At 35.8% G+C, this 248,788-nt stretch overlaps 3 protein-coding genes across 12 annotated transcripts; 1 reads left to right on the top strand and 2 right to left on the bottom strand.

The window, feature by feature from the left end:
* Positions 1–28,401: 28,401 nt before the first annotated feature.
* Positions 28,402–81,161, bottom strand: CPNE3 (copine 3). 3 transcript variants are annotated; one of them, XM_081266308.1, is made up of 16 exons: positions 81,041–81,161; positions 70,554–70,693; positions 70,094–70,273; positions 68,672–68,746; positions 66,294–66,365; positions 60,493–60,576; positions 58,536–58,625; positions 48,201–48,299; positions 45,263–45,349; positions 44,491–44,550; positions 43,836–43,969; positions 38,897–38,951; positions 38,763–38,814; positions 35,060–35,193; positions 33,593–33,829; positions 28,402–31,480 (listed from the first exon to the last, which is right to left on the bottom strand). In XM_081266308.1, the coding sequence occupies exons 2-16, from the start codon at positions 70,683–70,685 to the stop codon at positions 31,370–31,372; spliced, it is 1,602 nt and encodes a 533-aa protein (XP_081122434.1). In that variant the 5' UTR covers positions 70,686–70,693; positions 81,041–81,161; the 3' UTR covers positions 28,402–31,369. The 3 variants fall into 3 exon arrangements, with proteins under 3 accessions (XP_081122434.1, XP_081122436.1, XP_081122435.1); XM_081266310.1 differs by lacking the exon at positions 81,041–81,161 and adding an exon at positions 80,064–80,079; XM_081266309.1 differs by lacking the exon at positions 81,041–81,161 and adding an exon at positions 73,878–73,976.
* Positions 81,162–87,181: 6,020 nt separating this feature from the next.
* RMDN1 (regulator of microtubule dynamics 1) lies at positions 87,182–120,196 on the top strand. Of its 4 annotated transcripts, XM_081265977.1 has the most exons (11): positions 87,432–87,456; positions 88,774–88,886; positions 93,449–93,566; positions 102,733–102,820; positions 104,300–104,459; positions 109,398–109,487; positions 113,359–113,414; positions 114,810–114,897; positions 116,680–116,710; positions 119,481–119,614; positions 120,067–120,196. In XM_081265977.1, exons 2-11 carry the CDS (start codon positions 88,884–88,886, stop codon positions 120,103–120,105), a joined length of 807 nt encoding a protein of 268 aa, XP_081122103.1. In that variant the 5' UTR covers positions 87,432–87,456; positions 88,774–88,883; the 3' UTR covers positions 120,106–120,196. The 4 variants fall into 4 exon arrangements, 3 of the variants coding, with proteins under 3 accessions (XP_081122102.1, XP_081122101.1, XP_081122103.1); XM_081265975.1 differs by lacking the exon at positions 88,774–88,886 and having other exon boundaries at positions 87,183–87,456; XM_081265976.1 differs by lacking the exons at positions 88,774–88,886; positions 109,398–109,487 and having other exon boundaries at positions 87,182–87,456.
* Positions 120,197–123,705: 3,509 nt separating this feature from the next.
* On the bottom strand, positions 123,706–229,292 carry WWP1 (WW domain containing E3 ubiquitin protein ligase 1). Of its 5 annotated transcripts, XR_014018763.1 has the most exons (26): positions 229,161–229,204; positions 207,201–207,296; positions 192,309–192,399; positions 188,236–188,374; positions 187,604–187,728; positions 181,792–181,929; positions 181,635–181,701; positions 178,847–179,031; positions 168,372–168,711; positions 158,705–158,800; positions 156,836–157,010; positions 155,192–155,246; positions 155,012–155,096; positions 154,774–154,902; positions 152,652–152,727; positions 152,478–152,549; positions 150,710–150,798; positions 146,923–147,082; positions 143,928–144,061; positions 143,695–143,835; positions 138,808–138,928; positions 135,606–135,710; positions 133,302–133,398; positions 132,579–132,651; positions 130,396–130,520; positions 123,706–125,807 (listed from the first exon to the last, which is right to left on the bottom strand). XR_014018763.1 is itself a non-coding variant. In XM_081265971.1 (25 exons), exons 3-25 carry the CDS (start codon positions 192,376–192,378, stop codon positions 125,708–125,710), a joined length of 2,772 nt encoding a protein of 923 aa, XP_081122097.1. In that variant the 5' UTR covers positions 192,379–192,399; positions 207,201–207,296; positions 229,161–229,204; the 3' UTR covers positions 123,706–125,707. The 5 variants fall into 5 exon arrangements, 4 of the variants coding, with proteins under 4 accessions (XP_081122097.1, XP_081122100.1, XP_081122098.1 ...); XM_081265971.1 differs by lacking the exon at positions 130,396–130,520; XM_081265974.1 differs by lacking the exon at positions 130,396–130,520 and having other exon boundaries at positions 181,635–181,698.
* Positions 229,293–248,788: the final 19,496 nt, after the last annotated feature.

The following is a 248,788-nucleotide window of genomic DNA, read 5'->3' as shown; positions in this document are numbered from 1 at the left end:
AAGGGAAACGAACTGTCGCCATTTGCAAGAGATACCACCATGGCAGAGAACTGATGTCATCAGACTGCGGCGGAGGAGATAACTTCATTGAAACCTGCGGCTACAGGTGTGTAATCCCCTAGCCTTCCCTCTCCACACATCAGGGAAACCTTAAGGGCCCCTCCCAGCTCTCCCGTAAGGGCCCCTCCGAGCTCTCCCGTGAGCACGATAGCCAGACCGAGGGAATCAGAGGTGGCGCGGGACCCACGGCGTGGAACTACCGCTCCCACCAGGGCTGACAGCTGAGGTCTCTTGCACCAGCTACCGGGGGCGTGGCTACCGGAGGGCAAGTAAAATTCGCTGAGGATTCTCAGCCCCAAGCTCTACAAACTTAGGGTCTGAGGGAATGGCAAACTGGAAGAGAGTGCCCAGTCGTTCATGAAAACAGGGCTCCCGGGAGCAGCAGACCTGGCGTGTAGCCAGTATTGTGGTGAGCGGCACCCGTGAGAGGGGCCTGGCTAGAGGAAAAGTGGGAAGTGACTAGACACAAGAAGAGGCCCTAGGCACTCAGGATTGGAGACTCGCCCAGTCTGGGAGGAGCTGCGGCACAGTGATTGGTTCCCGCGTATTGACAGGAGAAACTTGGCCTGGTGGGCACAGCGCCACCTACTGGAAGAGAAGTTAATCAAACTCTAAGACTGCATTGATTAGTTTTTTTTTTTTCTTTTTTTCTTTTCTCTTTCTTTTTTGATTTGGGTTTTTCTTTCATTTTCATTTTTCTTTCTTGTTGTTTTTCTTAAATGTTTTTTTACAATTTGTTTAAAATTTTTTTTCTTCTAATATTAATTTTAATTTTTTATTTTATTATTTTTTAAAATTTTTTTTTCTTTTTTTATTTCCTACTTTTTTTCTTCTTCTGTCTTTTCATTTCTTTTCAATTATCTTATCCCCCCTTCCTTGAATTCTACCTGCTTACTCTCATTCTCTTTAGTGAATTCTTCCCTTCCCTTCTAATACCTTTCCTCCCAAGCATCTAATAAATTTATAGGAGTAAACAGTAACTCATCAGTCAAACAGAACAAGAAGGAACAGGAGCAGCTTCAAAAAGCAAGGAAGAAAAGGAGTACAAACAATGCAGGACAGCCTAAATATTCAGGAGGACCTAGAGTCATCAGAAAAATGGTCATATAAAGAACTCAAGGAACACCTTAGACAGATGGAATGGAACCTTAAAGAAGATACAAGACAGCAAATTCAAGCAGCGAAAGAACACATTGAGAATGAATTACATAAACAGATAAAAGAAGAAGTTAAGCATCTTTATCAGGAGATAGAGATTATAAAAAATAATCAAACAATAATTCTAGAAATGAAGGAAATGATAAACCAAATTAAAAACTCAATTGAGAGTATCACTAACAGAGTGGAGCAAGTAGAAGCCAGAACGTCAGATAATGAAGACAAAATATATCATCTTCAAAACAGTCTAGCCAACTCAGAAAGGCTGGTAAAAAATCACGAGAAAAACATCCAAGAGTTATGGGATAACATAAAAAAAACAAACTTACGAGTCATCAGGATAGAAGAAGGTACAGAGATTCAAACCAAGGGAATGAGTAACCTGCTGAATGAAATAATTACAGAAAACTTTCCAGAAATAAAAAAGGAAACAGATATACAAATTGAAGATGCATACAGGACACCGAGCACACAAAATCACAGTAGACCAACGCCAAGACACATTGTTATGAAGATATCCAATATACAGAACAAAGAGAAAATATTAAGAGCTACAAGAGAAAGGAGACAGATTACATTCAGGGGTAAACCAATAAGGTAAACAACGGATTTTTCATCACAGACACTGAAAGCAAGAAGGTCATGGAACAATGTATTTCAAACACTGAAAGACAGTGGATGCCAACCAAGAATTCTGTATCCAGCAAAATTAAGCTTCAGGTATGACAACGAAATAAAAATCTTTCATGATAAACAAAAGTTAAAAGAATTTGCAGCCAGAAAACCAGCATTGCAAAGCGTCTTGAGAAAAACACTACACAAGGAAGAAATAAAAAACAATAACCAAAACCATCAGTAGGAAGTGCCTCGGTAAAGACAGAGGGCGAGGGGAAAGATAATCATGGATAAACAAACTAATTTTTTTTAAAAAAAGGATAAATAATCAAACATGGATGGAAGTACAAACCATATATCAATAGTAACTCTGAATGTTAATGGCTTAAACTCTCCAATAAAGCGACATAGGCTGGTATCATGGATTAAAAACACAAATCCAACAATATGCTGCCTCCAGGAGACACATCTGATTGGAAAAGATATACACAGGCTGAAGGTGAAAGGATGGGAAAAAATATACCATGCACACGGTCCTTGTAACCAAGCAGGGGTGGCCATCCTCATATCGAATAAAATCGACTTCAAGACTAGGTTAATCAAAAGGGATAAAGAAGGACATTATATACTGTTAAAAGGAACCATTCACCAACAAGACATAACAATTATCAATATTTATGCACCAAATAATGGTGCTGCGACATTCATAAAACAAATCTCCTCAAGTTCAAGAATCAAATAGACCACAACACAATAATTATGGGTGACTTCAACACACCTCTCTCACCATTGGACAGATCCTCCAAACAAAAGTTGAATAAAGAAACTATAGAACTCAATATCACAATCAATAACCTAGACTTAACTGACATATATAGAATATATCAACCATCATCAAATGGATATACTTTTTTCTCAGCAGCACATGGATCCTTCTCAAAAATAGACCATATATTATGCCATATGGCAACCCTCAGTAAATATAAAGGGGTGGAGATAATACCATGCATTTTATCTGATCATAATGGAATGAAACTGGAAATCAATGATAAAAGAAGGAAGGAAAAATCCTACATCACATGGAAAATGAACAATATGTTACTGAATGATCAATGGGTTACAGAAGACATAAAGGAGGAAATCAAAAAATTCTTAGAGATAAATGAAAATGCAGACACAACATATCGGAATCTATGGGACACAATGAAAGCAGTTTTAAGAGGAAAATTTATCGCCTGGTGGTCATTCCTCAAAAAAAGAAAAAACCAACAAATAAATGAGCTCACACTTCATCTCAAAGCCCTAGAAAAGGAAGAGCAAAACAACAGCAACAAAACTAAAAGTTGGTTCTTCGAAAAAATAAATAAGATCGACAGACCTTTAGCCATGCTAACGAAGAGAAGAAGAGAAAGAACTCAAATTACTAACATACGGGATGAAAAAGGCAATATCACAACAGATGCTACAGAAATACAGAAGACAATTAGAAATTATTTTGAAAACCTATATTCCAATAAAATAGAAGATAGTGAAGACATCGATAAATTTCTTAAGTCGTATGATTTGCCCAGACTGAGTCAAGAGGATACACACAATCTGAACAGACCAATATCAATGGATGAAATAGAAGAAGCAATCAAAAGACTACCAACCAAGAAAAGCCCAGGACCGGATGGGTACACAGCGGAGTTTTACAAAACCTTTAAAGAAGAATTAATACCAATACTTTTCAAGTTATTTCAGGAAATAGAAAAAGAGGGAGCTCTTCCAAATTCATTCTATGAGGCCAACATCACCCTGATTCCGAAACCAGACAAAGACACCTCAAAGAAAGAAAACTACAGACCAATATCTCTAATGAACCTAGATGAAAAAATCCTCAATAAAATTCTGGCAAATCGAATACAAACACATCAAAAAAATTGTGCACCATGATCAAGTAGGATTCATCCCTGGGATGCAAGGATGTTTCAATATACGGAAATCAATAAATGTTATTCACCACATCAATAGACTTAAAGATAAGAACCATATGATCATCTCGATAGACGCAGAGAAAGCATTCGACAAAGTACAGCATCCCTTTATGTTCAAAACATTAGAAAAACTAGGGATAACAGGAACTTACCTTGACATTTTAAAAGCTATCTATGCTAAGCCTCAGGCTAGCATCATTCTGAATGGACAAAAGTTAAAGGCATTCCCTCTAAAATCTGGAACAAGACAGGGATGCCCTCTATCACCACTTCTATTCAATATAGTTCTCGAAACACTGGCCAGAGCAATTAGACAGACGAAAGAAATTAAAGGCATAAAAATAGGAAAAGAAGAACTTAAATTATCACTATTTGCAGATGACATGATTCTATACCTAAAAGACCCAAAAGGGTCTACAAAGAAACTACTAGAACTAATAAATGAATTCAGCAAAGTGGCAGGATATAAAATCAACACGCATAAATCAAAGGCATTTCTGTATATCAGCAACAAAACTTCTGAAACGGAAATGAGGAAAAACACTCCATTCACAATATCCTCAAAAATAATAAAATACTTGGGAATCAACCTAACAAAAGAGGTGAAAGATTTATACAATGAAAACTACAGAACCCTAAAGAGAGAAGTAGAAGAAGATCTTAGAAGATGGAAAAATATACCCTGTTCATGGATAGGCAGAACTGACATTATCAAAATGTCGATATTACCAAAAGTTCTCTATAGGTTTAATGCAATGCCAATCAAAATCCCAATGGCATTTCTTGTAGAAATAGATAAAGCAATCATGAAATTCATATGGAAAAATAAAAGACCCAGAATAGCAAAAGCAATTCTAAGCAGGAAGTGTGAATCAGGCGGTATAGCGATACCAGATTTCAAACTATATTACAGAGCAATAGTGACAAAAACAGCATGGTACTGGTACCAAAACAGGCGGGTGGACCAATGGTATAGAATAGAGGACACAGAGACTAATCCACAAAGTTACAACTATCTTATATTTGATAAAGGGGCTAAAAGCATGCAATGGAGGAAGGATAGCATCTTCAACAAATGGTGTTGGGAAAACTGGAAATCCATATGCAACAAAATGAAACTGAATCCCTTTCTCTCGCCATGCACAAAAGTTAACTCAAAATGGATCAAGGAGCTTGATATCAAATCAGAGACTCTGCGTCTGATAGAAGAAAAAGTTGGCTCCGATCTACATATTGTGGGGTCGGGCTCCAAATTCCTTAATAGGACACCCATAGCACAAGAGTTAATAACAAGAATCAACAAATGGGACTAACTTAAACTAAAAAGTTTTTTCTCAGCAAGAGAAACAATAAGAGATGTAAATAGGGAGCCTACATCCTGGGAACAAATTTTTACTCCTCACACTTCAGATAGAGCCCTAATATCCAGAGTATACAAAGAACTCAAAAAATTAGATAATAAGATAACAAATAACCCAATCAACAAATGGGCCAAGGACCTGAACAGACACTTCTCAGAGGAGGATATACAATCAATCAACAAGTACATGAAAAAATGCTCACCATCTCTAGAAGTCATAGAAATGCAAATCAAAACCACCCTAAGATACCATCTCACTCCAGTAAGATTGGCAGCCACTATGAAGTCAAACAACAACAAGTGCTGGCGAGGATGTGGAGAAAAGGGTACACTTGTACATTTCTGGTGGGACTGCAAATTGGTGCGGCCAATTTGGAAAGCAGTTTGGAGATTCCTGGGAAAGATGGGAATGGAACCACCATTTGACCCTGCTATTGCCCTTTTCAGACTATTCTCTGAAGACCTTAAAAGAGCATGGTACAGGGATACTGCCACATTGATGTTCATAGCAGCACAATTCACAATAGCTAGACTGTGGAACCAACCCAGATGCCCTTCAATAGATGAATGGATAAAAAAAATGTGGCATTTATACACCATGGAATATTACGCAGCACTAAAAAATGACAAAATCATGGAATTTGCAGGGAAATGGATGGCACTAGAGCAGATTATGCTTAGTGAAGCTAGCCAATCCCTAAAAAACAAATACCAAATATTTTCTTTGATATAATGAGAGCAACTATGATCAGAGTAGGGAGGAAGAGCAGGAAGAAAAGATTAACTTTAAACAGAGACATGAGATGGGAGGGAAAGGGGGAGAAAAGGGAAATTGCATGGAAATGAAGGGAGACCCTCATTGCTATACAAAATCACATATAAGAGGTTGTGAGGGGAATGGGAAAATAAACAAGGAGAGAAATGAATTACAGTAGATGGGGTAGAGAGAGAGGATGGGAGGGGAGGGGTGGGGGGATAGTAGGGGATAGGAAAGGTAGCAGAACACAACAATTACTAATAGGGCATTATGTAAAATTGTGGATGTGTAACCGACGTGATTCTGCAATCTGCATTTGGGGTAAAATTGGGGGTTCATAACCCACTTCAATCTAATGTATGAAATATGATATGTCAAGAGCTTTGTAATGTTGTGAACAACCAATAAAAAAAATAAAATTAAAAAAAAAAAGAAACCAGACTGTCCCCATCTTCATATAGGCTAAAGTGACATTTCCCAGAATCTCCCTTAAGCACTGGCTTCATCCAAAAGGCAATAGATTAGAGTTTCTCATCGTTTTAAGCTTTAGTAAAAAAAAGTGATGAGGTTGGGGAGGCAGACTGCACACATGTCAAATTGACATATTCCCATAATTTGCGGAACCTACATGTACAGCTGTTTACAAAATCTCCAAGTTAATTAAGTGCACTTTAGGAAGTTGTCCTCATGAATCAGCTAGCATTAGCATAATTACCAAAGTTGCATGCTGTGAGGAGACTAAGAAAGCCAGGCTGATGTCGGAAGTAATAATACATATAGAATTCCATTCCAATAAATGCCATTATTGTATAATATCAAGGTCTGTATAATAAGGCTATTTCCAAGTCCCAGAAGATGGTAATTATTGAAGCACTGTATTGAGAGGATTTTAGCAAATTATATTATCCCAAAAGCCTGCAACATAGATGCATTGAGCAAACACGGTATAAATCAATTATTGTAGCAAAATATATCATTTGGTAGACTTGCCATGGTTTAACCTAGTATTTGAGTATCTCAAAACATAACAAGTTTTACAAAATGTCACTTGGTCTTTCTCAGGATTTAAGCAAATATGGACAAATTTTTAAGTAGCACTTACCCAATAAGTGGAAATTTGTGTATAGTACAGTGACTAGAAAGCCCAGAAAGAAAAGAGCCTAATAACAGGAATGAATAAATAAATAAATAAATAAATAAATAAATTTGAACTTGTGAGCACCGTATACTCTGTAAGTTTTTCAAGTGAAAATTAAAATATGACACCAATGCATTTATGCATTCCCTGTTGATTATTTCTCCCCCAAACTATCCTAGTTCAGACATTATCATCTTAATTTCAATCCATTAGTCTAACTACCATCTAAGAATGTCAACAGCTCTTTTTACTTATGCAGGGCAATAAAATCTTCCTAGTTGTATTTTTAATCTAATTATCTTCTTTTGCATCCAGCATGTTTTCTGTTCAATCCAAAGAGACATTCACTTTTCACCTAAAGTGTGTGCTAATCTCTAGTCTAGCTTCTCAGTTCTTTTGCCATAGAAAAATCAGAACTTTCTAAAAACATTTTTTGACCACTTTACCTCTCTACTCAGAGACCGTATTAGCTTCTTCAGGCCTTTGGATTCCATTGGTTCTTCTGGTTCTTAAGCCTTTGGATTCAGACTAGAACTACATAACTGGGTTTCATGGGACTCCATCTTGTAGCTGGAATATTGTGGAGTCAATTTCTTATAATGAAAAGACTCATTATACATTTTCATAATATTGTATAAAGAGATATTTATTATTATTATATATATATATATATATATAATATATAAAAAGAGTTGTGATTAAGATATATGTATTATATATAAAAAGAGTTATAATTGCCTCACATAATTATGAATGATGAGGAGTCCCATGATCTTCTGTTTATAAGTCAAAGACACAGAAGAGCTAGTCATATAGCTCCAGTCTACAACCCGAGGCCTGAGGACCAGGAGACAAGGTGGTGTAAGTTCCAGTCAAAGCCAAGGGAAGACTAATGTTCCAGCTCAAGCAGTCAGGCAGAGAGAGAGAATTCTCCCTTCCTCCACCTTTTTATTCTACTCAGATCTTCAACAGATTAGAAGATGTCCACCCATTGGGGAGATCTGCTTTATTCAGTCCATCAATTTACATGCTGACCTCACCCAGAAATACCCTTGCAGCCACACCCAGAAATAATGTCTTAACCTACCAACTTGGAATCCTCTTGTACCTTTCAAATTGACACATAAATTAACTACCTCAGGGACCTACTAGCCCTCCTACCAATTAAATCTTATTTATGTGAATATAATTAACACTACCCCAATGATGCCTTCCACTCAAACTGGTCTTGCTTTTATGGGGGTGGGTGTGTACTGGGAATTGAACTCAGGCACTCAACCAATGAGCTACATCCCCAGCCCTTTTTTTGTATTTTATTTAGAGACAGGGTCTCACTGAGTTGCTTAGTGCCTCGCTGTTGCTAAACTGGCTTTGAACCCCTGATCCTCCTACCTCAGCCTCCCAAGCCACTGGGATTACAGGCATGTGCCACTGGGATTACAGGCATGCGCCACTGCTCCCAGCAGGTCTTGCTTTTTCTTGAACTACCATCTGCCCTTCTTCCTCTGGCCTTTGTCCATTCTGTTTGCCAGTCTGGGAAGCAGTTTCCCCTCTATCACTTACCTTTCCTGTGATTCCAAATCAAAACACATTCTCTCTTTCCCAACTGACTCCAAAAGCAATCTATGATAGTTCTATTTCAAGAGATCTCTTTCACACTTTCAAGAAATATCACAGATGAAACTTAACTGTTGTATAATTTCTGTTTAATTGTAAATTATTTCTGCTCGATGATAAATGATAGCAGGATAAAACTAAAGCTTAGGTTTAGTTGTATAAAGGCTAAAAACCTGATTTTTTAAAGGCAGAGAGAATCTGAATAGGCAATTCATGGAAGCAAAAGAAACAGGTAATTGACAGAGAAAAGATGCTTGACTTTTGCTCAAAGAAACACAAATCAGAACAAAATTAGAATATCACTTTATACCTGTCAACTTGGAGAATACAAGAAGGTAGAAAATGATATCAAGTTTTTGAATGTAAATTGGACCTACAACTCTAGCAATACTTAGCAAAATCCTGACAGTGTACTTTACAATACAGCAATATCATTACAGAGTATGTATCCCAGAAAATTCTCCAGCAGGTCCATAAGAGGAAACGTATGAGAATAGACAGCATTGTTTGTGATACAAAGGAACTGGAGTCAATTCTGGTTATCTACCTCTCAGAGAATAAAATACAGTGCGTGGGAGTGTGGGTGTATTTACAAGATGGAGTTCGATTCAAAAGTTAGAAGCAATGAATTTGATATACATAAAGCAACACATTTAGATCTTTTCCAAATACCAGTGTGGATGTTTAATAAGAAACTGAATAAGACCTTCCATAATACTGTGCGTGTGTACTTAAAGATCAAATATAAACCATCAGGATCAAAACTGCAGTCTAATAAAGCCAAGTTCATTAACTAGCTGCAACAAGGAAGAACATTCACTAGGAGGAAAACACAGCTGTGCCACCAAACACAGGGAAGGGCAAGGTGGCTATAGGCTATTGGGGAAAGGTGGAGGTTAGACAGTTTAAACAGAGTAATGTTTGACAGGCTTGAATCAAGCAAGCCTGTGTATAAAAGGGTTAACATCAGGCCCAGGCCAAGAGGCAGATTAAGGGTCCTGTTTCCTTGGAAACTACTACATTAAGATAAACAGAATGCTGTGTCCCAAAACCTCTTATCTGAAGTTGTGCACCTGGCTGCTTTTCTGTGTCAAAATGACTCAGACCCTTCAGGCAAACGTGGGATGTTTCAGTCTTGCTGATAAGATTTCAAACAGGAAAGTTTCTGACAATCTATGATTTTAGGAAACAAAGTTCCTCAGCACTATGTCCTTTTGTTGACTAAAAAGCAGTTTTTACAGGTTCCAAATTTAAAACATACACAAAACACTGTATGTCTTTCCCAAGTATATACTTGCCAAGCAGTAATAGAATGATTGACCAGTGTGCGGGAGGCCCTAGATTCTATACTCAACACTCAAAAAAAAAAAAAAAAAAAAAAAAAAAAGCACATGTCTAAGGAATTATGTTATAAGCATCAGAAATAGTGACTAGTGACTATGGGGGAAGAGGGAAATGGAAGTTGTAATAGATGACATAAGAAAAAAACAAAATATATCACAAACTAAGAAGTATGATCAACTCAATTCTGTGCCCTTAAGTTGTATCTAATAACAAGCTAGTAGAGAAGTGAGGATTCTATCAACACCAGAATCCTTCCTTTAGCTTTGATGACCCCTCAGCTACACTGTAAGCCCCTGTAAACACAGTGCTACTCCATCTACCAACTGGGGCCTGACCTGCCAATGAAATTTTCCTTTTACATATGGATTAGTTACATGAACATTGCAAAGATTCCTGACAACACTAAGTGTTATGTACTGAATTGTATTATTTCAGAATTCATATATTGAAATCTTACCTCCCAACATAACTGTATTTGGAGAAAGAGCATTCGAGGAGGTAACCTAGTTTAAATGAGGTCAAAAGAGTGGGGTCCTAATCCCATAATACCGGTGTCCTTATAAAGAGCAAGAAAGACACAAGGAATAAGTCTGCACAAGAGGAAAAGCCATGTGAAGACACAGTAAAAAGACTGTTGTCTATAAGCCAAGAAGACGCCACAGGAAAAACTAACACTTGCAGCACTTTGACCTTGGACTTCCAGCCTCCAAAACTGTAAGGCATATTTCTGTTGTTTAAGCCACTCAGTCTTTAGCATTTTGTTAAGACAGCCCTAGCAGGTGGGTATACTTGGTCTTGTTAACTATGGTGGGGAAAAAGCTGTAGGATAAGTAAGAAAGAAGGGTGGTAGAAAGGAGGCGAGGAGCACATCGTAGGGGTTCAAAAGTCAATGATAAGAGAGGTTTGGAGGTGTAGAATAGCAGGTATCTGAGGAGAAATTTTAAGTGAAAATTTGAAGTCCATCCTCCAAATTAGCTCATTTGCTAAGTCTTTTACCAACAGGGAGTTCTCAGCAACTAAACTACAGGGAAGCACAGTTGTTGAAATCTGGATGTGTAACCTCCTTAGATGTTGGACACATTTCTCTGAACCAATCTTAACAAACTCATTATGTCTCATAAAAACTCAGGATATTAGTCCATACAGTGTTTAAAGATGTGAAATAGTTTGAAGGTGGAGGTAGAATGTGGTAAAATGCGTATGGGGATACACTTTTCCCTGTGGATTTCAAAAACATTTTCTGATTAAAAAAAAGATTCTAGGTTGATGTGTTAGTCAGCTTTTTATAACCTGACAAAAACAACTTAGTGGAAAAAAGATTTATTTGAGCTCAAAGTTTCAGAGATTTCAGTCCATGATTAGTTGGCTATAGTGCTTTGGGCCTGAGATAACAAGACATCATGGCAGAAGAGCATGGTGGAGGAAAGCTGCTCAGTTCATGGCAGCCACAAAGCAACAAAGCAGAGAGAGAGAGAGAGAGAGAGAGAGAGAGAGAGAGAGAGAGAGAGAGAGAGGAGGGAGCCAGGAATAAAAAATACCTTCCCAGGGAACACCTCCAGTGACCAACCTCCTGAACAATGTCTTACCACCTATAGTTTCCACCACCTCCTTGTAGTCCATTCAACTACCAATGGATTAATTCACTTATGAAGTCACAGCCCTCATGATCTCCTAAAATCCCACCTCTGAACATTGCCGCACTGGGGACCAAGCCTTCAGAACATAAGCCAGTGGGGGACATTCCAGATCCAAATAATAACAGTTGATTTCATAGATGTTGAGAGTAGGATGATTGGTCACCAGAGATAGGAAGGGGTGGAGAAGAGAGGTGGAAAGTGGGTTCCAAAATACAGTTGGCTGGATGGAATAATGTCCAGTATTCCACAGCACAGTAAGGTGACTATAGTAAAAACAAGTTATTACATATTTTATAAAGAACTAGAAAAAAGGAGCTCAAAGCTTCCCAACATGAAGAAATTATAAATATTTAACAAGAGGAAAATAGTAATTATTCTGATTTAATCATTATATTTTTAATACCTGTATCAAATTATAAAACACACCCCATAAATACGTATAATTAATGTGTCAACTGAAATACTTCTTTTATGAACTTCAATGCTGGGGCTGGGGTTGGTTGTGACTCAGCAGTAGAGTGCTTGCCTAGTACGGTGAGGTGGTGGGTTCCATCCTCAGCACCACATAAAAATAAGATAGAGGTATTGTGTCTAACTACAACTAAAAAAAAATATTTTTAAAAAAGTAAATCTCAAACACACACACACGATATATGTTTAAAAGTGGGCTCTTTGTCCTGTTTGTTCTTCCAAGATAGAACAACAGTATATGCTCTGAAGTATTGGTGGAATAACTTTCCCATAGTGGGATACATGTCACGTGTAGGGGTTGTCCTTTCTTAGAGAAATTGTAGGTTTTTGTTGAAATATTTCCTGCTGCTAATGGGACCGCTGCTAGAAGTGGACGACTAAGTGAAGCACAGAGAGAGCACTGAGAAGTAGGCACAGAAAGAGGGGTGGAGTTTAATAATCGAAGAGTTTGGTGTAGCAAATTGAGCCATGTGGGAGGGAGGCCTGAGGGGGCTGAAGGCTCTGAATCCTCTTTGGATGGGCTATGGATAAGATCTCGAAGTTTTGATTCTGACTCCTTGATGTGTTCGACTACCTGGATGGTTGCCTTAGGTGGCGTAATTAGGGTGCGGCCGACAGTCATCCACCCTGTGGGTCTGGCTGAGGTTGTCCGAGCATAGACAGCAAACTCAACATATTCCCAACGTTTGGCCTTGGGGTCAGGTATATCTAAAGTATACCATCCATGGTTATCAGATGAAGAGCCTTTATGCCATTTTAGGTAACTAGAAGTCCATCCTACAGGGTAACCAAGTGAGTGGTAAGAATAGCTACCACGTTCATCATGGAACCTGCATGACCAATAGGGGCACCCATTATATATATCAGGCCACCAATGGCAATAGCCTTTGGTTTAATCAAAAAGGAAGCAAATGAAAGGCCAGTTCCAGCTACCAGGGACGAAGGTCCTGGAAGGTGACAATTTTAGGGAAATATAGGTGCAGTTGTGGATGAAGCAAGTAGTTGCATCCACTTCGCGGACCTTCAGCATGCCATGTTCTGAGTATCGTTCCCGAAGAGTGAATAGATACATGGTAGGAGAGGAGGGTAAAGACCGGTCCCGACAGAGCACAGAAAAGAAGCAGAGCACAAAAAACAAGCAGAGAGAGAAGACTGGGGTGTTGGGGAAGCTCATTGTGCCTTCTTTAAGAGGAATTGGGCTGCGGGGAACACCGTGTGAGCCGCAACTTAAAGGGGTGAGATGGGTGTGGAGAGCAGGAGTGAAGGGGAGGTTCAGGAGGTGATTCTTGGAGTTCCTCTGGGGTGGTCCTGTCGTCAGCAGGTGGGGCCTCCTGATGATATGGCTTCAACCTAGAAATGTGAATCCAGGGAGTGAGACAGTTGTCTGGTAAGGAGAGTTTGGCGTCGGTGGGGGTACAGAGAATGACAGGATAGGGGCCTTCCCATTTTGGGGTAAGAGGCCCTTTCTCCTCTGGGGTATTATAGTAGACTAAACTTCCAGGTGTTAAGGGAGGAGTGTTTGGAGAGGAGACTGGGTCCGGAAGAAGCCAGTCCTGATATTTCCAGAGTTCCACGCGGAGATGAAACAAGAGAGGCAAAGACAAATCTCGGGTGAGAGGTCCTTGTGAAATGACCAACCCAGGGGGTATGAGAGGTCTTCCATACATTATCTCAAAGGGAGACAGTAAAGATGGTTTTTTTAGGGAGAGCTCTGATTCGAAGCAAAGCCAAGGGAAGGAGTTTGACCCAGTCTAAGTTTAATTCCATTGTCAATTTGGTAAGGACTTCCTTTAGAGTCCGATTTACCCTTTCCACTTTCCCTGAAGCCTGGGGGCGATATGGACAGTGGAAATGCCACTTGAAGGAGAGGGCTTGAGAGACCCTTTGTGTGATCCTAGAGATAAACTCAGGGCCATTGTCGGATTGTAGGGAAGTGGGCATACCAAACCTAGGGATGATGTCTGTCAGTAAGATTGAAGCTACAGTGGAAGCCTTTTTATTGGAAGTGGGAAATGCCTCAACCCAACCAGAGAAGGTGTCCACAAAGACAAGGAGGTACTTAGTGTGCCGTACTGTGGGCCTGTTGGTGAAGTCTACCTGCCAGTCAGCAGCAGGAGTGTGTCCCCGAGCTTGGTGGGAGGGGAAAGGTTTAGGCCTTAAAGGAGTATGAGGGTTGGTCCGCTGACAGACCTGACAATTAGAGGCTATATTTTGTAGCATGGTTTTATCAGAGGGGGTGAGGGAAAAGAAGCTCTGTAAAAAGAGGGTCAAAGACTGAGAGTTGGAATGGAATAGAGTATGAAGGAACTCGAAAAGATCCTGTTCTTACTGGAAGAAGTAGGGGCTTCAGATGAGCTGTCTAAGGTGGCCATTATATGTCCCCCAGGGGGGCCATAATTGGAAGTAGTAGCAGCCATTCGTGCCGCCTGGTCAGCCCTGGCGTTGCCCTCAGTGATAAGAGAGCCGTCCTTCTGATGGGACCAACAATGGACAACTCCCAACTGGGTGGGTAAGTGGGAGGCCTCTATCAGATTGGTTATAAGAGCCGAATTAGTGATCGCATTACCTTTGGTGGTAAGTAGGCCTCGCTCCTTCCATATTGCAGCATGGGATAATAGAATATGGAAGACATATTTTGAGTCAGTATAAAGGGTGAGGGATTTGCCTTGAGCTAGAAGGCAGGCACGAGTGGCTGCTATGAGTTCAGCCTGCTGGTTGGTAGTTCCTGAAGGCAGAGCTTTGGCCTCTATAATCTCAGTGGCTGAAACTACAGTGTATCCAGAGTAATGAGTGCCATTCTGTCTAAAGGAACTGCCGTCAGTGAACCAGATAAGGTCAGGCTTGGTGAGTGGTCCCTCAGAAATGGAAGGATAACAGGGGAGGAAATCATCTAAGGTTTCCAAGCAATTATGAGTTGGCGTGTCAGACGTGGGAGTCGTTGGGAGTAGTGAGGCAGGGTTCAGTGCAGAGCAGGGGAGGAACGTAATATTAGGGTTTTCCAGAAAAGAAGTGAGGAGTGACAGAACTCTGGATGGAGGAAGGGTTTGAAGGCCCTTATAAGCTAAAAGATCCTTTAAGTGATGTGGGGAGTGGATAGTTAAAGGGGCCCCAAAAGTCAGCTTAGAGGCTTCTTTGTGTAAAATTTGTCCAGCAGCCAGAGCTCTTAAGCAAGGGGCCCACCCACGGATGGTAGGGTCTAGTTGCTTGGACAAATATGCCACAGGTGCAAATGTAGGCCCATAGTTTTGACCTAAGACCCCAAGTGCTTGCCCCCTTTTTTCATGGACATATAGATGAAATGGTCTTGAAAGATCAGGAAGGTGAAGGGCAGGTGCCTTTAAGAGGAGTTGCTGAAGCCTGCGGAAGTGGTAGTTGGGGGAGGAGGCAAGAGATTCACTAGGGGGTCCCTTTGCTAGGTCATACAGGGGTTTGGCTAGAAGAGAATAATTTGAGATCCAGGCCCTAAAATAACCTGCTAGTCCTAGGAATGATAGTATTTCGGCTTTCGTATGGGGCACTGGAAGATTAGAGAGGAGTTGCCTCCTATCCAGTGTTATTTCCTTTTTCCCGGGTGTAAGGCGAAAGCCAAGATAGGTGACAGAAGACTGGGAAATCTGGGCCTTGTGGGGAGACACCCTATATCCCTTGTCTGCTAGGAAATTAAGAAGCTGGGCGGTGTGGGATTGAGAGTGTTCCCAAGAGGGACTACATAGAAGAAGGTCATCGACATGTTGAAGGAGAGTAGAGTCAGGACAGGTGGGGTGAAAGGATGTGAGGTCCTGGGCAAGAACTTGGCCAAAGAGATGGGGGCTATCCCTGAATCCCTGTGGGAGGACAGTCCAGGTAAGCTGATGAGAATGGCGGGTGTGAGGGTCAGTCCACGTAAAAGCAAAGATATCCTGAGATTCTGAGGATAAGGGGATAGAAAAGAATGCATCTTTCAAATCTAGGACCGAGAAGTGGGTAGTAGTGGCAGGGATCTGAAAGAGGAGGGTGTAAGGGTTGGGCACTAGCGGGTGGATAGGGACCACAGAGGAGTTGACAAGGCGAAGGTCTTGAACCAGCCTGTAGGACCCATTAGGTTTCTTAACTGCCAGAATGGGGGTGTTGAAAGGAGAGTGTGTAGGCCTAAGATATCCCTTTCGTAATAAATCTTGGATGATGGGTTCTAATCCGAGGAGGGCTGTGGTTGTGAGTGGATATTGTGGTTGACTAATATATCTTGAAGGGTCCCGTAAGACAATATGAATAGGACTGCATTTAGCTATAGAGGGTGTAGTTGTGTCCCAAACCTCAGGGTTAACTGGTTTAGATAGTTGTGGAAGAGTGTGTGAAGGAGGTGTATCTGCCCCTAGGAACATCATGAGGAAATGAGAGGTGGGAGAAGTGTGGGGTGATATGTGAATGGTGACTTTCAATAGTGAGAGTATGTCCCTTCCCAGAAGGGGGGTGGGGCAATGGCTCATAACGAGAAAGGAGTGTGTGAAGGACAACAGGGATCCCTGCATATAACATGATAAGGGAGGGGTTTTTCGAGGGAAAATCTGTTTACTTCCTACCCCGACAATAGGAGTTTTTGAGGGTGTGGTAGGACCCCAATACTCCCTCAAGACCGAAAAAGCGGCACCAGTATCTAAGAGGAAGGTAATGAAGCGTCCATCCACCAGGAAGGTGACCCTAGGCTCTTGCTTCTTGATGGTAATAGTCGGGAGGGAAGGCCCAGGGTTCTGTCAATCCTCCTCTGCCAAGCCCAGGAGAGGCTGGGGTTGCTGGGCGGCTGACCAACCTCCCTTCCGGGTTGTTGGGCAGTCCACCCCCCAGTGTCCCCTTTGGTGGCACTTTGGGCAGGGGGTGGAGGGTGTCCTTGGCAAAGGACAATCCTTGGCCCAATGTCCCTCCTTACCACATTTGAAGCAAGCTCCAGGGGGTGTCTTATTAGGACGGCGTGGTGATGACCTTCTCTGAATGACCTGGGCCAACATTTGGAACTTGGCATTTTCAGCCCTCTGCCTACGGCGTTCGCTTTCATCCTCTCTACCATGAAAAACCTTGAAAGCGACAGCAAGGATTTCGGTCTGAGGAGTAGCAGGGCCCTGTTCAAGCTTTTAAAGCTTGGCTTTAATGTCAGGGTAGCTTTGGGCCAGAAAATATGTCATTAAGACATGACGGCCATCAGGGGTTTCTGGGTCGAGGTTTGTGTACTGTTGAAGGGCCTTGGTTAGTCTATCCAAGAATTCTGAAGGTGTTTCTTCCTTTCTTTGAATGACCTCCTGCACCTTTTGAAAGTTAACAGCCTTGCGAGTGGCCTTTTTCAGGCCCGCCAAGAGGTAGGATGTAAAAAGGTCACGAGACTGCAAGCCTTCAGGGGTATTATAATCCCATAGGGGATCCTGCTCTGGGACAGCATGAGGGCCCGTGGGGTGGTTGGGATTGGTCCTATGATTTTCATCAGCATGGGCTTGGACTAGCTCCCAGACCCGTCGCCTTTCCTCGGGGAGAAGTGTATTGGCCAAGAGCATGTAGATGTCATGATGAGTGAGGCTATATGCCTGCAGGACCCATTGAAACTCCCGAATGTAAGTGGTGGGGTCAGTGGTGAATGAGCCTAGCTTTCTCTCTAGCTGAGTAATGTCCGACATGGAGAAGGGCACGTGGACTCTGACAACACCCTCGGGACCAGCTACCTCACGAAGGGGTGCGATTGTCTTGGGGGTGGGAAGGAGTCCCTTAGACCTGGTAACAGGAGGACTGAAAGAGGCAGGCGGCGGACAGGAAGGAGAGGGAGGGGAAGGGGGTGTCTCTGCGGAGGAGGAGGTAGAGCAGGCAGAAGAGGGCGAAGGGGAGGGGGATGAAACGGAAGGTTGAGGATCCGTGGAACCAGGTGGAGGAAGAGGAGGATATAGCAGGAGAGAAGGAGCAGATGGGGCTGGAGGAAAAGGTGGGGGTTCATCTGCTGGGTCAAATGAGGAAGAATCTGTGAAGTCAGGAGTAGAAGTAGGGGAAGGGAGGGGTTTGCAAGCAAGGAGGACTTGAGAGGGAGAGCAGGAGGAGCAGAGAGCAGGGTGCTGTGCAAGAAGGCTAAAACCTTCAACGCAGGGAATCTCCCTCCACTTTTTCAGACGCTGGCAGTAGTTAAAAAGGTCTGGAAGTAGGTTTGAATCTAAGGAGCCTTCTGGAGGCCAGTGATTGCCATTATCCAGTGGATATGTAGGCCAATCTTGGGTACAGAATTTGATTAAAAGTTTGGGCTTGATGTCTGGTGTGAGGGAGAGTGTGGCCAGATTTTTTATTAAACATTTGAGAGGTGAGGCTTCAGGTATAGACGAAGAGGTGCCCATAGTCACAGGGAGAGATGGAAGAGAGAAAGAGAGAGAGAGAGAATAAGGGTAAGCGAGAGAGACAAAGGGAAAACCCGGGCTGGAACGGCTTCCAGGAAGCCCAGGGCGAACGGGGGTCAGGTGGGCGTCCCCAAAATGACCAGCCGTCGCCAGGAACTGCAGAGGGCACTACCTGGTCGTCACCAGTGAAGTGCGATCTGTGAGACCCAATGGGGTCGGAGCCACGGGCAACCTGACATCAGGAAAGTTTTCGACCGCAGCGGAAAAAGTCAGTAATGAAAACAGAACTCTGGTTCCGGCGGAACGCAGTTCCAGGCCGGGAGTTCAGTTTTCCCCGAGTAGAAAGGCCAGACACAGTAGCCCGGCGGCGGGAAACAGCAGCGGCAGCGGAGGAGGAAAAAACCACAGAACCTCTCGGGTAAACTCAGAAGCCTCACGCCCCAAAGGGAAACGGATCACCAGAGGGTCCACTGTGACCAGTAAAGGTCTTAGTGGTGTGAATTCCCTCCCCCCAACGGGCGTCTGGAGTGTGCCGCACGGTCACGGTCACAGTACCAGCTGTAGCCCAAAGGGAGTTGGCGAGCCAGGGTCAAGGGAACCTTACCTACGGTCGAATCAGTGGTGAGTGCAGAAAAGCCGCGTCTGAAAACAGCAGACTTGGGCGGAGAGTCTTCGGCGGGGCAGGGGACGGGGCTCTTGTTGGAAAGAGCTCACCTGGATCCTCACACGGGGCACCAGAATGAAAGAATTCCCCACGCAAAGACACTTCGCCGGGAGAATTCCAATTTTATTGCAAAAAGCTGTGTGCTTATATAGAACTAAGGGGAGATGGTAGGGCTTAGATAAATGGCAGGCCACCCGTTTATTGGCAAGTTCTTCCAGATATCAGCTCCCGCGCCCAGGAATTAGTTCTCATTGGAGCTAAGGTTCCCCGCCAGCGAGGTTTGAAATTGGCGCCGGCGGGAGAGTTCACAAGGGCGGGAACTTTTCGCGCCACTGCAGAGAAGAAGAAGGTAGGAAGAAGAAGTCCTTAGGCGCCATGTTGGGTTTTTTTCTCTGGGGTACGGCTGCCATTTATACTTTTCCCAACATGCTCAAGAAAAAGTAGTTACATAAATTAGAATCTTCTAGTTCAATGTGGATTCCCTCTGTCCAGTGCCTCAACCTCTTCAAGTCTACCTTTATCACTCTGCCAGGCCTCAGTCTGACTGCTGGACTGCAGCAGTCTGGCTGGGCACAAATCACGAGCCACTCAAGCAGGAACAAACTTTATTTCTGAACTCACAGGAACGCCACCCACGCGGCTCCTCTCCGGCACCCCACACCAACCGGAACTCGCCCCCCCAACTCTCCCGGAACACCACCGGGCTGCCAGCGCACTCACTCTCGGACCCCCCCCCCCACAGTAAAGGTCTAATATACAATTGAATACACAGCCTGTTTCAATCCAGCATCATCCAGTCACAGCAATTATAGACAGCTTAACTTAATATCATCATCTTAATGGCTCGCCTCTCAATTACTTCTGGCAAAATGCCAGGGGCCATTCCAACTCTGCTGTGGCTGTCAGCACTGGACTTTTGCTAAAATAATCTGGCATTGTAAAGCATAAAGCCTCTTCACTCTCCTCTGCTGAGGGTTTATAAATTCCCAGGGGTTCTCAATTCTTCCTCATCAAGATACCTCAAGATGGCAAGACTTCTTTCTTTTTTCTCCTTTTAATTTTCTTTTTAAAATTACAGTTATTAAAGCATATTAATGGTACAAAATATAGGTTTCTTTGTGACATTTTTATACATGCATATGCATGTGATATACTTTATCTTTCAATATTCTATACTCCATTTCAAGTCTCACAGCTATTGACGATACCTTCCAAATGCTGGTGCAGAAGAGCTCCCAGACTCATTCCCAGTCTTTCCAAGGGCATGCTGTCTACTACCAGCTTTCTAGATTCTTGATGTTTCCCTGTTTTCAGGTCTGACATCAATTTGAATTGATATCTTTCCATGTAGGACCACTTCTCCCCACCCATTTTTTTTTTTTTTGCCTAAACAGTGTGTTTTTCAGAAAATACAAACCAAATTTAACATTAGCTTAAGCCAAACATCTGTAAGACAACAAAACAGTTATTCTACTACTTACATGTTACTAATAATCTCTGAACACCTAATAATTAGTATGAGTCAGCCCCATTAAAAATTTAAATGTTTAATTGCAGACAAACAATAAATCATTTTTCAATTGTACCTGCCCCACCACAGGGTAACCCATTAACACAAACTTAAGATTCAACTATTTTTAAATATCTTTATTAATAAGCAAAAGGACAGGAAGCGATTATTATCATACAAATACATTTAAAAATTGAGGTTAATGTAAATTTCCCACGCTAAGTTTTCAGATAGGTTCACAATAATAATAGCTAGTGTTGCTATAGTAGGATCCTAAGTGTCCCCAAGGGCAAATGTGTTAAAGGCATGGTCTCCTGAGTGGGGCTATAAGGATATAGTGGAGACTTTAAGAAGAAAAGCCCAGTAGGAGGTCTTTAAGTCTTTGGTTTTGTGCCTTCAAGGAGGACTGCCAAATCCTGGCCTTTTCTTTGCTCTCTCCCTCACTTCTCAGACATGGAGTGAGCAGTTTTGCTCCACATGAGCTCCCACCATGATGTGCTGCCTTGCTACAGCCCCAACAGGGTCAATTGATCATGGACTAAAATATCCAAAATAGTGAGCCAAAATAAACCTTTTGTCTTTATAAGTTGATTATCTTGGGTATTTGTTATAGTGGTGGAAAGCTAACACAAGCAAGTACTATGTGCCAAAACTGTTTAAAGTACTGTACCTCTATTAACTCATTTAACCTTCATAATAGCCCCATGTGAAATCGTTTGTTTTTTCATATTCACCATTTTCCAGAAGAGGAAAATGAGACCAGTAACCCTTAGTCACTATGAGTGCAAAGTTTTCCAGGTGAGCATATTTGAAAGGACTGCTCACCCTCCATAAAGCATGCTTATACTCATACAGGGCTTTTATTTTAAAAGCCATGGATACCATGTAGCAAGAGAAAGAAAGCCTGAGCAAGCACTGGAGGTATCTCATAAACCATGTCCCCACATTGTAACTCATACAAATATTTACCATGTTCTGTATTGGTACTGAACTACCCAATTTGTGCAAGAAATTTAGATTTCAGATTCCCAGTGTGAAGATCTTATATTTCTTTAGCCACATAATGACACAGGCTGATTTACCAATTAGGCCACTAGAAAATCTTCAGTGCAGAAACTGATTCTGGAGTCACCAGAGTTTAGCACTTCAAATATCAATCAGAAGTCCTACCACCCTATCTTGGTTAGGAGTCATTCAGACATCCAGGAGTCCCTAGATATGAAGGTCTAGCTTTTCCCTACCCCTTTTTCTTTCTTCCTCTCCTACTGCTAATCCACGTATCTCTTTTTTTTTTTTTTTTTTTTGGACTCCCTAGTGTCCATGTTCATTAATCATTTGAACAGCCAATGAGTAAGTAGTCTCTTAACTAACTGGCTAGTTGATGATGCATAGATAAAGGAAATTTCTTTCTCACTACTACCCAGATACGATCTCAGTAACCAATCACCAGAAAGAGTGCAGAATGGGCTGGTAAGAAGGATTATATTCCTTAAGTGGTAGAGCCAAAATAATGGGCTTCCTGAAGCCCTGGGTTTGGTCCCCAACACTGGGTGAAAAAAGTTATGCAATTTTTTTTAAAAGGATGTATCCTTGCTAGGCACTGTGTCGTACACCTATAATCCCTGCCGTTCAAGAGGCCAAAACAGGAGGATTTCAAGTTCAAAGCCAGCCCCAGCAAAAGCAAGATACTAAGCAACTCAGTGAGACCCTGTCTCTAAATAAAATACAAAATACAGCTGGGGATGAGGCTCAGTGGCCAAGTGCCCCTGAGTTCAATCCCTGGTACAAAAAAAAAAAGGGGTGGGGGGGTGGGGGGGAATGTATCCTGATAAGATCTGCAGAGAAAGAAGAAAGCAAAGAGTCACTCAACAGAGGATCTATACTTTAAACATAACATAAAGAAGCAAAAATGGTCTCTTTATAGAAATCAATTTTTCTGCTGTGGACACAAATGTTTAGTTCAAAAAAGCAATTTCTTCTGACTCACTGATGTCATATCCAAGTGTTAGTTGCTCAAAATTCATTATCTCATATTACTTTCATCTGTGGCCCTCAAAGCACAACATAAAAGCTGTTTTCTAGACTTAAAACATGCTTCACTCAGGACTGAAAATATAGTACAGTGGGTAAAGCACTTGCCTAGTGTGAGGCTCTGGGTTCAATCCCCTACACTGTAAAGAAGAAGCCCACTCCGCTTTGTTAGATTTCATTGTTTTTTTGTTTTTGTTTTTTGGGTTTTTTTGGACCAAAACCTAATGACTTAAAATAGCAACCACTTATTAACTCATGATTCTCAGTGCTGCCAAATTGGGCTGAAATCAACTGGTGATTCTTCCAGTCCTTTCTCAGCTAATTTATGCTCATCAGTCAGCTGCTGGTTGACAAGCTCAGAGGAGATAGCCTGTTTCTAATCTACATGGGCTCTCATTCTCCAAAAGGTTCTTCTGAGCTTGAAGTTTGCACATGATTCCAAGAGACAAGCAAAACAGAAGTAAGACTTTGGAGGTCTAAGCTCAGAATTGGTCTATCATTACTTTTACCACATTCTTTTTTTCAGTACTGTGGATTAAACCCAGGAGTCCTCTACCACTGAGGCACACCTCCAGTCCTTTCTATTTTATTTTAAGACAGGGTCTTGCTAATTTTCTCATACTAGCTTGAACTTGATATCTTCCTTCCTCAGCCTCCCAAATGGAGTTGCTGGGATTATAGGTTTGCACGATCACACTTGGCTACTTTTACCACATTCTGTTAGTCAAAGTAAGTCACAAGACAAGCCTGGATTCAAGGAACAGATAAGTAAAACATCATTCATAATGGGAGGACTGTAAAATCACACCACAAAAAGGAGCAGATCTGGACACAGCAGAAAGACTGTGGCCATTTCTGTAACATTTGGAATAATATATAACAGTTAGTTTCCTTCTAGTTAAGTATTAGATGAAAAATTGCTACACCAAATGCCAATGTACAGAGAAAAGTCTGTGTATTCTATAATTTGAGCCTGTTCTATACTTGCAATAATTCTTTTACCTTCCTATGGGGAACTTTTTAAATCTTTAGAAGATATTAATCACTATGCTTTTCTGGAATTTTTTATGTCTTATCAGATCCAAAATATTTGAAATTCATTTTTTAAGTACCTTATCCATAACACTGTAGTAAAATTTGATGTTTTCCTCTTTGAGTTTTTATGACTGGCTGTATTTTTTCTACTATAACTTTTGTGACTAGAGCTGATAGTACAAAGGTCAAATAAATGTGCATGATTAAGCAATACAACCTGACATTTTTAGAGAATAACTCCCTTGGATAAGGAAAGGGAGACATACCTGAAAAGTGACAATCCATCTTACTGTTCCTTTGTACCTCTAGATGTTTGTCCACTACACACATGATCCTGCTACAAATTTATGAGAACATTCTCTGCTGGGAATTCTAAGTGATACAGCATTCAGCAGATAGTGCATGTGGAGGGTTATTAACCAGGCTCATGATGCTGTTTCTTGCATCTATTTTCAAATAAATCAAGCTCTCTTTACACCAGGATTGTAGACTTGAAAGGGAATTCAGAAATTCCCATTCCAAGTCCTCATTTGATAAAACAAGATCCTTTGTCTAGTGTTACACAAGAGTATAGTAGAATCCAAGGTCTAAAGATACCACATGGCTTTTCAAACATGAGAATCAAGAACTAACAATAAAAGTAGCACCTACCAGAAGAAGGACTTTTTCAAACAAGTACACTTCTTAAGATTTCATTAGGTCAAATGATGATCAAGTTTGCCAGGTAAGGATTGTGAAAGAATCAGATTTAGTTTGACCTTCAGAAAGGGACTAACCACAGATTTCACTAAAATAGGAATATGTGAAATACTAATATAGTTTGAATTTACATATCATATTTGTAAAAGTGAGGAAAGATTCAGTTATGAAAGAAAAGGACTACTGTAAATGACAATGCTGATTTTTGTCTGAAAACCTCTGGTGCTTTCTCTATATTATGACATCCTCCCAAACCTTCAAATCCCAGAGGAAATGCCAAAACATTCATGAAGCTCTCCCAAACCCTCTCACTGCCTTGAATGTTCCTTGCATTGAATAGAAAATCTCCTCACTCTGAGTTTCAACATTTTCTTGTGTAAGTCAACTTCTATATTTATGCACCAACACACACTTCATTCATTCATAGTTTAGTTATCTATTTAAGGAGTACCTACTAAATGCCAAGGTCTCTTCTCAGTTCTGGGGATAAAACATTGAACTAAGAGACAAAATTCCTGATTTCTTGGAATTACATTCAAGTAGGTGAAGGAGGGAAATAAGTAAAATCTAAACCCCCCCCAAAAAAAGGGGGGTGGGGGATTGAAAGCACTGGGAAAGAGGCACAATTTGAATAAGGTGATCAGCAAAGGCCTCATTAGGTGGTGATTGAATGAAGAACTGCAAGAAGAGAGAGAACAAGGTTTCCAAGTGAGTAACAGGGGGCATTTTTAGAAAGGGATAACAGCAAGTGCAAGGGCCTAGAGCTAAGTGAGCCAGGCATATTCAAATGAAGAGCAAGAAAGCCCATGTGGTTGGAGTAGAATGGCCCAGGCAATGGCTATAAGAAAGAAGTTTAGAAAAGAATCAGGGCCATTTGAACAGAAAAGTTGGTAGGGTTAATGAATCAAAGGCACTAATGGTTAACTCTAGTTAAGAGTTGTGGTACCAAAGGGAAAGAGAAAGCACGTTGTTATTGGTAAGTGGAATACTCTACTTGAGAATGAGATTCTAGTTAGTTAATAAGGCCTAGGGTGTAACTTTTGAAGTGTGAGCTGAGGTAAAGAGAAAGATAAGGATGGATACAGAAGAATTGAATCCAATGATTAAAGTTTAAAATTGGAGCTCTAAAAGAGGAGGAGAGAGTTATCTCAAAGCAGGAAACAACCTCCACTTGACAGGGTGCAAAGGAAGTAATGTTCTTCAAGAGAACCAGGCTTTAGTTAGAATAAGGAGAAGGGATTGTTCATGAAAAGCATTGATATAAAGACATTTACTAAGGAATGACTTAATTCCTGAAGGCAGAGTGGAAGGACTTGGGGCATTACAGAGAAATGAGATAGTGGAGTCAGACTATGGATTGTGCAAAGAAACCATCTGCAGGTTACAGTGAGGAAGCTAATGATGCAGGGTTCTTATGAGGACTGGCAGGGAGAGTCCTGGTGAATAGGACAGCAGTGGAGACCAAAAAATGCTGGAGGGAGGCAGGGGAGGAAAGAGTGTCCTTCCATAAGCAGCATGGATACCTGAAAGCATGAGAAGAGAGTCTTATTTCAACCCTGAGGGCTCCCTCAATTTGCTCATTCCTGCTTTATTTTATCTATCATATACTTTCTCCTTTTCCGCATTAGATCATAAGCTTTGATGCTAGGAAAAATTCCTTACTTTTTTTGAATTTCCCTATTCGTTGCCAGTAGTAAGCATCTCAGTAAATACCTGTGCAAGAAACAAATGAACACATCTTACAGAATGGAAGAATTGGTTGAAAAAGACAAATTATTTCTTCCTTGTCTTCTCCCCAAGAATTCCTTAGAGCTCCCTAACTCTGGAAATTCTTGAGTCTAGTTCTGGAAGCCCAGGTGGTGCTATAAAACCTGGTGCTTTGTTAGTCTGCTGATAATAAGAACAAAAAAAAAAAAAAAAAGGAAAAAAAAAAAAAAAGCTCTCCTTTCCCAAGCTGTAAGAAGTGAAAATTCTGCTTATTAATGATGCTTTTTCACTGATCATTTCTTTTTGGACTCAATAGCCAAGCCAAAGTGTGAAATCTCCTTTGATTTTTCTGGGGAATTTGACCATATGTAGTGATAGTTGGTGACAAATGATAAGGGTGATGAACTTACCATAAGCAAAGGTTGATAATCCTAGAGATCTATATCACCAAGTGCCTCTGAATCATTAAGGAATTGATGAGACATGGGCCTAACAGATGATTTGATATGGAGGCAGGTTTGTGGCAGGAAAATAAAAAGCAAAGAATTTGGAAACACACCAAGAATCAGATCCTTATCCAGGATGTGACCAAACAGTTCTGTCTGCCCCAGAAGGTGACAATCTCTAACTTCCCTATCTGGGCTTCACCAGGGCAAAGCCATGGTGGCCAGACCCAGGTTTGGCAACACTCTGTGGGCTTGTAAGTCTCCTTGTCTGCCCTAAAATGTAAGGTCTTTCATTTTTTTTAATAATACAAATATGATCACATCATTCCTTTGCTGAAATCTATTCAGTAGTATCCTAACACTCTTAGTGTAAGTCGGAACACCCTTACCTGACCCAGAGAGTCCCCAGGATGTAAACCACTCCACCCTTTCTCTCCATTCTTCTTTCACCACTTTCCCCCTCACATTTTATTTATTTTGGGGGGTGTACCAGGGATTGAACTCAGGGGCACTTGACCACTGAGCTACATCCCCAGCCCTATTTTTGTATTTTACCTAGAGACAGGGTCTCACTGAGTTACTTAGCACCTCCCTTTTGCTGAGCCTGGTTTTGAACATGTGATCTTCCTGCCCCAGCCTCCCAAACCGCTGGAATTACAAGCATGTGCCACCTCACTTGGGCCCCCCTCACACTTTACATTCCAGCAAACTCAAATTTCTTTCCATTTCTAGAAAATTCATGCTGTAGACCTGATCCCTTCATAAGTGCTTTTAACTCTTTCACCAACTAACTTTCAGGCCTTAGCTTTGTGGCAAAGGGAAATGCTCCTTGCCTCCCAGATGGGTTTGAGTCCTCCCTACTACATGCTTCTCACACACTGGCCTCATGTCTAACTACTTTAATAATTACTCAGACTATCATTTCTATGAAGGCAGTAACTGTGATTACTTCATGGAATCCCACTGTATTTGCAAAGCCTTGTCTAATTTAAGTAAAGTAATTTTAAATTGTGCAAAATAAGGAATAATTTTTATTTTTTATAGCTTTATTTATTTATTTTTATATGGTGCTGAGGATCGAACCCAGGGCCTCACACATGCTAGGTGAGCGCTCTACCGCTGAGCCACAACCCCAGCCCCAATGAGTAATTTTAAATTTTGCAAAATAAGAGAAATAATTTTTAAAATTTTAAAAAGTTATGTGGACATGCCATCCTGCTTAACATAAATAATAAAATGTATTATATATGTCAGGTTATCCTAGCAATGAGCTATGAAACTTTCCTTTATTGTACCTAGAAAAGTATATTGAACCCATTTGATACTTTTAAACAAATAAATGTCATAAATAATGACATCCCCCAAAATGTTTAATTTAGTAAACTATGATTTACAGGCCACCAAAAAAAAAAAATACCATATCCATTTTATTCAATGGTTTGAATGTTCCCTCCAAAAATCTTTTGAAATTTAATTGCCAGTGTAACACGACTGACAGAGAGAAACTTAGGTCATGAGGACTCTTCCCTCATGGATGGATTAATGCTGCAATTGCAGAAGTGAATTAGTTAATGTGGATGTGATTTCCTGATTTAAAACAACAACAACGTCAACAACAAAAAACCTCTGTCTCACATTGCCCTTCCACCATGTTCCACAGAGATCCTTGCCAGATGTAGGTGTTAGGCTCTTGAGTTTCCCACCTCTATTATTTATTAATGACCCAGCCTGTGGTATTTTGTTATAGCAGCAGAAGATGGATTAAGATACTTTATTTCTAGCTTTTCTATTTTTTTGATAATATGTAGAGAAAGAATAAAAATAAAAACAAAACACTATTGTGTCACATCAAGAAGTAACTTTATCCAAAGGGAATTCATATAGAAGATATATTTAACATCAATTCATATATTAGTAAGTTATATACACAGTATCACATAGGACATCCATATAAATGCAAAATAGTCTCTCCCAATTTCCACCAAACTTCTGGCTACCTTCTATGACATTTCCATGATAAAGTACAAACTAGATGAGACTGATTGAAGATGGCTTTCTAGGAAATTTACAAAATGAAACAGACAAAAGATTGAAAAAAAATACAGCATAAGCAGCAATGGGGCCCTGAATTAACTTTGGAAAGGTTGCCTAAGCACTACCCAGAGTGAACAGTTGTAAATCCCTGATCAGACTTTAAATTTTTAATGTTCTTACAATTTCCATTCTAATCACAAGGTGAGGTGACTAGGTTAGTGGGTATACTACTTTCTTGCTAAGTGCATGAGAAATAGTATGTATTCCCAGGAACTGTCACTTTAATATACATTTGTAATATACCTGATTACATGAGATGTGGAAGTTCATTTGGTTATTTTTTTTCTTTAAATACATTTAAAGAATGGAGGGTATCTGAATGAATGGTGGCACAAAAGGAAAAAGGACTATTTTAATATAAAACAATATCCAAACAGCATGTGAATGTTCAAATGGTAAGGATTTTATACCATGATAATTCAGAAACTGTAAATACTTTTATTTCAAACTGAAGAAAGGTACCAATTACCTTTATTTGCTGAAATAATAGCCCTTATGAATAACACATCTATAATTAAACATATCAAGAAATCAATAAAGAAAAATATTTTCTAAAGGGAACAATTCTGGTGGAACCAGAATAAAAAAATTATGAAGACCAAATCAACCTGACAGTGGTGACTTCCACTTGTCCCATGAAAATAATGGCTACTTGTGACCAGAGGTTTCTAAGTGGCCTGTACAGGTAACTCCAGGGCTGCTGAGATGTGGTTAAGGAAGGAACATGAGGAGCAGGCCCAGGGCACTCAGAGAGGCTCCTCTCCTACCTGTTCACCCACACATTGAGAAACTGTATAAGTCAATATTTAAAAGACTTCCTATATATAAAAAGAAAAATCTAAAAACCATAGCAACATATTTATGCTGTTTCCAAGCACACAAGCATATCTATGCTGTTTCCTAACTGAAATTAGGACCTCTGAGACAACAAAGGCTCCAAAACAAGAAAGAATGATCAGTTCTTTCTCCTCTATTGACAATGCTGAAATCACTTATTGACTATTGAACTGTCCCATGGAGTGGAAGCCTACTAGATAGGTACCTTCGAGTTATCAGCATATACCTGGGGCCCAGATAGCCAACGGAAGAGCGGTGACTGCTCACCTGGCTAAGCAACCATGACAACAAGTAGCTCCCTTCTGAGCCAGACCTTGGCAGTGAGCTGTTTCTGAGAAGCCAAAGCTGTTCACAGCTGACAGCTCACGTCCTTTAGATGTTGAAGAGAATAAGGGCCGTGAGCTGTGGTGCGGGTTTTCAATGACACCGAGAGAAAGGTCTACATGTTGCTGTGTACATCCACTTAATGGTAAACACACAATTATAAATGATAAATTATTAATTGGCCAACATAGAGCTATGCACAATGCTTGGCACATAAGTCCTCCATCAAATGTTACTGAATTTGTTTCTGAAAATGTAATGCTTACCTAGTAATATGTTCTGAAGGGCAATCACCAGGAAACTAAATTATTCTTTAAAACAAACAAACCAAAAAAAGCGCATTAAATCCACTCTATCCTAATGTAGTAGTGGAAAGGGATTTTTTTTCTTTTATTTTTTTTAAAGTTATATCTGCTATTATACTTAATGGAATATATTTTGGATTTAGGAAATAATACATTATTAAAATGTGATTTCAATAATAGATAACTGCTATCATGACTTTTAAAATCAAATAAAAATGCTACTTAACAAAAGGAGAAAATGCCTGAATAAATCTATATAAATCAATGTATGTGACCTTAGCAAGGAAAGTAAAAAATTTCATTTTCTTTTTTTCTTTAATAAGTAAAATCTTTCATCAGAAACAAATGGAATTCTGAATTTTTACCTTATATGTTTGGTCCTCATACCTTTTCTGGACAAAGCAATACTAACTTATTTAGCAAATCTCAGATTAAAATAATCTAACAATGTAGATATGGGACAACCTGTAACTATGCATCTATGGAGTTCTGAGCATCATATTCAATCAATGAAAAGAAAGGCCAAATCTAAGCACATTTATAGTATTCCACAATGAAAAAAATCTAGAAAGGCAAATAAAAATAGCTTACTCATAAGAGGTTCTTCTTGTTGATTGTATATTTTAAAAATTGAGTATGTACTTTTCCTTTTCATGAAGTACTATGAGAGTTCATGCTGTTTTGTAAATTGTGCAGTGTCTAAACTGTAGCACAAATCTGGTGCACTATAAAGGTAGTTTTTGCCCAGTGGAAAAAGACTGAATAGAGATCCACAGAAACAAATTCAATATTGTCTAATTTAAGAAGCTTTCTCAATCAATAGTTATAGACATTGACCTGTAAAACATTTACTGTGAACAAAGTACAGCCACCTGAAAAATCACATCATCCCAACAATTTTTCACTCTTTCTACTGACAAACATTTATAAATGGCAATTTTATTATATAAAAGTAAACAACAAAAAATCAGCTTTCCCCACACTAGGTTCTAACCCAAATAGGTCTAACTGCAATTATTACAAATCACTAGCAATCACTGAATTGATTGGGCAAACATGGACTTGGCACTGTCTCCCTCAAAAAATATAAAAACTACTCTTTAAACAGATATAATTCAAATAGAACTAGGTTTACATCATGAATGCTGGGGTAAAAGTACATAAAGTAGTAGATACATGATTGTGTGTAAGAAATGGCATTGTTCCTTTTAGCATAAGAATTCTGCTTAAGTGATCGCAGCTCCTTTTATTTCACGGCTGGATTTTTGGGAGGAAGGAGCTTGTATGTGTTGAAGTAGCCCACCACCTGCTGGGGAACCTCCGCCAAAACACACTGGGCAAGTGCTTCTTTTGGAGCCTTGAGAAAAATAAAACCAAAATAACTATTAGTAACCAAAGATTTACTGGGTTTTTTTTTTTTTTTTTTGGTAGGGGGCAGTACTGAATATTGAACCCAGAAACACTTTACCACTGAGCTACACATCCCAACCCCTTTCCCTTTTATTTTTTAATTTTGAGACAGAGTCTTGCTAAATTGCTGAGGCTCTTTCCTCAACCTCCTAAATTGCTGGGATTACAGGTGTGTGCACCACCATGCCCAGCTTTACTAGTTTTTGATAAAAGACAAGAGACATTTTATCAGCCAGTAAAAAGCTGTAATTCCCAGTTCCTAGGCTTATATTTTTTCTTAGGAACAGTCCACAAAATACGGCATAAGCTAACTAACCAATGTTACTTATAATTGCTGTTATTATCCCTGCTAATACATGTTCAGGCCTTTTTTGGTGCCAGCCTTTTAAAATTTGATGATTTTTGTTGTTGTTGTTGTTTGCTTTTCTTTAATTTTTAACTTGGTATTAAATTATTTTACTTTCTATGTATCTATTATTATTTTAAAATAATAATAGATACATAGGAAGCTACAAAAATAAAGAGTGGTCCCATGTATGCTTTACCCAGTTTTGTCCAAAGATAACATTTGTCTGACTATAGGTCTAAACCAGGAAACTGATATTGGTACAATTCACAGAACTTATTCAGATTTCACTCGTTTTAGATGCTCTCCTGTACATCATAAAAATTCTTAACATGACCACTTTTCTCCTCTCCCATTATTAGTAGAAATATAAAATGGTATAGCCACTCTGGAAAAGTTTAACAATTGCTTTAAAATTCAATATTCAACTACCATAGGACCCAGCAACTGTATACCCAGGTTTTATCCCAGAGGAATAAAAACTTATGATCAAAACAAATGCATGAATATTTATAGTAGCTTTATATGTAATAGACAAAAACTGGAAACAACCCAGATACCCTTCAATGGGTGAATGGTTAAACAAACTGTGGTACATCTGCATCCTAGAATTCTACTCAGCAATAAAAAGAATACATGTAAATAGACTTTCAAAATAGCTTTCAGTGTGATTACTGAGTCTGATAGCCTTCTATGAAGGTTATTTGAAAAGAGTAATATTCACAATCTATTTATATTCATACTTTATGTGATTTCTATAATTTCACATATCAGATTTAATTTCACACATCATTATAAATCAGATTTTTATATACTCTTTTCAAAATGACAACCAATACCCAGGACTATCTTTTAAAAATCACTTTATAATATTACTAGGGCTTACAGATCATTTGTAAAATATGGCAGTATATTTAGTTGTTATGAGAACAACTAATAAGGCTTTATTACAATTGATACAATGGGGGAAATGGAAAGTGTTTAAGCACAGGTGGATAAGATCCTTTAACACAAACATTGTTCTTTTTTTAAAAAAATAGATAATATAACTACATTGAGGGTGGGGGGTGGGATACATGCAATAATTCAACAACCTGAGTGACTGACAGAAAAATTATTTTACATGGAAAAAGACAAGTCCCAAAATGTTACATTCTGTACAATTCCATTTATGTAACATTCTTCAAATGACAAAATTACATAAATGAAGAACAGATGAGAAATTTCAATAGGTTAATGAGGGGTCAAAGGTAGAAGGGAAGTGGATGTGGCTATAAAAGGACAACATGTGGGATCTTTGCAGTGATGCATCTTGACTGTATCAACATTAGCATCCTGGCTGTGATTCTGTATTATAGTGCCATATGATGTTACCACTGGAGCAAACTGGGTAAATCAGTCCTCTAAAAGATTTTCATCAAACCAACTTCCAATCTGGTAAGTTCAGCATATACTTGGATAGAATTTTTTTCTGTTGTTACAAAGGTAAAGACAAAATAAACCTTACACTATTCATAATAATACCATTTTAATAATCTATCATATAAACTACAAGGAGAACATAAAATACAACCATGCCATATCCAATAAGAGCTCTCATATGAAAAGTCATTTATACATCCTTGAATACTGCACCAGTAGTCAAGCACTTGATTGGAGACAGTATCTGTGTTCAAATACCTTAGGGTTTTAACAGAGAGGAAAGGTACTCACGTTCTGGAACTGTCTGAAAGGCACAAACTGGACAATATCTCTGATGGCCATCTCACCAGATGGGGAGCGAAGAGGTCCCCCATCACCATCCAGAAACTCCATGGCACTGAAGTCAGCTCCTCCGACTCCAACGATGATGATGGACATAGGCAGCTTGGCAGCATTAACTATAGCTTGCCTGGTTTCATCAAGGTCTGTGATGACACCATCAGTAATAATCAAGAGCACAAAATATTGCTGCCCAAAAAAAAGGGAAGTATATCCACTGATAAGGTCAAGGTCCCAAACAATAAAAGCAAGGATTAATGACATTTCTAGCTTGAAGAGTCATTTGGTCTCTCTCTTGCTCATTTTCCTCTCCCGTCTCTACCCAGAATACCATCTGCACAAATTTTTTTTTCTAGGATTCTTTGATGACAAGGAAATTGACTTTTATAAAAACTGTAGGTTCATGAAAAGTGCAACACACTACAAAATTGGGTTGGCAAAATAAACAGATGCTAGGCATCTAAATGTCCAAAGATTAACCTTCCACTATGCATAGGAATAAACATCTTTATTTAACTGAAACATTAACTACGTCCAAGTATGGATCAAGGAAGCAAGTAGAGACTCCATTCTCAAAAGATGAAATACATATGGAAGTAATAGAATTATTTACCCAACTAAAATACACCTTTTAAAAATGGACATAGTTTAAAGCAGTAAATCTTTCTTTCAATTTTGTCATTTCTGATTAAAACTTTTCAGAGATTAGCAAAATGGTCCTTAAAGGTATGACTCCATCTTTTGGACCATTTTAGTCTAGAATGGAATAAGATTTCTAGTAGTAGTTAACAGGTACTGTTTCCTGTGACCCAGCACTACACACATTATATGAATTTTCTTATTCAGCCTTTTGAGCAACTATTTGAGGCAACTTCCCACACCTCACTTCTGAGAATACTGAAGCTAAGAGAGATTGGGATCTCAGGTACAATTAGCAATGGTTAGCTAATTTAAACCTCTGTAGTACTGTAAGAAATTTGTGGGGCTAAAAATAGTTCAGTTGGTAGAGTGCTTGCCTTGCATGCACAAGGCAAGGCCCTGGGTTCAATCTTAGCACCACAAAAAAGAAAAAAAAGAAATTTGCAACAGCAATTGATGTCAATCTCCCCAAGCCTTAATTTGTGAAGTCCACCTCAAAGAGGTAGACAATAGCTTTTTTTTTTTTTTTTTGGCTAGAAACTCAAAAATGCACTCAAAAGACGGAAAAACAAACAAACAAACTTGGGAATGCATCATTTTGTTGTTGCCTTTTAATTATTGCTAATTTAACAACAGATATTTCTCACAAACCAACAATGACTATATCATTACCTCTTCCTCTTGACTTTGTATTATGACAGGCCAAATAAGCAGAAATACCGTAACAGGAACAACCACCGATCCACTATTTTCCCATTTCCTGAACACAAAAACACTTACAGAAGCTGTCTTCTGTTGTGTGGCTGCAGCTGCAAACCTAGCCACATGATTTATGATTGGAGAAAAATTAGTTGGTCCATAGAGTTTTATCTGAGGAAGACAGGTCCGATAAGCCTCTATGATGCCTTGGATTCCTAGACCCCAAAAAATGAGTATTAAAAATCTTTAAGCAGAAAGTGTTGATTTTAACACTAATATAATCATATATCAACATATGTTACATCAAGAAGCCAAATATTCCATTCAGGTGCTCCTCGAAGCACCCCCTCGACACACACACACACACCCACGCACACACACACACACACGCACACACACACATGGAATTGGGGATTAAAATTAATAACACTTTACCACTGAGCTACATCCCCAATCCTGTTTGTTTGTTTATTTTGTGACAAAGCTAAGTTGCTGAGGCTGGCCTCAAATTCGCAATCCTCCCACTTCAACCTCCCAAGTCACCGGAATTACAGACATGAACCAGCATGCCTGGCTTCCTCTAAACTATATGACAAAACTCCATGGCTATGCTCTATTGCAAAAACCTACAAACTCAGCTCTCCCTCAGTAGAAGTCATGTATTCTCATTTCAGCCAAATTATTCATTAGTGTACAGGACTATTACATTTGTGCTTAATTTTGAGGTGACCACGAATGGGACTCTGATGGAAAGAGAACCATGAAAAAAGTGTTACATCATACAACTGTTGATAAGCATAAGAAAAAATACTGATAAGATAAAAAAATATTTGTATATAAGGCCAAAGGTTCTATAAAAATATCTTATGGTTATAAGCTAATATTAATTCTAGTTAATTAAATGATACAAAGGCTTATTCAACAACTTAAAGATTAGGCACAGTAATAATAGACTATATTAGTTACAAATATTTACGTCCAGGTTATCTGTTAGATTTTGCAGTAGAAACAGTAATGAATTTGCTTATAAGACACTGCCCTGGACCTGGAGTGTTATTATAATAGAAAGATGGACAACATTTGACTAGCTTTGACCAACGCATGTCAATGGACATGACAACCACATCTAAGCATGCCTTAAAAACTACTGGATGATTTCTCTAGCTCTGTTGCTCTTTCCCTTTTCCACAGGAGCAGTATAACCCAGCAAAGAGCTATTCCTTCAGCTGAGTCCCAGAATAAGCCACTGGAGGAGGGATACAATCTGTAGTGGACAAGAAATAAACTCTTCATCATAAGCCACTGAGTTTTAAAGGTATCTTATAACAACAGCACAACCTGATGAAAGCTGAATGGCATTCCTGGCAAAAATCACTTCTGGTGAAACCTTTTTCTTATGTATGCACTGTGGAAGATGTCCTCAACGACACATGGCAAAAGGGTACTAGAAATTATAAAGAATTTCCCACAATCCTTGCTAAAATCCTTGGAAATTTCACACACACACACACACACACACACACACACACACAATTTTAATGTAAACCAAAGTAGGCCTCTTTTTAAAAAAAAAAAATATTTATTGATGGATCTTTATTTAATTAATTTATTTATATGCGGTGCTGAGAATCGAACCCAGTACCTCACACATACTAGGCAAGTGCTCTACCACTGAGCTACAACCCCAGCCCCAAAGTAGATCTCTTGCTTTAAAAAGAGCCAACAGATCATAGACCAACAAGGGAGAGAACTGTATACTTGGTCTAAAAGCTTCATATGACCAAGTCTCTCCTCTTAAAATTTAAGAGTTATAAACTTAACTCTTGGCCATGTTGAATTTTGAAACAAGTAGTCTTATGAACAACCTTTGAGAATATAACTAATTCACATATGGAGTTGATTTCACGTGTATAAGATAATGTTGTAACTAGGTGTCAATCCAGTAGCAATAAAAATAATAACATTAGCTAGTATCAGAATCTTTCACTGTAATGACATACACAGTGGAAATTTGAGCCTATAACTATAGTGATAACAATTTTTTTTCATGTCTATCATCTTTGTTTGCTTTTCAAACTGAAGGTATAAACAATTCATTTTTTTTCCACAAATATCAATAACCTTCAATTCCTTAACTAAAATTGAGTTATGCCAAAATCCTTCCTTGCATTAAAGGAACAAGTAAGATGTTATTTCTAGGCAACTGTATTCAATGATTAATTGAAGAAAGGCAATTAAACTTCCTTGCTTTAAAATAAAGTTGTATGGGGATAGGAAGGATACTAGAATGAATCGGACATTATTACCCTATGTGCATATATTACTACATGACCAGTATAATTCAACATTATATACAACCAGAAGAATGAGAAGTTATACTTCATTTATGTATGATATGTCAAAATGTGTTCTACTATCGTGTATAATTGACCAGAACAAATAAAAAACTTTACCAATCTGCATATTAAATAAATTATTAATATTTTCCAAGGAAAAAAATAAGGTTGTATCTTTTTTTGCCCATATAGCATTTCTTTCATCTGAGACTAAACTAATTCTTTTTCTAGACTATAAACCAAAAGTAAAAAATCTGGGCTTGGTAACATGAGATGGGTTCGTATCATTTGTAGAGCAAATGTACTTCTAAAAGGAATTGTCACATATATGGTCCATAAAAATGATTCCAATTTCATCATAAGCATGAATCACATTCCGTAAAAATAATATTTCCAGTTTCAAAGAAGTCACAACAAGCCACTGACACTGCATTAAAAGAACACTGCACCCATATGAGAAAAAAAAAGGGAGAAAATCTTCACGCAAACTGTCCCCAACCAACTGCCCCACACTCTTCTTCCTTATGAATATTGTTTAGGAAGAGAAGAAAAGAAGACCTTCTTCTATTGGAAAACTATATGTTTTGTAATTGTTAAAAGGATCCTTTTCAGGGATAGGGTTGTAGCATAGTGGTAGAGTGCTTGCCTAGCATGTGTGAGCCACTGAGTTCGATCCTCAGCACCACATAGAAATAAATAATATAAAAGTCCATCAACAGCTAAAAAAAAATTTAAAAATATATCCTTTTCAGAACTTAGCTGATTGTCTAGAATTATGAATGATGCTTGTGATCCGACACCTACCAGCCTTCCTCCAAGTTGTTCAGTCTTACATAGTGGGACATTTGGCATTTTAATTTGACTGTTTAATATGGCAAAAAGAAGGAAGCACTTGGATATTTGAAGCATTGGGGAAAAAGTGAATTGAAAGACACATGTCTGCCTCCTGCTTTCTACACAGAAAATCTGCTATAGGTAACAATTCTCGGTTCCTTCCACCTATCCCATCTACTTATAGAATGTTGTTTGAGTTACACATAATTAGATACTTTTCCTTTGTAGAGTAACTATTACTCTCAAAAAGGCTTCAGATGAATTATAATTCTGAATTACTCATTTCATTGAAAGTTTATTATATAATCAATTTATGTGTGAAAATACTTTTAATATAAGATTTTTGTTGATCTACTATCAAGATTATGAATTTATTTTTTTGTTCCATTAAACCTCAGACAGAACCTTTATCACCATAATACTGATTTTGCACCATAATTATTATTACTACCCTAACCACAAACTGGTATAGTTTTTCTACCTTCTCTAACAGAATATGTCACAAAATGAAACCTAGACATGTGATTGAGTAGTTTTAAGTCACAAGAAAAAACAAGTAAGAAAGATAGTGAGGTCTTTCAGCTTCAAGTCTTCATGTTTACTTTTAAACTTACCATTACAGTAGGGATTGGATGGATTAAAGTTTATTGGAAATTCATGTGATACCTGTCAAAAGATGAAAGATGAACTGATGAATCCTGTTTTGCTTTTATAGCAAGCAAAGCTTTAAAATGAGATTTCCTCTTACCTGCCACTGAGGTGGTATCTGAGCTCCAAAACCAAAAGCTGGAAACATCTTATCACTAAAATGAAAATTTGAGAAAAGTGAAATCTTGTTTTTTTTTTCCAAAAGAGAGTGTTGTGTCTTCACTCATAAAAAAAAATCAATGTGAACTCATTTTTAAAGAATTATTAAAATCTCAGAAAAGTATAAAACAACAAAGATTACCTATAGCTGCCAGAGAGAACCATCAGTTGAAATAGTTTTCTTTGCATGAGGGAGAAGCAATGTTTCTATAAATTTTATAAAAATGGAATTTATATTTGTGATTTATAACCCATTCTTTTCTATTTAGATATTGCACATCATTTCGCTGAACAAATGTGTAAATAAAAACCCATAAAGCCCTAGAAATCACAAATGTTTACAGTTGTTTGCAACAAATTCATTAGGCAGTAAGACCTAAACTTGCTGATTAGGTTATCTGAAGCATTTATTTATGCCACTTAATATAAATATTCTTAAATTTGGCCACAAAAACACAGTGCAAATGCCAAATATCATAAAACTCTCAGGTTTTTGCAGCAAAAATGTATGAATATTTGGCCCGAAGATTTAGGGATAGGGACTGTGTGCACCTGAATATTGACATCATATGAATGACTAATGAGTATTCCATTGTATGGATACTTTCTCATATCCATAGTGATAGATGGCCAATATAATGTTATCATAAAACACTGTAATGAACATACGAATTTTTCTACTCGGGATGTTCTTTGTAAATTAATTCTTAACAGTTCTTTTTGCATTGAATATGGAACCTATGTCATGTCAAATATTTTTTCCGATATGTAATCTGTAACTTTGTTTAGAATATTGTTCCTTTAGTTTTTAATATTAATGGATGTAAACACATAAAAAAAAGTTTCATGATTTCTACTTTTGCTTGTCCTATTTAAAGTCGTTTTCCACTGCAAGATAACAAACAATTCATACATATTTTCTCCTAGAACTTTCAAGGTTTGCTTTTGATATTAAACTTCTAATTCATCTGGAAAGTAGGATATGGAGCAAAAAGTGCTCCCCTCCAACATCATTTCCTCCTTCCTTACTAATAGAACACTTGAGCTGGAGACTCCACCTCCCAGCTTCTCTGGGATGGATGTGGTCTGGAATTAGGTTTCAGCTCAAGAGATGTGAGTAGAGGGATTTGTCAGCTGCTTTTGAATCACATCCCGACAAGGGAATGCACTTGCAGTCCCAGGTCCCTTTCTCCCCTTCCCACTGGCTAGAGATGAGAACCAAGGAAGCTGCCCTGAACCCAGGAACAGAATCTGTAAATGGAGAGGAGCAAAACTGCCCTATCAGTCCTGAGATATTTACCTCTCTTTTGGTGAAGCTGCTCTGTTTTGGGGTATCCATTTTATCAGTTTGGTCTATAATTTATTCGGAATAATATCCTAATATTTACAGGTGTGACAGGGATTCAAATCAATTCTTATCCAGCTCCTTAGCTGTGACAATCCCTTCTACTTTCTAAAATGCTAACTCCATCATATATTAAATTCACTTATATGTACACGTGGGTCTCCTTTTGGCCTGCCTGCTTGGTTCCATTGGTCATGTACAAATTCTACACTTTAGCTTTAAAATAAGTCTTAATAGCTACAGCAAATTCTTCTTCACACACCTCTCTCTCTCTCTCTCTCTCTCTCTCTCTCTCTCTCTCTCTCTCATCTAAAGTTTTTCTTGTTTTTTTCTGATTCCTTTTTCCTTCTAGAAAATTTTAAGAATCACTCTGTCAGGGTTACATTCCAATATTAATTTAAATTGATAAATCCAGATGAAATTTCACATTTTATTTCATTATTATACCTATCTAAAAATTATGAGGTATCTTTCCATTTAAACAAATTTCTTTCTTTGTTCTTCAGTACAATTTTGTAGTTTTCCTCGTTTTCATTTTTTACTGCAATATGAAATGTAACTTTTCTCCACTAAATTCTTTTTAAATTGGTTATTGATAGTTGGTAAGAACCTGATTTTCTATTTTGTGTTGTCTCTGACCACCTTTCTGAATTCTTGACAATTTGTAACACTTTTATTTTTCAGTTGATTCTTTGGGGTTTGAATTCATTCCTTGCAGATTTGTTAGAATTTACACATGAAATTGCCCTGGCCTGGTGCCCTTGTATGGACTGGCTCTTTGAGAATGTGTTCTTTTCCTTCCATGGTTCCTGGACTATTCAAGTTTTCTGCCTTTGGGTCAGCTTTGATAATTAAGAGCTTTCTTAAAAATCATCCATTCATGTGGATTTTCAAATGTAATGGCATAATATTTCACAAAGTATTAATATATTTGGAGTTTTTTTCCTCTAAATTTATGCTTATAATCTTTTTCTCATTACTAGTGTTCTATGTACACTTTCTCTCTTTCATGGGGGTTAGGGTTGCCAAAGTTTTGTCTAAGTTTTGTTGAACTTCCAAAAATAATAATCATTTATTGATTTAATTTATCAAAATGGTGATTTTTTTTCCTTTTACCCTTCCAAATCATAATCACAAGAGCATGTCTCTAGAGCCCAATGGCCCAGGCTCCATCCTGTCTCTGCCAGTTATCAGCTGATTCTGAACAAGTTACTTAACTCCCTGGATCTCAGTTTTCTCAACTGTATGGTGCAGATCATACAAGTACCATCTCACAGAGAAATGTGAGGATTAGATGTGTATTAAATAGAAAGTACTTTAGGGCTGAGAGTGTGGCTCACTACAATGTTTGCCTAGTGTATACAAGGCTCAGAGTTCCATCTCTAGCACAGTTATAAAAAAAGAAAAGAAAGTACTTTAAATGGTCCCTGACATATAATAGTTGACACATACATACAGGAAATCTATCATTATGACTAAGATTGCCTTCCACTTTCTAAAATGCTAACTCCATCATATATTAAATTCACTTATACATACATGTGGGTCTACTTTTGGCCTGCCTGCTTGGTTCCATTGGTCATGTACAAATTGCACACTTTAGCTTATTTTAAAGTCTTAATAACTGCTAGAGCAAATTCTTCTTCACTGGTCTCTCTCTCTCTCTCTCTCTCTCTCTCTCTCTCTCTCTCTTATCTGAAAATTTTCTTGTTTTTTCTGATCCCTGTTTCCTTCTAGAAAATTTTAAGAATCATTCTGTCACGGTTGCATTCCAATATTGATTTAAATTGATTAATTTGTATTTACTATTCTTTTATTTTGTTGAAAAGTTAGTTCATTTGTATTCAACTTTTCGTATTTTTTTAAATATTTATTTATTTTTTTTTAGGTATAAATGGACACAACACAATGCCTTTATTTTTATGTGGTGCTGAGAATCAAACCCGGGTCCTGCTCATGCTAGGTGAGCGTTCTACCGCTGAGCCACAACCCCAGCTCCTGACTCTTCGTATTTAAGAATAAAAACAGAGGGGCTGGGGTCATAGCTCAGTGGTAGAGCACTTAATGAGCATGTATGAGGCACTGAGTTCAATTCTCAGCACCACATAAAAATAAACAAAAAAAGGTATTTTGTTCATCCAAAATTAAATATTAAAAAAAAAGAAGAGATGGAAATTGCTTGAGTCCAAAGGTTCAAGATCAGTCTGGAAAACATAGCAAGACCTCCATCTCCTTAGATAGCCAGCCAGCCAACTAGACAGACAGACAGATAGAAGCATGTAAAGTTTAAAAATTTCTTTATAGAAACAGGGCCAGTTACTGTCTTCTTGGTGTCCTTTATTCCTACATAGTCTATTATTACAATTTGAATTCCTCTTTGATCTAAGAACTATGCCTTTCCTTTTTTGTTGTTGTTTTTTTCCACTGCAGTAAATTTAGAACCCGTTTGTTATTAACTTCCAGGAGGCAAAGAAAGTAATCCTATAAATTTCTACTTTTTAAAAATCCCATTATAATTGTGTTACTTTGAAAATTTTATTATACTTCTATACAAGCTATTTTTAATTTGAAATATTTCAGTACTGTTTATTTTCATCTTGGATTATATAACAAAGTATTCTATAAAGTAACTTTTTGTTTTATGTAAAGATTTTTGCCTTCAAGTTTACTTAGCCTGGTAAGGAATTGCCAGTTTGCTTTAGATTTGTTCACATTTGCCTAAAAAAATTGCTTCTGAATTTTGCCAGGACAGATTAATAAAAAGTTACATCAGTATGTAAGAACTTCTATCATATATAATAATAGGCAAACACAAGTGAAAATTTATCCTGAGCGGTAATAGATTTGCTAAAAAAAATTACTAATGCATATTTTTATATTGTTTAGTAAACCTTCACCATTATTCAAATCTATTTCAAATCTTTTTACATTTTTGTTTTCTTTTGTACTTTTTTGGTGCAGCGAATTGAGCCCAGGGTCTCATGCATGCTAAACATATACCATGCTAAACATATACCTATGCCAGGCCCCAAATCTATTCAAAACCTATCCACTGCACATCCATTCAGAATATTTTGTAGCAGTTAGATTTAGTTACCTTTTAGCACTTGTTAAAAATCATTTAAAAAGTATTTGATGAATGCCAAGGAAACATATTTAGAAATAGTTTTTACTATTGTTTACAAAATGTGTCCCTTGGACTTCAATCACACATACAACTTATCTAATGAATAAACCCCAAGGCAACCAGATCAGAAAAATAAGACTCTTGTTGACTCAGTCAGCTATTAAATAAGACATCTCTGTATAACAATTTGTAACTAAGCACAATAAGAGGTGAGAGATCATAGGTAAATACTAAAATTGTCAACAAAGAAAAGAATAGAAATAATAAACTAGAGAAATTTTAGGGAGAAAGCTGTTCCCTTCAGTACCCTCATTCTACCACCCGGATCAGAGTACCAGTCAATGAAACAAAAACTGGCCTTTCTGGGGAATTATGAAAATGTTTCAACATTTCCAAAGTCATACTCACGCATCATAATCTTGAATGACCAGTCCCACAGACCAGATAGCAGTCAAATACTCATTGACACCATTGGGGCTGATGAAATGGAGGGAGTCCGGAGACCTTGGGTCACCATTGGAGCCAGTGAAATCCACTCCCACCTGCCAAAGAACAACAGCAGCCCTTACTAAGGAGAAGCAGGGGCACCTGTAGATGATGACCAAGAAACCTCAGGGGATAAGACACAAATGTTCATTCCAGAGCCTGCTACAATCATTTTCCTAACAAATGCCTATTTCCATGGACAGTTAAAGCCTCAACATGAGATAACCTGCTATTGTTTTCCTAGTTTTAAATCATGAATCATTACACCCATGACTCAGACTTAGGAGTTGTTTTGTGCAAATCTATTGCATTAATGCTTTCTATTACTTAAATTATTGCAGGATAACTGCTCATTTGTACATATCTGCTTTCTCTCAGGAGAAAGAGTTCTTTCATCAACAAAACTAAAATTTCCATGAGGAACCTAGACAACCTGTCTGAGGTCTCTGAGGGAATCTAAACAGACTACGCAAATTTCATCACAGAGTCGGTTTGGCAATAAACAAAAGAATGCTGCAAAATGGAGCGGGGGAAGCAATGTTTTATAGCCTGTTAGAAAAGTGAGTGTGTTACTCACAGTAAAATTCAGCTGACATCCTCCCATGATGTAGTCAAGGAACGTACATTCTACTGTAATCTAAAAACAAATAGCAAACTGTTAAAATTTAAACTCTCCTACTATACAAAAGAAACAAAAAAGCTTTCTGGCATAAATTTTTAAGACATTATAAGCTGAACATCACATGGTATAAACACATGGAAATCACACCTGCATTCAAGTACAATGTACTCCTGCCCCGAAATGTCATGAATCTATAAAATTTATTTCAGGATAATTATGGCAATGCTAAGTAAATGAGAATATTAATGGCCAAAAATGAAAGACATTCACTTTAAATTTTAAGAGATAGCAAATGAGCCTCATATGTCAACAGCTTTCATGAGCATAATAATAAAGAAATCATACTAAAAATATAAATTAAAAAACTTCACTTCTTCACTGTAAGAAATTTTGACTTTTTCCCTCCATTCATAAGATCTCATCTTGAAATTATAACCAAGAGAGATGCACTGGGTCAGGCCTTTTCCACTAAAGGGATAGAAAAATACTTTGAATCTCACATTTCTGAAGATAACAGACAACTTTAATACTCTTTGTCTTTTGTTACAGGTAGTCAAATCTTGGAAGTAAAGTTTCCAGAAAGATTCCTTTACTGTTTCCCACTCTATTCTTTCCCCTAAAGATGCTCAACAGATTTTCAACTGCCTAAACTACTCGTTTGATATAAACCATAATGACAGGAGATCCCAAAATGTGATCTCATTATAAGCCATCAAGGGAAACTGACCTCACAGTGTTTCACGCTGATAACACCTGAATTCTTATAGCTTTTTTTCTTTTGCCTCTTTTTTTCATTTATGCATTCGTATTCAACCTGTAGGAAGAAAACACAAAAATGTTAATTTTTACCAGCAACCATTAGAAATGTCACTGTGAATTTAAATGTACAACCTTTCCCCTTGGAATGAAACCATTTACTGATATAGGTCTGTTGCAAAATACAACTCTGAAACAATTATGTAAAACCTCAAGCATGTGAAATACTTATCAGTTAAGTTTCCAACAATTAAGGCACACCTAAAATGGCACGTCTTTAAAAATAGTTCCCAAGTTTAAATTTTGCCAAATTTTCACTGTCATGTATAATAAGAACATAAGAATACTCAACTAATACTTGATAAGTTGCGCCTAACTAGCTAACAGTAAGTCATTGATATACTTCCAACAGTCACTACTAATGTTCTAAGAATCAATATCTTAAAAATATATTTGATACACTGATATAAACTAAAATATGTAAAACATATTCCTCGATGGCTCAAGATTTTGGCAGTCTTAGTCATAATCATAAATATTAATAAATGAGCATTACAGGTGCAGAAATGCCCTCAACAGAATATTCATTTATGCTAGATTACTTCACTTCATTAATTTATCCTTTTACAAAGTATCTACCAAGTGACAGGCACTGTGCCAGGAAGACACTGAGAATGCAGAGACAATAAGACATGGCCCTGTTCCTTGGTCAAGTCTTTTGTCACTGCAACAACAATAAAAGCCTCCTCTTTCACAGAGAAAAGGAAGGATCAATTCATCCACATTCAGGAAAGCTTTACATGACCCATAAAGTATCATACAGTGTTAGGTCACTGTCTTATAAAAGCAGGTTATTTCCTGATTCTGGAATAAAACAATGAACTGAAACTAGTGAAACAACAACTAGACCAGTCCGTATTTAGTTAATCTGGGTAGCTTGCATAACTTTAAGCATTCAGACTTTTATTATTTCTCATTTAATTCTGCCTTAAAAATTTAATAGAATATTTACAGCTGAAGCTCTTTGTTGTTTTAATTAAAAGATTGTCCATCTTTGTATTTCAACTGCTTAGGTGATTTAAGGTCTTTCCTCCTCCACACTAGCATTTCTGTACTTGCTACGTACGTACAGCACCTGGGCTGTATGACTAGGGATTAGGGGCAGGACTGCAAGTCTCTGTGTTACTTACTGGAAATGCTAGTCCCAATATGTTTGCTCTAATCTCATTTTTCTCAATTATTTAAACCAACTGGCTTACATGTTTTATTTATTCACCTAGTTTTTTTTAAGATTTGATCTAAAACTCTCTGTACCTTCTTTTAACTCACCTCTCTTACATGACTAGGTAATAAGACCTTCTCACCTAGCTGTAATCTTTTTTCTCTCAAACACCATGTTTGTATTTTCAAAAGTAGATGTTACATACATGAGCATTACTCAGGTCTCTAAGAAGCTAATAAACAATTCATATTATTCTGTTCAAGTAAGCTACAAAGAGAATTAACTACTTACTCAAACTAGAAGGGTAAATAAAACACTCTGGAGTAGTGTCCTTACGGCCACATTAGTGTAGAGACAGAAAGTTTCAGTTTTTTTACTCTAATGCATAAGTTAAGATGCTAAACTGAATATAGTTAAAGTAGTCAAATGATAGTTGCCCCCTACTTGGTACCAGGAATTGAACCCAGGGGCTCTTAACTACTAAGCTATATCCCTAGCCCTTTTTAAATATTTTTTTTTATTTAGAGACAGGGTCTCCCTAAGTTGCTTACGGCCTTGCTAAGTTGAGGAAGCTGGCTTTAAACTTGCAATCCTCCTATGAGAGCCTCTCGGCTGCTGGGATTACGGGTATATGCCACCATACCCAGGCATCAAATGATCTTAATAAAAGTCATCTGAAGCAACATGAACTAAGCTTTTGTCCTCCCTGTATGTAAGGACAAATCAGAGGCAAGCCAACTATAAGAGACCATGCAAAAGTAGCATAAGTGTATACAATTCAAGTCCAGGCACTTGTCTGGCATAACAGATATTAACCATTGTGACTAGTGAAATGCAAAAAGCCTTAAGCAAAGGACTTTTGATCAAATTATGTATGCTGTCTTAAACAAAAGGAAATGAAACCTCTAAACATAAATGTAACTTGGTGAGAAAGGCAGTCTCATGCACAATAGCTTTTGATACAACCTTGGCCATTTCAGAATGAACCCTGGGCCTAGAATAATTCTTTACTTTAACATAAGAGTCCTTAAAGCTGGTACTGGGCTTATCGCCTGCGTGGAAATACTCTTCCCAGTTTCATACTCAACGAGGGCTCCTTCGTGCTACTTAAGCCTCGGGGTCAATGGCCCTCAGGCCCATCCCTGACTCTCAGTATTTTAGACTCCACAGGGGAGAGGCAGAGACCATCCACAAAAGCACACACAGAAAATGGCCTTGATTTGGCAGCCAGAAAGGACCTGCTGGCTCTGGGGGACTGACACCTACTATAAAAGCTGACCTTGCTCTACCTTTTCTCAGTATACAGTGTTAGGTCATTGTCTTATAAAAGTAGGTTATTTCCTGATTCTGGAATCATTGAACCTTTCCAAAGTACAATAGGCAAAGTGTTTTGACTTCCACTACAAATGACTGACATCATGATGATCCTTGCTTTCTTCCATAGCTAGAGTCCTCAACTGGCATTAGTAAATCATTCCATGGTGTTATGCTCAACAAAATTCAAATATAAATTTTGGACTACCTGATTATTAAACTAGCAAACAAAAAAATCCCATTGATTTTAGAGCATTATGCAATACAGGGAAAAAACATGGTTAAACTGTTTGCTATGCCAAGAAAAATAAAATAAAATAATAAATATACAGCTAAACTATATAGTATATACAACTTCAAAGACATAACTTACAGGTGAGCTTCTGGAGGCTTCTTTCAGTTTTGTCATGGTCGTTTGAAATGTTCCAATGAGATCATGTGATCCATCATTGTCATAATCATAACATTCTACCTGGAATTAAGTATAATAAATGAATCAATATAATTTCATTAAAAAGTACTGATGGCAATAAATGTGACCTATCAAAAATGTCCCATTGACCCCAGCTATCCTTGAAATGGGACACTAAGATAGATCGCAAGCAGATGGACAAAACACAAAGACTGTTCAAATTCCACATTAAGAAGTTTTCAGCCCCTCTTTCATGCCCTGATAAAAAGTAAAATGGAATTACATCTTCTTGCTCATCCACTTTTTTACCTTGTTATCACTATACAATGGCTAGAAGCCATTATCTAGAGAAAGAAAGGAAGTCAATATCCTAGGCAGCTAAAAATTATACAATTAAGTCCTAGATAATTTAGAATTATGGAAAAATATATTTCATTAAGTACAATCTGGAGAGGTTAGTCAGCTGTGCATCATTCTGAGAGTCACAACTCTCAAAATAAAGAGAAAAAGTCCTGAGCCCACTGAGGGAAGTTATCTGTCCCAGGTCATATTTACTCCATTCCTGCATCAAAACAGAGTGAGCTCTAATCTTAATCTGGCTCTTATTAAATGTGTACATACTGTCCTCCCCCCAGCCCCAAAGCAGAGAGAAGAGAGGGGAAAGTATTTGATTTATGCGTAGTTTTATATTAAGTTGATGGATGTAACTACAATGTAAACAATTAACAGAACACTAATACTCTTTCCAATGAGAAAAATAAGAGGGTGTGATCTATTAGCAAGCAGAAGTGTTCAAGAGAAGCTGAAAACTGACCATAATGGTTGTGAACATTCAACACTAATGCTTTATAGTACTTCATATTCAAAATAGGTTATTTCATTTCTGTGAACATTTATTGTGTGAATGGTGCACATTCTCTAAATAGCCTTGTGAGGTAGTTGGATTAAGAATCCTCTCACTATTATTACCATTTTACAGAACTGAAACTTGGAGGAATTAAATAAAAAGTCTTAGAACATGGTATGCCTGTGTGGTTACCAACACAGGTAAACCAAGACTGTGCTGAGGACATTTCTAAAAACTTTTTGGAGTCTGTGCCTCAGAATCAAAGCTTATAAATGAGAAGGAACTTGCATTTGCCTTCAGCCAGTTGAGAGCTCCAACTTGCTACTATCCACAAAGTTATACTAGTCACAAAGTTAAAATGTCCAGGATTTTTATATGTTCGCTTGGCAAAATGATTATTTTTCTTCTCAGTTCTATACACGAGTGTTCATCATGAGTGGACGTCTTTTATTCCTTACTTGTATTTTCATTATTCTTGTTAACTCTAAACATCAATCAATCAAAACAAGCAAGGTCTAGAACTGTTAACTGTGAGCAGTAGTAAGGCATTTGTTTAAGAAATGCTTGACAGAGACCACCTTGGGAACTGAGGCCCAGCACACCTACCTGCACAGGGCCCAGGCCCAGGGTAGGTCTGAGTTTGCCACCACCACACTCCCCACCTGAAAGCCCAAGCCTAACCCACTTCCATCTTAGGAAACTGCAGACATCGCCATAGCCTTCCCCATACCGGAGCCCCTCCCTTTCGACAACAGTCAGGGCCTAAAAGCAGATGCATATCAGAGCAAGCATCCCAAAGAAAGTGTAAGGCCCACCATTTCAGCCCAATCTCTGTAAGACATTGCATCCATCTTGGGGCACCTCCACTGCCATCTCGAGTTACCTCCCCTATTGCCGCCACCACCTTTAGTTGCAGTAACATACATTGAGGGTCACCAGCAGGGTCTGGAGGCCCAACATCAAGGTGAGGTACAGATAATCTGCACAACCACAAAGTTAAAATGCCCAGGGTACTATAAGAACAATAGGGTAGAAACTGCAAGAAAGGAAGATATACAGACAACATGGAAAAAAAAAAGGGAGGAAAGTGCCCCAAACAAACAAGGATACTACAATAACAGAACCCATGGACAGTGAAGTTGATGAAATGTCAGAGAAGGAGTTTAGAAGGTTCATAATTAAAATGATCTGTAAATTAAAGAATGACCTAAATGAGCAAATACAAGCAAAAATTGATCACTCCAACAAAGAGCAAATACAGGTCGCAAAATATTACTTCAAGAAAGAGATAGAGATTCCCCCCTCAAAAAAAAAGTCAGAAATCCTTGAAATGAAGAAAGCAATAAACCAAATAAAAAACTCAATAGAAAGCATAAGCAACAGACTAGACCACTTGGAAGAATGAATGTCAGATAATGAAGACAAAATATACAATCAGGAAAATAAAGTTGACCACACAGTGAAGATAGTAAGAAACCATGAACAGAACATCCAAAAATTATGGGACAGCATCAAAAGTCCAAATCTCTAAGAGTTATTGGGATAGAGGAAGGCACAGAGTTTCAAACCAAAGGAATGCACAATCTCTTCAATGAGATAATATCAGAAAATTTCCCAAGCACGAAGAATGAATTGGAAAACCAAATACAAGAGACTTACAGGACATCAAGTGTACAAAATTACAACAGATCTACACCAAGGCACATTATAATGAAAATGCCTAACATACAGAATAAGGAGAGAATACTAAAAGCCACAAGAGAAAGGAATCAGATTACATATAGGGGAAAACCAATTAGAATATGTACAAATTTTTCAACCCAGATCCTGAAAGCTAGAAGATCCTGGAACAACACATATCAAGCTCTGAAAGAAAATGGATGCAAACCAAGAATCTTATTTCCAGCAAAATTAAGCTTGAGATTTGATGATGAAATAAAAACCTTCCATGATAAACAAAAGTTAAAAGAATTTACAGCTAGAAAGCCTGCACTTCAGAACATGCTGAGCAAAATATTCCAAGAAGAGGAAATAAAAAACAGTGATGAAAGTAAGAAGAAAGAGGGATTGCACTAAAGGAAAAACTAATCAGAAGAGAAACCATGTCAAGTTAAATACCAAAAATGGCTGGGAATACAAACCATGTCTCAATAATAACCCTGAAAATTAATGGCCTAAACTCGCCAATCAAAAGATATAGACTAGCAGATTGGATCAAAAAAAAAGACCCAACAATATGCTGCCTCCAAAAGACTCATCTCATAGGAAAAGATATCCGCAGACTGAAGGTGAAAGGTTGGGAAAAAGCATACCACTCACTGTGGAAGCAAGTAGGGGTTTCCATCCTCATGTCAAACTAAAGTAGACTTCAAGCCAAAGTTAATCAAAAGGGATAAAGAAGGACACCACACACTGCTCAAGGGAACCATACACCAACAAGACTTAACAATTATAAATATATATGCTCTAAACAATAGAGCACCTATGTTAATCAAACAAACTCTTCTCAAGTTCAAGAGTCAAATAGACCACAACCCAATAATTTTGGGTAACTTTAACACCCCTCTTTCACCACTGGATAGATCTTCCAAACAAAAGCTGAAGAAACAATAGAACTCAATAATACAATCAATAACTTAGATTTAACTGACATATATAAAATATTTCATCCTTCAACAAGGGAAGATACTTTCTTCTTAGTAGCACATAGATCCTTCTCTAAAATAGACCATATATTATGCCACAAAGCAACTCTTAGCAAATATAAAAAAAAGGAGAGATGCTACCCTGCATTCTATCAGATCATAATGAAATGAAATTAGAAATCAATGATAAAATAAGAAATAGAAGCTACTCCAACACCTGGAGACTAAATAACATATTATTGAATAAACAATGGGTTACAGAAGACATCAAGGAGAAGATTAAAAAATTTTTAGAGGTGAATGAGAAAACAAATACAACATATAGAAATCTCTAAGACTATGAAGGCAGTTCTAAGAGGAACGTTAACTGCATGGAGTTCATTCCTTAAAAGAAAAAAAAAGTCAACAAATAAATGACTTAACATTACATCTCAAAACCCTAGAAAAAGAAGAACAAATCTACACCAAAAGCAGAAGACAGGAAATAATTAAAATCAGAGTTGAAATCAGTGAAATTGAAACAATATAAACAATTGAAAAACTGACAAAATAAAAAGTTGGTTCTTTGAAAAAATAAATAAAATTGACAGACCCTTAGCCATGCTAACGAAGAGGGGAGAGAAAACTCAATTACTAACATACATGATGAAAAAAGAAATATCACAACAGAAACTAAAGAAATACAGAAGATAATTAGAAATTACTCTGAAAACTTTTACTCCAATAAAACAGGAAATATCAAAGGCATCAACAAATTTCTAGAGTCATATGATTTGCCCAAATTGAATCAGTATGATATACACAATTTAAACAAATCAATTTCAAGAGATGAAATAGAAGATGCCATCAGAAGCCTACAAGAAAAGCCCAGGAACGGAAGGATACACAGCCAAGTTCCACAAGACATTTAAAGAATAACTAATACCAATACTCTCCAATTTATTTCAGGAAATAGAACAAGAGGGAGCACTTCCAAACTCATTCTATGAGGCCAATATCACCCTGATTCCAAAACCAGGCAAAGACACATCAAAAAAAGAAAACTTCAGACAAATATCTCTAATGAACATAGGTATAAAAATTCTCAATAAAATTCTGGCAAATTGAATACAAAAACATATCAAAAAGATAGTTCACCATGATCAAGTGGGTGTACTAGGAATGCAAGGTTGGTTCAACATATGGACATCAATAAATGTAATTCATCACATCAATAGACTTAAAGATAAGAACCATAAGATTATCTCAATAGATGCAGAAAAAGCCTTCAACAAAATACAGCACCTTTTCATGTTCAAAACACTAGAAAAAGTAGGGATAACAGGAACATATCTCAACATCGTAAAAGCGATCTATGCAAAGCCCCAAGTCAACCTCATTCTAAATGAAGAAAAATTAAAGGTATTCCCTCTAAAAACCGGAACAAGATAGGGATGCCCTCTTTCACCACTTTAATTTAACATAGTTCTTGAAACACTGGCCAGAGCAATTAGACAGAGGAAAGAATTTAAAGGGATAAAAATAGGTAAAGAACTCAAATTAGCACTATTTTGAGTTCTTCTAGGTATAACCATATGATTCTATACCTAGAAGACCCCAAAAAATTCCACCAGAAAACTTCTGGAACTAGTAAAGAATTCAGCAAAGTAGTAGGATACAAAATCAAGACCCATAAATCAAAGGCATTTCTGTATATCAGTGACAAATCATCTAAGAGGGAAATGAGGAAAACAACTCCATTTACAATAGCATTAAAAAAATAAAATACTTGGGAATCAACTTAATGAAAGAGGTGAAAGACCTCTACAATGAAAACTACAAAACGCTAAAGAAAGAAAATTAAAGAAGACCTTAAAAGATGGAAAGATATATCTTGTTCTTGGATAGGCAGAATTAATATTGTCAAAATGGCCATACCACCAAAAGCACTATACAGATTTAATGCAATTCCAATCAAAATCTCAATGACATTTCCTCATAGAAATAGAAAAAGCAGTCATGAAATTCATCTGGAAAAATAAGAGACCCAGAATAGCTAAAGTAATCCTTATCAAGAATATTAAAGCAGGTGGCATCATTATACCAGACCTTAAACTAAACTACAGAGCAATAGTAAGAAAAAAAGCATGGTATTGGCAACAAAATAGACTGGTAGACCAATGGTACCGAATAGAGGACACAGAGACTAACCGACATAATTACAGTTATCTTACATGTGATAAAGGCACCAAAAATGTACACTGGAGAAAGTATAGCCTCTTCAACAAATGGTGCTAGGAAAATTGGAAATTCATATGCAACAAAATGAAATTAAAACCCTATCTTTCAGGAATTAAACCAAAGACACTGTGTCTATTAGAAGAAAAAGTAGGCCCAAATCTCCATCATGTCAGAATAGGCCCCAACTTCCTTAAAAAGACTCCTATAGCACAAGAATTAATATCAAGAATCAACAAATGGTATGGATTCAAACTAAAAAGCTTCTTCTCAGCAAAAGAAACAATCTGTGAGGTGAATAGAGAGCCTACTAATTGGGAAAAAATTCTTACCACACACACATCAGATAGAGCACAAATCTCTAGAATATATAAAGAACTCAAAAATCTTAACACCAAAAAATCAAATAACCCAATCAACAAATGGGCCAAGGAACTGAACAGACTTCTCCAAAGAAGATATACAATCAATCAACAAATATATTAAAAAATGTTTAATATCTCTAGCAATTAGAGAAATGTAAATCAAAACTACTCTAAAATTTCACCTTACTCCTGTCAGAATGGCAGCTATTAAGAATACAAACAAGTGTTGGCAAGGATGTGGAGGAAAAGGCACACTCATACATTACTGGTGAGACTGCAAAGTGGTACTGCCAATATGGAAAGCAATACGGAGAATCCTTGGAAAACTGGGAATGGAACCACCTTTTGACCCAGCTATCCCTCTCCTCAGTCTATATCCAAAGGACTTAAAAACAGCATACTACAGGGACACAGCCACATCAATGTTTATAGCAACACAATTCACAATAGCTAAACTGAGGAACCAACCTAGATGTCCTTCAGTAGATGAACGGATAAAGAAAATGTGGTACATATACACAATGGAATATTATTCAGCATTAAAAGTGAATAAAATCATGGCATTTGCAGTTAAATGGATAGAGCTGGAGAATATAATGCTAAGTGAAATTAGCCAATCCCAAAACCAAATGCCAAATGATTTCTCTGATTTAAGGATACTGATCCATAGTATGCTGTTGGGGGGTGGGAGGATTAAATGAACTCTAGATAGGGCAAAGGGAAAAAGGGGAAGGGAGGAGGCACAGGAGTAGGAAAAAAGGTGGAATGCAATGGTCATCATTACCTTAAATACATTTATGAAGACACAAAGGATATGACTCTACTTTTCGTACAACCAGAGATATGAAAAATTGTGCTCTATATGTGTAATATAAATTGTAATGCATTCTGTTGTCATATATAACAAATTAAAATTTTTTAAAAAATGCTTTACAGACACTTTAATCACTAATCAAGTTTGACAGACTCTTGTTCTACATATTCAATATCCAATTTTTAAACCAAAAGCCCTTTGTTCAACTATAATCTTTCAAGAAAACAGAAAATTTTAAACAATTTTTTTCTAAAGGAATTAAATTTCAACAAAGCAGAAAACAAACTATCTTAATATTTTAATAAGATTTTTTATCAGACATTTATTAACTATGCAAAAGGGAACTTAAAATTTTAGATTTGCTTTCAGGAAACACAAATTTAAATCTAAGCAAGATTAAGCTTTACTAAAGCCAAATTTTTATTTAAACAAACCTTACAAAGCCAGGATTATATTTAACTGTAAATACATTTAGGCTGACTAAAACTTCAAGAAATATAAAAACATTTTTAAATTAAAAGTTCTGATTACTCCCTACAATACTAGGTGGGAAAAACTCCATTTTGACCCTTTGAAGGCAGACACAACATTTAAAAATGCTGGCATACATTCAGAAACAGTTTGGAGTCGGATGATTTGTATCATTTAATTTCTCCCTTCTTAAGAATTCAAAGACCAGTATTTTTGGCTATTTGAACAACACTATTAGCAGAATTTGTGACATTCAAACATATGTGTATATATACATATATGCATATGTATATATGTAGAAGAATGCACACACCACACAATGATACATTCGCTATGGCATTCCATTTTAGGCAAGGTGGTAGCATGCATGATTATATCTCTTATTCTCTTCACCTTATGGAAGTAATACATGCTAGAGTGATAACACATTACACCAAAGAGACTATTAAGGATTATGACTTTATTTCTCTGCTCTATAGTCCTTTACTATGCTTCTAAGAAATTTCCCAACAGTAAGTGAATCACAGTTGTATGACCACTTGATATCACAAAGAAATAGAGAACTAGAGAAATAAAGTGAGTGACTATGTGGTTTTGTATAATCAAAGACAGAGAAACTTTTAAGAATGGAAGACATTGATCAGACAAAGCTCAAAAATTAGTTTACTTACTATAATAAAATAACTCTGTAAGCATGCCACTGTGAGCAAAAAAGTTTAGAAACATTGTTTCACTGTTAACATCTCATTACAAGCAATCAAATAGTAATGGTTTAGGCATTTTCCCCCCAGAATCTCCTACCTTCTCAGATTTAATGATTCATACCATTTTTAATGTGAAAAGCAAAAGTCCTGGATTTGGTCTAACAATGAAAATTAAATTTTATAGCTACTTTTCTACTATTTATATTGTACCTAGATTTTCATTGCTACTTGACATACCATACAAATCATACTTAATACTGATTTTTTAAGTTCTCTACAAACTGGGAAGCACTCCTTATGTATCTCAGAAATGAAGCAGTTTTCAACAATAATGGCATCTCTATATGTTTTACAGTTTACAAAATTTTCACTTTTACTATGTTATCTTTACTTTTTTGTATGGTAGAAATTATTATCTCCATCATATAAGTGAACAACTTAGGTGACCTGCCCAACATCCCTTACTTGGTTACAGTGCTACATCAAAACTTAAACTGTGGCCTAACTCCAAATTCTATAGTGTTCACAACATTACCTTTCCTTCTCTCACTATATTAATTACAAAAAGAAAAATAAAAACACATCAACTAAAATTATGGTATAATGATCTCTGAACATAAGAAAATTTCTATATGGAATCATTTAAAAATAATGACTCTAGAAAAAAAAGTATCTTAAATATATAGATTTTTGTTTGTTATATTGGTTTTTTTTTGTTGTTGTTCAATGCCTATGAATAAAATTTAAAGGGAAAAAAATACACTGAAATATCATACTAAAGTCATTTGAAGTCTTCAATGAATTACATCTTACCCTAAAAATAAGGACAGCAATGCCACTATTATGTTCCTTCCTTAGTAATAGAGGAGGAATCTCTAGATTCTTTTTTTTTCTTTTTTTTTCTTGATTTTTTTTATTGGTTGTTCACAACATTACAAAGCTCTTGACATATCATATTTCATACATTAGATTGAAGTGGGTTATGAACCCCCAATTTTACCCCAAATGCAGATTGCAGAATCACGTCGGTTACACATCCACAATTTTACATAATGCCCTATTAGTAACTGTTGTATTCTGCTACCTTTCCTATCCCCTACTATCCCCCCTCCCCTCCCCTCCCATCTTCTCTCTCTACCCCATCTACTGTAATTCATTTCTCTCCTTGTTTATTTTCCCATTCCCCTCACAACCTCTTATATGTAATTTTGTATAGCAATGAGGGTCTCCCTTCATTTCCATGCAATTTCTCTAGATTCTTAATAAGGTTTAACATCTGTTTTTTATCTCAAGAGATACACTGAAGGCAAAGAATGTAGTTAAAGGCTCTATTCACAGAGGGAAAAAAATTATTAAAAGAAAAAAGCAAGGCTGGATTGTGGGTCAGTGGTAAAGTGCTCGCCTAGCACATGTGAGGCACTAGGTTCAATCCTCAGCACCACATATAAATAAACAAAATAAAGGTATTGTATCCTCCTACAACTAAAAAATTTTTTAAAAAAATTAAATTGAATATTTTATTAAAAATCAAGAATAAGATGGAAATTACGATTAAGCATCAGGATGACAGATTAGTCACACATGCCTACTCCTTCAAACCAACTCTTTTACTAACCAGGAAACATTTTTTAATATTATTAGATATGTAAAATTCAGCTCTTACAGTATGTGTTATATCATTTACTTTTTTAAAATATTAACTCATATATTTATTTTATAAAAAGTGAACATGAACACATTTGTGTATGTATTCTATACAGATAATCCTTAACTTAACGATGGTGCAACTTATGATTTTTAAACTTTACTATGGTGCAAAAGTGATTTGTATTCAGTGGAAACTATACTTTCAGTTCTGAATTTTTATCTTTTCCTGGTCTAGTGATACATAAGATTCTTTCTCTTGCAATGTTGAGTAGTGGCAGCGAGCCACAGCTCCCAATCAGCCACATGACCACCAACGTAAACAACCAATACTCTACAGTGTACTATGTTGCTAAGCTATGATATTGGGAAAGTTAGTTGTATTAAATGTGTTTTTAACTTATTAGATTTTTCTTCTTCTTTTTTTCTTTTGGTGCTGGAAATTGAACCCAGAGTCTCATGCATGCTAAGCACATGTTCTACCACTAAGCTTATACCCCCAGCCAAACTTATTTTCAATTTACAATGGCTCTATTAGGACATAGCCCCAAAGTAAGTCAAGGAGCATCTATATATAACTTCAAATTACCTTAATGGTTTTGTCCATATCTCCATAGCACAGGGAGTTAAGAGAAATTTTGAAAGGCTTCCAAGCAGGATTCAGGTTATTTTTAATAACCTATAAAGATGAAGGTGGAAGGTTCCATTAGGATAACATCCAGTTCATTAACATTTAACTCTTTCCTGTCCTAGGTTCTTCCTATATTCTCATAATTCATCCCTCACCTTCTCACCCATTCAACTATTTCAATGAAAACTAGCTAGGATAATAATATATAATAGTTATATGAAAATTATAATAAATTGTCTAATCATGGTAAATTCTGAGAAAAGAAGAAACTTATTGATGAAACTTATGCACCAAACTGCAGCCTACTGATTTTGTTGGAAACTAAGAGCTTCATTGCTGTGCACAAAAGATTTCAATATGAAATAATAAAAGGTAGAACAAAACTTGCTCTATTAGATTTGAATTGGAGAAATCAGTTAAAATTCACAAGTTAGAAATTTTAATACCATATTTACATATATAATAAACTGATATACACAAATAAACATATTTCCCATTGAAAAGGTCTAAAAATAATGACATCCTAGTATCAATGAGCATGTCTAGCACACTAATCTTGGTGTATAAATAATACCACCTTTTATAGGAATAGGGTTATTTCAAAGAACTGCTTTATTCCAGCTTTAGGGCAGTATAAACTAAGAACATACTCTATCATTAAAAAAAAAAGAGAGAGAATGATTAGGGCTGGAGTTGTAGCTCAGTGTAGAGAACTCACTTGGCATGTGTGAGGCCCTGGGTTCGATCCTCAGCACCACATATAAATAAATGAAATAAAAGATCCATTAACAAATACAAAATATTTGAGAGAGAGAGAGAGAGAGAGAGAGAGAGAGAGAGAGAGAGAGAGAGAATGGTTAAAGAAATAGGGTCATGTTAAAGAACCCAGAAGTCATTAGAGCAAAAAGTTAAAAGAGGAATGCTGCTAATGTGGGTAAAAGAATAAAAACTTCAGAAAAAATAAAGTCACTATTTATTTTATAGTCCCTGATATAATTGATTCAAGCTAGGATCATCGATGGATACGGAAACCACTGGGTAAAATGTGAGAGAAGAAACAATTCATCTGGTCCCAAAGTATCATACTACATACAACATATTAATTTCAAAGGGAAAAAACAGAACTTAATGGTGGCAAAAATCTCATGATTTCTAGCTTAACCAAGTAGGCAGGCCTGGCCCCATCAATATTGGGCAGCCAGGCACTACAAGTTCCCTGATGATTCAAAGAAAGGTACACATGTAGTGTTTTTGAAAGAAATGTCTGATCTAGATCTAGTTGTGTAAAAAGAGAAGAATCCAGCATGTTAGAAAATCTGGTCTTAATTATTCATGAGATCCAATGGCATGAAGGTATAGAGAAATAAACAAAAAGTCTTATACTGGGAACATAATAGCCAAATGCAAAACATGAGCTTTCACTGGATCCTGGATAAAAAAAAAAAACAAAATATATATCAAACATGTGGGACAACTGAGGAAATATGTGTATGAAGGGTATATTGAATGATGTTACTATATCAACAGTGAAGATCATGACGTATATAGCCTACATGAGGATGGTTTTGCAAAAGAGAAATATATTTGTGTATAAGTGTGCATGCATGTACACATGTAAGAGAGAGAGAGAAAGAAAGAATACAAATGTGTCCAAGTAAGACCAACCGATGAGGGGTACTCAGGAACACATTTAGTGTTCTTTATAGTGTTTTAAGCTTTTCAAAATAAAAATAATTAAGAATGTCAGCAATGCTTCATTAAAATAAAAAAATAAGTGAGCATATTAACCTTGTATCTCTGGCTGCAAAAAGTCTGAACTCAAAGTAATATTTTTATTAACATATAATTTTTTAAAATTCAGATTACTACAATTCCAAAGAAAAATTTCTCTCTACTTTTAGTTTCAGATATTTACCTCTGTTCGATGAACCATCAGCCAGTTTCCATCAGATGTCTGCTTGTGAAACTCCAGGTATGGGTCTGATTTTCCAAATAGATCCTAAATTTAAGCAAACAAACAGCATTCATTCTTCTCTGAAACCATGTATTTCACAACTTTATGCAAGTTAGCAACCACCAGAACCTAACTCCAAAATATGAATGTATTGGTTGTAAACACAAATCCATCACCTTTCTCACTAACTTATCAACATGTTGAATTCTACTAGTGAGAATTATTAAGGCATTTGTGATAATCCTGTGTCTCATATCCTTACTTCTCAAAAACATGTCAATTTTAAAATGTATTGATCAGATGGATCATCCAATAGAGGTATTTGACTTGTTTTCAGCATTAATAGTTTCCATTAAACATCACTAAGCAGTTTCATGTAAATGATATCCCCAAAATTGACCATACCAACTCTATGAAGGGAAGGGCAACTATCAGTGAGAAAATTAATTCAGAGGGGTTAAATAACTTTCCCAAGATGCTTAACCACTGAGGCACAGCCAACCCCTTTTTTAAATGTTTTATTTTGAGACAAGGTCGCATGAGATTGCTTATAGCCTTGCTAAGTTACTGAGGCTAGAATCTTGACTTCTTATTTCACTCTTCAAAGTCTAATTCTTTCTTTTGCCACTGATGAAGTATTTTTATATACAATGGGAACAAGGGTAGATTCATAGAGTGCATAATAGAAATACTTCAAGGGCACAAACTACATCTTCTATTCCTTCTGAAATTCACCAAAGCCCTCCTGTACAATTCTTAGGTATAGAGAGTGCTCAACAGTTCCCTTATTTCTATGCTCAACACATACAGAGATAAAATTATGGAATTATATACAAATCACTCATAAGGTTAAACTTGCAGTGAGATCATGGATGCCTTTCTCATTTTTGTTTATCTTTGTTTTGAAATGTATATACTCCTTAGCATATATTACTTACTATTTTTTTAAAATAATAAGTAATAAATTTAACAGATGAAAGTATAAAGACAATGTGGCATATATACACAAGGGAGTACTACTGAGCCATAAAGAAGAATGACTTTATGACATCTGCAAGTAAATAGATGGGTCTGGAGACTATCATGCTAAGTGAAATAAGCCAGTCCCAAAAAGCTAAAGGATGAATGTTTTTGCTGATATGTGGAAGCTAAACCACAATAAAGCAAGAGACAGGAAGAATAGATATTCAGTAGATTAGACAAAGGGGAATGAAGGGAAGGGAGAGAGATAGGAAAAGGAAAGAAAATGGAATGAATCCAAAATAATTTTCCTATGTACAAATCACAGAATGAATACATATGTGAATACACCATAGTAAATCCCACCATTGTGTGCATCTATAAGAACGGGGTACTAATAGAATACGATATATTCCTTGCTTGTATAATAATGTCAAAATGAATGCTACTGTCAAGCAAAACTAAAAATAATCAATAAAAAAATGAAAGGACACTTGTTAATTAATCCTTTAATAATATATGTCTCTGAAGAGTATTTTTTTTGTCTCAAAATTAACCTCAGTATTAAATTAAGAACTAAGAAGATATTATTTCCCCGCTGAGCACAAAGTTTAATGTCAAGCAAATAACATACTTGGTAGAGTGAAAAATATAAATACAAAAACTATGCAGAACTTTAGCCTTATCTCTAAGAAAAATCTTAAGTAAATGACATAAGTCTCTCTGTGCCTCTCATTTCTAAAACTAATAACAATTCTACATAGATAAGTTAACTTTTCAAAAACACATTAACATGCTCTGCATGACTTATCTTTAAAATAATCCCAGAGGAAAGGCAAAATATGCTCATTACCATTTTGAAGGTCAAAAAACAGCCCTTGTTTGAAAGTTCATTAAATTGTCAGCATTAGTAATAAAACAAGAATTAAAAATTCCTAACTCTGACCTCCAGGATATACTAAGTGAAAAAATGAAGGTGGAAGAAGTGCGTATCTGGTATGTAACATTTATTTAAAGTCAGGGGGTGGCAAATATTAATACAAACACAAATACAAATCCATCAGTATATACTCAGATAAATAGCTATATGTATATATGTGCAAGTGCATGTGTGTACAAATACATGTACATATACTAAAAATTTTAGATTTTTATGGAACTAAAGAATTAGGTCATAAGGCACAATTTTTATTTACTTTAATTTTTTAAAATTATTTTTGGTACCGGGGATTGAACTTAGGGGCACTTGACCAGTGAGACACATCCCCAGCCCTATTTTGTATTTTTATTTAGAGATAGGGGCTCACTGAGTTGTTTAGCACCTCACTTTTGCTGAGGCTGGTTTTGAACTCATGATCCTCCTGCCTCAGCTTCCCCAGCCACCTGGATTACAAGTGTGAGCCATCGCAACTGGCCAATTTTTATTTTTGTTTATTTATTTATTTACTTACTTTTGTACCAGAGATTGCTCACCCACTGAGCCAAATTCCCAACCCTTTTATAAATTTTAATTTTTTTTTTCTTTTTTAAATTTTGACACAGGATCTTGCTAAATTGCTGAGGTTGGCTTTGAATTTGAGCTCCTCCTGCTTCAACCTCCAGGGCTACTGAGATTGCAGATATGTGCCACCGTGCCTGGCTAAGCTTTTTTTAAATTACTACAATAGGGAAGAAAGAGGAAACAGGATAGGATAGACAGGAAGAGAAGCTAAATTTCTCAGATAGAACTTCTTTTGCAGATTTGGTTTTGGAACTATAAAAGTCTTGTACATTATTTTAAAACCAAAATAGATTCTTGAGCCCAAGGATGCTTAACCACTGAGGCACAGCCTACCCCTTTTTTAAATGTTTTATTTTGAGACAAGGTCTCATGAGATTGCTTATAGCCTTGCTAAGTTACTGAGGCTAGATTCCAACCTGTGATCCTCCTGCTTCAGCCTTCTGTCACTGGTATTAAAGGCATGCACCACCACACCAGGCTCAAACTAGATTTTTAAAATGAAACTTCTACGCTATCTTTCACCCTGCACAAAACTCAACTCAAGTGGATAAAGGACCTAGGTATTGACCAGAGACCCTGTGTCTACTAGAAGAAAATGCAGGCCCAAATCTCCATCATATAGGCTTAGGAACTGAATTTCTCAATAAGACTTCTAAACTGCAAGAAATAAAATCAAGAATCAATAAATGAGATAATATCAAACTAAAAAGCTTCATAATAAAGGAAACAATACAGAACATGAACAGAGAGCCTAAGAATGGAAGAAAATCTTTGCCACCTGTGCCTTAAATAGAGCATTAATTTCCAGGATATATAAGGAACTCAAAAAGCTTAACACCAAAAAGACAAATGACCAATAAATAAATGGGCAAAGAAACTGAATAGACGCTTCACAGAAGGAGAAATATGAATGGTCAACAAATATATGGAAAAATGTTCAACATCACTAGCAATTAAAGAAATGCAAATTAAAACTATACTGAGGGCCTGGTGCAGTGGTAATCCCAGTGGCTCAAGAGGCTGAGACAGGAGGATTGAGAGTTCAAAGCAAAAGCGAGGGGCTAGGCAACTCAGTGAGATCCTGTCTCTAAATAAAATACAAAATAGGGCTGGGAATGTGGCTCAGTGGTCAAGTTCCCTGAGTTCAAGCTCCAGAACAACAACAACTACAAAAAAACCACACTGAGATTTCATCTCCCTCCAGTCAGAATGGCAATTATACAGAATACAAGCAACAATAAACGTTGGTGAGGATAACGATACACTCATACATTGCTGGTGGGACTGCAAATTGGTGCAACCACTCTGGAAAGCAGTATGGAGATGATTCAGAAAATGTGGAATGCAATCACCATTTGACCCAGTAATCCACTACTCAATATATACCCAAAGGACTTAAAATCAGCATATTAAAGTGATGCAACCACATCAATGTTTATAGTGCCTCAATTCACAATAGCTAAGGTATGAACCAACCTAGGTGCCCTTCAACAGATAAATGGATAAAGAGAATGTGGTGTGTGTGTGTGTGTGTGTGTGTGTGTGTGTACATGAAATGAAATATTACTTGGCCATAAAAAAAGAATGGAATTGTGGTATTTGCCAGTAAATATATGGATCTGGAGACTAGCATGCTTTGTGAAAGAAGCAAATCCCCCAAAACCAAAGGCTGAATATTCTCTCTGATGCTAACACACAATAAGGGAGGGAAGAATATAAATTAATTGGGTTAGACAAAAGGGAATGAGAAAAAGAGGAGGATGGGAATAGGAAAGACAGTAGAATGAATCAGACATAACTTTCCTATGTGTATATATGAATACACAACAAGTCTAACTCCACATCTTGTACAACCACAAGAATGGGAAGTTATATTCCATATATGTATAATATGTCAAAATACATTCTACTGTCATGTATATCTAAAAAGAACAAATTTTTTTAAATTTTTTTTAAAAAAAGGAAGGGAGGAATTTACAGATCAAAAAAAAAAAAAAAAGAAAAGAAACTTAAGAGACACTTTAAACAATTACATTTTTTAAAGGGTCTTTAGAGATACACCAAAATAGAGTAGTCCTGACAGCACACACCTATAATCTCATCTATTCAGGAGTCTGAAGCAGGAGGATCACAAATTCAAAATCAGCCTGGATGATTTAGCAAGACCCTGTCAACATAATATAAAAAGGGCTGGGAGGTAGCTCAACGATAGAGCACTTGCCTAGCCTGTGTAAGGTCCTGGTTTGATCCTCAGTAACACAGGGGAAAATAAAAAGATACACCAAAATATTTACATATGAAATGATATGAATCTGAGAAGAGAGAAAATAAAGATAGAAATGGATAGAGGTAAAAAAAGGCAATGAGCTATAATTGATGAAGATGGGTTATGAGCATATGAAATTTTTAAAAAATACTATTCTATTTTTGTATGTATTTAGAGTTTTCCCAAAGAAAAGAAAGAAGTCCTGGGCAGGTTGCCTATATTCAAACTAAATTGTAAGTGTAAATGGTGAAGAATATCAACTAGATCATAGAATTAAGTACAAAAACTGTTCAAAGAGGGCTGGGGTTGTAGCTCAGTGGTAGAGCGCTTGCCTAGCATGTGTGAGGCACTGAGTTTCATTCTCAGCACCACATATAAATAACTGAATAAAATAAAAGTTTGTCAACATAAAAAAAATTGCTCAAAGAATGATCATAATCCATGCTATAAACTATAAGAAGGCTGGGGTTGTAGTTCAGTGGTAAAGCACTTGCCTAGCATGTGTGAGGCACTGGGTTTCATTCTCAGCACCACATATAAATAACTGAATAAAATAAAAGTTTGTCAACATAAAAAAAATTGTTCAAAGAATTATCATAATCCATGCTATAAACTATATTACCGTGCTATTATGTGCCGGTATTCATCCTTCATTAAAAAAAAAAAAAATCTTGGGATGCAAAAAGAACTGACTTGTAATTAATAAATCCAGGGCTTTTTGTCTCTCCCTGAAAGTAATCCAACTATTCTCATGACTTTAACAGTAACATTAACATTTACATTCAACTTTTCCTTTAATCTATACTAATTCTTTGATTACACCTACTTCAAAGAGGTGAAAGGAAATAGGCTCTGTTTAAATACACACACACACTCACACACACACACACACACACACACACAGAATTTGGAAGTAACTAACACCCTACATTATGCTCAAACGGTGGAGTTGAAATTAAATTATTATTTTCTCAAAAATAAATCAACATGAGGCAAAAACATAGTTTCTTGTTGAAATCTGCATGTTCTACATACCTTATTATCCAGTTTTCTGGCTTCCATTTCAAACAAGACCACTCTATTATCCTTTATTTCTTCTGCTGAAATCTATGAGTAGATAAGTGAAAGTATATGTTTACAGATTCTGATATACTAATGAGCAAAGTACTTTTTAATCTAATAGCATATAAAGTCTGTACTGATAAAAGTGAATTCTACAATGCCTAATAAGAAATCGGTAGCAATAAGAAAGATTTACCATTATTTATTTTATGTGTGTGAAATAAATATCTTTTCCAAATATGCCAAGGCTGCATTATGCAACTTCTTTTTTAAGTGTGGTTTCCCTAACTGGAATCTTCCTATTCCATAGAAAAAAAATGAAAGCCCTCAAAGATTGATGGCTACCCTCTACACAAAACCCTCTAGAGCTCTCCAAACATTGAGAACACACCTGGAGAACTCTATGAATTAAAATATCAGATGAGGGCTGGGGTTGTGGATAAATGGTAGAGCACTTGCCTAGCACATGTGAGGTGCTAGGTTCAATCCTTAGCACCACATAAAAATAAAAGAGGAAGGAAGGAAGGAAGGAAGGAAGGAAGGAAGGAAGGAAGGAAGGAAGGAAGGAAGGAAGGGAGGGAGGGAGGGAGGGAGGGAGGGAGGGGAGAGAGAGGGAGAGAGAGGGAGAGAGGGAGAGAGAGAGGGAGAGAGAGTGGGAGAGAGAGAGAGAGAAGGAAGGAAGGAAGGAAGGAAGGAAAGTTGTGTCCAACTACAACATATATATATGTATCAGATGAGTGGTTTTTTGGTTTGGGTCCCCCCCCCCCAGTACTAGGGATCAAACACAGGGACTTTCTCATGATAGGCAAACGTTCTAACACAAAGATATATCCCCAGCCCCAGATCAGTGTTTTTCATCAAGTGTAACTAAAAGACCTATTCTACTTTAAAAATAAATTCTTAGGGGCTAGGAACCCAGTTCAGTGGTAGAGCACATGCCTAACTGACATGACCAAGCCTTGAGTTCAATCCGCAGCATCATACACACAAAACAACTTGTGGCTACCATGTCCCTAGAGAAAGAACTACCGAATATGTTCTCTGCTCTACAAAAGGCAATACTGCCAACAGTCTGAACATTCTTATGCCCTTGTAAATCTGACCTAAAGCCTAACAGCTGCTCAAAAAATGTATTTGATGACTATAATATCCCTGAAACTCTCTCTAGGTAGCCAGGCTTTCATTCTCAAAGAGCTACAGTTAGAACTCTATTGCTCCAGGCAATGGTTTCTTGGACAGAAACTCTAGAAAAAATTTAAAAGCATGTCATTATGCAATTAAAAATCTAAAACATGATACAGCATATATTTATTTCCTTAGAGACAGTAGTGAACAATGGAAAATCTGGATGGGAAGATGGGTAGCAGAGTACAAGAACAAAAAGCAATGGTAAAAGTTTATAGGTTCAATGGCCATGTTATAATGTAATATCCATCTGTAATAAAATCCATCATGGAAAGTTTCTGTTATGTTGTAATGGTTAATCTAGTCTGAGAGACTCCTAAGAAACATCTAGGATTAAGAGACTTCTAGGTGTGTCTATGAGGGTGTTTCCAGAGATGACTGGCATGTGGGGCATAAAACTGAAGGGGGAAGACCCACCCTGAATGAAGGTGACACTCTCCAATAAACTGGGGGGGGGGGGGCCTGGATAGAAAAGAAGATAGAAGAAGGATTCTCCTTGAGCAGTGCATCTATTGCTGCTTCCATCTCCCTTGGACAACAGACTCCATCTTCTTCATTCTTACAAGTTGGACTCTCACCAGAGATTCTCCAGGGAGTTCCCAGGCCTTCAGTCTTAGACTAGGGCTGTATCATTGGTCCCCTTTGTTTGAGGATCAAGCTTCTTGGACTAAGCAGCTACTAGTTCCTCCAGATCTCTCATGTGCATACAGTGACTATGGGACTATTTAGCTTCTGATCATGTAAGCCAATTTAAAAATTCTCCTTTATAATTATATAGACATATAACCTGTTGGTTTCATTTCTCTAGAGAATCCTAATACACATATTGAGAGACCTGTTTCCTTTATAGAAAGTCAAGTTAATCCATTTGGATTAGTAGTTTCTAACTTGGAAATTGACTCTTTCATGGAACAGGAATAAGTTTCACCAAAATGTTCCTGACCTCTATGGGCAACTTAAAAAACTGAAAGAAGGCATTCCCACGCTGACTTTTTCTCCTTTTTTGGCACAGCACACTTTCTATTTGTGATTACTATAATGCAAGGGTAGATGGAAAGGCAACATTTGAGTTAAAGTAATAAAGCATGGCTAAAAAATATTTGTCTGATATGTATAATTTCAGCATTATGCTAAATATTTTGAGACAAAAGACAAAGTATCTTTACCGTAATGCTCCCTTTCCCTGCAGGTTTGCCATTTTTAAGTAACAGTGGTCTAGTTAGCTTCTTACTGGAGACAATCTGTTAAAATTGGAAGTAACAGAAAGAGCTATTTCACTTTAAACTGAATAGTTAAAAAAAAAAAAGAATGAGCATAAAATTCACTTAGAGTCATTTGAAATGGAAACATTAAGTCCATTCCTTAAAGATCTAGAGATTATAAGGAGATTTAAAATGCATCTACACATTTAAAACCCACTGGAAAAGATTTCCAAAGATCCCACTATGGCAAGATACAATCTCCCCACCCACAAATTCTTTATTAATTTTGTCATAATTAAACTTCTTTCTTGTAATACAAAAAGAAGTTCAGATTCTCATCTCCTACACAGATCACTGAGCTGAAACCCCTTGAGGTATAAATCAGGCCTCAGAAAACTAAATTTTTCAACTGATGCACAAGTTCGATATTTAACTTCCACAAAATATCATCTTGCTTAAAATAATATATACCTATGTACTTCCCAACTGATATATCTCTCAAATCCACTAGAATTTTAGCTATATCGTGTTTTTTACCCAAAATAAATATTTCTTTAATTTTCTCTCTAATACTATTGGTGAATCTTATAAAACTGATCAATTCCACAATGTCCTTGAGACACAGGGCATGATTTTCCAATAAGCCCGAAAATTTAACCCATGGAAAACAAAGCTAAATGATAAATTCACTTGTTGAAAAAGAAATGACTCCTCCTTCCTAATGCCTCCTTGGGTTTACAAATGGGTATGATCTCTCCTGATAAACCAGACTGAGCTAGGGTAAGCCACCAGGCATCACTGCTGTAATCCAGCTCATCATGTAGAGAGAGGACAGGTAATAAGGCAACTACAATAAATAGAGTGAGAAGCAGTGGAGAGTGCTAAAGTGAACTCAGAGTAGGCATTAAACTAGTCCAGGAGGCCAGGGAAGTTTTATGGAGTAAATGGGGTTAAAATGAGTGGAAAAAGAACAAGTCACGTAAAAGAATGGTTTTGAGGCATCAGAGGCTGAGAGGTACCAGTCATACTAGTCAGAACACCAGGGAGTTAATGTGACTTCAATAGGATTCATGACTCAAATATAATAAAATTACACTGAACTCTGCCGTAACTATAGCAGTGATATTATTTATTGAAATGCCAAATGAAGCACCCCAATTCAAAAGAATGAATAGGCTTTGCCAGAAAAACATGGTCCTTGCCTTTACGAAAAATAAGATAAATTCTATAATGTTTAAGCCAACCATATCAATATATGAATTCAATCTTTAACACAATTACATGCTTTTCAACTTAAAAAATTAAACTAATGAACACTCATCAAAAACATCCAAGTCTCCAGTGAAAATGCAAACAAAGTAGAATCTAGCAGCTATTTATACTTACTTGTCCAAGGGTACATTCACATTCTCCTAAGAAGTCGTCATCACTCAGTTCGATAGTTTTGTTGTCAATATCATAAATCCCAAATTTCAATTTCTGAACCACTTCGAAGTAGTAATCAATAATAAATGTCTTAGAAAATTTGGGACTCAAGCAATTCTTAATCCTTTCTGTGCGCTCAACCTACACCCATTCCCCAAACAGAACAAAACAAAGTGTCTTCAGATCAAAGGTATACTTCAGTTTTAACATCTTTGCTTACTAAACATAATTATAGACATGAAAACCAAAAGAAGTTTCTTAATGTGCATGAAGAATTCCACAATCAAGTACAAGCTTGTCCAAAAAAAAAAACTATATTAACAGATGAGATGGTTCTATTATTTTTAACTTATTAAATAAACTCCTCACATTGTGAAAAATGAGATTCAGTTTTCTTTTCACCTAAATTACTTAATATTACCTCATACCACTGTTGACCACTCGTGTTCAAGAATAACACACATAATGGGTCTGATTTTGATGCTACATCTTTATCCAAGAGATTGTCACAGGAAACATTCAGCTCCACCTTCGTGACACACTGAGCAGCCATCTCTCGAGCTGTGAGAAAACCAGTGTGATAAGAAAGCAAATTAAATAGAGTCTTGAAGAAGCATACTCATTCCTAATGGAATTTGAGAACTGTCAGAATGTGCTCAGAGCAAGCATACTAGAATGAAATTGTTGCATGAGCCTCCTGGTAATTTGGTGTCTATTAGCTCATATATGATGTTGTTTTATACTCCTGCTGAAATAAAACTTGTTATATGACAGTAAAATATAGCTTTTAATATGACAATTAATATACATTATTCTTCTTTTCACCTTGCTAGACATTCTACCATTCTGAAAAAGCCCATGCATAATCTTAATTCTTGACTTAAAGGTAAATATCACTATAAAACAAAACAGAATAAACTACAACTTTGCCTTTACTTTTCTTGGCTTATTTAACAAGATTCTGAATAGGTTATTTTCTGTTTTCAAACAATTTTGTCAAAGACCTAAACCTAGGGAATGAAAGACTCAAAGTAACCCCTTCTCTCCATTTTACCCACAGTTTCACATATTTTGCAGCCATGGGTCTCAATCTTGGCTGCTTATTGGTATCATCTGGGGGAATTTACAAAGTTGCTGATACCACAGAGAAATTTAACTGGTTTAGGGTTCAACTTGGCCATCAGCTTCTTAGATTATTCGAAGGTGTCATGAGGTTGACAGACCTCTTGTCCTACAAAGAACATCCAACAAATTGGTGTGATGCACCTTCTCTCATGATTTGCTAAGAAATCCCAGAGTTAGCCTAACTTCCACACACTTCTTCCCCAACTGCCAATCAATATATTATGCAGTATTTCCTCTCAGGGAATGAAAAGGACTACCAGGTATCACCATGAAGAGGAACCAGGCATTGCATTCCCTAGATGGATGCTGGATGTCCACTTAGCCAGCTGTTCAGCAAGTTCCAAGATGGAAGGGTTCCTCCTCCCCTAGAACCGCAGGGAAACACCCTAGAATGTAGAGTGGTCAGTGTCATTTGACTTGCACTCTGAGAACTAGCTGAACTTCTGGAAAAACAGGAATAAATTAACTCATCATCTTGTTGTATTTAAACATGGCAGTAGCACTGGGTATGGTGGTACACATCTGTAATCCTAGCTACTTGGGAGGTTGAAGCAGGAGGATTGTAAGTTCACAGCCAGGCTGGGCAACTTAGCAAGACCCTGTCTCAAAGTAAAAAGGGCTGGAGATGTAGCTTAGTGGTAGAGTATCCCTGGTTCCATCTCCAGCACAAAAAAAATAAAAAAATAAAAAATAAATACACACACACACACACATACACACATACATATATATATATATATATATATGTATATATATAAACACATACATATGCATGTGTTTATGGCAGTATGGCAGTAGCATTTCTGTGTTGTATAAAGTGCCTAATCAAGTACAAAAATGTAAGAATTACTATTAGGAGTTATTTGACAATGTTAAAAAACAATTCATGTCTTTTGAAAACTCTTTAGTCTAATGGACTCTCTAAAACCAGTACCAACACTCATTATGACAAAAAAATCAATAATATCATTAAGATCCCTAAATTAATGGAGACTAAGAATAATATGGTTGGTTCTAGTAGTACCTATAAATTCCTTTTAAAAGCAATGCTACAGGGTTGGAGTTGTGGCTCAGTGGTAGAGTGCTGGCCTTGCATGTGCAAGGTCCTGGGTTCAATCCTCAGTACCACATAAAAATAAATAAATAAAATAAAGGCATTAAAAAAAAGCAATGCTATATGCATACACCTTCACCTGGGGAGAGAATTATTCCTTAATAAAGGAGAAAATTCCCCCAAATCCCCAGTTTGTCTCCTAAACCCAGGGATACCTATAGTAAAACTAAAAATTCTATGTCTTTTATAAAGCACAATGTTTTGATTTGGTTTGGTTAGGTTTAGTTTTTGCCATTACAATATGCATCAAATGGCTAAATGCAAATACATAATAGTGACAATATGTGCAAAAAATATGAATGGCAAGGAAAAGTCAAAGAAGCAGTCAGAGGAGAATTAACAGTGTGGATGAGACATTGCCTAGGCTTTAAAAGATTCCATTTGAGCAGGTGAAATGTTAGCACACAGTCAGGAAAGAGCAGGACACTCAAAGGCACAGTGGGGACACCTCATCATGTGTCACAAAACTAAGCTATGTGAAAAAAGGAAGAGCTGAACAGGTTGACCTGCCCTGTGAGCCAGCCTGAAGGACTAGATGTGTGCGTAACAGGATGCTATTACAAATGCACAAACCAGAGATAATAGGATGAAACCCCCGATTAAAATGTCACTTGTCATTTTTTTTCTAATTCTACAGTGTATTATAATTTAGAACACTCTAACAAGATACAACTCTGACATGATACGAAAAATGTCACTTTATCAAACAATAAATGAGATAAAATTCAATACCAAAATCAGCATGTATTTTTACCATCCAATTCAGATTAGTTATTTCTTTTCTGAAGCATATGTATATAATATCAGAGGGCATTTGTATGAGTAGTGATAATACACCAATCAATCCTATTTACTTTGATTTATCAAAAAAAATAACAGTACTGAGTCCAGCCTGGTGGCACATGCCTGTAACCCCAGAGGCTCAGGAGGCTGAGGCAGAAGGATTGCAATTTAAAAGCCAGCCTCAGCAACTTAGCAAGACCCTATCTCCAAAAAAAAAAAAAAAATGAAAAAGGCTATAGATATGGTTCAGTGGTTAAGCACAACTGGGTTCAATCCCTGGTACAAAAAAAAAAAAAAAAATTGAAGTGCTGAAAACCTAACAAGAGACAAGAAACTAATAAGAAATTAGGAAAAAATTTAAAAATAAAAATAATAATAGTTAATCTGAAGATATTCTCATCCATGAAAGCTCTAACATATTGGCACAGAGTCTCATTCACAAACTTACATCCTCTAGCCCTGCCCCTGTGTGTAATTTGATCTTTACCCTTTTTTTAAGAGCTACTATATTCATCCCTGAAATCAGACTGTGTGAGCTTTTACCTAGATTTCCTCACTTCCACCACTTACTGGTGGCCTTTAGTCTGTGTCCTCTGGGTTCTTCACATACAAAATGAAAACAGCTATCCCTGACTCAAAGAATTGTTGTAAGGTTTGAATAGGTTAATATATTTAAACAGTATCTAGTACATGGCACATATACACATTTTCTAATTTTGTTACCTTAGCACTGCCTGCTTCTTGGGTCTAATCCTTTCATCTTTTCCATGTTCATATGTTTTTATTATTCCATTCCACGATGATTTTCCTGATTATTCCAACCCACACCAAGTTGATCCTTTGAATTCCTTCTGCACTAAAAGTAACAGTTTACCACAGTAAGAACAAGATCAAATTTAGAGTAATGCACACCTGTGTTGAATCCTACATCTGATGCTGAGCAACCACATGTAAGTCACTTCAACTTCCTGACCCAAGATTTCCTTATTAGTAAAAACAGAAGACAGCCAGTAAGCTTCTAAATCTGACATATGCCCAGTGTCTTGCTCTTCCTAACGTAGAATCTGTGGAATGTTATTTGTATGATTTTTTTTTCTTTTTGCATAAGGAAGTTTAGAGTCTTATAAATTGGCTGTACCCTGTGGAATGAACAAGGATCACTGAGGCTCCCAAAGAATAACACATAGGGAATTCTCTAATAGTCAACCAGAAAAGTCTTAGGTTTCTAAGAATGGGGAAAACTCAACAGAGAATAAAAATATTTCTGTGCAAAGTCAGTGTCACAACAGAGGCACAACATATCAGTAGAGCATTATGTTTTTCCCACAAAATGCTCATACAAAAGTTACAAAAAACAACATGCCAGGCACAGCAGATTATTTAGCAAATTGCTGACAGTTACATTACTGCACTATTGCCAGGAAGCAAATTCCCGCTATTAGCAGCATTCCCACCCCCATCCCCCACCCCCGAAAATGACTCTGACTGCATGCAGCCTCCCTTTTATCTAAAAACCCATTATGACTGAATGGCAAATGGAAGAAATTACATAAGCACTCAGGTCTGGAACCTCCTAATAGCAACATTCATGAAGATGCTGTTTTCATTTCCTTTCTAGTAATTATCTAGCACTGATATTTTTTTTAAATATCAAGAAGATATCTCATCTATAAATCATGATGGGAGACTATAACATAAATTGTTTATAACCTTTGAGTATGGAAAATAGATGATTTTACTGGGACAAATGACTAGGCAGAAGTATGTATGAACAAATAAAGAATGATTCTATGAATTTCACTCCCAAAAGAATAGTATGAGCCAGGCACAGTGGCATGCACTATAATCTCTAGGTCTCAGGAGCCTGAAGCAGGAAAATTGTTGAGGCTGTCTAGGCAACAAACCTAAGTAATCACTGGGACTAGACAACAGCTTCCCTACTACAAGAAGGGTTTGGTTCAAGCAACTCTTCTTAAATGCATATAACCTCTAGAATACTAATAACTTTCTGAATCAACATTATAACACAGATCACTCAAAGGAATTGAAAATTAAAATCTGATATTTGAAGTGGAATCCAATATGTGAAATTAAAAGGATATGATTGATCACTTTCATGCCCTGGCTGAAAATCTTGAAGTATTATCTACTTCCTCATTTCCCATCCCCCCTTAAATCTACTCTTTCTATTCAATCAGAATGTCATGGAGAGTCTCCCTACTTTAGTCCCAAATCTCTCAAAACGTGCAGGTACAGACACTTCCCTAAACTCACAGTCACAACCCTACCTCATGTCTCCCATATGGCTCACCCACCAAATGTAATAGTCTCCTAATGGGTATCCCACTGCCATCTTTTCTCCATTCACATCATGATTTTACCACTACTGATTAAAAAACAAAAAATCATTAAACTAAGCCTGAATTCAGGGCTCAACCCACATGTCTCCAGCCTATGTGAGCAACCTCCTCTGCAACTCTAAGTTCTTTGAGATCCAATTCAAAATTCCAAATGATACTTCCTCTATAAAGTTGATGTTGATATAAAAAGAAAGAGAGAGAGAGAGAGAGAGAGAGAGAGAGAGAGAGAGAGAGAGAGAGAGAGAAGACGGGGGTATGAAAGGAAAGGTGAAATTTGGAAAGACAATAAATAATTCCATGCATCTGGATAGTTTTTATTTTTTCAAATTGCTTCTAAGGAATATAATATCTCTGAAAATTACAAAAAAAAATGTGTGTTGGGCTGAATAAGTATTACTATCCATGTCTCATTGCTATAACTATGTTAGCATTCAAATATCTGAATTAATAACCCTGGAGTATGTTGATGATTTTTAGCTCCTTGTTAATTTTCAAAACAATAAAATAGTGCTTGAAATTGTGATTAAATTCTCAGATGACTTGGAAAAACAATGCACTTCAGCAAACTTAACATCGGGCCCAGTCTATTAAGTAGATGTAGCATAATAAGGAAGTAAGTTTTACTACCCTCCATAGCATCTCACATTATTAAGATCTCAGCATATAACATGACAGCAATAGGTATTAGATTTGGGATATCATTTAAAAAAGAAGAATCTCCAGGGGTTGGGGCTGGGGCTCAGTTATGGAATTTTGTGTTTAGCGTGTGCAAAGCCATGGGTTTAATCCCCACCACTCTCCACTGTCCAAAAAAAAAAAGTTTATAGATTCTTAAACTATTATAGTAAAATCTAAATAGTGAAACTATTGCTGATACTTGATACATAGAATTGGGAAGGCAGGAGTATCTATAACAAAAGTATATCTATACTGAAACATTCTTACTTAAAATAAGAAGTATGAACAGTTTAATCTTGTTTTTATTGTTTCAAAATTTACAACTAAAATAATTTCTCTAGAAAATTCTGAAGATATATTATGCTATTCCATGATTTGCTACAGAGTTCAGTTAATATGTTTCATGTTATACTACTTTTCTAATCCCTTGGCCACATTTTAGAAATGTCACTAATTTTATTTTCAAGCCAATCAAACGAACACTTCATCATAGGTTCTCCCAGGGGTGGAACCTGTTATCAGAATTTCTCCTGTGTCCTAGTCTCTACTGAGTCTTGATTCTAAATGCAGTCTTTCCAAAGCCAGGGTTATTTTCCTCTCCTCTTCCCGGGGTATGTATAACACTTCACTGGAAAAGAAGTATTTCACATTTTGCCACTATGTGCTCCTCATTAGTTTAAGGTATAGAATGATATAAAAATTCTTTCAGTTTAAAGCTGCAACTACAACTACTTTCATTCTCGAAATCTGTAGGGCTGGGGTTGTTTGTGGTAAGAGCGAGTGCCTAGCATGCACAATGTCCTGGGTTCAATCCCCAGCAACAGTAAATAAACATCACATATTAACCATCACTGTGTTGATGTTTGTAAGTTTTCTGATTTTAAGAATACTCATTCCAAGATTGTTTACCACATATATCTCAGTTGTTTTTAACTTTTTGGCAAATATTTTTATATTTCTCAACTATAACAGCCCTATTCCTTCATTCAGCATCTTCTATGTGTTAGGCACTGTTACAAAGTGCTGGGGAATCAATAATGAACAAAAGAGACAAATGGGCTAGGAGTGTAACTCAGTGATAGAGCGTTTGACTAGCATGTGCAAAGCCCTGGGTTTGAACCCCAGTATTGAAAAATGAAAAACAAAAACAGACAATCATCCTTATCCTCAAGAGGTTATACTACAGAGAGACAATTAATAGAGATAAACATGTAAAATAAATAGAATGTTAGGTGGAAGTAAGTGCCAGGAGAAAAAATAAAGCAGGAAAAGGAAAGAGAAAGAGGTACAGAAGGTACTTTGCAATTTTAGATATTTTACAAATTTCTTTTGACAACACCATAAGGACATATTTATTTTGATTTTCACTTCTTTAAAAAAAATTTGGATACCTAAACAGATGGCAGTATGGACCACAAGTTCCTCTTTACATTTGTGAATATCTATTTTAACAGGTACTGATTATCATCTTATAGACTAGAGGTATAGTGAAACACATGCGTGAGGCACTGGGTTCAGTCCCCAGCACCACATAAAATAAATAAATAAAACAAAGATATTGTATCCACCTAGAACTAAAAAGAAATTTAAAAAATTACTGAAGTACTCTGATGACATTGAATTGCAGCCACATTGCTGCTTTGGTAATTTTCACAGGACTTAGATGTAATTTATCCATTTGGTAAGAGGATGTTTCAAAATAATTTGCTGAAACCATTGTGTGATATTTCCTTTCATTTGTTCAAAGGGAAATTGTATTTATATGCTATCTGTCTAATGCATATGGGGAAATCTGACCATCACATTAATTTTAATGTCTTTTTAAAATTTACAATTGCATTCTGATAAGTTTACATATATTAAAAGAATATACGTCCCTTCCAAAAGAATCCCAATATCATCCTATTCCCAAACTTCTTCAAATACATTTAAACCAGCATAATACACTTAAATGTAGTTATCAGACTCTTATCAAAATGTACATAACTGCTTTTGATTATGACTATCAAAAACCTAAATAATGTTGTTAAATAAAACCTATGTTATGTAGTAATCTAAACCTCCTTTCTGGCTAATCTTTTAACTACAAAAGAAAAAAAAACAGACAATCATCTTTATCCTCAAAGGTTATACTATAGAGAGACAATTAATAGACATCAACATGTAAACATAAATAAACATAACATAGAAAATACCCTAATTTGTTTGTATTTTAACCTAGTCAACAATCCTTGGAAGATAAATAAGAACATGGGGAAAAACACTGGTGAGAAGGAAGTTAAACTGGAGGGTGAGCATACAATACGAATGCCCTAACTAGGACAGCTCAAGTTTGCTGAGCAGTACTACCAATGAAACTGGCATTGATTCTTGCTAAAAGATTCACCTCAATGATCATACCCTGATAAATACTGGTAGCTCATTATAAAGCTTTGAAGGTCAAAATGTCATGTGATCATTTTTCACATCCAACATTAACTTTTTTAGTTTTGCTGACAGGCATACTTCCTAACCCAATAAATCATTGATAAAAAAAGTTTTGGAAAAGAGAAAGACTAAAAACAGCAGAAAAAAGGCCAGTGATGGCAACAAAAAAGAAAGAGAGCGGATACTGCAAAGGAAATATTCAGTAGTAATAGCATTGTAAAGAGTATAAATAAAATTTATTTATTTGTTTATTTAGCAGTACTGAAATTAAACCCAGGGTTTTGGCATGTTATTATTGTAAGAGCTGTGCCATGGAGCACCATTCCAGTCTAATAAAATGCATTAAAATGTGTAATTCTTAGATTGTCTTGAATTTTTGTGGAGATACAGACATTCTTATAGCTGGATGCAATGGTAGACTCCTATGATCACAGTGATTTGGGAGGTTGAGGAAAGAGGATCACAAGTTCGAGGCTAGCCTCAGCAATTTAGCGAGACCTCAGCAACTTAGTGTGACTTTGTCTCAAAAAATAAATAAATAAATAGGACTGGGGATATAGCTTAGTGGTAAGGCAACCTCAGATTCAATCCCCAGTGCCAAAAGAAAAAAAAAATGTTTACAGTTATAGGTAAAATTAGGAGAGGTGTCCAGTCATTATGATATCCTTAGAAGCAAAGATTCCCTTTTTTTTCCCCCTATGCTGGAACTTCCTCTTCTTCAGGAACTAGACCTGAGAGAGAAGTGCACACTTTGTCGTTGGGTTTGTGCCATACACCTTTTAATCTGAGGAGACTTAAAATTCAGTTCTACCTAAAATCCAGAGAGTTATAGCATGGTCCAGTCCCAGGCAATTGCCTCTAAATTTTTTCAGTCCAGAGTGGAATGGATTTTTCCAGTTGCCTTTTAAAAAATTCTCACAAAGGCAAAAGTGTCCCTGAATACCACACATTATAGTCTGAAACTTCTATTGGCATCGCTATAATTGCCATCACATATGTCATCTGTTCTCAGTTCCCTTTTCTTTTTGTATATTTTTCTGTTTTCCTCTACCTGTGCTCTTGATCTGTGTAAGTTGTATTTGGCTCCTGACACTCAGGGCTGTAATTTGCTAACCCCAATTAATGACAGTGGCAGTATAAATGTAAATATATACAGCTTACGGGTAGGTGTCAGGTACTTTGCCAAGTGTTTTACAAATATGATTTTATTTAATTCTCATAAAACTACCTCATATAGAAGTATTAACTTTATTTTACAAATACAGAAACAGGCCCTACAAGGTTAAATATGTCACCCAGCATCAGACAACAAACAAACTTCATGCATAGACTTGAAACCTGAAGATCTGTCTTATCCCAGACTATAATGTTCTTTTACACTGTCATAAAGCTTGAGCCCTAAAATCTTACAGACCTGAATTCTAATCCTAATGCTATCACTTACCACTTGTGTGACTTGATAAATTATTCAATCCGTTTCCTGGAGTATGAAAAAGAATAACAATACCACTTAAGTTTGTGGTTGTGAGCATTAAATGAACTAACATAAATTTTTCCTATAAAGTTGAAGGGCACTGCAATCAATAATAGCGATATTTTACCCCACTCTTCCCTCTATTTGATTATCCATTACAAAGGCAGTCACGAAAAGATGATAATAAGGAGAACCAAAAGTTGCAGATAATCACCAATTGCATCAAGTGTTACATTAATGGTCAATTCGTTCGGTCAAGTTTCTGGCACTGCAAAATAAGTGCAACTGCACTTCCTCCACGCCCCTTGTACAGTGAACCCAAAGCAATGAAAGAATTTTGGAAGTGGAACAGGAACACTACGATCTGCTAAGATATTCCTTATGTTGTTCTTGCTTTATACTCTACTAAAATCAGTAGTCACCTTTTCCCACTTCACCTGGTAGCTTCTACTCAGTTACTCGGAAGCGATGTTTGACCACAAGTGTAGTTTGGTGAACCCATCCCTCTTCCCTGGGGGCGGTGCGGTGGATTTCGGGGCATGTCACCCTAATCTGGGCTACAGGCCCGACTCTCCCTTCTCCTGGGAGGTTGGCGAATCCTGGGCATCCCCCGCCCAGGTGCTGGAGCTCCAGGCCCAGGCAGCGCCTCGCGGCCCAGAGCTCAACCTGAAGCCCAGGCTCCTCCGGGAAGCGCTGGCCAGCCCCGGGTCGCAAAACGCCGCCAAACTCGCCTGCAGTAGAACGGAAGCCCTCAGCGCACCCTGCATTATCTCTGACCCCGGGAAGCCCAGGGTGAACTTCCAGAGAGAGGGCCGAGCGGGCCCAGCAGCGCAGAACCTACGCGCCCAGATTCTCTGGTCCAAGTCCAGGTCTATCCTCCCCCGAAAAGCTGGCGGTTTGCGGGGGCCGGCCGTGCGGCCCCGAAGCAGCTAAAGGCCCGCACTCACATTCTGGGTCTTGGGGATGAAAGTCAGGCGACAGTGGAAACCAAGTTGATAGCGTCCGGGAGGGTGCAGAAGCGCCCGGGATTTACAGGAACCTGGGGCTGGTCTGGCGGCGGGGCGGGGCGGGGCGGAGCCGGGGTTGGGGTGCTCCGAGGGTGCCTACCGCACGCCGCGCCCACTCAAGACCACACGAGGCTCCACCCACCACCCGCCCGGCTGGCCTTTTTACTCTGCAGCTCTGTTAACTGCCTATAGGCTGAAGTTTCAAGGTTGCTTAGGGTGTCCCTTGTTTACCAAAAATCCAAAGTAGGCGTTAGGCCTTAAAATAAGTTGCTGAACCAAAATAAACTCCTGAAGGGTAAAAGAATTACAGTATTTGAGAAAATGTATACCATATATGAATCAAGAAAAACAACATGAAAATAGTGAAATTCTAGCTCTTAACCATACTTAGAGAGTTTTTTCAATGGGTGCAGTACCAGGATCATTTTACATCCTTAATTTCACTTAATTCTCACATTTTTGTGAGGCATTTAGCACCATTATCCCCATACCATAAATAAGAAAGCTACGATGGAGTAACATGAGATTTCCTAGTAACTGATCTAGTTGCCAAAAGTCAGAGTCTACTAAGTGAACTAACCCCCACTAGTCGATGCTGCCACTCAACTGAACATTAACCACTGTGGAAGGTTCTGCTACATTTGCTTAAGATTTTAGGACCTCTGCGGGAGGAAACAGGGACAAAGTCAATAGGCAAACCCACTAAAAATAATATTTACCACAAACCTGACAAACAAAGGTGTCTCAAGTTCACTTAAATTGACAAAGGGGTAGTGGGGAAACTCAATAGAAAAATGGGCAAAGGATAATTTTTTTTAATTATAGAAGAAATGGAAAATGAAACAAATAAAGAAATACAGACATTCCTAAGTAAAAACTTAACTCGATTCAAAAAATGTAAACTAAACATTTTTAAAATCATATAAGTGCCATTCATTTATTCAACAAACACGTTCTGTGTGCCTACTGTGTCAAATATTGTTCTAGACTTATGATAAATCTGTGAGCAAGAAAGGCTCTTCTATCCTAGATGAGGGACAAATAATAATAATAAAAAAACAAAAGACATCTCAATAATAAGTGTTATGAATGAAAGTTATACAGGCTGTTGTGAAAGATGTAAGGATAATAATGGGAACTTACTTAGACTGGATATCAGGGAAGCCCTCTCTAAGGTGGTGTTATTTGATTAGAGACTTGAAAAGTAGAAAGGCTGGCATAATGACCTAGTCTGAAAGTTGAGGAGGGAGGATTGCCAAATTCAAGGTTAGAATGAGGAATTTAGTGAGATCTTGTCTCAAAATAAAAATTAATTAATTAAAAGGGCTGGGGTATCGCTCAATAGTATAATGCTCGCCTACCATGCACATGGCCTGGGATTATATCCATAGTACAATGAAAGAAAGATAAGGGGAAGTAAGGGAGGGAAGAGAAGGGACAGGAAAGGAAGCCATGAAGGGAGAGGGCAGAGGGAAGGGGAAAAGGAGAAAAGAAAGAAACATAGGAAGAATGAAAGAGGGAGAGTGGAAAAGAGAGGAAGGAAGGAATGAGGAGAATAGGAAGGAATGAGGAGAATAGGAAAGAAAAGGAGAAATGGAGGGAAGAAGTAAAGAAGGAACCAATCATGCAAAGATCTGTGGATAGAAGAATATTAGGACAGACAGGAACAAACAGCAAATTTAAGCATAGAAACAACTTCTTTGTGGCTAGAGTGGAGAGGTGGGAGGGGATAAGTGGGTTTGTTTGTTTGGTGGTGGTTGTAACTAAGGATAGCTGGTTTTATTTTCTTATCCTGTTCTTCTGTTTAATTGAAGGTCCCCAGACACAAATTGGAAATTTCTATATTTCTCAGAATACATAGTATCCACACATAACCTTCCCAAATTTTGTCTTCACTAAAGTGGAGACAGAGTAGAGACAAGGAGATGATATTGTACTTTTAGTATCCAAAAAAGGAATCTATCATTTGACCACACAGAGCCATAGTATTCAGTGTACTTATTCATTCTTTTCAGTGTCTGAATTCATTTCCATATTTGTTCTCACTCATTAATTTGTCCTTACCTATTAATTCATGCATACTAAGCACGCACTCTACCATTGAACTCTTGCAATTGCCTCTGAGGTCCTTCATTACTTGGCCCCCATCTCATCTCTGACCTTACTCTTATTCTTCCTCTCTTTGCTCACTTCACTCCATCTATGCAGGATTTACTTTCATGGAAAATGAGAGGACAAACCTTTGCACTTTCCTTTTCTTCTACATGCAAATCTCTGTTCCTAAATATCCTCTTGGCTTAATTCTTCTTTGAATTTTTATTCAAAGTTCTCCTTTGTGAGATCTTCTTTGGCCATCACCTTAATCCAAATTTCAATGCCTGGGCTGGGGGATGTAGCTCAATGGTACAGCATACGTGAGGCCCTGAGTTCAATCCCCAACACTGAGAAAAAGAAAAGTAAAATAAAATTCCACTACCTACACAGGAATATACTTTATAACCCTTCTACTTTATTTTTCTCATTAGCGTTTATTGCCATCTAACATATTACATCTTTTATTATTTATTTTATTTACTAACTGTGTTTCCCCAACTAGAATGTATTCTCCATTAGGAATTATTCTGTTTGTTACATCTAACAGACTAAGAGGGATATCACAGCTACACGATGAATATTTGTTGAACAAATGGAGGAATTGTGACAGGAACTGTTAAGAACAACAACAAAAAAATCAGGCATGGTCATCAAGTTTACAGTGTAGTGAAAGCGCACATTACCTCCAAATTTACACTTCAGATTAATGAATATTCACAAAGATAAAAGTGAAATTATAAAATGTACTTAAGGCCATAAAGGAAATGAGAGTATATTAAGAGAAATCAAGAGAAGTTTCTCTGAACAAGTGACATTTAAGCTGAGAGCTAAAGGACAAATAGAGATTAGTTAAATATGGCATAGCTGGGGGAGGGAGAAGTTATCAGGTAGTGGAATGGGTAGGATTTCTGGCAGAAAGAATATCATGTAGGAGGCCTGAGGCCTGGAAGAAAGAAAAGAAAAGGGAAGGGATAGAAGGCTAAACAGACAAGGGCAAGATAGCAGATAGCATAGGTTTTGTAAGCTAGGAAAACAGCAGCCAAAGACTTAAAGCAGGAAAACAAAATGCTTTAGTTAAACTATTTTTTGTTTGTTTTATCAGTGCTGGGAATTGAAGCCAGGGTATTGCACACACTAGGCAGAACTATACCACTGAGCTATATACTTCCAGTTCTTCTGTTGTACCTTTTAATAAGATCCCATTTTAGGCTGGGAGGATGAGGATATTTAGGGACAGAGATTTGCATGTAGAGGAAAAGGAAAGTGCAAAGGTCTGTCCTTTCATTTTCCATAAAAGTAAATCCTGCATAGATGGAGTGAAGTGAGCAAGGAGAGGAATAGTAAGAGTAAGGTTAGAGATGAGATGGGGACCAAGTAATATAGGACCTCAGAGGCAATTGCAAGAATTCAGTGGTAGAGTGCATGCTTAGTATTCGTGAGACCCTGGGTTCAAACCCCAGCACAAAAATAGTGGGGGAAAATCCCATTTGCCAATAATAGGGCAAAATCACATCCAAAACTTCATTATGTGATGCCATGGAGAGGATATACCACTTAATGTTCCTACAAAAAGTGCCTGACCTAAATTGAATCATGAGAATCATTAGGAAGTAATCAACCAAGCCTAGATTTAAGCATAAATACCAATGATTCTCAATAATGGCAAATGGAGTAGGGTTGCCAGACAAAATATAGAATGCCCAGCTAAATCTAAATTTCAGATAGACCACAAATAATTTTTCAGTATAAGTATGTCCTATATTATACTAAAAATTATTTGTGAGGGCTGGGGATATGCCTTAGTGGTAAAGCTCTTGCCTAGCATATTTAGTATCCTGGATTTGAACTCCAATATTGCAAAAAAAGAGGTTGTTGTTTATCTGAAATTAAAAATGTACACAATGTCTTGGTTTTTTTTTTGTGTGTGTGTTTTTGTTTTAATCTGGTTACTCTACCCTCAGGAACATTTTGCTCTGTTGGGAGATAGTTTTCATTGTCAAACTAGGAGAAGATGCAACTGGTAGAAGATGGATTGTTATTAAACACCTTACAATGCACAGGAAAGCCTCCCACAACAACAAAAATTATCCCCAAAATGTCAATACTGCCACGGTTGAGCAATTCTGCTATGAACCAATGGGAGTACACATTTTGAAAATACTTAAGTTGTGAAAACAAAGGCTGAGGAAATACTACACATTTAATGAAACTAAAAAAATTAAAATTAAATACACTTCATAATCCAGATTTGATCTCCAATTGAGGAAAAAGAGTTCAAACAACATTGGGACACCAGTAAAACTTGTATATAGAATAATAATATTCTGTCAATTTCAATTTCTTGAATTTGATAATTATACTGAGAATATCTGTTTCTAAGAGTCAAGAATCATGATACATGTACTCTATACTCAAAAGGTTTTACAGAATATATAGGAACATAATATGCATATTACATGGAATATATCTCAAGAAAGAGCAAATGTGAGAAAATCAACAATGGCTGAAAATAAGTGAAGAGTATATATCAGTTCCTGCAACTTTCCTAAGGATTTAATTATTTTCTAAGTGAAAATTGTAATTAAAAATTTACTACCATGTGCGAGGCCCTGAATTCCATCCTCAGCATCACACCCTCACAAATCATTGTAGCAGAGATACCAGAAAATGAATTTCAGGTTTATCATGGAATCCAATAGTGTAAATGTGTTGTTTAACGATATTGAGGTTGTCATTGGTAGAAAATCTAAAATACAATAAAACTCGTTCCCCTCTGGTAAAAAGACTAGATTTCAGAAGTTGAGAAGATGTACATATTTTTAAAAATATACTTCAGAAGCAAAGAAAATAGGGATATCACTGATGAAATCCTCAATACCCACGAAGCAGTGAAGGCAGCAATCATACACTGGGAAGAGCACTGTAGGGTTGGAGATGTAGCTCACAGCTCAATGGCAGAGTGCCAGCCTAGTAGTATGTGTAATATGTGCACCTTGGTCTGGATCCTCCGCATCCAAAAAACAAAAAGTGTATCCTTGATTTCGTTAATAAAAATTTTAAGCCATATTTTTTTTTTCTCATTTGGCAACCTGGGGTGCCCATTATTTCACAGTTGGGAAGATCAAAGGAAATGTGTCTTAATTCACTGTGTAGTATAAAAAGTACCATAAAATACAAGCTACTCTTTTAAAACTATGACTACCTTCTCTTATTGACGATTTTCTCAAGTACTATATATAGTAGGTACTCCATTCGCAGCCTGTGTTTTTCACCCACAAGGGCCTTGAAGTTGGGCTCAAAATCTCCTTATTCCCTCTGTAAGAATTCTACTCTGGTGAGAAACATTGACCTAGTGAAGATTTTGAGGAGAGACCAGGTTTTATGCTACATATCCCATACCATACAGCAGTGCTGATTTTATTTTTTGACGATACTGGGGACAGAATCGGGGAGTCTCTCCCCCATTCTAGGTAAGCGCTCTCGCACTGAACTTCCCCCAGTCCAGCACCAGCATCTTGTTTAGAGTCCTCTTCTTCATAGTCTAAGACCAGCTAATGCTTTACGGGTTTCATTTCTTTTCTTTGGGTTCTCACTTCCCCTCTTGAGTCTTTCCCTCCAGTTTCTCATTCTTTTCCTTTCACTTTCTTATGTGGGCGGATTAATTCCACGTATTTATTTCCAAAAAGAACCTCTTAATGCCAGGCGTCACCGACTTTTGATTTGTTTTTTGTTTTCTTCCACACACCTATTCTCGGGTCTATTTCAAAGCCTTCAGTTCTGTTCTGGTGATCTATCCTTTTACCAAAACCAAGACAGAGCGCGGAGCGGAAAGCACTCAGGAGCCAGCGGAGGGTTCGCTGACCAGCTCGCCCCACGACTCGCGCTCGCGCGCTGTCACTCACTGCCCAAGCCCACTGGGCACAGGCGCAGCAGGCCCACGAAGTCCCACCCACTCGGGATCTCTCCCGCCCCCGGAAGTCGTGGATCGGAAGCGGTGAGAACTGAGAGGCAGGGGCCAGAAAGCGGGGATCGGGGTGGGGGTTCTCTGTGCGAAGACTGAGGTGTTCTTTGCTCCGTCCTAGGCGGGTCCGTGGCGGCCTGACATCAAGGGCTAGGCCGGGGACGTGTAGGTCATGGCGCTGGCCTCGCGAGTGTGGCGCTTTCTCCCTTTGGCACGTGGAGCTGTTCCGGGTACTCGGTTTCCGAAGAGGACTTGGGGCAGCCGTGAGCAGTGCTGTCCCGGGCGATTCCGCGGCCCTGAGGTAACCTCGCCGCCCTGGCTCCCTCTCCCTCCCTACCGAGTGGGTTCGGACTCCCGCCAGCTCTCGGCTGGGAGGCTCCGTGCCATCTGTGGGAAAGAGAACCGTGGAGGAAACTCAGGGGCAAGTGTGCCTGGATCGCGCCCCTTGACCGCGATGGACTGGTCCTTGCCCTTCCGCAAGCCTCCTCTCCTTAGAAAACTGGGCTTACTTCCGAGGAGGTAGTTCTTATGTCTCACGGAGAAGCTACCTGCTGGCTGACCTTCCTGTGTAAAAATCTGGAGAACAGGACGGAGAAGGAACTTTAGCCTCTCTGAAATAATTTTCACTTTTAGCAATTCCAGCTGTTAGCCGAGGAGTCTGCTAGGTAGACTTTTAAACTACTGTGGTGTGACAGAAAGCTTCCTACCCAGGGGGGAAAAAAAAAAAAAAAATATATATATATATATATATATATACACATACACACACACACACACACACACACACACACATATGCAATTTGGGTTTGGGGCTTTATTTTAAGAAATTATTTCTGAGTTGTTTTTTTAATATGCATAATGTTAAGAAAGGATGTCGGGATATTGTAGTCGCAGTTCTGTCATTTCTATTAGACTGCTTGTGGGACTCAGTTTATTTTTTATTTTTTGGTACCTGGGGATTGAACCCAGGGGCGTTTAGTCACTGAGCCACATTCCCAGCCCTTTTTAATATTTTATTTAGGAGACAGGGTCTCATTAAATTGCTTAGGGCCTAACTAAGTTGCTGAGACTGATTTTGAACTTGCGCTTCTCCTTCCTGGGCTTCCTGAGCCTTTGGGATTACAGGCAGGCACCATCTCACCAGGCTCTCAGTTTAATCTTGAAAGTAAGTTGTGCAGTGGGTATGACATTTTTGTGGTGCCTATGAGCTATTTCACTTGGACTAAGTGTTTCATTATTTTAAACTGTAATACATTTTTTAGCAGATTGCTTAGAACAACAGAGGTTTATTATCCCTGGATTCTATTGGTTGGGTATTCAGGTGCAGTTTAGCTACCTACCTCAAGCAGAAGAAGGTCTCTCCTGAGGTTGAGTCACACTTGTCAGCTGCTGAGGTCTGGGGTAAAGGGGAAGTTCTGCTTCCAAGTTCAGTGTGATTGCATGGCTGTAGGCACACTTTCTCTTCTGCCTGCTGCTGCCAGCAATTCAAAGTCACTGGCTTACCCCCTGGGCAGGCAAGTGATCAAAGAGAACAAATGAGAGCATGTGTAAATGATTTTTTAAAATAATAACTTAATCTTGGATATATTAGCTCTGTTGTATTCTATTTCTTGGAAAGGAGGCAATAAACTCAGCATACATACAAGAGTGTGACTATGAGAAGGCAGGATTATTGGGGAGATTTTAGAGGCTGCCTACCACAACCAGATTCTAAAAACCTTATAAACCATGGTAAGTATTTCTGATTCTAAACTGTTAAGTGTTTTACTTCTTCTTCTTCTTTTTTTTTTTTTTTTTTGGTATTGGGAATTTAATAGGGGTGCTTCACCATTAGATATATTCCCTGCCCTCCCCTTTTTATTTTTTGAGACAAGATCTCACTAAGTTTCTGAGAGCCTTGCTAAATTGTTGACTCTGGTCTTGAACTTGCCATTCTCCTGTCTCAGTCTCCCAAGTAGCTGGGATTATAGGCATGTGCCACTGGGCCCAGACTGTTGAACATTTTGAATGAGGAAGTCATTTGATCATACTTGATTAAAAAATTAGTCTGTCTTGTGCTACAGTGAATGCTGGAGACCAAATAAAAGATCATTGCTGTAGGACAGGTAAATGTGGTAGTTTGAACTTTAGTGAAAATTGAGATAAGTGGATTCATTCAAAGAATATCAAGAATGTAGAATTATTGGACCTAAAAGATAGGTGCAGTGTGGGGGTTGAAAGGAAAGTCAATGAAGAATCTATGGTTTCTGGTAGTGTTATTTATTGGGGTAGGACCACAGAAAGACTTGAGGGGTAAGGGGGAAATAAGTTGGGTTTTAGACTAATTAAGATGAATATGGTAATATAAACAGATTTACATTGATGGGTGGTAGTTTGTTAGGTCTGCTGATTGCCTTCTGAGGTCTGGGCTACAAATACAGATTCTGGAGCATCTACCCTATAATTGTAAATTATGCCATAGTAGAGATTGAGAGTATTTAATAGACCAAAAGAAGGTCTAATACTAATCAGAGAAATTCTGATATTAAAGAGGAGAAGAAACTGGCAAGAATTTAAGAGAAAAAGCAGGAGATAGTGGTGACACGTTTCTTTTCATCTACTGATGGGTTTAATTTTGTTTTTTGTGGTACTGGGTATTGAATCCAGGGGTGCTCTACTACTGAGCTACACTCCCTGTCCATTTTAAAAAATGTTTGAGTCTAGGTCTTACTAAGTTGCTGAGGCCGATTTCAAACTTTTTGATTCTCCTGCCTCAGCCTCCCCAGTTGCTAGGATCACAGCCTTGCAACACCAGACCTGACTTGAGCTTATATTTTTAATTCTGCCTGGAACAAAGTTGTTACACTCAGTGTTGAAAAAAAAAGACTGTCTGAGAGAGCCTACTTCTTTTGTTCAGCAAATACTTTTTGAATATTTTGAAATTTTTTGAAAATAATGCACTGCAACTTCAAAGTACATAGTGAAATAATGTGTTCCAACTGTCTCAGATATTTTTATAAGTTATCAGTATCTTGGAGGTGTCACTGAGGTGTGGGTCTTTCTTTTTTTTCTTCAAGTTCAGAAACATGATTTTCATTTACTTTCCCATAGATGAGCAAAGAGCTGCTTTATATTAATCAAACTAACAAGAGCTCAGCTGAATAACTGGCACTTCATAAATTTATAATAAGAAATATAAATAGCCACCCAACAGAGTTGCATTTTCTCCCTTCTATGAAAGCCAGGATATTCTTTGTTGTGCCTTGTTTCAGCACAGAAAGTTGACACTCTAAATGTCAAATTTCCTTAGGCTATAGTGGACTACACATGCATTCTACTGTGTGATATACTCTATCCCTAAAAGCAATAGGAAACTAAGACACTTAATAATAAACTCTTCCTTCCTTCCTTCTTCCTTTCCTTCCTCCCTCCCTTCCTCCCTCCCTCCCAGGGATTGAACTCAAGGGCTCTCAATCCAGACACATCCCCAGCCCTATTTTATATTTAGAAACAGGATCTCACTGAGTTGCTTAGCGCCTCACTTTTGCTGAGGCTAGCTTTGAACTTGTTATCCTAGTACCTCAGCCTCCTGAGCTGCTGGAATTATAGGCTTGCACCACTGGCCTGGCTTGATAAACTAGTCTTTTCGTCTTTTTTTCCAGGCAACACCTCTACACATGTATATACCTTTTGCCCTTACTCCATCTCTTTTTGATAATTAAGCATGAACTCAAAAAATTAAATGCTGAAGATGTGACCATGACAAATTTAGTTTTACTACTTTATAGTGGATTTTTTTTTAATCCAGTTGTGTGCAATGCCTCGAATATTCATGCTGGACCAAGGAAACAGCATTTGGCAAATTGGAATATGGTGGATTCCCCATTCCTACTCTAGATGCTTATCAGAAGTGCAAATGTGGATCAGATGTGGGTTGGAGGAGTCCAGAATGACTTCATGTTTTTCGTTGATTTTTCTTTTTTAAACTTAACAAATAGAAGAGAGTTGCCATTTACCATGATAGAGAAAAATACCAGAGGAGTGAATTTGGTAGAAAGAACAGTTGTTTTGAGATGCCTAATAGAGTTTTTCAGAGACAATTTTTGAATAGGCAGTAGATAAATGATTCTGAAATTAGGGGTGACATTTAGCTAGAGATAAGAGTGTTTTGGGCTTATTAATGATATGAGACAAAGTTAGATCATGAATAGAGAAAAGAAGAAGACTCAGCTCAGGACATAAGCAAGGTGATATTGGAGATGAACTAACAAAAGAGAAGTCATTAAGACATAAGGAAATCCAAGAGAGTAGTATTTCAGAAGCAGATTGTTTCAGGGTAGCAATGAAGTGCTGGGAAGGGCATTGTGAAGAGAAAATTTGTAGCATTGTTTATTATCTTGATTGTGGTGATGATAATGGTTTTCCAGGTGTGTGTGTGTGTGTGTGTGTGTATGTGTGTGTGTATATATACACACACACACACACACACACACACACACACATACATATATGTCTTAAATTGTACATTTTATGTAGTTATTGTATATAAATCATGTCTTAATAAAGCTGTTTTTAAAAATTAAACATACATTCATGATTTTTTTTTTAGAGGAAGTGATCAGCAGTCAAATGCAGTTAAATAGATCAAGTAAAGTGACAATTCAGAATTGACCACAGAAAATACAGGATGAATATCCTGAGTCTGATCCTAAATACTTCAAAATCTGAAACTTTTTTAGTGCTGTAAGTGGAAAATTTTGTATTTGCTTTCATGTGATGGGTCACAGTCAAAACATAGACACTAAAAGTATTGAAATTGCCTTCAGGCTGTGTGATAAGGTGAATATGAAACATAAATCATCCACAAGATAATCTTATAAGGTTGATGCAAATATTCCAAAATCTGAGAAAAAAAAATCCAACATCTGAAACCCTTCTGATCCCAAGCATTTTGAATAAGGGATATTCAATATGTAGCAGCATCTTTGGCATCATATACTAGAATACCATCAGTGGAGTTGTGGGGATTCTTTTTTTTTTTTTTTTTTGGTACTGGAGATTGAACCTAGGAATTGAACTCAGGGGTCCTTTACCACTGAACTACATCCACAGCCCTTTATATTTTTTGAGACACGGTCTTACTAAGTTACTTAGGGCTGCCCAAGTTGCCCAAACTGGTTTTGAACTCACAATCGTCATGCCTCAGCCTCCCAAATTGTGAAATTACAGGCTTGCAATACTGTGCCTGGCTTATTTGTGAGAGTTAAAGAGAGAATGGGAAGGGAGATATAGGAAGTGAAGGGGAAAGGGTTTTTTTGTTGTTGTTTTGTGATTTTTGTCTTGTTTTTTATACAAGTAAGAAACTAACTTTTTATACTGATGGGAATAAATTTGAAGGGAAAAATTCAGGAAAAGGAAGAAATTGCTGGAATGATATTCATTCCTCTTTGTCATTGGTCTCAAGAATATGGTTATAATAGCGGGCATGGTGGGGCATACGTATAATTCTAGCTACTCAATAGGCTGAGTTAGAAGGATTGCAAGTGTGAGACCAACCCAGGGAACTCATTGAGATCCTGCCTTGAAAAAATGGAAAGGACTGAAGATATAGCTCAATGGTAAGTTGCCCCTGGGTTCAGTCTCCAGTACTGGGTGGAAAAAGAAAAAGGAAAAAAATCTGGCCATGATTATGAAAATTAATTTCTAAATCTGTTTGAATATTATTTTGTTTTATTCACCATGTATTTAAAACCTCTGGGTTTCGTGGGTGATTTCAAACATGTTTTCACTTAAAGCTGTGTACGTTTTTTATGTGTTGCAGTTACTGTATTTGATACTCTTCATCTTGTTTACTAACAAAAGTCAATATTTGTCATGTGTTGATGTCTCATATTTTGTTTCATACAATTTGTAATATCTAGGCCTCCACGTAAAAATTTGGGTCTTTAAATCCAGCATTTACCATCACAACTGTGATTTTTAATAATTTGTCTGTTTTTGCAGTGTTGAGGAGCTAACCCAGGGCCTTGAATATGGAGTCAAGTGCTTTACCACTGAGCTATATCCTTAGCCCATGACTTGAGTTTTAGATGAGCTACCACTTCTAGATAGTCTTTTTCTTAATAAAATACACTATCCCTGTAAGGTTTAAAATAGATTTCCTGGAGAACTTGAAGAATTCATTTTTGAGCATCCCGTATTTTTATGATTAATTGCTTTGGACATGAGAGAAAATTAATGTAAAATTTTGCTTGGGGTAGCAGTTTTTCCAAATTTTCTAAGTTGGATAACTCTGCCATATTGTTTTTCCATAGGTGATAGGTAACGCAGGAACTTTGAAAAGAGGCCTTTTATTCTCAGCCTTGTCTTATTTGGGTTGTGAAACTTATCAAGTCATTTCACAGGCTGCTGTTGTTCATGCCACAGCCAAAGGTAAGCATAAACTAAATATCTGGGAGACTTAGAGTTATTTTTGTTTGATATTTTGTTATTAACAGTTGTTTTTGAATAGATAATGAAACTAATATTGTTATAGTCCAGGTTATTTTTTGCAAGAATAAGATTCTGTACATGTATTAATTTTTTTTAACAAACTAAAATTTCTTTAGTAACAAATACTTTGTTAATACTTAATATTTTTGTAATTGGTTGAAAAGTGAAAAAAATATTATAAGTCTTATTTGGTATAATATAGACTGGCTAATTTTTAAAACAAATTTAGTTAAATCAGTTTTCTGAGGGAAAAGAGCTAAAATTTTGGTATATAGAGAAATATGATTTTAATTTTTTGGACTAATACTTTTTGGTTTATAGTCCTCATTTTTAAATCATAAAAGGTGACTGGGAAAAGAAACATTTGATTTGAGGTAAGTTATTTGATGGGGAGTTGTACAAGGTAATGAACCCAGGGGCACTCTATGCCCGAGTTGGATTCCTAGCCCTTCTGTTTTTTTAGTTTTGAGACAGGATCTTGCTACGTTGCCCATGCTGACCTCGAAGTTTGGATCCTTCTACCTCAGCTTCCCTGAGTTGCTGGGACTATAGGCACATGCCCATCATTCTTGGCTGATGAATATCTTTTAAAGTTCTAATAGAATAATAATTTGAAACTGCTATCAAAAATGATTAATTGCCTAGTCATTTATCCATGACTGTTTGTTTTTATTTGCTACTGGAAATTGAACCTAGGAGCATTTTACCAGTCCCTTCTTTTTAAAAATATACGTTTTAAGATAGGGTGTCCTTAAATTTCTGAGGGTCTTGCAGAGTTGATGAGGGTGGCCTTGAACTTGGGATCCTCCTGCCAGAAGTCTCTGGGATTATAGGAATGTGCCACTGCACCTGGCTACTATTTTGTCTTAAAACAGATAACTGAGAACTGCTATGCTTTCTTTTTATTATTACTTTTTTAATGTGTCATTTTATAAAGAGGCAAAGCAGAGGATTTGTATTTGTCACTGGCTCATTGACAATATTTGATAAATACAAAAAGCGTCTGTTTAAAGCTCCCTAGACTTTTCACAGTAACTTTAATCTTATAATTATTTTTTAAGAGTCAAAGTGGCAGAGATTAGAACCCATATTTTTATTTTTCTGTCTTAGTTCCATTATGTTTTAGTATTGTTGCAGAACTGATTTAGTGCTTCCCTAGGCAATAAAATATGACACTTTGAAAGGCAAAGCCAAAATTGTTTTTAGCCTTAGTGATCACAGAACACTTTTTTCAGAAGTGTCTTTATGACATAAAATAATCACTGAATATATGTTCATACGAAAACATTTTAAGATGATTTGCCTTCTTGAGTCATGTACTAGCTGGGTGCAGCTGCAATAGCAAAATTGAGGAGACATCAAACAGTCAGTGGTTCTTTTCACACCTCAGCAAGTTTTTAAGCTACTTCTTTTTTAAAAAATATTTATTTCTTAGTTTTTTTAGGTGGACACAATATCTTTACATTTATGTGGTGCTGAGAATCTAACCCAGTGCCCCACGCATGCTAGGCAAGCGTGCTACCACTTGAGCCACATCCCCAGCCCCTTTAAGCTACTTCTTGCCATTTTCTTCCTCCATCTTTTGAGAGAGCAACCTTGAGCTGGACTGTGGGAGTCCTGCAGACCAACCAGAGAATTGATGCTATAGGAGCAAATTTATCTTACCAGTGGATGGCTGTGTGTTCCCATGAGGCAGCATGCTTCCCACTCAAGGGCAGCTGACCCTTCACCCCTGTTTCCAAGATGGGGACTATTGAGAGCAAACATTAAAAATTTCACTTCAGAGGAATTCATTAATCACAGTAAAATAGTAAAGATCTCTATAAGTGAATTGGAATGGATGGCCTGCCTGTGCTATAGGCATCTTATTAAAATTGGCTTGAGTAACGAACTTGCCTCCCTAGGTGTTAATGAAGGCAAATTTAAGGGTTTGACAGTAGATCTTCAGCATGGTATTTCTTTCTTTCTTTTTGGTACTGGGGGTTAAACCGAAAGTCACTTTACCACTTAGCTACATCCCCAGCACTTTTTATTTTTTATTTTGACACAGGGCCTCACTAAGTTACTTATATTCTTGCTAACTTACTGAGGCTAGCTTTGAACTTGTGTTTCTCCTACCTCAGTCTCCTGAGTCGCTGGGATTACAGGCATATAGCACCACACCCAGCAGCATGGTGTTTCTTTCAGTGCCAAATATAGTTTGCAGCAAAAGATTACTTCATCATTGCAAACTCCAGCCTACTGATTATCACAGCATGTGAATGTCCAGGAAAAAGGAGAAACATGCCTTAATGTAGTCCACTGAAATGTGTCCATCTTTAAATTCATGATTTTCAGTGTTACCCAATATAATTGCCACTGCAAACTAAATAGTAGTTTTCAATTTAGTAGATATCTTATGTATTTTGGAAGTTGAGTGCATTTGAATAAACTTGGATTCCTAAACATTGGAAAAGGAAAGGGGGTAGACTGACTGCCCTGTTTATTTAGCCCTCTAGGTCTTTTACCTAGCATTCAGATTGCATGGTACTTATTTTTACAATTCCTAAGTTGATGTTATTGAAAGTGGCTGTAATCTGAACACAGCCCATTTCCATTTTTTCCTTGTACCAAGGTTTGAGACCCACAGTGAAAGCTGTCCTGGATGGCTCCTTGAAGAGCATGGGGACTCGGGTGTTCTTGTGTGGAGTGAAATTTACATTTCTAGTGTCTTTTTTTAAAACCAGGTATTGAACTCAAGCTCCCAGGCTTTTTTAAATTATTTTTGTTTTGAGACAGGGTCTTGCTAAGTTGCTTATTAGGGCCTTGCCAAGTTTCTGAGGCTGGTTTTGACCTTACTATCCTCTTGCTTCAGCCTCCTGAACCACTCTAATTACAGCAGGTGTCATCACACCCGGCTAGTGTCCTGAAGAGTCTGAACTCAGATATAGGCAAAGATAATGATCTTGAACAGTGGGAAAAATTCACAAAAAAATGATTACCTGTGGATATAAGACAGGGCCATTGGCCTATCTATAGCTGATTTATTTTGGAAAATATTTTGAATATTCTAAGAGAGTAGATCTTTTTCTACCATAAGTAAGGTTCTCCATGAAATAAATGAAGTATTCCTTAGTGTTCCTTGTATACTGGAAGAAAATGAAATGGTAGACCTTATAAAGCTTCACATTTGAAAAAGTGCAGAAAAACTATGAGAAATTCAGAAGAAGCTCAAGCTTTTAGAGTTGCTTAATGTTACCATTCTGAAGTATTTGAGGAAGAGCTAGTAGTTATAGAATTGTATATTTGAATAAACTTGGATTCCTAAACATTGGAAAAGGAAAGGGGGTAGACTGATTGCCCTGTTTATTTAGCCCTCTAGCTTTTTTCCCTAGCATTCAGATTGTGTGGTATTTATTTTTACAGTTCCTAAGTAACTGCATCAAATAAAGGGTTTTAAGGAATCTCTGTTGTATTAGTATTTTGTGGTTGCCATTTGGTCCAAAAAACATATGAATCTGTTTATTGTGTTATAAAATTCCACCTATCATGCTCATTGTTTTTGTTCTGAATTGTTTATTCCTATGTTCATTTATATGCAATAAAAAAGTTGTAACTTCCTTTCAGTGTAAAAATATAAGGATGTAAACAGAAAAATAACTCTAAATGTTAATACTATTCCTAACATTAAACCTTGGCAGGAAAATGTTTTCACATTCTGAGGGTTGACTTACTCTGAAAACTAAGTTCACTGTTTCTATTTAAATTTGAATGAAAACTGGCCTATATTTTAGAATCCCTTCTGTATTTTGAAAGCATATTTGGAACACTGAAAAGTTAATACAAAAAAAGAGTAAAATTATTTAGCCTGCGTTGGTTTTATTTAGCTTTATTTTCTTTTTCTTTTTTCTTTTTGGCTGAACACTGCCTATTTTAACTTCAAAAAAAATTTAATTAACATGTAATAATTGTATATGTGGTACAATGTGATATTTTGATATATGAATATAATTCAAAGTGATTAAATCAAGATACTTAACATTTCATCACTGTATTTTTGTGATAAGACAAAAATTTACTCTCCTAGGAATTGTGAAATATATAACACATTAATAACTGTAGTCACCATGCTGTGCAATAGATCTCAAAAACTATTCTTCCTAACTGAAATTTTATACCCTTAGACTAACTTCTCTCTATTCCCTCTGCCACCTCACCCCATCCCAGTGGTCATCCATGGTAACCACTATTCTACTATCTACTTCCAAGTTTGACTCTTTCAGATTCTGCATGTTAATAACATCATACAGTATTTATATTTTTGTGCTTGGCTTATTTCACCTCTAGATTTATCCATATTGTCACAAGTGACAGTTTCCTTCTCTTTTTAAGGCTGAATAATATTCTATTGGATATATCTGCCCTACTTTTAAAAATTCATCATATGATGGATATTTAGGTTGCTTCTATATTTTATCTATTGTGAATAATGCTGCAATGAACATAGAACTGCACATATCTCTTCAAAATACTGGTATCAATTCTTCTGGATATACAGGTTGATTATCCTTTATCCAAAAGGCTTGAGATGCAGAAATGTTGGAAATTTTGGAGTTTTTCATAGACTTTGATCCTCTATAACCCCAAAATGCAAAACGTGAAATGCTCCAAAATCTCAAACTTTTTTTAAATATAAGGTTAGCACTTAAAAACTTTTTTGAGTTTTCTCAGGATTTTGGATTTTTAGATTAGAGATGTTCCACCTAATTAGAAGTGTAATTGCTAGATCATATGGTAGTTCTATTTTTAGTTTTTGAGAAACCCCCATACTGTTTTCTATAATGGCTATAGTTTTATTAAACAGTAACCACCACTTTGTAATTAATTTACTGGTTAGTTCATATAATTTGTGAGATTAAAAGACAAATTAATTCATAAAATAGTTAATTTATTAAACATTAATTCATAAAATAATTCTAACAAATTTTTAAACATGGAAAATGATCCATGTTTCTGTTAAAATAGACATTTGGGTGTTTACAGGTTTCTTTTGTCTTATATTTCTCTGTTCTGTATTTTTTTAGGAATTGGTATTCAGATAATTTTGCCCTTCAAACTTCTGCTTAATTCTCATTATATCTGCTTCATGCTTACTGGAGCCAGTTTAGAAGGTTTTTCCTCCTCCATTTACCAGGACTATATTCTGTGGTGGAACTTTCTTGTAATTTAATTAAAGTTTAAAGACATATGTTATGTGTTACTGATATTTCAGTTGAATGGGATTATAGGGCCCCTTTTTCCCCTCTCTTTCCTCCACATTATTGGACCTCTGCATTGGTAGGTATGCTATCCTACAGAGCTATATCCCAAATTCAGGGCTGAATTTTAAAAGTAGTAATATACATAATTACCACAAGGTGGTGCTAAATACCCACTTACTTGCAGTAACTGAAGGAACTGCAGAAACTTAAATTATTTCTTTTCTATTTTTTAATACTTTTTAGTTGCTGACCGATCTTTATTTTATTTATTTGTGTGCAGTGCTGAGAATCAAACCCAGTGAGTGGCTCACACATGCTAGGCAAGTGCTCTGCCACTGAGCCACAACCCCAGCCCAAATTATTTCTTTAAAATAGACAAATTATAAAGCCCCCTAAAGAAAGATATTCTAATACATTCACAGTACTGTTTTGTGTATGTGAAAGTTCACTCATAAAATGCTTAAAAGATAAGTAACTTAAAGGTTCTTCATGTATACTTTAGTTGTCTTTTCTTGTACTTTAAATAATTCCTCTTTTCTGATGAACCTATAGAACTAAGTGTTCCTTCTTACGTATTCATTTGTAGTACTGCAGAACATTTTTGGTAGTGTTATTTCCAGTGACATACATTATTATATAACACACAATATTATTTATGTGAAAGATTTGCCTTAAATTTGGATGATTTCATTATAACTTAGTTCCTGGAATCCAGATTTTCTGCTTTTTAAAGTTCTTTGTAGAGCAACTTTGGAAGTAGGGCAGTTTTGCTTGACAGAGGAGTACCTAAGGAGTATTCATTTTTGTCCAGATACCTTTGGCATGTCTAGACAGACTACTGTTAACAAGAAAAAACTAGAAAACCAAGTTTACTAATATATGCATGTGTCTTATCACTAACATTTCTTTTTTTTTGGGGGGGGGGGAGTACCAGGGATTGAACTCAGGGACACTTGACCACTGAGCCATATCTCCAGCCCTGTTTTGTATTTTATTTAGAGACAAAGTCTCATTGACTTACTTAGTGCCTCACTTTTGCAGAGGCTGACTTTGAACTTGAGATCCTCCTGCCTCAGCCTCCTGAGCTGCTAGGATTACAGGCATGAGCCACTGAGCCTGGCAACATTTCTTTCTTTGATAAACTCTTAGGAAGCATTTTTAGGCTAAATTTAATATTTCACTGTAGGTGAATTATGAAAATCTTAGGATATTTACTCATTATGTTGAAAGTGATTTACTTCAAAAGTTAGTTTATTTTATAGAATATGATCTCTATGTCAGTAACATAGCTTATTTTTAAATATTGCTTATTTCTAAATATTTTTAGGAAAGTACAAAACAGCTGATTTGGAGATATGTAGAGTGCTCTACATTGTTTTCACCCAAGTCTATATATAAGTGTATTTTTTTCTTATAAATTGGATACTATATTGTTTTAGAAATTCCTTTTTAGAATTAGGAAAAAATAAAATTTTTAAAGCCTGGATACTATAACTTATTATGCTATATTGTATAATAAAGAAATTGGAGCCATGTGATTTGAGAGATTATTCAGGATACACACAGAAGATTTGGGTTATACACTAGATTTCCATATTAATTACTTGGATGAGGAGATGTAAATTTTCTGTTAAGTGCAATAATCATCTTTTAGGGAATCAGAATAATAAATGAATATAAGTAACTTGCTACTTATACATGCCACATACACTTCCAGATACGCCAGATCAATTGATCTACCTACCTACCTACTTATATTTTGCTAGTGTTTTGTCATTTCCATAGTAAACTTCAGTGACTTGAAACAACACAGTTTTTTAATCTTACAGTTGTGTAATTGAGAAGCACAAAATGGCTCTCACTGAACTAAATATCTAAATGTTGATAGGGCTGTGTTTCTCTCTGGAGGCCCTCTGGGAGAAACTTCTTATTTCTTTCCGCTTCTAGAAGCTTCTTACATTCCTTGGCCAAAGGCCTCCTTCCTCCATGTTCAGATCCAATAATCTCATCATTATGATTTTGTTTTCATTTTATATCTCCTTTCTGTCTTCTTCCTCCTCCTCCTACTTTTAAAGACCTTATAATTATATTGGGCCAACTGTATAATTCAGGATAATTCCTATTTTAAGGTTAGCTGATTAGTAACATTAATTCCATCTACAATTTACATTGCCATGTAACCAGACATATTCACATATTCCAGGGATTAAGATACAAATGTCCTTGGAGACCATTTTGCCTACCATAAATATCAACTAAGAATGCTGAGATTACTGCTTATTTTAAGACTCTTTGGGTGTTTAAAACCCAAACTTTGTGAATCAGCCTTACATCAGATAAAAATATAAAATAGAATGGAAGCAAACTTTAGAAATTATATTAAATTCTATGTTTCTAATCATACTGAAATAATATTAGTGAGAAAAATCTTTATTTAATTTTAAGGCTTTTTTGTTTTTGTTTTTGTTATGTCATTTAATTTCTTAACTAATTTAATTACATGATAATGTTTAAATATACTTCACTTGCACTATTGTGCATATTTTTTTCTTTCTTTCTTTCTTTTGCTAGTTTCGATTTTATGTATTTTATTTATTTTATTTTTTGATAACTGGGGATCTAACTCAGGATCTAACTTTATCAATGAGCTACATCCCTGGCCCTTTTAAATTTTTTATTTTGAGACATGGTGTGACTACATTGCTAAGGATTTCACTACATTGCTGAGGCTGACCTCAAACTTTGATCCTCCTGTCTTAGCCTCCTGAGTCACTTGGATTACAGGTGTGTACCACCATGCCTAGCCTGGATTTGAATTTTTGAAAAGCTTAAACTTTTAACTTCAAATACACTAAGATTAATTAAATTATGTCAAGATAAATAATAAACTTAACACATTATAGTGTTGGTTTATAAGTAGGACAAAATAATACAACACCTTTGGAGAAGACAAAATCAAAATATAGATTGGAATTTTCTGAAATTCATACCGTTTTTTCAATTAGTAGGGCATACACCATCAATAAGGCTTATATATTTTGTGGTTGTATATAACATAGTTGTAAGAGTTGGTGCCAGTGAATTAAGTTTCAGATTCTGTCTGTAGTTAACTACATCAAAGTTTTTTGTTTTTTGTTTCTGTGGTGCTGGGGATTGAACCCAGGGCCTCGTGCATACAAGACAAGGACTCTACCAGCTGAGCTATTCCCCCTGCCCAACATGAAAGTTTTTGATGACGGACTTTTTTTTCATAATAGTGTCTGCAAGTATAAGCTAGGTCATGAAAGAACCTAGGAAAATATTGTGATTCAGTCCATGCAAATTAACAGTATTCAATGCTGTAATCGAATGAGTTATCAGGTTTTTTTTCTTTTTATAACGGATGATATTAAAAATAGTGCCAACAAAAAGATTACATGTATGGAGGGATATGTACCACAAATTCCTCATCAAAATTGTTTTTTCATTTTTTGAAAATGTAGGTATCATATTTAGTCAGCATCAGAATAAGTTTCCAAGTTTTATTTTATTTTTTTAATATTTATTCTTTAGTTATAGATGGACACAATATCTTTATTTTTATGTGGTGCTGAGGATTGGACCAAGTGCTTCACGCATGCTAGGCGAGTGCTCTACCTCTGAGCCACAACCCCAACCCCTCCAAGTTTTATTTTCTATGGCTTTAATAAATCATTTATTTTATTGGTTTTGCACTTATCTCTACAATACTTCTTCACAATTTTAGAAGTAGTTTCTGTATCTGATTTTTCCTTATATATAAAAGCATTTCTTTCTTAGAATTATTGCCATTTGACTTGGAAAGACCTACTTTATTATATCTTTTTTTTCTTTCATAATGTTGGAAGTTGAAGAGATTCTTGAACAAGCTGACTATCTGTACGAAAGTGGAGAAACAGAAAAACTTTATCAGTTGCTAATCCAATACAAAGAAAGGTAGGCATTATATGATAGGTATGGGTTTGAGGTTTCCTCAGAATTTTTGTTAATTAATGATCCTTGGTGCTTTAAATTTTGTGAATTATTGTAGCTTTTCTTCAATAATATTTCTTAGAGTTTATAGTAATTACTCAAAAGATGATGTGTTGATTTAGAAAAGATGGTTCTCTACTTATTCTAGTAGAATATTGAAATCTTTTTTGCCTTTTTATCCTGGACCTTACAAGATATCACTGAATATTTATCTCATATATCTATATTATATATTTCTCTTTTCTTTTAAAGTAATACCTTATTGGTATAAGATTTAAATGAATTCACTGGGATTTGAGATGATTATTGCCACCACTGAATAGAAACTATTTAGAGCACAGTTTTCCAAGGAGGAAAAAAAAAGACTCCTTCCTCAATTTCTAGTACTACATATTTAGTCATTTTACACTTTTTTTGTTGTTGTTGTTTTGGAGAGTGGAGGTAGAGGAAGACTCTTCCCTGTAAAATAAGTCAAATAAGGCTAACTGAAATTTCCAGATAATCAATCTTCCTCATCTCCTAAGCTAAAAATACTGAATAATTTTCAGCTTTCATAGATCCAAGAAAAGAACATTCTCCCCAAACCTGTCAATTTTACTTCCTAAGCATTTACAGAATCAACCTTCCCTTCTTCATTGTACCTGAAGTGGCTATTTAGGCATTGTATAGTCATTTTAGTGGTAACTTGCTATTTTTTTTTTTGTTGTTGTTGTTGTTTAAAAATGTATAAAGTAGGTGTAAAGGTAGACTTTTAACAGAAAGGTTTAAGATTAATTTTAAAAAAATGTTGTTCATTGTGGCTATTATTAACTATTTCTTATTTTAAATAATTATATTTAAATGGCAGCTTTTCAAGGACTCCAGTACTTTTACTTAAAATAAGCCATGTATTATAGCAGGGCATTCTAACATGGGATTTATTTTGAGATTACAAAATATATTTACTCATTCATTAACGAATACCTACAGGTACGTGTGGGGTGCAAAGTTTTCTATTTGGGGCTACAGATTTGTTAGCATTTTTTTTTTAAGTGCATGATCCTGTTACAAAGTTCATATATCTTGTGGTACCATCTGAGCCAGTTAGTGAATTATGTAAAGCACATTGCCAGTGAGGTAAAAAGCTTCAATTTACATATTGCGTTTTGTAGGGAAAATGATTAAAGAATTGAAAATCAAAAGTATTTTCTGAGGAAGTCAGTATTTTTGACATTATAGATGAATTAATATTTATGAATAAAACTAGACATTTTTATAGGAAGTTTTAGTAAATAAAGGTTTTAAAGAAAGAAAATAATAAATTTAGCGTTATTAAGACTGGCTTTTGATATCATATTGCTTGCTATATTCTAGCCAGGCTGAAAGACCATTTGTTAGTGATGTGACCTTTGGTAATTTTTAAGTGCATTAAAATGGTGGTTTTATATTTTACTTCAAATTAAGTGAAGATGCAGAGGTACTGTGGCGATTGGCTCGGGCATCACGTGATATTGCTCAGCTTAGCAGGACTTCAGAAGAGGAGAAAAAGCTTTATGTGTATGAAGCCCTAGAGTATGCAAAAAGAGCGCTAGAAAAAAATGAATCAAGTTTTGCTGCTCATAAGGTAAGTGGTTATCATGTAGGTGCATTGTTTATACTTATTAAATAAGTAGTGAAGACATTTATTTTTGTCTATTTTGTAACTTTTTCAAAAAGTAGTACTTTTTAATGGTTTCTATCTTTTAATATTTGTTGAGACTTGATTTATGGCCTGACCTGACATATCATTTATCATGTGTGTTTGAGAATATGATTCTGCTATTGTGTTGAATGTTTTCAAGATATATGTTAGTGTTCAAATTTTCTTTCTTTGCTGTTTTTCTATCTAGTATTTCTATTCTCTTTTGGAAGTGGTTTGAAGTCTCCAACTATTATAGTTGAATTGTCTGAGTTTTTGCTTTATATATTTTGTTGTACTTTCTTGATAATGTCCTTTTTTTCCACTAACTTTTGTTATAAAATCTATTTTGTCTGGTATTTGTGTAGTCACTCCTGCTTTTTCTAGCACTGTCTTCCTGAAGCATCATTTTGTATTCTTTTACCTTCAGCCTGTTTCTTTGAATCTGAAGTGTCCTGAAAAGTACATTGATTTATGTTTTTAATATGTTCTGCAAATTTCTGATATCTAATTAAGAGAGATTAAGCTATTTGTATGTAAAAAATTGATGATGCCATTTTGCTATTTGTTTTTTATTTGTTGTGTCTTTTTGTTTCTCAGTTCTTCCCTTAGTATCCTTTTTGGGTATTAAATAGATTTTCCTCTTTTGTTTTTCTTTCTTTTAGTGTACCATTTTAATTCCCTTTTGTTTTCTTTTATTGTATATTTTTAGTTATTTTCTTAGTGGTTGTCCTGAGAATTACTGTCATAGTTCATAATAATGTAGTCATTGGACGTCAATTTAATTTCAGTATTATACAAAACTTTGCTCTTATCTCTGCTTCTTCTCCCTTACTTTGACTCAATTGGTTTGCACCTTGATCTTGGACTTTCTAACCTCCATAATTGAAAAATAAATTCATAACTTTCTTCCTTCTTCTCTCCCTACTTTCCTTCCTTCCTTACTTCCCTTTGTAGTATTAGGGATTGAATCTAGGGTCTCATACATGCTAGTCAAGCACTTTACCACTGAGCTACATCCTCACCCCTTTTTTAAATCTAAGTTGTCCAGGCTGGCCTCAAACTGTGTCTATCTTGCCTCAGCCTCCCAACTACTTGTGATTACAGGTGTGCATCATCAGACCTGGCTAAATTTCTGTTGTTTAATTTACTCAACCTATACTATTTTGTTATGGTAATCCTTGCAGACTTTAGATAGGTGTTCATGATTTCTGGTAAAAAAAAAAAAATCAACTGTTAATCATACTTAGTACATGAGTCATACATGATGAGTCACTTCATTCTTGTTGCTTTCAGGATTCTTCTATTTTTAATAGAAAATAGAAGAATTGATTGTTGTGCCTTGATTATGATGTAACTACCTGTGGATCTCTGAATTTGTCTTATAGTTGAATTTTCAGATATTCTGTTTCTGTTCTCTACTGGGATCTATTGTGCATATTTAGATGTGCTTAATATTATCCCACAGTTCTCCGAGACTATATTAATTTTTCTTCATTCATTTTTTTCCTTCTGTTGATTAGGCTGGATAATCTCAACTGACCTATCTTCACATTAGCTGATCTTTCCTTCTGCCTGTTTAACTCTCTTGAGCACTCTAGTGAGTTTTCATTTCAGTTACAGTGCTTTTAACTTACATTTGTTTGGTTCCTTTCTATAATTTCATTTTATTCATTGTGTCTATTTAGTGAGATATTGTTCTCATATTTTCTTCAGTTCTTTTTCAGGTTGAAATTCATAGAAAGTATGTCTAGGAAACTTGCCCATTGATTGTGATGTTAGCTATGGGCTTGTTTTATTATGTCCAGGGCATTTCTTCTGTAACAGATTTGTTTACAGAGTTTTTAGCAGGAAGGAATGCTGAATTTTACAAATGTCTTTTCTGCATCTGTCAATGATATTTTTGTTCTTTTTTAAAAATATTTTTAAGTTGTCAACAGATCTTTATTTTATTTATTTATATGTGTTGCTGAGAATCGAACCCAGTGCCTCACACATGCTAGGCAAGCACTCTACTACTGAGCTACAATCCTAGCCTCTTCTTTTTGTTCTTAACTCTGCTGATGTGTGGTGTCACATTCATTGGTTTGTGTATATTGAACTGTTCTTGCATCCCTGGAATAAATCCCACTTTATCATGGGAAATAATCTTTTTAATATGCTAATGGATTTGATTTACTAGTGTTTTTTCCTTGAGGATTTTTGCACATGTGTCCATCCGGAATATTGGCCTATAACTTTTTTATGTTGTGTTCTTGTTTGGTATCGAGAGCTTAGTGCATAAAGCATTTATATCTATGTAATATATGTATATATATATAAAGACTACAAAGCAAAAATAATAATAATGACTGCATTAATATGTTAAGAGACACTGGATTTCACCATGGCAGACCCAGTATTGGCTTCCAACTTTAAAAGCCTGGTCTTAATTACCTATTCACTCTCCCCCCCCATCCCCCCCCCACCCCAACTGCCAAGCAGGTTTCTCTCCATGCTGTGTTGCCTGAAGTTGTGTGAAGGACGACGACACAGGCACATCTTTCCTTTCTTCCTTCTTCAGTGCATCTTATTATTATGTTACAACCATGAACTATGGTCTCTCACTTGGTTTCCCTAGCTCTTGTGAAGGTAGTTCTGTGCATCAATAGCTATTCAAATTGATATTTCTGTGGGCAGATGATCTCTGGAGGGTCTTCTTCCACTGCTATCATGTTCTGCCTCTTATAGGTGGTTTTTGGTTCTTTTCCTCTGACTCCTTCTTTTCTAGGATTCAACTATACTTATATTTGTTCACATAAAATTGTTCAAAAATTCACCAATTTGTTCTTTGTTTCTTTGTTTATTTGCTGCTTTCTTTTTTTCAACTTTATTGCCTCTCAGTGTCCCATTTGGGTTAGTTTTGTTTTCAAGTTCAATAATCTTTTCTAAAATGACTTATCTGATTTTAGTATCTTACTTTTACTTAGTAAACATTTTTGCCTTTCCTCCAGCTTCTTAATATATGAAACCAAAGTTATAATAAGTACTTTAATGTTTTGGTTTATCAGTTTTATCTTTTGTCATTTATGGGTCATTTTTCAATTTTTTTTCCTCACTAGTCTTGTTTTCCTTCTTCTTTGAGGAATTTACTAGTAATTTTTGATTAATGCTTGGTGCCAGATATTGTGAATTTTACTTTGTTAGTGCTAAATATGTTTATATTGCTAAATATGTTCTCCAAGGTGTATTCTGGAACATGCTTGTGTTATGCAGAAATAATTAGATCCTTTTAGATGTTGCCTTAAGGCTTGTTAGGTAGGACTAGAACCTAAGAGAAACTATTATATTTGATCTATATTAATTTTTTCCACAACTGATATTCCCAGCCCTAAGGGAACCTGGGCTTCTAATACTTTTGGGGGATTCTTCTCCCATTCTTGGATAGTTTATTCACAAGCAGGTCCTGATGTTAATTATGCCAAGTAGTCACAGGTACCTTCTACAGTTTGAGTTGTAGCCCAGGGCACCTTCCTATTCTATCCTGCAAACTATAGCAGTTGGGGTGGGGGTTGGGGGGTCCCCAGACTTTCACTGTTATCTCCTCAAAGTAGGGAAACTGTCAGGCTTTATAAGTTTTTACCCGCTTGGAGCTATAACTTGGAAATCTTCTCTAGGCAGTAAAATGGAGCAGTCATAGCTAACCTTGTTTTTTGTTGTTGTTTTTGTTTTGTTTTAATCTCTCAGGTGTTACAGTTGCCTGATATACAATATATTTAAAAGTCTTTTTTTTTTAAGTGTTTCAGGCAGGAGGGTAAGTCTATTGTCCCTTCATTCCTAGACTATCTATTGGAAATAAAACTTTAAGATGTGTGTGTGTGTGTGTGTGTGTGTGTGTGTGTGTGTATAGTAGATGCACACAATACCTTTATTTTGTGTATCTTTATGTGGTGCTGAGGATCGAACCCAAGGTCTCACACATGCTAGAGGAACGCTCTACTGCTGAGCCACAGCCCCAGCCCTGAAATAAAACTTCTTTAAAAATGCAAACTCATTACAGTGGACATTTTAGAAAATGAAAAAAAGTACAAATGTGGAAATAAAAATTACCAATGATATCATACTTTCAGTTCTTGCTAGTATGACTACTAATAAACAGAAATGCCAATCTAGTCAAGTGTGAAAATTAGGAATCATCCATAAGTTTTCATTTGCTTTGTATTTAGGTTATGGTTGAATGTATAGGAAATGATTTGTGTGTGTGTGTGTATGTGTGTGTGTGTGTGCATATATGTGTGTGTTGCTGGGGATCGAACCCAGGGCCTTGTACTAGGTATATGCTTGACCACTGAGCTAGACACCCCCCCACCCCCTTGATAAGAGGTGATTTTATTCAGAGCCACACATGTGGGAAGAGGTTAAAGCACTGAGTTTGAAGTCCTGTGGGACACTTGTAGTCAACTCGATTTCTGCAACTGGATAACTATCAATTGTAACTATAGGGACAATATCAAAATTGACAATTGTGGCCGTTCCTAGTGTAACAATCCAGACGTTGGAGGAAAGACAAATCCCAAAAAGAGTATGACAAGATATAACAACAGTGATTCAATTACAAGTTTTTTTAAATGTATTACTCAGACCGTAGACATGATTCATTGTCTCCTCATTGTATTGGCAATTTTCTTAAATAATTCACTACTTTCTGTCTTGAATTATACTTTCCTAGACACATATCTAATCCCTCAAATCCTCTTTTCTTTGTATATTCTACTATAGTTAATACAGTGCTCAATATATTTTTGTTAAATGAGAATGACCTTGAGGAATAAATTTTAATTTTTTCTTTATTGAATTGACTGTTAGAGAGTATGATTCTCACACCTTTTTCTCCCCTACTTTCAGTGGTATGCAATCTGCATTAGTGATGTTGGAGATTATGAAGGCATCAAGGTTAAAATTGCAAATGCCTACATTATCAAGGAGCATTTTGAGGTACTGACGAATTACTCAAGTTCATGAATTTAAAAAGTATTTTTCTGAATAGATTTATGTGTTATCAATTACATTATGTAGCAAACCATCTAAAACTTAATGTCCTAAAATTGGGTATTTATGAGTTACATACTCATATTTCCAGCTATGTGGGGAGGCTGAGGGATGAAATCACCTGAGCCTAAGCGAGGACCAGCCTAGGCAAACAACCAGACCCTATCTTGAAAGAAAGGGAGAAATAAGAAAGAAAATTTAGTGGTCCAGAGCAATTGACAGTTTCTTTCATAGAATTCTGTGATTTAAAAATTGAGAGTACTGTGGTGCTTCTGCCTTGCTTTAGTATGGCTAAGGTCATTTAGATGACAGTAGTCACCTGGAGCCTCAGCTGGGACTAGAATGTTTAAGATGTCCTCTCATATTTGAGAGTGCCTGTCCACTTGTCTTTTTATCATGGTGTATCCTAAGCTGCTTCTTTTTTTTTTTTTTTTTTTTTGGTTGTTGTTGTTGGTGGTGGTGGTGGTGCTGGGGATTGAACCCAGGGCCTTGTGCATGCAAGGCAAGCACTCTACTAACTGAGCTATATCCTCAGCCCTAACCTAAGCTTCTTTATTGAATGGTAACTGGCTTTCAGGAATGAGCATTCCAACTGAAAGTTCCAGTGTACAAACCTATTAAATTTCTGTTTGCATTACACTTGACTTTTTGTCAACCTAAAACAAGTGACAAGGCCAAGCACAGTTTCTGAGGAAAGGAACTAGTCACAAAAGGTCCTGAATACCTGAAAGCATGATCTAATGTAATAGTCTATCACAACTGACATACCATTCCCAATGGTAAGCATTGTATTTAAAGATTATGCTCTATGTGTATATTATGCATGTATTTTAATAGTTTCCCTAAAGTTAATACACTTATTTTTAGTAAGCTTTTCCTTTGACAAAAATTATGTATGAGTTTGTATATTTCATAACATATACACAAGACTTGTTATCCTAAATAAATTTAATACAGAATTTTAGCATATTAGTTTCTTTTGTGTTATTGTAAATCACCTAAAAAAATACAAGAGAAAAACAAGGAATAGAAACAAAGGGATAGTGCTGGATATGCTATCTAATTGTTCTTTAGAATTTTATGGTTATAGTCTCAATTCCTAGTTTATATAACTACTAGTAAAAAGTAACATTGAACTGGATGGAGTCAGGAAACTTAGATTCTGGTTCAGGCATCAATAGTTAATAATTTGCATTTTAGAATTTAATCATTTATTTGTTTGATATTTGAAGATATAATTGGCAGCAGGTTTTTTTCTCTCTTAGTGGTATGTAAGATAATGATGTAACTTACTATTTTGAATATTTAGTATTAAATACACTAATCTCAGTGGAATTAGATAAGTTATTTAATTACTTTCTGCCTCAGGACATAGAAATACATGATTCAACTTTCAATGTAGGTAAAGAGAGATTGCAGAGAATATTTTAGGTATTTTTATTTTATATTTACTGTTTTTTTCTTTTTCTTTTCTTTTCCTCTGATATTGGGATTGAACCCAGGGTTACTCTCCCACTGAGCTACATCCCTGACCCCCTTTTTTTGTATTTTGAGACAGGGTCTCTAAGTTCCTGAAGCTTGTGGTTCCTCCCTTAGCCTTTCATGTGGCTGGAATAACAAGCATGCACCATTGCACCCAGCATAATACTTTTAACTTTAAAAAATGAAAAAAGAAAATAGCAAAGGGATTGTGGGTTGTGTAGCTCAGTGGTAGGCCACTTAACCTAGTATGTGCAAGGTAATCAGGCCTTAGGAAAAAATGGGCTTGATTGTTTTGAGGCTTCATTAATGGTTTCTCTTCTGTGCTGTTATGAGCTTTGAATTCCATCTCCAGCACTGGGGACTCGGGGTGGGGGTGGCTTAAAAAAAAGCGGGGGGGGGGAGGTAAAGATTTAAACAAACAAAAAACTAAAGGGCTGGAGATGTAGCTCAGTGGTAAAACGCCTGCCTAGAATGCATTGAGGCTCTGGGTTCAGTCCCCAGTACCACAAAACCAATTAATGTTTTGTATAAACTCTCATATTTTAAAGTATGAAAAAGATAATATTTAGTTATTTAGTATTCACATACTAAAATGATCATTTATACTACTTATTGCTATTTTGGATTCCATTATTATATCTAAAATAGCAAGAAAATAACATTTTTGGAGTTTTTGAAAGACACACTAATGGCAGGAAAAGATTATAAAATGATTTCTTAAAAATAGCTCCCCTCAACACCTCCCATAAGAGAATTAAATCCAAATGCCATAAGGCATGCATTGTGTGTGCTTATTTTTTCCCAGGCGTCTAGAATGGCATTAGGAGAATGGAAAAAATAATTACTCATATCATGTTTTGTTTTAGGAATTAATTTTCTAACAGAACTCTAGTTGGGAAATGCTCTTAGAGACTAACTTATTTATAAATACTATAAAATAGTTTTGGTATTAATTATACCACTGTATTGAAGAAGTAAATGTTAAGAAACTGTTGATTCTTACTCACATTACTAAAGGAAGGTTTCTGCCAAGTCATTGGTTTGCATTATTCTAGCAATTGGCTCCACTACTACTGCTGGATATTATATTATGAAAAGTGAAAACAATGATGGTGTTGATAGAAGATATCACTGTACTAAACACCTCCTGTTACTTTACTGGCTAATTTAATTTTCACCACATCCCTATGAAAGGTGGTTTCTTTTTTTGTTTTTTGTGCTCTGTATCAAGCTCAGGGACTCTTGCATGGTAGGCAAGGAACAGCTCTACCACTTAGATATACCTACCCAGGCAGTTTGTTTTTTTATGAAAGAGAAAACCCAGCCACAGAATGTAGAACTTGATGAAGTTAATCAGTTAGGCGTCATTTAGCAGTCTGACTTCTGAACCTCTACTCTTTTTTTTAAATATTTTTTAAAATTTATTTCTTAGTTTTAGGTGGACACAATATCTTTATTTTATTTTTATGTGGTGCTGAGGATTGAACCCAGTGCCCCATGCATGCTAGGCGAGCACTCTACCACTGAGCCACAACCCCAGCCCCTGAAACTCTACTCTTAACCATTACAATTATTATCACCAAACCAAAAGTAAAAATGTAAGTTTATAGAAAAGCATGAACTAAGGAGTCTTAATTTTTTAAAAAAAGTCTTTATTTTAAAATTAGGTTCAATATTAATCTGTGAGGTTTTCAGCATAGTGGTGGCTAAAAAGTGGAATAATTTTTTTTTAAGTTATTCTCTAGTTTATACTTTACAGTAATTGACATTGTAGTAGATATTGGGAAGATTTTATCAATATATCATTAATATTATACATAATTATTCTGTTAATATATTTTATGAATAAATAATAATAAATTTTCCTCAAGGGAAGATAAACTCTGCATATAGGAAACATTCAAAATTATGTACTTTCAGTTCTTCTTTTTGAAAGGATGCTTTTTATTCAGTATTCATTTAGGATTTGCTATAAAAGGATGTCTTTATTATAATTATTTTTTTTAATCTAGAAGAGGAAAAGCATTGAGAGCTGTAGATTATTACAATTTTTAGAATTAGATTAATTTGTATATTTTGTTGGTTTTCTCATAATAGATCCTACTATCAGTTTATGAACCTTAAAAATAGTAACTTTAGTACAAGTCATTAATAGTGTATTAGAACACATTTTAATCATTTAAAGAATGAGGAGGGAGAAGGTGTTGACTAATAGAAGAATAAAAATACAGGGTTGCAGTTTTGTTTTTGTTTTTAAATCATGGCTTCTTCAGTATAGTAAGGTGTTTACTGGTTTTTAGAAAAAAATATGGTTGATTTTCTCATTTCTTGATAGAAAGCAATTGAACTGAATCCTAAAGATGCCACCTCAGTTCACCTGATGGGTATTTGGTAAGCAATCTTTTTTAATGTTTCAGTGCTATTTACCACTATTGTAATTCATATTTAGCATATACAAAAACAAGATATAAAACATTTTAAAACATTCAGCAGAGTTCAGAATATTAAATCCATGTATTGTTAAAACAGACTAAATTTGATTATGATCATGTTAAACATTGCTAATCAAGTCACTTAGAAGCATGTACTTAGACTAAAAATGATCTTAAAACTCTTTGTAGACCTCTAAATTCCCTTTCTTGGGAAAGACTATTCTTGGGAAATTCACTATGTTAAATGGTGATTGAATTAATCTTAACTACATTGTTATAGTAGGATACCTTAAGAGAGTCTTTGCATCTTCAAAATATCTTAAATATAGTCTTGATTAATCTGGGAAACACTATAATCTTTCTTTCCATTTCAGTGTGATCTTGTGTCCAATATGGGTTATTATTTCACTGATATGAGGGTACACCAATATGTTAAATATTTGTTGGCTCTGGTATATAGCTGACATTTATGGTATATAGAGTCTATAGAGATGACAGGTTAGCCACTGTTTCCTTTGGATATAGTGTGCAGAGTTAAATATTTGTTTTTATTATCAACTGAAAAGGTAGGGCTACAGATGTTGCCCAGTGGTAGAGTGCTTGTCTGGCATGCATGAAGCCTGGGGTTTGATTCCCAGCATGGGGGAAAAAAATTCTTTAAAAGGGATAACAATGTAAATAGTCCTATATCAGACTCTTCTAAAATAGAAGTAAGTATTTTCCAGGATGAAGGACATATTAAACTACCAAGGATTAATGAGAGAGGTACACTCACTTATTAAGCAAACATGAGATATAGTCTCTGCCTCAAGAAATTTAGACCTTAGTCAAAGATCTAAAACTTCTCCCCGCCTCCACTTTTATCAGAAAGTTGTAAAGGTCAGTCGTTTGCTTCACCCCTTTAAAAGAGGATTTAAATTGTTGGTTGTTATTGTTGTTCATGCATATCATGTTTTGTAATTTTTCTTGGGTAAGTTTTTTAACTCCTTTGAATTTTCTTAATTTGTAAAAAGGAGTAAGGATCCTGTCTCATTTGTTATAAGGAATAGATGAGAGAGGTAAACATTTAGCCTACTATCTGGAACAAAATGAATACTCAGTGGTAGTGATACATTGTACCATCATTACTTATACTATTGCTTACTTTTTATATTTAATTATAAAATATACCCTAATTAATGGATCAGGTCAATCCTAGATAATTTAGTATGAATATTAACCAACTGGATATCATGTAAAATACAAAATGATTAAAGGTATAATAATTTTTTTTTTATAATACTGTTGATGTTTAGTTCTTTTTAAGTAAAAAAAAATACAATTTGAATGTGTAATGCTATTTTATTTCCCTTAGGTGCTATACATTTGCTGAAATGCCTTGGTATCAAAGAAGAATTGCTAAAATGCTGTTTGCAACTCCTCCTAGTTCCACTTATGAGGAGGTAGTATGATGTCCTTTGTTAAGTTAGTACCTATTTCTTAACTAAAGCACCATTCTACAGTGTCCACACACATGGAGATCTTATTCAGTGAGGGACTTGAGCAAGTTTCTAAAGGCTTATACTTATTATTCATGACTGGTGAGTGCTTTTTTCCCCCTTTTAGGCAAGCAACTGATAATTCTAGTATATTGTCAGCTAAAATAGTTCATGGCTGAAATCTGCCTTGATTTTCTATTTGAAAGCTATACCATATAAAAGTCAAAAAATAGAAGAAATATAGCAGCTGTTACCTGGCTTGTATTCTGTACAACAACAGAGTCATTTAGGAAAATAGATATCATGTTTGAATTGATAAGAATAATAATTATAACTTTTTATAAAAGAGTATGAAAGCCTCATATTCTATTTTCAAGGCCTTTTGCTTTTCCTGTTAAAATGTGAAAGGGATACTAGGTAAACATCCTTCTATTTTTGCTTTTGCTTGGTGCTAAGGATTGAACCTAGGAACTTGTGTGTGCTAAGTGGGTACTATACCCCTAAACTACATACACTCCCAGCCCTGTGAAAACATCTTGAGTTAAGCAAAAATTTCAGTATGAAGAAATAGGCAGTTGGAAAGTTCTTCTAGTACTTGTCTCTTAGGAGGTTGTTTTGGTTGTTATTTCATTTTTTTGTTTGTTTTCTTTTTACTCTTGGGACCAATTTATAGTATAAATTTGTTGTAAAGAATATTTAAATGTATAGCTAGAATACAGCTGGGAAATATTATTACTAAAAAGAATACATTGTTAGGAAAAATATATACAGTCAGCTCTACTATAACAAATTTTTATGTTTCTAAGAAACAAAATGTCTTGGATAATGCATTATAGGTTTTTTGTCTTCGTTCTTTTTATTTTTTTGAGACCAGGTCTCACTGTGATGCCTACGCTGGCCTTAAAAATTGAGTTCCTCCTGCCTCAGCCTCCTACGTATGTAGAATTACAGGAGTATACCAGTGTGCTTGCCTTAAATAATGCACTGTAGAAATAGTAGTTTAAGTGGGACAAAAGGATTAGCAGAGAATTTCAGATTCACAGTGGGCTTTTTAAAAAAGTCACTTGGGGGCTGGAGTTGTGGCTCAGCAGTAGAGCGCTCATCTCGTACACGCGAGACCCTGGGTTCCATCCTCAGCACCACATAAAAAATAAATGAATGAAATAAAGGTATTGTGCCCAACTACAACTAAAAAATAAATATTTTTTTAAAAAAGTCACTGGTATGGGAGTTGGGAGTGTGGCTTAACGATAAACACATACCTAGCACAAGCAAGACCCCAGATTTTTCCCCAGCACCATAAAAACAAAATCCAAACAAACCAATTACACTGGTGAAACCTATTATTGCTCAGTACCTTCATCTTTTGATTTTGAAATGGTTTTTACTAGAAGTCACTGGTAGGACTGCTAGGGTCAAAAAGCCAAGTAACGATGATGGATTTTCTTCTGTGCATGATAATTTGGTCAAAATTCTCAAGAGCAACTATATTATTACTAGAAGTGGTCCACATATGCTAATTCTCTGATGATTTAATAGTATTGTGTTCAGTTTGTCTATGTTAATCTCACTGTTGAAGAATAAGATCGTTATTTTAAGGTAATTTACTTCCTGACTTATATTTAGTATCGGAATAGATTATTGAGAAAATGCTTTTTAAAAATATTTGGTCTACTTTAATCCTTTTTCTTTTCTTTTCTTTTTTTTTTTTTTTTTTTTTTTTTTTTGGACTTGTGGTTTCAACAGGCCTTGGGCTACTTTCATAGGGCAGAACAAGGTAACATTTTTTAATTTCACATTTTACTATAATTAAAATTGTATGAATGCTAAATATGTAATAGGGATTTTAAAAAGAAAGATAAGTTATTCATTCTGTTATACTATTTTTTGCACAAGACATAAAACAAATTTTAAAGTTTTTTTGTTTGTTTGTTTTTGGTACAATGGATTGAACCCAGAGGCATTTAACCACTGAGCCCCCTACCCAGCCCTTTTTATTTTTTATTTTGAGATGGTCTCACTAAGTTGCTGAGGCTGGCCTTGAACCTGGAATCCTTTTGCCTCAGCCCCTCAAGTCACTGAGATTACAGGCATTCGACGTTGCATCCAGCCCTTTTTGCTTTTTTACTTCAAGATATCATCTTGCTAAATTGCTGAAGTTGGCCTATAATTTGTGATACTCCTGTCTGTCTCCTGAATTTCTGATATTACAGGTGTGCACTATAATGCCTGGCTAAATTTTTGAAGTCCTTAGTTAATGAAGCTCACCTGAAAAAGAAATTGTCACTACTGGGAGGGAAAAGGAAAGCACTATTTGTGGCTTCAGAACACTAGCTGCTTGCTACCTTCCAAACCACAGTGGTTTCTGACATTGCTTCCTGGCCTCAAAGAACTCCAGAGGAAGTTTTGAAACAAGCTGTTCTGTTTTCAAGAGCCAGCTGACTTTGGGGTTGTCTTTTGGGGCCAGATGGGGAATAGTTTACGAACGATGTTTCAACTGAAGCTTCTGTTTCTATAAGCTATTGCTGGGTATTATGCTGAGCCTTTTTATTTATTTTTTTTTAATTTCTGTGTATACTGTATTTTTGTAAGCATTTTGCAAAGTGATTTTGTTTGTGTGCAAGAAAAAAAACTGTTGGGCAATTTCTATTACAAGGATCTGATTTCATTTTGAAAGTCAGGTTTATCTTGAAATTTTTGTATTTTGGTTATGATTACTGGTTTGGGACATCTAATTTTCTCAAACAAAAAGAGAAAAATACCACCACTGAATTTAGAGCTGTAATTCAGGAATGGTTCTTAATGTAATTCAGCCTTCCATTTGAGAGGATGCCTAGATAGGTTAAGTATTTTATTTGATATTATACAGTTAAATTAGACACACTTAAATGGGAATTCTGGTTTTAAACCAGGCTGATTTTGTTGAGTTGCAGAATATTCTTTGTGAAAAAGTGTTTCTTGTTTTTTTATTTTGAAAAACTCACTAGCCTTACTGCTACAAGCCAATCCTACAAATTTATCCTTTTTAATACAAACAACATGAAAGTAAGGGATGTAAGTGTAAGTTGACTATAAATACACTATAAAAAGCAATGTAAATATATTTCTATAAAATTTGATCAGAAGATTCAGAAAACAGTGTTTATTAAGTTTGAGATTCTACACATGTACTTGTTCAAATGTTTCATCATTATAGGTTTTTAAAAAACATTTTCTAAAAATTACATTTGAGGGGCTGGGGCATGTGGCTCAGTGGCAGAGTGATTGCCTAGCACGAGTGAGGCACTGGGTTCAATCCTCAACACCACATAAAAAATAAATAAAATAAAGGTATTATATCTATTTACAACTAAAAAAATTTTTTTAATTACATTTGAAAATGTTAATTATCTATGATTCTTACTTTTTCATTTGAAAATAATCAGGTCATCAATACAATTGTTTTTTTTTTTTTGATCCCAGTGTCTCACACATGCCAGGCAAGTGCTCTACTTCTGAGCCACAGCCCCAACCCCACAATTGTGAGTTTTTCAAAAGTATTTAAGCAGTGTAATAAGTTTCTCAAATTTGGATTCCTGTACACTGATAATTCTTGTCTTTTTTTTAAATGTTCTCTTTTTAAAAATATATATATTTTTAGTTGTTGATGGACCTTTATTTTATTAACTCATTTATATGGTGTGCTGAGAATTGAACCCAGTGCCTCACACATGCTAGGCAAGCACTCTACCACTGAGCCACAACCCCAGCCTAATTCTTCTTTTCTTCAAATTGAAAAAGTTATCACAAATTCCGTCAGCCAAGAATGCATTCCACTTTTTCTGTTAAAATCCTGTTCATCCTCCGAATCAGCTCGGGTATAATCTCTCAGATTAATTGCTTTTTTCCTTTGATTTTCTGTAGCACTTTGTTTTTGTGGTGCTAGGGATTGAACCCAGGGTCTTATGCTTGTGAGGGAAGGACACTACCAACTGAGCTATATCCTCAGCCCTTCTGTGTAGCATTTTGATCTTTAACTGGTAAAGCAGTTCTTCATTCTTACATAATGTGTTCATTTTTCACCTTTACATTGTAAATTCCAAAGGAAGAGAAACTTTAATTCTATTTCTATAGCTAAGTATAGCTGCCAGTCAGAAAAGGCTGATCAAATTTACATATCATGATTTCATTCACTGATTACTAAATGTCCTAAATATGTTATTTTCCATGTTCTAAGCACTTGGGAAAAGACATTTAAAAAGAAAATTGCTGTTATTATTATATGTCAGAAGCTTCAGCTTCTCATCTGAAAATGGAGATACATACTTTATAAAATTGTTGTGAAAATGAGATATGGTCTGCAGTGTAGTACCTAGCGCATAGCAGACATTCAGTAAATCCTGATTATTTTACAGATACTTGTTTGAGATAGGAACAAGAGAATACTAGTTAGTCTAATCACTTATTGACCATAAAATTTTTATTAATTGTACCAAAAAATTAAACATTTAAAATAAAAGCAAGACTATTTATCTTGACCTAAGTGTATTTTTTCTTCTTACATACAGTGGATCCAAACTTCTACAGCAAAAACTTGCTTCTTTTAGGAAAGACATACTTGAAATTAAAGAACAAAAAGCTTGCTGCTTTCTGGCTAATGAAAGCCAAGGACTATCCAGCACACACAGAGGAAGATAAGCAGGTAAAATAGCTCTAATGTAGTAGTAGTAAGGTAGGTAGATTTTCGTTGAGGCATTGTTAAATAAGGGTGAATTAAGAACTTTAATTGTCTAAATGCAAACATTGTTGAAAACACAGTAGTATTCACTTCAAATGTGAATTTATTTACAGTATGTTCGTTTCTACATAGTAACTATTTAGGTACTATCACCAAATAAATGTTAGCGGTTGCTTTGTGCAATAAAGAATTACTATCTTTGACATACAGATCAAATACATTTTTACTACATAAGAGTCTAGGAATATGTACTAATGTGAAAGAATTCTCTCAAGTCTTATCCAATCATTCCTGTCAAGAAATTTTATTCTTAAAATCATCTATCCCAGTTTTTAGAAACTCTTAGAAATGAGTCTATTTCAATTTCACATTCTCTAAGCTGTACTGTTTGTTTATAATGTATTTTTCCATTCTAGGTACAAACAGAAGCTACTCAGTTGCTTACAGGTTTGTGAAAAGAAATGAGACCTTTCAGAGAAGAAAATACATGAAATACCCAATAAACGTTGCCTTTTCTTTTATTTATAAAGATAATGTTAATCATAACTGTTTTATGACTTTTCAGTTCTTCTAATGGCGTGACCATTTAACAGAATAAACTTACAAAACTCTAGGTTTCTTCACAAATAACAAGGTAAAAGTAGTAATTGCCATATTGTCCTAAGAGTGGTAGCAATAAATTTCCATGGCTCAGAGATTATTTTGTATCTTAGGACATCAGCGTTGTAAAATGGTATAAGATTTCTAAATACTAGGATGAGAAGGTATCAAGAAAAGAGTTTTGTGAAAGAGGTAGCATATAGGGGAGTGGATTTTCAAGTTGGATTTGATTTTCAGAGTTGCAATCTTACAGAGAAGGTGCACTAAAAGTCAAATGATTAGAATGTTTAGGGTTCTTGGTTTAAGGTAGTTAAGTGGTGTATCTTGGAGCCAACCTGTGTAATAGCCATGTTCAGATTTTCTCAAATATCTTATACTTTAAAAATGCCTAAAAAAAAGGGCTGGGGATGTGGCTCAAGCGGTAGCACGCTCGCCTGGCATGCGTGCGGCCCGGGTTCGATCCTCAGCACCACATACAAACAAAGATATTGTGTCCGCCGAAAACTAAAAAATAAATATTAAAAAAAAAATTCTCTCTCTAAAATAAATAAATAAATAAAAATGCCTAAAAATGTACTTTTCAAAACCAATACCAAAGGCCATACATTGCATTTGATTTGCTGCTTAGTTGCTTTTATTCTAGACCATTTCCCCAGTCTTTTTCTTCTCATAACATTGACGTTTTAGAGAAGACAATGCAGTTCTTATCAATGTTGGCTCAAATTGACCCAATTGGCCTCACTTTGAAAACTACTGTTCATTCTTATCTCAGGGACTCCATTTAATAATATATATTTTTCAGTCATTACCTGATTTTTATATTCATCCTGATTTTGTTTCATTTTCTTAGCTCTTTTCATTTGTTTTTCATATCCCTTATATTTTGATTTTTGTATATTCTTCTTCAGACACTTTATTTTTTTCACTTCTGAGATGCTTTTGTATTTTTTTCAGTTTTTCCCAGTTTTAATCCACAGTCATTTTACATCTTCATGTTTGTCCAGTTCTGAGTTTTTAAATTTCTAATTCAGGTTTTTTCCCCCATAATGGCAACTCAATTCATATTAACATATGGTGTTATTTTTAACATTAATTAATTAATATGGTGTTAATTTTAAAATTAATTAGAATTTTTTCTCCCTTCCATCTTTTTTTCCAGAGCTGGGGTCCTCATACTTGCTAATTATTTTTTCAATTTTCTCAATGACTTTGGATGTATTTTTCTTAGAGCGTGTGTATTTGTTAACAGCGACACTAGGAATTTGGGAGGGTTTGGGATAGTACAAGAATATCTGGGTAGAGTGTAGCTAATGGTAGAGCATGTACTTATCATGAACAAGACCCTGGGTCATTCCCTCCAGTGCACGCACGCGCACACACACACACACACACACCTGCAATAAATTGTTTTGTGAAATGGGGTATCTTTAACAAAGCCTTTTATGGATGGGAGCATATATATTCTGATACTTGATACAGCTTTCAAATAGATTTTTATTTTGAAAGAATTAATAGATTCATAATAGTACAAAGGAGACCTATGTACTCTTCTTCCAGTGGTATAGTTAAGATCCACTGTAGTTATAGATCTTAAATAATTCTACCACCAAACTAGGAAATTGACATTGGTACAATCCACAGACCTTATTCAGATTTTACTTGTCAAAGAATTACTTGTATGTATAGTTTAAGAATGTCAAACAAATGGAATCACTGTATGGGACATTTTGAGATTATCCTCTTCCACTCTTTGAGATCCATCCAAGTTCTATTTGTAGTTTCTTTTTGGTGTCGATGCATATTTTATTATATGGATGTACCAGTTCATTTAACGACTCATTGAAGGACACTTAGGCTTTTTCCAGTTTTTAGGTATTAAAAATATAGCTATGAACATTACATGTAAGTTTTTTATCAACATTAATTTTATCTCCAGAGTGTGGTTGGTAGGTCCTTTAAGGAGCTTTTAACTTCCTTTTCCACATTACTTGAGAATAGCTTCCTTCTCTAAGATGTGATGCCTTTCCATATTTCTGATTCTGGGTACTTTCAAAGTTTTCCATTTGATTCCAGGATCCTTTTTCTTGATGTTTCCTTATTCAGGGTGGAGTGAGACACTATGTCTGGAGTCCGTTACATTCTCTTTAATGTGTCATGTGCATTCTCCAGATACTGGTTTACAGAATTTATAACCTCTCCTGTGATAACCTCTCCTATGGTTTTTTTTTTCCTTCCTTTTGAGGATATGAGAAGAAACTTGAATTTAGAAAAATGTGGCCATGATACTGTAAGAACCTGAGACTCTCACTTCTTGACCAAGAAATTTTCCCAACTGAATTTCTAATTATGGACTGGGGACTAGCTATGAATGTTCTAAAATGACTTCTCAGATTCACTGATGTCACCTATAAAGCAAACATCATTAAAACAAAAATACCAATCTCGTGTAGTTGTGAGAATTAAGATTATACTTTTCATCAAAGATTTATAATGAGTATTAGTAAGTACTTTTAAAAGTTTTCACCTGTATTTTCCTTGGTTGAGACGGGGGAGAGAAATTTTGGAATTCAGGACATGCCACTTTTGAACTTAGAAGAGTTGGCCTCAAGCTTGGCTAAGTTCAACAGACTAAGGGGGAAGTGTTCTAGAACTTTTATTTTCACAATCGCATACTTTAATAAATTTGCTTTGATTCTGAATTATCTAGAAGATCATTTTAGATTCAGTCAACTGTAAAGCTGAATTCGGTCAGCATTATTTTATTCAGCATTAACGCAGGAACCACAACTGACCAGCAGGGCCACGTTGGGTCTCATCTGAGATGGTATTCTAATAATCTGTGTAGAATACCTACAAAAACTTTCTAAGAACCATCATCTCTCCAAATGACGGCTCAGGGTCCTCAAAAGGGACATGTACTTTCAAGAGTTCCACATGCAGGGAAGCACATATGTAGAACTTCCTATTTCATATCTAGAGTTCTATGAGTTATGGATACAACTTAACAATTGAAGTAATTTTTAGTAGACTAAACTTACCTGGCAATATTGTTAACATATCACCATCCTATCTAGTTTTCAGGGTAAGGAGTTAGGCGGATAATTTAAGTCAGTACGGGTAAAGGTTAACGTTAGAAGGAAGTACAGAAAAAGTAAACATTGATTGATAGTTTCTTTCTTGGAAGACAGTTGACCTGATTGTTGGGATTGTGCTGGATCTGTGACTCATTTCTGGGTTCAGTTTATTAGTGGTGGAGGGAAATACCACAAAAATGAAGTAACAATGTGAGATGGCCTCTGAACTCCCTCTTTCTCTCCCATTTCCTCATGAGTTGTGTTCAGGCACAGGGAGCCTTAAATACTTTTTCTTTCTGGTTGGTCCAGCTCAGAACAGATGATAAGGGAGGAGAGAGGTAAGAGATATAGGCCACATGTGTGTGTGTGTGTGTGTGTGTGTTTTCCATGACTATCACTAAGTAGATAAGTCAAGACAGTTTGTAAATCTGGTATCTATAATTGCCTCTAAAGGTCCTGCTGAGGTCTCCAAACTAGTCTTCTCCAGTAAGCTGGTTTATCTCTGTAGCCCTACCTGTTGTATAGTTAATTCTTACTCAGTGGAGCGGCTCCCTGAAACTAGCTGAATGCCACCTTCTTCAGTCAAATCTGCTAAATTATATTCTCAGATATCACTGCTGAATGGTAGTCAGTAACTTCTTAGTTCACGTGGCAGTGCTACCATTGGTGTCTTTTTTCTGGAATGATTTAATAAATCCTTTTGAGGGACTGGTCACCTTGTATTTCATAGCTTGTCATACATTAAATTTTTTTAGTATTTATTTTTTAGGTGTAGATGGGCTGCCTTTATTTTTTTGTGATGCTGAGGATCGAACCCGGGTCCCGCCCGTGCTAGGCGAGCACTCTACCGCTGAGCTACAATCCCAGCCCCATTAAATTTTTTTTATAATTCTTTAGATTTGAAAAAAAACAGCATGTTTTTGGTTAGGATTTGGAAATGAGTCTTCAACTATGTGAGTCACTGCCTTTATTTCATCTTTACTGTGAATTCCTGAGTTTAAAAAAAAGCAGAATATAAGCTAATATGTAGAAAAATAAAAATTTTGGCAAAACAAAAACTAGTATATAGTATATATGAAGTTAGACTGTATACTAGTGTTTCCCATATGCACTCATGGTGGAATATTTACAGGCAGCACATTCAAATAAGTCATTTCCCAATATTATAAAATAATCTTGAGTTAATGAAATTTCTGGTGCATACTGAAAGCATGATACAAATTGAAAATTTTTTTATTTTATTAGGAAGCCCAGTTTGCTAAAAGCAATATTAACATTGGATTTTGTATTTTTGTAGTTAAGTAAATGTCCTCCTGAGTGAAAAGATTTTTACATGCTTATTGTAATTCAGATATAGAACTTTCATGAATTTGAGAGCAATGAAGATATTCAAACACTAATAAAAAATCATTATTCACCTATTTGAGTGTTCAAATGTTTATGTAACTTTTCAATGCATCTGGTTTTATTCAATGCCTCTGGTTTTACAAAACCAAAACTTTCAACACAAAAGTGCCAAAGTTCAAGTTACCTTTTTATATGTTCCTAAGTATCAAGCTGCATTAGTTTATTATTAAATTTGAACATCAAAGATTTATAAAACAGAAGTACGTAAGTGGCTGATTCTTTTTAATTTCACAAATACCTAGCATCTCAAAGTAACATGTAAACAAATCTCTATGCTGCTCAATGAATTTTTTCCAATCTCTGTAACAAACTAAATGTTATTGGATCTAGTATGTGACTTCTATGTTAGTTATGATTTCACTCAATGTATTACTGATGTAAGCAAAGAGTGGAAATTTTTTCAACTATTGTATTTATTTTAAAACAAAGTGACAAGTTCAAGCACCTGTCTTCAAAAAAGCCAGCAGCATTTTTTTATATACTCAAAGTAAGATTTGGCCTAAGCCCTTAATACCTTCCTGAACAGCCATGCAACTAAACACCCTCAGGAGATGTTACATAAGGGAGAACATGGAGCAATTTGCACTTTTTCCCTGGATAATAGAAACAAGGTAAAGCAAATTCAGATCTTTGTGAATGAACAGCTGTCATGTTTAATACACTTGGGGCTCTATAGAACTAGAGCCACTATCATATATGCTTATATAGATAATATACTTCTTATATTTAATAAAGTCTCTTGCTTGCTTCAAAATTTAATGATGATCTTTTTCCTGGTCAGTCATTTCAAGGGAACAATAAATAAAGTAGAAAATGATGAACTTTTGCATATTTCTGTGGAAGAACGGAAAACATTTATACTTTTGAGGTTCAGAAAATTCACTGTACAGAATGAACAGCTTATATACACATCTGTGCAATTTTTCTTGGCTGGGGTATTTAAATGCAAGAGCTCCTCCAAGATAAGAAGCCACATTCATTCTTGTCCAAAGCCCTCTGTCTCTTCTATTGCAAAAAGAAGTTTTTCCTTTAGTTGTTCATAACTCTTATATGGTGGTAGATCCAAGCGATTAAAACTGAACAAAAACAAAAACAAAATCATATATTTTTAATAAAATAAACTGAAAATATTTCCAATACAGTAAAACACACTGAAAAGCTGAATGAACAGAAGTATGTTATGTATGTAAAAATTTTGCCAAACGTATTCTAACAATTCACTATTAATATTAGTATATTAGGATATTCAGATATCTCAGAGGAATCCATTCAAATTTAAGACCTATATTTTTAAAAAATTAATTTTTCCCAGAGAAAAATAGGATTATGTTGACTATAGCAATGTGGATAAAGATTCTGGAATTAAAAAAAAAAATCATTAATCTTCTCTTTACTACTCCTATGTGTCATTAGTCCCCCTAAGTTCTCTTGTAATAGTCCATTTCTTTCACTCACTCATTCATTCTTTATTGAGAATCTTCATATGCTAGTGATATAGTGATGATAAAAAAAAAAAAAAGTCCTTTATGTTCTGGGGTGGAGATAGTCAATGAACAAATACAGTTTTCTCAAGTTTCACCAATGAAATTATAACCTTTTCTATAATGACACTTTCAGTTCTGCTCAGATTCAATTCCTTTCTGGGACAAAATGATGAAAAACAAAAATATTGAAAATGCTTAAAATAACAACGTACTGTTTCTGAAGGATAACATTTAATATTTTAGAACATGGCACTGACTAGCTATATTAGGATTTCAGTATCCAAAGTTTTGGTTCCCCCTCTATTAGAGCCTATCTGTAACTTCCCTTCCTCATGTGGAAATATTCCCCTCCCATGTAAGTTAGGAAAGCTGAAAAGAGCCTTTAAAAGGAAGCAACAGACTAAAATAGTGTGGTTCTCAGACCATATTATTCTCCTAGTATAAGCAGACCATATATTGCCCTCCCATTTAAATTATAAAAGTATCTGATAATGATTGAAGTCAGCAAGAAATATCATTTCAATAATCTTATAACCAAAGCAACCTGTTCCTTTCTAATTCTCTTCCATAATTTATATATACAGGCTTTGCCAAATTCTCTCATTTCTGTCACCTAAATCTCTCCTATCTTCTCCCTGTTTATCATTTCTACTGCCACTACATCCCTGTGTATATCTCTTATTTGAATCACTAGAGAATTTCCTGCCTTCTTATCTGACACCACCCCCCCCCCCATTTTGTTAAGCTATTGTGAGTAAAGCTTTAGTGACGTTTTCAATTTTTTTTTCCCCTTTAAAAATTCTTCAGACACCTGTTTTATTTCTTGGGCAAATAATTACAAATGAAATTACCATTTATAGGTATACACACATATATGTACATGTTTATAATGATATCTGCATGTTTAACTTTATTTGAAGCATATCAGTTTACACTCCCACCTACAAAGCAGGAAAATTCACCAGCAGATAATGTTGCTAATCTTTTCATTGTTGTTTTAATTTGGTCCTGTTAATGCTATGTTGTGTTACATTATAATGTTAATTTGCATTTCCCTAATATCTACTGATGATATCCCTATTTTTAAATTTACTTATCAACATTCTGTCTAGTCAGAAATACTCTGCTAAACAAACTAGTTTTTGGACTCACAAACTAGTTTTTGGACTCTTTAAAAGCCTCTATCTCCTCAAATAGCTATGGGAACAGAGGGGGTAGAATGACAGAAAAAAAGCCTACCCTGTTTTTAGTATAGCCTCCATCAACTTATTTAATGTTCTCTAAGTATAGCACATTCTTTTCTTTTTCTATTTCTATGCTGTAATAGTTTCCTGGTCTATAATATCCTTTTCAGCCTATGAAATTCTAATTCATCAAGAATCAGCCCAGACGTTACAGCTTTGTCCAAGAAGTTTACCTAGAGCATCTTTCGCCTATCCATGAGCTCTTTTTATTTCTATTTTAGTGTTTATTTTCAACTAACTGGTTTCTCTCCTTAGTCTCTAAAATCTACAAGGGTAGTATTAGCTAGCTCTATGTCCCTAAAACACTGATCTGATATGCATACTGCAGATATTTAGTGTTAAGCTGAAGAACATTAAGAAAGCAGATAATCTGAAAAAATACCAAATAGTTTCTATTTTAAGATCTTAGTCATCATGTTTTGTGCTGTTTGATTATATTTAAGGTATGTATGGGGCACTGGGGATCAAACCCAGGACCTATGGCTTGGCTGCATATTCCCACCTTTTTATTTTTGGTGGCTTCAAACTTGTGATTCTCCTTACCTTCAGCCTCCCAAATTCCTGAGAATAGAAGCATAAGCCACTATGCCCAGCTGTGATGTTTTACAGGACAGAGACTTAATAAAATCCATTCATCTTTTATTGAGTACTTATTATGTAAATATGAAAGTACTAAGTTCTAATTCTTTTTTTTTTTTTTTTTAGTGTGATGTGTATTATAAAAAAGAGACTGACCAACACATCTATTTCATCTGAAGGAACTGTATGCTAATTGGCTTACCAACTGTATATAGCTTTCAGAAAGCTTAAAGCTCCTACCTCTCAAAACAAACCACTGGAGATGACAACAGTAGGACCCTGTGTCCTCTCTATATCTGAGAATCATTAAGACTAATTTCATCACAGATTAAATCACTGCTTACCACAGTCACTGATAAAAATCCAAGTCTTTCTGGATCATATATTTCCCTTTTTTTCTGCACCAGGGATCAAACCCAGGGTGCTTAACTACTAAGCTATATCACCAGCCTTTTTAATTTTGACATAGGATCTCACTAAGTTGCTTAGGGCCTCCCTTAGTTGATGACACTGGCTTTGAACTTGCGATCCTCCTGCCTCAGCCTCCCAAGTTGCTGCAATTACAGGCATGTGCCACCATGAGACAACATAGATCGTATATGTTCATCCAAATGCTCATCTCAATACTGATCTATTTCCCTTGGTTTGAATTAAACTCAACCTGTCTACCATTTCATATTTTTCATCTTATTGTTTTGAACTTCTATTTCATAGTCTCAATAGCTTCTTATCATAACTGAAATCCAGTTAAGTCTGAAACATGCCATTTCTTCTGTAGCCAATTAATAAAACTAGCCTGTTCTGAGGCACATAGTTGTATAGCCTACCTGCTGATTGCTTGGTTGTGCTCCTTCATTTACTGACAGCTCTGGCACTGGGGGCATAATCCTCTCATTTACATGGATACATGCAACAATATGGCCATCAAGTTCCTTGCTCTTTTGGCTTTTTGAGTTAATTAACCCTAGGATCATAACTTGAACCTCACCACCACCAGTACATTTCTAATTTAAAAACTTTTTCTCTGAAATAAGTTGGAAAGAAAAATGGTCAATGAAAATGCCAGCCTATTAACCCATTATTACTTCACCATCCTATCCCATCCTCAGCTCTTCTGTCCTCACTTTTATCTTTATCTGCAGAACGTCATTATAATTAGAGATCTTATTCCATTATTATAATCACAACTTTGCAAATAGTTTTAAATACTGTGTCTCTCCTTCTTTTGAATTAACTAATCAAAACTCAAATCCTGAATGAATTCCACCTTCTGTTTGTTCCTTGCACCTTAACAGTTAAAAATTGCTTGGGGAAGGCTTGTGTTGTGGCTCAGCAGTAGAGAACTTGCCTAGCAAGTGAAGTCCTGGGTTCAATCCTCAGCACCACGTAAAAATAAATAAATAAAGATATCATGTCCAACTACAACTAAAAAATAAATATTTTTAAAAAAATGCTTGGGGGAAAAAAAACACACACAATCTGGTAGATTGTTGTCATTTTAAATAAAGTAGTAAATCCAAGTGAGCAATCCAATTACCCAATATTCAGCCTAATAAATACTTTTCTCTTTTCTGAAATGCCCAATTCTTTCTCCTTAGAAGATTTTTTTTCTTCATTCTTATCCAGTGACCTCACCTTATATTTTGAAAATACAGAAAAACCAAATGTTGATAACTATTTTCTCTTTATAAATCTAAATCTTTCTAACTCCTCTACCTCAGCAATCTCTACCTCTATTGGATCTGCTCCTTGAATCCAGGCCAAAGGTTCTTAAATATTTTTGGTCACAAGAACTCTTCACTCTAAAGGGCTTTTGTTTATGTGAATTATATTTATCAATATTTACCACAGAACTAAAAACAAAATTTTAAAATATTAATTTTAATTTTTAAATAAGCAATGAATGCAATGACTATTTCCAAAAACCAGTGGACTGACGTTGTTTTACAGTGTTACAAACCTTTTTTTAAAATATCTGATCTAATAAAAAACATCTTGTGCGGGGTGGGGGGCTGGGGTTGTGGCTCAGTGGCAGAGCACTTGCCTCATACATGTGGGGCACTGGGTTCAATCCTCAGTGCCACATAAAAATAAATAAAATAAAAATATTGTGTCCATGTATAATTTTTTTTAAAAAATTAAAGAAGAAAAAGAAATCTTATGTATTCAATGGATCATACTATATTATCTTGGATTAAGCATATGAAAATCTGAATCAAGTATATGAAAGTCTTATAGATAAGCAGTTAGAAAATGGAGATGTATTATAATCATCTTCAGATAAATGGATAATTCCTTAATAGTATATTTGATAAAGATATGGATAATATGGGTCCTGAAACCATATCAGAGAATACTTTGTTAAAAATCCACTGGTCGGGCTGGGATTGTGGCTCAGTGGTAGAGCGCTAGCCTAGGATGGGCGCGATCCAGGTTTGATTCTCGGCACCACATAAAAATAAAGGCATTGGGTTGTGTCCATCTACAAAAAAAAAAAAAAGATTCATATTCATTCTCTCTTTCTCTCTCTCTTTTTTCTCTTTAAAAAAAATCCACCGTTCTCTTGGGCTGGGATTGTGGTTCAGTGGTAGAACACTCGCCTAGCACAGGTGGGACCTGGGTTCGATCCTCAGCACCACATAAAAATAAAGGCAATGTGTTGTGTCCATCTACACCAAAAAAAAAAAGTATTAAAAAAAAAAAATCCACCGGTCTCTCTCACACCCCGAATAGATCTTTTACCCAGGCATGATTGTGTAATATGCACTGGTTATGTTATATTGCTAAATATTGGGTCACTTTAATAGAAAAAAATCCGTTTTTACTAATAACACCACTAATCTTACCAGTCTTGGGAAGTAGTTAAGCTTATGGTGGCATATACAAAATTTCCAGAATTTTTATTTTTACTCGAAACCTCAACTTTTATCACTGTCAACAAATATCTGTTGCTTTCCTTGAAGTGAGATAAGTTTACTTCATTACTTTTCAAGAAAATGCCAATACCCAAATGAATAAACATGGTTTGTTTGCCATTCTTTGAAATAAAAATAAATTCCATTAAAAAAAAGCAAGTTAGTCCAGCTTTTAATTTCAAAACAACTACCCAAGAGCTCTCCTTCAAGAAAAACCACCATTCTTTGGTATGCAGAAGTGCTGTATGCAGACTTTGTATTTTATGACACAACTATTGGACATAACTCAAGGATGAAGATTCAGTGAAAAAAAATTTCAGTGCCTCATAAAGATGAAAGTTCAATGAACCTAGCTTCCTGTTTTCAGTTGCTTTTTTTTTTTTTTTTTAGGAATTTTTTTTTTTTTAAAGAGAGAGTGAGAGAGGAGAGAGAGAGAGAGAATTTTTAATATTTATTTTTTAGTTCTCGGCGGACACAACATCTTCGTTGGTATGTGGTGCTGAGGATCGAACCCGGGCCGCACGCATGCCAGGCGAGCGCGCTACCGCTTGAGCCACACCCCCAGCCCTGTTTTCAGCTGCTTTGATTGCTATAGCTAGTTTCCCTGCATTCACCTGTACATCTGATTTCATCTCTAACCTATTTCCCAAATGATTCTTCTTCGATCCCATTACTTGCGATTTAAAACTCTTTAAAGGCTTCTAATTTTCCTTAGAATGGAAGCTCAATTCTGTATAATAAGCAATAATGCTCCATTTGAATTTAGCCCCTACTTATATTTCCAAATTCTTTTCATCTCTGACTTACCAAGTCCAATCACACCAGACATCTTTCATTTCCTTGTAATGAAATGGTTTCTTACTTCAGGGTTTTTGCTCACTCCACAGCATACTGGCTCAAAGAATGTTCTTCCCCAATTTCTTCCTACAGCATACTATTTATTATACTCAAACATTACCCTTTCCAAGAAACCTCTTAATGACCCAATACAGAGCAGGACCCCTCTGGCTATTCTTTTTCCATAGTTACCTATCCGTTCACCTGTTTGTCACTTGTGCCCTACCATGGAGTGTAAAGTTCACAAAAGGTAGGGAACAATGCGGCCTTACTTTCAATACTCTAAATATTTGTTGATGGGTTATTTCAACACATTCTTTTTCTGTCTTATCATATTTAAATGAGCATATCTAGGTTTGAAAAACCAGATATGCTCATTTAAAAATTTATGAAGAAATAAAGCAAAAAGTACTATAGACATTTTATGTGTATGTAAAATTGTGTACAAGTATACAAAATGTTTAGTTGTGAATGATAAAAAACATTCATTTAAATATTCATTGGATTATTCTTTCATAAGAATAAAGAAATATGGCATCTAATGTTTTAAAGCAAAAAACAAAAATAAAAAAAATAAATATTTGTTGAATGAATGGAAACAGTTCTCAAGAATTTGTATTAACTAATAAACAGTAATTCTCACATGTTTAGTTGGAGAATGCTGTATTAATTACTCTGTTATCAAAACTGAAATTCTGACCAATAATATATTATACAGGATCATACATATTTTTAAAAAGCAAAATATTCTGACTTTTATCTTCCTGTCACAGGATTCTTAAACTTACCATGTATGGCTTCTTGGTAACCAGGTATCTTTTCCAACTTTTTCAATACAAAATTTTTGAGGCCCATTACTTCCTAAACCAGGAAAACAGGATAATATTTATCTGGTCCTTTATACTTTTGATTCTGACAACAGTTAAATACAGAACATATCACGTAGACATATGAATAATACAGTATAAACTTAAAGAAGAGATTTATAGTGTACGTTGCTTTTGTATTAGAAGCTTCTTGGTGCTGCAAATTTAGCAGTTAAGAATTATACCACATAAAGATGAGGATTTCTTTTTTTTGAGGGGGGTGGTACCAGGGATTGAACTCAGGGACACTTGACCACTGAGCCTTATCCTCAGCCCTATTTTGTATTTTATTTAGAGACAGGGTCTCACTGAGTTGCTTAGCACCTTGCTTTTGCTGAAGCTGGCTTTGAACTTCTGATCCTCCTGTCTCAGCCTCCCAGGTAACTGGGATTACAGACGTGTACCACCATGCCCAGCAAAGATTAGGATTTCTATAGCTTCTTACTCCCTTCACAATCAGCCCAGGAAGCAAAGTAGTGGCCATGTGGGCTATATAAAGAGACACATTTTTGTCTTATAAACACTTTTTATATTAAAAGCTTTTTGTAAGAAACCCATAATAGTAATCCTGAGGTTTATTAAGTTCATCATATGTCTAAAAGCCATTATCAATACAAAAACTATCTACAGAAAAACTGCACTTACCCATGAGCTCAGCAAATCCTCCTAGTGGTAAGCGGCAGGTTCCAGTGACAAACTGCAATAGTCGCATTCTTACTTCATTGTCTGTTTCTTTCACAAACTGTAACAAAACCAAATGTATTTTAATATAATATAAATGCTAAATTCTCAAATATACATTAATACAAAATAAATGCAATGAAAACAGTTGAATAAATCAAATAATATTTAACACTGAAATTGATTAAAAGGATATGTGATTAAAAGACGGTTAAATATTTATTCAGCTTAGGCATCATGTTAAGTATATGTTAATTCTCAAAAAAACACTACAGATTGGCCACCATATCCATCTTACAGAGAAGAAATAAATGAGAAGCTTAGAAAGGTTGAGTTACTTGTCTAATATTATATCACTAAAAGGTGCAACTAGAATAGATGTCAGTGGATTATAATGTAACAGCTATCACCCACTGAGGGCTTCTGCCAAGCACTATGCCACATACTTCTCATTTAGACCTCACAGCAATTCTATGAGATAAGTTAGATCCTTAACATCACCGCTGCACATGGCCTGTAGAGTGTAAATAACTTGTCGTTTTCAAACAGCTAATAAGTGGTAGAACTAACATTTGAGTTCAGGAATGATTCACTTCTAAATCATTGTTATTCTTTCTTGAGTCAACTACCCTCTCCCTTTTAAGCTACAAAAAACATAGAACATTTCCCTGTTTCCACTCTGAAGAGTTTGTGGTATTTTCTGGCACTAAACATTTTCCCAACATTTTGTGTTTTATTATCTGAAAAAACAAATTGCAAATACCTCAAAAAATTAGTTCATTGATTACTTCTTTTGACAAAGGGACATAAAATAGGGAAATATGGTGAAATAGTGATTTGACTGCTTTGAGTATAATAGAAAGCAAGGAACTTAGGAAGCAGTGTGAGAGTAGAAATGTATCTTTTAAATAGGGAATTAACTTTAAGCATAAGACAAGCTTAATATCAGGTCCGGCATAAACCTACCACAAACAAACCCAATTCAGAAAACACAGTGTTCATTTGGATTTTTATATGATTCAAAGCTTTTGCTCCTTAGCTATGTAGATCAAAATGTCCAAACAGCAAGAGAATAAAAAGGGCAATGAAGCTAGCAAAGAACCTAAAATGGACATTTACAAACACTTGCATATACTTGATAATGTAATGTAATTCAGGTACTTTTTAGGCTTGAAAATTAACTTACTTCTATTTATCTATAATATATGTGTATCTATCTATAAATAATAGGTAACAGAACAGAATTCAAAACTATAAGGGTAAACAGTGTAAAAAAGCATCTTTTCCAGCTTGGCCTCCAACTGTTTAGCTTCTGGAACTGTTTTTCTTTTACTCCCTGCCTTTTCAGAGACAGCATATTTAATGGTACATTTTATACACTAGTACATAAATATTAATAGTGAATAATTTATACAGAACACAAATTTTATTATAGTTTATTTACTCAGTCCTCTCCTAATGGACATTTAGGTTGTTTCTAGTATCTGTTAGGATATTAACAATGTTGTATTAAACAGTTTGGTATGTATCATTTTGCACATGTTCAAATATTTTTAGAAGTGTTCTTTATTAAGCAATAAAGTTATGACAAAATACAGCTCTTGGAAAAGTCTTTATCTACTTATACCAAACACCAGCTTTTCATCTCAAAGTGAAACAGTTAAGCAGAAGTAAACTAAAAGTTCAATCACTAAGTTGCTCAAACAAAGTCTTAATCAATAGGATATTTATGTGAAAAAATATCCCAGAACTAGAGATTTTGAATTCTTAAACACACAAAATGTGCATCAAGATTAGGATGGTGCACTTGGATGTCCAGAGACAATCCCATTACAGTTCAATCCATAAAACAAAAAATAAATAAGCAAATAAATGAAGTTGTTCTTAGATATCATTCCTTGGATTATTTGATTTCCTTAAAGTATCTGCATGGACTTTCTCACTGAAAACATACTTCCTCATTTGCTTTTGGATTTAAGTGAAATTCATAGAATATTTCTGACACTACTAGAAAAAATGTGTGCCTACAACTATTACCATTAAATTATTACTTACACTGTTATTAATTCCCTCATTCAGAAAGACAGTCAAAGAAGTAATAGAAAACACATTTAGCAACTGTTCACATTATTTCTTTCAGATTTAGAACTGGAAGTCTAAAAACCCACATCCAAAAGCAGTCTCAATTAAAAAAAATTTTTTAAAAAATCACATTTCATTAGAAAACATTTCCTTGAATACTCTGTTTTGAAAAGATAAAGCAAATACCTGCCAAAACCAAATTATCTGCTTGCTGTTTCGTGTATAATGTCGATAAACAGTATTTCTCTGCCAATCTGCTAAGTCAACCTCCTGCATGCCACACAACATAACCTGGGAAATGAGCATAGTATTAGGCCTCAATAAAGATTTAGTAAAGATAATAATTATATGACTAAAATTTTCTATTGTGCAGTTATGCACACAGCATAACTATGTGAACAGTTTCGTGCATGGCAAATGATAACACTAAGCAAGTCCAACAAAATTTTTAGCAACAGAGCATAAAGAATCCTTTACTATTTTATTTTACCCATGTTTATTGAGCTGAAAACACTTAGAGTTATCTATTCTTCAAGAAAAACAACTGTACCAAAAAACTTATTTACTTTACAATATATACATGTCCCAAGTTGGGTATCCAAATTGTTGATTAGTTCAAACATACATTTCTGATGATTTTTTAAAACATCTATGCTATCTTATATATTTAAAAAGTAAAAATACACTAACCTCTTATTCATTCATCCAATCTATTTGGGAAGAAATATTCTACATATATAATATTTTCAAATATTCCCAGATTATATGTATAAGATAGAACTATTTTAGGTATAATAAAATATGTAGTACTTATTTTAATTTTTATAAATCAACTGAACTATAATTTATATACAGCAAAATACACAAATTTAAGTGTTTCAACAGATGTATTCACCTGTGTGACCATCACAGTCAAGATACTGAATATTTCCATTATGTCCCTTTTTGGCCTTTTGTAGGTAAAATCATCTACAGTTTTAGATGATCAAGAATTTTACCATTTATACTGTTTTTCTGAGAAGTTATATATAATGCTTTTTTCTATACATACTCTCTTCTGATTTCTGATCTTTTTCCACCTCCCACTCCCATAATGTTTCTGGGATTCATCCATGTTGTTATGGGAACCAACAGTTCATTATTCATATCACTGAGTAGCATTACAGGACATGACTGTATATTTGTTTATCCATTCACAGGATACACACTTAGGTTGCTTGCAGTTTGTAACACTGAAATAATGTTGCAATGAATACTATGCAAAAGCATATGATATATGGATGTATATCATATCTCAATTGGGTAAACACCTAAAAATGTAACTGCTGGGGTATAAAGTAGGTTGTTACACACTGAACATTTTAAGAAACTATCAACACTATCCCAAAATGCTGTTTCATTGAGTTTTAAAATTTGTATTTCCCCAATGACTAGTGAGCATCTTTTTAATGTGTTCACTTGCCATCTGCATATCTTTTTCTTTGAGACAGGGTCTTGTTAACATTGCTCAGGCTGACCTTGAACTCTTAGGCTCAAGCAATTCTCCAATCTCAATCTCCTGAATAGCTGGCACTACAGGTAAGCACCACTGTGTATGATTTGCATATCTTTTTTGGTGAAGTGAATCTTTGTCATCTTAAAAATGCTTTTGTTGGGTTGGGGTTGGGGTTCAATGATAGAGCACTCACATAGCACATGTGAGGCACTGGGTTCAATCCTCAGCACCACATAAAAATACATAAAATTTCTGATACACTCTTAACAATCCTAATTGCTGTCCAACTACAACTAAAAAAATTAAAAAGAATGGTGTTTTTTTTTTAATTGAGCTATAAAGGTTTTGAAAAATATATTCTGGATATAATACCATGTCTCAATAGTTTCTCGCAGTATATGGGTTGCCTTTTTATTTTCTTAATAGTGTCTTTTGAAGAACAGAAGTTTTTAGTTTTGATGAAGTAAAATTAATTTTCTTCCATATGGATATCCAGTTGATCCAACATTTATTGAAAAGATTTTCCCTTTTACCACTGAAATATCTTAGCACTTTTGTTAAAAATCTATTGATAAAATATGTGTAGGTCTATTTCTGAACTCTCTGGTACTCCTCTGATATATTTGTGTGTACTTCCACAAATGCCACAGTATTCTAATGGCTTTATAAATAAGTCATGTCCTTTTTCAAAATTGCTTTGGCTATTCCAGAGCCTCTGTATTTCTTTGTAATTTTAGAATCACATTTCACTTTCGACAAGAAAATTAAATTCTGTTGGAGGCTGGCATGATGGCACACACCTGTAATCCCATCTACTTGGGATACTGAGGCAAGAGGATTACAAATTCAAGGCTAACCTGCGTAATTTAGCAAGACCTTTTGTCAAAATAAAAAAAATGTTTAAAAGGACTAGGGATGCAGCCTTAGTGTTAGTGAGCTTGCCTAGCATGGGCAAGGCCCTGGGTTCAATTCCTAACACTTGAAAAGGAAGAAAATTCCAATACATGTTATAGCACGGACAAACTTTGAGGACTTATGCAAACTGAAATAAGCTGTCACAAAAAGACAACATACTATATGATTTCACTTATAAGGAGATTTCAAATGTAGTCAATTTCACCAAAACAAAGAACAGTAGTCGGCACTGGCTGGGGGATGTAAGGAGCTATTGTTAATAGGTATAGTTTCAGTTTTACAAGAGGAAAGTTTTGAAGACTAGATACATGATAATATTTAACATTAGTGAACTGCACAATTAAAACTGGTTAAAATGGTAAATTTTATATTTATCATACACAACAAAAAGAATTTCTGATATACTTTTAACAACCCTAAATATAGTTAAGACCACTAAGAATTCCTAACTTAAAAATGTGATCTTTAAGCCAGGTGTAGTGGTGCATGCCTATAATCCCAGCAGTCTGGGAGACTGAGGCAGGAGGATCAGAATTTCAAAGCCAGCCTCAGCAATTTGGTGAGTCCCTAAGCAACTTAGCAAGACCCTGTCTCAAAATAATAAAAAGGGCTAGGAATATGGCTTAGTGGTTAAGCACCCCTGGATTCAATTCCTGGTACCAAAAACAAACAAGAAAACTGAGTTTTGAAGAAACTCACTACTAATTCCTAAAAATATTAACAATGTTCAAATCACTCTATGATCCAACATCTGATTATGATTGATGATTGTATGCTTATGAGATCATCAGGGTTTACAGAATATAACTGAGACTCTCATCCAATGGTAGTATTAATGCCACCTAAACATTTAAACAAATTTGAGGATTCAAGATTGTGCTACATGACTTCAAATGTGTGTCCACTGATGCATGAAAGCACATGCCCCCTCCCCCATGTTGTAACATTCCCTACAGCATCATAATAAAAGAGCCTAACCTCCAATTCTTTTTCATCAAAGTACTGTAGCCACTGAAGGGGAACAACTTCATTAAAACCATCAAGGAAAGCTTTGGTTTGTTCTTGTACTCCTCGAGAAAAACGCCACTCTGTCATTAAACTGAAAATAAAGAAAGGTATTTGAAAATAGATTACTGTTAAGTTAAAGGATTAAAAGCACCAAGAATTTCTAAAGTTCCTTCCTTTCTATAAATATGTGTGTGTGTGTGTACACATATATTAATGTATATCTATCTACACACACAAAAAAAATTTAGAATCAACATACTTCTCAAGATAATCAGTTCTAGCACATAAGTAGCTATTAGAAAGGACATTTTAAAAATAAGAGGTTCTTCATTTATTAGTAAGAGTCAAATTCTAGCACTAATATTTCCTCACATATAATATCAACTACTGTGAGCTGACACAGGAAGGGAGTTGCTAATCATTTAAAAGGCTCTCCTTGTACAATGCATTTGCAAGGAAGAGTTGAGGCACTAGATCAGGGATTCTCCAGGAACTTCCAATGAAATCTGTTTACATGCCCCATGCCTGTATAGGTTTATGGCTTTAGAAGCCTTAAACCTAGATAACAGGTTCTTTACATGCTGGTTTGTTGGAGAGCATGAAGATTTCCTAACCAAAACAGTCCAAAAAAATCAAGGTTGAGGGGCTGGGGTTGTGGCACAGGGGTAGAGCACTCACCGAGCACATGCAAGGCACTGGGTTCGATCCTCAGCACCACATAAAAATAAATAAATAAAATACGGGTATTGTGTCCAACTACAACTAAAAAAATATTTTTAAAAAATCAAGGTTGAAGTGGAACATTCTGAGAAGACATGTAAAGCATCCGTATAATAGGGAAGCAGGATAAAGAAATAAGAAAGAAAATCTGTCATCAATACAAAATCTGTATTAGAAGCTTCAAAAAGGAGATGAGTCTGCAGAAAATCTTCTGGAGAAACAACATACAGTATCTGATAAAGAGAGGTCACCAATAAGAGCAGGTTCTATCTCTTTTTGTGTCCTACAGGAAGTTGCTCCATATCCTCAACTGTACCTTTCTACTCCTCCTCTTCCATTTGTCCACAAAGGTGTTCAGACTAAATTTTCTCCAAAAACCCTTATTTCAACCCAGTGACTTAAACCACTGTTTGTCTTCTGTTTAGCACTGGACTTATAAGACTAGGTTACATTCACTGTCTCCACTTTCTCACCTCCTGTTCATTCAAATTTTGAACCTTGATAATTTAGCTTCCAATATCTCTCCCAAGAATTAAAAAAAAAAAATTATATTTATTTTTTAATTGCAGCTGGACACATACCTTTATTTATTTTTTTAATGTGGTTCTGAAGATGGAACCTAGGGTGTGCACATTTTAGGCGAGTGCTCTACCACTAAGCCACAACCCCAGCCTCAATAAACTTTCTTTATGAATGTCACCAAGGAACTTCTAATTGCCAAGCCCAATGTCTTCTTTTCAGTGTTCATGGTACATGAATGGTCTATATCCCTAGATATTAGCATTCTAAACTCTTGCAATTCTTCCCAGGTCAATTAATGCCATTTCTAATTGGGCTTTGGTGACTCTTAATTGGTTCACACTATATTCCATTAACATTGGTGTTACTTAAATCTCTACCTTCTTTTCTCCTTCAGTTGTTCACTCTCTAAAAAATGATATTTTCAACTACTACAGTTTCAAGTATCACAGAAAAGCCAGGAATTCTTTGGCTTCCCTCCTTAGATGAAGATAGTTATAAACTGTGTCTCCTTGGATAATCCTGTTAACACAATCCACCTGTCAACCAAACCATAAACCTCAACTGTCAAATATCTCAAATTACTATTCTTTCCTTCACTATATATAATCAATCATTGAATCTGCACCATTTTGTGATATCCTCAAAAATCCACTCCTTCATTTTTATCTCTACTGCACAGGCCCTATCTCAAGCCTACAATACCTTACTACTTTTTAACTAGTATTCTAGTCTCCAGTTGCTCTCTTACCCTATTCATCTTCCACACAGATGCCAAAATTAGTTGTCCAAAAACATTCTGATGATTCTACCTTGGTTTGTTTATAATAACTATTTATAATTTAGAGCAAAAACCTTCTTCTCTTAGAATAATAGTTTTCTTAAATTGAGGTGCAACTGACTCTTATGCTAGAGTGCTACGTAGCCACTATTTCTCATCATCTTATAACATCCTTAGAGCATTGTAGAATCACAGAATAAACTATTCCTTTAATATCTCAATTCCTCTGCTCTTGTTCTTTTTCACCTTCCTAGCTCTTGGGCATCATTTTAGACCTAACTTACCCATGACATTCTATGAAGAGCTTTCCTGGCCCTCACAGGAGAATAAATAGCTTCTTTCCCACTTTGGATTCTGACAAAACTTCATACGTATTTCTACCATTCATTTACTCAGATGTGTTCAGATCCTATTTTGTGCACCAAAAATAAGATATCACAACTAAAAAAAGTATTATCACATAATTTTTAAAAGCAAAACTAAAAACAAGATTAAAGATTTTGTTTGAGATGCACACAAAATCCTCTAAAAACTGTAGGGATTCAAAATTAGATTATTATGGCTGGGGATATGACTCAGTGGTAAAGTGCTTGCATGAGGCATGCATGAGGCCCTAGGTTTGACTCCCAGCACAATACGGAGGAAAAAATGGGAGTTCAAAATTAGATTATTAACTCTTACAGTAGTTACTATACAAGTAAGATTTTAAAATATAGTGGTGACTTTTCAGAAATCATAAAGTTCAAAGTAATAAGTACTATAAACCTCCTATGATGAAATTTTATTTAAGCTGCTTTTTGTTATCTGAAATCATTTATATAGCATTTTTTGAATGCTTAAGTTGTTATTTAATAATTACTGTTGGACTTTGTAAAAATCTTAAGGCTTCACCAACATAAAAGCCCAGTGTTTTCTTTGTGAATGTATTTTCTTAAAAATATTATAATAGCTTTATTTTTTCCAATAGCAATAATAAATGCTCATTACATAACAAAGTAAAACAAAAAATACCTCACAAAGTAGAAAGCCATACAAACAAGAAAATCAATTATTGGTAATTTTTCTCACTAAAAGCAAAAAAAAAAGGTAGCAAGAGACCTAGAATATCATGCTAAAAAGTCTGCACTTAACTTCGTAAACAGAGAGATGTGAAACTGAAAGGCCATAACAATTTACAAATAAAGAAGGGAAAAAAGGATTGTTATGATCTTCTGGGGGAAAGCAACATGGTAATATCTATTAAATACTTTTGACCCAATAATTTCACTTTATATAAATCTATCCTACAAAAATAAGTAATAATATGTGTGGACTCATACTTAAGGACATATCCTCCTTCCTTGTTTGTAGTGGCCCAAACAACACAATCTGAATGACTCTTGGAGTAGAAGTGACTAAATAATATAAAAGAAATATACCATAATTTAGCCATTAGAAAATGAGATCTATTTCTACTGAGGTGAAGGTCAGAAAAAAAATGAGCTACAGAGTAATGTGTATGAATATGATCCCATTATTGAAACAAATACAACATATAAAAATCTGAAAGGAAAAAACAAAGATGACAGCTAGAATCCAAGTCTAAAAGGATGAAAATGGTAGTGTTATTAATAAAAATAGGTCAAGAAGAGATAATATGTAGGAAAAAAATGAGAATTTTTATTCTGGACATGTTAAATTTCAGATGGGTCATTGACTGAGTAGTCAGGAGGTAGCAAACTACAGCCTTACCTGGCTGGCCATCTTTTAAAAAAAAAAAAAAAAAAAAAAAAAAGATGTTTCAGATAATATTTTGTGATATACAACTATATGAAATAAAATTTATTTTATTGGAATGTAATCACATTTCCTGTTTATAAGTTATCGATGGCTGATTTTGCACTGTCACCAGAGCTGAGTAGCTGAGTAAGAATGTATGTGGCCCACAAGCCTAAAATATTTAACTACCTGGTCCTTTCCTGATAAAGTTTACAATTACCTGGATAGCAAATGGATATTATTTCTAGAGCTTAGCTATTACTTTAATTTAAAAAATGAAGCCACGGTAGCAGAACAGAAAAGCAGGCTAAATAAAGAGTCTTGGAAAAACTCCTTTGTTTAGGAAATGGAAATTTAGAGAACTATTAAAAGAGAAAGCTAAGAAAATCAGGAAAATACAGTATCGTGGAATTCAAGAGACTACAAGGTTTCAAAATAGAGGTTGTGGTGAGCACTATTTAAAGTTTAAGTTAAAAATGGAAAAGTGACATGGCACAGAAATAAGCATTAGACTGACAGTAAAAAGCTTAGGTTCCAGATTTGGTTTTGCTTATATCAAACAAAGCCTAATAACTTCATCAAAAATTAAGGGGCACATTCCAGGTACGGTGGTGCACACCTGTCATCCCAGCGGCTCGGGAGCCTGAGGCAGGAGGATTGCGAATTCAAAGCCAGTCTCAGCAAAAGCAAGGCGCTAAGCAACTCAGTGAGACCTTGTCTCTAAATAAAATACAAAATAAGGCTGGGGCTGTGGCTCAGTGGTCTAATGTCCCTGAGTTCAATCCCTAGTACTCCGGCCTTCAAAACCAAAAAACAATTAAGGGGCACAGTCTTTGCAGAGCCACTATTCAGCATCTACATATTCTACAGATTTGAATCTGGACAAAGGCAAATGCCTTTTAGCAAATGGTAGTAGGAAAGTAAAGGTCATCATGTATTCTTATTTCAAGAACACTGGTACTATTTAGAACTTCCTGAAGGAGAGAGAAAAGGATAATATTAAAGTCCAGATAGAGAATTTAGTTCCAATGTGTCTGTTAAATTCTAGAAATTAGACTCAACAATGTATATCACCTTACCCAATATATTCATCTTTGTTCTCCTCGGTCACAAGGATATTGGAACCTCCCATCTTTAGGTCATGTGAAGTAACTTTCCCTAAAATTTCCATGTCAACAGAAAAATACATTTCTAAGCCACATTCTTCTATGTTGTTGTCTCTAGGTTAAAAAAAGAAAAAAAATATTAAATTAACAGAATGTGTAAATGGGTTTCAAGAAAATGCCTTATTGAAAAAAATAAGTTTTTAAACCTTATCCAGATAAGGGAGTTATAAAATTCAGTATCAATAGATTCCAAATCCTTAATAGTAAGTTTTTTACTCAGCATACGCTTGTAGAATGGTAAAGAAAACCCGGTATCGATAAACTTTCCATGAAATAATGCCTGCCAGGAAAAAAACAAAAATATTTATTTAAAATTTGCAATAATTTAGAGCATAATGATAATATGAGACTTTATAGAAAAAAATTAGGACATGAACAGCATAAATCATGAAAATTAAAACATAAAATGCCAAGTATAAAAAACAAGAGTTCAAACCTATTTCATGGTCAAACACTTAGCTGTATAATGCACTATCAAAACTAAAAATTGTATGATAAAGAACTTTACTACCAATCATCCCTCACACTTTCTTATAAATTAACCTAACTGAATGCAGAAATGAAGAAGGGCCCTGTATAACCTTAAGGACTCTTATCTCATTCCTTTCTTATTTTCAAAGGTTCCTGCAAGACTTCCATAATCACTGTGCCTTAACTCCCATTCACTACAGCCAACACAGAAAGAAACCCCAGGTTCCCAGCAATTTTTGACTCCTTGGGGTTCTTAAAAAACAAACAACAACAACAAACACTGAAACTATTACCCTATCATTGTATCTCAACCCCTTCATGAAGTGATTCTCCCCTTACTCAGTTTAGATTCCCTCATCAATCATTAAAATTACTTATCTGCATATGAAGTTATATTCTCCCCTTATTCAGTTTGGCTTCTCACATCAATCATTAAAATTACTTTATCTGCATACTTTCAAACCCCACCACCCCCGCTCAATTTCTAGCAAAATCCCAAGGCTAGCTAAATTCAACTCTCAGTTTACTCAATACCTGTACCTAGGTGGTAGAACACACTGGAAATGCATATACAAACTAACTGGTTCACGATCAACAATCTGAAGTTGAAGCTATGTGTTGTCTGGCATTTACTCTCCCATGCTCCTAAGATGACTAATTTAGTTCCTCCTCTTCTTGCCTCAAGTCCTTTTCTTCTCACTCCTCACTTTGAATTGAGGATCTTAATTCCTCTTTCACCAAAAAAATAGCAATCCGAAAAGAATTTTTTGTGTCCCACCAAATCTGCTCGTTACTAGGCTGGGTCAGTACACACTTATTATAAATAAGGTTACTATTACTTCTCTGTGTACTTCTCTGTGTACCATTCCTTTTCTTCCTACTCAACATCACTGTTCCAATATTCCTTGTATTACTGACCTCACCAAATTCTTTTCATTCCTATTTGATCATCCCTGTCAGCAATATAAATGCTTTATTATTCTCCTCCTGTCTCTAATCCAGACCCATTTCTAGTTACTGCCCATTTCTCTATGATCCTCTACAGCAAACTCCTTTAAAACATACGTTTCTGTTTGCTCTCTCTTCTTCCAATCTCTCTTGATTTTTTCCTCATCAATCTTTCCATCCAACCGCCCATGAATATCTTTTACCTTCCCAAATCAAATGGTCAATCTCTAGACTTTTTCTCGCTTGGCCTAGCAGTAACTTGACAGGATTAATCATAGCTCCCTTTTTTGTAACACACTACCTCTTCCCTTGTCTTCTAGGAACTACTCCTACTTGATTTTCCCACCTCAGCTATTTTGTTCCTTCCTTATTTTCTCCCCAACTTACAAATGTCCTTGAAATTCCTTAAACAATCACAGCCTTCTCTACATGCCCAGAACTCCCATATGCCTCTCCCTCCCTCAACCCAGATATTCCCTCAATGCCCAACTTATATATACAACTATATGTCAATCCATATCTCCATATGGATGTCTACAGTATCCCAAATTTAGTAAGCCAAATCCTGATTTCCTCAACACCCCAAATTTTCTTTTGCTGTCATTTTGCCTATTAGGAAATAGCAACTGCAAGTAAATACACAGGTCACGAATTTTGGTGCCATACTTTACTCTCTCACAGAGAAAATCCTAACCTGCCAGAAAATACTTTTAGCTCTAACTTCAGAATATATCCAGAATCCAAACCACATCCCCTATATTCCACTGCTATATCACACAAATCCAAGTCACTGTCATCTTTCAACTGGATTATTGCCAATGGTCTTCCTGCTTCCACGCTTTATCTTTCCCTGCCCCAATTAGTCTTTCTTCTACACAGTAGCAAAGTAAGTTTAATAAAATTTAAGTAACATGTTACTTAGTTCATGTTACTCACTGCCTTTTACTGAAAACCCTAATGTAAATTTTCTGACATTCCTGCATAGTATTTAATTTCATCTCCTACCACATTCTCATATATTCTGCTCCAGCCATGTTGGCCTGTTTCTCAACAAAGAATGCACTTCCACCACAAAGCCTTTGTCTTGCTATTCCATGTGCCTAAAATGTTCTCCAAGGAATAACAAAATTAAATCCTGTGCTGTCTGCATGTTTCTGTTCATGTGTCACCCATTAGAGACCTCCTTTTATGACATTATATAAAAGAGCAATACACCCTTTCCCTGAGCATATATTTATTATTGTTTTCCCTCTTACAGGATTTAGATTCCTAACAGTAAGGAATGTGTCTTCTCTTCAAGAGCCTAGATTGGTGCTAGGCACACAATAAATATTTGCTGAATGAATGAATTGATAGTCCAGTGTAAATAAATACAAACACTTCTCAAAAGACAATAATTCCACAAGGGCTTCTTCAATGCTCTGAAATTTTCAAAAACAACCACTTATTAGATAATTGATTTTCCTTTTATCTATAATTAGGCTTTACTTTATAAAATGACTTATAAAGATGTGCTTTATAAATAATCCTCATATTCATAATCTTAATTTCATACAGACACTCAATATATGATTATATTTTGATAATTACTTCCTAGGCAAAACTCCATGGAAACAACATATCTGAATAATAATTAATGCTTATCTTTGTCTTTTAAAGTTCTCATAAAATACTTTCAAAATAGGGAAAATTAAAATAAAATACCAAAAGGTGGGAACTCACCATTGCAATAAAGCGACCGATGAAACAGAAATATGAAAGATGGTCCGGATTAATAGTTGATGCTGGATTTATCTGTAGACAATAGTTGTTTTTGCCTGCATACTCAAATAAGCAATACATTGGGTTCAAAACTTCATGTGAGAGCAAGAAAAACCATTCTCTATAAGAAAATAAATCAAGATTATTTTTTATTATTCATATATGGGAATTTAAAAACAAGTCTTAAATATACCCATATATATACCGTGTGTGTGTGCGTGTGTGTGTGAGAGAGACAGAGAGAGAGAGAGAGAGAGAGAGAGAGAGATTATGCTCACTAACCTTTAAAGTTCTACTGTACAATTCCTTAGCCTTTCTATAACCTGATTTTCCATTCAAAATTTACCTGTTAGTTTCTGCATTGCCAAACCATAAATGCACTGTTCATCATGGATACATGCTAAATTCTACACCACACTTTCATTTTGGTTTTTCTCAACTTCAATTCAACTTATAGATCCCACTTTATCTCAGTTCAGTGTAAATCCAACCTCATTCATTTCTGAAGCGATTTCAGTATATCATCTATTCAGCCACTGACTACTTTGTGATAACATCCTCAAAATTTTATTTATTTTAACCACATGACCTATCCCATCCACTAGAGCAAGCTCCTCAAATGCAAAAGCCATGTCTTTATGTATTCTTTGTATCCTAAACTTCCTAGGATCTATACACCATAGGTTTTTCTGTTTGTTTGCATGGTCACTTGTTTGTTTTTGGTGGTGCTAGGCAAGCACTCTACCATTGAGCTATACCCCCAGGCTCCACAATGGGTTTTAATAAAACATTTGCTAGTGAAACACATAGCGTTGCTGCTATGGAACAGTTTTATTTTGTTGCCAATGCCTTAAAAATGAAATTATAATTTTAAAATTATAGTTAAATGTGTTAAGAAATTAAACATGATAATATATGAATTATATTCCCTCACTTTAAAGTCTAAGAATTCAACTAGATAAGAGATTAATAATTCATATCACAAAATAAAACTCAATTTGCAGAAGGTTCTTTTCAACAACAATTTCTTCTAAAGCCAAATTTCAAGCTCAAATGATTACAACAATCAAAGAGTACAGGGGCTTATATTCTCTACTTAACCACAATCCTCTGTTCCTCATTACAGCATTGCTAAACTTAATTGCTTTAAGTAAGGAGACTTTCTAGACACATTTTCCTAGTCTTAATAGAGTGGGTAGTACTGAGCACTATAGTGAAACAGTTTTATGCTCCCTTAAAGAAGAAACAGCTACTAAGATGCAGCCAACTGATGCAAGTAAAAAAGTGGAAATATGGGTCTATGATTTTAAAGAAAAGTCAGAAACTTAATTCTTAAGTATAATCTGGTGTTTAAAAAAAATATATTATCAAGTAATTTACAAAATTTAAAATCACAATGAGGCATCTCTATGCAGGTCATCCGGTTACTTCAGATCACTTTTAGTAAACAGCAGCCCAGAAAAAACAAGTTCACTCAAAGAATGGCCATAACATGACACCTAACCGTTGCCTTAGCAGAAAAGAAGAAAAAATTCCTAACAGGAGGCAGAAGAATTAATTTTCAACATGTCCTTCTCTACAGTTTCAAATAAATTGAAGAGACACAAGAAGTTGAAAAAATTTTGACACAACAGATGAGTCAGCAGAGCCTAAAGAAAATAGTACAACTACTAATGAAGAAAAATCACATTAGAAGCAGCAAAACATGGGGCAATACTGCACACAGTGACATGAGGACAGGCTTCAGAAAACTCAAAATAGAGAAGCACGAAGATAAAAATGATTAGAGGAAGATGACAGACAAGTAAGACTGACAAAGGAGATTCCACATACCCATGATTGATGTTCCTGAAGAAAAATGGAACAAATGGAACAGAAAAAATATTCAAAGATATAATAGAAGAAAATTTCCCTGAAATTAAGGAACATCTTAGTATGTTCCTAAAAAAAAGATATAACATAACCAACAATGAAATTAATGAACTTCAAGGAAAAGAACTGTGTGGAACACCCAGAGAAAAGTTTCCTACAAGAGATTGGCTTCATACCATTGTAGTACTGACAATTCAGTGCTAGAAATAGTGAAGCAATGTCTAGAGTATTTGAGTAATGAATTTTGTGGAGGAAATTTAAATCTAGTGAGATTGTTCTCTGTATACAAAAAAGCAACAGAAAACATTTTCAAACATGCAAAGACTATAGGATATATCACCATGTGAACTCTTGAATAAATCATTTGATAATGAGTCTAGCCCAAACACATGAATTAAAAAAATTTAGAAATAAAAAAATCATGGGATAGAAAAACTGGCTATATGCATTAAAACTGCCAAAATAGGACATGTGCAATGGCACATACCTATCAATCCTAGCTACTTGGGAGGCTAAAGCAGGAGGATCACAAAGTTTTTTGAGGCAAGTCTTGGCAATATAGTGAAACCCTGTCTCAGGAAATAAAAATGAGTGGGGTGCAGCTCAGTGGTAAAGCACCTCTGGGTTCAATCCCTTGTACCACAAAATAAATATATAAATAAAAAGTTGTGGGAGGACACTGTCGAAATACAAAACTAGACCCAAACAGTTAAGGCAAATAAGGGTTCAGACAAGACTGCGAATGTTATAAAGTCAGACACTGGAAAAATCATACCACATTTCCTTACCTCTAAAATCTACCTTTCTTTTTAATGTCTGAACATCTCTGAAATTTAGAAAAATTCACAATAGATGTAATATGAACATTAATTGTGCTAGTGTTTCTTTACTGAAAAAGTTTAATGTTTTGAATGAATAAATATGATAGCATAAATAAAATTCTGATAGTCTCACTTACATATCATATTTCTGCCCTGACAGTTGTACCCGACTCTACATCACTCTTTGTTAGTTGTATTAAAATTGTGATTTCATAATTCTGTACACCAGTGAAATATGAGTTAAGAGAGTTGTTTCTGTGAAAAAACAAGTTGAATTCTTAGGAGAGATTTAGTGAGTGTTTTGCTAAAAAAAATAAATAAAAAGTGTCAATTTAGGTTTGTGTGAAATATGGGAAGTTATAGGTTTTTTTATTGCTTCACAAATGTCTATTGTTAATAATATCTTTAGTGAATGAGGAAAAAAGAAGAAATCTGGATTGAAAATACAAATATAAAACTAAAATACAATGTTATCACAGCAAAAACTAAGAAATAACCTTATGCTGATCCATTAATTATTATATCACTATATATGAAAAACTGTGTAACCATCTGAAAAAAAGTATTAGCATGTGTATGCATGCACTCTTTACATATATACTGACACTGAAAGATATCCATATATAAAGTTACAAATTATTATTTTCCCTTTTTTCATCATGGGGGATCACAAGCAGGCTTCCTGCATACTAGGTAAGTACTCTATCACTTAACCATACTCTTAGTCCTCTAAACAAATTCTTACATTTTATACATTGTATAATTAAATCTACTAAAAGCAGTAAACATATACCATTTTAATGTAAACACAAATTTACATATGTACATTTACATATTATACATATATGCAGAGAAAATACATAATAGGATAATTAAGAAAGGTAATAATAAAATTTACCTGTAGAATTGTACAAATATTTTATTTTTAAAAATAACGGTGGATTGCTACTGGAAAAAAAATACTCCAATATTATCACATATTTTTTCAAGCATACGTCTACTGCATACAATAAGATACACTTATTTCAAAGCTGATACATATTTTTTAATGTTACCTTGCTAAACCACCATAATCAAGTCCTTCTTCTCCTCTAAATATTACATATAATCGCCTCCTCAAGTCATAGGGTTTTAATGCCATAATCTAATTAAAATAAAAAACATGAATATTTAAACACTCATAGATGGGCACTAGTTACTTCCAAAACAATTCAATTTAAATTTAACCTGTATTTTCAAAATTACACATTTCATTATCTAATACAAAGATGCCTTTAACTTAAGAGAGAAATTTTTTTTTCATGGCTAGATATAATCCGTTAAACTTTCTCTGACCCACTTTAATATACTCTTTCCCCTCTTCTAGAACTAAATTACAGTTATACTTTGGGCTAGTAAAAAGGAAGAAAGAATTTGACACAGAAAGCTGTTAAAGTTAGAAAATATTCTCTTCCTTCTCACTCTCCAAAACCATACCAAAATCTTTCCTTATTTTAAACAGGTAAATCTTCTTGAGTAGCAACACTTATGAGGCAAAAGAACTTGTTCTGCACCCTACTTATACCAAACATTCTCTCTCTTGGGAGGAAAGTAACTCCTCTATAATCATTATTTCTATGATGATGCATTTGTACATAGAATAATATATATTAAGAAGGTACCTGTACCAAATTTTCATAATCCTTAGTACATCTATCAATGTTACTAAAGTAGGCTTTACTTTTCATATAAAAAAATGAATTACTTCCTTCACAGAACCAGAGCCAAGACTGGCAGGTCTGCATTAGAAACACATCTCTCTCTAGCAGGCCTCTCCTTTAGAGACAATAAGAGCTCAATCCCTGATTCTCCTAATAGACCATGATTCTCCTGCAGGACAAGATGGTTTATTATGAATTTAGATGCACACTTAAAATGATCAACACCAAGTTTTGATAATAGCTATTATCTATCTTGTTCCAAGTCCAACAGCTAGTAAAAACTAAGCTAGGATTTGAACACCTCTATGACTTTAGAGTGTTTTTATTTCATTTTGACCTGTACAAAGAATAAATAAAACCCCTTTGTATCTGAGTACAGGGGAAAGTTTGGTTCATCACTATAATACTTTGGAGTGAGATGTTTCATATGAAAAATTCTCTACTTAATCGTTAAAAAAAAAAAAAAGAAGTAGTATTCTGATTTTTAATCTTTAAAATTCTACAGATGATTCAGGAAGGCATACATACTACATTTATTCATTCATTCATGGTGGATACCTGTAATGTGCAAGGCACAATTCTAGAAACTGGGCAAAAATGCTGTAAACAAAACAGTCCTTGTTCTCCTGGAGATTACATTCTGATAGGGGAGATGAATAAAATGTATGTAAGATAGTAGTTAAGTGTTATGAAAAAGAATATGGTACCATAAATGGCTAGAATGTGACTGTGAGATAGGTGAATGGATATTGCTATCTTAATATGCTCAGACAAAGTTGCTCTGAGACTATGACATTTAAAAAGAAACCTAGAGGAAAGAATGAACATTAGAGGTATTCATGAAATATTCAAATGGAATATAGTATCTTTAAACTTAATTTGTTAGCGTTTTCAAAACTTTTTGTATGATGTAGTAAATCTGTAGTCAAGTAAATAAATTTCAAAACAAACCACTTTGGAACAAGTTGATCTAATATTAGTAAGTACACATTTAAATTCATGATAGAATGATGGTTCTCTCAGTTTTAGTACCTTTACCTGTAAATGGTTTAAAATTCCTAAAACCCTAAAATGAGTACAATAAGACAACAGTATTATTTTATTCTGATAAAATCTTCCTTACCTGTTGGAAGGAATCTTCAAATAATGTCTGCCGGGACACATTGATCTTTACATGACTGGGTAGTGCATTAGACTAAAAACAAAAATAGTATCATATCATGTAAGCCATATAAATGTATAATATAAAGTAATACGAAACAATTATAAAGATAAGGTTTATTTACCACTGTAGTACCTGGCACAAATAACGAAAGTGAGCAAGTTTCCACCTAAAGCTGCGCTCATAAGCAATTTGTGGACCACCTTTTGTTCTAAAGAAAACAAAAAACAAAGTATGTATTAATTTATAATAAAGTAATTAAATAAATTAAATAAATATTTCATGCTCAGTATTAAGTGAGAGTATACTAGAGTCCTACACACAAGCCAGGAATATTATTTGCTGGGAGAAGAATAAAGGTCTATTTAGTGGGCCAACAGAGGTTTGGATCATAGGGCTAATACAGCAATAGGACACAGATGTTCAAAAAGAGGGAGACTGCATATATCAGTGTTAACTAATAATTGAAATATTAAGGTCTACTGAAGGCCATTTCAAAGAAAGCCTACATTAATCCTTAAATCTGAGAACAAAATCTCTATTTTTATGAAAGGAACATGGAAGGCAACTGTATCACATCTTAAACCTAACCTGAACAAAACACATATTGGAAGAGATAATAAGCAAAGCAAAATCAAACTCCTAGGAACAAGAAGTGACATTCAGGTCATACGGCTCAGTTGGTCACTGAGACAAAAGGCAATGTGAATGGCATTTAGAAATGAAGGTTTTATAATATGGTTTGACTCACAGGGAGAAGGCTTGGGTCTCTTTCCTACTGAGAATCTAACAGGTTCAAAAAACTTTTATCTTAGGGTACATTTTAGTTATCCATTCATCCAACAAATATTTACTAAATGTATGCCATGTACTTGGCATACTTCTAGAAAATTAGAGTATTAATTTTTAATAAATAAAATGCCTTTTTTGATGGAACTTCAGTATTAGTAAAGAGGAAAGAAAGGAAACACAATGAATAAGTAAACTACAAATGGTGTGTGTTAAAAGGGGGAGGTAAATAACTTACAACTTCCTAAAGGGGGAAAAAGTCTTATTAAGAGGACAAAGGATAAGAAGTGATATGGGGAGAGACTTTTGCAATTATGAAAAGAGTATAGGGTTCATAGACAGTGAGTGACATTTGAGCAAAAACACAAAAAGAGAGGGCATAAGCTATATGTGTATTTAGAGAAAGAACATACCAAACAGAGGGAATAAAGGCTAAGATTCAGAGGTGGAAGCTTAAGATGTTCAAGGTATAGCTAGGTGGCCAATGGAGCTAGTTCAGAATCAATGAGGAGAAAATAGAGATGAAGCTTAAAAGTTAACAGGGATCAGATTCTACAAGGCCTTAGAAGCCATTTTAAAAACTGCTTTTTTACTCTAATTCACATGAAAATCATTGCCGGGAGTTTAGAGTCTAAGGAATGACTTTTTATTTAAAAAAAAAAAAAAAAAAAAGTTTTCCTTCAATATAGAGAACAATATAACATCACAGAAGGTGTGAGTAGAAAGCAGAGAGAGCAAGGACCCTTATACTCTCCAGGTGACAGACAATGGTAAATAAACCAACATGGCAATATTAGAAGTAATAAGATACAGCTGGGCTCTAGAGATGTTCTCAAGTTGGGAACAAAGAAGAATGATGGAGGATGAGTGCTGGGAGACAGGTAGATGTGAAGAAATTTGCAAAAGACTTCTTATGACTGCTTCTATTTTCTTAGTGATACAAAGACATAACACCTCAGAGTAAGGATGAAGAAGAGATCTATCCACTACTTCAGGAATCTATTTGGGAAATTCAGTTTTGTTCAATATCTCACCCTCATTTTGCAGCAGTATGATATAAGAGCTAAGAGCACAGATTCTGGAAACAGCTCTATTACTTGTCTTATAACTTGGTAGTAGGTATACTCGCTATACCTGTGTCGTTACTTGATAAAGAAGAATAACAATATCTACTTCAAAGGCAAGAGAAAAATGAACTAATATATACAAAGTGCTTGGGATAATCCTTGAATGTAGCAACTACTATGCATATATTTGTCAGTTATTTTATTACATATAATATAATGTAATTAAGGAATTCCATGCCAAATCCATTCTGGTATAGGACAGAACAAAGATAGGTATTTTATGACTTGTGCACATTTTCTTGAACCAAAAGGTAAAATTTGTTGCTAAACTGAAGCTACACTAGAGACTGGACCTCATGTCTTCATTAAGCAGCATTTAAGGAGAACAGGTTTTCACTTACACAGATGATTTCCCATTGCGAGGATCTTTGAATGTTGTTGTTCTTGTGTTATGATCCACAAAGTACCTAACACCTTCCCTAGTATATCTAATTTCCCAGCCTTCTGGCAGAGGTTCTTCATTCTGTAAGCTAAAAGAGAAAAGTTAAAATCACAAGGTGAATATTTTGTAAGGATTCAAGACTCACTGATTGTTATCTACAGATGCATGCAAAATGACTATAGTAAGTATAAACATACCCTTGAGTTCTGGGGTCTTCCCATTGGGTTGTTTTTGTATTATGATTCACAAAATAAACCCTGTCTGTTGAATCCACTCTTTTTTCTAAAAATCAAATAAATAAAGTGAGCATAGCATTTAATAAGTATTTGATATAGACATATCTTACAGACATTTTTACCAACATCATATCAGCTTACCCCAGCCTGGTGGCAAAGGTCCATATGGGTCATTTTCTGCAGCTAACATTGAAGCCTGATTGGAGAAGGGGTTGAGAGAAAAAATCAAATAACAGCATTTTAACAGAAGAGCAGAAATAAGCCAAGCACTTGGCAGAATCTATAATTCTTAAAAAATATAATAAAGATGAAGATAAGTATATCAATTTCAAGACACAGAGTTCTAAATATGTCGTAAGAGCAGCCTATCAACTGATAAGCTTTTTAGGTTTTTACTAAAACAATTTAGAAATAATACACTGATATTGGTATTTTCATCCCCTAGTCCTTCTATAATCATCTATAAGGGTGAGATGAGATGGTCAAAGAGCACATAAATGGTGTTTAAATGAGGCAATATTATTTGTTTAAAAACACAACAACTATCACAGTACTCTTTAAAATAAATGTCCTTTAATAAAGCCAATATTAAACTCCAGATTCATCTTTATAGAAATGAACTTTTATTTTTACTTAGTATTTTTGTATATTCAAACATTTTAAAAAACTTTTCCATGTATGCTTATGATTGCAACTAAAAATATGTTCTGAAGAAAATGTATTATCTCTTAAATTCTAAAAGAATATAAAAATAATAACCTGAAAAATAATTTCCTAATGATAAAGTATATTGATGGATATTTTTTATTCTTTTCACAGATATTGCTAATTGTACTCCATGAGCATTTTTACTCCTAGCTAGGTAACCAATCCACTGTTTTGTTTGAGATAGCAATGTATCCATAAGAAATATTTCATTCCCTGTTTCAATCCCTTAGTTGAATTGGTAAAGTGACAAATTCTGGCTACTGAGTATAGGCAGAAGGTCAAGGTGAGGGTATGCCTCACTAAACAGGCAAGAACTTGCTACATAAAACCCAGCTAAAACAATTCCCCTTTCCCTTTCTTCTTGCTTAACTGTGGGAGTGAGGCTCAGAGGGCAGCAATTCCATATGTTCAAACAAACAGGCATGATGCATAATAAGGATGGGTGAACTAAAAGGCAGAGAGTAATTAGGTACTTTACGGCACTACTAAGCCAATGCAGTATTCCTCTTAAACTCTTACCTGAGATTTGATGTTCTACTGTGATAAATAAACCTCTTTTTTTTTTTTTTTAGTTGTAGTTGGACACAAGACATTTATTTATTTTTATTTTTATGTGGTGCTGAGGATCGAACCCAGTGCCTCGCACATACAAGGCAAGCGCTCTACCACTGAGCCACAACCCCAGCCCCTAAACCTCAGTTCTTTTAAGGGGATTTCTGTTATTTGTAGAACATACTTCTGATTCATAGTTAATACTTAATTCTGCCTTGTTTCACCCAAGGTTCATGCATACAGATAGGTTCCATAAATGAACAAGATAAATTCACACAGTACATAATTTCTTATTTACAAAGTACGAGTTGAGCATTCCTATTCAAAACTCTGAAATCTGAAATGCTCCAAAACCTGCAAAAATTTTGAATGCAAAATTTACCAAAAAAATTCTTATTTATTAAAAGACTGACTAGGAAATACCTTGAAATACACTATATAACATTTTAGAAAATAACTAAAGTACAAAAAGAGCAAATGCCTGAGAGAAAAAGTTGAGTTAACATCCTATAATTTGCTAATTACCGAATAGAGGTATCGTTGATTAAACTGTTGCATAGCTCCCTGCAATTGGTTCCGCTGAGATTGCCACTGTTCAAAATTTCGAACAGACTCCATGGTAGGCCGCTGCCATGTTGTTGTTCTGGTGTTATGATCCACATAATAAACTCTTCCACGATCATCAACTCTTCTTTCCCAACTACCACAAATAAAAACAATAAAAGAAAATAAAATACTGTGGGCATCGTGGCACATGCCTATAATCCCAGCTATTTGGAAAGTTGAAGCAGGAGAATCTCAAGTTCAAGTCCAGCCTGGGCAACTTAGTGAGATCTTGCTTTAAAATAAAAATTTAAATAATTGATGTAGCTCACTGCACAAGGCCCTGAGTTTAATGCTCAGTACCACACAAACAAGCAAATGAAAAAAAGAAAAAAAAAGAAATAACAAAAAAGGGAAATTTTTAAATTTTAATACTTCACTCAGAATGATTTAAAATCCTAAAATAAATTTTAGTCTTTAAAAAATCTATGAAACTATAAAATATTTTAGCTATAAAATATTTGTCATTCATTTACCATTCCATAACTAACATAATTTCTAAACACTGCCTAAAAGAGAGGTCATTGATTTAACAGTTTCAATCCTACTACCCTTTCTCCCCCACTTTTTTTTCTTTAATAAGCATTTACTGAGAGTGCTTAATGTACACCAAGCAATCTGCCTTGTGATCACTGCCTACATCAGGATATTAAATGAACTGAACCCTTTTTGTTGCTTCTTAACTAGCCCTCTGCTGTCACACTGCTGTCAGTTATCTTCTTGAACTGCAGTTAAAATCATTCCATTCCACATAGCACAGCTCTTTTGTATGACATACAAATGAACCCATCTACTTTTTCAGCCTCATCCCCCTGAGAACATTCAAGGGCTCCCTGAGAGTCAAAGTCACTACTTCCTGCTGGTTCCAAGAGTGTTGTGTTTCACGCTGTCATTCTTTTATATTCCATGAGAACAGAATGGCCTTCCCTATTCCTCTACCAACCAGAATTCTACTCAGGCTCCATCCAGGGTTCAGTGCATCTCTCACCTTTCCCACACATCTGTCATTAAGTATACTATAACTATTTCAGAATCCTTTCAAAAACCAATTCTAAATTCTTTCCATAAGCTTATTACTAAAACTAGAGTAAAGTCAAACCATTTATATACACAGTTCTCCATAGATAGTAATCTAACCTATGTTATATCAAAATATTTAATGACATAAGAGATAATAGACTAGTTCAAAATGATGATCTAGAAAGATGACTATAAGTGAACTTGTATTACATTATAGAGGGTTTTAATAAAAAAATTATTACATATTAAATAATGTTGAAGCTTCTAGGCTATCTTTCAATGTCATGCCCAAACTGCATCCTTACTAACTTTTTAATTCTTCTATAATATTTCATAATACTGCACTGATAGCTATTTGAATTATACATTCCCCGCTAAACATTCTGCCTATGCTTAAAATGTTTTTTTGTCCTTGATAATCAAAATATCTAGTCCTTCCAGATTTCTTTTTGTCTTCCATATTTTAAAAAAATTCATTTTAGTATCAAATAAGACATTATCATACCTTATTTGATACTAAAATGAACTTTATATTTCAATAACAAACCAAAAGTTCATTTTAATTATGACAGGATCACCACATTATTGTCATTCATTTAAACCCACTGATAATATAACATGGGTTTTATTTCACTAAAACTACTATCCAAACTTTAAGCAGCTACTGTCTTTATCTTTAGAGCCTAATACACTCTATATTGTATTAAATAAATGTAAACATTACATGTATGAAAAAAGTACAACTGAATATACATTAAGATGCTACATTACCCTGGAGGTAAAGGTTGTGGTCTCTCCCAGGTAGTAGTTCTTGTGTTATGATCCACATAATACGTTCTACCATGAGGATCTTTTCTCTGTTCCCACCTTTAATAAAAATACAAAAACAAAACCAAAAGTAAACAACAACATGTTAAGACAATCTGAAAATTTCCTTACAATCAGGAAAATTACAAGCTTTACATATATAAAAACATATTTGTTTTCTCAAGTATTAGTGCTTCTTTAACTTCTTAATTATTCCCTCTTCATAATAGTATTGGAAACTCAAATAGTAATTACAGTTATAGTTATCAAAAGGGTGGAATGCCTCAAACTTTTAAGTTACTTATTTTCAAAATTATACATCATCAGAAAACAAACAAAAAAATCAAGAGTACAACTTCAGCCTAATATCAAACCCAAGGCATAAATTCATTAATATTCATTTTACTTTTGATTTCAAAAATACATAACTGTGAGACTGTAGCAGGAAAATCTTAAAGGAGTGAGTAGTGATAATACTCCATGAAAATTCTTTCATCTTTGGCATATAGTGTCTCATTGTTCACATCCATCCTGCTCTTGTTTCTAGTAGGGCTTTGAATTTATGGATATCATAGTTTTATCTTTTTCCTGTTCTACTTCAATCTCTCATTTGCCCTACTCCGATGTTCCGTGGGATCTGTTTCTTCTTCTCCACTCTTAATGTGAGAGGAGAAAAAAATAAAAACCTGATATTTCTGAGCTTAACCCTCTTGTTTTCAATTTTAAAGTAAAACAAATTGAAAATACTTTCCTTTCTCTTAAACACAGAAACCTCATCAACAGAGAAAAAGTTCTTAAATTATTTTCCAAACATAATCTTTATACACTAAGAGCATACATATTAAGGCTATTCCCTACACTAGGATATACCTACCGACTTACACACTTAAAATTACATATATTACACAAAAAAATTTCAATCCACACCTCAGTCACAAAATGTTGAGTAACTATGAACAACAAAGATCTCCAAGTTCATAATCACTCAGAATCATACAAGTTATTAAAAACACTGTGATATAAAATCCTATCTGAATATTCGTGCTATTCTGCACAACCAAAATATAGATATTCTGTATAAAACGTTTCACTAAAAATACATAACCTGAATCTTCAGATTAACTTCAACTGTTTCTTTTAATAAAAAGTTCATGGGAGCCCAGTGTGGTGGCACATACCTATAATCCCAGCAACTTGGGAGGCTGAGGCAGGAGGATCACCAGTTTGAGGAATGAGTAACTTAGCAAGACCCTAATAAGCAACTAAGTAAGACCTTGTCTCAAAATTTTAAAAAATTAATAAATAAAAAGGGCTGGGGATGTAGCTCAGTGGTAAAGTACCCCTGAATTCAATAACCACCCCCCCCCCAAAAAACTCAAATTTTTAAATTTCATGGGAAGAAAGAATTTATATAATTTACATGATTTTATAATTTATATAATTCATTTTAAAGGCATTTCAGGAAGACCGATAACATAGAAAAGTGAGCTATGTATCTATATAAAAGCTTAACTACCAAAAATAAATGAAAACCTAAAAACTTGATTTAATTTCAAGAGCTTCCTAGTAATAATGGTACTATGCTATTTTTAGGTAGTAGTTCCCATAATTAGTCCTTAAATTGTTATTGCTGTCCTATAGCAACATTCCCTGGTTTCAACTCTTTTTACATAAATACACTTTATTGGCTGGGCATGGATGGCACATACTTGCAATCCCTGCAACCTGAGGCAGGAGGATCACAAGTTCAAGGCCAACCTTAGCAATTTAGCAAGACCCCGTCTCAAAATTTAAAAAATAAAATAAAAAGGACTGTGGATATAGCTCAGTGGTGAAGTGCCCCGGATTCAATCCCCAGTACCAAAACAAAACAATAACAACAACAACAAAATACCCTTTATTATTTTAAGTCTAGCTTAATTTTATTCAAAATTATATAAACTTTCACATAATTTAATACACACCTTCATAATTATATGATTATATATACTTCACATAGTTTAAACAGTCTATTATAGACTATTGAACCCTTTGTGAAAAATAATACCACCTACTCTCTTTTGTTTCATTTTCCCCTCACATTTTCAAATGTTTTAGTCCATCTTTCTGGTGTTTACCTCTTTTTCTTATGAATATGCTTAACTTCTAGTACGACTTAATTTCAAACATAAGTACTAACTTCTCACCATGACAGATGAAGCTTTTCAGGTTGGTTTCCTGAACAAACATACTGACTACTTCCTCCTAACTACTTCAACCATATACATGCATTGTGCCTTTTCTCACAGTTATTATTACATCTATATAGACTCTTGATAGCTAAACTATGGAACATACCATGACTTCTTTAAAAAAACAAAAACAACTCTTAGCTGGAATACCTGTACCCTCTCATTGCCTTATTTTCTACATAGTTGTTTAACCACAAACACTTGTGTAGTTGAGTAAATGTCCTGTTGGAATGTTCTAACAAGACCCACTGCCTGGTGCCATCTTCTCTTTATCATGATGCTGACATTCCTTTCACTCCTCTCCTGGCAGACTGGTGTCTTATTTCTTAGGGAACTAAGGCTGACTCACGTTTCTCCAAAATCCAGTGGTGACAGTGAAAGACCTGAGATTCATGAAGAAACACAGGTCTTAGTTTCCTAATAAAGAAGACATGGGAAATGAACTTCTGGAAATCCAGGATGTCTGAAAATGCATTAACTGTATGTACACATCAACAGTATAGCTGGACACAAAATTCTAAGCTAGATATAATTTCCTTCAGCATTGATTCTGGTTCCTTGTCCACTAGCTTCTATATTGATTCTGACAAGTCTGATGCCATTCTGATATGAAACTTGCCATCTTTATCCTTTTGTTTTTAATTTTTGGAATGTTTAGAAGCAATAATCCTGGCTGCAGAGAGAATTAGATGTTAACTTTTCAAACTAACTTTCAATTACTCTTTCTGTTTATAATGTTATCTTCACCACCACCTACTAAGGATCAGATGCTGCCAATTCCTGAACCTTTCAGAAGTACCAATACACAGATTGGCTGTTCCCATTGACAAGCCAGAATTCAGCTCTCTTGGGTTTGCTCCAGATTACTGCGACCTCATGACAGACTTTGAATAGAAGCATACACATAAGCTATTTCTATATTCCTGATCCTCAGACACCATGAAATAAGGTGTTGTTCTAAAATGCTGAATCTTGGAGTAATCTGTTACATAGCAATAGACAGTTAAGGAAGAACTATATATTTAGCCCATAAGTACCAAAAAAGTTTGGCCTTTGTTTAGCTCACCAAGTGTACTAACAGAACCCAGCACTGAATCTGCTACTTTCAAGGTGTTTAAATGTTAACTAAATATTTGGTGACTGTGTGATCTATCTGTAATGACATGGTTATATGACCAAGTTTTAAAAATTAAAAACAGAATATAGTAAAATATGAAACAATTTTCTGAAAATAATTCTGCAATTATATGCAAAATAATAATGTATATATCTATTCTCTATTGTTTTTGCCTTCTTTAATCTTTCATTATAGAACCTGCAACTACCTGACATTATTAAGTAAGTTTTTAACATAAGTCACTGCCTGTTTGCTTGCTGAACCATACGTTCCACAGAACAACAGGTTTTCCTGTCTGTACACACAAGGCCTATCACCTGCCTCAGAGAAGGCTCTAAAATATTCTCTGCCATAATAAATATATAGATACCACTCTGGTTAGTAAGCCTAAGGATTACTAATGTTTTTTGCATAAATTAAATATTTTAGTCATTAATTTTATAATAAAAAACAATTTAAATATGAGGGAAAAGTAAACCAAGCCTTCCATGTACTTACTGGGCTATGAAACCATTTTCTAAGTTAACTGCAACCATTTCTAATTAACATTGAACAAATATTCAATAAGCACTTACATTCCAAGTCACTTTATTTTTTCCAAAAGAAGAGATCACTTTCAGATTTCAGTGTCTGTGTTCTAAATAGTATTCATCGCTGGCTGGGAATGTAGCTCAGTGGTAGAGCACTGGCCTAACAGGAGTAAAGCCCTGGATTCTATTCCCAGTACCAAAAAAGAAAAAGTCAAAGCAAGATGATTTCTCTATATGCTTTTAGACAGGCAAGTGTTCTGAACTCCTGTGTGCTCTTCCAGGTGGGCTCCTGAGGTCTGAAGCCTCAAATAATCAAAGAGGATGCTAATTTTCTGGCACCATCCATTGTTGATATGGGTTTGTCTCATTAGAAGTTCAATTACCTCTTGAGAGTCCCTTCAAGTTTCATTCTTTCTCTGAAATCACTAGACCAAATGCTGTATCTCTGGACTTTCATCTTAGAAGGATTTACTTTGGGGAGCTTATCCGAAATATCTTTGGAAGAATCAAGGGCAAAGTGTCTGTATATATCTCTCTCTCTCAATGCTGGAGATCAACTCAGTGCATCCAGTATGCTAAGTACCCTCTCTAACCATGGAGCAACACCCCAGATCCTAGCTTTAATCTATTTTCTTGATGAAGTCTTGCCCAAGAAAATGATGAGCCACACTGGCTTTTGGTGTCTGGTAAATGTTTTGGGGGAGAACATACAGATATTTATCTCTGGCATTGTGCTTATGATAATTAATATTTTGGAAATGTTTAACTTATTCAGGGTCTTGCAAAATTGTAGAAGCTGGCCTTGAATTTGTGATTGCCCTGCCTCAGCCTCCAAAGTAGCTGGGATTACAGGTGTGCACCACAGTACCTGGTTTTATGTAGTACTCACATGAAAAAGAGAAAAACTCTTGCTCTGCCCCCTACACTTTGCCTGAGGATTACTGGGTATACTGTGTACCCAGTTGCCTTCTGCCGACATTTTAAGGTTGGGTGTGGTGGCACATACCTGTAATCCCAGCAACTAGGGAGGCTGAGGCAAGAGAATTCCAAGTTTGAGGACAGCCTGGGCAACTTAGTGAAATCCTGACTCAAAAGTGAAAAATAAGAAGGTCTGGCAATATAGCCCAATGGTATAGTGTCCCTAGGTTCAAACCCCAGTAATGTATGTGTGTTGGGGAGTGCGGATAGTGGAATCTCAGGACGAGAATTCCTAGCCCATAGGGAAGAAGCCTGGCCAATTTCACTAACTATCCAGAGAATCCTACATCCCATCTCCCCCCATCCCCTTTGGTAAAAAACTTAGTGACTGGTGAAGAACTGGTTTTACAAATGGGGCAGAGACTAGTGCCTTCACATAAACCACAACTCAAGTTATTCTCTTTCCTACATTGCCAATTTCTGCCTCCACTCCTTATCAGCAGATAGATCTTTAAGTCTCTTCCATTTTATAAAATAGAACAAAAACTACCTCCAGGTTCTGTGATTTTTTGACCACTTGTATCAAGCTTTCCTCTTTCACTGTATCACCCTTCAAGAATTTTCTATCCCACTTCCTCCTCTTTTGTTCATTCCCAAATGACAGTAATCTGAATACAGCTCTCATTATTCCCTGAGACAACTTTGTTAACAAGATTAACAATAAATAACCTCTTTGTAATTATATTCATTGGGTGTTTTTCAATTCTTCCTTTAAGTTTTAGTAGTCCCCCATCTCCTGCCATGCCCTGACAGAACCCAGGGCCAGTGCATGCTCTTCCATCCACTGAGCTACCCTATGCCCTTCTCCCCTTTCAGCAGCTTTTGACCTCAATAACCATTTCTTTCACTGGCATTTACAAGCCTGATCTTTTGCCTAATTACTCCGTCAAAATCATTTAATGGAGCACTAATTCACTTATTTAAAAATTAAAAAATAAGTCCAGTGGAAAGAAAATAGTCAATAACACATAAATATGTATCATGTAGTAATTTTAAGTGTTAAAAAAATACAGATTACATATAGCATGCAGATTAAAAGCCCCCCACTCAAAAGAGTTTGAACTAATTCTATTTATAATAAGTTTTAGACCAGGGAAAACGAATTTACGGTAGGGAAAAAAATATGGAATACTGATTGCCTCAAAAGGGAGCTTGAGACAATTTTTTGAAGTGATGGTAATATTCTATGTCTTAATAAGGATTTATCAGAGTTTACATTTATTAAAATTCATCAAAACAGTACATGTGACACTTGTACTTGTCCTTCTATGTAAACTTCACCCAAAATTGTTAAGCAAATACTGAATTCTAGAGTTAATGATATGCATGCTGAAGTACTGAGGAGTAAAATATACTGATATGTACAACTTAATAGAAACACATTTTAAAATTAGATATGCTGGGCATGGTGGTACACACCTGTAGACCCAGCTACTTAGGAGGCTCAGGCAGGATAACCTCAAGTTCCTGGGCTAGCCTGGGCAACTTAATGAGACCCTGTCTCAAAATAAAAATAGAAAGGTCTAGGGATATAGCTCAGTGGTAGAGTGCTTGCCTAGCATGCATGAGGCCCTGGGAAGGAAGGAAGGAAGGAAGGAAGGAAGGAAGGAAGGAAGGAAGGGAGGGAGGGAGGGAGGAGGGGAGGGGAGGGGAGGGGAGGGGAGGGGAGGGGAGGGGAGGGGAGGGGAGGGGAGGGGAGGGGAGGGGAGGGGAGGATAGGATAGGATTGATTAGGTGGATAAAGAGATATGAGATAAAACAAGTCCTTAGGCAAGGGCATGCCTGGCAGAAACACTTAAATGCCACCACCAGGCTAGAATACTCGACTTCAGGATACCTCCCTGGTATATGTCATGTGGTAAAAGAGTAACTGGATGCCCTATAAACAACACTGCCTCTTCATTCTCTTGCCCCAGGTCCAATGCTCTATTCATTATTTCAATCAAATACACCATCACTCAGCTGCCTAAATACTATTCAGGGACAGAGAAAGACCCAAAATCTATTTTTAATCTCTCTGAAGGAGTAATCCAATACTAATACACTTGTCTGCTTTTCCAGACCTGTGCTTTTAGTAAGATTTTGAAACATGGAATTTTTCATTTTACCTATGTATCTCTATATAAAAAGAAGCAAAATTAAGACTGGGGAGTAAAGAATTATTTAACAAGAGAACTTGAAGCACCAGTTCTCAAACTGGCTATAACATTCTCACAAAGCCTTATATGCTTGTAGCTAATTAAATAACCTGGTAAATCACCAGAGAGGAAACACAAGAACTAAGATTTTTAAGCAAAAAAGGGATGATGATATAAAGTTGAAATTTGCTGTCTCAGGGTTACACAACCAAGTACTGTCAATGCCAGAAGAATCCATCTGCACCCACTCTTTCTACTCTTGTACTTCCCCAAGGCTCATTACTAAGACCCATGTTAATACCACCTTAAAAGATTAGCGTCTATCTCACTTCAAGTTCCCTTAAAGTCTCTCGTGGATTAATGGTTTTTAAAATTTTTTTGATCATGGCTTACAGAGTAAGAAATATATTTTACATAATTATCTCTATGTATACTAGGTTGCTATTTATCCAGATTTAATATACACAAGCACATGAGAAAAGCAAACTTTCTTATTCTAGACTATATTGATTTATTTCATTATAATATCCTATTAATGGGCTGCAAACCACAACCTGAAGTTCATTTAAATTACTGCAAATTTCCCTAATAAAAAGACTATAAAATAGTAGCTACAGGTGTACTGAAGCATTTATTTGGCTCCCACAGTTTAGGTTTATGTACTTGCCGTTTTGAACTGGAATGCTTTCTTGCTTCATTTATAAAACAGGCTGGCTGCTATTCTAACTTGCCTTTTTAACTCCCAATCTGCTCATAATCACTAAAAGAATGATCTTAGTAAAATGAAAACATGACCATGCTACTCCCTGCTTAAAATTATTTAATATTTATTCATGGTTTTTCAGAAAAGCTATCAAACCCTTAGCAGACATACAAAATTCTTCACAGGACTGTTTACTCTTCAACATTATATTCCTTCTTTCCACAAATGCTTAACATAATCTACAACAAAACATTAATTCCTGGGTTCGATATATACATTTCATAGATGCTAGTGATCTGAAATATGCAAATGGCTCTTCTGAGAATGGAACTTTTTACACTTGTGCCAATTACTTGATTGCTTAACTCCTACTCTTCTTTCAGAAATCCACTAAGGGGTCATCTCTTCCAGAAAGTATTCACTGGCCTCAAGAGCATCAGTTACTCTTCCTATCCCAACTCTGCTATGCTCCTTCCCAGAGCATCCTAAACGTACCTCCAGCATAGCTTTAAAATAAACTGTACAGTCACTGATTTTTGACAGTAAGAACTTCTTCTATATTTACATCACAATACACACAAGATATAAGGATAAAAAGCTACAGAAGATACAAACATAAGAAAAGAGATTTTTGAGGGAAAAAAATGGAAGATAATGTATAGTCAGAAGTGCTTACAGGAAACACAAGAAGGAATCTCCAGAAAGCAGCTGAAAATCAGCTCAGAGAAAGGTCTGGTTAGACATTATGAATAAAGTGCTACAAGAGTACTAGATCTACATGCATGTGCATGCACGCACACATACAATAACAACAAAGGCTTAAACCGCATACAGTGAGCAAAAATCACACATGCCAGTAAAGAGCACTAAGAAAAAATGGTTCCAAAGTAGGAAAGGAGTCTGAGCATAATTACATAAGAAAATGAGGTCAATAAAGTACTTAGAGACCTCTAGAAGGGTAGTTTAAACAGCTATGAGTTGACATTCTGTCCACTATAAGATGTTTTGAAAACACTGTCTATACTTTTGTTACAGCACAAACTACATTATATGTACACATTTTCAAATCTGAACCTGTAAGTAACCTTTTTGAATATAAAAATAATGAATGATTAATATTAATGTCATCAGAGCCAAGACTGAAAAAATTAAAAAAAAAACACCTAAGTAGCCAGGCACTGTGGCACATGCCTGTAATCCTAGTGACTTGGGAGGCTTTAGGCAGAAAGACTACAAGTTCAAGGCCAGTCTCAACAAGTTAACAAGGCTCTAAGAAACTTAGCAAGACCATGGTCTCAAAATAAAAATTAAAAAGGGATGGGGGGTATAACTCAGTGGTAGAGTACCTTTGGAATCAATCATCAGTACTGAATAAGAAGAAAAAAAACCCTACTGATATGGAAGAGATCACCAAATGGAACACACATACAGAATACTCTTAAAGAAAATTATGGGGAACTGAATAATTATAGAGGGAAACTTAAAGGAGATTATGAATTACTAAGCTTCAATGAAAATCAGTTTGTAATAGAGCCAGTTGTTGGGATTACATAACTGTAACTGTCACCAGCACTCAATATTAAGGGAAAAAAGAAAAAAAAAGACTAGTTGTTCTCAAGTGTGACATCTGGAGAGTAGAACACTGAGGTTATTACAGTGTTATGGTCACTTTCATGAAAAAGTCAAAATCAAATCAAATTAACATCAGTTTTCTATTTTTCCCTTCATATCATGTATACTTCAACTAGATGAGCAATTGTTCTTAGTTCCAGAAAGTTGTGCTTGGCATAAATAAATAGTAAAAATCAGATTCCAACTTAGGATTTCAAATTACTGAACAACAGAAACATTTAATACATATATTCAGTAGTCACATATCACCAAAAAAGTTAGTACTTAAATGGAAGTCAAACTAAAAAAAAAATTTAACATACCCTGATGGCAAAGATTCTGTGTTGGCATTTCCAGACTGCTGCCGTACAGATTCCACACACCCATCTGGCTGCCTTAATTTGTCAAAAGCAGAACTATTTCCAGAATTAGAGGAGTCAGGGTCTAAAATGCTCCTAGCTTCAGATCCCAATTCTGTACTGACAGAAGGAACACATTCACTGTGTTCTGAGGAAACCATACTCTCTTGTATCTCTTGATCAGGAGGATCTTCAATGGTACTGCTAGTGTAATTTGAAGTCAAGGTGGTTTCTTCAGATGCTAATTGAGTACCCATGGCAGAAGCATTATCAGTTGGTGCAGGTGAGGATGATTCTCGATTAACTGAGAAGGGAAAATTAATAAGATGATCTAGAAAGTAAAGACAAAGTACCTAATTACCTAATCAATCAATTACACTGTATCAGAACATAATTCAGACTGAGCAATAAGCAATACAGCAGGTACTGATGAAAATAAAGAGGATTATATTTTCCAAAGCTCTCATTTTAGAAAAAAATAATAAATAATCAAATTAAAAAGTATATATAATCAACTTCAGGAAAGAGAAACCAACATTAGGATAATAAATATTTTCCCTCCAAATTATCTATTCTAAAAGACAAAGTCTAAAAGGGCTATATAAAAACTTCAAAATGATCCCTTTCAACCTCTCTTCTTGTATACAAATGGTAGCTAACATAAAAACCACTTTTTGCCTATAGGAAATATATAATGGTATTAATTCTTAAAATAGTACAATAGGGAACTGTAAAAAGATCCATGAACCCATTTGCTTTCTGAAGAAATAACCCTGTACTGAGACTGGTATACTGGTGAGTAATGGTGATGTAATTTCCATAAGTTTCATTTTAAGTTTAATGATCCATTTTCAACTATGTGTCATATAAAGGTGAGTCAATTAAAATTGCAAGGAAAATAGATTACTGAACAAAACCTGTCAGAGTGGTCCACCTCAAAGTTCTAATGGAATTGATATAGGGAGATGTAATTAGGCAAGTGAAATAAATCTTCAGGTAGTTTTTAAAAGAAAAAATAAGACTTAATAGTGGAAAAAAAGAAGAGTACATTACTCAAGGAATCAAATGTGAAACAACAGAATAAATCAAGTGCTGTACCAAATACGGAGGAGAGAATGGCTTAGGGAAATGGAGTGAAGACAACAGTGAAATATGAGAGAGAAAATATCTACAGAGCTACTCCATACCCAACACTGTTAAGGTATCATGGAAAAACACAAAAGACACTATGCAGAGAAAGGCTTAATTCCCAGGTCTGCTTTATGATGTTTACTTAAAAACAATATTTCCTTCGATTTTCCACAAAATTAAAAAAAGGATTATCAGTAATCTTTCTGAAGCAAAATAACATTAAATGGAAACAGGAATATTTAAGGAAAGATGTAATTCTGTCCAAGAAGAAACCTTGGTGCACACTTCAACATAGCACACGAAACAAAAATTGTTAAAAACAGAGGAAGAAAATTAAATGGAAACTTTACCAGTCACTCAAGGCAAAACTTCTCTCCCATATGTAATTGAACAAGTGCTCTCAGTTCTTCTTCGTCTTTTCCAATACACTCGAGATCACCATTTCTTGCTTACACTATTATAAAAGCCTCCTAATTATTTGCCTACCTCTTGTCTTTTCCAACTACAGTCCATTCTTCCAACAGAAGTAATCTTTTTAAAACATTTAACAGATCTCCTTGTTTGCCTGAACAAACATGCCATCAGATTCCAACTGTAGCCAGGCATGGTGGCCCAAGCCTGTAATCCCAACAACTAGGGAGGCTGATGTAGGGTGATCTCAAGTTCAAGGCTAGACTCAGCAAATATGCAAGGCCCTAAGCAACTTAGCAACTCCCTTTCTCAAAACAAAAAATAAATAAGGGCTAAGGATGTGGCTCAGTGGTTAAGTGCCGCTGGTTCAATCTCCAGTACCAAAAAAGGTTCCCATTGCAAGCAGAATAAATATGAAAATACTGCAAAGTTTTTACCAAAAGCTAGTCCACAGCTATGTCTGACTTCTTATGAATACTTTATAACAGGTTTCTTCTCATGGTTCAAAGTCCATGCTCACTTAACCTTTAGCAAGGCAGTCCTTGAACACCTTAATTAATGATGCACATGCCCACTCACTCCAGACTGCATATGGTTCTTTTTTCTCATGTTTTTAAATTATTTGTTTTTATTATTTCTCATTAAGTTTGGAGTGAAAAGGCTTTGTCATACTTGTTCATTTTGTATTCCCAATAGCTAAAAAAATGCCTGACATATGTAAGCAATAAATATTTACTGAATTAATAAATTAAAGACAAATCACAAAGGCAAAACTGAACATACCTGTCTCAAAACTATGCAGATAACAAACAGTGCATTAGAAGAAACATTAATAATATGAAAGATCTAATAACCTAAATCAATATACTTGATCTAAATTTGAGTTAAAAAAGCAATCACAAATATTTGTATAATATGTATAACTACATATAGTTTACTTCAATTTGCTTAGAGGATTAAAAAATAATTATTAAGTTAAAAGAATATGAAAATGAAATCACAAACTTTAGAGGAATTAATGACAAACATCTATGTCAAATGCTATTGGACATGGTCAAAGAAGTACCCAAGAATATAAGAAAGAATGGTAATAAATAATCTTACAATTCAATTACAGAGCCAGGGGAGAAACAAACTGGTCAAAAGAAATGAATCAAAAACTGACAAAACAGACCAGAACTTCCTAAACCACCTGATAGCAATCAACTGGGATCTTACTGAAAAAATTGTATCTCAGTTCCCACCCTAGACTTAAAAAAAAACTCTAGGGGAAAGCTGTAGGGAAGGTCCTGGGAGTCTATATTTTAAATAAATGCATCAGATGACTTTCCGAATCAGCAAAGTTGGAGAAACCATGAAATATAGCTTGCCAAGTTTTTTTTAAAAAAGAAAAATTTAAGAAGACCAATCAAGGCAGAAATGGAAAAGGTAACAAAAGAACTAACACCATTTACCTTAATGGCACTAGGCTCAGAGAAGTTTTTGAGAAAATTCTATAAGCCTTTAATGAATAGATGATTTCCATGTTATTTAAAATATTAAAAGAGGAGAGAAAAAGAAGAAGAAAAGGGGAGCTTTCCAACATTCTATAAAGGTAATATAATTCTTTCAAAACCGAAACTGAACAGCAGCAGCCAAGAAGACTACAGAGCAACATCATATATAAATAAATTCGACAATGTTCAATATTAGGGAATTACATTAAGAAATCTACTGTGTTAACAGACTGTGAGATAAAGGCCATGCGATTATTTTTCATACAAACCCAAAAGCATTAAATAAAATATTGAGGATATACTTGAGAAATCAAGGAAAAATCATGTATAACAATCTAGATTAACTATCATAAACTAATAGTAAGCATATATGTATCAAAGGTAAAACATTAGAAGAACTTCTATTAAAATTTTTAAAAAACTAAAATCAAAACAAAATAATAAGATCACAATCACAACTCAACTCATTATTGTTGATTATATTTGACAACACATTAGGAATAGAAAAAGTTCTGATACTGGAAAGAAAATAGTAAAATCACATTTGTAAAGATTATTTGTAGAACACACAAGAAAACCAACTTTAAAAAATATAGAACCAATTAATTGAAACTAAATCATTTCAGCAAAAATGATCAGATAAAACATCAAGATTATAGTCAAGATCTATATAAAGAAAACTAAAAAGCAGTTCTAAGAGATTTTTTTTTTTTTTAAACTGGGCATGATGTTGCACACTTGTAATCCCAGAGACTTGTGAGGCTAAGGTATGAGGATTACAAGTTCAAGGCCATTGTCAGTGCCTTAGCAAGGCCTCAAAATAAAAAATAAAAGGACTGGGGATATTGCTCAGTAGAAAAGTGTCCCTAAATTCAAAACCCAGAGGAATGGCAGGGAGGTATTTTCTAAAATAGAATGAATAAAGATTTTCAAAAGCTCTAGATTCAATATTGTTAGATAATAAAAATAATAATTCTCCTTAAAATATAAATGCTGGTACGGATACAGAGCAACAGGAATTCTCATTCCTTGCTGGTGGGAATGCAAAACAATACAGCCACCTTAGAAGACACTTTGGCAGTTTTTTATAAAAACTAACCATAATCTTATCATATAATCCCCCACTCTCACACCTCACCCCAATTGAGTTGAAAGCCTGTGCCCAAATGTGTATAGTAATTTTAATTCATAACTGTCCAAAACTTATCACAACCAAATTCGTTCAACAGGTGAATGGATAAACAAATTATGGTACACCCATATAGTCAACTATTATTCAGTGATAAAAAGAAATAGCAACCCTCAAAACACACCAAGAAACTTTAAATGCACACGGCTAAGTGAAAGGAGTCAATCTGTAAAGGCCACAAATGGTATGATTCCAACTATATGACATTCTGGAAATGGCAGTACTTTGGAGATAGTAGAAAGATCAGTGGTTTCTAAGGTTTGGGGGAAAGATAGACTGATGATGAACAAGAATTTTGGAGTAATGAAAACTACTATGCATGATACTGTAATGATGGTGCATATATGATAATATGCATTTGTAAAAATGCCCATAAAACTGTTACACACACGAGTGAAACTTAATATAAACTAAGAACTTCAGTTAGTGACAATTTATTAATAATTCATTAATAATGATTCATTAGTTGTAACAAGTATACCACAGTAATATATAATGCTAACAACAGGGATTATTCTGAATTAGATTCAGGGGGAATATGGGACTTCTGTATTCTCTGCTCATTTTTTCTCTAAATCTAAAACTATACTGAAATATAAAGTATATAAATTTTAAAAAACTAGCTAGAGACCATTTATTTCAATAACTCAACAAACACTTAGCTGATACTACCAACTGGTTAAAGATAATACCTTTGAATGGAGGGATTACTATTCATATATATCAGTGGTTCTCAACTGTTGTATGTGTATGGGGGGGGAGGTTTCCTGCACTGCCCCCAGGAGACACTTGGTAATGCCTGGAGATATATTTGTCATAACTAGAGGGGAGGGTGATATTACTGGCACCTACTGATCAGTTTAAATACTCCTAAACACCCTACAATGTACAGGACAACCCCCAGTGACAAAGCATTGGCTAACTTGAAATGTTAATAGTGCTGAGGTTGACAAACTCTGACAAATATACACCCAGATATCCGGCAGTGTCCAACCTTGTGATGTTTATACAAAATAAACACCTGTTGACAAATGGATATAACAAGGAATGAATAGATAAACTCACAAAGGAAAGGCAAAGAGAAATGAACGGAAAAAGGCCAGGATCATAGGCTCCCTGCTTGTAAGGAAATATGGTGAATTATATGCAAGCAAATAATTAAAATATTATGTGATAGATGTGATAGTGCATTTACAAAACATCTCACACCTTCTTCATGAGATATAAGAACACATCTACCAATTTTTCTTTTAAGAAAAGGTGTCTTTCTATGTTGCCCAAGCTGGCTCCAAACTCCTGGGCTCAAGCCTCAGCATTCCAAGTAACTGGGACTACAGGTGTACCACACACCCAAACTGACATGGTTTCTTAATGAACATATCCCAAATCTCACTTTCAGTCATGATTTCTGAAGTCACAAGACACACCTCCTTAATTTCATGTTTAATCTTTGAGAAGTTTTAGATGTATGATATATCCATTTCATGGATAAGCAGCTATCCTCATTCTAACAGGTCTTTTAGGTAAAAAAGACAAAGGTAGAAACACTGGAGGTGTCTGAATACCATAAACACTGGAGTGTCTGCATGTATTGGCTCCCAAAGGCTAATATGTTTAGAAGCTTGGTACTCAGTGTAGCTCAGAGGATGCAGAACCCTCTAGAGGTGGCATCTAGAGACAGGAGATTGGGTCACTGGGAATGTTACTTTGAAGGGGTTAAAGGTGGGTCTTTTGAGACCCCAGATGAGTTCCTGAGAAAGTGAGTCAGTATAAAGAGCAAGCCTGACCTCTTAGTTTAGCCTGGTGATCTCTGGCTTCCTATTTAGCCTAGTGATCTCTCCCCTTTGTATGCACTTCTACCACAATGTCATCCATTCTGGCCTCTAGTCAGGGACTAGAGGCCAAATAAACAGGGCTACTTGCGCTGGAGATATAACTCAGCAGCAGAGCACTTGCCTAGCCCTGGGTTCAATCCCCAGTGTTGCCCCCTTCTTCTCCCAACACACACAAAAGAACAAATGGGGCTACTCAATCTTGAACTTTTAGCCTCCAAAACTGTGAACCAAATAAACCTTTTTTCTTTATAAGTTATCCAGACTGAGTTATTTTATCAAAGCCACAGAATATAGACTATTGTAGCATTTTTACTCCCATTTATAACTATGACATGAAAAACAGATATTTGCACATACATTGCAAGTTTCTTTAAAAGTTTATTCACACTTGAGAGAGAGGCTATGGTTATAAAGTGAACGGAACACAAGGGAGTCTCATGGTAATAGTGTGGGACTGGGGATGTAGCTCTGTGGTAAAATGCTTGCCTAGTATGCTAGAGGCCCAGGTTTCAACTCTCAGTTAACACCAAAAAAGGGGGGGAAAAAAGTTAAAATGGAAGTTAAATTGTGCAGAACTACAGACAAACACACACATACACACAGGTAGTACAGGTAGAACTAGAAAATGTGAACAAGCTCTGTGGATGGTTATGTATGTCAAATTCTTGAATTTGATTTTGTAATGTAGTTATCCAAGGAGTTTGAAAAGATTACAACTCTCAATGTATTTAAAAAATTCTTGGGGCTGGGGATGCGGCTCAAGCGGTAGAGCGCTCGCCTGGCATGCGTGTGGCCTGGGTTCGATCCTCAGCACCACATACCAACAAAGATGTTGTGTCCGCCAAAAATCTAAAAAAAAAAACATTAAAATTCTCTCTCTCTCTCTCTCTCTCTCTCTCTCTCTCTCTCTCTCTCTCCCCCCCCCACTAAAAAAAAAAAAAAAAAAAAATTCTTCAGAATAAAAAACAAGAAGCCAAAAAAAAAAGTCCAGTAAATTTTATAAAATAGGTTCTGTCTGAAACTTACCATACAGAGTTCTGATCTATTAATAAAATAATAATATGTAGAAAAATTCAATTCACACTAAAAGTTAGGGGTATGAGAACAAACTGTAAAATATATACCTACCATTGTTCAAGGACTACAGTAGATGGTTTTTCTTACTACCTCATTCAATCTTCAATACAGTCCTAGAAGGTATTTGAATAAGAGTAATAACCTCTTTATAAATGAAGGAGCTAAATTTTGAAGATTTCTCCAACATCACAGTTAACATGTTAGGTGACTGAGCTCAGTCCTGGCTGAGGCCAAATTTAATCTCTTTTTACTACATCACAACTGCTTCCCATTGCAGCCTAACATAACTACTAATACACACAACCTGTCAAATGGATCCTCTTACTCAAGACTTGAAAGGAAAGGAAAGGGAAAACCCTCACTTACAATGCTGTGAAAAAATACTGTATATCTTAAACTCCTTAGTTTATGTATGTCTTAAACTCCTGGCCCACCATACCTTATCTGAAAACCTTGTAGTCAGGTGTGTTCCAGAATTCATTACTTTAGATGTTATATAGCACATATATTACATATTACACTAATATCAGAGCAGGCTGGAGGCCACACATTGTTATTAAACACTCCTCAATAAAATGTAGAGATACACATAATAAGCATGACAGGTAAAAACTACAAATAACCTCTTGTAAGTTCTAGTCATTTTGCCATCAAATGAGTTTCCCCCCCTCCCTCAAAAAAGAACTTTAGTGATTTCAGTATTTTGGAATTAACAGTTGTATTAGTCTATCTTCACTAATAAGAAATACCCAAGGCTGAGTAACTTTATAAAGGAAAGAGGTATGGTTAGCTCACAGTTTGGGAGGCTCAAGTGCATGGCATCAGCCTCGGTTCAACTTGGTTAAAGACCTCATGGCAAATGGGAGAGCATGTATGAGAAGGAATCATATTTCCAGGCAGGAAGTCAGAAAGTAACTAGCTGGTCAGGCTCCCACTTATGACCACTTCACTCTCGGAACTAACTTAAGAGTCCCACAAGACTAACTTGATTCTCTCTGAGGGCACACTTCCAATGAGCTAAGCCCCGCCCACTAGGTCCCACCTCTTAAAGGTCCAACTAACTTTCACATTACCACACTGAGGGTCAACCTTGCAACACATGAACCTTTGAGGGGCAAATAACATATGAACTATAGCACCAGATAGGAAATTAAAGATATGTTATAATAGAATATGCACACACGCCCACCCTTACCCCCACGACTCCAACAACAAAAACTGACCTTAAAATCCTTACTTTAAAAAATAAATACCATTTTGTACCAACATCTTAAAAAAGGCAGGGATAACCCATTCCTTGAAAAGATACCTGAATTCATCCTCCTTGTAAGGGATGAGAATCATACAAAAGGCATCAGTTACGTGGTTGCTATCAAAGTAGGTTCTGGAAGCCTTTGTAGACCAGCCTACGGAATGGTGGTAGTTGGATTGTTTTGTCACATAACACCAACAATAATCAGAGGAGATGAAGAGGTTGGAGGAATACTATTTATTTGAAGCCTATCACAGTATAAAAGATGAATACTACCCCTTTGAGACACTATAAAAACCATATACATCAAAGTGAACAAGAAAGCAGTGTACAGGTGAGGGCCACAAAGCTATATGTTACTCACAGCTCTTCTACTTCCTAGCTGTAATCTCTCTGTGCTTTAGTTTCTTCATCAGAGAAAAAAAGGAAAATATTGGTATCTATTTCAAAGAGTTATTGTGAGCATTAATTCATTTCATGGATATGCAATGTATAAAACATGCACAGCACAAATGTTAGCTATCATTCTTACTTTTATTCAGATGCCCCAGATTACCTTATAATTATTAGGAATGCCACAGGAATTAGTTATGACGGAGCTTTCATTTCTTGTTCCTCACATGTATATTTTATTTTTACTTTTAAATCCCATGCAAGGATAAGAGAGGAATGTGAAAAGTGAATTTATTCCCCATCGAAAGAGGCCATAGAAGTATTTGACATGCTAGGGAGTTTAAAAGAGATTCCTACAATGAGAAGAGCCTTGGTTAATTCCTTTCCCCTTTTACATCAACATCTGACTATGCCCAAGTGCTAAAACATGAAACTAACTAATTGTGGTGGATACTTTCACTAATTTAATCAAATAGCTAACCGTTTTAGTAATAAGGGCTATACCCTCAAATCCATTCTTTTAAATGAAGATGACAAGAAGGATATAGAAAGGTGATATAATCCTTTCTGAAATGAGCATTCAACATTTCCATCTTATTCCTTTTGTTAATTCAGAGTGGACTTAATAATTGGCCCTGCTATCTAATTGCTGCCAAAAAGAATGGAACTGGCTCAACCATTCTAAATCCAAAGATAGCCCCATATAATAAATCAATTCATTTTTTTTAAGTATGGGTAACTATTTGATAACTTAAAAAGCTTTCCTGACTAAAATCATTGGCTTCATGCCTTATTGTGAAGAACTCTTGATACTCTGATAAATCTTTTTACTATGTGAAATTAAAAAAAAAAAAAAAAGTGAGTGGTCTTTGTATAGCTATTTACTCAGACTATATTTTTTAAATTGCAAAATTTAATTTCAAGATTAAGCAAATACCCATAAGCAAGCCAAGTATTTAGAATGTGCTGTTATGGCTACTCAAAGGATGACTTTTAATTGACTTGTACTATGAAGATATGTCATTATTCTACACTGAAGACAGAGAATATCAAGCAGAGTTCTATGAAATTCACCACTATATTTGCTTTCTTAGAATGAGGGACCATGTTATGTGTTTCATATTATGTTGCAGATTCAGATAGATCAAAAAAAAAGATTAGAAAGAAAACATTCTTTAAGTATTCCTTCTATAATAGAGTAATTCTTACTAAATATAAAACTTTCTGATAGCTCTATCAACCCACAGTACTTTTTTTTTCCGCCATGTTAAGTACTAAGGCTAAAAAGAAGCACTTGCACATTAAAAGACAATTTAAAAAATCATTCATTATTAAATCAATGCTTCACTAAAGTTCTTTCAGAAATATATTTTATATCATGAATTAAACAGTATTTTGTGACATACAGCCCAAGAATCTAGCTATCATAAAACCACTCAAAAAAAATGTGTTGTTATCTCTAATATATTTTTGGAATATCATCCTAAATAATTTGGAAAAATTTAAATTCAGAAAAAATTCAGGAATTACAATTTAAAAATTACTATCAGAATAGAAGATTAAGAAAGACTGAACAATAAGGGAAACATAGGCAAAGACAAATAAACTTAATTTAGTTTACATTGAAACAATATGTCATAAATAGCAACACTTACCAGTGTCATTAGTAGGCTCAGATGTGAGTGCTTTGGGGGCTGGTGTATTTTTGGGTCTGGCAGCAACCTGAGATGGAGATGAAGGTGTGTTGTCTCCATTAACTACATACGAACAGCATGAGTTCTGGACAACAGTATTCGTAGGTATGTGATTATCTACTCCATTACCACTCTCAACAGCCAACCTTTAAAAAGAAAAAGTCTTACTTCAATAAGTATAATTAAACAACTTTTCATTAGAATGTTCATGAAAAACATTTGCTCAGTTCTTAACATTCAAGTAAAGTGATAGGTATTAAGTGTGATGAACAAAGATATGACCTACCATTATTATTATTGAAGTTTCAGTATTACAATACTAGCAAGCAAAAATATACCGATATAAAAATATACTAAGTTCAAATGAATCAGGCCCTTAAAATAATGATCCAGTTGTACATTTTAATATTTCAGTATAAGAATATTAACCTATTTTTAATTCTCTGTAGTTTCAAAAAACTCATAAAATTTATAAAAACCAATTTTAAGCTTATAATTTTATTGAATAATAAAAAAGCTGAAATGTCTGTTAATATTCATTACAAAGTATTTTGTAGCAAGCAATAAAATTTTGAGTGTATGATGATCACAGAAAGTTAACTATTATATGCCAGAATTATAAAAATTTATGATATATAAATTAATTGCAAATAAACAAATAAATAAAAACTAGAACTACAAAATCAAATATTTTAAATCCTGTTGCCAATAGGGAGGAGTTGGAAATATTTTGGAAGTGGCCAGGAAAGCTTTTCCAAATACACAGGACACCCTACATCCACCAAGCAGCCTAAGTATTGTTTTAAAAATACAAATCAGATCTTGTCCCTTCCCTGCTTAAATCTAGGGATTAAAAATCTGGAATAAAATCTAGGCTTCTTACCTTAGTCAAAAAAGCTTTTGAAAATCAGCCACATTTCCCACCCCATCTATGTCCCTGACTTATTTTTCTCCAAGTTCCTTGCTCACCTTGCAAAAAATATACTATAACAATTTTATTAAGTATGAAAAGTATTCAAATGTGTATTTTAAATTATTATATACCAGACTAGAATTATAATAAGATTTTTGGAAAAGGTTAATTATACTCTAGAATTAAAAGAATCTGTAGAAAAGAAGTTAACTGCAAATAAACTCGAAGCCTTTGAACTTGTTCTTCCCCTCAGAGTTCTGTATGGAAAGTTTTCTTAGCTTTTTAATTTAATTTTAGCACAAATGGGAATTTCTTGGAGACGATTCCCTGATCTCTCTCTTTAAAATAGGTTCTTCTCCATTCCTGTAACCTCCATCCTACCTCAATTATTTCACAGTTCTTATCGCTATATTCGGTTAGCTTATTTATTTATTCTGTAGTCTAATAACAACATCTATCCCACCATAATGTAAATTTCTTGGGAACTGATCTGGTACTCTTAGTGTTTGGACTAGTGTCTGGTACTGAACAGGCACTCAATAAGCATCTCTTAAATCCTCCTCTCCCTTGTCACCTATGAGATATATTCAGGAAGTTTTAATAGGTACTGAGAAAAGCTTCCAAATGATCCTAATTTGTGTACCCCTCCACAGCTACCCAGTGAGAATCAGTGAGTAATTCAGGAGTGAGATGAGAGAACCCATCTGAAATCCTCCTAGTACTGTAGAAACTATCCTTAATTCAAATGTGTTACTATGAATAAACAATATTAAGTTTTAGATTGGTAGTCATTCAAGTTCCACCATCTAAAATTATACTTTAAAGAATATAAAAAGACATATTTCACACGCTAATAATTTTAATCAACCTAATTGTTGTCCACTTTTAGTCATTAATTTTCTCACTGTAAATTATAATGTGGATACCAAATATATTTAAGGCAAATATACATTCTAGAAGGTGTACTTACCTGTTCAAAGTATTTTTATGAGAATCATTTAATGGCAATTTAGGAACAGTGCTATTAATAACTTTGTAGAGTAATAAAGATCATACTTTCGCATATACCAACAAACCTTTTCAAATGTACCTAATCAATTTTATAGTAATATATTTCTATATTTTCAGGTTTTAATTTCACAATATAGATCTATTATTCACTTGCATTGCACTTTAGATACTTCAACCAAAGAATCTCAACTGTCATGAAGTGTGAATGCCAGGAAGCTTTTGAAATGGCAGGATGATTTTTGTAGGAAGACCATAATCTACAGGAGAATGACAATTCCAATAAAACATATGATTTTTCCACAATATCTGACTCTATTTACCAATAAAAAGGCCTATATATAGATTTAAAGACATTTCAATAGAAGAATGAAGCATTAACAAGATACAACATAAACGATGAACCCTGAAACATTATGCTTTGTCAAAGGAGCTGGTCAAAAAAGTTCACATGTTATATGAACGTTTAATGTGAAATGGCTAGAATAGAAAAGAGAGAGAATGTAGATTCCTGGATAACAGAGGCTAGTTTCTTCTTGGGGTGGTGATAAGAATGTTCTGAAATCAGTGATCATAGTTGGCCATCTGTGAATATACTAAATTCCACTGAAACATGTACTTTGTAAGAGTGACTTCTGTAGTACATGTATTGTATCTCAATAAAACATTATTTTATAAAGCTATGCTCATAAGCATTCAACAAATAACAAGTTCACATATAAGCTGTTAAATTATGTGGCAAATTCTAAACTAAGTTTAAAATTTAGAACGTCATACATGGGAAATGTTTTATCATATCATCACAAACACTAAAATAAAATATTCTACCTGGTAGTTGTCCTTGCAGAAGGTTCTCCATTTTCATGTAAGGCATCACCATTTTGCTGTATTTCTACTGAATAAGAAGAAACAAACACTCTAGGTTTTTATATACTCCTTGGCAATTTTTTCCTTTAAATTTTAAAAACACATAAAGTCAGCTTACTAGTTGGAGATGAGTTGCAGTTTGTTAGATTTTCTTGCTCAATCACCAATCCATCAAGCACAACTATCAATTCACCAGTTTGCACTATGCCATTCTTGTTTTCCAAACAAAGTTTTAATTGTTCTTTCACTTTTTCCACTAGAAAAAAATATCGTAATTTAAAAGCTTTTGCCACATACAAAAATGTTTTAGAAATCAAAATTACATTTCAAGAATTACTCTAAGTTCAGTACCTGACAGTTACATTTGGAAGTAATTTTTTTTGCTTTTTTTATCTGTAGTTCCTTCTATACTACACCAAGATCATTCTCTTTCATACCTTGTTAAGTAACTCTTCTCCCCCAACCCCACACTTTCAACATCATCTTTCATTACTTCCATGTACAGGACGAACTTCAGAGAACATGAATTAGGTGATGCTGTTACAAATTTCAACTCTGCAACTAACTAGGGGGACTCGGAGTAAAGTTATTCTAACTTCTTAAAGCCTGTTTCCCTGTCACAAAATGGAAATGATAAGAGCTTCAAACTCTAGGCACAGTCATAAAGACCTAATGTAAAGCCATATAGAAAGCACTAGCACCACACCTAACAGTTAGTGCTCACTAAATGCTAAGTACTGTTGACAATAGTTTGTTATTTCTTTTTACATTAGTCAGACACTTCACTCCCATTATTGGAGGACCTAGCTGTAACTGAATGAAATTCAAGTGATTTCATACCAACTTCTATCATACAACGTATTAAAAGTTATTAGTGTGGGGCAGAAGACATGGGAAGATGACAGTGCAAGGGTACAAAGTGTCAATTAGAAGAAATAAGATTTTTTTCTTTTGAAATACACTGTACAGTGTGGTGAATATCATAAATAATGACATTACACATTTCAAAATCACTAAAAGGCTAACTTTCAAATTTTCTCACTACAAAAAGTGGTATTTAAGGTGAAGTGACAGGTATGTTTATTAGCTTAATTATTACACATTTTATTTACAAATCATCATATTACCTTGTATCACACAAATATATACAACTAAAAACTGTCAACTCAGAATTTTTAAAAATTTAAAATTAAAAATTCATCAATGATCACTTTAGTATCCAAAATGAGGTCAGTTACTTCAGTCTGATCTTTAGTGACTTACTTTCTTTCTTCTTCTTCTTAATATTTTAGTTGTCAATGGTTATTCATTCATTCATTCATTCATTGTGCTGGGAACAGAACCCATTTATTCATTCATTTTTTTATTGTGTTGGGAATAGAACCCAGTGCCTCACACATGCCAGGCTAGCACTCTACCACTGAGCCACAACTCTAGCCCTCTTTAGTGGCTTTCTGAAGCTACTGAATTCATGGAACTTTTCACATCTTAAAGTTCATAACTTTGATATTGCCTATATTTAACAAATTTGAGTCCCTCCCCCCATTTACAAAACATCCAGCACAAACATCTTGAGTACCTATCCATGTACAGAAAAGACAAAAATTTACAACTAATACTGGACAGGAATTCTTTTCAAAACAATTGAAGAACCATGTAATTAAGGAAGACCTTATAGAATACCTACCCAACTATTTGTAGTACAATTAGCCTTATCTCCATTCTAAATCAAAAGCAATTAAAGAAACTAGGGGATATACAAAAAAAAAAAAAAAGAACACAAAAAACCTACAAAAGGATGAATTTCAATTTTATCTAATAATCTATCTCTGAAGAAAACTATATTGACCAACATTCTATTTCACTGATGTTATCTTCCTCCATTTAAAGTGCCCAGAAAGAGACTGAGCTCTCTTTCATAAAATATTTAGCTATTTGAACATATTACTAAAAAAACCCAGCATTTTGAAATTTTTTAATATAGATCTCTGTGTAAATTCTGATTCATTTGTCTATTAATTGTGTGCATTCTCATCCTAGAAAGACAGATTTGTTGGATATGCAAACTTTTTTTTTTTTTTCAGGGCCATCTGTCCTGAGCAGGTATGGACATTGAAGGATTTGTGATAACCCAAACCAAACAAATTTCTTTTTCTGAATCACAGAGCAAGATTCATTTGTGAGGCATGCTATGATGTCACTTTCCTTCATTAAAAGTGACATCATCTGTTACCTATCCAGTCCAATTCCATTGTTTTCTTATTCATCTCGATTAAAGTAGAACTACTTTCTTTTTTTTTTAATTATCAGTTGTTCAAAACATTACAAAGCTCTTGACATATCATATTTTATACATTTGATTCAAGCGGGTTATGAACTCCCATTTTTACCCCGTATATAGATTGCAGAATCACATCAGTTTGCAAACTTTATATTGATAATGATCTTCCAAATCTCTGAAGAAAGATACTATTTCACTATCTTTCCCTATCTGCTGTTAATTCTACAATTCTAAATTATAAATCTTTGCAAATAACTTGTTTTATCTCCATGGATACTTTTAAAATCTGTCTTTGGTGTCTTGCATTTCACTATGGTATGTCCAAACATGACTTTCTCTTTGTTATTTTATTTGGGGTAATATCATGTTTTTCATTATTATTCAGAAATTTGCTATCATTATCCCTTAAAATATCTCCTCTAGTCTGGGGATCCACAAATTACAGTCCATACGTCAAAATCTAGCCTGCCTTTATAAATAAAGTCCACCAAAAAAAAAAATCACCTGTTTTTATAAGTAAAGTTTTATCTGAATATAGCTACACCCATTCATTTACATATTTTTCATGGCTAATTTCACTCTATAAGGGCAGAAGAGTTGAATCAGTACAACAGAAACTGTTGGCATATAAAGCTTAAATATTTAGTATCTAGATCTTTCTAGAAAATATTTGTTCTTATATTCTGTAATTTTTGACAGGAGCTTGTTCTCCAATTTAGTTTATAGGTAATCTCTGGGCTTTAACACAGTTATGCTTTGTTTCTAATTCTGCCAGAAATTTTAAGGTATTCCCAAGAGTCTAGATTGGAGGAGTTCAGGGTCAGGTCCCCTATATGGCTACTAAACAAAAGCTTGGTATTCTGAAAGCTGCTATGAGCGTGGCCTACTATTCTAATTCCATTTTACAACTCAAACAAAAAAGCTTAGATTGTACTGTCCAACATGGTAGCTACTAGGAAAAGATTTTCTTTGCTCGCCCTTTATTTCAAGGAGGGACCTCTGTCTTTTTGCAAATCATCAATGTCACAAAGATTTGTTCTGTCTAGGATCTAGTTGTTCTTTCTGTGATAGGAGGTTCTTTACAGCATATATTTCACAATTCTGAACATGTAAGATTGAAGTATAATACTCTGAATCATATAACTATTTACTATCACATAAATAATTCCCACTTAGGGCTGGGGTTGTGGCTTATTGATAGAGTACTTGCCTAGCACGTGCAAAGCCCTGGGTTCAATCCTTAATACCACATAAAAATTAATAAAATAAAGGTAAAAAAATAATTCCCACTGACATGTATATGTTTATATGTTTATAGAGAGATAACAGTATTATTCCATCACAGTATTAACACAGAAACTTGGATATATTCATCTATTCAACATGTGAGTACCTATTCTGTGGCAGGCACAGTTCTCTGGGGAAGACTGATCTCTGACCAATACAAACTAGAACACCCTACCATTCCTTTAATGGAATTACCACCACCACCAGAATTGATTTGTTTTCTGATCTACCTCCCCAAATGAACTGAAGGTTCCAACACAGCAAAGAGATCTTGTCCATCTAATTCAGAGATGTATTCTCAGCATCTGACAGAAGGCAGGCACTTAATAAACATTTAAGTGATTAAGACAGTCCTGTCCTGGGGAAATTTATTCTTTTTTTTTTTTCTTTTTTGAGAGAGAGAGAGAGAGAGAGAGAGAGAGAGAATATGAATTTTAATATTTATTTTTCAGTTTTCGGCGGACACAACATCTTTGTTTGTATGTGGTGCTAAGGATCGAAACTGGGCCGCACACATGCCAGGCGAGCTCGCTACCGCTTGAGCCACATCCCCAGCCCCAAGGGAAATTTATTCTTATAAGCAGAAGTGGGTTTTTTCCCTATCACTTGGACATTCTTCCTTAGCTTAAGAAGAGCAAAAGAATAATCTGAGACACTGAGGAACTAGGTAAATAAGTCAATGATTTATCCTATAATCATGAACTTGTTGAAAATATATGTTTTCCCTAGAGAAACAAAAGTTTTTCAAAAATCTTTGTTTTTAAGGTGCTTTACAGATTTATATTTAGCTCACACTCATACTGAAGCTGTTTTTCTAAACTGCTAGGATAATGTATTAATTATTTATTGTTGAGCAATAATTATCCTAAAATTTAGTAGCTTAAAGTAACAAAAACCACTTATTATTGTTCATAGCTTCTACAACCAAGGAACTCAATAGGAGCCCACACACATCTGGCAAGTTAGTGCTAGATGTTGAAAAGAAACTTCAGTGCTTCCTAAGAGTCTCTCAAAGTGAGTAATACAAGGGACAAAGGCAAAAGTAGGAATGGCTTTTATAACCAAGTGTCTCTCTTTTCTCTCCTACAAACTGGAGTGTGTTTTTCAAGGACCTGAAAGCAATTCTTTTAAAATGTAATGATCAGAAAAGACAAGGCAAATCTCTGTCTCTCTGGGAGGACAGAATCCTAACCTTGCTAATTGCCATACATATTTGGCCAAGTTGCAACTATGCTGATCAACCTTTGGTAATTTTTCACTTTCCTGACTACTGAATTCCTGCTCAAACCAACTCTTTTTCCCTTTAAAATGTCTTATCACCTGTGTACAAACTGAAGTTCAGTTTAGTTCAAAATGACTCCTCCTTTTTACAAAAGTGTATTACCGATTTAAATCTACTTATGAAACAGTGAAACAAAGAGGGTAAAATAAGTCTTAGATATCAGTATCTGATGCTGATGACATAAGGAAAAGAAAGCTAAAAAGACCACACATCTTTGCAGAGGTAACTAAATAACTTCTATAGTTTAGAATGGTGTTCAAGTGATCTAAACTCATAACTAAAGGTAATGTTTAAAAATTGGGATTTTAGGACTGGGGTTGTGGCTCAGTGGTAGAGCGAGTGCCTAGCATATGCAAGGCCCTGGATTCGATTCTCAGCACAACATAAAAATAAATAAGATACAGGTATTGTGACCAACTACAACTAAAAAATAAGTTAAAAAAAAAAAAAGCAAGACTAAATTCTAATTTTACAATTCAAACAAACAAAAAGTAGAGGTTGTACTGTCCAACATGGTAACTACTAGCCATATAAGGCTATTTAAATTTAAATAAAATGAAATACAATTTAAAGTAAGTTCCTTAGTTGCAATAGTCTCCTTTAAAATGGTCAGCTGTTTTCTGCCCTTGGATAGAAGAATTACAGATAATTATACTATTCTGTGACTTTTCTAAATTCTCCATGTTTTCTGCAATGAATTGGTTATAAAAAGAAAAAGAAATTTTTAAAGTAAGAGTTTATTATATTCCAATAAAGTTGTTATTAGTCAAAAAACAAAGCAGAATAGGCTCAGATGATTGTTTTAATATTTAAAGTATATATTAAGTAAACAATAAATGGCTGACAACCATTGATAACAGGGTATTTGTGGATAACTGAAGTTATTTTTGTAAATCTATAGGATGCCAAGAGGCTAGGGTCAATATTACCTACTTTATATAATGCCACAAACTTAAAAGTAATCACAGGCAAGAAGTAAAGTTCTCTTTTATGAATACAGAATTGTTTTTTGCTTTTGCACTTTAAGGTATGTTCAGTGTCTGAAACTTATGAAGAAACAAAAGTAGAACAAAAACTTACATTTTCTATTGTGCTTTAACAAAGCTTGTTTCAAATCTATCGTTGCTCTTCCTAATAAAGCATCTGCTTTTAAGGTGTGATGGCTCCAAACTCGAAATTCCAAAGTACTCTGTGGGGTCACATTTCTGCAAGGGTAAAATTATAACAAAAATATAGAAGTATACATCATCATTCTAAGTGGTAATCCCTCTAAACCACTTATTTCAATAATATTTTAAATTGGGAACTTAGTTTATTTAATATTGTATGAAATAGTAAATTGTCTGAATTATGAATTAAAATATTTTAAGTACATTCTAGATAAGAATTTTTTGTGGCTAGCAAATCAAAACACTGGCAATACACTGAGAGTATACTGAGATTTCACAATAATGCTGTTACTATTGGAATAAATTTCTGAAGATTTTTTTTTAAATGATGGCATTAGTTATAATACTTTAAATTTTTTTATAAATTTATACCATTATATCACAAATGCCAGAATTAAGGAAGACCAATTTATTTATAAGACATTCAGAGAAAATAAGGCTATGTGGAAATTAGTTAATAAAAAAGGCAAGAATTATTACACTTCCTTTATAAGAAAATAAAATAGAAGCACAACTCTCTTGAAAATTTTGCAAAGTACTTACACAGTTAGCTGTTCATCCCATTTTGGATTAGAAGAACTACTGGATTTGGCTGTTTTTTTAATTTCTCCATCTACAACTACATCTGTATATGTTGCTGTTCCAAACCAGTTCTTTTTTCTTTTTAGTTTGGCACTAGAAACTAACAGAAAAATGATGATCACTATTGAATATGTATAGTTAAAAAGTAGGATTGCCTACTAATAAACCATTAAAAATGGAACTGTATTTGTTGTACAACTAGAACTCTTCTTATTGGCGAAATTTAGACATAATACAAAAGGGCTACTGATAATACCTGAGAATCATTAGACTTTTTAAGTTTTATTGAGACATAATTCACAAACCATATATTCATCCATTTAAATGGCACAATTCATTGATTTTTAACATCTTCACCAAATTGCATTTAAAAATCACCACATTCAATTTTAAAACAATTTTGTTACCCCCAAGAGAAACTCATATCATTAAGTAGTAACCCCTCTGTTTCCTTCCAACTACCCAATCCTATTAAAGCCCTAGGCAACCACTAATCTACCATCTATCTCTACAGATTTTTCTATTTTGGACATTTCATATAAGTGAAATCATCATACACGTGGTCTTTTGGGACTGCCTTTTTTTAATTAGCATAGTGTTTTCCAGTTTAATCCATGTTGTAACATGCATCAGTACTTCATTTCTTTTCCTGACAAATAATATTCCATTATATGGACATATCATAATTTATTTATGTATTCTCCCATTAACAGACATTTGAATTGTTCACACATTTTGGCTGTTTTGCCTCATGTTTCTATAAATTTGTGTATGAAATTTCCCTTAGGCATATTAGAAGTGAAATTGCTTGCTAACATAGTAAGTCTCTGCTGAGTAAATTCCTATCAAAGTGTATGAAGATTCTGATTTCTCCATATTTTTACTTACCATTGAATTTAATTCTAAACTTCATCAATGCTCAAGAAAAAAGTATCTACAGATTTAACATGCCTGTTAACATCCCTTCTAAATGGATGTTACCTTCTAAATGGTATTCATCATGTAACTGTTGCACTTGTTAAAAATAAATGTCTCACCTGGAACGATGGTTTCAAAAAAAAAAAAAAGAAATATCTGCTTTTTCAAATACAAACTTTAAAAATCAAAATGTGATTATAAAAGTTCATAACCCTTTACAAAAAGTGAATTTTAAATCTGATTTACACAAGATATAAAGGAATTAATTTAAACATTTTACTTTAATGTTTAAAACTACTAATCTAAATAGGGGACTACCTACTTTCAGGGCAAAATGCTGAATACCAAACAGTAAAATATCTTATCAAAATCACTTCTATCATCAATCACCTATGAACAGAGAAGAAAGACAAAGCCTCCTCCATGTCATATACATGGGATGTTTAAGGATATGAAATACACCAGCTATGTAGTTTCCATTCTATAGTGAGAGAATAGTTGTATAAACAAACTAATGAAATACAATGTTATAAGTACTTCAGCAGAGGTTGTGTTTGAAATACAGTAGTCCTCAATATTTGAAGAATAATGGAATATTCAAGGCAAATATTGTATTTAAGTACTGGCAACACAGCACTACCAAAGAATGTGCACTGTTATGTCTGAAGAACTACTCTCAGGGTCTTGGCAAAACTCATTTCCGTCCTTGGCTGTTCCAAGTTGCTCTAAGTTTCAACACCACTGGACTGATGTCAAAGACCCAGACTTGCTCTCTCTCAAGGTATCTTGCAAATAAGCTTTTTCATTCCAAATAAAAGCTTTTTCATTCCAAATAAAAGTGTCATTTCCTCAGTATATGCAGATTTTATCCATACACTAGAAGAAAACAGGAAGAAGGGGAATGCAACGTAGAAAGGTGTTAAAAGCACAGGGTGTCATTTATCTGTGTTCATATTTTAACTCTTCCAATTACTAGAAGCTTGACCTTAAAAGAAATCAATTGACCTCTTATCCATCAATTTTCTCATCATAAACAGGAAAACCATAGAATCTGATTCTTAGGATTGGTGAGTGAGGGCATGTTAAACTGCAAAACACCATCACTGTCAACGAATTCCTGGCACGCAACACGGTGACTATTACTCTATTTATTATCACTGATCGTATAAGTATTAACTTGTCTGACTTAACTACAGAACCATCCAAAATACATCCATTGTATACCTTTAATTGATAGAGTGCTCAATAAGGAAAGAGATTTTTTTAAAAAAATGATTTTTATTCTCACAAGGAAATTATAATATGCTGGCAAGTAGGTGCATATAAACACAATACTATGATTTAAATAGCCAAAGACAAATTATTCCAATCAAGAGTTCTTACTAGTGGAAATATATAGAATAATTTTATTTTCCCATTTAATAGGTTTTCTTTTAGATTTATACACAGAATGTCCTATAACACAAGGTTATATAAAAACTGAAAACTATCAGAAAGGGGTACAATGGGTGTTAATATTAAAACTCCACTCACAATAACCTCCCTTTAAAAAACAGTCATACATTTAAGAAATGTATAGGATACACACCCATATATATAAAGCTTTACTGACATAAAAGAGAATGACTTGATACATTGTTGGATTTTGAAATTTTAACACTTAAAGATTTCAATTACCTCCAACTTAATACAATACTTTAAAATAAAAACAACAACATATTGGTGTTGAGTGTTTTTGGTGGGGGCAGAGGAAAAGGAAGTTAAGACTCAAATTCAAAAGAAAGGCAAAAAAAATTAGAGAACAGTGAAGGCATGCATAAAATGCAATGTAATAAAAGATTTCTCCAATTATGGGGATAGGGTTACAGGGGATTAAACCAAGGGCACTCTACATTTGAATTACATCCCCAGCCCTTCTGTAATTTTGAGACAGGATACTGCTAAGTTGTCCAGGCTGGCCTCAAACTTGTGATCTTTCTGCCTCAGCCTCCCATGTAGCTAGAATTATGGCAGGCATCCTTATGTCCAGCTCTCTCTACTTTTTAAAGTATTATATGAAAAAAATACAACAGTCTGACAGTGATATAAGAGAAAAAGAGAATAGAACAAGATATTTCACATCAACCAGAAAAGAGAAATTATTCCCTACATGTATGTTGAAGTAGTTGAAAAGTTTATAATTCACACCACTAATACAAAAATAATGACTTAAATTTTTTATTTTAAAAATTGAAATTAAGTTACAAGAAAACCTAACGGGTAAAAAATTTAAAATATATTTTAAAAAGCCCATTAATTTTTCAACCTCAAATAGTCAAATGATTATGTCCATTTTATAAAATAGCACGTGCCATTATTATAGTAGGTAGTGTTCTGTTTGATTCTTTCTATTATAGTTTTCCTGCTTTCCATGCTCACTGATTTCCCTTCCCTCCTTCCTTCCTCTGTATGGGTATTGAACCCAGGACCTAGGATATGCTAAGCAAGCACTTTATCACTAAGATACACCCCCAGCCCACTGTTCTTATTCTTATTTGTTATTTGCAATCAGATGTGGGTTATGAACAGAAATAAGAAAAAAAATATTTATGCTCACAATAAAAATAAATTAGGATTTTAAAAATAAGTTAGTTCAGGGAAGTACACCTCAGTTTCCAAACAGTAAAGTGCCACACTGCAATAGCAGAGGGGCCTTTATCATGACATGATTTGATTCTTCAAAAAAAGAAAAAAAGAAAAAGAAATACAGACATTACTGTTCATCTAATAAAAAGAGCAACAACTTGGGAGTCCTAAGGTCTTAGTTGGTTTTACTAAGGTACTTAATTCCTCTGATTCACAAATTTCCTCACTGATTAGTCAGAAGGTTAATATGTATGACACAAGATACTGCGAAGTCAGTAAGGCTGTGGATTTTATAAGGTAGTTTTTATTTTTAATAAAATGAGGAAAAGGTGAAGAGAAAAGTAAAGCACTAAAACTTGGTACTATTTAATATAGGTCCAAGTTTGGTATTTTCCAAGAGCATCAATTATGGAATAAATTTGCTGAACTGAATATTTGAAAAAAGTTTCATCAGAGAATCACCATATTAAATTATTAGAAAAATTACTTACCAGTTACCTGTAACTGTAACCTTCCACTATGGTTATTACTAGTATCAGACCTTGGAGAAGCAGTGGCCATGTCCCAAAATTCAGCTTCAATCTATAAAAAAAAAAAAAAAAAAAAGATAATTTACTCACATTTTAGATTAAAAAAATTCTAATTTTCATGATGATTAAAACTGTTCATGTGAGGGCTGGTGTTGTGGCCTTGTATGTGTGAGGCACTGGGTTCAATCCTCAGCACCACAAAAAAAAATAAAATAAAGGTATTGTACGCACCTACAACTAAAAAATTTTTTTTAAATGTTAAAAAAAAAAAAACACAAAAACTGTTCATTTGAGCTGGGTGTGGTGGTGCACACCTGTAATCCCAGCAGCTCAGGAGGCTGACACAGGAGGATCATGAGTTCAAAGCCAGCCTCAGCAATTTATCGAGGCCCTAAGCAATTCAATGAGACCTTGTCTCTAAATAAAATACAAAATAGGGCTGGGAAAGTGGCTCAGTGGTCCAATGCCCCTGAGTTTAATCCCTAGTAAACCCCCTCCAAAATGTTCATTTGAGACATTATTCATAGAATTAGAAAAAACAACTCTGAAATCATTTGGAAAAATAAGAGAACCAGAATAGCCAAAGCAGTATTAAGCAAGAAAAGTGAAGCAGTAGGCATCATAACACCTGATCTCAAATTATATTACGAAGCTATGGTAACAAAAACAGCATAGTGTTGGGATCAAAACAGATATGAAGACCAATGGAACAGAGTAGAAGACACAGAGACAAACCACATACTTACAGCTATTTGACACCTGATGAAAGTGCCCAAATTATATTTTGGAGAAAATACAGCTTTTTAAATAAAAGATTCAGGGACAACTTGATATCAAGAACATAGAAATTAAATGAGACTAGATCCCTATCTCTCACCCTGCACATTAAGTCAAGTGAAATGGATCAAAAACTTATGAATTAGACAAGAAACCTTGCAACTGCTAGAAGAAAACATAAGGTCAACACTTCATCATACAGGTACAGGTACCAACTTCCTCAAGCAAAATCCCTAAAGTTCAAAACAAAATAAAACCAAGAATCAAGAAATTAATGGGGCTGGGGTTGTGGCTTAGTGGTAGAGCATTTGTCTGGCATGCATGAGGCACTGGGTTCGATTCTCAGCACCACATACAAATAAATAAAAAAAGGTCCATCAACAACTTAAAATTAAAAAAAAAAAGAAATTAAAAAGCTTCTGCACAGCAAAAGAAACAAGAGTATGAAGAGAGAGCTACAGTATGGGAGAAAATCTTTGCCAGTTACAACCCCAAAAGGGGATAAGTATCCAGAATATATAAAGAACTAAAAAAATTTAACAGCATAAAATAAAAAAAACAATAAATGACCAAAAGACTAAACAGAAACTTCTCAAAAGAAGAAAGACAACTGGCCAACAAATATATGAAAAAATGTTCAGCATATCTAGCAATCAGGAAAATGTAAATCAAAACAACACTAAGATTTCATCTTACTCCAGTCAGAATGGCAATGATCAAGAATATAAATAATAATAAATGCTGGCAAGAATGTGGGGAAAAGGTACACTTGTACAACGTTGGTGGGACTGTAGCCTAGTACAACCACTTTGGAAAGTAGTATGGAAATTCCTAAAAAACTAGAAATGGAACTACCATATGACCCACTATCCCACTCCTCAGTATTTTCCCAGAAGAACTAAAATCAGCACACTATAGCAATACAGGCACTTCCATGTGTAGCAGCACAGGTCACAACAGCTAAATTACGGAATCACCCAGATGTCTTTCAATAGATGAATGGATTAAGAAATTGTGGTATATATACACAATGAAATTCTACTGAGTCATAAAGAAAAATGAAAGTATGGCATTTGCTGGTAAACAGATGGAAACGGAGAACATCATGCTAAGTGAAATAAGCCAGACTCACAAACTCAAAAGTCTAATGTTTTCACTCATTATGTGGAAACTAGAGTAAAATAAAGGAAAACAAGAAAGGATAGGATATTATAAAGTATTAGGATTTAGATGTAGTATCACCAAAAATCTCAATTGTGAGACAATGCAAGAAGGCTTGGAGGAAAAATGATTGATTGGGCTATAGCCTTAACCTAATCAGTCACTTAATTCCTGGTGGGATTAATTGAGCAGTAACTGGAAGCAGGTAGGCTATGGCTGGAGGAAGTGGCTCACTGGGGACATGACTACAGGGTATATATTTTGTATCTGAAGAGTGAAGTCCCTGCTTCCTGATCATCATGTGAGCCACCTCCCTCTGCTACACTCTTCTGCCATAATGCCCTGCCTCACCTCTAGCTCCAAGGAATGGAACCAGCTGTCTGTGAACTAAGACCTCTGAAACCATGAGCTCTCAAATAAACTCTTCCTCCTCTACAGTTGTTCTGGTTGGGTCTTTTGATCACAGCAGCAAAAAAGCTAATTAAAACATAAAGATATAGGGAAGATCTGTATTGTAGAAGAAGGAGATCAACAGACAGAGAAGAAGAATGGGAGAGGGAAGACAAAGTGGAATGAATTCTTAAAAAAATCATGTTAAGTACATATATTACCACTGTTTATATATTCACCTTTATGTATAAATTTTAAAAAATCAATCAAATATAAATAAATAGACAAGCCAAAATAAGTCTTGCAGAGTAAAGGAAGGAGAACAGGAAGAGGGAGAACAGGAGAGAAAAGGGAGAAAGGAAAGGGAAAGAGAAAAGAGAGATGTACGTATGATTCTGTCGATGAATCCAACTACTATGTATAGAACTATAGGCTCTAAAACAAACCAAAAACTGTTCATTTAAAAGAACTAAAAACCACATTTCTTTACAATCCATAATATGTTGACAAATTCACACTTGTGCTCCATTTAAAACTGAGACTTAAGTCATTCAAAATGTTATAAAAGAACATGAACAATAATCATACCTGAAGGAAGAAAAGTGGAGGAAGAAAAAAATTATATTACTAAGAATCCAGGGTCATATGCTGATTAATAAATATATAAATGAATGAATTAATAAATTTATTATAATACAAATTTATGTATTATCTGAACTATATATTGCCCTTTATTCTTTAGCACTTCAGTGTGTACTTCTAAGAATGAAAGAATTCTTGGGGCTGGGGTTGTGGCTCAGCGGCAGATCCCTCACCTAGTGTGTAGGAGACCCTGGGTTCGATCCTCAGCACCACATAAAAATAAGTAAATAAATAAAATAAAGGTATTGTGTCCAACTACAAATAAAAAATAAATATTAAAAAAGAATGAAAGAATTCTCTTAAATAATCACAGTAAAATGACCAAATTTAGAAAATTTAGCAAGTACATTACTGTTATCTAATTGACAGTCCATATTCTAATTAATCATCTCAACAACATTCTTTACCAAAATGTCAGCTCTAGCCCAGATTTATATACAGTATTAATTAGGTCTCCAGTAAATCTTGCATGCTTCTTTTTACAGATACTGTTTTCCAAGTTTGGCTCTACATTTCCCACCCCCAATTTTCTCTCTCTCTCTCTCTCTCTCTCTCTCTCTCTCTCTCTCTCTCTCTCTCTCTTTTTGCTTTTGTAAAGGAATTGAACTTGAACACAGGTGTGCTTAACCACTAAGACATATCCCCAGTCCTTTTTAGTTTTTATTTTGAAGCAGAGTCTCATAAGTTGCTTACAGCTTCACTAAGTTGTTGAGGCTGGCTTTGAACTTGGAAAACTCCTGGCCTCAGCCTCCCAAATTGCTAGAATTACAGGTATGTACCACCACACCTGCCCCTAATTTTTATTTTTTAAATAAAATTCAAAACAGGAGCTACATCAATATTTTTCTAGATAACAAATATCTCAAGGTTCAACTTGTATCTGCCTTTAACCTACTAAAGATAAAGTGGAACATTCTGAGAAAGATTGAGAAATATTAACGAATGTAACATTTGGTTTTCCTTCTATTTGTAGTTTTTTCTATGCTCCATTTAGATTCTACCACCCATTTCAGGGACCCAATAGGTTAAAATTATTAAATTCATTTTACTCATTTATAGTTGGATATATTATATGCTTGACGTGTGGGGAGGGTATGTAGGGTGAGTGTTTGTATGTGCCTGTGTACGCAAGCACTTATACATAAGAAAAACAGTTGCTTACGATATGATTAACTCATTGCAGTTACCTATATTCACAGGTTCTGAGACCTCATTTAGCCAATACCCTAATTCTGCAAATGAGAAAAAAGACTTAAAAATTTATCTACTGGGCTAGGGTTCAATTCCTAGTACCAGCAAAAATAGAAAAATAAAAAAATAAATTAGTGGGACCCCGTGGCCCACGCCTGTAATCTCAAAGGCTAGGGAGGCTGAGGTAAGAGGATCACAAGTTCAAAGCCAGACTCAGCAACTTAGTGAGACCCTGTCTCAAAATAAATAATAAAATGGGCTGGGGAATATAGCTCAGTGGTTAAGTGGTTAAGTGCCCCTTGGTTCAATCCTGGTACCAAAAACCAAAAGAAAACAAAAATTATGTCTACCTCAAGGTAATCAGCTGTTATGTTCATGAGAAAAATCAGTAAATACAAACCTTAAATAATCAATGAACAATGAAGAAAATAAAAGGAAACTGAAGGTTTTAATTTCTAGCAGTCTAAACCACTAGATGTGTTCTCAAGAAGTAAGGAAACTTATGTTCTCAAGACGTAAGGAAAATCATCAAGTGTACCACCCTATATAATAATAGACTTGACACACAAAAAATAAAGTGAGTTGAAAGAGTAAGGAATGGGGAACTGGAAGCAAAAAATACATACATACATAACAGTGTTGTCCTGGATATGCATGCTGAGAGTAGCACTGGCATCAGGAGACAAAAGAACTATGCATGCTGCAAGGTAAGGAAGCTGAGATTTGCTCATTAAGGAAATGTATCAAAATACACATTTAAAAACCATTGGGATTATCCAAGATGAAAAACAACCAAATCTGCGCCTATAATTTAAAAAACCTAATTTATAAGGAAATGTATCACTATGACTGAGACTTAAACAAAATACAATAGTTTTTGACCTCTAAAGCCTTTAAATATTACAATTATACAAATTTTTAGAAACTAATTTAGCAATAAAAGATGAAAGAAAATATGGACAAGCAAGAAAAGACTATAAAAATGACATTTTACTTCTCTCGGCCTTAGCACTATCTTCTTGGAAACCTCCATGCCATGAGAGCCAAGTGGAGGAAGAAGTAAATGCACAGGGTGAAGTGCAAAAGAAAGACGAGGCAGAGGTCCAAGTAAACTAGCTTGTGCACAGTGGAGGCCAAAGGAGTGGAGATAAGGAATGCCAGAGGCCGGGGACATTGGTACAAGTTGTTGGAGTGCCTGCCACTGTCCAAATTTTGTGGATTTAAGAACTTACTTCACCACCCTGTCACCAAGACCACCAATGAGAGAAGACCAACCTTGCTCTTAACATCCCCCGTTGGTCCTTTATCTGGACTTTTGGCATTCTAGACTAATTCGTTTTTTAATTGTGGTCCGTGTAACTCTTGTACAATAAATCATCCCTTCTGTTTGGTGGGGGAGAAAATGGCATTGTACCGCTAAGCAAAATAAGCCAATCTCAAAGAACCAAAGTCCATCTATCATGTTTTCTCTGATCAACGGATGCTAATTCACAATGCAGGCGGAGCAGGGATAGGGAAGAATAGAGGTACTTTGGATTAGACAGAGGGGAGTGAAGGGAGAAAAGGGGGAACGGGGGTGGGAATGACAGCAAAATGAATCAGACAGTATTACTCTATGTACATATATGATTAAATGACCTGTAACACTACATCATGTACAACTGGAACAATGAGAAGTTACACTTCACTTATGTATGTGTCAAAATGCATTCTATTGTGTATAACTAATTAGAACAAATTTTTTAAAAATCGCATTGGACATTTGAAAAATAAAAATTGAATTTATTTAAACAGACTTTTTATTTTGAACAGTTTCAGATTTGTAGAAAACCCAATTCCCCTTCAATTTTTGTGTTTGTTTTTTTTTTTATTTTTATTTTTTTAAAGACACATAAAACTTACTTATCTTCCCTCCCTGCTCCTCCCCTATTTTAGCTTTATATTTTTGGAACTGGGGATCAAACCTAGGCCTCCTGCTAGGCAGGCACTCTACCACTGAGCTATGTCCCCAGTCCTATTTTAACAACTTACATTAGTATGTTACATTTTTCATAATAAATGAACCTATATCAATATATTATTATTGGGGCTGGGGTTGTGGCTCAGTGGTAGAGCACTTACCTAGCATGTGTGAGGCCCTGGGTTCGATCCTCAACACCACATAAAAATAAATAAAGGTATTGTGTCCAACTGCAACTAAAAAATAAATATTTAAAAAATATATATATTATTACTGAAGTTCAGTTTATTCGGATTTCCTTGTTTTTACCTAATGTCCTTTTTCTATTCTAGGATCTCATCAAGAACACTACATAATATTTAGTTATTGTTTCCTTAGGTTCCTCCTGGTTATGACAAGTTTCTCAGGACTTGACCTTGCTTTGTGTGTGTGTGTTGTTGTTATTGTTGTGTTTTGTTTTGGTTTTATGCTAGGTCTTGAACTGAGAGGCTTGCACATGCTAAACAATCACTGTATCACTGAGCTACACTGCCAGCACACTTTCCTTGTTTTTTATGGTCTTGAGTACTTTCAGATATTCCTCTACTAGGATTCGCCTGATGCTTCTCTCACTGTTAACCTGAGGTTGCTGGTTTGCAACTATATTAAGGAACATGCTATGAACATGATTTTGATTTGACTACTGATGCTAACCTTGATCATCTGGCTAAGGTCCTATTCAGCAGAGTCCACCACTGTCAAGTGACTCTTTTCTTCCTTCCCACACTGCTTGCTTTGGAAGAATAAAGGTGAGGGCAGTTGTGTTCCACTTCCTTAAGGCCAGATTTTATGCACAAATTATTTAAGCAGACAGAATTTTTTAAATTAGAGAAGTAAGATGACTGAAAGGTTTAAAATTAGAATTAAGAGAGAATCAAACAAATGTAAATCTAAAAATATAATTTAGAAATAGCACTGAAATAAACACATAGAAAATACCAAAGAGAGGCTAAATGACATGAAAGATAAAATAAAATCTTACCTGTATCCCAACTCATAATCCCAGAAAATTATGAAAAAGGAGAGTTCATTTTAGGAGAAAATTACTTACTTTTCAAAAGCAATGAAAGATATTTAACCACAATTCCAAGAAACACAGTATTTTATTAATAAGAGGCAAGATAAACATAAGGAAAGTCACAATAGGTCACACTGCCAAGAAAACTGCAGAATATCAATAGTAGACAGCATGTGAAAGCTGCCAGAGCAAAAAGAGATTACAGACAATAAAAGAAAGGAAAATAATATTAGTATTTTCAACTGCAACAATGAAAACAGAAGGTCAAACAAACATCTGCAAAGGACTGAGAGAATTAACAATTATATAACCGCCAAAACTTTCTTTGGGGAACATGGAGGGCATTAAAACATTGCTAGGTAAATCAAGAGTAGTTATCAACAGCAGATTTACTTCAAGAAAGTCTAAAGGATGTGCTTCATGAAATTACCATACAATGATGACCTCTGAGGTACAAGGATGGATGAGCAAAGAAATTGCCAAGCACACAAGAAAACTAAATATGGTTGGAATACAACAAAAATAACATCTTATTATTAAATGTGGGTGGGCAGGACATAATGAGGATAGGAGCTCATGTTGTAAATCTTCATTCAACAGGGGCACTGTGATCTGGTTGAACTTTAGACTGCATAGCATTCCTGGCACGGTGAATCACAAGAAAAAGAAATAAAAGGGTATAATTTCTAAACTACAGAGGTGGGAATAGAATAAAGGAAACAATCCACAGAAGGCTAGGAAGGAAAGGGTAGCAGGGAATATAAATAACCAAGACCATCAGCACAAAGTAAGAGTCCAAATATAAAAACAATCATTAATTAATGTCTACAGACAAGTCTGAAAGATAAGAAACACCTACAAATAAAGATATGGTAGAGTGAGAACAAAAATAAGGAAAAGAACACACCAGGTAAATACAAACAAACAAAGTCTGGAATTAGTTACAATGGCAGACAAAACAGTATTATTAATGAGAACAAGGAAAAGGATATATTCAGTACTATCTCTAAACTTGTATACTTTACAATAAAATGTCATCTAAGCATCTCTCTCCCAATTCTCTCTCTTTTCAACAAGAAAAGAATAAAAAAGAATGACTATCTCCCTAATAGACCTCCAGTTGGTGGTAGCACTGGTGGAAAAGCATAGGTCCCAAACCAGTCAGATGAAGTGATAAAACATCAGATGATGTTTCAACCGTTTCAACCACAGGCACAATAATGAAAGCAGACATTTATTGGGCATCTCTAATTGACCTCTGCAACCTACTTACTGCTCCACAGGCTCTTTGGAAATCCAATATCAACCATAGTCACTTTTCCAAACTGACACCTTTTTCTACAGAATCTGACTTGTGATGATATGACAGAAAATTCCATTAAGGGATTCTTTAGAGGATTAAATATCAGTACATTTACCACATGAACCCAGCAACTGAGAGACACTGAAAGGCTTTGAATATGCTAAGTTTGAGGATCTGGATTCCATGCTTAGTGTCCAGAGTCTCAATGAAGGGGTAGAATGTAACAAAGTAAGTCTATGCTGCTAATCATGCATGGGATAAAGATAGAAATAATTGGGTTTGGGGCCAAGATAGAGCCTATCCTGCCATAAGTAGCTTTGAGGATTATCCATCCTCCTGTAAGTGGTGATAATTTTGAAGGCAAATGTCATGATCATTATGGCGACTATAATGTAGAGATTTCTACGATAATTGAGATAGTAAAAACTATGATAGAGCCTATGAAAGGGGTGTACTCTAGGAGAAAGAATAATTAAAGAGGAAGCACCAACAATTAGGATGATATGACAGCAGAGACATTTGGCTGTGGAACTCCAAAGTTGATTACTCTCAGGAAGATTATAGATGTGATGATAGAGGTCTCTCCAGAACATCCAAACTGAATTTGAAGCTTCAGAGTACTCTAAGAAAGGTGACTTCTGCTGGCACCTCCTAGTCCAGGTTGAGCAAATTCTTTTGATGGGCAAAGCCTGCTGACTTGGGTGCAGAAGTAGTAGTAGAAGAGCAGCTATAGAAGGAACAGTAGAAATTGCAGTATCAGATAGGTAAACCAAAATTAGAATGCTGGCCTTAGGAGAAACATCCAAACTGACCAAGTGAAGAAAACCAAAACAAAATGGTTAAGAACAGGAAGTGAGTCATCTCAGATAGGAATTCAAGTCACTTCTGTCAGAAATCAGACCAGGATGCATGAAGGACAGAGTAAGCGAGAAATATCTGGAAAAATGAAACAGAAAGACAAAAGACTGTCACTCTCCAACTTCTAAACCTCTGAAACTAGCTTCTCTACCAACAGGTGTACATGAAGCAAAGTGCTAATCCTGCTTGATTTCAGCACTAAAGTAGAGCAAAGCAATCTCCTTCAAGGGGGAAAGTAGCCCCAGCTAAACCGGAATCATCTAATAAAAATAAAATAAAGCAAACAAGGGTGAGTATCCCAAAAGGGAAAGTGAGAACTTTAGTGTGGTCAGGAGATGGAGGGAATAAAGGCCAATGGAAGAAGTCTGAAAGGACAGAGGGCAAAAAAAGATCAAGACTCCAGCTCCATACCTAAGTCATAGAAACCTGAAAATAATCCAGCCCTCAAGTTCAGTATTAGAAATATTCTGCTCCCTCAATTGATGGTGAAAGGGAAGATTGACCAAATTGACTTTATATCCTGTGCTTTATCAAATCTCTAACCATTCAAGGTAAAAGTCACCATCTATTGTGGGTAACCCTTGACTATAAGAACTATAGGAAGAAAATTGACAAATTTAACCATTGTATAGAAGATTTCACAACATCTCAATTAATCATAATTCAATAGTGCCCAAAAAAACTAATAATGAATAAATAGGATTTATTGACATAGGAGAATCTCGTACCCAATTATTAGAAAATACACATTTTGGGGCTGGGGATGTGGCTCAAGCGGTAGGGTGCTCGCCTGGCATACGTGCGGCCCGGGTTCAATCCTCAGCACCACATACCAACAAAGATGTTGTGTCCTCCGAGAACTAAAAAAAATAAATAAATAAATATTAAAAATTCTCTCTCTCTCTCTCTCTCTCTCTCTTACTCTCTCTTAAAAAAAAAAAAAAAGAAAGAAAGAAAGAAAGAAAGAAAATAAACATTCTTCTTAAGAACTACCCCCCAAAAAATTTACCCATAGAGCAACAATGGAAATCTCAACTGAATTTCAAATACCATATGGGACCATAATACAATTAGGTTAAAAATCAATAACAAAAGACATCTTAAATATGCAAATAGAATTCTAAAGCCCTTCTAATATTTCAGGGCTCAGGAGAATTATTTTAAAAATTCAAAGAACTAAATAATAACCAAAAAAAGTATAAAACTTTGTAGAATATGGGAAAAGTTACACTTGGAGAAAAGTCTATATACTAGGCTGGGTGTGGTGGCACAAGCCTATAATCCCAGCTACTCAGGGAGGCTGAGGCAGGAAGATCACAAATTCAAGTCCAGCCTTGGCAACTTAGAAAGATCCCATCTCAAAAGAAAAATTAAAAAGGGCTGGGAAGTAGTTTATTGATAGAGTACCCCTGGGCCTAAGCTCCAGTACAAAACAACAACAAAAGACTTTTATTAGGAAAATAAAGGTTGAAAATTGATGAGAAAAAGAATGGCAGAATAAACTCAATAAAAGAAGATTAGAGAGAAAAAACTAATGAAGTGCAAAAAAGGTTACAAAAAGTATCAAGAAAGTAAGAAGCTAATTCTTAGAAAACACTAAGATAAAGATAAATAATCAGCAAGACTGCTGAGGAGAAAAAAAAAAAATGAAACAAAAGAAGCTCCAAAACAGACCAATAAATGAAAGGGCATACCCATGCAACAGATGTAGTAACACAACTCACAAGAAAGAAGGAAAATTAAATGTTCTGGAGTTAGTGATACGAAAAATGCAGGATGGTCTAATAATGTAAACATGAAAGGCAACCTAATGATGTGAATATGGAAGAAATTATAGTAGTAAACTACTGTTTACTGTTTACTACTATGTTCTTTCAGCATGAAAGGATTTCTTTCTCCCTCCTTCCTTCCTTCCTTCCTCCCTCCCTCCCTCCTTCCCTATTTCTCTTCCCTCCCTCCCTCCCTCCCTCTCTTTCTTTGTGCTGGGGATTCAACCCAGAGCCTTGTGCATGTGACGCAATCACTCTACCAACTGAGCTATATCCCCAGCCCCATAGATGGATTTCTTAAACAAGCCAGGAACACTAATGCACATCTCTAATCCCAACAATTTGAGAGGCTGGGGAAGGAGTATGACAAGTTGGTACCAGTCTCAGTAATTTACCAAGATCGTGCTCAAAATAAAAAGAACTGGGGACAAAGCTCAGTGGCAGAACACCCAAGTTCAATCCCCAGTACTAGGAAAAAAAAAAAAAACTTAAGAAGGATTTTATAAATAAGAGACAAAACTTATTAATTAAGAAAAAAAAGTGAATAAATGAATATTTTGACTACCTGCAAATCGAGAACTTGTTTATCATAAGACATCATAAGGAAAAAATTTTTAAATAAAAATAACAAAATGACCAGACACAAAAAAACTAGTGATATTTGCAAAATTAAAAAAACTAAAGATTAGTATCTGAACTATGTAAAAATGCCTACAAAGAATAAGAAAAAGACAATACATTGGGCAAATGGGCAACAACCTGAACTAGAATTTTACCAACAAGGAAACTTATAAGATCAACAAATATATGAAAAGATGCAGTTGTAACTGCCATCAGAGAAACAGAACTTCAGACCACACGATTTCATTTTTTTAAAATGTTTTAGTTGTTGCTGAACCTTTATTTTATTCATTTATTATTATGTGGTGCTGAGAATTCAACCCAGGGCCTCACAAATGCTAAACAAGCATTCTACCACTGAACCACAACCCCAACCCCACAAGATTTCATTTTAAAACCTATTAGAATAGTAAAAATCAGGAATGTTGCTAGTATCAAATAATGGCAAAAACTATGGAATAGTGGTAGCTCTAATACATTCCTGGTAAGTGTTTAAATTGTTAAAACTGCATAGAAAACAATATAATATTTTCATGTAAAGTTGCACATTCAAGTGCCCTTCCAGAAGCAATTCTGGTTTTTAAAACATATGATATTTTTGCAGTTAAGTTCCAAGCATTCTTTATAATAACAAACAATGGCAAACTACTCAAATATCAATTGGTAGAAAAATGGTTAAATAAATTAGGTTAACTCACAATAGAGCATTACACAACAGTGAGAATGAAAGAACTATAGCTTAAGGCAACTTCATGAATGTATCTTAGGAACAATAATAAGTGGGGGAAAAGAGACAAATTGGACTTCTGAGCATTAACATCTTTCTCTCATGCGGTCCTACTTTCAAGATTTAACATTCTGTAACAAAGTCATCTTAAAGACAAAGAAGAAAGAAATTATTATAACCTCATCTTTTGCTATGAATTTCCTTTGAAAATGTACTGGTTTCATGATTGAAAAAGAAATGCACAAATGTGGGCTACTGTGGGTCCTGAGTCTCAAAAGATAACAAAACAAACACAAAATTAAATGGAACATACTGAAGAACTGCTTAAGTCCAAAGAGTCTCAAATGACAGGATGTCATTTTTCTAAGGAGTACTCTATGAATCTAATTGAAACATTTTTGTACAGAAGAAACTAATGTACTGAAATGCTTTTACATTTTTAGGACTTTTCTACATTTCTGGACTCTGGATAAAAAAATGGTATATAGCAATATTTACACAGTCCAAAAGAAGTCTCCACGATTATTTTCTGGTTATAAACATGAATTTACATATCCAGATGTTTCTTTTAATGTTTCATTGTTTTCCTTGAAATGTATAAAAATTTGTAAATTATATTTTCCTCAATAAGATGATATTATTTGCGCACATTTTTTTAAAAGTCTACAGAAAGAATGATTATGAAACTCAAAATAAACAATTGGGTTTCTGGGGCTGGGGATGTGGCTCAAACAGTAGCGTGCTCGCCTGGCATGCGTGCGGCCCGGGTTCGATCCTCAGCACCACATACAAATAAAGATGTTGTGTCCATCAAAAACTAAAGAAAAATGAATATTAAAAAATTCTCTCTCTCTCTTTAAAAAAAAAAAAAAAAGAATTGGGTTTCTGTGTTTGCTGGTGGTACTGGGGAATGAATCCAGGGATACTTTTTCCACTGAGCTACACCCCCATCCCTTTTTATTTTTTACTCTGAGCCACAGTCTTGTTAAGTTGCCAAGGCTGGCCTTGACTTGTGATCTTCCTGCCTCAGTCTCCAGAGTAGCTGGGATTACAGGTGTGTATCACCACACCCAGCTCAAAACAAAGAATTTTATTTCCGGTATTAAAAAAATGAAAATAATGGGAAAAGCAAATTCAGGATAACAGTTACATTGGGAGTTAGGAAAAGACAGAATATGGGATCAGGAGGTAATCACAGGTAATCCTTTAACCATGCTGGTATCAACCTAGTTTTCAGTTGGAAATGGTTCACTCACAGATTTATGTATTAATTACTGACTTCCATATGTTACATATGATCTGGCATATTCAAATTACACATTTTTAATAAGTTAATCCATGGAAGGCAAGAAGTACAAAGAGGAAAATGTAAATCACTAATTCATCAGGTGTGATTTCTATAGTCTATCATAGAAGAGAAGAGTAAAATATTATTTTTCAAACAGATGGTGTTTTATTTATCTTCCAAGAAAAAGACACTTCTTCCTGGTCAGTAAATGGGGACTAAGGAAAGGGGAAGAAATTAATTCATCTGGAAGTACATTTAAAAAAAAAAAATTAAGGAACTTCATTAATAGTTTAAACATTTTGGGTGGATGAGGGTGCTATATAATTTCAGGTAATTGCAGAAAATAAAGGAGACAGGCACTGGATTAACTATTTGAGATTAATTTTTAAAGTTTAAAACACCATGCAGACTGGGACTTGGTGCCAACCAGGTTAAACTGTTCACTCTACTATTCTAAACTTCCTATACCCTGATACCCAGCTCTAATATACTTCTTGCTTTGTTTCATATAAACCTTTCTATATAAACCAATCATCAGACTCAAGAACACATGCCTCTGATAACCAGTAACTGCAAACTTAAACTACAAAACATGATAAACTGGTTAAAAAATGATACCATCTTGGGCTGGGGCTGTAGCTCAGTGGCAGAGTGCTTGCCTAGCATGTGTGAGGCACTGGTTCAATCCTCAGCACCACATAAAAAATAAATTAATAAACAAAGATATTATGTATCCATCTACAACTAAAAAAAATGTTTTAAAAAATACCATCTTGTCCTAAAAACATATACAACAAATAAAATGTTCAATTTCAACATATAATTAATCCCCTTGCTTCATTTAAAAACAAAGTTGCCTGGTACCTTAGAATATACTGTTCTATATATAGATTTTCTCTTTAATCCTAGCATTGTAATAACTCTTGTGAGCAAGGAGGTACCTTGTCCATCTTAGAGATGAGAAAATGCCTCAGAAATGTTAAAAGGTCCATGGTCATATTTTTATATCATCATTATTACTGGTTTTGGTAGATATAATTAACTATCAACATGTACTGAGTTTGATTATTAAATACAATGTTAGTTTAAAAACACTGTTAATCACTTACAATGTATCAGGAACTGTCCTAGACACTGGGGATACAAAGATGAATAAGATGTGATTCCTTCTTTCAAGGAGCTCATAGTCTGGTGAGAAGACAACCCTGTAAACAAATATATAGTTTTCAGTGTGATAGTTACCAAATAGATGCAAAATATAAAGCAGTACACCTGGAGCACACAAGACAAAGTAGATAATCTAATATTCAGGGATCAGGAAAGGATTCACAGAAAAGATCAGAATACCTGGTAATCTAAATAAACCAAGCATAGTACTTTAAAGTTTATCCAGAAGGTAACTTATACATACTCATGGGTCTCAATAATGAGAATTTCATTTTGAAAAAATTAATTTTGGCAACTATGAGCTCATTTTCCAGAACCACATTATTGGTAGTATGACAGAATGAACTTGGGATACAGAAAAAATCTTTGAGCAGATGGTCATGGAATAGCTGAGGATTACAAAAAGAGGAATCTAAACAGCTAAAATTTCTCATTTCAGATTTTGGGTGGATGGGGGTGCTATAAGGACAGGAAAAAGAAGAGGAGCAAATTTAGGGAGATAATATGGCAAAGTTTTCAAAACCCAACTACAGAGTAAGACTATCTGGACTTCATTTCCAGTTCTGCCACTTAAGAGATATGTGATCAAGTTCTATCTTTTCCATGTCTCATTTTCTATATCAGTAAATGGAAGAGCAAAGCCATCTACCCCATGTTATAATAAAAGATTAAATAAGATAAAACAAGTAAAATACTTAGCTCTTTGATTATGTGGCAAGAAGTAACCGCCTAATAAAGCCTAGCTATTGCTCTTATTATGGGAGGAGGTTAGAAATAAAAGTTTCATTTTGCACATGTTGTTCAAAGGAAGACTGTTCTCATCCGGGTGTCACACACAGTTTAGTCCAACAAATGTGGAACTTAAAAAGTTAGAAAACTGAAACAGGTCTATAAAGAAGAAATATTTTGAAGTTATAGTTTATGCAAGTGGTATTAAATCCATGAAAGATAAAAAAAGCGGGGCCAGGGTTGTGGCTCAGTGGTAGAACGCTTGCCTAGCATGCGTAAGGCACTGGGTTCGATAACCAGCACCACTTAAAAATATTTTTAACAAATAAAATAAAGGTATTGTGTTCATCTACAACTAAAAAAAAACTTAAAAAAATTAAAAAAGCTTGCTCATGGAGAAAATATTTGGACTACAAAGAGGAATAAAAGAGGGTGCCAATCAACTTATAAGCACAATATTAGTACTACTTAATATAACAAATCCATGGGGACAACAACTGGTATGATAATATGACTATCTTCCAGTTGTTCGTAGGATATGGTAACAGAGAACAGGAGCGGGGAGGAGGGGAAGGGGGGAAGGAAAAAAAATATGATCAATTCAGGTTCAAGAATTTAGAAAGTGGGCGTGGCAAAAGGAAAATCAAAGTCTGAATTTTAACAAACTTTATAGCAAATTGGTTATTCGTCCAAATAAATTTAGGTTATAACCTATGCTTAAAGGATATAGCCAGTTATATCTAAATTGATGATGTCCAGTTCAACTCTTTAAAACTGCCATAGAGTTTTACAAAAATTCATTATTATTCAACTGCACAAGAAAAAGACCTGAATGTAGATAACCAACTATATTTCCAGTACTGAGATTATAGAACAAATTCTCATTTAGAAGATATATAGTGATTGCTTACTTCAAGATGACATTCTTAAATCAAAATCAAAAATCTTTAAAAAAAATCTGATTAGATCTGATTCATCCTGCACATTATACACAGTGTTGGGGTTTTGAAAAGCCAGCAAACTATCAACACAAATCCATCTACCTGGATCAATTAATAAGCACACTTATTGACTGCCTAGTATGTAAGCAGGCATGACAAAGATATCAAAATGGTAGATGACAAATGTCCAGCTTCAATGAATACACAGAAAACAACTCAGTAACAAGATCAGATGGTATACATCATGCACTAGGAAAGTTTAGTCCAATGTATGTGAAACCTTAGTTAGAAAACATGAAACTAGAAAAAAACTATTACATCAACAGCACAAAATCGAAAAATCAATGAAATGCAGTAAAAATGTAGTAAAGTTGTCCTCCTTCTAATATATCTGAGATTAAGAAATAATAATGCATAAAATTTTCTTTAAAAATGCAGACTACAGTTTGTAGGGTTTAATTTTAAACAATACAGAAACAGGCTTGGGATGCAGCTCAGTAATAGAGTGCTCGCCTAGCATGTCCAAGGCCCTGGGTTTCATCCCCAGTACCGCAAAAATAAACAATACAGGAATATTCTATTGAGATAAGTCATTTTTAGAGATACTGCTAGTCATTTCAGTGAACTTATAAAATGTGACAATAAACATGAGGGTGGACCAACTCATCCCACTGTGCCCAAGACAATCCAGGTTTTAGTCCTACATCCAAAGAAATCTCTCAGTTCTAGGCAAACTGGGATATTGGATAATCTTAACAATATGATGGGTCTAACAGCTTTTTTATATACCTTAAAGAAATTTTTCCAGTGGAATCTGGTCATATAAAGTGTAATTGTGCTATTTTTTTTTTTTCATTTCCATGTAGCCTGCAAACTCAGGAAGAAAAAAATTCAGTTCTATGGGGACTACCCACTAAGACATGTTGGGAAACAGAAGTAGGTAAAGTCAGAGGCAGGTTTTTTTGAACATACAATGCCACTCATAGACTTCAGTAACAAACCCTCCAAATTATCAACACTCTTAACTCCTAAAGGCTGAAGGCATTTCCAACTTCCTGCATGAGCTTTCTAATATTCAATCCTACTGTTCCTCCCTATATAGTAAATTCTTCCATATCCCTTGCCCTCAAACTTCCCCCAACAGACTCTGCATTCAGACCAAGGACTCATTACCCCTGTAGCTTGCAAACTGCCAATCTCCATTCAATCATCTCACACAAGTGACCCCTCCCAAGCTTGATGGGCCCTATTCTGCTTACAACCTCCCAATAATTCTCTCTTCCACCACAGACTTCCCTTACAATCTGCCCACTTACTGTAGGAACTCCAGTCCCTCCAGCTCTCCTTTGTCCCTGGAGCCACACCATCACTATTTTATGTGTGCATAGCACTTGACAGTTTTGAACTATCACATCAGGGGAAACAGAGTAAGTGCAAGTGTTTCCAATTTCACCAATGCAGTTTAATACTGTTTCCTTTAAACTGCACCCCCTCTCTGACTTTTCTTTCTAGGATGTGTCTTCAACCAATATCTTCAAAGAAACTTCGTGAAGTTTCATTGAAGTTCAGTGTATACTTATAACTGTGACAGAAGCTAGCTGATTTTTAATAAAATTTTCTTGTCCATAAGGACCTCTTCTTATATTTATACCACTGATTAATCCACTTAAGCCCAAACACAAAAATGTCAAGCCCCTGATAATTTTACATGTGTGTCACTGGGTAAAAGTGATGCTTCTAAAGTAGCACAATTTGGGTGACCTGAAGAGTACTTGCAATATCTCCAGAAAAAAAGGACAAATAAAGATGGGAATCTATAGATACTTTCTCACCTCTGACTGCAATTTGGATGTTTATTTCAACCTAAAAATGCCTATTTATTTTCTTTCTTTTTTTTTTTTTAGAGAGAGAGAGAACTTTTTTAATATTTTTTTTTTTTTTAGTTTTCGGCAGACACAACATTTTTATTTGTATCTGGTGCTGAGGATCGAACCCAGCGCTGTGCGCATGCCAGGCAAGCACACTACTGTTTGAGCTACATCCCCAGTCCCTAAAAAATGCCTATTTAATCACAGGACCTAATAACCTAATTTTTTTCTCCTCTATCTTGCTGTATTTTCAGCCAATTCCAAATTTCTTTTTAGTGTACAACATATTACTTTAGGGGAGGATCACAGGAAGTATTTTTTATGGGAATGTTAATTTTTAATGTACCAAATTATCCAAGTCAATATTAATACCCAACTCTTATTATTCTTCGCCACCAAATTTTAGATTTTCAACCAGAGGAAGTTAATTTTTACCAAGACTTTGGATTGTTTTCATTTATTCCCTAATTTTCACTTTCCCCGCCCAGCTGAGAAAGTTTATTTTGGGGCTCATGGTTTTAGAGAGTCAGTTCATGGTCTGCAGACTCCACGGCTCTGGGTCAAAGGTGAGGGAGAACATGATGGCAGAAGTGCATGGCACAGGAAAGCAGCTCAGCACATAACAGAGAGGGGGAGAGGAGGTGGGGAGGGGGGGAGAGGGAGAGGGAGAGGGAGGAGGGAGGGAGAGGGAGGAGGGAGGGAGAGGGAGGAGGGAGGGAGAGGGAGAGGGAGGAGGGAGGGAGAGGGAGAGGGAGGAGGGAGGGAGAGGGAGAGGGAGGAGGGAGGGAGAGGGAGAGGGAATGAGAGGGGGAGAGGGAGAAGAGGAGAGGTGGAGGGAGAGAGAGGGGGAGGGGGGAGAAAAAGAGGAAGAGAGGGGGAGGGGGGAGAAAAAGAGGAAGAGGGGAAGGGGGAGAAGGAGAGAGGGGGGGAGGGGAGGGGGAGAGGAGAAGGGCAAGAGGAGAGGGGGAGGAAGAGAAAGAGAGGGAGAGAGGGGCAAGAGGAGAGGGGGAGGGGGAAAAGGGGGAGAGAGGGAGAGGGGGGGAGAGAGAGAGGGAGAGAGGGGAGAGAGGGAGAGGGTGAGACAGAGGGGGGAGAGGAAGAGAGAGAGGAGGGGAGAGAGGGGGGAGAGAGAGGGAGAGAGAAAAAGAGAGAAGGGGGATAGGGGGAGAGAGGGGGAGAGAGAGGGAGATGGAGGGAGGGAGAGGGAAGGAAGGGGAGGGGGAGGGAGCGAGGAGGGGAGAGATAGACAGGGGCAAACTATAAACCCCAAAGACACACCCCCAGCAACCTACTTCCTTTAGCCACATCCTACCTGCCTACAGTTACCAAGCAGCTAATACATACCGTGGATTAGGTTCAAACTCTCATAATCTAAATATTTCACCTCTGAACATTCTTGCATTGTTTCACACATGAACTTTTGGGGGATACCTCATATCTAAACCACAATATTCCACCCCTAGGCCCCCAAAATTCACACCCATCTCACAATGCAAAGTTCATTTAGTCCATTTCCAAGAGTCCCATAGTCTTAAAAATTCCAGCACTGCTCAAAAGTCCCAAGTCCAAAATCTCATTTGAGACTCAAGGCCAACTCTTGAAAGTTTTCCCCTGTAAACATCAAAAGCATATCCAATAGGGGATAGGAAAGGTAGCAGAATACAACAATTACTAATAGGGCATTATGTAAAATTGTGGATGTGTAACCGACGTGATTCTGCAATCTGCATTTGGGGTAAAATTGGGGGTTCATAATCCACTTCAATCTAATATATGAAATATGATATGTCAAGAGCTTTGTAATGTTGTGAACAACCAATAAAAAAAAATAAAATAAATAAATAAAATAATAAATAAATGAATTTTTAAAAAAAGCATATCCAATAAATAATGGCAGAGAGTAAACATTTCCATTCCAAAAGGGAGAAATAAAGGCATTCAAAGACTATAGTAGGGACTTTCTCAAAACAAAGAAAAGGTAACAGGTCACCACCCTTCCACAACTGTTTAACACTGTTACAACTCTAAGGTAAAGAAACAGAATGCCCAATCAGAATGTGTATTACTTTATATGGGAGACAAAGAGCTACCAAGAGGAACTAACAAGAGGTAATATAAACCAATGCCTCCTATGTTCAAGGCTCAGATTTTGGATATGAATCCACTCAGCCAATGCCACAACTAATAAATGCTGCTTCCTGCTGAACGCCCCAGTGCCCCATCTCTCCACAGGAGAATCCTGAAACAGGAGCAAAGTAAAACCAAAATCCAGCTAGACAAACAATTCCACATCCAGCATCTGGGGAACATGGTGTCATGGTGTTTTCTCCAAAGGGCTTGTGTAGCTTGCTTCACATCCTTGCTGGCTGCAGCCCATATGGTCTCTCTCTTAAGCTTTTTCTCTGCTAGATTCCTGCAGCTTTTTTGGCAGACTTTCCACTGTACTGGCTGGCATCTCTTAATCTCAAGGGTCTCCACCGTAGCTTTGGCTTCCTTCTCATATCTTCACCTATTGCCCCCTCAGTGACCAGCAGTGACTCTGACAATATTCCACTTTGCTTGGCCTCCCAGGAGTTCCTTCGAAATCTCAGTAGCAGCTTCCATGACCCACTATCTCCAGCATCCTGCATTCTTGCAGAACCAGCACCACTTGGTAGACATCAAGTTCTGCTACTATCTCAAGCACTATCCAAGGTTTCTGGGACCATGTCTGCAGCACTTTCTAAGTATCTGGATGCTAAGCATGGTGAGAAAACTTCCTAGACCCCCCTGTGCAAGCAGGTGACCCCTCAGTCTCTTCTCAAAGGAATTTTTACTTTTACACCCATGAACCTGTGACAGGTGTGGTCTTGCCAATTGCTGAGATGCCCTCAAGTCATCTTTCCTATTGTCTCTGTGTAAAGACTTTAGCATCTGTTTAATCTTTTTAAAAACCATACTTTATTTGGCTCCAGTTTTACTCCACTTTTCAGACCAAACTCCAAGTTTTTCAAATCTTTACCCTCTGCTTTCTGCTGATTTTCACAGTAAAACTGGCAAATAGCAACTAGCAATGTCCATGCCACTGCCTTGAAATTTCCTGTCAGACTTCCTGAAGTTGTGTCACTACAGCACTTTACTAACCTTCTAGGATAAGTTCCAAGCCAGCCTCAGCAAATTACCAACACCCTGTCTCAAAAAATAAAAAGGGCTGCGGATGTAGGTCAGTGGTAAAGTGCTCCTGGGTTCAATCCCAGTACAGAAAACTAAACAAACAAAAACAAATAAAAGCAAGCAGCAAACAGGGAGAAAAAATCCTTTAACGAACTGACTTCTTAAAAAATTTAGCCAACCTTTTTTCTTACCTCTACCCTTGCAATTTGGTTGCTGCCCTCCTCCAACTTTACTGAAATTGTCTGCTTCCCTTTTACATGGCTCAATACCGGCCACCTCATACCCATTATCTCCTGGACCTCTATCTTCACCATGAGACAACAGTGCAATCATTCAGTAAACATGGACTGGGCTTCAATACTCTAAAGAAATATTGACCTAAACCTGTAGTTCAATATTTTCTGGAAAATACTGGGGAATGATATTGGCCAAATTATATTGTTAAATTATGTAACAACATATCCCATCATTATATACAACTATTATGCACCAATAAAAAACTGTGAAGAAAATATTTTCAGTAAAAAAAGAATCAAACTTCCATGTGGCAAAAAAATAAAAATATGGCTGGGGTTGTAGCTCAGTGGTAGAGCATTTGCCTGGCATGTGTGAGGCACTGGGTTACATTCTCAGCACCATATAAAAATAAACTAATTAAAGGTTCATTGACAACTAAATATAAATAAATAAGATTAAAAAACAAACTAGATATCAGTCACTTCTGATAATTTTTCTTCTACTCAGCATAAACTTATTGGGAATGTTTAAGTGATTATAAGCTAAACCTATAGAAGAGGAAACAAATTTAAACTCACTAGCAGGGAGGAATGTACAGAGAGTAAATTACAGAAGCATTCTAATCTGATTTAGTAGTCAACAGGTGAAGAGTTGTCAAGAAAACATTCTTGAGAGATGGTTATAGTGCAGATGAGCTTAGGCTATGTGGTAGCTGCATATACAAAGGAAAAGGTGTGGTAATACATGCCTATAATCTCAGTTACTGGGGAGGCTAAGCCAGGAAGATTGCTAGTTTGAGGCCAGCCTGGGCAATTTAGCAAGATCCTGTCTCAAAATAAAAAGTATGATATAGCCTCAGTGATAAGGGCTTGCCTAAAGACTTACATAGCACAGAACTGAGACTTTTAATTAAAACATTATAGAGAAATCCTAGCCAAGTGTGGTGGTGCACACCTGTAATCCCAAAAACTTGGGGGCTGAGGCCCTAAGTAACTTAGTGAGACCCTGTCTCAAAATAAAAAATAAAATGAGCTGGGATGTGGCTTAGTGGTTAAGCACCCCTAGGTTAAATCCCCAGTACAGAGAGAGAGAGAGAGAGAGAGAGATCCTATACAGGTGGACTATAAAACTATTTAACATACTCCCTGGTTCTGGTCCTGATATTTCTGAGTTCCAAGGCCATGTCCACCTTCATCAATGTGGTTTTCTCTCCATAGCCCAAAACAAAGGCTCAGTGCAAAAAAGTCCAATACAAAATTAAAGAACCTAAAATGCTCACTTGAATTATTAAATAAACAAGCGAAAATATATAAACAAGAGAAAAGTTCATTACACTTAGATATATTCCAGCTCTAACTAAACATTCACAACATTGCAAAAGTATTTTGTGAATTCTCAAATTATGCATTAATGAGACTTTTAAAATTTCTGTGTTTTTCACAGAAACAATGTTACAAATGGCAGTAGATTGCCAAGACCAAGTAGGTAAAACCTGCTAGACCTGTAAGTGCTTAACTTCTTGAATTTTGTAAGTAAACATATTGTTCCACTGAGATATTTCAGGGCTTCTCCACATACTTATTTGTGTGAGTATACATGCTACTTCTGAAAAATCAGAATAAAATTCCAAAACAAACTTCTGAGACTAAGAAAAAGTACCTAATGCACTTGCATAATGTCTGACACAGAGGAAATAATAAATTATAGCTATTTTTATCCAGAATTCCTATTTAACATACTCCCTGGTTCTGGTCCTAATGTTTCTGAGTTCCAAGGTTTCCAAGTTTCAAACTTCTGTGTCATCAAAACAGCTTTATTTTCTTCCTGATACTAAATTCCAAGAGGGCCAGGATAAATCCTCTCCACTGTACCCACCTTGCTTACCTCAAAGCCTGGCACACAGGAGATATTTAATACATATTTGAGTCAATCAAATTTCAAAAATAATTAAGTAACCCTAGGCACCAAAACCAAATGGCCTCATATTCATTTTAGATGCTTTTTTAAATGAACCACCATATACATCATTTGTTTTCCTTTAAAATTCTCCTCCAAATAAAAAGGAAGTGTAAAAATTAATATAAAAACCACTCCTCCAAGAATCACTAGTTTAGAAAACACTGTTTTAGGAAAAAAAACTTAAAAATCCACCAATAGGCTGAGTAAGTCAGGGTATCCAAACTGCTTTATGTTTTAGTTTTCTTATTAAATGAGAACTAGAGCCACAAAACATACTGAGATGTTTTAGCTTAAAATTACATCAATATGAAATATGGAGTATTTCTATGAATATAGTTTTCCATAAAAAATGTGAAATAAGACAAATCATCCATAACTATACCAACCAAACTGGTTTCATTTTTTTTCAACAATACCTTTATTTTATTTGTTTATATGTAATGCTGAGGCTCAAACCCAGGGCCTCACACACACTTGGGGAGCGCTCTACCACTGAGCCACAATTCCAGCCCTCTCATTTTTTTTAATTTTATATGATCATTTGCCTTGAACACTTACTTTTACAAAGCTGCAATCCTTTTATTTTATAAATTATTTTGTTATAGTCCTTTTATTTTCCTCTCCCTACCCTCCTTTATGTTAAAAGCTGAAAATTACAAATTTGCTGGAACCCTTGACTAACATTAAGAGAGAATGTAATTTATTTACCCTTAGTTATGAAAACAAAACTTTGGCAACAATATTCTAGAAGGCCACAAGATGGTGATGTTGCTCTATTTTTAAAAAATTCAATTATAAAATTAAATACATTATGCCAACATCCCCAAAATGAAATAGCTTGACTCCACTGCATATAAAAATTGTCTGCACTTTGTTTACTAGGAAACATTAGTGAGAATGGTAAATAAATGTACTCATCAAATTTAGTAACCATTATTCCAATTTTCAACTTAAATGGCTATGGTTCTTAAAAATAAAAATAAAACACAAGACTTTGGCAGCACTACTGTCTCTCATTATCATACCATTTTTTTTTAATTTTTAATATCTTTATTTTGAGTGCTGAAGATCAGAGGATCAAATCCAGTGCCTCACAGGGGCGAGGCAAGAGCTGTACCACTGAGTTACAATCCCAGCCCAGCACACTGATTTTGGTTCTCTCCCTGCTCTACTTTCCCTTCCTGTTAAACAAAAAAAAAAAAAAAAAAAAAAAAAATTGAAATATATTTTTATGTATTATACATTGAAAAACTTCATTTCTTCTATGCTAATTTAAGGCAATGATTGCTATTTTTCTGTCTTAAAAAACTGATACTAGAGCTGGGGATGTAGTTCAGTGGTTCAATGTCTAGCACATACAAGGTTCTGGGTTCAACCCCCAGTAGTGCAAAAAAAAAAAAAAAAAAAAAAAAAAAAAGGAAAAAGAAACTGATACTAAACTTAAGTTACAAAAACAAAGAACTATTCCTAAGTAGTTTCAGTATACTGAGAATGAGGTAGTTTCTTTTCTTTATAATTTATTTCTTAATGTCTAATGAAATATTATGTTTACAATGAGAAGATACCAAAACTTCTACAGCCCATATGTGTGTGTATGTGTGCGCACGTACACTCACTAATTCTTCCCTTTGCCTTAGTGAACAGCAGTAGAAAACAGGTTTTCCTGCTCCTGTACTACACAATGTCACTAAAGAAAATATTACTCAAATAAGACTAAGTACATAAAAACTTGAGTTCCAAACTCAAGTTAACATAAAGAGCTGTGTAATAACCAGTCATCCCCAGGTAACCATGAGAGACCCAAATCCACATTTGCTATGTCCCTTATATAAAATGGGATAGTATTTGCTAATAACCTTCATACAAACTCTCATATAGTTTAAATATTAGATTACTTACAATACCCAATGCTCACTGTATTATTTACGGAACAATGGCGGGAGGTCTGTACGTGCTTCATACACAGAGTTTATTTTCAATCTGAGGTACTTGAATCCACAAATGGGGAACCACCAATTATGGAAAGCCAACTATATTTACTATATTTTATGAAGCAGCAGAAAGCTGATTAGAAGACTCAGGAAAACAAAGCTCCTTAATGCCATATCCAGGTCTGCTGACAAGGCTATACTGTGCTAGCCACAGGATATCATGACCCAAAATTTGATGCCAAAACATTTCTAAATACACAAAGAATTCTAATTTGCCAACATTAAGTAACCATGGAGATTTTCTAACTCTTCATTTTCTAAATGACAATTTCCAGTTTGAGAACAGAATATTGGGGTAAAGTAATACAGAGAATGGTTTTTAAGTCAGACCTATGTCCCAATTTCGACTCTACTATTTGTATATGTTTAACATGAGTTTCAGTTTTCTTATCTGAAAAATAAGGATACCAACACCAAACTAATGTAGTTTTATGATGGGGAAACAGTTAACATTAACCCTAGGAAATTGGAACTCTTCCCACAACAGGAATATAGAAAGTGCCCAGGAAGTGTTAATTTCCTAGTCCCTTCTCCCATTGCTATATCAACCAGAACCATACTCAATTATTCTGAACTATAGAAACACCAATATTTTTCTACCATACTTCACAACAGTGGTTAAGTAAGGACCATGGTAAAGAAAGGCTCTTCATTTACATAGCCATATTACATAATAATACACAGCAACACCCACACCTGCAGTAAGGACTGGATCAAAATTATGTTAGAGTACTTGGGAGGAATGTATTACTATCACATTTGTTTGTTATAAATATACAATTTCAAATTAATTGAGAGCTACTCAAGCAAAAGACAGATAATGTTATTTTACTGAATATAAATACTATTCCTAAGAATGTTAAAGCATCTATAAAGCATCAACTTTCATCAAATATTCTTCATTCTTAGAGAAAAACATAAGAACACATTTTCCAAAATGAAATAACCTATTAAATAACTAAAACCCTACTCCTAGATTAATGTAATCCTTCTCAGGCTTAAAATGCAGTAAAAATACAAGTGTACAACCCTTTATCTACAAAATTTCATGCAAAAAACTATAAAAGTTACTTTGTAACTCATTTGCTGGGAAAAAAGTGAATTGACCTGAACTCATACAGCACTAAAATCTAGCCAAATGTGTGGCTATTTATTGTTCTTATTTATTCATACTTAAACATTTACAGAACAAAAACAGAGACCACCCTAGATTTCACAGAGGTTTTACATAACATGGTAGTACATGGGATGCATTGTCTTTCTAAAAATTAAAACTGTGATCCCAATATCAATGAATGACAAAGTACTACATACCACCCTAGTAAGTATTTACTGAATACTTAGTGCCAGGTTTAAATCTATGAATTATGTATTATTATTCTCACTTTACATAGGAAAACTCAGTTTACATATGATAAAACTGGGACTTAATTCAGGTTAACTTCACCAGTATCACTCAGCCAATAAGTGAGTGCCAGAACCCAAACCTAGTGTTTTTTTACCTTAAGGCCTCAGCTTTTTATTAGACAACACTTAAAAGGAAAAACTTAAGTCACAAAGGGAGTTTTAAAACAAGTTATAGTTACCAAAATTTTTAACCTAAAAAAAATGAAATTCCCAAGTATAATGTGTTCTTTCCATTCTGGATAATCACAGCTAAACATTGACAACCACAGTCCAAAGATCATAGGTCAAAAAGAAATACTCTATTGTTATTTTTACCCTCAAAGAATGGGCCCTGAGGGGAAGGGAGGGGGCATCCGGTTATTAATGATGGTGGGATATGATGATCATTATTATCCAAAGTACAGTTATGAAGATACGATTTGGTGTGACTATACTTTGTATACAACCAGAGATATGAAAAATTGTGCTCTATATTGTAATAAGAATTGAAATGCATTCCATTGTCATTCATAAATAAATAAATAAACAAACAGTGGGCCCTGAAAGACAGTGAAAAGAACCCACAAAAACAATAGACTTCTCAAAACAAAAATGCCAACTAATCCTTTCCACTTAAATTTAGAAAGAATTATGGCTTTTTCACTAAAAAAACAAAAAACAAAACAAAACGTACTAGCAATAACCTAAGTTTATAGCAACCGTACTTGTAGATTTTTTTTTTCCAGGTACTGTCCCCAATTTAAAGATCTGCTGTTTTAATGACAGATGTGATCAGATTTGGTGGGGTCCCATTAGTCACAGAACTGAGGATTGTTTAAGATACAGATATAGGGCTGTCACCGTTAGCAAGTTAGAGATTGATCTAAAGTATTTTTCATTTTCATTTTAAATTTAAACCTTTTCTCATGACTTTCTTCATAAGTCAATGCCCTTATGCTGAGCAATAGCTTTTCCCAAAAGATATTACACCCACAGCCAATCTATTTTCTACCTCAAAACCTGAATTCCAAATTTGACACACTTCAATCAAAATCTATTTTTGGCATGGTGGCACAAGCCTGTAATCCCAGCAAGTCAGGAGGCTGAGGCAGGAGGATTACAAGTTCAAGGCCAGCCTCAGAAACTTTATAAAGACTAAGCAACTCAGCAAGACCCTGTCTCAAAAAATATACAGGGGGGCTAGGCATGGTGGCACATGCCTATAATCCCTATAACTTGAAAGACTTGAGAAAGGAGGATCTAAGTTCAAGGCCAGTCTCAGCAACTTAGTGAGATCCTGTCTCCAAATTAAAAAATAAAAAGTGCTGGGAATGTAGTTCATTGGTTGAGTACTCCTGGGTTTGAGCCCTGGCACAAAAGAAAAAGAAAAAAAATATTTTTGTGTGGTTTATCTTAACTAAGAGAAAAGCAATAAGACCATGTGATAATCATAATATATAACAACTCTATCAGTAGGCATTAAAAAAAAAAAAAAAAAAAGAACTGGGGCTGGGGTTGGGCTCAGCGGTAGACCACTCACCTTGCACATTGAGTTCAATCCTCAGCACCACATAAAAATAAATAAAAAATTTTTTTTTAATTGTGCACAACTAAAAAATAAAATATTTTTAAAAACTAAAAAGAAAAGAACTGTCTTTATTAAAAAGAATTTCTTCTTGTGTGGGAAAGTTTTTGAACAAGGAAGCCAAGGTCATTTCTCTTGCCTATTCTTCACTATAATCACTTTATATCAGGTGTCTATAGTTTGTATGTATCAAGTCCTTGGCAATCATCTTAAGCTTTTTTAAACATGTGGAAGATTCAGATGTTAAGCTCTCTTTGTGTTTATTTACAACTATAAGTAGGAATACTTTAACTAGAAAAAAAATGGTCCCACAGAGCACACTAAGATCCCAAATTTCAGATTCAGTTTATATCTGCAGCTATCATATATATATGTGTAACATCATCTGAGGTATTTATTAAAAATGAAGACTGCTGGGCTCCCCTCTCAAGGACCAAACCATATACCTTGAAAGACATTCCAGAACCTACATGCTTAACAAGCATGACTGTGAAGCAGGGACTGCATTTTCACAAACACTGGTATACACCACATTTTATCTAATGATAGTGTTAACAATTTCTTGATCTGATTGTATAGCCAAACCATCACCTACTGAAGCACTACTGATGCACTGGGTTCTGTCAGTATCTCTCCCAGATTCATCCTTAACCTTTTAGCAACTTACTTTTAAAAATTAAAGAGGTGAGAGTTAATATGCAGCTCTGCCCATACCAACTACTACCCATGAGAAATGAATGGCCCACAATGTCATGACTACTAGTTTGAATTTTCAACTTAATAATAACAAATTAAGAGCAATAAATATAATTTAAGGGCTTATGATGTTGTAGCCATCACACTTTCTGTTTTATAAAGATTTCAAATAATCCTTAGAAAAATCCAATAATGAAAATGTTCTTTATATTTGCAAAAGAAAACAGGCAACACTGCCAGAAGTCTGATCTGACTTTAAAACAAGGCTCTTAATCCATATGCCAAGAGTGCATCTATTCTTAAAATTTTAAGGGGAGTTGGGGGGTAGGGGGTTTGGTTTGTTTACTTCTAAGGTAAAGAATATCTTAATTTACACACACCAGGTTCAGTTAATTCTCCACTTCACCCTAACTCCACACTGGTAAAGAGTGGTTTATCTTGGCAAGTTGGAACTAATACACGGCCACACTAACCTAATTCAAGTCAGGACTCAACAGTTTACTTCCACCCATCCTATTTAATCATAACTATGGGTATACTGAACAGCTATCAAAAGAACTGGTTTTCCTTAGTTAAATAAAGTTATCATACCTACATTTCTGTTACTGCTGGAGCATGCTTAACTATTCAAGTAATTCAGAGCAGAGAGCCTTCAAGAAACACCTTAATGTAATTCTATCTGTCCCCTTCTTTGCACACTAGACTTTCCTAAGTTCTATAAATTATGTTTCTCAGTACATTCAATGACCAAACTCCTCCTCTACTATTTTCAGAAATTTGCAAGATATTTGCAGGAGGCTGTGGGGGCCTATTTTTAAGTGAAATTCTTTAAATGAAATGCATTAATTCACTATTCCACTCAGAAACTATCATGTAAAAAAACTAAACACTTATTTTCTTCATTTCAAGCATACCATACCATCACTTAGTAGCTAACTCGAACAACAAAAAAGGTACTACTGAGACTAATATGACAAAATGTCATAGAGATAGTGATCAAGTGAGGAAATAAACAGGTAGCAATCATTGTGTCTACCTGTTTTAGGATTACTACCTTATTCCTTACATTTCCATAAGAGAAGACCTGCACTCCAGACTACAGAAGAGCATTCTTTCTTCCCAGAGAAGAGTGGCTTATCCCAAACTTTTTGTTGTTGTTTTGTTTCATGATACTAGGGATTGGACCCTGGGGCACTCTAGACTGAGCTACAGCTCAGCCTTTTTTTTTTTTTTTTTTTTTTTTTTTTTTTTTATCATTTGAGACAGAGTCCTGTTAAGTTGTCAAAGCTGGCTTCAGATTTACAATCTTCCTACATTGGCCTCTCAAGTAGCTATAATTTCAGACATGCACCACCATGCCCAGCTATCCTAACCTTTGTTAAGACATTGTAAGCAAAAAATACATCCGTGAGGCACAAGATGCTCAAGGATAGTCAAATCCAGAGTGACTGGTCAAGAAGCTCTGCTCTCCTAGGTTTCATATCTAATCACAAAGGCTAAGTAATGGATTTCTACCCACCTGTAGTCCATTCTCTGCATCAAGTGCTGTCTGGTCTCACTCATGAAACTGAATAAATCCCTATTGCTTCTAGCAGCCTGGGGTCCTGGTACTTTCTTAGACCCAACTGCTCTCAGGCAGAACCAGTTAATCCTACCCCATAATAGTACTATAGTAGATCAAACCATAGAGGTCCCAGTTTCACCACTTTTGGGGTTGGGGAGTGCGAGGAATCAAATCCAAGGCTTCACACATGCTAGGCAGTCTCTGTACCACTGGGATACATCCCCAGCCCCTCTTCATTTCTGACCAAGGCTAGCTAGCTTCGTATTAAGCCAAAAGTGCTGCCATTTGCATTTCACACTTAGCTTTCCCTCAGGCAGGCAAGACTCAAAGCCTAGATTTGGGGAAAGTAGTAAGCAGTCTAAGCCTTGGCTCTCAAAGCAGTTTTCCAGGAGATCTTTGGTAAGACAGCTGATGATGGACTTAAAAAAAATTGTGGTAATCTGTTACATTGAAGACCTTGAATAGATTCATGTGCTTGTGTAGTTCCCTCCCCTTGAATCTAGGTTAAACCTATAATTCGCTTTAACCAACTGAATGAGACAGAAGCAATACTGTGACAGCCCCAAGCCTATGCCTTAAGAAGGCTGGCTGCTTTTATTTTGCACTCTTGTGAACCCTAAATTACCAGGTAAGGCTGGTACAATGCTGCAAAGGCCACATGGAGAGGACAGGGCTGAGAATACCGGCCTACATGAAGAGACAGAGGTGTGTGCATCCACCCCCCAGCTTAACTGTCAGGTGAAGGAAGCCATTAGAGTGATCATCAATAAAGCCAGTAGAACCACCCAAGGGAGCCCAACCCAAGAGAGCAAACTGTGAACAAATAAGTGTTTTAAATCACTTAATTTTAGGGTTCTTTATTACAAAGCAATAGATAAGTGAAACAATACTTAAGCTCAGTTTCCTATTTGTTGTCCTAGGCCAACTCTGGCACACAGTAAGTACACCAAAACTAAGTCAACAAAAGCTACTCCATCACTACAACTTAGAAACTGTCTGACACATGGTTTAACATAATACATTCACCAAATGAAAAAAAGAAAGACAAATATTTTTTAAATACATTTTTGTAGTTGTAGGTGGACACAATATCTTTATTTTGTTTATATGTGGTGCGGAGGATCAAACCCAGGGCCTCACACATGCTAGGAAAGTGTTCTACTGCTGACCCACAACCCCAGTCCAAGAAAAAGAGGTTTAAGCACGAATTTGAAGTATAAACTAAGGACTTTCAATGGCACAACTTTTTTTTTAATGGTAAATTTTGGTATGTAAAGGTAAAAATAATAAAATATCATGATAGATATTCTGGAAAATTGGGTTCTGATTCATATGCCCCCAAAATACAATTTTTCAGACTTCATCTTATAAAAACAGCAGAATTGAAATCAACAAATTTTCAGGTCTAGGGATGTAGCTCAGCTGGTAGAGTGCTTGCTTCCCATGCATAAGGTCCTGGGTTCAATCCCTAACACCAAAGAAAAAAATATATGTAAATATATGAAATCAACAAATTTTCAAAAGGAAATTAATACTTACATTTCACCAATGTATTATTCCAAACAAGAAAACCACTTCTGCTTTATCCTTAACAAATTATAACTATTCTGTGATAAAATACTTACAAATTTCAACATTACCTAAAAACAGCCACTACAATTAGGTTACCATCTATCTTCACAATAAAAAGGGAAACAGACAAGTTCAAATCTACACTTTACAAAAATTAAACACTCCAAAGAGATCAATTCAAACTTTTCACATATTTCCTACAAGTAAAGTTCCATTGTAGGTGAAGAATTGGAATTTTAGTGGGAAAAAAATATTGACCTACATTCAAAAATATGGGCTTAATTCTAGTTCTGATTTTGGCCACTAACTAGCCAAATATCCCCCAAATTTAACTTTTCTGAAGTTCTTTAAACTTCTTTTGAGCCTCTGTATATTCATCTAAAAAGCAATGATTACTCCCTGACCCACCTAGTTTCCAATTGTCACAAAGAATCAAATAATCCAGCATTTACAGTCATTATAAAATAATGAAAAATGTTATAAGGATACTCGTCTTAATGCCATCAAAAAGTAAAATACATCTGTTTCAACAGACATTTTTCCTCCATCAAGTATTAATTAACTAGTTCCTTGGACAGTTTATAACAGGCAATTTATTGATTTTCCACTGTTCATTATGATTATAGTTTTATACAATCAGTAAAAAGACTCCAGTTTTTGTAATAATTATGGAATCAAAGTTACTAAAGCTGGAAAAGAAACCAAATAACATGTTCTGTTTCTATCTTACCAGGGAGACAATCTTGAAGGTGCAGATAGGTCAACTGTTCATTAATCAAACCATGTCTTAAACACACTAGTGATTGAGTAACTTCATTTTTTTTTTTTTTTTTTTTTTTTTTTTAGAAAACTCACTAAATAAGAAACACGGTTTATTTTGTCAAGTTTTGGTGTTCAATTGATAAAATGAATGAAGGTAAGGTAAAGAATATTCTTAATTAAGGCATGCAGGTATAGAGTAGATTAAAAAATTGTTGAACGTTTCTTATTTCATTTATATCACTTACATCCAAAACTGAGAGCTACAAAGGCAATTATAATTAAATGACTGGTCTGACATTGTTATGTGCTTTCCATCCACCCAACTCACCCCCAAGACTCATCAGCTCTCAAAACACTAAGAAACAAAATGGGTACACATATTCCAATGAAAATCTAAAATCCAAGAATTAAGTACTAGAAGGAATCTCCTTGGATCTAGTCCTTAACTGCTGAGGTCACTTAAAGGCATTAATTATATCCAACTGATGGTAAATGAGTTGGATGATCTTTAAAACACAAAGAAAACCATCATGTCAACAAACTCCTGATTTGCTTTACCCACTTGCTGATTAGTATGTAGTGCAATTATATAAACTGTTGTTCTACTTTTTTCTGTAATATAACAGCAAATAATGTATATTAGTCAAAATTCTCTGTAAACTACAACACAAGTGTTTCTAGCTGCAAATAATGTCCCTATGTCCCTACAGTGGGAGTTCTTAATATCAGTGAATGGAAAAATATGAAGATTCTACATTTTTAAAAAATTCTCAGTAATTCTGGGAGCTGCCTCCAGCCCAACAGACTGGCCCACAGGTTTCACACAGGAGATTCATGTAATCCACAGCCTCCCCTAAAATCATATCCACAATCTATAAGTGAATCTGAAAATATTCCAGGTCAACAGAATTCTTTAATTTCAACAAGGATTAGAAATCCCCCAGAAGGTTGTAAAGTAAAACACAAAATGCTTCCATGGATTTTTGCTCAAAATGCCACCAATAATCTCCCAATAAACCTGCATCAGAATCAAGTTATTTGACTTCATCAAATTGTCTATTCTGCTGCCTTTCTCTTTTCCACTAGCATTACTACCACCTTAGCTCAGACTCATAGCTCAGACCTATGAACTGAACAATAGGGAGATCTATGTACCCCAGGCTTGCCCTATCTCAAATCACACTACATTTTACCACAAGACTTATCCTCCTAAAACAAAGTTTTAAAACTGTTTTGCTCCCAACTCAAAAATCATCTGTGGAATCCTCACTGCCTAAGAAATCCAAAGTCATTAGCATGTCATTAAAAACAAGCCACTTAGCTTACCATGATGATGCACACCTGTGATTCCAGCTACTTGGGAGACTCAAGGCAGGAGGATTCCAAGTCCTAAGCCATCCTAGACAACTTAGTGAAACCCTGTCTCAAACTTTTAAAAAGGTCTGGGGATGTAGTTCAGTAGCAAAGCACTCCTGGATTCAATTCCCATGGTGGGGGAGGGGCAGAGAAGGGGGACAAGACAAATGACTGGACCAAATGATTATTTCAACCTTTATCATCCTTTATCCTAGTACAAACACTTTATGACCCACACAAACATAATCACTTGCCTCTTCTAAATGTATAAACTCTGTACTCTCAGATCCTTTTATCTGCATGGATCACCTTTTCCTGCCCGTCAAAAGTCATAGTCATCCTTCAAATCCAAGATCTCAAAAGACAAATGCTCCATGAACTAACCCACTCTACTTCCACTTTGCCAAATGATCTGACTTCTACCCACTCTGGGATTGAATTCTAAGGGGATTTTTGTATTGTTTATGAAACTTAAGTATAGATTAAAAGAACAATGGGACATACGTGCCTACCTCCTTAGACAAACAGTACTAATCATCCTCATTTTTGTATTTCCCAAAACACCTCAGTCATACAGTAGATGCTTAATATTTGTGCAAGGAAAAGAAATTTCAGCCATTGTTAAGTAAACAGCAAAGATTAGTCTCTCTTCTAAAGCAGACTTGATCTGTGACCTCCTGTATCTTGCTAGGCTTCCAAATAACATAAATCTTCACATTGCTTTTCAAAATCATGGTGTCTTAGGTCTTACAAGCAGTTCTACATTTTATGGGAAGAACTATTTTAAAATATTAATAAGCCATGACCCAAAGAAACATACCATATACTTCATACATCTCAGTTTTAGTAGTTCCCAAACTTGGCCACTACATTTTTAATTTTTTAAACATTAACTATTTATGAAAAATACTAATTTCCAGTCATAGCTAATATGCTACTTTATGGAGAAAACAAGTCATAAAACCAAGAGGATGCCTTTATTTAAGAATTTAATTTTTTCCTAATTTTGCTCTGCACAATACACACATACTTAGTAAGACAGGTGAAGTGGATTTATGCATAAGTCTGAACTCATGTACAAACCTGCAGACAACTGTAAACCAGATATTTCTGGTTAAAAAAAAAAAAAAAAAGCCACTAAAGGGAAGCAGAAGATAAGCCTGAATGTTATCTTTTTCCATAACTATTACAAGCAGCATTTTAAAGCAGAAGCTCAACTCTTGTTGCACATTCGCCTACACTAAAGGATAAAAACTTGGAAAAACAAATCAAGCTCCTTGGAAAATATTTTATCCTGGATGAATAAAAATGTCAAAATTATAATAGATAACTCCTCTTCTTTGGTAATGAGACTTCATATAATTTCTGGAGGAAAAAATAAATAAATAAATAAATAAAAACCTCAACTCCAAATCGATGGAGCAAAGAAAGGACTGCACAGTTCCTGCACACACAAACTGATCATTTAAAGGTTGTAAAAGCAATGCACAAACTACAGAACTAAAAAAAATGTAAAAATATCACAGGACAGGGCCCAAGCCACCAGATAAAATAGAACTAGTAAAAATCTGCAAGGTCACTGGAACCTACCAGGTCACAAAAGGTGGAGGTGGGGGGTTGTGGTGGGGGAAGCTACGGAGCCAGTATAGAAGCGAAGTGCTTAAAACACGTCAGAAAAAGACGTTCTAAGGCAGGAGTCCTTGGTTTGGGATGGTGGAACTGGGGTGAAAGTCAGGGCACCGGCAGTTTTGAGAAAGGTGCTAGGGAAAGGAAGAAAGGTAGAAAGAAGGCGAACTGAAGGCTGAGGAAGCTTGAGAACTGCGGCTGCAGAGTCACGAAAACACTTCGCTCCGCTCCAGTATCATCAGCACAGGCCTGTGCCAGGGCCAACTCGGGGCAAGACCTGTGACCCCACCCCAGAAACTCCCGGCCCCCAGACTGAAGAAGGCAGCCACCGCAGAGCGGACTGACCCCGACAGTCCCTCCAAGGGTCCTGCAGCGGACAGCCAGCGCCGGGCTTCTGGCACCGCGGCGCAGCCTCCCGGCCCGCGCCCCCGCCCCGCCTGCGCCTCCAGCCCCAGCCCCGCGCCCCGGTGTCCTTACCCGGCGCGAAGCGGTCGGCCGGGCGGCCAAGGCAGCAGCGCCTCCTCCACCGGCGGGTGCTCTCACCCTTCCGCGCCCAGGATCGCCATCTCGCAGCAGGCGCGGCGGCGGCAGCCACCCAGGCGTCGGCCCCGGCAGCCCAGGCCGCCTGCAGCCACTCGGAACCCGCACGCCGAGCTTGCGGACACCCGACCCTCCCCCCACCCCCACCCCGGCCACGCGCTACCCGCAGCCGACCCCACACCTCCCTTCCTCGGGAGCGTGCCGCGTACCCGCGACGCCGGCAACGCGCACCAAGCGCGCGCCTCCCCGCCCGCCCCTACACAGCGCGCTGTGCCGAAGCCGCCCAAAGCCTCCAACTCCGGACCCGGAATCCGGCTCCCCGCGAGCATGCGCAGCGAGGGTGCACCGAAGCTGCCTCTGGACAACTCCGCTCCTCCGGGTCTTCGGAGCGGTCGAGTGGAGGTGGCGAACTAGCCAATAGAAGATCGGGGCGTGGCCAGAACCTGTGGAAGGGGCGGGGCCGCCGCCGAGATTTAGGAAGAGGCTTCGCTAAATTCACGCTGACTACTTAACTGCTGACTTGACTTTCCGGTCCGCCAAACCCTGTGCATGACCTCAAGTAAGGTCCTCGGGGCAGTGGCGTTCTTTCTCGAACACTTTGCAGCCTATTTTTGTAGGCTGCTAGTAAATACTCCTTGACTTACCTTAGTATTCGACTTAGAACCCATTACAAGAATAAATAATTGGACTCAGCAGATGGTCCTACCAGAAGATTTGCAGTCCATTTTTATTAGTAATCAAATTGCTCACTCCCGCCACCACCCACTACCACATCAGGCCAATAATAAAGCAAATACATGTGTCCATGCAATTAATCCACACCACAGTCCTGTAAGGTAGTGTCTATTAGCTCCATTATACAAATGAGTTAACTGGTTTAGGAAAATGCTATTGGTAATCTGTTGCTTTTAGAAGAAAGGCCACCCTGCAAATAGAAGTCAGTGATGATCACATGACTTTCCAGATGACATGGTCTTAAGATAAATAATCAAAGTCGGTTTCTACAATTTTTGCCCAAACCACTTACCCAACCCCTACAAACTACCTGCAACCAACCTCCAAGCTTACTAGTTCGCCCTCTCAGAGGTTAGAGTTTCTGCTCCTCTCCAAAGGAAACTCCTCCACTGACTGCTCCTTCCTGGGACCCCCTTCTTAGCCTGTCTCGAAAACTTTATTGTCTCTCCTGGCTACAACAGCATAATCATGTTTTAAGATTTTTCTGTCCTAAGTTTTCTCTTGACTTTCAAGCATCTTTCTAGTTATCTTTTTCCATTGTCATTAAACTTTTTGAAAGAAGTGTGTAACAAAAATAGCAGTGACACTCAACAAATATCTCTTGACTGAACAATGTACATTCCCTTCCACTCTAGTGCCTTAATCCCTGCCCTTTGACTTCACACTTAAATCAGGCGCATCGTCTCATGATGCATGAAGATCAATTTAAGATATACAACTGATAATATCATTCTACTGCTTGAAATCATTCATTGGCTCTTTAGAGCTTTTATGACAAAGACTAACCAGATTCAAGGCCCCTTTCATGCTCACATCCTTGGTTTCTTCTGTAATGAGAACTCTTCATAGTTGCCTGAATGGGTTAACTCATCTCTGTGCTTAAACACATATTGTTTCCTCTTTTTTCCCATATTTTTGCTGTCAGGTCCCTTTCAATAAATGCAGCAACTGCTTATAAACACCCCCTCAGAAACACTATGCCTATCCCCAGCAGCATCTGTACTCCTTCTCCAGAACTTGTACAAAGCCTCCTGCTTCCTGCTCTGTCTCACTTTCATCTCCCCCAATTGCTCAGTGTCCCCTCAGCCCTGTACAGAAGCTCCTAATGTTCTTCTCATCCCCTGAATTGACACCCAATATTGAATGTTTACATTTTAAAGATATTTTTAGTTGTAGATGGACACAATACCTTTATTTTATTTATTTATTTTAATCTTTATTTATTTATTTATTTACTGGTACTGGGAATTGAACCCAGGGGCATTCAACTACTGAGCCACATCCCTAGCCCTATTTTGTATTTTATTTAGCGACAGGGTCTCACTGAGTTACTTAGTGCCTCACCATTGCTGAGGCTGGCTTTGAACTCCTAATCCTCTTGTCTCAGCCTCCCTAGCAGCTGGGATTGCAGGAGTGCACCACCAAGCCCAGCTTATTTATTTATTTTTATGTGATGCTGAGGATCTAACCCAGTGCCTTTCAAATGCTAGGCAAGTACTCTACCACTTAGTTACAACCCCTGCCCCAAATATTTACTTTTATTACTAAACATTTCTTGGGTTTCCAATGGATACAGTTGTACATATGTTTTTAAAAATCACTGTCCATGTCCTTATGTACTATCTTAAGTTAAATTCTTAAAAGTCATCAAAGGGTGTGAACAAGTTTAACCCTTTTGAAACATGTTGGCAAGTTGCTTTCCAGGAAGAACACGGGGATTGAAACAGCTCTGCCATTGCAGGCCACCTTCTGACTTTCAAGATCCTAGACACTTTTACTTTTGTGGGCTTCTTCCTCCATAAAACAAAATTACAAACTATGTTTTCATACTGCATTGGTATAGAGACAAATGTATGGACATTATACATTAAAATACTTTCTTTAAGCCAGGTGTGGTGGTACACACCTATAATCCCAGCTACTCAGGAGGCTGAGGAAAGGAGGATGGCAAGTTCAAGGGCAGCCTGGGCAATTTTTTGAGACCCTGTCTCAAAATAAGAAAGTAAAAAGGACTGGGGTTATAGCACAGAGGTAGAGTGTTGCCTAGCATATGCCATTAACCCCATATTGTACCCTCCCCCAATTTTTTTCTTTTACCTAAACATTTGTGTTTTTCCTTCTGATCTAAATAGAAATTAAAGCATTTTTGTGGGCTCTAACTGTGTTATGAGCCTGAAGCACTGTGCCTATTATGCCTAATGGATTAGCTGGCCCTGTTGCCACCTACAAACCATGAGATTTGGCCAAATTACTTAATCCGATTGTACTTCAGCTAGGAAATTAGTATAGTGCTGCCACATGATATTGTAATAAAAAGGAAATAACTTGCTACAATAAAACTTATAGCTATCTAGCACATAAGTATGACACATAATCAATGAATTCCTGTTGCCATAATTGTTATTATAAATTTTCCCACAGCACTACAAGACAATAAATGTGCTTCTTCACAGTGCCCAAGTCACAATGAGTAACTTTGGTAAATATGCTATCTTATCATTGGTCCATAGTCCACTTTCTTGCTGGGATGCGTAATTTGCAATAGGGCACTTTCTATCGTGTAGATATTGATCCTTCATTAAACTATTTGTCTTTTCCATTTTTGTTTTCTTTTTACCTCATACATTTTTTTCTCATCGTTAGGTCATGTAATTTTTCTGCTCTTATTTTTTTCTATGTGTTAGACAATTCTTTTTTTTTTCATTAAGTAATTTAATCTTTGAAGATTTATTTTGGAGTGATATTCTTTTATTTTCTCTAAATAGCTCATAGTATTTCCCAGTCTATTTGTCAAAGAATCTTTCTCTAGCCAGGGGTGGTAACACTTGTGTATAATCCCTGTGACTCCAGAGGGTGAGGATAGAGGATTACAAATTTGAGGTCAGCCTGAGCAATTTAGCAAGAAGCTGTCTCAAAAATACAATAAAAAGGAACCCAGGGTTCAATTCCCAGAGTACCACCAAAACAAACAAACAAACAAAAAAAAACTTTCTCTAACTGTAGTAATATTAAAATGTGTCCACAACTTTGTTGATCCTCCTTCTTTCACAAACCAGAATCTGATTATTTTCCAAGTGAGTGTGGAATATAGTTAGTGACTTGGTTCTAATAGATACACTGAGACTGAACTATCACTTCTCAAATTAGGTCATAAAAAGGCATTATGGATTCTCCTTACTCTCTCTCAGATCATTAACAACTACCACACATCAAGCAGCCCTATGAACAGGCCCACACGGCAGGGAGATGAAACATCTTGCCAGCGATCAACAAGGATCTGAGGCCTCCTGCCAATCTCCATGTGGAACACACCTCTTAGAAGCAGATCCTCCAGCCTAAATCAAGCTTATGGATTAATTCATTTTGAATGAAACTTCACTGGGATCTTGAATCCAAATCGCCCATAGAAACTGTGAGCTAATAAGAGCTTATTGTTTAATGCCCCTAAATTTTAGGGATAATTTGTCACCAAGCCATAGAAACTAATACTCATCTGATGTTTCTCAAGCTGGAATGATTTTGCAGGGAATTTTGTCATTGTCTTGAGACATTTTTAATGATGATGGTTTGGGGGTAGCAGTTCCTTTGCAATCTAATGAGTAGAGGCTGAGGACCCTCTTTCTCCACTCAAGCAAAACACAAATGCCAGGTCCCAATGGCATTAGCACTGAAGAAACTGCACCAACCTGTCTACTTTCCCTAGAACCTTAAGAATTTCCTTTCTCATTGTACTTGTGGAAAAGGTAGGGTTTGGATGCCCCTTCACCTGTTTCTTAACCCTCCCTAGTATACTCCTCAAACTCCCTTGCTGATCAAAGCCTAAGTCCAGAGATAGCAGTGCCCCTTTTAGTACAATCTGCTGCTCCTTTCCAAAGTAATGGAATCAACAAGAGGCAGGTCTCTTCTCCCTTGATGGTTCTCTCTCCTATTTACTCTTGAAGTATGACACAGTTGTCAAGTATATTAGACTTAAAGGTTGGGAATAACTTAAAGCAATTATATCTTATAAATCAAATCATTTTTGGTGATTGTATTAGTAAAGGTTCTTCAGAGAAATAGAATCAATAGGATATCTACATATATATGTGGATTTGTTAGGAAATTGGCACACACAATCATAGAAGTTGAAAAGTTCCATGTCCATCATATCTATAAGTTAGAAAGTCAGAGATGCCTGTAGGAATAACTCAATCCAAGAATCTGGAAACCTCAGAACAAGAAAGCCAATGGAACAGCCTCCAGTAGGAGGCTGAAGGCTCAAAAACTTCAGAGGGCTACTGGTGCCAGACCCAGAGACTACATACACATATGGAGTCTGTTATTGAAGGGTAGGCAGCAGGAGAAAAATACCCTGCTCAGGGAGGAATAACCAGAGAGGGAGTTGTACTTCTTGTGTTTTCCTGTTCCTTGGCCCGCAGCCAATTGGATGGTGTCCTCCCACATTTGGGGTGCCCCTCTCCCACCAGTTTACTGATTCATATGCCAGTCTTCTCTGGAAACACCCCAAAGACAGGCTCAGAACTATTGATTTGCCACTTCTCTAGGCATCCCTCAATCCAGTCAGGATGACATCCAAAATTAACTATCACAGGAGAGCCTTTAATTGATGAAGTATTATTTACATGCATTAACATAACTTCATCTAAATTGTAAATTTCAATGAATTTTGACAAATTACTATGCCAGTGTAGTTTTACCATCATACTTGTGACACAGAACCTTCCCAACACCAAAAAAAAAAAAAAAAAAAAAAAAAATCCTAGAAACCTTATTCTCTCCCCAGCTACTCCTGGTTCTAGACAACTAATAATCTGCTTTCTGACACTATAGAATTATTCTATTTTCTCAAAAATTTGATATAAATGGGATTATCCAGTATGTAATATTCCATGTGTTGTTTCAGATCAGCTATTCATTTTATTTTTTAATTTTGGCTTTCCTCTTTATAAATGCCATATTTATACTTACTTGGGGGGTTATTCAATCTTATTTTTCTAGATTCTTTTAGGTGAAAGCTAACATTATTCTATTGGGACTTCAATCTTCTTTTGGGAGGTGGGGAGGAGTGGTACCAGGAATTGAACTCAGGGGCACTTAACCACTGAGCCACATGCTCAGCCATTTTTATTTTTTATTTTGAGACAGGGTCTCCCTAAATTGCTTAGGGCCTTGCCAAATTGCCAAGGCTGGCTTTGAACTTTATGATCCTCCTGCCTCAGTCTTCTGAGCTGCTGAAATTACAGTGGGGCACTGCATCCAGCCCGGCTTTTTTTTTTTTTTTTTTTTTTTCTAACACAGGATACAGATCATGAATTTCTTTCTCAACTTGGCATCAGAAAAAAATCATCAAAAATTTCAACGTATTTTTTTTTATTTTCATGTAGTTCTAAATTTTTATATTTCTTATGATTTCTTTTTTGATTCATGAGATATTAGAAAATGTGTTACATATTTTCAAAATATTTGGGAATTCTCCTTTTTGTTGTTGTTTCCTAATTTAATTCCTAATTTAATCTTGAGTCTGAGAATATATTCTGTATTATTTCTATCCTTTTAAATTACTAATACTAGTTTTATGCCCCAAAATATTTTATGAAATTTTCAAGTGCATATGAATGGTACATATTTTGCAGTCATGGAGAGAATGAAGATGGTTCTATAAATGCCTGTTAAATCAAGATGGAAAAAAAAAGAATAAAAAAAGTTTTATTCTATCTTTGAAAAAAATTTTTACCACTCCTTGTTCCCCACTAACACTTTAGTAGCATTTGAGGTGTTAGACTTGCCAAAAAGAATTCTAACCTTGTTTATTATACAACCATTAGATAGTTTGAGGTATTAAGAAATTAAGTGGGTCTTATGTAATCAAGATGGTAAAGATAGCCAGGCCTAGTGGTGCAGGCCTATAATCCCAGAGGCTTGGGAGGCTGAGGCAAGAGAATCTTGAGGTCAGCCTCAACAATTTAGTGAGGCCCTATGCAATTTAGTGAACCCTGTCTCAAAAAATAAAAAGCACTGGGGACATGGATCAGTGGATGAGCACTCCTGAGTTCATTTCCAGGTACCAAAAAAAAAAAAAAAAGATGGTAAAGATAATAATGTTCTCTAACTCATATTTTCATGTAGATTTGAGCTATTGGTGGGAAGCAAAGAGAATGTACTCAGGCTTTGAATGCTTTCAGCTATGGCCTTTCCAATGATTCAGATTGAATACCTGTTACAGAAATTTTGGAAAGGGCTGGGATTGTGGCTCAGTGGTAGAGCATTTGCCTTGCTCGTACTTGCCTTGCACGTATGAGGCACGGGGTTCAATCCTCAGCACCCATAAAAAAACAAATAAGCAAAATAAAGTTACTATGTCCATCTACAACTAAAATTAAAAAAAAAAATAAATTTTGGAAATATAAGCCATCACATAAAGTCCTTGATCATATATTAGGGAAATAAAGGTTTATAAGCAGAATACAGAGTCATCAGCTCCATTGAAGCATTTATTGTCTACCTGTTATATACTGGGCATTATACACACAAAATCAGTGAAAATTAGCCTCTGCTCTACCCTTCAATAAAAGGTAGTTTAATTTTCTTTTTTATAATTCTCCCAATTTTGAACTTTAAAAATGATGCAACTATTTTATCTGCTCTCCAGAAACTTGAGTTCCCAAATATTTAAACAAATACTGAATTTAATATGCTATGATAAACCCAGGGATAAGGGGTACACACAAGGCTTAAAGAGTGGTTGAGAATTGTGCAGTGGCAGATGGGAGACTGTCTCAGAAGTTAAGGATGAATTGATTAAAACAAACAAAAAGGATATAGGTGGGAAAACACTTCAGCAGAGAGTAACAGCATGAACACTGACCTGAAATGTGGAAAAGCATAGATTATACAAGAAATCACAGAGTACAGCATGGGACTGGGAGTTACTTAACTGAATATAATCAAAGGTCTGTTATGTATTTGCTTATCAAATATGCAGGTTCTTTGTGATAGATTTTTTTGTTTTATTTTTACATGTTAGGAAAATAACCTTTGAGCCTTCTAATACCTTCTGGATTTCTATAAACTCCATGTGAACAGAAACCAAGCTTACCTCATTTTCTCCTGCACAACACATATTTGTTGAGCAAACTACTAAACTATTCTTTCTTTTCCTCTTCCTCCTCTTCTTCCTCCTCTTCTTCTTCCTCGGGCTCCTCCCCTCCTCCTCCCATCCTCCTCCCCTCCTCCTCCCCTCCTCCTCCTCCTCCTTCCTGGGGATTGAGCCCAGGTTTGCTCTACCACTGAGTTACACCCTTAGTCCTTTTCAGTGTTTTTTAATTTTGAAAGTGTCTTGCTAAGTTGCTGAGGCTGGCCTCAGACTTGCAGTCCTTCTACCTCAGCAACTCAAATTACTGGGATTGTAGGCATTCACCACTGTGTCTGGCTTCCCAAGTTACTAAATTCCTTTTTTTTTATTATTTTTTAATATTTATTTTTTAGTTTTTGGCAGACACAACATCTTTCTCTGTATGTGGTGCTGAGTATCGAACCCAGGCCGCACGCATGCCAGGCGAGCGAGCTACCACTTGAGCCACATCCCCAGCCCCCAAGTTACTAAATTCTTGAACTAATTAGCCTTTGCCAAAATCCAAAGTAGATTTATCTTTTAAATGATTCCTTTATTTGTAAGAACTCATTTTCTTGAATAAATTATGTTTTATAAATTGTCTTCAATAAAGGGTAGCTTAATTTTCTTTTTTATAACTGTCCCAATTTTGGATTTTGAAAAATATGCAACTGTTTTATCCTTATATGTCTACATTCATTCACTATTTATTCATTAGCGACTTGTTGAATGCTTGATTATGTGTAACAAATCAAACCTAGTAGTAACAAATCAAACCTAGCTTGGGCCCCAAGGGAGTATATGTTCCAGGGAGGAAAACAGACAAGTATTGAACAAATAACTGATAAGCACATTGATGTTCCAGAACAAAAGTGATTAATTGGGGGAGTTAGTAATATTGAATAGAGTTTTAGCGTCTATTCAATATGGATTACTATATGGTAATTATAACACATTTATGACTTTCTTTTTACATTATGTTCTCCACTTTGTTGTACTATATCACATTTATTGATGTGTGGTACAAAATGAATATGCTAATTTTTGCTGGTTGTTTTTAATTATACATAACATTAGGATTCATTTTGACAAAATTATGAAAGAATGGAATATAATTTGCTCTAATTCAGTCCCTAGTACTTCCCCTTTTCCTCCTATCCACCCTCCCACCCTGTTTTCCTTTCCTCTACTCTACTGATCTTTCTGCTATTTACTTGTAATTTTTGTTGTTGTTGTTGTTGTTGCTGTTTTCTGTTTTTAGTTAATGTCTTGTAGATGTACACGAGGGTGAGATTCACTGTGGTATATTCATATATGTGCATGGGAAAGTTAGGTCAGATTCATTCTACTGTTCTTCCTTTATCCCACCCCTCTCTCTTCCCCTCAATCCCCTTCATCTAATTCATTGTTCTTTCTGCTATTTTGATGGAATCTCCACCCCCCCTCCCCACCTTCTCTTTCCTTTCTGTCCCCCAGCCCCATTTTGGACTAGTTTCCACATATCTGAGAAAACATTGATATTACTTGATTCAATGAAAAGTGAGTATTTCTTCATAGAAGTTGCTTTTGTTGTTCATTGTTCCCAGTAATAGAAATCAAATGCAGGACCTCATGCATGCCAGGCAAGAGTATTGGGGATTGAACCCAAAGGGTCTTTCCCACTTAATTATATATCCAGACCTTTTCAGTGTTTTATTTTGAGACAGGGTCTTGCTGAATTGCTGAGGCTGGCCTAGAACTTGCAATCCTTCTGCCTCAGTATCCTAAATTGCTGGGATTACAGGCCTATACCATCACGCCCAATGCCCTTTTTATTTTTATTTTTACAGAGGATCTCACTAAATTGCCTAGATTGGTCTCAAATTTGCAATCCTCCTGCTACAACCTCCCAAGTAGCTAGGATCATAGGTGTACATGTGCCATCGTAGCCAGCTATAAACTATTTTTATTCAAATCCTTGTTCACTATTGCTTTAAAAGTTTTTACTTTTCTAGACTAACTCTGTTAGATCAATATTTACAAAATGTCCATCTTCAGCATGTTTACAATCTGTTTCCCCTTTGTAATATAAACAAATTGATATTCTGGCAGGGTGCTATGTCACACGCCTGTAATTCCAATGATTTGGGGGATGAGACAAATTTGAGACCAGGCTTGGCAATTTAACAAAGACCAGATCTCAAAATTTAAAAAAATGGGAAGATCTGGAGATGTGGCTCAGTGGTAGAGTGACCCTGGGTTCAATTTCTAGTGCAGCAAAACAAAACAGCTATATTCTCCCCCAGCAATAGGCAATTCAAGATTTGGGCCTCAGGACTAGCCTCTTTGATAATTGAAGGTAGCAGCCAAACTTTATAGCCTTGTTGGAGCTTTATAGCCTCAGTGGATGCTGATTGTTGTCTCCTTCCTACATTTTCCACCATCTAAGAAAATCTTTCCTCTGACCACACCCATGGCTACCATGTTTGTAGCACAGGTTCATAGTATCTCCAGCGCTGGGGTCTTGCCACATAATACCCAGGGGAAAACAACTCAAAGTCTATTCAGGCCAATCAGATTTTCTTGCACAATAATTTTGAACTAAGAGCCAGGTATGGTGACTCATGCCTGTAATCCTAGCAATTTGGGAGGCTGAGACAAGAGGATCACAACTTTGAGGCCAGCTCAGAAATTTAGCTAGGCCCTGAGCAATTTAGTGAGAACCTGTTGCAAAATAAAAAATTAAAAAAGCTTAGGAATGTAGCTCAGTAAAAATGTGCCCCTGGATCCAATCCCCAGTACCAATAAATAAATAAATACAATTTGAACTAAGCCAGAGTGGTGGCATACACCTGTAAGTCCAGCTACTCAGGATCTTTAGGTAAAAGGACCTGGAGTTAGAGAATAAAATTTTTTTAAAAAGGGCTGGATGTGTGGCTCCAGCGGTGGGATGCTTGCTTCACAGGCAGGAAGCACTGGATTAAATCCCCAATAATATTGCAAACAAAAGCAAAACAACAACAAAGATTTTGAACCAAGAGATGTTGACTTTGAGTTACAAATTAGTTGTGAGTGCTGGCACTGAAATATCTGGTCAAGTCTGAGTCAAATAGCTCCACAGCAGAGCAGAGGCTCATGTTAAACTGAATTTATCCAGGAACAACAACAACAACAACAAACAAGAACCTGGGGGGGGGGGGGAAGCCCAGCTATATTAAGGAAATGACATGTAGAGAGATGAAGAAGAGGGAAATGGTGCTATCTTAAACAAAAAGGCAGAAGAAAAAGAGAAGTGGTTGGAAGATTTTTCAACATTTATGAGACCCAATGGTATTATTTGCAGTTAGATTATATGAGATTCCCACTTATCCTTCAAATAAATTCTATTTTCACCTGGTTTATTGGAACATCTTTCTTAGCTCCTCCAGGCAAATGATTCTGGAATAAGAAGCTTGCATAGCTATTTCAGGGTACCTCAAACTCTCTGGTACATGCCTGGACTACTAGGTCTTGGTCAGGTAGTCCCATGGCTATCTGTGCCTATAGGTGTACCCACCACTCAACATTGTTTGAACTAATTGATGTTGTTTTTCTATGCCAACTAGTTAACCTGCCATTTAGATGTCATAATTATGGGGCACATGAGCAGGAAGTTCCATCCAGTTAGGTCCTAGATAGGATTAGGCAAGCTTGACTTGTCTCTGAAAGCAAGCAGGATAGTTTATGCATAGCAGTAGAGAAAGGAGGTGAGGCTCAAGGTTAAATGTCATCTGATATCAATGACATTAACAAGCTAGTCCAGATATGGCAGCAGAGAAAGGAAGTGAGGTTCAAGGTTAAATGAAATCTGATGTCAATGACATAAAGATACGAAAAACAAACAAGGTGGACATAAATCAGGGCATGCTTACAGATAAGAGTTGTTTCAGTCAAGAAGCATCTGCTGAAAGAGGACTATTATTTCAGAAGGATTCTAAGCTACTGGACAACATTCCTGCTTTGGGATCATAAAGAATCTCTGGTAACCAAAGTGAGGTCCAGGACCAGTCAAGAGACTTTATAGCTGTTATTCAATAGGGATGAATGCACAGTTTTCCACACAGGCATGGGCTTTGAGTGGTTCATGATCCTTCTAAGGGCTCTGATACATCAGGCAGTCTGGCGCCTTGCAAAGGATTTCATTTTACTGAATGTCAAGGCCAATTTCTTACATCGCTTAACTTCTATTACTTAATCTCTATCATATCACTTAATTTCTCCATAACACTTATCATCATCTGGAAATCATATTTGCCTATTGTCTATCTTCCTACCAATAAAATATAAATTCTTTTAGAGCAGAGACTTTGATATGGTCCTCCTCCTAGCCTCATTGTAGTGTTCTTGGTACCTTGAACCATGTCTGGCTTATAATATGTTCTTAGCAAATATTTATCAAATAAATAAACAAAAGTCCATGAACTCAGTAACACCATCATGGGCTGAGGGCCTAGACAAGAGTCTGAGTCTGTGACTCTATGGGTCCTTGGTTAGAATGTCTGCTTTTTTGGGGGGTGGGGGAGTGGTGCCAGGGATTGATTCCAGGGGTGCTTAACTACTGAGCCACATTCCCAGCCTGTTTTTATTTTTTAATTTTGAGACAGGGTTTCACTAAGTTATGTAGGGCTTCCCTAAGTTCTGTTTAGTTTTCTGTGGTGCTGGGGATTGAACCCAGGGTCTTGTGCATGTGAGTCGAGCATTCTACCAACTGAGCTATATCCCCAGCCCGCCTTCCTAAGTTCTAAGACTGGCATTGAAACTTATGATCCTCCTGCCTCAGCCTCCAGAGTCCCTGGGATGACAGGCCTGCCACCACAACCCGTGAATGGCTATGTTTAAACACATCTGGAAAACAACTGGCACCCATCTCCCACCCCATCCACACTCAAATTCTGATCTCAATTCTGAAATGGCAAATTTCGTAAAAAAGAAGGGTGATTTACATGACTGTCCTCACTGCTTGCTGCTTGAGCAGGCCCTCAACCACAAACACTTTCTCTTTCTTCAGTCTGCTTCCAGAATGACACTCTAAAGTCCCCTCACCATCACCATTTTATCTCTTGCTTCTCAGTAAACAAACTCCTCAGTTCTCACAGATAATAAAACACACCTCTATCTACAGGGAATTGTAAGTGAGCATATTTTCAGGAAACAGCTGAGATTTCTCATGTTGTTTGCTTTTTTGAAAAGCAGCCACACTGCTCAGTATGTATGCAGCACTTGTTTACTAATTAACAAGCTACCTCCCACTGAGCCAGTCACCCTTCCTCTCTCTGTTTCTTTTCCATTCTTATAAAACTGCGTGAGTGAGTGCAAACTTGGCCCAGCACTTTTCAACATGGATTGTGATCACATTTCTTAGCCTGGACACTTTCATCACTGAAATACATTTATTTAGAGGGCAGAATCAAAGTGAAAATATATTCTATTAACGTAGTAAGTTGTTTTTGTTTTGTTTTGGTTTTATTTTTTTGGTACTGGGGATTGAACCCAGGAGTGCTGAACCACTGAGCAACGTCTCCAGCCCTTTTTATTGTTTATTTTGAAACAGGGTCTCACTGTTTCAAAAGAAGGAAAGATGATTTACATTACTTAGGGCCTCACTAAATTCCTGAGGTTGGCCTTGAACTTGTGATCCTCCTGCCTCAGCCTCTGGAGCCGCTGGGATTACAGTCATACACTATCACGCCTGGCTGACAGTAATAAAGTTTGAAGACACTAAGAGGATATATACTTTATATAACACTCCACACAATCTCTTTCTTTGAAAGCAAGCAAGTAGAGTGAATTTTATTAAGTTACAGAATAAAATAACCAGCTTTAAAATCCAATAATGATAGTTGCATTAACAAATATCACTCAACAGGTATTTCTTGAGGATCTATTATACACAATACTCTGAGATACGTGCAAGGAAACAACCAAGTCCTAGACTTGTTAGATCTGTTGAGTAAGATAGACCTTATGTCAAAAACAAACAAAACTGTTAAAAGGATTCAAAGGACAGGGATGAAAGATTATGTTTATCAAAAGTACTCACTAAAGATTTCAGAGAGAAGATAGGATTTAGGACAGGCTTTAGATATTAGATAACAGGAAATTATAGTAAGGGATTCTTGTAAATCTTGAGAAACTTGGAAAAAGATACAAATAATTTAAACACTATTCAACCTTAAAATGTGCAAGGATTAGAGTTTGAGTTGGGAAGGATATTTTGCAAATTTAAGATCCTTTGAAAATTATCATATCATAAAAAGTACATCTTTTCTCTGTGAAGATGTCATTTCTTTCAGTGATGTTTCAGTTACTATTGCTGTGTAAGACATTGCACAAACATTCAGTAACTTAAAATACCATTTTTAATGGTCACAGATTCTGTGGGTCAGAAAGAGCAATAGGGCTCAGGAGAATGGCTTATCTCTGCTTCACAACATCTGGAACTTCAGTTAGGAAGACTTGAAAGCAGTGGGTGACCTGATGGCTGGGGACTAGAATCACCTGGAGACAATTCATTCACATCTGGCAGTCATTGCTGGCTTTTGGCTGGGACCTTAGCTGGAGTTGTTGACCAGACTCTCACACATGGATTCTCCATGTGGCCGGACTTCCTCACCTTGTGACAATCTCAGGTACTCAGACTTCTGACGTGATAGCCAGCAGTCGCTCAGTTTCCATAATTTTCTATTTTGGTTTTGCGACTGTTGCTCCCTGTTGTCTCCTTGGTGATTATAACTACCTCCTCTTTTTCAGATCAGCCCTTCAGTGTTGCTGTTTCTCAGTGCTCCATTTTAAAGTCTCTTCTTCCTATAAACTCTTTTAAATCGAAATTCTTTTCTTCCTATAATCTCTTTCCTAATATATTGGTTCCATATATATTTACTTCCATTACCACCTGTTAGAGATAGTCTCGATTTACATTGAACACAGAATTCTCCTGAGTTTATGGAACTCACATTTCCAATAGTCAATTAATATTTGTTTAAGTCTTCTAAGAGTCTCTAACTCCATGTAACGAAAACTGAACTTGCTAGCCTATATGCTTATGCCTCAAACCTGCTGATCATTTTCAATTCCCTATCTTGAGGATCCATCTGGATGCCATAATTAGAAACCTAAAAATAAGATTAATCACCTTCTTTCCTTGCCTACATATACCCAATGGGTCAATAAATCTTGTATTTGACTTTGCTCTTAAATATTTCTGTATATCATTTTTTTTTATGTTTAATGCCTAAGATCAGATTCAGTCTATAGCCACAGAACCCTTCAATAGACTTCTAACTGCTCTTCTGACCTATTCACCCTCTCTAAGTATCCCATACCTAAAAAGTATCCCATTCCAGGATAAATTTTTTTTTATTCATTTTTAGTTTCAGGTGGACACAATATCTTTGTTTTTTTATTTTTACATGATGCTGAGAATAGAACCCAGTGCCTCACACATGCTAGGCGAGCACGCTACCACTTGAGCCACGTCTCCAGCCCCAGGATAAAGTTTTTTTTTTTTTTTTTAAAGAGAGAGGTGAGAGAGAGAGAGAGAGAGAGAGAGAGAGAGAGAGAGAGAGAGAGAGAATTTTTAATATTTATTTATTTTTTTAGTTTTCGGCTGACACAACATCTTTGTTGGTATGTGGTGCTGAGGATCGAACCCGGGCCGCACGCATGCCAGGCGAGCGCGCTACCACTTGAGCCACATCCCCAGCCCCATGGATAAAGTTTTAATGCACAAATCTGACCATGTTTGAACCCTTAATTACCATGCCTTTGTAAAGGGGGATTAGATACTTACTGTACTAAAGATCAATCAAATAGTTACAAACGGTTTTCAAATTCAAAAGTGCTATTCAAATGTAATATATTTGTGAATGTGTTCTCAGTAGTGGTGATAGGAAGAAGGTGATAGGAAGAAGATCCCATCCTAGATCTTGTTGATAACAAAATGGCCCTAGTTGTTTCATTCTAACAATATGAGGCAGGAGAGATACTCTTCCCACCTCTTGAGTTTTGGCTGATTTGTGATTTGCTTTGGCCAATAGAAGAATGTAGAAGTTATAGTAGATTCTGAGTCTAGATTTCAAGAGGCTGACATGCATCTATTCTCCCTCTCTCTTTCTCTCTCTCTCTCTTATGCATGCTCCCTCTCTCTTTCCCCTTATCTTCTGCTACTACTGAAAAACAAGCACAGGCTAGTCTACTGAAGGATGAAAGACCATGTAAAGCAGAGCCCAGTCTTCCCAGATGACATCATCTCTACCCAGTAAGCTCCAAGCAGACCTTTAAACTGACCTCAGTATGAATAAGGCCAGAAATGATCAAATAGTCCCCGGCCAGGTCAGAACTCACAAGCTAACCCAGAATTGTGAGAAACAAACAAACAAACAAACAAAAGATTGTTGTTTTAAATCACTACGTTTTGGGGGTAGTTATGCTGTAGTATGTTCAGGACTTTCTGTCCCTATACAATAAATATTACCTTTTCCAAAATCTTGGTTTCAAACATCTAACTCTTTAACTATTGCCTCCCGTCCTTCAGTTTACTTGTCTGAGTATGCCCCTTACTCTAATTCTTCCAACACGTTGAGGCTTCCATACCATAGATTTTACCACTTTGTTCCTATCCATCCCTCCTCAATTCACTCAGGAACATGGTTACATTTCATGGTCTCTCATTAAATTCTCTCCTTAGTAAAAACTTATTCACCCTCTTCTCTGCCTTTACAATTGCCTGGCAAAATTCCAGCCCAAGCTGAACCCATCTATTTGTCTTCTCTGCCTATCACTGAATAGCAGAATATTGCAAAGAAAACCACAAAACTGCACTGACTTACTTCACTTCAGTTTATAACTACACATGTCAAGTAACCACCAGAAGAAATCCTACCACACTTCTCAGGAAATATTACTTTGCTCTTCTTTCATGCCTACTCTACTAACTCCTTTGTTCTCAACTAAATGGCCTTTCTTATACTTCACTGAGTAAAGCATGCTCATTTTCTCTTGTGATTGCTACAATCTTGTTTTGTATTTTTTGTTCCCTCTTGTGACAACAAAGGAAAATGTCTCTCTCCTACCACACTGACCTGTGGTACCTTTCTCCAACTCCTACTTTTTCTATTTTCCCTCACAGGAAATTTTTTTTTTTTTTTTTTTTTTTTTTTGTACTGGGGATGGAACCCAGGGCACTCTACCACCAAGCAAAATTCCCAGGTACTTTTTTTGTTTTTCCTTGAGTCAGGGTCTTGCTAAAGTTGCTGAGGCTGGCCTCAAATTTGTAATCCTCCTACCTCAGCTGCATCCAGTAGCTGGGATTACTGGAGTTGCTGCCACTGCACCCAGATCACATCAAAACTTTTCAAAAGAGTTATTTGTAAATGCTGCCTCCACTTTCTCACACCCATTCTGCTTTTAATACACCTAACTGCTGAAACTACTCTTATAAAGGTGAACAACAGTGAATATTTTCCCAAATCCAGTAGATATTCTTCTGTTTTAATCTTACCTGATATAACAAAATGGCTCCAGTTATCCTATCCTTTAGTAACATTTGACTCTATTACTCTTTTTTTTGAAATGTTTTTTTTCTTTTCTCATTATTCAAGAAGCATACTCTACTCTCTTGTATGTCCCTCACCACTTCATCTGTTTTTGTTGGTTCCATCTTCTAAATGATAGAATTCACTAGAATCCAGTCCATAGTCACCATCACCTAACTACTCAGTACTTTAGGTGACCTCAATTACTTCCAGCTACTGTGATTCATTTCATCAGTCCATATAAATCTTCTAATATCCAGATTTGTGTATCCCAATTCCTTTGTAACAACATCTTCACTTGGATGCTTAAGATTTGTGTTTAGGGGCTGGGGTAGAGCACTTACCTAGCACGTGTGAGGCACTGGGTTCAATTCTCAGCACCACATAAAAAATAAATAAATAAAATGAAGATATTGTGTCAATCCACAACTAAAAATATTTTTTTAAAAAAGATTTGTGTTTTGAATTGAACTGTTCAAATCTCTATTAAGACCTCTTTTACTGTTCCTTATTTTAGTAACTGGTTCACAACTTGATGGAATAAATTGATGAAAAATGAACATCTATGGAACAGTATAGGTATTCTTGTAAAAAAATTCAATGCTATTCAATGCAATGGAACACAGAGTTCATTATTTTTCATTATCACAGGAATTTTCTCCTATTACTTTAAAATAGATTAAAGTGATAGTTGTAGTGATGCACCCTGGCAATCACAGCCACTTGGAAGGCTGAGGCAGGAGTTCAAGACCACCCTCTGCAATTTAGCAAGACCCTATCTCACAATAAGAAATAAAAAAAGGCAGGGGATGTAACTCAGTGGCAGAAGATCCCTGGTTTCACTCCCAGTACTACAAATAAATTAATTTAATTTAATTGATTAAACTATACATCATTGGTGGGCTTTTGAAAATAGACTTTTTTTTAAAGACAAGTTTTAAGTTCACAGTAATATTGAGGGGAAGATGCAAAGGTATCATATATACTCCCTCACCCCACACATGCATAACTTCCTCCATTATCAACATCCTCCATCAGGGCCATACATTTGTTACAAACGATAAACCTATGAGGACACATCATGACCACTCCAAGTTTATGGCTGACATAGAGGTTCATTCTTAGTGTTGCACATTCTATGGATTTGAATAAATGCATAATGACATGTATCCATTGCTATAGTATCAAAGTATTTTCACTGTCCTAAAAATCTGTGTTCTACCTTTTTACCTCTTCTTTTCCCTAGCTCCTGATTTTACTGCATGCACAATTTTGTCTTTCCCAGTTATATAGTTGAATCATGCAGTATGTGGCCTTTTCATTACTTAATGAAAGGATTTAGTAATGAGCATTTAAGTATTCTTCATTTCTATTATTTGTTGTAAGCAGTGAATAATATCCATTATCTGGATATAACACAGTTTATCCATTCACCTATTGAAGGCCATCTTGAAAGAGTTATCCCCTCAAAAACATAAACAATACTTTTATGTGTTTATGCCTGAAAATATAGTACCTTTTTGACTAAATGTAGTTTCCATATAAGACTGAATAGGACTGCTAGCCAAATGGTCCCACTGCCTCAAAGTTTAACATTGCCCTTTCTCCAGCAAGGACTGTATATCACCAATAACTATAGTGGCAATCATTTTGATGATCACATCAGTTTAATTTCTTTGACTAATTATCTTCACTTTGCAAATCCCTTTTGGACTGCATAATGAATGATTGGATTACTTGCTAACACTGAAAAAAGCAAGTTTTAAAGGTTACAGGCTTTAGAATTTCTCCTGTGTTTGAAAATACAAGTTTAGTTCTATGGTACTGGAAGAATATATTCAGAATGTCAATAAGGAGGATTATTTACAACTTAACCAATTGTAAAACATATAATGATAATGTGTTGTAGTCCAATTTTCCAGTGTATTGGTGTGTATCATTTATAAGCCCTACTAGATATGAGGTCTCCTTAGTTCAATCTAAAAATATTTTCTCATTAGAGACTGGAGATGGTTTCTGAAGCAGTTAGGCAATGATATTATTAGTCTCTTGGCAAGATGATTTGTTTTTTATTTTTATGCATATATTCTTGCATGTAGGTGAGTTTTTTTTAAATCATTAGCAATTAACAAATTGTTAATGAAATAGTACTCGATACTACTCTATTG

This window comes from Spermophilus citellus, assembly GCF_964194105.1.
Source record: "Spermophilus citellus genome assembly, chromosome: 14".
Classification (NCBI taxonomy): Eukaryota; Metazoa; Chordata; class Mammalia; order Rodentia; family Sciuridae; genus Spermophilus; species Spermophilus citellus.
The sequence above is the reverse complement of the archived record's forward strand: the minus strand, read 5'-3'. Positions and strand labels throughout refer to the sequence as shown.

Coding starts and splice junctions, on each gene's coding strand:
- CPNE3 (XM_081266308.1), bottom strand. CDS start 70,685: ATGGCTGCTCAGTGTGTCACGAAGGTGGAGCTGAATGTTTCCTGTGAC. Junction 60,577..66,293: donor CCAGAAAACTGGATAATAAG/GTATGTAGAACA, acceptor GCTTAAATTTAG/GATCTATTTGGAAAATCAGA. Junction 43,970..44,490: donor GATGTCAGCTGAATTTTACT/GTGAGTAACACA, acceptor GTTCTTTGGCAG/GTGGGAGTGGATTTCACTGG.
- WWP1 (XM_081265972.1), bottom strand. CDS start 192,378: ATGGCCACTGCTTCTCCAAGGTCTGATACTAGTAATAACCATAGTGGA. Junction 181,702..181,791: donor CTGCAACTCATCTCCAACTA/GTAAGCTGACTT, acceptor CTTCTTATTCAG/TAGAAATACAGCAAAATGGT. Junction 152,550..152,651: donor ACTTTCGTTATTTGTGCCAG/GTACTACAGTGG, acceptor TTTTGTTTTTAG/TCTAATGCACTACCCAGTCA.
- RMDN1 (XM_081265975.1), top strand. CDS start 87,328: ATGGCGCTGGCCTCGCGAGTGTGGCGCTTTCTCCCTTTGGCACGTGGA. Junction 87,457..93,448: donor GGCGATTCCGCGGCCCTGAG/GTAACCTCGCCG, acceptor GTTTTTCCATAG/GTGATAGGTAACGCAGGAAC. Junction 116,711..119,480: donor CTTTCATAGGGCAGAACAAG/GTAACATTTTTT, acceptor TCTTACATACAG/TGGATCCAAACTTCTACAGC.